Genomic DNA, 288,358 nt, shown 5'->3' with positions numbered 1-288,358 from the left:
AAACATTATGTGTATATCCTTATCCATCCTAGTGATAGTTCTCCTGGCTCCATGAGTAAGATATAAAGTGCTTCCTGCAAAAAATAAAGCCATTAGTGGGTAATTAATGCAAGCCTTGAATGCTAAAACAGTATGAGTAATATGTCTTTTGAAGTTTGGCCACATGAGGGGGGGGGAAAAACCCACATATCAATTTGACCTGACTCAAAGCTTTAACCAACAAAAGGTCTGAAATGACATAAAATAGAGGTCCTAGCCCTGAGGATACGGTCACTCGTGTTTAATCTAAAATCTGGCAGGCACAAAACTAATCAGAGGAGGATCCCTTCTCTCTTCCCAGTCCACAGGCAGACCACAGAGTCCTTGGGGTATTGTGGAAACAGGAGAATGAGAATGCAAATAAGCTGCATGCTTTTAAAGATACGTTTTCCTTGAAGCACTCTTATTCCCAACACATAGCTCTCTGCTGTCTGACAAACTGGTGGTCAGGGTTCATCCTTTTTTATGGACCTTGTAAAAACAGAACTTCAACATTTGGTCTACAAGAGGACAGCAAATTTCAGGAGCTTGTGGAAGAAGACCTGTCTCTAGACTTAGGCTTCACCTAGACAGGGTGCCCTTGAGTAAGATCAAAAAGTGTCAAAATAAAGGTAAGTTTGGACTGACGACCTGGGACATCACAGCTTCTTAAAGAGCAAGTCTCTAACATTTTGTACCAGAAGACTATTTGCCATTGGTGTACAGCAGTGAGTGGATTCAGAACTCTGCATGGTCCACAAAGCCAGAGAAAGCAAGCATGGGTTATACCACAGCTTTCAAAATAAATGGAAAAAAAAGGATAAAACTTCAACAGACATAATCCCATGGCCTGTTATTCTGCAGTAAATCCAGCAACTCTCTGGAAACTAGTGGGTTACTCCTGGTTTAACCGAAAGAGAAGTTTTGCCTGATGCTCTTAACAGTTGCAGCAGAACACAAACATCTGGGTCCTATTCTCCACTGATCCTAGCCCTTAGTTACCGCAACTGTAAAATACCTATTTCAAAAGAAAGTTAGAAAGGCAGCACAAAATGCCTTTTTGTGCTGACAAATGCCATTACAATGAAGTATCACCTAGACTCAACTCCAGCCAAGTACCTTTGTTTCCAATTTTCACACGCACCAAAGACTTATCCTCACTTAAGCAAAACAAGTCAGTAATGTGACAATAGAAGATAAATGTAAAACGCATGAACACCAGAGGAAAGGAGTTAGAATGTGATTGCAAGTACAACGATAGGTCCGTTCCAGAGTGGGAATAATTAGCCCTTTAATTAAACTTATCTTGCTGCTAGACAAGAGCAACGCTCAGCAACACCTGGCCTGGAACGTGCCCGTCTCTGCAGGCAGCAGATGGAGCGCACAGACACGATCCACCTCCCTCCTACCAGTTCCACAGTTGCCTGTGCCAGTAATTAAGGTCTGGGACAATGTCTGAATTATTGTGAACATTGCCAGATGTTTCCCTATCTTGAGCTCTCTCAGTAGGTAAAGCAGGACTTTTCTTTTTGCTGATTTTTCCCTCTTTCTTCCCTCTTCCTGCATCCTTGTCTGAGGCAACACAGAAATAAACTCAGATTTTGCAGTAGCCTGTATGTAGGTATTTCTCAGGGCCTTCAGCAAAGCCGAACCTTAGAGAAACAAATTCACCCAAGGGACAGCCAGTGCAGGCCTGGAAGTGTTAGCCTCCAAGTTAACTGCTTTTTTTTTTTTTTAATCTCTTTTTGGTACCCTAAAGGGGAATTCGTTTAGATGTCAGGCCTTTGGAAGCTTTTTCACATCCTTCCTTTCCAGAGCCCTGAGCTGAAACCATTAGAACATAAGAATGACAGAACTGGGGCAAACTAAAAGTCTAGCTGTAGTCCTCCTGTATCCTACCTCCAACAGAAGCCAGGCTGGGGAAGAACAAGTGCAGGAACAAGTTAAGCACACTTAGCAATACAAAAGATGTAAGATTATATTTAATACCTAGTGATTATATTTTTTCCATATAGCCTGCTTGAACCTAGGTAAACTTCTCACTTCCCATTATCCCGTGGCAAGGAGCTCCATGCTATAACTGCGTCATATGAAAAAGTACCTTCTTTTGTTTATTTTAAAGCTACCACCTGATAATTATTTTGATGTTCTCTATTTTTTCTTGTGAGAAACACAGTAATCAGTTGTTCCCTACTTACTTTTGGCTGGCAGCTCAGGGTTTTATACACCTCTATCACAGCAGGGTTTCCTTTTCCAAGTTGAAAAATCTGAAATTAGCATCTCTCTACAGAGTGACTAATTAGTTCATACATTTAACCATCTTTGCTGCCCTTTGCTGTACCTCCTCTATTTCCACCATGCACTTTGAAATGAGAGGTCAAAAACTTCACAGACTGTTCAAACTATGAGCACACCAAAGATTTATACTGGTAGTATTTTATTTGCTTTTGCTGACCACATCTGAGCACCAAACTGATAAGGTAGATAGTTCTGTGAAAATGACTCCCAGATCTCTTTCCCAAGTAGTAATATCTTGTTCATAGCCCACTGCCAAGCATACAGAGTTAGGACTGATTTTCTCCATGTGCTTTCCTTTGCATTTAACAACATGAAATTTTATCCACCACTTTATCACCCACTCAATATCAAGAGATTCCCTAATTCTTTGTCCAATGTAATGTAACAGTTAATCTCAGTTCTTGCCATCTTAATCTTTGCATTGAGCAAAGGCAGGACTAACCAGTGCCAAAACAGCTTTCACAAAACAAATGCTCACCTACTCAAAACCAGAAGGTCATATGTTAACTTAAAACCTCTTTCAGTGTTCTTAAATTAAGACGTGTTGGCCTTATGTTCACTGCGGATGAAGCTCAGCAAGCTGCAGCGTGGTAATATGTGAATTTGAACCTTAAGTCAGTCCCTTCAGTTCTAGGCCATGGCTTCCAGGTGCCTTGAACAAGGTATAACCCGTCCACTTTTTGTCCCTTCAGACATGCAACCAGAAAAGGCTGCCTAGTTTGTTTGCAGTGAAAATTTGCATGAATTATCCTGCCAGTGGTGTCAATTTTGATATGTAACGTTCTTTATCTAAACCATTTAGTCATGAGCACATTTGGGAGCCAAATCAAAGAGATACATCCAATACTTGTAAACCCTGGTATAACATTTTTGCCTATCATGTGTCCACAGCACCCACCCCAGTGGGACTTAGCAAGAAGCAGAGAAGCTTAAATGGCGCAAGCAAAGCAGTATCTATGATTTCTATAGTGCCATAAGCACACCGGGCACTCCAAGTCTTGAAAAGACAAAGTCCACTGTCCTGAAAACTTGGACTACAAACAGTGAAGAAAAAAAACAAGAAAATATCCTATAAGGATAGAGAAACTGGGAAATATAAGGCTTACGCTAAGGCATTAGAGTTGGTTGAGTAGTAATAAAACTAGACTCATTAATATATTCACAAATAAGCATGCCAGATTTCTGGGGTGACATTAATCATGGCTTGCAATTATTCACTTGAAAAATCAGCATGAGAGAATGAAGCATGATGTTTCATCCATTTTAGTACACATTCATTGTGTGAAAATTCATACCAGAATTTAGTGATTATTATTCTCCTGTTAGGAAAGGTTCTCTCATCCCATCGAGCTACATTGATTTGGAGCCCATTAGCACTAACCAAAAGAGAAAAATAATTTTATAAGGTGAGCTAGTCCAATTCCCAGACAAAAACAACTGACGAAAACACTCACAGAAAATGAGTGCATGTTAATAAATTACAATATTCATGACTAAACAGAAAAATAAGGCTGAGTTTGTAACTAATACTTTACAAGGAATATTTGACTTGGGCTAATTCATATTTTTCAACTGAGAGAGTATCATTGACCATAAACAAGAGTATAACGGCTGATGAAGTGATCAGGGAGTTAGGGAGTTTTGTCTGTCCATTTATTATAATAGCCGGCTGTGGTGCAGCCATGGTTTAAAAAAAGGAAAGGATAGATAACAAGGTAAAAGGAGGGAGGGGCTCTGTTGAGATTATCACATTTATTTTTCAGCTGAGGCAGAAAGTGGGACTTTATAGGACACTGAATCTAAACAAGAATTCCAGATCCAAGGAAATGGAAGGGGATAACGAGGCAAGAAGCTAGGGGAGGTTATACAGAACTAAGTTCCTGGTATCTAACAACGAGTGGAAGAGCAGTAACACAGGTGGAGTCTACAACAGCCTTGAGCAGGAGTACAACTGGCATTTAGATCCGGATTGACCTGTCTGGATGAGCGAAGGATAGTTTCTGCCTCTGTATAGAAATGCTGAAGAATCTGGATTTTATTTTTATTTTTTAATAAAAGAAGAGGTTGCATTTAGGCAAAAGAAATACACAGACCAGCACTTACTAGGGAGTAGATTTAGGTCCAATAGACTGGACACAGGAGGGACAGGGCAGATGTTCCTCCTTATCTGCTTTTTTGAAAACAAACAAACAAACAAACAAACTTCTCTATTTTGCAGATCAGCCCCTTTCCAGTTTGCACACAGAGCAAAATGATATGTAGGCAATCCAGAAGAGGGATGACACATACAAACTGAGCAGCTGGAGGGACAACAGGACAACAGGTCTTGGTTGCATATGAAAGTGGAATCCGAGTTGATCCTTGCTAAAAATCTGACTTGAGATTTACATTACATTCAATTATAATTTTAACCAGTCACCCTTAACAGCATCCTTTTAAAGGTATGTATCCAGAGGAGCATACTGAACCATACTGTGTGTGTCTCATAATGGTGTGGAGATGGCACTGGAGCATCTCCCATTCTATTGCAGAAGGCTGACAATTTTATTGAACCATTGCTCCTGGCAGTGGTGCATGACCAGTGTTCCTCAGGACATAAAGGGAGAACTAAATCTGTATTCTAGAAGTACTGTGTCCAAATACTAGCCATGGTTCTGGAAAGTCAAGAGAATAAAAGCTAAGACTAATCACTCAGCAATAAGGACCCCATGGAGTAGAGATGAGAAGACCGTTCTCTGACAACAGGACACACATCACGCAGAAAGCTTTGTCTGAACATCTTCATAACTGTTACGCTGCAGGACTCCACACATTCCCAAAGAGATGCTGTGTAAGAAACAAAGGGAACGTCTCAGGGTTCAAGCACAACTGCTCAAAAAGCAGGCAAGGGCCATCAGCAGGAAGAAAGATGCTCCAGATGTAGAGAAGCTACAATGGACCCATTCCCATTTCACACTTCAACAGCCTCCAGCCATAATCTCCTTGCAATGATTCACATCCACCACAAGAACATCTGTGCCTAAAAGCACAACAGAGAAGGAGCAAAAGTGTACGGGCCAGACATGGAGCCGGTGTGAACAAGCACAACAGCTCTTATTTCAGCAAAAAGTCACCCACTGACACCAACAAAGGGTTTCCCCCTCTCTCTGAAGGTGCAATGCAGGAAAGCACCTCCCTGTGCTACATCTCAGTACCTGCAACTCTGGACTTCAGCTGCAAGGGCTCTTTGTTTCCTGCAGTTTTCAGCAGAACCCAGCAGCCCAAAGAGACATTCTGCCCATAGCATCCACAATCTGGGCACAATTAGAAACACAAATTGACCATTACGTCCTTTATTAATCTACTCCAATTTTTATGCCGTGAAAACACCTAATTCCACTGCTTTGGCTACTGGCCCCTAACATAACAAGTTACATGGGACTTGTCTCATCAAAATATCATCATGTCTAAATAGAGGATCTGTCTGAACCACAGTGAAAATGAGTAATGATCACAATTATGGGCCGTATAACAGTCCAATAAAATCTAATTAAAATGATCCACATCCCATCTGCCAACAGCACATAAGCAACACCAGCCATGGGGGGGTGGGCAGGGGAAGAGAGTAAATAATCCTGTCTTAATTTTTTAAAATACAAAATATTTCATGGCGAAAAAGCTATTTGCATGTTATAACCAGCTCCAAACTGTGCCGGCAATGAACTTCTGTGATGACTGGAGATTCCTCGGCCTTAACTAGGGAGCTCCTTTGGGGCTGCTCCTTGGGAGAACATCCCACTACCATACCAGGGAGAAGTTTTCTCAAAGTATACTTTTCAGAAGAGCCTGTGTGGTTTAGGTGCCTAGGCCTATTTTTGAAATGATTTAAGCACTGTGAATCCCAAGTTCCAGTGACTTTTTCAATGACATAAGTACATTTATATTAAAAAACAAAACAAAACAAAAAAAACCTTGGGGCATCATTCCATTGGTTGCTCCTTTCTCAGCACAGTAGCCAATTAAAAATTTCATCCTAGACTTAGGGCATGAGTTCTCCTCTCTAAACTTGGACACTCCTTGTGCTTTCTACAGCCAGCAACAAATACAGTTCAGGTTATTTTTCATTTCCTGTTCTCAGTGACCTGTTCTCATTTTTGAGTCTGTGAAGCTAATACTTCGCTTTTTGATAATATTGAATATGATGTTATCAACAGGAAAAAGTTGCCAAGAGGCAAAATGGTGCCATCTCACTCTACATGAGACCAGAAAACATTCGGAACAGCAATGTGTTCCCCTCATCTCACTGACTGTTTAAGGGAACCAAAAATCAAAATACAAGAGAGGAAAGTTTAGAAAGGAATGAGCTAAAGTCAGGTTTGAAGGAAGAGAAAGGAGACACCTTTGATGGAAACTAGATTATTGCTTTGAGCTCATCTGAAGGTGCCATGAACTGTACTGCAAAACTGTGAATGGAAAGAAACTAAGATGAAATTAGAGAGAACAATTTGGAGACCAAGAAGAGTAGACATTTCAGTGGACATGACACTGCAATATGACTGTTGAAGAATACGTCCAAGGCAACACACAGCATCTGAATAGCTTTACCTATATTGAACAGAAGTGAAGTAAAGGTAGAGATAGCCCATCCTAAACTCAAGGCAGCAAAAGCTCATACTGAGTTTCAGCATGTTTGTACCGCTGTAGATTGAGCTTTGTTACAAGAAACCAGCTGTGATTTCAGAGGGAGAGTTCAGCTTTGAATCCAACTTCCACCTGGAGGCCATCCAACAAAAGACTTAGGGAACAGCAGTAGAAGTGCACTGCTTTAACAGAGGCATTCACTCATGCAAAGAGCTAGGCTTGTTCTTTTAATACTTGATTAAATTGCCTCTGAGTTCTATAGCTGACACGGCTAATATCCTCTTTCTGAGGTAGGTACTTCTTCATGGTTGGCTCTCCAGTGCTTTGGTCTTGCAGGAGAGTGAGTTTCTAAGTGTCTGAAACACATCCTTGGCCTGCTGCTGGCACCGACTTTTCATCCAGGCAAGGATAACAATCTGCAGTATTGCTCACTTGAAATGAAAACAGTCTGAGCAGTTCTGCACTTACTCGATCTGATGCAAAGGAACAGACATGATTCTTCCTCCCTGTTCAGAGGCTGCGGGACCATTTCCCACAGTTGAGTGGGAACTCAGCCTTCATCCCATCTCTGTTTTTTCAATTCTAAAGGAGAAGTGCTCTTAATTACTAGTAAGGTCCCTCTAAGCATACCTTGCTACCTCAGCCTGTTGTCACCTGATTCTTAAAGTACATCCCCGAAAACTCCCTTACTGTGCACTTCCCAGGCTGTATTTTTCTCTTAAGAGGCACACATGCCTTTCCCTATGTTCTGTTCTTCATTTTACATCAATGAAAACTGTAGTTTCACTGCCAAGTCCAAAATATTGATTTTTAATCAAAGTTAAAAGTGTTACCTCTTGAAAGTTTATCCAAGGATCAATTTTTATATAAACTTGTGAACATTTTGATGTCAAGGCACCAAAGCTGTCCAAAATTTTAAGGTTCCTGTACAGAAAGAGATCTACGATGAAAAAATTTTGCATTTTCTTCTAGCAGAGTACACATGAGATGGTGCCCATTTTGTCATTGTTGCAATTAGTCTCTGTTCATTTGCAAGAAGAGTTTCAGTCTCAACTGCCCTGGTACTGCAAACTTTTAATGCCTTACTGTCCATTTATGATACGGTGATGTGGGCCTTATGCAGTCCATTTTCATAATGCTGAGCAAAACAAAAGCAGGGCAATTTTGCCATTAAAGGAAGGAGAAGGCTTCACAATGTAGCTTTTGCTGTGGTTGCTCTAAATCACTCCAACCTTTGACTGAGGAAGTTGTTCACAGATGCAGAGATACAACAACAGTCTCCAGCATAAGTGTTATGATAAAATAAAAGAGGAAAAATACATATTATACACATCACCTCTGGGAAACAGTAATCACAAAAGTTATTAAACATTCTGTCAAAGGCTTTGCAGACTCCTTTTCTCTCCTGCCCAGTTTTGTTAGCGATAAAGGCAGGTTGCTAATATCTGCCACTTTCAAATTCATAATTTACTACTCAAAAGGCAGCAAAAAAAATACATTATATTTTCATAAAAGACTCTGAAGTTGTCCAATTTTCCAGAGCTGCAGGAGGACTGAAACCTTGAGCTATGGCATAGGTCCCTTCATGAATTATGGATAGGGTGATTTTACAATTCAAAGCAACAGTTCTCACCTTTCCCATTGCCTGGTGTCATTGGATGATGCTTCTGGAGGTGCGGAGTCTTTCGAGACTGACAAACACACATCCTTCATGAAGGCAAAGGGACCTATGAGAGCATGGTCGAGGCACCCCAAATACTATCACTGTATTTAGGGCAGGGATTTGGTCCTCTTGCTGAAGAGTCACCTCCAGTATTTCAAGGGTCTAAAAAACATACTTTGGAAATCACTGGGATCCAGGTTTTCATTGCTACTTCTGAGTGGATTGCCTACAAGAGGGGCAAGTAGATTTTAGAAATATAAACTGACAGTAAGGACATATAAGAGTTTGGCTACCCTGATTTCCATCGCCACAGCACCCTATCTTCAAAGCAAGTTGTTTCATGAGTTACCATATCCTACAGATCAGCACCACAGTTTGGGATTCCTCTACTATGTACAAGCTGTAATTGAGTTTTGGTATGAATATTCCTAATTGTGGATTCTCTGGAGTCTAATAAGGGGTTGTACTCTTAATAGTTTTTTCTGTAACTGGAATCCTCTATCACTATGTATCCTATTTTAATGAAACTTGTAGAAACTTAATATCCTTCAGGCTTACACATAATATATGCCTAAAACAAGCTGAAAGGGATTGCCAACTTGCCTGCCATCTGTAATTGAGCTTCAGTCTTTTCCAGTTCTCAAAATGAAATCTTGCCTCCGCACATTCTCTGAAGCCAGCCTTTGTCTGACACAGAAGAGCAGAAAACAGAATTTCATTTTTTCCAAGTTTAATATAGACATAGAGCACATTTCCTTGCTATATGGTTAACTCCTACTGGCTTCAGAAAAGTTTACTTAAATTCTTCTAGGGAAATTAGAGCCCGCAGACACTAAGTTTGCATATCCATATACATGCCAAGAGATATGCCAAGTCTCAACTCATCCAGCAAAAGAACTCCCATTTGAAAATTAAAGACAGACTCCAAAAGCTTTCTCTACTTAAAGATTCGATTTTGCTATTTCGTTAATTCTGCAAGATCTGAAATTTTACTCTCTGCTTTATTTTCATCCTTTTTCTGATACACTGAAAACGCCCATTTACAACAAATTCTTTGATGGCCCTTTTCACTTTAAATTGAATCTTATTCCCCATCTCTTTTCCCTCCCCCCCAAAATATCACAGACTATCTCCAAAACTATAGTTTATACACTGGAGAACACGGAAATAATTCCAGATCTTCAGTCTGCCCAAAATAAATATTTCATCATTACCAGGTTCACTGCAAGTAGGTCCACCTATAGAGAATAGCCACAAGCAAAGAGAATACGCAGAGAAGGGGCTGCACGACACGCATGCGTAGAGGGAGGGGAAGAGGAAGGGGGGCTGTACGTGCAAGACAAGAATCTGCATGTCCGGGCAAGGAGGATGGTCTTGCCGTATATCGCTGCCGCATTAAGAGGGCAGTACATTATGCATCCCTTCATGGCTGAAAACAGGGGAGAGCTACTATTGCCTGAAAAAGACTGGAAAGACTGAGCAGGCAAGGGAATAGAAAGGTTTATTATTAAATCAAATGAGATTCAATACGAGCATAGCTCACTGCTATAGATCCTGAATCCAATATCCTACATGAGACAGATAATGATATAGTCAGTGGGAGGTCCTTCCAAAGGAGGAAAAAAACTCTATTTTTTTATTATTATTTATTCTTTTTTTTATCCCTTTCTTTCTTGAACCTTTGGAGAGGGGAGGGGAAGTTTGTCTTGTTTCTACTTTTTCCCCGCTTAGAAAAAAGAAAACCAATTTCATTGCATACACACACAAGAGACCAAAGCCAGAAACTCACATGAAAGTGGCATTCGAGCAGGAGTATCCGAATTGGGCTAGGAAGGGTAGGAGAGGAAGCGTCTTGGGTTATCGAGGCTTCTGAGTTCATTCCCTGAAAAGGGCCAAGTTCCCAGCCTGTGTAAATCAAACCAAAATAACTAAAGTCAAGGTAACTCCACTGATTTGTCCCTAAGCCAGAGATCTGGCTTGCTCTCCACCAGCATTACTGACTACATTCACTCTGAGCACACGCCTTTAGGTAGGAATAACAAACTCTCACCTTGTAAGGATCCTGACAGCAGAAAGATGATTTGGTTTCTAATGAGCAGTGTTAAGATTAAACAGATTTTAATAGACATTAAAATAGGGTCTCTCGTAGGCAATCCCTCCGGTACAGCATCCAGACTTGCTTTTTGTGCATAAAGCAAAGGACAGTAAGACTGTAGGGCTCTGCTCATCGATGTGAGCTTAGCAACAGAAAGACTCAGTCACCTTGTAGCAAGGATCCAGTAATGCAGTAAAGATTAACATACGGTATAAATTACATAGCTATTTCCTTGATTTACCCAAGCCTGCTAAACATTATGAACTGACACAAGAACAAAGCAGGTATATTTAAGTCCTAAAGCTACTGATCCCAGACGCACAACACAAAAAAACTATTGCAGATATATAAAACTCACAGAAACCTGTAGAAATCTTCTGAACACCAAAAATCCAGTAAACATGTATTTGGAGGAGAAGAAATTTAGCCATATAGACAATATCTGACTCTGCTATAAGAGGCTCTTATATCCAGCAGATTGTCAGATACTCCAACCAAAATGCAAGATTTATATACAACGGCCAAGTTACACTGAGAGTATCTGAAGGCAGGATGGTGCTATTTAACTCGGAAGAAATGAGCCTTTCAGAGACATTTCACGGAAGTATTCCAGGTGAAGACAGTAAGGTTTCTGTAAACTATACTGAATGTTTTTCCCTACCTTGCAGTTGAGGGGTATATACTCTGAAAGTTATTTTTAGGGTTAGATTTTAGCTTTAGGCTTCAGGCAGGCACAAGATTTCTGGCCAGCATAAGCAATAGGAGCTCCTAAATCTTTTAAAGAGTAAGAGCACGTGCCAGAAGTGCCAGGTTACTTTTGCTGACTTCTACAGAGAAGTTTATGCATTTTGATCTGCCCTTCTTAAGCTTTTCCCCAGTCCCGTAGCGATGCTCACGCCACGGCTGGCTCTGGAGCCCCCGCTAACTTGCTGCTCTCCCCATGCTTTAAAACTACCGATGAACTCGCTAAACTTCTGAAACAACCAGAGGCAGAATAAACAGTCCGGCTTTGCTACGTGGGAATGTAACCAGGGTGATCATGTAAAGTGATTTTGTTGTGAGCTGACCAAACAAAATCATTTAACTTATTTAATGAGTCATTTCTCTATATGGCCATCTCTGTAAATTAACTAAAACAGTGATTTAACAAGTCATTGGCAGGACACATGCATATATATATACGTGTGTGTGTGTGTGTGTGTGTGTGTGTGTGTGTGTGCATATGTATATGTGAATGTATCTATATCAGGAGCTAACTTAGCTGTGTTCTTTTTACTATGTAAAAAGAGCAAGCTGTAATAGCTAAGTCTTACAGTACAATGAACGAATTACTCATTTTTTTAAAAATTCAATAAGATAAACTATGCCATATTAAAGAAGAATGTCTATTTTACATGACCTATAGCCAGATGCAAGCCGAAACTCCCTCCTACTGCATTACTGCAGGCTTGTTCTTAATAGAACATACTCAATGTTTCTATTCATGTTTTCTGTTTACATTTTGTATTCCCAAAAAGCTGTATTAGGATTGATATTGCTGTAGGTTATATCAGCACAAACATGTCTGTCCAATGTCACATCAATACTAATAGGACTTTTAATGCCGGCTGCTGTTTTATGGGAATTTTCAGACACTATTGTGTATAGAGTATAAATATTTATGTATGACGTGTGTTTGTGAATACATGTACGTACACAGGAACAGCCAGACCTAGTTAATCAGGCAGTTTGAAAACTTCATTGCTTTCAGATGAAAAAGAAAATTATATTAACATATCAATAGCATATACATGCTGAGAGAGTGATTACCCTTTACATCTTCAGGATATCCAAGCACCCAGGCAGGCCCAGCTACATTAACACCCTATCTTAAATATTCTGTCTTGGTATCTCTCATTTCTCTCCTACTCTTTCTTCAGACTTTCTTCTCTCTTATCTGCCTTTCCTCTTTACCCTTTTCCATCTGTCTCATTTCCTCTTCCCATTCCCCTTGTTCATCCGTCTTTCTCCCCTCTTTCTTCATTCATCACTCCCCGTGTCCTTTTTCTCCCTTCCCCCTTTTCGTTTTTCCCTCTTCCCCTCCTTTTCTCCTTCTCCCACCCCCCGTTCCGTTCAGCCTGTTTTGCTTGAAGTTTCCACCTTGTGGTTGCGTACTGCTGACTTCACATTTGCTGTGGTGTGAACTTCACATCTGTGAATGGATGACAGGAAAGATTAATAACCCCGCGTTCCCCTTCTCCTTGACTGTGGGCCTATCTAATGAATAAATATATAAATAAATAACGCAGCTTAAAATAATCTAAATAGAGACCCAGAGCCTGGGAGAAAACAACATTCTGCTGAATCTAGTCTTTAAAAAAGAACAACAACAACAAAAAACCCCCACAACCTCTAATGATCTCTAGTTTACATACTCGGCAATTTTTTTCCTAAATACTTTATAGGGAAAAAAGAAAAGTTAGAGGCAAAGGAATGAGTCCTTTCTCCCGAGCCAATTAAAGGAAGAGTGATTTAAAAGCAATAATACAGAAGATATAGGAAACATGTGGGAAAGAAATTTAGAAACCCTGCAAAAAGCAGAGCTGTCAGGCAGCGGTATCAACTTAACGCCACAGCCCTGTCAGTAACAGCCAAACACCCGGCTGTAGCTGCCTTCCCATTTCCAGTCTGAAACAAGGAAGGCATTTCTGGCTAATTCCAGCTCCCCACACAAGATCAAATCTCCACCTTGGCACCATCCACAGCAACTTATCCAGATATTGCTTCCCATCATGATTTACAGCTTTAGATTCAACTCCTCTTTGACCAGTTCCTCCCTTGTAAGTTGACCATTGGACTTAACTAAGGGACCAGAAACAGGCTGAGCAAGGAGCCGGGATTCTTGGTTCAGCGCTTCTTCGGCACCTGGGGAGGGAAGAGAGGAGCATTGCACCTAACGCCTTCTCACTTTAATCCTTCATCTCTCTTGGAAAATGCATCTTAACAGACCTGTTGTTACGGAGGGAAGAGGAGACCACTCAGTGACTAGTTATAGGAGAAGTCGGGCAATCTGATGGAGGTCACAACGGCAATGAGTCTTGGTCATTACCCCTACGACCTCATGGGCAAAATGCCTTTACAAATAGTGCAGTTTGGTCCAAAGGCATCCAACAGATAGCGATGCACGAAAACATGAACATCCAGGGGAAGGAGGAGGCGATAACTAAAATCAGGAACTCAGCTCCATCTTCTGTACTCAGGCAAAATTCTCACCAGCCCTCTGATAATTAGAAAGTTTTCTCCATCCTAATATACCTACCCCAAATTGCATTCCTCTCTTAACAGTTTTCTCTTCAAACATAGTGAAGAAAACATACAGCCAAAAATAAACCAAAAATATTATTTAACTATTATCCACCATTCAAGTTTGCTTCTCATAAATTAATAAGAAAAATAAAGTAAGTGTTATTAGCATTTTTATTGTACATTTTTTGTTTAATGCTAGATAACCTGTCTGAGAGAAAACCTCCTTGTCTTTCATCATCTGCTGCCCCTCGCCCCCAAAAGCAGGCTGGGGAAATCCCCATATGATCATCCAGGGACCATCATTTTTTCTGGAGTCATTTTCCAAGTGGTGAGGGGGAAGGAGAGGAGACATAGGAATCATCAAGTTTATGGACAGCCTCAAGAACCAAATTGCCTTGCCATAGCACAAAAATCATCACACAGCTGGATCAACCTCTGCTACTTTTTCCAATCATGGCCAAATTAACTGCTTTAGACATGAATTAACTTCATGTCACATTTCCATCGGGCTGGACAGAGCTCTGCAGAGCACACAGGTGAGGTTGCTCTCCCGTAACGCACGTGGCAGTGCACAACATGCAGCCCCCAGCTCGGCGCAGCTAAAGGAGGCGCTGTGCGAACCCGAAGACAAGGCGACTACTGCAATAGAGATACTGAAATGCGACATTTCTAATGTCCACTTGCCCTCAAACGCCTGTTTATTCTTCTGGCATCCGAGGACAGGACCAGCAGCCAGGAATTCGGCATTCACAGCAGACCTCCTCCAGGCCCATAGAGTGGTAAACCTACCCCTTGCACACGAAGGTGAAGATTAGCCTTCATTTGTATCTGCATCATCCGCCACTACCAACTTACTTGCTCTTTTCTGCGCCTCACCCAGGGCCTCTCGGATCTCCGTCAGCGGCACATTTTACAAGTCAGCTACACTTGTTCACAGGAGCGTTTCCTTAGAGCTGCTCTCGTGTTACATTGCTGCAATGCTGCTTTTGCTCGTAGGCACCGAGCAAGGAGAAAAGAAAGCAGCAGCACCAACTCGCTCCCCGGCTGCCCTTCCAGCTCTTGCGGCCCCTGTCCCTTCGCTGGCGTGGGTCACTGATGGGGGAACGTCTAACCTGCAAGAGGGCAACGAAACGTCAGGCAAATGCAGAAGCACAGTTTCTCCTGGCTCTCCCCAAAACCCCTGACGTTAAACGGGGCAGCAAGGTCCTGGTCTCAGCAAACCCATCCGGGAAGGCTCGGTGCTTCCCAGGCGGGGAAAGCCTGCGTGACCCAAACCGGTTGCTATTTGTAAGGTCTTCCGTGCATCTAGCTGGTTATTGCAATAGAGAAATACCTTTTAAGCCTTCTTTAAAAACATCATTTTAAAAAATCCACAATCTAACAAATATAAGCCACCCTAAATTGGTTTATAAGGTTAAGTAAGTCTGCAGCTGCATGTAACATCTGGGCTAAAAAAAAAAGAAAGAAAGAAAAAAAAAGGACACAAAACACATTCCTGCTAACACTTGTACATGTGAGTAATTTTACTTGTGTGCATTTACCAGATAAGGCCCATAAAATCATGTGGGAAAACCCTTAGAAAAAAGATAGATATCCTGTCATATTTTCATAAATATGTATGTGACTCACACACACACATGCACACTTTCTTTAAATGGTAGTTTTTAAATAACTGCTTTTAATGAAGAAAAATATGGGGCCCAGTTCTGGAGTTTTTATTTGCAAAACAGCTATGAACTACTGCAGGATCAGTCCCAGTGCATTCAATTTTATAATTCTTTTCTTGCATTCCAATTTTAAAATAAAGCAATTTTTCTCTCTGGAAATTTTGCAATATCCATGAATAATAAACTGCTCTAAAATTATAGTGACCTTCAGGTTTTAAATTTGAAAAGAATTCTAGATGGAAGAAATAAATGCAGTGTAAATAACCACTGGATAATTAAATTTATTTTTAAATAGCATCAAAGTTCAGAAGAAAGAGAATAACAAAGAATATCTCACATAGACATGCACAAAGACTGTGTCTGTATAATTAGTTATCTAGCAGTAACCAAAGTCTTTTTTACACGGATTGATTATTTTTAAGATTGCATCTTGCAAATCTAAACTAGAAATGCTTTTTGTGCAGTGTTCAAACATGAAGATGCCTTTAGTAACACTACAGGCTGAGGATCCCAAATAGATATTTAATTTAGATTGAACAGGACACTTATGCCATGGTAAATAAATCAGTTTATTAATGAAAGCCTTTTCATTGATGTTTAATGGCCATCCTTTCTATGGAACTGCTGTTAATCCAAAATAAATGTGTTTAATAATCAATTGATATTTGTTTATCATGCAATAATGGTCTTATTAAATCAGAATTAAATGCCTATTAGGAAATGTTAACTTAAAGCTTTAGTATGACTTCTGAATAAGGGTACAATTAATAATTCTCTTACTTCTTGAGAAGGAGTAACAAATCAATTGTCAAAATATTGTAATGTGTGTTGTGAAACCCCATAAATGAGAACTTTGACTTGTTAAGTACAAAGAAGAGATAAATGTTTCTAAGAGGAGATTAGAATTTCTACATTATAATTATTATATTTAGTAGGATTTCTTTTACTGGGTTTTAATAAATCTAAAGTCTTTTTTTTTTTTAAATCAAATTGTTTGATGACTGGGGGAAGAAAAAGGAAGGGGAGGAATATCTTATTTTCCTTATAGCTACTTGCAGAATAGCTGCTCTTTGTTCAACAGATTTTTCGTTCCAAAAGCAATGCCGTACTATTAAAAATTCCAAAGTTTTTCTTTTTGACTCTTTTTAAATGCATGTTTTCTTTTAAAAGACAGGGAAGAAAAAAAAAAGATTACAGTTAACTCATTGTCTCTAATTGCAAACATATCCCTTCCCATCAGCACGGCATTCGATCAAAATGCCAGAAATAAATATATTAAGACATCCATCAGTTTCATGTCCCCGCCGTCATTTTTAAAGAAGTTGCAAAATGTCTGTTATTACCATTCTAAGGGCTGGGCTGAGTCTTGCCTGTTTTCCTCCGCTTTTCAGGGACCGAAGGAGGATTTTTTTCAGCGAGAGGAGCGCTGGCGTCAGCCCTACGAGCCGCAGATGCAACGGAGCCACCGAAGACTCCAGCCCTGGCTGGCTCCCACCACCTGCAGCAGCCGGGGAACATCCCGCTGGGAAAAAGGGGTTCCTGAAGGCACGGCAGGGCCGCAGAAGAGAAAAGAGGGAGCCTCTGACCCTGCGAGTAAAAGCCGAACGACAGACGCTTGTAGGGCAGCTGCGTGTTGCGGCCCCCGGTGCAGGCTTGAAGTTGCTCAGCGAGGAACTTGTGCGTAATCGGCGTGGCAAGAGGCTCTGGGCAACGCGGGAATCGCTTGCGTTTCACTCCGCGTATTTAGGCACATTGAAGTTCTTTAGAAGTAGGCTGCAGGGGAAGGAGAGCAGGGTGTAAGAGCAGTTCATTTCTATTTAAAAAGTAGTAGTGTTTTATAAAGGAGCTTAAAAGGTTTGATCAAAGCAACATCTCGTTTTTCTTTTGGGCACCATGCAGAAAACCAGCCTCGAACGCTTCTAACAAGTATCTCTATTAACTACCCCAGACACACTCAGACCTTAAATTTGTTCCTTGCAACATTAAGGAAAAAAAAAAAAGGAAAGAAAAAGGAATTTGGGGTGTTTCCAAGCCCTTTCAGACAGTTAGCTGAATTATAAAAAGAAATAATGCCTATAAAGTACCCAATAAAAAGAATCAACTATTTCCTTGAATCAAAAACCCAAATGAAACCGAACAGTGCTCTTGCTGTCTGTGTTTGCTAATTTGTGACAACTCTTAGCATAGGAGTCTCCTAGCATGCATATTTATAGGAATTACCAGTTAGGGGAATTCTGAATTTAGAACACAAAAATCCAAGTTTCATCTGTCTTTTCAAGAAAGAAAGCAGCACTGGGAAACCTATCCCTCAGTGAGACTAAATGAACAGGTCTCAAATTTGCAGAATAAGGATTAGCCACAAAGTATCCAGCAAGCAATGACTAGAGAAACATATTTAAAAAAAATCAAACCGTTCAGACAGTTTGCAGATAGAAAGAGGATAAATTCTATTAATGAATTATTCAATACATGGTCAGCTCTACCTTGGGCCAAATTTATCTTCCACATGAGCAAATGCAACTCCCCATAAAGTTCATGGCGCTTTTAACAGAAGGTTTACTACAGTGCTCATCAGCACGCTCTTACACTAGAGACTAATTTCTCTGGAAGCCTCTATCAAGTAGTTCAAATTTCTAATAAAAAATGTTAACTTCCATAAATGCAGAAAGTACATTTTTGGTAACCAGTATTGCACATTCCAGCCCAGAAGTGTTTCACAAACCTTTTAGAAAATGTTTGCTTGTCCCAGTTAAAGTAATTAACAAGTAATAATCTGGGAGACCATCGGCTCCTGGAATCTCATTGTCCTCTCTGTATGGGAGCTATAGTGTATAAATATATAAAATAATGATAATTTCTTGTCATTCGAAACTGCATGTGTGCAGAGCTATTACAACCAAACTCCGGCGAGTCAAAAGAACCACCTCGTCTATGCAACACAATCGTAATTAAACACTCAAGCCCTGTCATAACAGCAGTCAAAGCTGGAAAGATCTGACGTACTTAGCACCAGTTCGCTTGGAAAAGAAATACTTTGCCGAAGCAAACTTATCCCCTCTGAAGAAAAAAGGCAGAAAAGGAAAGGAAGGCAGAAAAGGAAAGGAAGGCAGAAAAGGAAAGGAAGGCAGAAAAGGAAAGGAAGGCAGAAAAGGAAAGGAAGGCAGAAAAGGAAAGGAAGGCAGAAAAGGAAAGGAAGGCAGAAAAGGAAAGGAAGGCAGAAAAGGAAAGGAAGGCAGAAAAGGAAAGGAAGGCTATTATTTTTCACAGCAGAATGTTGAATTCTTTCCTTTTGTTACAGAGAGATAATTTAGGATCTAAAATGCCTTTGTTTTAATTGAAGAATCCACTTCTAATTCACTGCACTGGTTTAAATTTTACCAGCTAAGTGTTCATTGATTATTAGGAAAGAGGAGCACTTCAAAACATTATTTATTCTCTTACACATGCAGGAAGGCCAGCGCTTAATATTTGCATATAGACCTGGTTAGGTTTGAGAGCTTCCTCAACATAGTCGGAGTGTCATTTAGAAGAATTATATGATCTAACACCGTCTCTGGAATTCCAGCCTCCCAGAAGATTGAAAAATGCTACCCTATTACAATCGTAAATATAAAAATAAAAGTTCAGATCTTAAAAAGCAAAAGCAAATACTGTCGAACAGCAACAATAAATTATATTTTACAATTATAACGTCCAGAACATTTACCATTTTAAAATGAATGTAAAAATTAAACTGAGTGAAAAATTAATAAAAACATAATTTCAAGGTCTCCAAAACGGCTTTTTACCCATGAACCACAGAAAGCTCCAGTGGAAAGCCCCAGAGCTCCATCTTGTGGCCTTTCTGTTTTGGGGAAGGGAAGCAAATTAAAAATAAAAATCATTTGTTATTAAATCACTCAAAAATGCAACTGCTTTTGCTCACATCACACGTAGAAGCGAGGCAGGGAAGAAAAAAAGCCAACAAACTATTTATTCTCTATTTTTCCTGTGCAATGTCATCTCATTTTTGCTTAAGGAAAAATTCTCTACTTTTTCCTAACCCACAGCCCATTGCAAAACCATTGCCAACAGTAGGATCTAAATTAAATAAATGTGTGGTCTGAAAGAGAAAGCTAGTGGACTACAGAAGGGCATATCATAGAGCTAAGAGGCGACACGGTCCCCAGTTGAAACCAGTTTGTAGTTGTTAGTTGGGATTACTTCTTTCTCCACCAACAGTTCCAAGCACCTTTCTTAATTCTGAAAGAAAAGGAATATTTGGGCCAGAGCTACTGCATCCCAGGCTCTATGGTTATTTTCTACTTTTCTAATTTACTAGTTTACTATCTTTGCAGTACAGCTCCTAAAAATTTCCAAAGCAGACGTTTCTTGCCTTCTACAAAACTAAACTGCTGCACCAAGTGCAAAGATGACTCCAACTCTCCTTGCTTTTCTTCCTCCAACTTGCAACTTTTGCAGGGCTGACAGTCATGCTTCGCAGCCAGTGGAAAGCTCAAGGCTGAGTTTGTAATTGCCATGGAGAAAACAGATACAATCAAAAATAAATACAAATTAAGAAGGCACGACCAGTTTATCTAATTTAGAGAAGAACTTTTGGCTCTGTCATCATAAAATTAGACTGTTTCAAGATTGCGACATACAGTTTTGCCATATTTGGAGAGGCAAGATTCTGCTTTGACTTTACTCAGACATGGATAATGCAGGCAAGTCTACTCCTGTAGGCTTTTGTAACATGATTTTTTTTTGTTTTGTTATCCTGAATCAGATAAATCCCAACTTAATTGTTGTTTGCCCGTTCTGAAACAAGATCCTCCTTATGAGGCTATTCATCTGTTTCCCACAGCAAGTCATGCCCCAAATCCAGATCTCCATTCTGCGTTCCAGACAGTCAAGGGGCATCCCTGAAGATATTGGGGGGGGGGGGAGGGAAGGGGGGAGGCTCATAAATCTTTGTGTCTCATTAATTTAAGACCAAGCCACAAAAAAAAATGTGAGTTCTTTTAGAAACATCTTCATTACATGATAAAAAGGGGAGGCACCAGACCTATAATGTACTGTGCATCTTATCAAAATAACCCCCACGGAGAAGCAAATGGATCCATGAATTTGCAATGAAGTAAAGGGTCTTTTACCTCCAGGTGACTAGTTTGAAACTGGTCCAATTGTCACCCAGGGTCACTGTCATCAGGCGAGCTGTTCTGTGGCTCTTGCAAAACGAGTCCTGCTCAAGCTGTGGCCAATGCACATGCCAAGACACGACTGCGGCAGGTGTAGATATAGCCAAGCTAATTTTAATCTAGTTAACTGGGGAACTAACCACAGCGAAACTAAAGAAGCAAAGGTGGTACTGAACCTCAAGGACTCAACTCATTAGAGACGCCTCTAACACTATTTTACCTGGGCTGGTTATACTGAAACCAGAAAAGAGCCCCTGAAAGTTAGCTGGATCTTATATATGAGTCTACTAAATAAGATCAAGGTGCTAGGGAGAAATAAGCCATACCGCAAGGTCTGATACAGAGCATCAGGTACAGAAGAGAACACATTTCCTCTACTGGCAGGCGCAAAGGGAGCTTATTCCCTCCTCAGCTTCATCAGGCACCACCTCGCCATCACACAGCCTCCAAGAGGGACCTGGGCTCCAGTGCCTTTCCAGGCCCAAGAGAGAGCAGAGCAGAAATGGGCAGGCTTCTCTGCTAGCCTTTGCACGGTTGAAGGTTGGCCTAGAAACAGCTGGCTCACCCACAGCTAAAAATAATCAGCATCCTCCTATATATGATAGGAATCTTAGGAAACACATTGTCAAGTTCAGGAAAGGTCTAGTGGCCATTTCCCCAAATCCATTCATCTTCTAGCACATGCAATCCTTACTCAATCTGGGACAGGAATTTGCTCCTACAGTACTTCCACTGGGAATGATACCACTCTCTTGGATGATAAAAATGTATGAAAAGGAGCAAGGGAGGAGCAGAAGGATGAGGTGCATCTCCAGAGAAGATAAAGGACCTCTACAGTACTAGTCTAGGCCACATCACCTGCAACCTGAAGTCCACAACCAAGGAGAATAAAGCAAAGCTGAGGAAAGGGAGAGTTTAGGAGACATCTAAGGGGAAAAAAAAAGCAGCTCTCAGAGAGGGATTTTTTTTTAGAGGAAACGTTTCAGAGTTCCAAGGCAGAGGAGCCGAGGCAAGAGATGAGCAGGCAGCCAGATGGCAGTGGGACGACATTCGTCAAGGTTTGGGGGATTGCACGAGGGGCTTGAGCAGGAGGGGAGAGGAAGCCCAGAGAGAGGTTCAAGATCAGAGCAGGAGGAGGCATTAGTCAGCCAAACCCATCACACGCCACAGCAGGACAGCACAAGCGAGGCCCTGACTGTGGGTGGGTTTTGTAGTGCACATCTGATTTCTCAAGCCAAACTCACTCATTGCAGATAAGGGACAACTGCAGCTAGGGGTATATTACTAAATAAATCTGAACTTTTCAGCTCTCTTTGTGGGCTATGAAAAGAGAAGAAAGAATCATACGTTGGACAGATGCAAAATTTTTGGTAAAGGAGCAAACAGGATAACTGGATGACGTATGTATTTGCAACTCTCTTTTTCATGGACTCATTTATACAACAAACTGCATTTATTTATATTTCAAATTACTTTCCATCAGAAAAAAAAAAAAACAGAGAGGATACAAGATTTGACTGACATCTTATTTCTCTGTGTTTGCATTTTTTTGCCATGCAGGGCATAATCTGGTTCTTAGGGAGTTAATGCACCTGCCATTCCAGTGCTGACAAGCAGTTTTTCAGAGGAACATGGAATTTTTTTATTTATTTATTTATCTAAGGAGCCTTGAAGATTGTACTCAGGAGACTTCTTGAGTACTGCCAATAACTAGCAGGTACCAACACATGTACATTTTTGACTGCACTATGATTGATGGTGCTTATTTGTGGCTTCCTGCCTAAATCTCTCCTTTTCCTTTGCTTTGTGTCTGTCTCTCTCACTAGGGTTTTTTGTTGTTGTTGTTGTTGTTTTTTAAATAATAAAGACACTTTAGCCATTTCGGCTGGCAGAGAGGGGGGAGGTGCAGAGAAGGAATGATTTATCTGTTGCCTCTGTTTTCTTTGAGCTGCTCTATTCCACGGAGAGTTTCAAAGTAGTCAGTGATCAGAGGAAGGAAATTAAGATCTACTGGCAGAGAGGACTTCTGTCTGAAGAACGGGGTTGGAAGGAAACCCACCTTCCAGCTTTGTTCCTCCCTCGCTTGCCTTCCTGTATCCCCACTGCTTTGGAGGGGGCGTGCAGAGCCCCTGTCCCTTGTACTCCTGCCTGCTCACAAGTCACGAGATCTCACAAATTCACATGGGAAAAATCAGTCTTGGTTTCCCCACTCCTTCCTTCTCTTCCCCTCCTTGCGGTTCAGGGGCTAGGGGGTGACAAGCCCGTACAGAAGACGCAAGGCTCTAGAGATGAGCGGTTAGGGAATACGAAAATGGCAGAAGCCTGTAAATCCACCTAGTGCAAACACCTGACTGCCTGTCCACCCTTTGCAGGCATCCATCCAACGACGAAGCCGCGTTTGGTATTTCAAAGGCTTACGGTGAATACAGACAAAGCTTTAAACTGGATTCTGTTTCTCCTTCAATTCCGCAGATGACTAATTGCTTTTATCGCTTTTTCTAAGCCCCTGCACACCTGCACGGCACATTGGGGAGAAGCAGAGGAGTGTTTTCCATTCCTCTCGCACACAGGTTAACATGCTACTTTTCTTTCAAAGGAAGAAAATTGATCTGCTGAAAGCTTAAGCATGAAGTGCCTGGCAACGAGACAGAAATAGCAGTAGATCTACCAGGAAATCACTTTGACTTTGCAGAGCTGAATCCAAGCAGAAGTAACTGCTTTGCTCCGTGTCGCCATATGGGAGTTATTCGTGCCAGATCGGTCACAGAGGGCCGAGTGGCATGGCCCTTCGCTACTTCTGCTCGGCTCGCTGACAACACCCCGAATGAACACCAGGCAAATGAGACGGGGCGCAGCGCTGAGCCCCAAACGAAGGCCCCAGCCTCCAGCCTCGCAAAGTTCAAAGCTATCGACACTTCATCCAAAAGGAAAGCCCGTAAGGAAATCAAAAGCCAAATGAGTCTCAGCCAGCTACAGGGGCACCTATTTCCAGTGCTTTTTACAAAGACATCTACATGTAGATGTGCACGTGCAATACACATGTATTACACATCGTTCAGGCAACACTTGCTGCAGTGGGGTGGAAACCCAGAGCAAAACAGCTGTACTTGATGCCGCACTGCTGTTTGCAGCTGGTTTTATTTTTCCCCTGAGCAGCACGTGCCCGTATGGTGGAGCTGAGCTCCCTGGTTGGGCTGAAGATGCACAAGTGTTTGTCAACTGAGATGAAAGGTCTTCGCTGGCCAGGGATGCCCGCTGCACATTAGGAAGAGACGAGACAAATACCTGCTTGTCTGCACTACAGTTGAATTCAGCCTTGAGTAACTGCCCTCTCTATGGGGATTAAAGCAATATTGCGGACCAGGTCCAAAGGGAAAAGATGAAGGAGAGGTGATTTCCCACTTCACTGATTTTAAAGGGACACTGTCATTTCAGGACTGAAATGTATATAGATGCAGAGAAAAGGGAAGACAGCACTGAGCATCTCCTGGCAATGAGCTGAACACCTGTAACTCTATATGGCATCATTTCCAAAGTAGAGGAAAACTGCAAAGGGCACAGCAGGACCACTGATATACAAGTATTTAAAATAGGGAAAGATAAGATGCTCTTCCCACACCATTACAAGGGAGGAATGACTCCAGGGCTAGTGCAGTCCTGATAATACAGACCAGTGAACAGGCAAAGCATCAAGCTATGTATTGCACAAACCTGAGCAGAAGCACAAAATGCATACATGTGTGTATATACACACATACATATAACATAGCTGCCCATTGCCCTCTCTCTTCTCTGCGCTCTATGCTCCAGATCTTCAGAAGAAATCAGAGTCCTCAAAGGTCTGGCCTGGTCTTCTCTAGCAGTTGTAGCAGCACTACAGCTTCAGCCAACAAGGAGATGATTAAATCACACAAAAACTCTGGCAGCCCATCCTCTAAAAAACTGTTAAATATCCTCCAGGCTGAAGTTATTACCCATTGCCCCAGGCTGCCTACACCACACTTGTTACACTCTGCAGTCACTGCATTGCTGAGGGCTGCCTAATAATTAACACATGCATTTAATGACAGGTCAGTTAAGCATCCTTTCCATGTACGGATGCTGCGACCCATGCACAGTGGCAGCCAGAGGCACGTAGAGAGCCCGTGTTGGAGCTCTGAGCGCTGCTCCCAGCCTTCCCTCATGGCTCTGCTGCTGCTGTCCCTTACTCCTTTCCGAGGACGATTGACGCGCGCCCTCGCACGCCACATTGGCTGTTTTGCAGCAGGATGGAGCGCCTGCTCGCCCTCCCAATCAACCCCAGCGCCGACGCCGTGGCGTCCCACCGCTAAGGCAAGTGCTTCGCCCTCACCTCTGTCGCGGAGGTGGGTGACCACGAAGCACTGCTTGGTCGCGGGCCACCGAGCCTGGACATGTGCCCGAGCGCGCTTGGAAAACTTACCTGCTCTCTGCAGCGTTAGCGAACGCCAATGGCTGCAAGACGGTCAAACAGTACCACCTACAGGGAAGAGGAAAAGTTGCAACGAGCGCCCGGTGGCGAGAAAAACTGCGTCTTCAGCTAGGGTGGGCCTGGGGGACTCCAGATCGCACAGCTGAACTACTAGCTGGTTTTGCTTACTTGAAAGCAGGTTAATGAGAAGCGCGTTGTTTTTAATACAAGCTACAAAACAACCTGTAAACTGGCAAAAAGCGTCCTGAGCTCACGCAGCCCCGATCTGCGCAGGCGCAGCGGGAAGCAGGTCACAAGAAGGTACCTGCTGCCAGAGACGCTTGAACACTGGCATGAGGGGTGCTCCTCGGAGGGTGCTCCTCGGAGATGAGGGGTGCGCCGGTGAGGGCAAAGCTGCGCAGAGATCCCGCGAAAGTGGCTCACAGCCGGCAAGAATGACTGAACACAAACACAGGATCGATAGTCCAGTTTCCCAGCTACCTGCAAGAGAGGAAAGTTTTTAGAAACAAATCCATGGGTAACACTCAGAGGACCACTGTTCATCTGGGCTGCAAATGGGTAGCAAAGGACTCCCAGCTGTGGTTGCTACCTATTTATATATTTCTTGGTAAAAGATGTCTCCTGTATAGAATTGCTCCGTAATGTGGGAACAGCAGTAGCAAGCTAGTTCATCACTACGGATGAGATTTATTCCATTCACAAAACATTTTCAGAACCACAAATGAAAGGCATTTATAAGCTGCATATTTCAGGACATTGCACTATCTCTTCAAACTGGAGTGCAGCAGGGTGATCACAGGTCCCCCAGAAGACATATCAGTTGCTCAACCAGTTTATTTTCTCTCATGGATTAATACATAAGCAGCAGCAGCAGCAAGCCCAACTAATCCTGTCTCCAGTAATGTCAGCTCCCCTTCTTACCGAGATCCCTAATGAGACAAGATGAGACTCATCAATAGTCGCCAGTAACTTCAGGAGACCATCAGCAACCCTGAAATTGTATTGGTGACTGGGAAAAAGCAAACTGGGAAACAGCCCTGCAACACAGCTGTATGTCAAGTCTTTCAGTCTTTTCACGTCTCTGTTCCCCATCTGAGAAACGAAACAAACCCTTATTTCCTTTTGCCCTGCTTATTTAAACCATACAGTTTGTCTAGCAGGGACACTGTCCCTCACAGTCCTTAATAACATTGAGTCCTGATCTCAGGTGGGGTCTGTGGTGCAGGCTCTGGGTAGTTAGACGGCAACTGGAGACAGCAATAACTGCAAGAAGAGTTATATTTTCACCCTCCTTTGAGCTAAAAAATATTATCAGGCTAACGGGAGACTTGGATCAACACTGCTGTTCTTCCTGGTAAACCCTGCAAAAGCAGAAAAGGACACACATGCTTCATTTTAAAAGGTGAGAAAAAATAGCCACAGCTACAGCAGTGAGAGCTTGCAGCAAGTGAAGTGTTGTTTAGGGACAGGACAACTCCAGAAAAAGGGCCACATTTCTTTAGCTGTTAATTTGTGGTGCTTCCCCTAAAACCACCACCCCAGTAATCCTGAATAGCTGCAGCCACAGCATTTACTGCGCATTATGGCATCTGAGAAAGTGCTGACAGGGACAGCTGACAACCGCTCTGCAATGTAATTCACACCATAACATCATCTACCAGGCGCTTGGGTTTCTCATTGAAAAATTATGCGATGCTTTTTTGGAAATCCAATGTCAATTTATTGGTGCACAGCCTGCACCAAATAATGAGGCTTCCAGCAAATTAGCTTTAGCTTAATTCTTTTTCAGACTTTTTATTAAGTAAGGTCTGTCTCAACTCCTTCACTCTCCAAGTTAAAATTGAATGAATTCTTCAGCTTTAAGAGAGTGTTTATTTTATGATCTACCTCTGTCCCCCCTGTCTGAGTAACTCACTCACGACATAACATTCCTCTGACTCCAGTCTCCTCAATTCTGACACCCAGCAAAATGTTTTTAGTTTCTTTCACAATATAAAATTCATCTACAGGTCAGAGCCTACCAGTGATTTACCTCTTTGTTGAACAGATTGACCTGAGATATTCCTTACATCAAATATTTTACTTTATCTAGACTGTAATCTCTTTGAGGCTGGGACCGTTCAATTGCAAAATACAACCCTGATTCCTGGCTTAAGTTCCTAAGCACCACTGATTTACCAGTATCAAGCCCTATACAGTATTTGTCATGTTGAGTCAGACTTTCATCTCACTAAATTTTAAATCCACTAGCAATCACATGATGTTGTAGACAAAAAAAAATCCACAATGCACGTAGATAGCTTCAAGGAGGATTGCTAGGCTCTGCTACCAGCTAACCGAGACTAGATTAATGCCGGCTGCATCTGCCACCTAGCACCAAGGAGGCAGAGTGAAGCCCGAGAGCTATGAAGCCCCCAGACAGTGCAAAAAGCCAGTGCTACAGGAGCCAGGGCCCTCCTAGTCCAGCAGCAAATCCAATCCTGGGATCAACCCTACCTCAGTGCACCAAGCTGTAAACATTGTGATGGTCGTAAAGTTACCTAGCTTCATTTAAAAAATAAAAATTAACTGCTGCATTTGAACCCCAAGGTACATTTCTCTACGTATGTTGTTTAGATTAAGTGGCAGAGGAAAGCAGGGAGCACTTGCCTGGACCTCACATGGAGTTACAGCATGCGATAAGCATCAGAAAGAAACTTTGTGGACGGTTAGATCTTTTTAGCCCTGCTCTGGCTCCTCTCTCCAGAGCTTTCTCTTAAGTCTGTAGAATTGAAAGAAGAAGAACAACACAGAGATGGTATAGTCTAAACCTGGTGGGAAGAGCAGCCATGGGGATGTGTTTGGCTGGGATGGTTCAAAATCAATCCAGTGGGGTCAGAGGCTCAGAGTGAATAACATGTGGAAACAAAGACGGGCCAGAAAGGGAAGGGAAAAGAAGGCTAATCGGGGGATTCAGTAAAACTTGTCCAAATACAGACTCAACCTTAGTATTTTTCTTTCCATTTACAAAAATACCAGGAAATCGGACAGGGGAATCCCTATTAGACCCAGACTGGTTCACGTTTCCTTTTACTAAACCTCACAAACAGCAAAGGACATTCCTCAAGCAGTGCCTTGCCAGAGTCTATAAAGAGATCTCCCCTCTTATTTGTCACAGGAACCATCTCCCTGGGCCCTCTGGGAAATCATGCAACCAGAGGCAGGAAACAAAGAAAAAAGGATATTTAATTCATCCACAGATTAAAAGACTTCTCCACCTTCCACAGCTTTGTACAAAATCTTCAGTGTCAAACTGGTAGAGTGTTCATGTAGTTAAGCTCAGTCATTCCTAGTAAACATACATTTTTAATATCCTAGGAAGTGAGTTATCTTAACATTAGACACTATGCATTCAGCCGAAGCTTCAAATTTTATCCAAAAGAAAGTTTTGCAAGAGCAGATGGATGTATAATTTGAAGCTGGAAATCAAACCTGAATGTACCTTCTAGGAGTACCTTTAAAAAAGTAAGTGGGAATTATCATGCTCACTTGAAGTCAACCATAAACCCATGTTCCTACTGAAAAAGGCATCCCCATCCTCTTCTCGCCTCTGCACCCCCCTCACCTCCAGCCCTACAGCAGTAAGTCAGAGCAGCTTAAGGCAAAAAAGCATCTTTTTTGTCTTGGTCAGGCCAGTTTCCAGCAGCACCAAATCCCAGCACAGTTGCTAGAGCTAGTGGGAATGTGCAGTCAGCAGCAGGAGGGAGCAGGTAGCACCACCTAGGACTTTCCTTACCCAATTACGGAGCCACACTTTTAGGAGGTTTGGGGATGGAAAACTTGCCTACGCTCACTTTACAAAATGGCATGTAATATAACAACTTTGCAAAGCAGATGAAAATGCTGATGCAAAACAGATAAAGATTGTTTTAATATTCTAGACAAGAAAGCTGAGGTACAAGCATTTCTCTGCAAAAAAGCCAGGAGCAGAATCCATGCTTTGCAATCCATGCAGTGCCTAATGAAACACGCTACTGGGGAATTCGGTGTTCCTCCAAGTCCTTGCTCCTAAATTACTGAAGTCAAACTGTACATCAAAAAAGTCTTTATAAGCACCAACATCTCCCCAGCCTGCAGTCCACCAAGAGCTGCTCTAAGGAAGGAGCATGTGCTCAGCTCTGGCTTTTTGGGGTTTTCTCCAATCCTTTCCTATTATTTTGACACAGTTTTCTTTTTGCTGCTGAATATGACAGCCCTGTACCTTGACATTGCATAGTATATTTAGTGCAGTTTAACACAATTGCTGGTCCACAGCATTTAAAGCTACAGTCCCCGTTCAATCTGTATCAGTTTAACATGCCAGCACCATATGGCATTCTGTAATCAGCTGCAGCATTGTACTTCAAACCCAGTGCTGCATTTATAATATTATTGTATGCTGCACAAACACCAATATTTAGAAAGAAAAATGTCCTTTTTATTGGACTCCTGCTGATATCCCAGCTGTTAGCCAACACATGCAAAGAGTTTCTCTTTTTTTGCATTCAAAAAAAGAGCCTGAAGCATTTTTAAAAAATCTTACATCTGAAAGGTACATTTTGTCCTGGCCCAGTAGGTCTGTATGACTGAGTTAAAATGTGTTTTTTTATTAGATGAATTGCATCATTAAATTACATTATAAAAACTAAAAATGCACCATTAATTTTCAAAAACAATAGTAAATACATCTCATTTCTGACACATGATTCTGCATTTAATTTTTGCCCTGGGCCACATTTTTCTAACAGGCTCACTGTCTTCCATTATGCAGACTATACAAATGGAGCTAAATTGCTGAAGTTGGGGGGGATTGGTTTGTTGCGGGGAGGGAGGTATTGGCCAAATGTCTAATGTGAAAATAAATGAATTTCTAATCGGCTGTTGCAAAAAGAAAAATTACTTTTTGATCTTGGCTCAGCCAAGCAAGAATCTACCTAGCTCGAGTAATAAGATACAATGGCATTGTATAGGATGCAGAGAGAGACAAAAGGCGAGACAGAGAGACAGACAGACATGGCAGTAAATTAGGTTAGTGCATTCAGTTCTGTATGAGTAGCATTTCTTAATTAAATGGACAGAAGTTCCACTGAACTCAAGCCTCATTGCTTCAGGGTCTTCACCATTAACGTAGCTTCAGTTCTGCGCATCCATAGATCACTATTGTTTGGAAGGGAAAGCGAGAATTAGAGGCAGCGTGTCCTGCCTGTATGCCAGTGGCTCAACAAGGGATGGAAGCAGGAGACAAACAACAATCTCGAAACTTTTAAATGTGCCATGAACAGGGAAGCCAACCCTTGCAAAAAAGTCTCAAAAGCCTGGTAAAGGCTCAGGACTTGCCTACGTGTTTGACCGCTGCAGCCTGCTATAACGCTGTGCACGTCTGTTTGCCGAGAGGACTCCCTGCCAACTAGTGCTCACGCTTTCCAAACCGGCCCACATCACAACGCTATAAATGTCTTCTGTTCAAAAATGTCCTTCAGACCGAAGGCCAGCTCCCCAAAACACTCCAAATCAGGATATGAGCAACTCCCAAAGTCAAGACTAGGTCTAACTGAAGCCATAAATTTTAATTTTTTTTTTTTATTAGGGCAGGTCAAACTGCAGTGGTTTTTCTGCCTCTCTGTCTTGTCACCCTCTCACTATCTCCCTATCCCTCCCTTTACCTCCCTGCAGCCCCCTCAAAAAGTCCTCCATACCCCATCATTCCTGCAGCTGCCATGCTCCGGGCCATGCCGTGGTTCACTCCAGCTGCATGATGCGGTGGGCTTGCACAACACCTCCCTCGCCCCAGCTCCTGTGCTCCAGATGTCACCTTCCTGCGGCCAGAAAGACTCTGCTGCCTGACCCCGCAGAGATGAGGAACCAGCACCTTCCTGTTTGTCATCTCTAACGTTGGCTCCCTTCATGAGCCAAGGTGACCCTCACTGCATGGGGACTGGACAGCCCCATTGGGTCACTGGTCTTGGGTCCAAACTCAGCAGAATGATATCTCCCAGCCCAGAGGCTGCGTCTACATTACGAGGTAAGGCAGATCAATACAAGAGGATCTGTAGAGCCAAACAGTTGGTCTTGAGGACCTAACGACCACACCAGGCACAAGTTAGGGCTTTTTTGCTCCAGATCACTTCTAGCCTGGTCCCATGGGCTAAATACTCCTTGGTGGCTGCAGTCATTAGCCACGTTCTTAAAGTGCATTTTCCATTTCAGTTAGTTTTAAAGGAATTTAGTTCAGACACTCTGAGACGTGAAGTGAACCAAAATGCAGTAAGTGGAGACAACCAAGAGATTTGCTTCAAAAGTGCCTTCCTGATCCAAACTAAACCCCAGCTATAGATGCACCCAGAAAATCCCTGGCTGCCCACCTCTCTAAGCCAACTAAACACAGAGGAGAGATTACCAAGAGTACTAATAAATGAGAATTTAACATCCTTCAGAGGACAAGAATGAAGAATCAGACCCCAGGTTTATAAAGCCCAGTCCATCAGAAGTGTTTTACGACTCATTTTCTTCTGCTGCCACCTACCCCTATTAAAAATTACTGTTTTTTTTTTTTAATGGAAGGAATGAAACCTACCTAGTAAAATTGACAAAAGCTGTGGTATTTAGGACTATAACTATAGAATAATGTAGCAATATTATAAGGTAATTAAGGTGCAGCATCATTTTACACACAAAGAGGTTGAATCCTGCTTTATGTAGGAAAAGCACAGAATAACTGCACAGAATTACAGCATTCTGTATTTAACACTATAGTAAATATCTTATGATTTAAATTACTCATCATCTTTATTTTGGTAATGACTAGAGGCCAATGCACAGTGAGGCCCTATACAGTGTGCTGCATTTGTTGAGATGAGATTAGTAAAAATTTAAGGGAAAAAACTCAGGAAGAGAGGATGGGGAAAGGAAACAAACAGGAAAGGCAACGGAAAAGAAGAGAGGCAAATATGAAAGCAGATGGAAAATCCAAAGTGATCTGCTGTTTCTTTTGATCTGACTAGTTAGTTTTAATATAAACACACATACATGCACGCAAGTCACATGTTACTCAAGCCCTGCCTGCTGTAGCAGCCAGATGACTGATGATGCTTTACCGCTTAAGTTAACGACCATGCTCCTACCCTCCATCCCCGCTCGATGCCAAGCAGTGTGAGGCACCTTTTTTATAATCCCCTAATGGATGAAAAATATCTACCACGTTACCCTCTGATAACCTTATCATACTTAGAAGAGAGCCACTCTGCTCCACGCATTCCCTGTTCGAAAACTTCCATGCCAGAATAATTAACACGCAACAATTTTATGCGACAGGTCAATGACATGAGTAGAATCATGTAGAAAAGTCTATGCTTACCCTGTGAAAGTATTCAAGGTTAGAAGAAGAAAGTCTTTTCTGCACTGGGATGGGACATCTTTAAAAAGAAAGAAAAATCAGCACTTTGCAACTTCTAGTCTCAATAGATATGCCAGACTTCAAAGAGGGAAGGACTTGCTGCTACTCTGTATGCACCGAATCAGTTAAGGCCTCCCTTTGGTTTGAGCCCTTTTCCTTACTGTAACAAACAAACTCAAGGTTTTAAATCATGAACTACTTACCATAAAATTCAGAGAGAAGTGAAAACCAATTCCATTGCCTCAGAACAGTCAACAGCCTCAAACAGCAGGACTCTGAACGCAGCCTTCCCGGATCCCACTTCAACATCTTCCATAATTAGACCTCCTGGCCTGAGGTAAATTATAAAGTGCCTCTCTGGATCAAGGCAGAAATCTAATTCAATACAATCCTGCATCTAAGAAACCTTCCAAATGAAAGTATTACTCAAATTGATACATTCCTGGGAGAAATCCATGTTTCAAATTATCAGCATTTTCCCCAAACTAGTTTTGACTAAAATATTTCTGACTAGCTCTGGATATGAGGGACACTGATGGGCTGTCAAAGTTGGCAGTGAGCGATCAAACAGTGGCGCCAGTTGGGACAAATAAAGGAGAGAGATCCGTACGTAACTTGGAAATTAGTGGCCAAGGTCTTGTCTTTCCACCGCCCTGACGCTCCTGTGCATTGCAGCAGCAAGGCTGGGACCAAAGGTAAATTAATGCTAGTGCAAACCTAATTACTCAGCTCTCTGTAGAGTGGGTCACATTAAACACAATGTCTAAGCCAAATGCAGATGAAAAGCAAGTTCCCTGCTTTGGAGAGTGACTGTAAAAATCAGCTCAACCCCCCTGTGCGTACTAGCTGCTCCAGTAAAGCAGTCCCCAAAATACATGATTTAAAGTCAATGGCATGTATCCATAAGCCATTAGTCACTAGCCTTCTTATTTAGCAAGTGTAGAAGAACATTTTAAAGAAAAATAATTCCTAGACAGAAAAATCCTACCCTGGAATTGAGGCAAAAGTAAATAAGACAAAATTAAGCACAAACTGTTTTTAAAAGTAGAGGGATCTTTCTTTTTCATAACATACCTCAATCCCATGCCCTCCCAGCCCTGAGCTGATGATGCGTTGCATATTTCTGATGAAGCAAAAATTAACAAAGACATCAGATGAGTCCTTGTGAGGTCCTTCCTCCAGTCACTAAACAGGGCTTTCAGGCAGCAGCAGATTCTTGCAAACCTTGTGGGCACTTGTGAAATGAGAGATTTTGCCCAGAGAGAAACCTTTGTCACTGGTCTGAGCACCTCACCTGAGCAGAGGGTGCTTCTGGACAAAGGTGCATAAATCGAGAGGAAAACAGGAGCTAAGAGCTGAGCGTGAGAGCACTTGTGCGGAGTGTTACAGCCATCCAGGCTAGGAAACATCTTCCTAGTCTCATGGCCTGAGCCGTCACTGGCTTCGTGGTCATCCTGCATAGGCAGACAACTCGCATGGACACAGTGCAACAAGCACAGCTTCTCTACCAAAACGTGTTCAGCTTAGTAACCTATTCAGCCCCTTTCTTAGGAGCTCTGTCAAAGGGAAAAGTTAAAGTTGCCTTAGATAACAGGTAGACCTTTAAACGATGAGCTTTGTAACGCTCTACTGCCCAAGGCCCTATGATCAGGAAAAGCACCATAAGCAGATGTGACTGGTTGCAGCACAGTAACGAACTTGCAAGCAGTGGGGCATCTGGACTTCACTAAAATCCCTCCCATCATTCTACTAGGAATAATTCTGCTGTAATAATGAAACACGCAACACTCTCCTCCAAAATGGCTAGTCTAATATACGCTAAATTATTTACATTGTTTTACTAGCCTACAGCCAACAAGCCGGGTAGCAGCAGAATGAAATTGGGTAGTAAAAGCACTGGCAAAAATTTAGAATATTTGCACATTCAAGCTAAACAACCATGAAAGAAATGACTCAAAGTAGATTTCAGCATGCAATAGCAACATGAAAGACAGCAGAAGCGTGAGCTGAATTTTCGGGAGGGCTAGTGCTTTAGGAGCTATAGTATATAAGAACCTGTCCAGCCTTTCAAAAGATCTTTTCCTATTCAGTGATCAGTTACAGTTGCTTCCATACAGAGGAACATGGGTGTCTGCACTCTCCCACAGCTTTCTCTTGCTAAAGCTATGCCGTCTTGAAGTTCCCAATTCCTTACACAGCAGCCTGTTCACTAGGGAAAGGAAGTGACTTATTCCTCATGTTGAGCCTCTAGAAAAGTGCTTAGGTAGCCATTGGCTTTAATGAGTTCTGTGGTTTTCTTCGAACAAAAAGAAACATCTTTAGGTATAGAACTATTAATGTTGTTTGTGTAAATTACCAAGGTTTCTCAGGGCCAAAATGATTTTTTTAATCAAAAATCAAAAAAAAAAAAAAAAGAGAGAGAGAGAGAGAGAGAGAGAGAGAGAGACACTCACCATGGATGGAAAGGCAAAATATCCTGCTGAAATATTCCTTAACAATACAGCTTTACATTCAGCCAAAGAATCTGTTCTTATTTTGAAGATTTGCTTCAGAACTGCAACATTTAGAAAACAATAGGAAAGAAAGACAAGGGAGTAATTTGGATACACTGCAATGACACACAACAGCCCAGTCTCAGTCCTACCAAGAAGGGTCCACAGAGCTTCTGCTTCACTCTCCACTGGCCACAAAACTCTCGCCCACACCCTCTAACAAGCTTAAAGGCTCTCATACAAAACTCAAAAGCCACAAAATAGCATGCTGTAAAAGAAAGGAGGAGAGCGCAGCGCCATCCTAAATTGCAGGGAAATTGATAGGCAAAAATATCCAAGTGGCGCTAGCAAACATACCACGCCTCACATTATTGCAGTTTGAAATCCTGTAATCTGATCCCTTCCCAATTCGGTATCTAGCAGTCAGTTTAACTCTGAAATTGAAGCAAGATTTATCAAGTGACTACCTTGGAGACGCTTTTAATACCAGTGGACATACCAGAAAACGCTGGCCAGGCTCATATTTCTAGCTGTCACTGATTTTCTACATCTCTCTGTAAAGCAGGCTGAAGGCAGGGAAGAAGTGCCTCATTCAACTCTAAAAGCGACCAGCAGCAGATCAAAATGACCAGACATACACAGGACACCAAGGGATACGTATTCATCATACGGTGATGGCTTTCTTGGTTCCTGTTGTGATGTAAAGAAAGAGGCTATGCAGAAGTTCACATCTCTTCTCCTGTCCTACAGTCCCTTCTCAGAGCTTATCAAGGATCTTCTTAGAATTAATACAGTCCTTCCCCAAAACCCTTTCTGAAAAGACATTCCAAAGTTTTACTTTTTTCTAACTTCCCACCCAGTTACACATTTCTGATCTTGACAGTTAAAGTTTAAAAAAATCCTTATCCCTTCAAGATATGTGTTGCTTTTCCTTCCTCAAGGGGAACAATAATGAGCCATCACCCAAACAACTTTTGTTTTGCAGGGTTCACCAAAACATCTCTCTTGTCATATTGGACTTTCTGTTCTTCTAAACTTCCTAGACATTTTTCAATATATTTGTACCCATTTGTTTTGTTTTTTAAACACAGGTAAACTAATATTGCCACCTTCTTTTATCCAAGATGACAGTAGGGATAATTGTGGCTAGACTCTTACTGAAACAAAAAGCTATTTTTTCCTGCGCAGAATCACCCCAGCTTTACAGAACCCTTTCACAAGCAGCAAAAGTTTTCCTGTAAATCCCCAAGTTGCAATTGGTACAGAAATGGAGCAAAAGTAGAGAAGGGTCAACAGCAGAACGACCACAAGAACTGCCAAATTTCCTCTTAACCAGCTCTATCCATAAGAGGGCTCACCAAAAATCAAGAAAAGCAGTAGCAAAGCAGCCCTAACCCAACATGCCTGGTCCTGGTGCTCCTCCCAGTTGGGCACAGAATGACCATTCTCCACAGAGCAGAGCTCACACAATCATGTCTATACATCCTCTCCAGGGACTCAAAACTAATGTAAACTCATCTGGCCTAAAACCCCCCCGGGGTCATGGGCCTCTTACAGGGCTGATCATACACACGAGCCTTCACCTAAGCTGGGTTTGCAGAATCAGGCTCTTCCCACCTGCGCTTGAATGGAGCCCTTTCTAGATTCACCTCATCACCATCACATTTTAGGATTTTTGCTAATGCAATGCTAATATATACATGCAGATAATTCTACATCCATTTCCTGATCAGCAGCCTCTAGATCACTAAATAGATTTTTTTTTTAAGCAGGCACTCTATTTTTAGAATGCATATTAATTACCCTTAAGCAGGTGCAAAATCAACCTGTTTATTATTATTTCTTTGAATCCTTAATGGTAGTTGCAAGCAAATAAATCCAGTTAATGCAATAAAAGGATTTATTGTCACCCAAATTTACACCAACAGTTTAATCATAACACCTTTTCATCTGACAGACTTTCTCGAGAACAATTTGCCCTACAATTTGTCAGCAAGAAAATGGCCTTGTATAAATGCTGGGAGAAAATAAATGCTAATACGTGGAACAGTCTTTCATTCTTCTAATTGCCCAGGGAGTTTAAGGGAGACAGACTTATTTACTCACAGTAGGAAGTGTGCTGTAATAAATTATCACCATTATGGGCCTAAATAAGTCCCTGACAGTGACAGAACCGAAGGTGGACGGGAAGTGAGGGGAGGCGATGGTGTCCTGAAAATTTACATGCCGGTAAGTGGGTGTGCGAGGACATGTATATCCATGTTAGCAATAACGGCACCAAGGTATTAATATTCAGCGTCCATATGGGAGCCCTGTAAGACATTGCCTGCATTTTAAAGAGCCTCCCAGCACTAAGTCTTTTCTGAAGAGATAAATGGCAGAGGCTATAATACGAGTATCCCCCTCGCCGCATTGCACGCTTGCTGGAGGAGCATCCAACCTCAGGCGGTCGTGCCGTCCACCAGCCCACGCTGGCTGCTCTCGCCACCTCCCCGTTCAGCTGTGGTCATCTCAGCCCCATGCAAGACCCCAGCTCAGACCTGCTCTTCCCTTTCAGAGCCAAGGTGAGTATCACCCTCTGTCCAAGACCGCTTGCATCCGTCCCCTGTTCGTACCATCTTTTGCCAACTGGTGGCACCTGGGGTGGAGGGGAGGAAGCCATGGAGGCAGGAGCAAGCAGGCTGGGAGACAAAGTGCTAACTCGGCAGTGGTGGAGCCTGAAAGGAGCCGCTCGCACTGGAGACAGATCCTCCAGGCTCAACTCCAGCCCCCAGCTGTCACAGGCCTTTAAAGATCAGCAGCCCTGTGACGGGAATCCAGATGCACATACAGACTTCTCAAATACCCAGTTTAAGTGACTGGCTGGAAAAGTTTCTCTGCCTTCCCATACTCAGTGTAAGCATTTGTTAGCTCTTTCAGAAAATACCTAGCTACCATAAGTAACTGGAGATGCTGCTGGTGAGCCAGCAAAGGGATGCGTGAAGCAGGAGAAATGAGCAAACGCAAAGCCAGTATTCCCAGCCCCAGACACATCCTCCTCCCTCAGCACCTCCTTTTGGGGACCCTCATTTTTTGCAAGTTACAGACATGAGCTAAGGACTCCCAAGTCTGTCCTTAAAAGGAGATTTTGCCTATTGCCATAACACCTGGCTAGCGTTGCGGCAATGAAGACAAGCGTTGGGTGTTTTTGTCCCCCTATTATTATTATTTCTTTATTTTCTTTCCTTTTTTTTTTCTTCTTTTCCTTGTGTCCCTCTTCACAAAAAAAAGAGTCCCTCATTTCTCTGAAACAAATTGCCCACAGCTTGCTTTCCCATACATCACAGAGTGAGGACCAGGCCTTATCAACATTGCTCTGCTTTTCCCATCTATTACCCGGTTTGTTTGCACTTTTATCCCATCGTCCTTGCACAAGGGAGAAAACATCCATCATCTGTACATCTGCCAGCTGTCACAGGGCTGTCAGTGCTGTGACAGCCAACATGACAAAACTGTTGTAATGCTGCACCAGCTCTGGGGCTCTGAGTTGAGATTAAACAGCACAAAAAAAAAGGAGAAGTAGATTTAGCTACGGACAGTAAAAATAAAAAATTAAGAACAGCACTTTGTGCAAAGAGAAGAAGAGAGGAGGGAGGAGAAAGTGGAAAACAGCAAATAATCAAGCGGGGGGATAGGAGTATGAGCTTTATTTTCAAACGGGAGGTGTTAGAGAGCTGACACGGCCGAGAGAAACTGTGATGTGAATTTGTCATCTGTCCCAGCTGAACAGCACCGAAGCAAACAGGGTGCCACAGAGATTTACCCCCATGTCACCAGCAGCCATCAGACCTCCCGAAGGAGCGTGGCATCTCTCAGCAGCGGCACAGCCTGACCCTTAGCAATGACCAGAACCGCACAGGCTGGGTCACAGCACCTCTGGTTATGCCAGCTACAATAAAGGGTTTGGGTTTTTTTCCTGCTGCTTCCTTTTCTCTCCAAAGCACTGCCGATAGAGCCACAAGCCGCTCTTTCATGGCCCCTTTCTTCCTACAAAATCCTTCCTTACAGTTGCTATTGGTCAGTCCAATGCACACCCCTTCTCAAGAGATCAGAAAGCTGGACTGCAGAAAGGCTACACAAGAAGCCCTAAAAATCTCTTTTCAGCAAAGCATTTGATGCCACGAGCATGGCTACAACCCTAGTGACATGAAGTTCTTTAAAGGAAAGGGAGTTAATTGTAGCTGTTTAAAGTAACAAGTCATACTGATGTACAACGCTTAATCCCAATGCAGCTACATCCCAAATTGCACCACTGTTGTTCAGCCAAACCCTATTTTTAAACAGGCGTTCTTGAAGGGGCAAGACACGCTGAACACATTTACTCACTCCGTCATTCACTTCTTTGTACCTTGTTCTCCTGCCTGCACTTGTTCATAACCATTTAAACTAAGAGCTTTGGGGCTCCATCACCCATTTGGTCACTATTAGCACAGAAGCCAATTATAAATCCTCAGGATACAAGATACCGCCAAGGTGGAGTCAGGAGAAAAATCACCATCCAATACCCTGGTGGGTTTTGATGTTTAAGTTATTAAACACATCCTTCTCTGAAGCACCCAAACATTAGCAAGTGCCAGAGACGAGGTAGCAACATTGCCCTATTCTAAATAGGCAAAATGCACAGCAGCTCTTAAAACCAGGACTACAAATATCAGAAGTCAAGTAGGCAGGCAGGCATTCAAAGTCAATTTGCTTTCAAAACTATAGGCCTTTCTGTTCAGAGAAGGTCAAAACAGAGCTTGAAAACCAGCCCTACATCTATTTACTGAGCCATCTATTCAGAATTCATATACACAGTCTGGAGGTTTTAATCTGGGAGTATGAACTTAATAAATAGAGATTTTAGACTGTACTCATCAGAAAGTTGCATTTTGCAACCAAAAGAGCATTAACTCAGGAAAGCATCTTTACAGGTTTCATTTCTTTAGAACTTTTAAGAGGAAAGGGTTGAACAGCTAGTTCAAGACACAGGTCTCAACCCAGTCTTGATTTTTAGCCAACATACCACAGTTACTGTTACTGCCTCCCAAATCCACAGCACGTAAATCAAACTCTGCTTTGGGAGCAGCACCCACATCCCCTCAGGAAGTTATTTGTCCAAAAATTAGAAACAGAATGGGACCTCTCAGAGGAAGGATACTGTAGAAATCTTTAAGATCACAGACATCGCCAAGAAGGTAAATAGGCAGTAACTGTTCACAGCTTCCCACAAGGCAAAAGGTAAGGCATCAAATAAAAGCCAGCAAGGTAGTGAGTCTAGAAGAAGAAAAATAGAGGCATTTTTCCATCACACAACATGTTAAACAGTGGAAGTCATTCCCACATTAGACTGTGCAAGTCATGAGCATACATATGTTCAACTCAATAAATTCACAGAGGAAAAATCCATCAAGGGCCATTAACAAATGTGTTCCCTTTGGCTCATAAGTTCCTACATAATGGATTGCTGGAAGTATATACCAAGAGAAATATTATATGCATATACTCTTATACTGTTCCCCTTCTGGCCACAGTGGACCATAGGTCTGAAACAAAGCAGCCATTTTTATATTATTCTTAAGATTTCTTACTTCCATTTTCTTTTCTTAAAATTGCCTAAAAACAAAAGCAATTCAATTTGGTCTAAAAATAATATTTTACTCAATTCACAAAAAATATTTAACTTAAATGTGTTCAGAGAATTTAAAAATATTAAGATGCTGTTAGAGGAAAAAAAACAAAGAGTAGTAGTTTATTAAGGCTGCAAAATCCATGTCGGAATTAGGTTTAGAACGTGTCCATCTGCATGTGTCAGAGTCACGATTATGAAAGAATTCGTTTAATTTTTCTGCCTTAGCAAGATCTAATCTACTTCTGCTTTCTTATTTCCAGAGACACCCAAAGTGCATCAAGAAATCCATCTAGAACAAAGATTTTTTTTTTTTTAAGAAAAAATAAATAACCAGATTTTATCATACCATGACTCAGTTTTGATTTAAGCTTTGGAAACCATAATTCTCTGCTCCTCAGAAAAGCCAAAGCCAGGTAGGTTCTCTTATAAGGCCAGAAATGCCTAACAATGTGAGGTAGACTCTGTTAGGTGGTGGCTGGACAGATGAGTCCAGTAGGTTGCCTTGGTCTCTTCCCTACGTTCCTAGGGCTGGGGGTTCAAAACCAATCCAACTGCAAGCAGGGTAGATCTGCAGATCTCAGCCTCCCGTTTGCTGTTTGAAATTTTGTGCAACTGGCAAATCCTTCTCAGAAAAAAGTCCAGAAAAAGTAGCAATGAAAAGCATTAACAAAGGTTATAGGCAAGAGAGAAGCAGAACTTGGCTGATACCTGTCCACTGTGCCCATGTGCTGCCAGTTCCTTGGTGTCTTGAGGGCCAAACTCAGTCTGCTGTTACTTGCATTCAGATTAGAATTAGGGGTCTTTCCGCCAGGTTTCCACTGTTTTGGGACTACAACTAATTGAATTTAGCCAAAGTGGTGCCTGACATAGTGGCTCTGTAGGAAATAAGGATTGTTATGGTTAAGAAAGCACGGAAACGCTTGTGTGTTCCTTTCCCCAACTACTTTAGTGTTTCTGCTAAATAAAAATCCATTTTTATTCTTAAGGGAGCTGAGCAGAGAGATGTTGTTTTACGTCCCAGTTTTTGCCATTGATGATGTATGTCCCTTTTACAAACTTATCTCTGGGTTTTTGCTCAGTTTATAAGCTAGGAGCAATCTTTCTTTCCTAAAGCTTCCTTCTCTCACAGTCTGGAGGAACCTTGAGATTTCCTGCTGGTGATTTAAAGGGCTATAATACTCGCAGGCTAGATTTGTTTTAGTGTCCATAAAACTCAAAAATTTCATAAAACAATTGGTGAAAATAAAATTACCAAAAAATGATGTACTGCCAGCAGACTGTATAATAGTTACGGGGGAAATGGAGAATATGATTCACTGGGGTATAAAAATGACAATGTATTTATTGCAGCGCAGTGACAAGAAACTAATTTGTCCCTTTTACTTTTCAGACAGGGCTAGAATTCCGATTTTTCTCTTTTGCCTCCACTGTGACAAGGTAGCAAAATGCACGTTACAACCATTCAGCTGGAGGGGCAGCTGGGTCTGCACTGCAAGTTACTGTATCATTGCAAGAAGAGATAGCAATGATGTTTGCCACTCTGTAGAGTGTAAATGCTGTAGAAATATTAACTCCAAACAAACAACATTGGCTAAAGTAAGAAGGCATTCAAATATTACTCCAGAAATCAAAGCAGTTTATTTGGATAGCTGAAAAAGAGTTCAGTTAATTCTCCTAAGTCCATTTTCTTTTCTTCTTGGAGTCAAACCCTATACTTCCATGACCCAGATGTTTTCCTTCTTTGGCTTTTCCAGAAGCTCTCGGGAAGACAAAACAGCCTTCAAAGACACCAAATATCCAGAATACAGAGACAAGCGGTGAGTGAGGGATCTAGTTTGATGAGACACGGTTTTCACTAACCTCCAAGTATGAAATACTCAGCACAGTCCCAGCCTCCAGCCTTCGGACAAGCTGGCCCTCTGTTCTGGCTGCACTCTAGGCAGGAGGAGCTGGAAAACGAAGTTAAAACACAGACTGAAAATTAGATCTGGGAATTGGGTGTGTATTTTTGGAGGAACACATCCACTGAAAAAGGTTATGATGTGACTGAAATTATTGCAACTATAAAGCAATAAAAAGATCCATTTTGACATTTCCAAATAAAATATTTTGATTTTTTTGGAATAGATACACAATAAAATTCAAACACTATTAAAAAAAAAAAAAACAGTGGAGAGTGGTGGTCTTTGGAACAATGAAGTCGACTGTACAGGGCACACCAAGTTCAAATTTCTTCTTTGGGGGTATTTTTGGGTGCCTCTCTTGTTCAAGTTGTGCTATCAATTGTAAATAAATTCAATAGCGCAGGGACTGGAAAAAACAGACAAGTGCTTTCATACATCAGACTGCACAGAAAGGTTCTCCATGGCCCACAATGAGTATTATTTATGCCTAAATACCTGCTTCCTACTGAACATATAGGTAAATGCAATAGTTCTGTTTTGTGTCCCTTTGACACATTGGGTCCATGTCATAAAAGGCTTCCCCTGGCAGCCTCTGCTCTGGAAAGCCCCAGAACAGAACAGGATTGATTCCAGGACTTTATAAACTGGGTTTTATGAGGCAAGTGAGGTGGCTAAACAGATTGCCCAGGTCATTGTCCTAAAAAGCAACCATAAAGGTGCTCTAAATTCTCTGTGTTTTGGGGATGGAATGAAAAGCTTACTTTTTTTCCAGCTTATACAGGTCTCTGAAGTTAATAAGTTTCTGCAGATTATAAAACCTCAGAGCTGGATTTCGGCACAATTTCAATTTGTTGTTTCATTTTGTGGTATTAAATACATTTATTTTTATGTCCCACCCCCCCTTTACTCTCCTAAGTTCCCAGAAATATAGGAGATATGCTGCTATTTGGTCCTAGCCCACAATACTATAACTCCTCTGGGCCCCACCAAAATCTCCTAAGAGTTCCTGAGTAATGTAAGAGGCAGTGGACCAGCTATATGTGGGCTGACTTACAGGATGATGCTATGGAGATAACTCTGTGTGATCATAACAAAGAACCATAACTGTCCTACAACAGCACTGCATTTGGAAAAAGCCCTGCGCACCAGCCTATATACACATTATTCTTAAAGTTTAAGCAGAACTGAATGCTTTTTAATATTCTTCCGTTTCTCCATTTACAAACTTTGAGGACAGCAAAGGATGTGGAGGGAGTGCTCCTTCTGGGATCAGAGCTCACTGCTGTATCCACTCACCTTAACTTTTAAGCTATGTGATTTTGGCTCAGGGCAGTAATCTGAATGTTGCCTTTGGCAGTACAGCGTTATAACAAACTCCACTGAGGTCAGTCGAATTGCACTGCAGAGAAAGATGGATCAGTCATATCAGCCTGAGAAAATACATTCTGGGATGCAAGGGTTTTTGACTTACACCAAGAACCTGGTGGTTGACATTACAGACCAGCTTCTACCTCTCTGCTTGTTCGGGCTCAGTGGTTAAAGCCTACACACATGCTTTCCTTCTCAGCATTTCTTCTTAAGTGAGAGAGGCCAGATTTTCCTGTTAGAAAACTGCCTAGCAACATATAGAATCAGTTACTGTCCTTGAGATTTTATTCATTCATTCATCTTCTAATTTTTATTATACTTTGCACAGCAGTTGTACGGGAGAGAAACTTAATTCAGGTTTGTTTGTAGGCTGTAACCTGATCAGAGAACAATTCACATTTGACAGGTTGCTAATGCGAAAAGTAACTTATAAACTGAGGGGAGAAGGCCAACAGTACTAATGGAACTATACAAACTTTGCGCATTATCTGCCACACACATTGCTAACTTACACTTGGCCTAAAATCTGGGCAGGAAAAGACCCATATTTTTAAAACAGTTAGTTTAGCTACAATACACAGAAGTCAAGAGTCAAGGTGCAAATGTGTCCAGGTGAAGCTAACATCCTCTCAGACGCTGCACAAACACTCTACAGAAATCACTAAAAGAATCTGTTCTCCGTCTCTAATAAACCAAGCTTCTAGCACTTCTAGATTTTCAATACTATTGAGGCAATATTGTTATGCACCTGACAGAGATGTGTGAACAATTTTGGGACTACTCCTAAGAAAAGGAGGGATCTGTGCATAAATTGTTTTGCTTTTTCCCAAAAAGATGTTGAGATGGTTTTGATTTTGGATTGAGATGTTTAATTATTATTACTTTTTACAGGTGCTAAATTACAGCTGTACCACAATAAATCTCCTTGTACAGGAGCATCAAGCATTCAAGCAATAAACATTTTCCTCAGACAAAATCTGAATCTCGACCATTTCAACAGTAAATTCACTATTTTTAACCACTAAAAATAATTGGTCCCAAAACTGGTGCCCGTGCTAGCAGTGCATGTAATTCACTCTCCGGCACTGTCTAAACTAAAGTCTAAAGACATTTTCACAAGTCTCAGCAAACTCAGGCGAGCTGGCTTTAAACCTGCAGTTAAAGCAACAAGCTGCCGAGGACCACTGGGACCTTTCTCAGAGGAGGTGGTTTTGGTCACCGCTGTTTCATTAGATGAGTCCCAACACGTTATCTGCTCAGCCCACTCGTGATTCTGCCCGCTCCCCTGCCATTTCAGGCAAATGTGTTATGCAGCATTTAGAGGACAGAAAGCTTTAAAAAAGCTGCTCCAAACTCGGTTCCAAGATGAAGGCTGGTGGAGAGTCACAAATTATCAAACCAGTATACTAGGCAGACACCTGCTGTTCCTACACCTAACGGAGATGCTGGGAGTTAATAACATAACAAGGAAAAGGAGTTACACTGCCAAAAATCACAAGCAAACCCTGACACAGCGACACCAAAGCAACCCTCTGGCCACATTCTCATAATGAGGACTATGCAGGCACATCCAGGAATATCAATCTTAGGAGAGAGATCTGGTCACTGTCGGTATTACAGCCACCTAACTCCACTATGACTGACATCGCAGGCAAGGTCAGGCTTAGGACCTAGGAAGGAAGGAATGTTTTATGCCTTGAATATTCCTCAGCCTTCCAGAGCCCTTTTTGCTCTGAGGAAAAGTCAATGATCAAAGGACTTGAATGCATCATATTGTCCTTTGCTAGTTACCTTCATTCGGTTAGGCAATACCATGTGATGGACACAATGCAGTAACAGGCAAAGAATGTACACTGCTTACAAACAACCCACAGCAGCTGAAGGTTCCTTAGGGTCATAGAGGTACAGCGAAAGGAGAGTGGAAGAGTGGGGCGGGGAAATCAATGGTTTGTGAGGTCCAGAATACCTCAGGTCTACAGCTAGTTTTCGGGGCGGGAGGGGAGTTAGCATTTCTCTACGCAGATTTTTAGAGAAATATTTTTCTACTGCAATGGAATTTGGGATCTGTTCCCACAACCCAAAGCAATCAAGTAACCCCAGCTAAACATTTTTCTGATCGGGAAGTGAGCCATGCAGTCTGAACACATGCGTGCAGGTAGCTCACCTCAACTGCAAAGTAAATCACCGTAGTGAGACGTATGAAGGTGGAATAACTGAGCGCGTACATCCACATGCAGTCACTGAGGCTCATCAGACAGGGAGCAATCACCAAGCCCTGGTAATATGATAGCTTTAACTGACGTGACCAGACAAACAGGTTCAGGCTGCTCCACTCAGGTAAAGTACCTATTTCTTATCTCCTACCTAGTACACACTCTTCACAGTGCTATTTCAAAGAACTGACACAGAAAATACAAGCAGTATTTTGCAAGTAGATGGTGGATATGCTATCTGCACAGAGGGTTGCGATGATGTTCGCCACTGTGCTCTCACACTTGGCTGCCCTTTGTTCCTTCTCCCTTTCCCCTCCAAGAAGTTTCCTTTTTCAAATGTTATTGTATTTGCATCATTAATGACACTGTCTGAATTCCTCAAACTGGTTACAATAGCCCCTAGATCATGGATTTATTATCCAAATGCCAAGAGTCTCGTTATCACTAATGAACTTTGGGAAGAAGGAGAACTCATACATGATGGTGTGGCTTATTTACCCAGCAGGCATCTTTTAACTACTGAAAAATGTTACTGCATTAAATCATGTAGCCCAGAGACATGCATCTGCCTACAACCTGGTAACTCTTGCTGAAGAAAGATGTGGTGACCCTTTCTCAATGCAACTGATTACCTCCAAACATTAAATTGGATCCATTTTCTTATGCTTTGTCCAAAATTGCTTTAATGTCCAGAAATTTCAGTTATCCCAGTCTAAAGAAAGGAAATTTGCAAGCTTTTAGGTGTGAGATGAACTGCCTAAAAGACTAGAGATACCTGCTTGCGGACTTTGAGATGAGCAAGCTGTCCATCCTCCCATCAGATACTTTTCTCAAAAAAGAAACAATATGTTTTGATGAGCTAATAATTTATCACAGACAAACTACTTCATTAATTTAACCTCTTCCCAGCAAGAAGTCTCTCTACTCTACAGACTGTAACTCTATAACATATGAAGCAACTTTGTGATTAAACAGGTAAGCAACATGCTGGTTGCATCAGGTAATAAACATTGGTTTTGGTCAAAAAAAAAAAAAAGTGAACTTAATACTTCTATTCACACAGGCAAGCTATTAATTTGGGATATGGAATATTGGTACACACAACTTTAAACTTCATAAAAAAAGTTTTCATATCAGCAGGATTTTACAGTCCAAATTTTCATGGGAAGTACTTGACAAAAAGGCGTGAACACAGCTGAAACAAATTCACTTAAGATGTTATACACTTCCTTCAAATTGTACATGTGTTTAAGAGTTCTGCTGGGCTAAGAACCAATAAAATCGTCACAGAAGCACTTGTTATTCACTCTTAAATTTTGTTTTAGTACTTCTATTCCATCCATGCATAGGCTGAGGTTTCTAACAGATCTGCAACAACGGAGCTAACGTCCATTGCTAAACTCTCATGTTCCACTTACGCGGTCAAATAAGGCCAGCTGCTGTCAAACAAACATCTCAAAGGTAGTGTGAAGTACCCCATTTCAACAGTGCCTCATAGATTAAGCCTATGACTCTTTAGAAATCAAAAACAGTTTTCGATATACAGTTTTGAAGACTCATATGGGCAGACTGTTCATATTTCTGATGTAGTCTAATAGCAAAGGTGATAGTCACAGGCTAAAAAGCAGGAAAACAGACACTACAGCTTTCTCACTGAGTGAAGAGGACACCACCATCAAGGGACATTTCTGTGACCAGTTAATTATACCTATCCCTTTTACTTCACTAGCATATATACTCCAGAGGTTACTCTGCCACCCAGTAAATCTTCATACCGACAATCAGAGCTAGTTTAAGTGTAACATGTTGGCTTGACTTCTCCTCCCCCACCCCCCCAAAAAATTGATAGCATTTTCATGCTTTTTTACAGCCACAGTCAAGACTTTTCAGATAACTATAGTCATTTCCCCTCCTTTTTTTGACCAGCTGCCTTAGGAACTGGGATACTGATAAATAACCACCTTCATCTAAACCACTCGTGTCACGTCACCACTTGTCCATCCTGGATGGACATTGCAGAAGTTCCTACAGCCACTTCCAGATTTTCAAAGTAGAAACAAATTCATTATGAAAAGCTGCTTCCACAGTCCAGGGTTCTGCTGTTTTGGCTTGCACTGGATTTGCAGCAAGTGGAGCAACACAAGAAGAGGAGAGCAGAGTTTCAATACTGCTGTTGTAGCTGATAGCACCTGTTGGTCACTTCCTTACTCAGACCTGAGTATCCAAATGATAAAAAATACAAAAGAGCATCTCTAAATAGATAGATAGATTTAGATATATAGGCATGTATCATGAGTCTAAATTCTCCCTCAAAAGCACAAGTAGCTCAAAAAAAATCTTAAAGCTTTTTAAAAAAAAAAAAAAAAAACTTAAGTTTTTATTTGCCTTCCAGTTCCTGAGTCTTTACAGTGGAGCCAGATCACATTTTAAAGCCATTCTCACAAACCACAATTACTAGAAACACTTAAAACAAAAGCCAAGATTCTCGTGCAGTCATTTGCCTCCAGGAGCTGGGGCTATAAACACAAGACCAAATATCTCACGACTCAGTAAAAGCACAGAGCAGGCAACACTGTCTCCAGTCCAAAGCATTAAAAGGTATTAAAAACTCTGGTCATTAGAGGACATAAGGCAAATACTAAAGGATCTGTGACTACAGATCCTATTACACAAATTGATTTGCACAGCTCTAATTTTATAGATAAAGCTCAAAAAATAAATATGCCATGTATAAGGTCATTGACCAGTTCACTGAGGGAAAGTAATCCTCGCACTGATGGATGAAGGTGTAAGCAGTGCAAGAGCCTTGTGCCAACTCCAAACAGCTCCAGTAGCTCAGCTTGGCTTTGGAGTTGCAAGATCCAGGCAGATCCCTTGCCTGATGTTAATGGTCAGCTTCAGCAGATCTGTATATTTTTCCTGTAACCACCAAACTTCTGGAAGACAAAAAGAGAGGGAGAAGCGGGGAAGGGAAGGAAGGAGAAAGAGGGAGATTTAGGGCAACGTGGGTATTTGAGAAGGGTTTTAAAGCTTCAAGTTAAATACAGTGAGAGTTGGCACACTCAGGTTTTATTGTCAATTTTACATTCACATAAAATTTTACAGCTGCAGATGACCCCGCATGCTTCCGTGTGCCTCACTACGACTCGCACTCCAGCGTGTTCGCAGTGACCTACCAGCTGCCCTCGTTCTGCTCATTCATCTCCTTGCCTCTCCCCGTAATTGATTATTTATCTAATGCAAGACTGAAATTAAATCCTCATGTCAGTTTACCGTAAGAGGAGAAAAGGGGGTGGCGGGGACTGGAACACATCTAATAAAGGATGGATTTCCCCATTTGGCGTGTGCTATCGGCCTAATCAGTCATTTCAGGGTTCAGAGATAACGGCCCTGATGCATCGCTTAGCAATTTGAGGCAGGCCAGCGGAGGTGGCTCTGGGTGTCAGCACTGACGCCAAGCGCAGAGGGCCAGCCTGGCCCAGAGCAGCCCGCGACGGCCTCCTGTTGCATCTGATCGGCTCTTCAAAGCCTGAGAAAGAGTCACGAGAAAGCTGAGGTTTCTGAGGGGCCGGAGGCTACAGTGCCCACTCAAGTCCTGTTCTCTAGCAGCAAGTTACCTGCTTGTGAAAGGCAGCAACTCCACATTAAGGGAGAAAGCCAAGAAGAGATGTTTCATACGCAAAGTGAGGGCAGAGCACTGGAGGAGTGGGCAAACACAGAAACAATCAAAAGAAAACTAACCAAACTATTTTTTTGTTTTGTTAATAAATACAGAGTCAGGTCAAGCAAAGTGTTTTGCTAATTCATAGTGCTTTCTCTTAATCATCTCAAACAAAAATCCTTCCAATAAATTCAGGAATAAAAAGCAAAGTTTCATCTTGATGTTTTCAGAACAAAATATTTTCAGGCAAAAGGAGAAAATATTTTGAGGTTTACTTTAGATGGTTTGGGTTTAAAATGGTTCAAAAAGAAAAAAAATTGCCCTGCTGCTCAGTTTGCTGAGAATGCAGATTTCTGGCCAATCCAAAATTCTTTAACACCCAAAACTGCCAGTAAGCTTCACACAGCTTTCACCTCTTCTCTGCCACCTAGTGCAGTGCGCTGGTGAAGGGGAGAGCTCTCCTTGAAGCATGTCCTCCAGCACACTCGCAGGAAAAACCTTGAAGAATGAAGGGAAGGCGGTGCGAGAGGATGAAGAGAGCATGGAGGAGGACAGCTGAGGCATGGCCAGCACCATGACCACATCCCTCTGCCGCTGCTGAGGGCTCAGGGACATGGCAGGCTGCGGACATGGCAGACCAGCTCCTGCTCAGGAGCACTACAGGTCCTTAACATGCGTTATATGGAGAAACACATAACACAACTGCAGAGGCTTTTCTCAGCGCTTTGCTCCTTTCGTCTCATCTCTTTCTGTATTTAAATAGTATACCGCTTTAATTTGTCTAGTAAAGACACAGCAACAAAATGAGCAGGTAATAAATGCTATAGGAACATCTCTCATCACAGATAAATACAGGGTAAAGTCCTTTTATCTTAGTATATCAAAGGTTTGTCCATGAAGTTTAGCATCTTGTCTTTGGCCTCTCAAAAGACTATCAACCTTTTCTCTACATGAACCCAAATCTGCAGAGCTGTACAGAGGTCCCTTCCTGACCTTAAGCTGGAGGTTTGCACACAGAAATATGTCATTTAATAATTTGAACACCTGTTAGTTTTACAAACTTTAACACAAAAGAATGTCTTGAGGGCTACAAGTGCTTAAGCAAAGATGTTTGAGTTGACAATGGAATTAATTTAAGTTGTAACTTCAGCATCCCCGGTTCAAAAGGAGAAATAGAGGCTGCAGACAAATAATTCTTCCCAAAACATCATTAAGCTAAATTAGAGATGGGAAACACTGAGTCATATCATTAACTGACTAGCAGCAGCATCCAACAGGGAGAAGGAGAGACCTCCTATGTGTAGTGGCTGCTGTAGGCAGGCAAATTTGTCCACGTAACTGAGATGGGGCTAAAGATTCAAACCAACTAACTATGGAAGTCTGGGAAATACCTCCAGTATTCCAGTATTGCTATTCTGGTTAGCTGTGCTGAGAATTGGAGCAGAGTGAAGTCATTGTCTAGTAAAATCTTAATTGGCCTTTTTTTTTTTTTAAATGCTGATGGTATACTCAGTAGAATTAATCACATCCTGATTAATGATTGACTTCAAAGCAGTACAAATACTTCACTAGAGGACCTCCAAAAGCTCTGCCACCATTAATGGATTTTACGTGATTCTTGACTCCATTTTACAAAGGGCAAAGACAAGTTAGGGAGATGCTAGCACTGTAGCACAGCACAAGCCAAGAAGAAAATATAAGCGCCTCGACTCCCAGACCTGTGCTGCACATCAGAATTCCTACACCTCAGCTAAGGGGCAGTGGGAATAAAAAGCCAAACATCCATCTCGGGTTACCCCCCGTATATACTCAAAGCGCTAAAAATAAATCTGCAAAATAAAAGCTCCCGCCTGGCGCACCAAAACACAATGGGCATCAAATTGCATTAGAATGTTTATATTGAGGAAAATTGCATCCTGCAAACTTAAATTATCTCTCTCCTCCCTCTCCCCTCCCACCTGCCACGGCCCATTTCCTATTATATTTTTCTAACAAACCAATAGATGCTTGAAATCACGGAAAGCCATAAAGAATTGGAATCAAATTAAGTCTACATTCTAACTGCATTAGGTGCTGTCAAGCATAGTTTACTCACTTTTCACAGTTCTATCTAGAGGCTAAACAATTTTGTACCCTTTCTCTACTAATCAAAACTGATTACTCTGATAATGGACCCCTGACGCTGAACACTTTATGAAGGTAAATTATGCCATATCGAACAGGAAGGGGAATGGAAAAATCACCCAGAGATAAATAGGTCTAAAGATGCATATATTGATCTCACACTCATTCTTTCTCTCTCTTTCAATGTCTGCAATGGCTAAAGGTTCAATCGATACTTTCAGTGCTGTAATGCCATCTTTTATAATACCATCATAATTGGCCGTTACCACAGTTTGCCCTCTCATTGGCTTGTGCTGGGGGCCTTTTAGAGCTGAGGTCTTTCGTTTCTCCCCTTCTCAGGTCATAACTGATGGGGCAGGTTAAACGTGGCCCTGGCACTCTAAACATCAGTCCTTCCCTGTGTGCCTGGGCAAGGGGAGAACCAAGATGCTTGGCCATGGGCTGAAAGCGCTGAGAAATTCAGCCAACAAGCATATTCCGATTCACTTCCCAAGAAACATTTAAGTACCAGCAGATCTTCAGGTCGAGCGTATTGATTTTTGATTGCAAGAGACAGTACAGCTTTATTGTACTGAAGCTTTAAAACTCTTACTGCCCCTGAAAGAAAGGATGGCTTCAGTTTACAGGACCTTTAGCAGTCAATAGAATAGACTGCACAAGGCAATGAAATCCCGATTAGGTGTCCCCCAGGATGAATTTCAAGAATTCTGGATTATTCTGTCAAAGGACAAGAGAAAAAAAAGAAAACCTACTTTCCTCCCCCATCCTCATCAAATCCTGTCTTAGGTTCCCAGCCCGGTGCTTCCATGGCCTTCCCTAGTGTGGATTTGGGGGCCAGAGTGATCAGGGTGTTCCTGGGAATATGGTGCACACCTCCAGAAAAGAGGGGAGGCAGGAAAAGCGGACAGACCTGCGAGGACCTCTTAAAAAATATATATTGGCTCTCTGATTTAGTTGCAGCAGAGGCTTAATGTTGGGTTTTGATTGCATTATTGTATTGGTTTCCAAACATCCTCCAAAGAATCTGCATGAGTGTCATCAGTGCAAGCAGAAAGTTCATGTCATCCTTCTACGTATCCACGTCAGGCAGGATACAGTATGTAGCTATTCTCTGCCGTCAGGTCATGGAGAGATCACTCAGCTCTTGCCGCAGTATAGAAACAGAGTGAATGTTTGCATCCAAATGAGAGGACATTGACTGTGCAGCTTCATGAGAAAAATTCACTGATAACTGAATATTGATCAAAATTGCTTTGCATATGACCCTAAAGTTAGCATTTACATTAAACAATACAGCACTGGATCCTAAACGAGCACCATCTAACATCTCTCATATCCTGCGTGTGTGCGTGTGGCTACTCAGATACAGATTCTGGAGCAAACAGGCCAAGTAATTTTCTGGAGGCCAAGACACCAAGACCTGCCTCGGCTTTGTCAGGAAATCATGTGCAGTCCAGCATGGAGCTGGGAGGTACCCACATCCATGCCGGGGTCCCCACAAATCTACACGCACGCAAAGCAAAAGTAAGAGCCTCTTGAACAATCTCTCTTCCATCCCTCCTGCCCTAAATATTGTAAATCTGTTCTTTTATAGATTACAGCCAAAACACTGTTCTACAGAAATCCTCCTATTTTCGGTCCAGGCCCAGTATCTTCCCTCTCATACAATTTTCAGCTATGAAAAGGAGATACTTGCTGCTTTTTCACAGAAACTGTGAGCATCCTGAATGATAACACATCAGCTGCTATTTCTATCCACTGCCCTCTATGGAACAGAGTACGAAGTGTGTGATTGTGTTTGCAAAGGCCTCACCTTACTAAACAAGGCTCTGCTTTAACAGCAGAAAGCCTCTGCTATCAGAACAGTCCAAAGACTCATAAAGCCATAAAGAGCAATATAAACATTAAATTCTCTATAATCACAAGTTAGGGCATGAGATGAGCTTGTGCAGTTTTCAAGAAGCCTCCTCCAGAGAATCGACTGGCAAAAAAATAGCAGCCAGACCAAAAAACAAAAAAACACACACACAAAAAAAAATCCTGGCATACAGCCCTCCACATAGCTGCATAAAAGCATATGCTACACGGAATAAGCTAAAGTGACCCGTGATAAAATTCATTTGTGGCATCTATAAATATTGCATGTTTAACCTCCACCTATGAAATAACACAAGCTAGACAACACGCACTTGAGGTTTTTTTGTGAGCTTGGTTTTAGATAACTTGATATTGCTCAAAACAGGGAGGAGATTTGTTGCATCAAATATGAGCTCTACAGAAGATACAAGCTGTTCTTTGCTAAATGGTTGTGGCCAGGGAAATTTAACCAACTTATCGATATGGTGATTTAGACTACTTGTTGCAAGTGTGCAGCGTTCAGTGACACCACAAATGACTTGTGTGAAAGAGGAATATAAATGCTCAATTAACAAAAGCTTAGTAGAGTCAGCATCAGACTATAGCTTCTATTTCGACACACACAAATTTGTCACTTATGCATCACTTTACGTAGTAGGAACTAATGCTCCTTCCTCAGTCCTCATAAAACATTCAATGCTCTCCCCCCTGTTAACCTCCAAGAGGCCAAAATATTTTGCAGTCCACTAAAACAGGATATCTGGTTCCAAACTAGACCACAGGAAACAGAGAAAGGATCCCCTCTCAGAGGCTGGCAACACTATCCTGGGAACTTTTAGATGAAGAGAAAAAAAGCAAGCGAGACAATCAGGAGGCAGGTAAGCACATACAAACAAGACACACCAGTAGTCTGTTTCCCACCTATCATCACACCTGGCCCAGACAAGGAGAACCGTAAGATGTCCTAAAAAAACTGCTGTGCCCTAAGGAGTAACTGTGCTTTACTGTGATCTCCACCATGCTAAACTGAAGAAGGACTAGTTATAAAGCTACCTCTGCTGTCCCAATTAGGACAAGAATTTCTGCCCTGAATAATGTAGAACTACTTTTGGCTCTAGGAACAGAAAATGGCTGTTTAATCCAGTTTGATTCATTAAACTAACTCTTATGGAAAGTGGGAAATTTTAGTTATCAAGGATGAGTGCAACAGTTTGGATCAAGATCTGAGATGTCTTCGGAGTTTAAAACTCTTTAGGTCTCATCAGGAGATAGCTTGCTTTCAAAACAACTAGCTTGTTGGTGAATATTTAGAAATCAAAACACAAATAAAAGTGGCATTCACAGATCAAAACCAGCTTAAATAAAACAACAGTCCCCACCCAAACACTGTCAGTCACCGCAGGACTGACACCTCCACAGACATCCGCATACAAACACGCACACGCTGGTGATCCTGGACTGCCTGGCTTCTCATGGAAGCTCAACAAGATAAATGGTCTCCTCTCAAAGATGAGATACCTATCCCACAAATCACTGTTCTCTTCCCCCCGCACCTTCTCTTCCCTCTAACCCTCTTCCATTACTCATCCACTCGAAGAAAATGCAAAGAGTAATAATAATTAGACAAGTACAAATAGCCAGACGGTGATATGGATGGCGCGTTCCACTAAATAAAGGGCCGTTACCATACCAACAAGCGGGCAGAGTGCTGATCTAACAGAGCTCAGAGGCGCTCCAGCAGTGGCACATCATCCGTTATCCGACAACTTGGTCTGGACTCTCCAAGGCACAAGGCGCTGCCCAGGTCCTTGTGCCCCATCAGTTTAAGTCAGGAGGAACTACTGTTCCTTATTAAGGAGCGCTCTGAAAGCCTCCGTGTTAGCAGCAAATTAGGCAGAGGTTCAGCTTTGCTCTGGGAGGGAGGACAGGAACAGAGTAAGCAGGTTGAGCTACTCCTAAGCAATTAATGATGAAAAACACCAAAGCCTTGTTAAACGGAAGAGCAACACAGTGAGAGCTGGCCACGGCTCAGGCATGGGATCAGGCTACACAGCAGCAGTGCTGAGCCTTACCATGAAAAGGGACAGCACTTTTCATTTAACCACTTGTCCTTTCTCAGGGGCTTGAGAGGGTTTCACTGGCACAAACATGTCTGGAGCACAGTAATGGCCTAGGATCACAGCAAGCAATAAGGATTCATAAACAAAAATCTTCAGTAGAAACAAAGCCCTCAGAGAGATCAGTTAGGCTGTTACATCATGGGGAGGAAATGGACTTCCGATCCGAAGGGTTCCTGCAGCATCTACACTCCAACCTACACTTCTCAGTACCTACATACAAACTGGGAAATGGGAATCTTTAGTATAAAAAGCCAGAAGTTACATGGATATCGATGAACCAAAAGGGAAAAAGCAAGAGAGGGATCAATGGCCTCAATCCTTGCGACGGCAGGAAATCAGTGTGGTTACTCAGGCTTCCAGTGACACAGGTCCAGCAAGGTGATTCTGCTGAAAAACTAAAATGAAGTGTATGACGGGATATACATAAGAGAGAACAGTTAAAGCTGACTGGGAAACCTCTGAGGCCTTATTATAACTCTCTAAACAGTTTTCTGATGTAATAGTGCTTACAGTAACAACGTAGCTGCACAAAGATTTGTAATCTTTAAAGGAAAGGAACCCCCCTTTGATTTAAGAGTAGACATAAACTCTCTCCGTGATCCTGCTAGCAAAGTTAACAACAAATCAAGTTCAGACATTTTTGGAAAAAGCCGATTGCAGATGCTCTTTGAAGGTCAGCAGCAGGCTACTTCCCCACACGTGGGCTGCTGCAGGGCGATGATCATGGTGGCTGTTCAATCTCCTTCATAATTTTTCCTGTCTGCCCAAGCATCTCAGATCATGACTTCCTGAGAAAAGCATAAAACCCAGTGGGCTATAATAGGGCCTGCAAAAAATACTTGCATGCTCAGTAGCTGCGTGTTCAAGATCAGTGGTCTTCTAAAAACCTTGATCGTTGCTCCTAGTTTATGTAGGCGAATGTGGAAGACACAACAGGCCTAGGATCCCCATCAAAAGAGGCACAATTGTCCCTCTCTGAAGTGCGCTTATCTCTGGGAATTGATCGCAAAATACCCTATACACAGCCCCACCCTTGATTTACCAGGAAAAGAAGCAGAAACTTGTTTATCTTTACTCCACCTCTCCTCCTCTACTCCACAATATCTCCTCACAAGAAAGGCCACAATCCACCCAGGTTATTCACTCAAGCTGTGTTTACTAGCCGCTTCGCCTTGCTAGAGCACTGCACATCAGGAGACATATGGCAATTAATCTGCCCTGTAATTTGCAGTGGATTTAATGGCTTAGTTATCTGAGATGGAGAGTAATTTTTTTTTCATTTCATTACTTTAAATGTACAGTAAACTTTCAAGACACGAAACTGGAATTCATCGGTCATAGATGAAAGGAAATGGATATTCCTTTCAGTGGAAGAGTTATAAAAGCCTGGCAAAATGCCGGGCAGCACTGAGGCACATGGATAGAGAGAAGGCAAAGGCTGTGGTAAAGGATGAGGAGGGGCAGAGAGGATGTGAGAGCATGTGAGGATGGTGAGGATCAGGATGTTGGCAGAGCCCAGCAACCACAGCTCTCCATTGACCAGTGTCATGCTTTGGGCACACATTTGCCCCGACAAACCTCACAGCCCCACAATACGTGTAATGACAAGTATAATCTTTACAATATGCTGCCCTACACTTGCCCAAGACATATCTCAAGTCTCCTGGTCCCTGCAGCAGTCCTATGAGTTTGGGTGTGAGAGGCAGGAGACCGGAGGACAGACTGGCCCAGAGAGGAGGAGACAGGAGGGGTCCAGTGGGGTGGAAGGAGGGGGGGAAGAAGGTGCCTGGGGACACAGGCACAGTGGGAGATGGCAGGTCTCTATGGCCCAGCAGTGCAAAAGAACAACCTAGGCCAAGCGCAGCCTCAGCTCACCTCCGCAAATTGAACCCGTCACGACTCAGGGGCAGTCTTCAACATGATTAGTCCAACTCTGGTTTTCCCTCATGCTTCCAAGGGATCGAAGCAGCTTTCAGTTCACAGGCACTGGATAGTCCCAGAGCCATCCAGCTCTAATCCTCTGCCTCCAGGGTCCACAGGGTACCCAACTAGTCTGGAAAAGGGAATTTATAGCCTTGCTGGACAGAAGTACAAAGCAACCATCTCAGAGGTAGGGATGCCAACAGGAATTGGGGAAGAACATTTTGAGCAAAGTGAGGCTGTTGTCGCTTAAATACATTTTGATAGCAGTTGAGGCTGCAGTGGGGGTGGGGCATCCCTCCTTTTGCCACTAGTACTTTCAACTCTGGAAGAGCTAATAGCAAAAGAAAAACCTCTGAAATGCTGGACATAAATTCTTCTGTTATGTGAAGTGGACGGGGAAATGAGGAGACTCAAACTTAAATATCTTTTAAATTATTGCAAAAATATTTCATGAGCAAACAGCTGTTCATCTCACACTTTGCAAGGGTAATCAATTTTTCTCCCAAAGTTTTTATATAAGATTTTATTATGAGGATTAGTGATCACATATTGATTTAATTAAATTAATCTGTTTTTGTTCTTTGATCTGTCCTTGCTGTGTGTAAAATAGTCAATGTCCCAGGTGAAATCTGCAATACATTTCCAATGGTAACCCTATCCATCACTATAAACATTGTCTTCTGGTTTTAGGGTCTCCAAACATCAATTTAAGGTGCAGCTGTTTCTAGTATCATACAAAACTCTGATGAAGACAGCAATTACTTTAACCTCTCTTCTCTATAGCTAAGTTAATAAATTCCCTTCTCTGTCAGCTTCCTTTTGGGTGTCTCCTCTTGCCCCCACAGAATATTCTCAGGAGGACCTGAGATAGTTCTTGGAGTAAAATTATTGATGGTACACAAGATTTTCTGATACTGCTTCATCAAAACAACAGGGATCTCATGCATACCTTAAATTAGTATTTGTTTCATCTCCTTTTCCTTCTTTACTCCACAAAGGAGTTGGGCAAAAGCTCCAGGAAAGACAGGCAGCTGGAGCCAGTGGAAGCTATCTCTAACAAAGATCAGCTGAAGAGTGAGGTTTTTTTCATTCTGAGCCTGAAAAACAGCAAGTCCCATGCAACTCTGCTTTGCCCAGTATTCAGAATCTTAACTACCACAGTAAAGGCAGGTAAAATAAAGTGCATAAAGACAACTTGTGTGAACAGCTAATGGTATAAGTGCTAGGATAACAATACAACAGCTCAATAAAATAGCCTAAAGAGAACCTCTCTGCTATTTCTGGCTAGTTCTAGGAAGCTCCTGTTCCTCGATGCATTAAGAACTGGACTAAAAGGGCATTTTAGCAATGAAGAGGTCAAGCAGATCATTTAGTTCCTGCCTTACACAGTAACTTCTGAAGCACATGAAATGGCAAAGATTTTAGTAGATGACATGAATCTTAAACACAAGGAGTTATTCTATTTTGCTACTTTTTCTCCAGTACAAAAGGAAGCTATCCAGGAACTATTCACTTAAAATCCACATACATGCCTGGAACTAGCTTGACTTGTATGTCTAACCATTTCGGTCACTTGACTTGTACCCTGCATTTTTCCCCCCATGCTGTTTCTACTGCAAGTTGAAGCAAAAGATCTCCCCCTAGCAATTTCTCCTTCCCTCCTCATTCTGGAGCGAGTTTAGTACCAACTCATTTTAGATGCTACTGGAATTCAAGCTATTACTGAAATACAAGCAGTGAATGAACTTAATGCTCTAGTTGACCCTGCTTTGAGCAGGGGTGTTGGACTAGATGATCTCCAGAGGTTGCATCCAACCTCAACCCTTCTGTGATGCTGTGACTGCAGCAATATACACATGTATGGATGGTTACAAATGCAAAGCTCTCTCTCTGCTAAGGTGCAAGACAACATGGCTCTAAAGTGCAGCTTATGACAGTGGAGAATCCAGACAGCAACCAATTTGTACATTTTAAACACTCTTCAGTCCTGCAGGGAAGGCACTGTGCTTTTGAGCATCCTGGAACATCACAATTCAAGTTTCCTGGTAGCTTTTATACTAGCAATTCAAAAAACCCTGCTTTAGAAGAACCTATAAATCAAACTGGTAAGGAGGTCTGATTTCAAGTGAAGCTGTACTTAGGTCTAATCTGCCATTACCTAGCATAGCTATTCCCAAATAATTGCTCCAAATTTCTTCTTTACTTTCATGACTCAAGGAAAAAGAAAAATCCACATGTAGTCTAATATTTTTAACTGGGACAAAAGAGCAAATGCAATGAATAAAAAACACTCCTAGGACAGAGCAATTGCAGAATACCTTATTCCAAAATAGCTAAGTTGATTTCTGATTGCAGACAAGGTCCTATTTAGGCTCTCGTCCTTTTTTATTAGCACCTACACATCTTGACAGACAGCAGTTTTCAGCATTTATTCAAATTGCAAATCCCTGACATCTTTCTGATGGAGGCATGCTGTGGTGTACCAATGCTCACCTTTTACAACAAGCTTGTTACAACATTTTGCCTTTGCTTAGTTACCTTCGTGGGCCATTCAGCAGTAGCTGTGAAATGCCAGGAGTCTCCTGTCCACAGGCTGGAAATGACTTCTAGAAAGATACAATGGATTTTCCTTTTCAGTTGAGATTAGACATTTCCCAGGACAGAACAATCATCCAGAGGATTCTCCTGCTATGACAGAGGTGAAAAGCCTCTCCTGACCTTTTTAATCCAAATAAAAGAGAGTACGGTCTTTTTTTTTTTTTTTTTTTTTTTTTAAACACATATCTATCATGGAGGACCAGACATAAAGCCATTTCATTGTCTTCCTACCATACAGTCATATGCCTCTCCTTACTTTTGCCTCTTCCAGACCACTCTCCAAGACACTTTTACTTTCTTTGCAGTGATTTCCCTCTCTGTTTTCACACTGTCCCCTCTCCATAAAATGCCCTTCTGAAGTGAATGGCCACTGGAATAAGGGGACTTTGCCCCAGACAAGGCCTGCTCCCTCTCCACAGACCTCTGCTTTCGCTGGCTCCTGCTCCAAAGCATCAGGGACGGTTCCCAAGGTGCAGCAGTGCCACAAGCTCTCCATCCTGGCTCTGTGGCCAGTCTTGGCACATGAGGTGGTCAAGGATATATTAGCGTTGTGGCCACACCAGCACACCCTGCTGATCTGAATCTATTGCAAAAAACAAACAAAATGAGGGCATTAAATATCCCAGGCACAATTACAGGCATTTAAAGGAGACGGAGTAGGGGAATAAACATATACTAACTGAATTATTGGTCCAATTTGAAACGTCTGCATTCTGTGACAGACGTGCCATTACACATGTCCCTCAGCCACACGCAATTCGAGGAAACTAAGAAATACAAAAAGCCCTACTTTCCTATGTAACTGATTCAAGACCTGATACAAGGCTCCAGCTTTGCGGGGCACCGCCAGCTGAAGATGTGCAACGGTATCACTGCAGGTGTCCGACAGAAGGGCTAAGGCAGGAGCACCCGGTTCGTTCGGCAGCCGAACTTCAGGACATGACTCTGGGCTGAGATTTCTGAACAGAGCTAGGCAAGAGGTGGCAGCTCGGCAGGTGTCCTGGTAGAGATTTCAGAGGAAGCCTGCAGAATTGCTGGCTCTCCCCAGCATTACCAGCTCCTCTTTTCTCTCCAGTACAAAATCTACCAAATTTTCAAAAGCTTTTATTAACATAACAAACCTTTATGTGTTTCAGTTCCCTGGCTGTGCCTCTCCGCAAAGCTGCTTTGTTGTCTTTGCACTTAACAAGACAAAGAAGATGGTTAACAAGAACTTTTGCAGATACATTTTATTTTTATTTTTAAGACCTTCGCAAGCCAACTCATCTGCTCTCATGGGCTTCTTGCTGATACGTCTCACTTTATTAGTGACTTTGGCCTTGAGTGTCTCAGCTGTTTGATCAATACCGCAGGGGGTCAGTGATATTTTCTCACTTTTAGTGTCTCGCTGCCTTTAACTTTGTCACCTGATGAACAGCGCTACCCCTGGAACGCTTATCTCGTATCGATTTTCTCCAGGCTCCTACTGCATTTCCAGCTGTCCCACCATTTCCCCCCCTGTCACCACATGCCCATTTAATGTTAACTTATCCCCTTTCTCCTAGGCTCCTCATTCTTACAGGTTTTTTTTCCCCCCGCACAACAGCAGATTGTCAAAAAAACAATTTCCTTTTTTCACCTGACTCATTGTTATCCTTCAGCCGTTTATTGTTTGTCAGCCGGGCGCCCGCTGGTCTCTGCGCCCACAGCTCCACGCTGGGATGGGCCAAGCAAAGGTGCTAAGTTGAAGCAGAGGTTCAAAAGCTCCCTGCACCGCCCCATCCAAACCTCCACCCGAGCCTCAGCTCCCGGGGCTGGTGTCCAGGCGCCTCCTGCCTCTGAGCTCAGGCCAACGAACGTCCTTGCCGGTCCCTCCCTTGAATGCCGTTTTCAGCTCTGGAGGGTGCAAGTGCCCTCACTGTGCCTGCAAGCTCAGGCTCCCCGACCGGCACCTGAGGCCAGGATCACTGTCCTGGCCCTTTCCTGCAGAATACCATGACACCGTTACAGCCAGCGATCCCCGCAGCAGTAAGTGGGATGTTTGCTGCTGTTACCACTTTACCTGGGATGAAAATGCTCAGGTCACCTATGAATTTGGGAGTGATGAGACCAGGTAACAGTGACTCTTATCCCTCCGCTGTCATGCCTTCAGCCCAACCTGGATTTGAAACAAGTGACAGGTGCCTGTTGTAAGCTCTGGAAAGCAGCTTGTCATATATTGCACCACCGTACACTTGATAGTAGAGAAATGACTGACAGCTACCAAAAGCTCTGTCTATGATGGAGTGATGCCTTTAATAATGTTGATTATAACTCTCTCAAACCGGATACAGACACCTTTGCTAGTTCTATAGTGAAGAGAGGTACTAATCTCAGATATCTCATCCCTGGGCTTACGCCAAACTGGGGTGAAACAGCAGAGAAGCATTTGCTGCAAGTTTTACACTATTAAGAAAGCCAACTATAAAAGAAGGTTTCTTTGATGATTAGTCCAGCAACTAAAACCTTTTCAAAAGACCCCTCTGTGACAACCAAACATGCTCTGTCCCCTAATATCTGAGAATGGCATTTGTCATCTAGAATTAAACACCTTCCCACTAGTTGAGCAAAAAGGCTCACAAGCAGAAGGTCCATCTTCCTCACCAAGAGGAAAATCCTTCGTCCCATCTCAGTAGCTCAGCAAAATCTTAAGCAAAACAAAGCGCATTTCATGTGGCACAGAAAACTGTAAGAGCCTTGTCAATGGTCTCCAAATGCATGTCTGTCTGTCTGCCTCTCTAATGATGCAGATTTAAGCCAAGTCCAAAGGGTTTCTTGGGGAACCCTGCACAGACCTCAAGGCACAGGGTGTTTAATCACACTGTAAATTGCTCTGAAACAGCCGGAGTATGAAAAAGCCTTTCACGTTCCAGCTACATCACTGGCAGTAGGTAGCTGGTTTTAAAACTAGCAAAGTGCTGCCCCAAAGAGAGTCAGCCCATTCCATGATCAATATCTGAGAAACTTCCTCAGGTACAAAAACAGCTGCTACTCCAACCAATCTCATTTCCAGAGCTTTGGGATTTCTACCCTGTCCACTTTACCCAGCAGCTGGTAACTCCCACTCACATCCTTAGCTCAAATCTGAACAGTCAGACTCAACTCTGTATGACAGTTCAAATATGCATGTCCTTTTTTTAAGCTTTTTTTTTTAAGCTTTTTTTAAGCTTTTTTTAATTTAAGCAAATTTGAAAAGCCTTTGAGAACAGTCCGTCTTGGGCCACTTATTTCCATTTTTTCATTTGGGTGCCTTGCAAGTACTGTGAGACCAGTATAATCTGTACACGTACTGCATTGATCCTCCAATGAAATTCACAGTCACAGAAAGGAACGATAAGCGTACGCACTTCTTGGGCCTTATTTTGAGGGCTGAAAGCTCTCTATACCTATCCTGCATGTAATACAGCTCAGCACCCTACAACTGAGAGGCAACTCGTGCAGGCAGCGAACCTAAATCCCTTAACTCACTCATATATTTAAGGCATATGCAAAGCTTAAGATTACAACTAGCATTAAACAAAATTTCAGTCATCTACTTTATTTGTGAAAAGATTAAGCCTCAAGTTTAGCATTTGAAAGTAGTACTGCTAGAAATCCCTTCTGCAACTTCTCCACTGTTCCCTGTCCTTCCCTGGGGACGGTCCTTGAGTGGCTAAGCCATGAACCAAGAGGGGGAAAACATCAGAAAGGGGAGCAGATCCACAGGGCACAGATGCTGAGCCAGCACAGGAAAAAGAGGCAGAAACAGGTAGTTGGGGGTGCTTTAAGCCAGCGCTACTGCCAGAGACATGTTGTTATAACCAAAGTCAGAGCTTGTGAATTCATTAAGCTAATTTTTCCAGAATTGTTTTAATTTTTACTGTTAAGTCATTTCCATTTCAGCATTTTTAATATACTACAGTAATTTTTCCTTTTAGAAAAAGTTTCACTTGCAAGTGTGCTTCAATTTAAAACTAAGAGCAAAACAAAATAATTCACATGGAATAGAACATTTCATACAGTCCAAAATAGGATTTCTGATTTTGCATTTCAACAGGAAAATGCAAAGTAAAAATAAGTTTCATCTGATATTTAACTTTTTAAATTTCAGCTCATGCAGAAAAACAAAAAAACCCCAAATCCAAAAGATCAATAATTTGCACAGTTCTATTTTCAGTCCTGTTAGAGCCACACAGATGGGGGAAGTCCATTGATTTCAGTCGACCAAATCTAATAGGTTTCCATATTTCTTTCCTGTGAGTCTATTACAGACCCATGATTTTTAGCCTTTAAAAATCCTGAGCTCAGGGATGCAGAGAGCGTGAAAGGTGATCGCTTACCTTGTTGTACTTTGACTATAGGTTGTTGGCTTGAGATACCAAGTTGGAATTGCTCCATTTTTAGGCAAATAGTATGCTGAACTTCAGGGGAAAACACTGCACTATCTGTATTAATACAGGGACATTCTTCTGCAAGACTTAAGTCCAACCTTTTCTTGACTTTTGCCTTTTAAAATATTTTTTCAATTAAAAAAAGAAATCGGTTTTCAGCAGTTGAATGTCTTCATATCTAATCTAATACACTGGATTTTCAATCTTGCAACTACTTACTACAAGGTACTTTCTCTATCTAACAAGTGCTGCAGATCATTTGTAAACATTCAGAGATTGGTTCTTATGTCTAATAGATCATGCTGTAGAAAAAAAGAAATTCTTTCAGAAGACAAAAACCCCACAATCTCCTTTTACAATGCCTCAGGTCCTGCTTGTTCTAGGAAATTCCTTCTACCTTGGGGTTCAGAATGGATCGATTCTCTTCGGTTGACTTCCTCATGGCGTTTTGCCTTCTGGTGTGGTGAGCATCAATGCCTTCAGAGGAGTGCTTATTTGGGCAAATGCTGCTATATTGCTGTGTAGAGTAAAGGGAATCAAAGCTCATTCAAATGCTGCAATAGGAAGATGGTTTCTCTGACTAGTGACTGTGTCCAGATTACCCCCCACACCCAGGGGAAACCAGAAAGGAGGATTTATTTGCAGACTATCTAGCCGAACTCTCACCAAGGAGGTTGGAGAAGGGTGAAGGAGGTATTCATCATTCTGCACACAAAGCAGCAGGACTTCCCCAGAATAGCAGATATGGAGGAAGACCAGGGAACACTTTTTAGCAGCGAAAGGTTTCACAGATGCTTCAGTTTCCCACTGGGACTAGTGGAAAAGGAATCAGAGGCAAATAACACTTGCTCACTAGCAGCAAAGCCAGAGTCCCAGAAAGCTAGCTAGGATGGGGAAGACAAGTGTAATGGCAAGCGCTGCAGAGATAGCACCTCTCCCCAGTGCAAGGATGCTACACAGGTCCTGGCCTCCCAACTTGCTTCTGATGATGCCACTCAGTCCAAATGAAGTTACAAACAGGTCTCACCCACCTCTTTGCTCCTATGACAATATACATTTCTAGGGATGCTGGGGCAGCTTATTCCTCCCCTGCCTGTAATGAGCTTTGAACCCCTCTAGGTCTTTCTGTGCCCTTCTTCCAAGCATTCCTGGAGGCTGGAGCACAAGGCTGAAGTGCCGCCAGCTGCTCTCCCACCCTGCACATCTCTGATGAACGCTCAGCGTGCAGCATGAATGTTACAGCGCCTGCACTGTACAACCCTCTCTCAGTCTCATGGCATTAGGCTCTCTGATTTAATGTATATGTGCTCCTTTATTCACCTAACAAGTTTATTCCTTTGTCAGGTGCAGCCTCATATCAGAAGGCTGTGCTGAGACGGGTGTGTAGGGAATTTATTGCTATAACAGGTTTATTCTTACAACAGCTATTCATTTATGCAGACTCCCCTTTATTTGGCATCTCTGTGCATAAGTGGACCGAAGCAGGCAGTCTCCTCCACAGCAACCTACAAAGCAAGCCTGCATTGCCCTCATGTGGCCAGCTGCTGGATCTGAGACCCTGTACATTAATCATAGCAGCAGGAGTGTAAAATTCAATTTTACCTCTCCATTCATTCTGAGATGAGTTGAAGGCCGGCCTTGTACATATAAACCACACTTTACTTCATCAGAGCCCTGGTAACAAATGGAGTGTCTTCTTTGGGGAGTTTAACCATCAAAAAACACTGCGCCATTTAATTCCACGCGTGCCTAGGGTCAGAGAAGGAGCTCTTGGCATCAGCAAATGTTTCAGCCCTCAGCTGCGCAGTAAACTATGTTTTAGAGATTGTTCCTCAATACGAAATGATCAGTCCATTTATCTGCTAAAGCAGCCTGTCTCTTTGTTCAGTCTCCCAATATTTTTTCCGCTGACCTGATCTGGACAATAAACCAGAGTCATCTTAAGATATTCACCGTTCAATTTGTTACTTGAGTGCCTCCAAGCCAGGCTGTCCCTGATGTCAGCACTGCAGACTCCCCAGCTTTCACCATTAACCCGAGTGCCCGTGTCGGTCTCCCCCAGACCGAGGGCTCAGAGCCAGTGCAACGATGTCCAGTGTGCCTGGCTCACGGGGACAAGCTCCCCAGGTGCAGTAACCATACAGCCACAGCTACTGCCACATCCCAAAACTCCTGCAAGGAGTTCTTTTGTCCAATGTGCCTCTCACACCAAATATACAAATGGTACCCTGTGCAAGGACCCGGGCCTCTCTGCTCCCTGAGCTGTAGTCACACTCCTTCCCTCAGTCAATGCAACGTTGATTAGCTTTTACAAAGTAACTGAGCTGTACTCAAAGGGTGCACCATGCCCCCGTTTCATCCTCAGACACTCTTCTGGAGGTGGGGATTTTTAACACCTACAACTGAAGAGGGCTTAGGAGCCCCACTGTAGCCTATCAAGTGAATGCATGAAATGCCAAGCCATCATACAGAGCAGGAATTTACCTCTAATCTGTCTAGTCCTATAGATAGGACGATGACTTCTGTACAGTCACGCATTGTACTGAGGTCCCAAGAGCTAAAGCCAGTAAGTCTCCCAGGTCCTTGCAGCTCTCTGCACACTTACTAGCACAGGTCAAGAAACAGTGTAACCATATTCATCTCTCTCAGAAGGACTTTATAATTCAGCGGCACAGCTGTATCACTGTTGGACATCACCATCCCCCTGGTGTCTCTGTTCTGGGTTTCCAGTTTTAGAAAACATATTTTTTCCAGTTCATGTGTATCTACATCACCTTACAGAGAGGCTTTTAGAAACTTAGTTCCAGGAGAGTTCTCATAGCACCACAAAGAGCTGGCCTCCCAACTGGACTACCCTCTCAAACTCACTTCTTTCTGGCTATGTTAAGTGGGTCTCCACTCAGCAATCTGCCTGTCATGAACCTTATTCTTAGGCATCAATAGCCTCTTTACGTTGCATAGAAGATCAGACACCTAAACAAGGCTGTGGTGTCCACTCCAGGAGCCAGACATCCAGGAGTTAGACCTTGCAGATCCCTGAGTCATGCCCAGAGTTCTTTCATGCCTTTAGCTGTAAATAAATAATGCAAGTTTACACTACAGTGATGGAGGGATTTAATCTTCAAAGATGTTAAAAGACTGTCCAAACCACTGAACCATACTAGCTGTTCAGACAAGAAGCTGCCTAGAAAGCTGCTCCTTACAATCATTAATTTTGATTCGCTTACCATTTTTCATTACGCATCTGTCACCATGTTGCCCCATTCAGGAGGTTCCATATTGCATATTCAGCACCACGTAAGCACCAAGATTTCAACAGCAACCTGCTGATAGCATGAGCTTTCTCAATACATCCCGCCTCGATTGCATCACAGAAACAATTCAGCCAGAACAACTCGGACACACAGAAGCAAATGAGAAACATCCAAAAACTCAAGAAGTAGACTCTCATTTCATTCAAAAGGCCTTGTGGTTGGAGTGCTGTGCTTGTGTGTGCAGAACACAGCTTGGACTGATGAATGACTGGAGAGTCACAGACAGGGGCCACAACCTGAGATTTGACATGAAGTCCAGGTTGTTTGTGCAAAGAGACCCAGATCATGCTCACTGACCTCCATTAGGACAGACCTGATGGTGTTTAAAATCCACATTGACACACAATAGCTGATCAGTCCAGTGGATCAGACACTTGTATCTGCTCAAACTATTTGCCAGCAATGGCATGGCTGCTTTCAGATCTTAGCTGGCTGTACACTTCATAGAAAACCCTCCAATCCCTAGAATTGGTAGTAGTTTTTTGAAAAACTTCCTCTAGAAAACTTTTCATTAAAAAAAGTTTTGATATTTTTTTCCCAAGGATGATTCTAAAACTTTATCCATGTTTTGAAGTATGTCCATACTTCTATTGCTTTTTCTTCCCCCAAATAGAAAGGGTGGTGGGGTAACACCCACTTACAATTCTACATCTTTCTATTGTGGGAAAGCATGGAGAAGAGAGATACATGGCAAACTTCTTTCTTCCACTTGACTATGACAGGAGAAGGGTGCGATGGAAGACTTACTTTCTCTACTACTTTTCCTCCTGTGACTGCAAAGGAAGGATTAAATGGATGCAAGGGACAAACTCCAAAATCTAGAAGTGAAATTGAAGTGAAGAAAAAAGTGCAACTCAAATCAAGCATAATGTTTAAAGATCAGTCAGCATGGAAAATTATCAGATGTCAGCAATCTGCTTATTCCAATTTTAGAGTTTTCTCTCAGAATGTTTCAACTAGCTTTGGTTAGAAAACTCAAAACATGCTGCCTGGAATGCAAAAATATTTTTGGCAAGTGAGTTTGCATCGTTTTTGTGGGTGTGAACATATCTGACAGACATTACAGTCTCATACTGCCATAGGATAAAATTGCACCCACACTTACACTTCAGTGAAATGAACTACAAGTGGATTTACCCAGTGAGAGACGAATTAACATCAAAATTCAGATGTTCTCGTTTTTTCTGTCTCCAGCCAAAAATTCATTCCAGAATAAAATTTTGGAGGGAGGAGGCTGATACAAGATGTCCATCTGAATTAAGGCCTCTAATTTTTGTAAAAGATACACAAAATTGCCCATTCCAAAGCAGTCTGTCATACTGGACTTTTCAAAGGTATTTTTTTCCCTCAGAACTAGGTTTTGGAAGACTTGTGAGGATGAAAGACACTTACACATTGACTGCCTCCATGTGCTCCGTCGAGTGCCACCAACTGCATTCTGTTCTGGTCAAAGCTTAATTATATTCAGTTTAATGCTTCTTTCATTGCACCTGACACAGGAATCCTCATAAAGCCTAAAATAACTGTCTTTCCAGAAATGATTGCTTTTTTCAGTACAAGGTCCCCTAAAAAGCTTCCAAACCTGAATAGAAACTTCACTCAAATGACTGAGCAGTTGATTCCCCTGTATTTCAGCTTTCCTGGTTCTGGGATCTCCTCCTACAATACACCTTCCTCTATATACCGCTCCTCATACTGAGGAGAAGACCCTTAAATAGACTTAAAAGGACTTGTTGACAAAGGGAAAGAAATCAGGAGGCATCTATAAAAGGCTTTCAGATGGAAAACAGGAGGAGGATATAGAGCAGATCCAGGACCTACCATAGCAGAAACCATTCTTACCAACAGCGTATCCCCCATCCTCCTCTGACTATTGCTTCCTTCTTTGTTCAGTTAATGATGCATATTTTCCACATAGACCTTCTCCCTCATCTTCATACATCTTCCTTGTGGTACAGCACATCCTCAGGAAGCCTCCATATGTTCCTTAAATTGAAAGGTGCATATGCAAAGATGAACAACACTAACGACAGATGTTCCTGTCCACATGGTAACCTGCATGGTGTGCATAACAAATGCTCATATGCCATGAACTTGGTTAACAAAAAACACCGTTGGGAACATTTTGAACAGTGATAACTTTGGGCTTCCTGAAATGCTTAACTGCTGCAATTCACCATTTAAAGAATTAACTGAAAAGTAGCTTTTCCATAGATGTTTTTTTCACAGGATGGGAGTCTGAAGGCAATGTGAGTCTGTATAGCCTGAAAATCATCCCCTAACTCATCTGTGTTCTTGAGGCTCAGAGATGTGAATGCCTTACAGCTTAGCCACAACCACGTGGGCACCTTTAGTCAGATGTAAGGGGAAGGACAGCCTCTTCACTCTCACCTCAGTGAATGTGATTTGCACTGCTGCAAATGAGAAGCACATCCACAAGCTGTAATTATTGGTTCATTTGCTCTACAGACTTCAGTGAGCCCCATTACCTAGACCGGGTGTCCGAACCCTGGGTTGACTCCCTATCACACAGGTGCTCAGACTGACTACAAGCCTGTTATGAAGGTGTATTTTGTGACAGGGCCAAGAATGACAATCTCTGGAAATGCTTCAGTGCAGCAGGCCCTAAGCACACAGCTGCAGCCCATGAGCTGCATCACCTTCCACTTCACTCTCCATTCAAAGGAAGAGAGCCCCATGGTGTCTCCGATCTATCCTTCACCACTGTAACACATGCTTTCTCACTAGCTAATCCCCCTGAAGTGCAAAGGGTTAAATCAGCATCAGCTGCAATTTCCAAGAAACCAAAGTGATTTCGAGCAAGACAGGGCCCTCCCCTGCGCATTGCCCAGCTCCATGCACTTGTGATGCAGCTCTGAGCCCCTCTGGGTGCGCCTTCTTGCCCACCACCCTCCCTGGGGAGCCACAAAGAGCCTTTTTCGGTATTCTGACCGGTCTGACAGCTCGTAATGGCCATCAGTATTTCATACTGTCTCAGCCTGTATTTACATGTCAGCATGGCTGCTGTGATCAATGCCTCGCACAAACACTAACCCCAGTCTGTGCCCTCGTTGTAACAGCAGAGAGACTTAATGTCTCTGCTCACGGCCTACCCCCCCTGCTAATGGCAGTCTTTGAGATGTCAGTGAACATCTAGTCTTTGGGAGAGGCAGGACATTTACTTTGGAAACAAGCACACTGGAGGCAGTTTTGCTCATCTTTCATTCTTCTAGATAAAGCACATTCCTTGCTTCTCTATTCTCCTCCTAAGCTCCCTTATATGTCCCCACTCCTGAAGGCAACTGCTAAGATGTGTCCTGTTGTGCCAGATCATGAACACACATGCATGTACCCCCCCCATATTTGGCGATAGCCTTCAGCCCCCCCAAAACTTTGACTTTTTTAAATAGACAAGACAAAGAATGAGAAGGAGGAAGGATTAGCTCCACCTTACAAACACATGATGTAATTAGCAGAATGTTAGCCCAGCTCTTTCTGATCCTAACCCCAGGCCTTGCATCTGAAATGGTTCATTCGCTGCTCTCTAGACTAAGCAGGGTTCTTGGACAGCTCATAGGTCTTTCAAAAAAATTCTGATATCTTATTAGGTACTGAAGGGAGAAACAGTAGGAGTTTCTTAACACCTGACTCATAAAAGATGTTTCCTGGCATCAAAACACTCCCTGTCTGATGGGATTATCTTTCTGCCAATAAGTTTTTACAATAAACAACCTGATTCTTGGCCTGAAGGGAGCCAAGCAGCCTTTGCAACTTTTTGTTCTCCTTCTTCTTCCCTCTCCCATAGGTTTTGACAATACCTTTCATCTTTGGTGCCCAGCAAAGTAGTACAGGATGAAAAGTCCAGAGGGAATTTTTTGTACTTTGTACAAAATTCTTTGTACTGGATATGACACCGTTGCTCTGAAGTGTGGACAAACTGGAAATGAGATAAAAGTCTAGTGGGAGGGTAGACTGGATTCATTTAACATCAGCAAAGCACATACACAAGAACAAGCGCACCAAGTCATCTCAAGAAGTTTATCCTGCCTCCGAATGAAGCCAGCAGTGGATACTTATAAAAAGAAATAAGGCATTCCTACAGTGCTTATATCCCATACATGCATACCTTCAAACTCTCCACTGAGACAGAAACTTTTTGGACATAGATTGATACTTTCAAAATAAAAAAACATGGACTTCTGGCCTCATCATGCTGCTCTGAGCCTTGTTCACATGTCCAGAGCTCAGAGCAAGTCTTCTGTAAGTAGAATTAGTACAGACGCTTGGATGGCATCTTTCCTGGGATGTCGATTTTGCTAAAACAACATTCACCATAAGGAAGCACTTTGCTATTTTACCAGTATTTCATAGAGGAAAACCATTCAAGTTAATGCGAAGTCTTAACCAAGATAACTTCACTAATTTAATATTAGAAGAGCAATTCAACTCACCTAACTTAGTTACATATCAAGATATGAAAAGAACAACAGTATGAGGAAAGAAAAAAGGTCTAAGTAATCCACAAGATTTGCAGCCTTATGTTGAGACTTCAGTAAAATACCAGGGCATACCTTGCTTAATAAGGTCCATCTGCTCCAGCCTTCAGCTTTGATTCTACAGGAGGACCCTTGCAGATGCACAGAGCTTCTGTGCAGAAATTTTGAACTTGAGGGATTCTATTAATTCTCAGCTTCCTTATTATAAAAATATTTCTACTAGCCAAGAAGGTTGCAAAATTTAGTTCATTGAAAATCTGAGAGTTCCAGCTGGAAGTAGCTACAGAAGAGTGAGAGAGTCTTATTTTTAATTTCAGCTGTGGCTGGTCATTTGGATAAGCCAAGTATAAAAGCCACAGACAAGTACTGTCAGTCTCCCTGAAGTATTAATACACTTCCAGCCAGCGCACACTTCCATACTTTCAGCTATGGCTTACAGTAAAGGTGCCATTTTTAGGATTTGGGGTGTGACTGAAAGAGCTGCTATAGAAATTATTGACTTACAGGTTGGTTGGTTCTTAAACCAGCAGGGCTCACAGCACTCTGGACTTTTCACTCATCTCTACACTTGAAATACTGACTTCATCCCACATCCACCAAGTGCTTTCTTCCTTACTCCCTCCTCGTCTCCATTTATCACTTAACTGACGTTAATGTTAAAACAAAAGAACAAGAAAACAATTTAAAAACCGGCCAATTATTTGTTCCCTGAAGTACCAGTGCTTGAAACTGCTGCCTGCCATCTGCCGGCACCTTTCTGAAAGTGCAGTCAGTCTTAAGCAAAACGGCACAGTTCTCTGAGGAAGCTTGTGGAGAGAGGTAAAGCTGTTAATTGGCAGAAAAAATGGACAAGCTCTCAAGGACAAAAACTCTGCAAGTCTTAGAGAAAACTCAAAACTGGATACAAGGACGGGTTTTCCCATATGCCACTTACGTACCGCTTGCAAGTTGTTTTTTTTCTAAATCCCAGTAGAGGATACTCATCTTAAATGCTGAGTCATATTGTTTTGTTTTCTTTGCCAATTATTGCTAGTATGGTCACCTTGATAAAGATTAATATAAAATTATGAAGTTACGCTAATAAATACTGGTTCCAAGTTGCCCTCATGGAGTTGCTCAGAAGCAATGAACTAGGCCGGTAAATGCTACGTACCAGGATGATGGGATGAGAAAAGTTACAGAGGCAAATTCATGCTCCCAGATGAGTGGGTTCTGAAGGGCTAACAGAAAAAAAGATACAACTCCTCTCAGTTTTTAAAGAAAGCAGCTGAAACATAAGGAATGATTTCGATAACTACGTTTCAGCATAGAATCACCCTTCCAAATCCCAAGCTGGCATGTTGTCCAGATGCTTTTCACCTCCAGCAACACCAGGTGAATGACTGAGCCCAGCTTCACCCAGTAAGCCCAGCACTGAAGCTACCACGTCTGTGTTTGTCCGTCAGCAGCTGGCCTACCTCTCAAACAAGCAGTCCAGTCCTCAGCTCCAAGACTGCTGCTCAATGACTCTTATCGCAAGATCCAGAAACCACACAGAGAGGATGAGCGTAGTGAGACTGCTCAGCCGACTCATTCCCAAGCAGCTTCTGGAAGTCCAGTTTCCCACCGAACAGGCCAGCAGCTCAGCAGCCAGTAGACCGGCAGCAACCAGAGGAGTAAACAAGCAAGGCACTTGCGTGAGTCACTATGCGAACTGATGCTGAAGAAACTTTTGCACACGTGCACCTGCCCTCCCTTCAGATCTCTCCCTGCTTCTCTGTTCCTTTCCTCCCTCCTCCTCCTCCACAACCTGCCCGCCTGACAGAAGATGCTGGCCCAGCCCTCCCTTATAATCAGAAATGTCTTTGCAGAATAAGGCTGGAATTACCTAAAGCAATTTTAGTGTGTTATGGCCCTGTCCTCTCCCACGCAGAAATGCTGCTCCACACTCTCCCTGTGTTAGCGGCTCTGTCCTGTTTTTCCATTTGTTGGACCAGGAAACAATAAGCACCGTGGGCCAGAGCCAGAGCAGATCTGAACCACCAGAATCTAGAATGAGTCACAGAGAAACACAGATAACCGATTCTGATAAACTACTTTTTTGGTTTAAAGATGTATGCAGTCTGACTTACCGCTTTTTTCCAATGCCTGTCTGTAATGTGCTTATTGTAGCACATACATAAATAACCTAGCTAAAAAAAAAAAAAAAAATCATCACAGCATATTATCCTGAAGTTTAGGGAACTCTGCTGCACACATGGCTCAATTACATACCCTATTCATTCACAGAATATCCAGACTAATCAATCCTCATGCATCTGGGTCACATATAGGGTATTTTTAATCATAAGGCACGCAGAAAATACAGCAGTTGCATCTCCCTAAACACTTCTTTGCTTTAGTTTTTTGAATTTTAATCTTTTAATTACTGGTCTCTTTCTTCATATTAACCAGAAAGAACTGTGACTGTTTTTCCATCAGCTTATCAGAATTATTTTTAATCTACAAGATGAGAAATACATTTCAATTAATATTGTCTTGGCTGAATTTTTACTCCAATTTAGCTTCACCTTATTCTGCAACTGACAGCACTGAAGTCATGAGCAGAAGCACTGACAGCCCTCTCTGATGGGCTTCAGGACCATAGCTTCTCTTTTTTCCATGGTAATTTGACATCAATAGGTTGTAGATTTACTTTTTAAAAATACGGATCTCCTTGCCAGTAAAGGCATAACTTCTATTTCTGTTTCAAATAGTATTTTAATGCAAGAGCCTAATGTTTTACAATCTTTCTCTGAAAACGAGATTTAAACTGTTTCATAATCGCCTTTACAAACATCTTCAAATGACTCCAGCCTCCCCCGCAATGGCACACAGACTGTTTATCCAGCAAAGAGCCAACAACAAGACAGAGTTTCCCATTTCCTTATTCAAAGTTATTTAAAGCACAGTGCTACATACAAACGTAGCAGAGAGCTTTAGGCCAAAGTTTAGCAAAGTAAAGAGATTTTCAGACCTTTTAAGTTTTAGGGCTCTGACTTCAAACGCCTCCAAAGGGTCCACGTTTCTGATGGAAGCAGTGCTTTCGCTCTAAAGATAGCTTAATTTGGACACTAATGAACTCATTCTTAGCCCACATCTTCAGTCCAAAGGCTGCCTATACTAACTGTGAGTGCACCTCTGGCAATACCTCAATAGCCTGTAAAACTAACTACCCTGCCACGAAGACATGTCTTGGTTTCTGTTTTTGTTCACACAGACCTCTTACATTCATACTTACACCGGAACAACTGCTTGTGGCACATTACAAAGCTTTGACATCCTTGGGTTCTTGCTTAGCAGGAGCCACAATCATTCAAAGAGAAAATTTTGCCGATGCACAGCCAGGTAGCACCACATCTGGAGAACAGGATTCAAGTGCAGCCAAAGCTCTCAGAAATGGCAAATTAAGTGGCCATCCACTGAAAGCACATCAAATATAATATATATAATCACCCAGTGTGCGCTGGGAAATCACCCATTACTCAGATGGGCTGAAGTGATGCATTCCTCGATTCAATGGTTTTATTTTTCAAGAATATTTCCAGAAGACAGAGACACACGGACATTTTACAAGTCTTCATGTTCAGTTCTTTCTCTGATCCTTTAGGAGGAAAAAAAAAAATGCATGTTGAATCTTTTTAGTAAGCGCGAACGATGCTCTTGGCTCTGGCTGGGAAACCGTCCCTGCCCCAAAGAGCTTCCATTCTAAGAGAGGATGAGGTTCACAGGGAAGACAACAAAGGAGGTGACATCACTTGTCATGCTGCTGGTGCCATATATTGACACTGGTACATCTTTTTGTGCTGGCAGTCAGTACACAGACGACACATTGCACATGACAGAACGTGTTCTCCCTGCAGGTGTTTGAAAGGGAAAAGGTAAAAAAGATCAAGAATATTTTCAAGGCAATCATGCGAAGAGGATGACATTCATTCTACATAGAAGTTTTCACTTATTTACATACTTAAAAGAAAAAAAAAAGAAAAGAAAATTGTGGTTAACGTGCCAGAAACACATCCACCAAGTCAACTGTGTTACAAAAATAAAACTTTCAGACAATGTATTTCTAAAATAAATATCAAAATGGTAGGAAAAAATAAATACATGTATTCCAGCTACCTTGTTTATACACCAAAAGGTACAGGTCTTTATGGAAAAGTAGCCATGGAGTCCCTGTTAAACCAGCAACGGTTTGGAGCATCCTTCTCTTGCAGTAAGAAGACAAGTCCAAAGCAGCAAAGAACAGATACTTAATAAAAAATATATATAGGACTGTGTTCCTTATTAGGAAAGTACAGAACATTTTCATCTTTCTTGAATGACATAGGCTAAGAACAGTGTTCCATGATATATCTCTGCTGCGATTTTCTGGGATCTCCAAGCGGTGATAGGCTAACATCTTTTCTCTTATTAGAGGGGAAAAAAATAAAGCCCCACCTGTGAACTTAAATAACAGTGAACATAAATATATAGTCTCCAGATTGAGAAAAATTTAAAGATCTTCTCAAAAAGGCCGAGCTACTCTTCCTCCCTCCTACCCAAGCAGCACATCTCATGTATGGAAACCACATGTTTTTAAATACAATGCTACCTACAGAATGACTGTTACAGCAAAGGGAACTAGGGGCAGCTCTAATACAAACAGGAGACTTTCTCTGCATGAGAGCATGAGTTGCACCAGTCTGGGACAGTCAAACACATGAAATCAATGTTTCTATGGCAGCCCTTTGCATTTCAAGGGCTAGTTCATCACCCTGAGCTACCTCCTGTCAGGAGTCTGTCTCAGTTCGGCCAGTAGTAGTCACAGTGCTCCAGGTAACAGAAGACAGGGGACCCCACTCCCCGCTCTTGTAAGGCGACCGTACCACTCCAGGAACTCGGTTTCCCTCCTCAAGGTTTTAGTTCTTTGTGGTCCTGTGCGTTCTCTTGATTTTTTTTTTAAAATCATTTGTTTACCTATTAAAAGGTGCAACGTGCCCAGATTAACAACAGTGGTCAATTAGGCAAGGAACGGAATGGCCACAGCCCAAGTTCCACGTAACTTTACAATGTACTGGTCGTGCAAAACCCCCTATAGATCCTGACAGGCATTTAAACATTTCAGTTGATGTACGGTCAGATTGCTAATGTACTGACTGCTGAATGGACTGTAGCCAGCTTCAAACTACAGGCAGGTTCTGCATCTGATGTCACAAGATTTAAGTCACATCAAATCAGTTGTCATCTACTTTGACCCTTTTTGCTTTCAAGGAAAGATGCTGCAAGAAGAAAAGAAAAACTGCTTAGCACATGGCACCACAATTAAAAAGAGTTCTATTAGAACGCACTCAGTCTTTAACCTCAAATTAAATTAACTCTCATGCCAGTATCAAAACCACCCCTCCCAAGCCCTGCTTGTTATTGATAAAGCTAAAATAAATCTATGAAGTCAAAAAAACTGCATATATCCTAAAGTGATTTTTTGGGTTGGTATAATATATCATCTTCTAATACTTCTGAAGTAATTGCAAGTGTATGCACAATTTCCCACTGGAAACAATTTATCAATGTGTAAAAATGCACAGGAAGAGCAACGTCCTCCTAACACACAGACACTAGGAATACATACACGACGTGTAAGATTTTAACTAATGCATTAACATTGTAGCTGTAGTTTCATTGGACCTTTGAAGCCCTATGCTGTTAAAGAAAATAAATGTACAAAAAAACACAGAGCGAAAACGAGAATAAAATCCTTCCAAACCACTGCAAAAGTTGGAATGAAGCATAACTGACTGAGACTGTGATCAAATTATAGAAGAAAATCTTTTAGCACAGAGTCCTATTTGGTTTTAATTTGCTTTTAACTTGATAAAGGAATAAAAATTCTCATATTTCAAGAATCTCTTCTTAGCACAAGACACATCTTTCAGCATAAAGAGGGTATGAATGACTATAATTTAATATACACGTGTGTTTTGTACTTGCTTGCTTAATCAAAATGTGTATATAATACAAGACTTTAAACAACAGGCATATTACTTAAATATTCTATAAATACCTAAACCCTTTGCTGATGAGGACAATAACTGGCCAAACTGAAAAAGATAATTTCCCTCAAAAATAGCGCTAGTCTCAATATCTTCCATTCACTTTAGGATGAAAATGATGCTTAGGGCACGCTGCAAACTTAACAGAGTTTGTCTCTGTCAAATCAAAAAGGGTGACAATGGTTAAGAACTAGGTCCTGAGGTAATTTTATAGAATATCTACAATAGTGGCAGTACGGCCCTGAAAAAGGTATTTTCTCAGTAAGGTAGGTAATACAAATCAAGACAACTCTTCTTCACTTACAAAAAGCAATTAAAGTTTTGCCTAAGCAAGTCATTGAATCACATTTCCCAATATAACCTACCTAAAGGAAAACCTCACTCCAAGTTCCAGCCCGTGGAGAGGTCATATCATACCTTATGTTGTGTATGGGATGTTACAACATGTAAATATGCGAGTCAGAAGGATGAATTATTCCAGGGGTAGATTTGATACAGGTGGAACATTGGCTCATTTCCTTTTTACGCCGTGCTTGCAGAATGTATGTCAAGCAGCAGCTAAAGACTCAAGGGTCTGCCCTGCAGGGTCATTACTACCTTTGTCAAATGCATTATAGAATAAAAGGCAGAAAATACTCAACTGCTTAGAAAATTCATTTACAGATGGTAAGTGTCTGGATAACTGAGATGAATTAGCCAAGCTGAACATAAAAAACCTCTCAAGTCAATTACATGGACAAATGCCAACGCTGTTGTTGGCTGTAACCACATAGCTATGTCCTGAGTTGCTCTAGGCAGCACAGTGCTATTCTTTCTTCCCCAAAACCCCAAGAAGTGAAAAGAAACAAGCATATGAGTCTCAAAAATGTCAAATTAAGTAGCAGATGTATAAATTAGAAACATCCACTTTTGCAACATGGCTGCTCATATGCATAAACAAATCTCTTATGCTGCATACGTTTGCTATATCAGTGCATTTTTTCACTCAATATCCACATCATACACAAGCTTGTTACTGCAACAATCTGCTTAGGGTTAACCTTGCAGAGTTCAGAAAGTTTTGCAAGAAAAAAGGGAAGCAAGATGCAACAGTCTACAGTCTCACTTACTACGAGACTACAGGAACAGTATTTCATGTTTTGTTACTTGCTATTGGTTTGCTTTTGCATACATTACACAGTGCTATTTAGAAATCCATGAACAGTACAAGACCTTGCTGCCTTTCCAGTCACCTCTTTTCCTACATCCCATGTAAGCACTTTTTAAAAGCTGGATGCTTTGGCTGTTCCTGTTCAGGACTAGCAGCAATGTTATCTCTGCTAAAGGTAGCAGATTATATGAACATCTTCAGGGGGGCTAAGGCCACCATGTGGCCTTCAGCTCGACAACGTCAAAACCTAATCTGCTTTCAAATCAGCCATTCAGCTAAAAAGAGACCAGTTGGGAGATGGGTGGACGAAAAATAAAACCAAATACTGTATCTATCTGATAATACTTTGCTGGCTGCTCTCAGGAATACAAGCCAATGGATAGTTCTGCAACCACCATCACTTTCAAAGTTGAGTTGGAATGAAGCATAATGCTTGGCAGGAGGTTCCAAATATAAGGGGGGTTTGCTGTTGCCGTTTTAATAAAGAATTTGAACCAAGGCCTGATTTTGAATACCAGGGCCCTAACCAATGTCAAATCTAGCTTCCTCAAAAGCCTAGACAATTCAGACACATAAGGCCTAGCCACAGAGCCACTGAGGCATTCCTGAGGAGTCATTCTTAATAAAAAGGTGCTAGGCACAAAACAATCAAGAACCTGGAACAGAGGTTTGCACTAATAGCAGCTATCCTTTGCCATTTCAAGTTTTAAGTGATCAGCGTTGACTTTTTGCAGTAAACATAATTAATGCTCAAAAAAAGATCTTGGGATTTGCATAAACATTTGCAATGCATGCAAGGACTCCTTTAAAATCACTGTGCAAAGTATGACTACTGCCTAGTAATAGCGCTGCTGACAGAAGCGCTACCAAGTACCTATATTCAAGTGTAAAATAGCTCAAGGCTTCATTTACTTGAAGGATTCAGTAATTTGTTACTTTGAGATCATGCTTGTTGGCAGGGTAACAGGGCAAAAAGCTTTCACATGCCAGTTTACTACCCACTTTCTCTACATTAAAACCACTATTATGAACCAAACTCAAATTAATTTTTATACCATTAAACAGGCAAACACGCTTAAAACTTTATATACAAGAGCCGCTAATACAAATACTATGGTTTGGGCTCTATGCCGATTCCGTACCGTTCCTTGCTGGTAAAAATGAGGTGCCAGTTCCAAGAGCCACGCAGACTCGATGGCAGTCACATCTCTCATGTAGTATTTGGCGGTCTGTATGACTTCATTGTAGACAACCCTAGGAGAAAGAAAGAAAAAAAGAAAGAAAAAAGTGTTACAAAGCAATCAAGGAGACAGGTGATTAACAGCATATTTAGACAGCTTCACGTACAAAGTGCCAGCGGTACTATTCACAGCATGAGAAGAGAGTCTGTAGGTTATAATATAGCCTCTTACCTATTTTCCTTTGGTTGAGTGTCCTCAACATCACATTGTATGTACAATATTACATTGTGTACTCAACATTACATTGAGAGTACTCTGCATTAAGACAACTTTTAAACTGCTATTAAAAACATCTTTACATACTACCAGGAGGTATGGATGCAAGATATAAAAAGAAAGACCACTTCTAATAATGGGGTCAGGGCGACTCATAACACCACTTCCAAAAAGAGAATGCTAGTTACTCTGTGATAGCATGAGGAGGATGTCAAAGGCACCAAAACCTTAGACCCATAACGAGAAGAGAAGAGAAACCTGAGGAAAACAAACACGAATGAGAACGCTTTTTGTACACACCCATAGCAGGCAGAGAATTGAAGCACACACACGAGCATAGGAGGGGCTCCCAGCCGTAGTAGTACTGAAGCTGGGGTTGCCGGGTAAGTTAAATTCCTGCCTTATCGTGTGGCATGAACCAGCAGGATGTTAAGGCCGGCAATGGCAACTCCATGTGGCCTTTGGGAGGCAGCTATGTGCCCATTCCACAGCACAGGGATCCAGAAGAGAGTTAAGCCCAGCGTTAATACTCCCGAAAACTCCAGCAAAGCTGCTGCCACCTACACCACACAGGCAGCGAAGCAAACAGAGTCTTAAGGCTTTGCCAGTTAAGATTTACAACCGCCTACAGTTCTGCTTCTCTGTAGGTCTGGAAATGCCCAAGACCAGGATGGAGATTCCACTCTGCAGGCTAAACATCTAAAAGCTGAGTGCTGCAACACTTAAGTCCTCAACCAAGAGGATGCAGGAGGTGTGTGCCAAAACAAGGATTCTTTCAGTACTCTCCCACCTCCAAACTTTCCTTTCCAAGTGATTTTCTTCCCAATTCTTTCTTTCTGCAGTTCTGTCACCCCCTCATAACCCAACCTCTTTCAGGAGTCATCAATTACAAGCTGGAAAATTTCAGAAGTATATCTGCCAAGTATTCTTTTGACTATTAATAACAAATTGTGGTTTATTCTTAAAAGCAGTGACAGCAGGTTAAAAATCACTGGCAAAACAGCAGAGATCCAGGCTGATTTCAGTAGCAAAAATCAGTCTAGCTACACTCGGCTCCACTCAGCCCTAAAGAATTGGCACAGTTATGACCTAGCGAGCAGGATTCATTTCCATTTTGTGAACCAATGTAACTGGTGAATAAGTTCCCATCAGTTACACTTCCACAAACCCTGTACAGCAGGTGTAAGAGCACAATTCAAAGATAATGGAGTACATAGGCCAAGCTTATGCTTCATAATCTCAGCTACGGGCAAAAAAGGACAAAAATCCCAATACTTTAGGTTGATCATGCTGACCTGGTAGCTGGAAACACACTTCCATCTGTTAACTCACCACTTTTGGCACACAAATGGAATCGTAATACCCCAGTTAACATGAAAGTCCAACCATTTTTTTCATCAGTCTTTTAGACAACCATAACTTCCGTCAAACATATTGCCTCACGCATTTTATACGTATGCCCTCTCCTAGCAAGCCATATACAATTACTGCAACACCTACTTGACAGGACATTTACTTAACAGGCTTAATAGAAAGTAATTAACCCCAGTTCTATCTATGTATAGAGACCAGTCAGACCAATTTGCAGTGCAAGATGTGGTTCTTATTCAAAAAGGGTCACCTGACTCTGCTTTCCAACTTCTGCAATTTTTTGGTAGTGTAAGCAACACAGTTTCCCTGTTTTATTGGGATACTGCCTATTAACAGTTATAAAGGAAATACCGTTTGAATTCTCACTGTGGGAACCACTATCTCCTATATTTATTGCTCCACTGATGGAGAAAAGTCACTCATGGAAATGCCTGGAGCCTCCAGAATGACTTATCTAGATCATGAAGCAAGCAAAAGCAGCTCTAACTTACCAGCGTGGAGGTTTCTCTGCATACAACACCGAAGTGGGATGAATATGAAGCTCATGGTCATCACGTATAGTCCTTGAAAGCAAGACACTATTTCAGATTGTGCATAGATTTACTATTTAACATTTGTTTCCTTTCATTCCCCAGCCAGAATATTAATAAAAGGCCACAGCGAAAGAGCTGGAGCACAGTATAAGTGTTCAGATTTAATGAACAGGCTTTCAGGTGAAACCAGGCTTAAATCCTGGCTGAAGGAATGATTGAGAATTTAATGTCCTAAAAGATTTCTACCAACATTAAGTGAAAAAGCAGTGTTTCAGGCCTTTATTCAATGTACTGAAAGTCCTACAAAAGAAACATAGTACTTGCTTGTATTAACACAAGCTAATTACTATTAGTAACAGCTACCCACTTTTGATATCTCTAGTTGTTTTTTTTTTGAAAGTACAAACAAAGAGAGAGAGAGAGAGAGAGAAACATTGAAGCAGTATGAAAATACAAAGCTTCAAAGATTTACTGAAGCGATTGCCATGTATTTCTTATTGCAAGTATCTAGAGAAGCATTCATTTGTAGATTACACTTAGATTTATCAAGTCAAAGGAGTTTGTTAAACTGAACAACAGTTCCAATGAAACTATATATTCTTACCTGTAAGCTCCAGTAGAGTGGAATTTAGCTGCGTTGGCAAAGAATCCAGAAACTATACACCTCAAAACTGGATCTGGATCACCTGAAGAAAAGATTTTTTTTTTCTGTAAAATGAGTCAATGCAATGGCAAAAAAAGCCTTTAAATCCACTTAATCATCTCAAACAACTTTCACACTGAATCAGGCTTTGACAGCAAAGGCTTAAAAGGCAGACAGACCCTGCAATTTTTTTCAAGTTCATTTTCACAGCAAATCAAAATTACTATGTAAAAACCTACTCTTGCCACTGGTGCCCCCATGAAGATAGTTTCACAGTCCTTAGAGCAACCTTGTGTGACAGCTAAGCATTGAAGACTGATTTTCAGAGCAGCTGGAGTCAAGTGCTGAGAACTATTCATGGTAACTGTGCACTCTCAACACAGCTGAAAAATCAAATCCCAATGTCTGTATATCATATTGAACATAGTAAAAAAGACCTTTTTGAAAAGGCAAAAAAAGAGAACTGGGTGACTTATCTCTGACTCTTTCTAAATCTGACTATTAAATGTATAATAAATGGTGATAATTTCTATACAATTGTGCTGGAAATTTTAACTTTCTAAGACTGGAATAAAAGTTAATTGTCAAAATGGCCTAAGTTGCTCTTTTACAGTTATTTTTAGAAAAAAAATTTGGTTTGATTTAACATTATTTTTAGGCCAGGAAGAAATATTTCAAAAGTTACATGAAAAGCAGGAAGCAGACTGAAAGTTTGGAGATGACCTTTAGTATATACTAAGCAACAGGTTAAAAACCCACACACAAAAAAAAAAACAACACCCAACAACAAGCAAGTCCTCACCTTCACTGGACGAGTTTGGTACTTTAAAGCGGACAAGAAGCTTTTTCAGCTGTTCTCTTACAATAGACGCTCTAACAAGGCCTTTGTAGTTTAGAAAGTGTTCCTGACACCACTGAGAGCTCTTGCTGTGCTGAACAGTGAGAAGAGGAGAAAAAATACTTAAAACCAAATACCACCAACAAAACAAAAATTAAACTCTTTCAGATCACAGTTTTATTCTTCTTATTCTGTTTTTTTCCCTGTCTCCTACAACATACTTACTGTCATTTTCCCTGAAAATTACCTATTTACAGAGCAACTAGCAAGAGTGCATACTGCCAGTAACTGCAAAACATATTTCAAATAACTTGTAAATAGGAGCAGAATAAATGTCCTGGGATATCTTCTAACAGTGTACCTCATTTCTTCATACACGGTGAAGGAGAACAGCATCAGTCATTCCATTCTCACACACAAATGCTTCATATCATGTATTAGTCTCAGTTTTTTTCTCAAAGTGTAAACAGACTTTTCTGTACACTGTTTTCACTGGCCTTCTCCATGCAAAGAGCTATTTCTCCAGAAGCTAGCACTTATTCCAGGAGTCTCTGCACATGAATATTTTTAAGAGAATTATGCAGATTTAAAATTTTAAGGGTGTCTGACTGTTTTGGGTAGGGGCTTTTTTTTTCTTTTTTTTTTTTTAAACACTGGAGTGGTTATACTGGTACATCTCAGATTGTTGCAAATAAATCATTACAGAAATGTTTTAAGCCAGCAAAGTACACTTCTCCCAAATAGGTACATCACTTCAAAATTGTTAGGTAAAACCTCAGGTAACAGAGAAATATTAAGATTACTGTTAAATAAGGTGTATATATAAGGTCACTGGCAAGGAGAGTATGATAATCAATGAGGCAATTAAAGAAAAAAAGGCTACCAGCTTTGGATACATCCACAGAAAACATATGAGAACATGAATTTCATTTGGCATTTGGATACTTATTTTCCCTAGGCCCTTTCAAATTCCCGGTCTCATTGAAAATATAGATGTCTAGAGATAAGACTTCTGCGCTGCACCCAAATCACAGAACTTTTTCTACAAGAGGGTCTATGGCTAAATATGACCAGCTATCTTTTAAATAAATAATTGTTATCTCATATTTATTTATACTAATATTTATTTAATATTAAATATCTTTTAAAGCTGAAGCATCATTTTACAGCCTTGGCGAGTCCACAGCTTTGAGGATGCTATATCCAGAGCTTCCAGATTCAGAATTAGGGACTCTCCCCATTCCTGCAAATCCACATGCACACCAACTCACTTTGACAAAGGCTTCATAAACATTAAGCATAGTGAGATGATCGCCTTCTTCCACAGCAAACTTTCTGTGTTGCCTGGCCTGGAGGAGCAGAAATATATTTTTACAGGCAGATTGATTTTTGCAACAATCATTTCCAATACCTTCAGTTCCCATCATCTTCAATATTTCTTGGTGACTCTTCTAACTCTTACCATAAAGTATAGCACCTTTAGGCAATATCAATCTTTTACTAGCCAATATATATCTAGGAGGAGTTCCAAAATCAAAATTAGAAAAATGAACTGAAAATAGACCCAAAAATCCAAGAGGGGGATGCATTAAAATTAGTCTCCTGCTACCCATTAAGGTATCCTAATGCCTTCTTTTCGTTCTTCTCAAAAGAAAGTTTGGGGGGGGGGGGTAGGCCTCTTTAACAAATCCTGGTGCTAACAAATACTGGTTTATAGGCTTTCATGTTTCTGGTCCTCAGGAGGCGGCTTTGGCACTAGCAAAGGACTGCAAGGCTCCTGCTGTTACTCAGCTTCTCCTTTTATCTATAAGGGATAGTTAGAGTAAGAGACCTTGTTTCATTTTGATACAAATTTGCAAAGTCTAACAGGTACTTGGCAGAAATTTAGATATTTAGATAACCAAAAGATAAGACATGACTGAACTTACAGCTTTCAATTTTTGATTTGGAGGGATCACAAAGATGTTTTGAATCTGCATCATGGCAGCAATGGTCAAAATCTCCTGGGAGCAGCCAAAATTTCCTGAAGAGTTAAGTGGAGAAATTCAGTAATGGAAACCCTCTTTCCTTCAACTTAACAAAATACAGGATAATACAGAGGAAAAGCAGAATATTTTTAATGTATGTAAAACTAAAATACATATGCTATTGGATTTTTGAGCATAATAGGGAATATTTTTAATAGGAAGCTTCAAAGACAAATTGATTAGACTTTATTAGAGAGGTCCACGACTTGAACCAAGTCTTTTCTTTTCACTAAACATCAAACCATATAGTTTGTTCCAAGTTTAGCAAATGTCCAATACTACACTACAATTTCTAGAGGCAGTATCTTCTACTCAGCACAAGACTATGAAGAAAATTTGAATTTTTTTGTCCTACCTGATTCCAGAAGCATCTTTGCAAACATAGGATTCAAAGGAAACTCTGCTATTCTCATTCCAAGAGGTTCTGTTAAACGGCAGTGCATATCCAAACCTGCAGCACATTAATAAATGCAACTGTAATACAAGCAAAAGTAGCGCAGAAAGTCTTCTTTAAGAATTTATTGCAGACAAAAGAGCAGAATTAGGAGCTAAAATACAGCAAATGCACCTTAAAATTGCTGAGTTAGTATTAAACTAAACTTGAGGACTGTCTTTAATACCCATTTTCTCTCCTATGAGTCCCTGGTATTTCTTTTAAATAAAATATACTTAAACACACATGTTCCTCCATTTTTGACCAAGTTCTATTGCTCCTACAAATGATTTAGAAAACTTGCAGTCAAAGTCAATGCAACGGTCTAACTGCCTGACTCTTCAGTGAATTATCAGGAGGCATTTTTGGATAGTGCTTAGCCTAGAAAGTTAGGTGTTAGTGTCATGCAACTCCTTGTGAAGTATTTAGCAATATCTTCGTTCAGGGTGAGGGGAAGCAGAAGGAGTCCTGATGAGAAAAAAAAAAAAAGGTCCTAATTACAGAAGGAGGCATAACTGTAGAAACAGGAGGCAGTACCATGGGGTGACATGGTGTCATTTTTCTGAGTCACATCTGCTTGAGTCATGGAGAAAAATTATTTAACTTTAATATCATCTAAACTAGATATGTACAGCAGCTAAGGAAGACTTCTCTGCAGTTTACTCTGCTTCATGCATCAATAACTAAATTGTCAGCCACATTCCAGCTGTAGCCTTTTTACTGGAGGCGAAGAGGTACAAGACAGAGACATGACAGCTTGATTTTCAGTTCCCAGTTATTAGTGAGCAATCCTGCGTGTTTAGCATTTCAGATGAACAGCTTCCCACGACTGAACACCTGCAGTAAGTGTTACCCATGCAAGCCACTGGGTGATATTCTAACCCAGAGCACTATGTTGACATTTCGAGGAAGAATTAAAACGGCAAAGCATTGCCCGTGTACGAGGACACGGGAAACAGAACAAGAACAGAATACAGATGACAGACACAGGGAATAATGAGAAGAGCAACTAGGAGGCAGAGCACAAGAGAAAAGCTACATAAGGAGGGACTAAGAGCACAATAACAGGATTTTGGAGCACTTTGGACTGCATAAATAACCACAGCAGAGTAGACTGAGGAAACAACTGTGGCCCACATGTTATATAAACATGTTATACATCAAACTGTGGGGTGGAAAAAAAACACAGTTGTACTTTAGCCATGTTTCACATAGAAACCCAAAACCACAAATCAAGTCAAAGAATGAGATCTCCTATAACTCATGTCAGCATATCTAAGGCCACAACTACCTCTATCAAGTGCTTACTTTCCTTTAGTATTTGAGATACTGTAATGTTTTATGACAATGTAGCGAACCATTCACCACACCCTTACACTGTAAAACAAGACCTAATAGGCATTTCGCATATTGCCAAAATACTTTTCTCAGAAACAGGTACAAAAGGGAGTTTATGTGAAATGATGAAGTGATACATGTAAACGCAAAGTCACAGAAACTGCAAAAATTAAGGTTGGATTAGCTCTCATTAGACCAGTGCAATACAAGACGCTTAAGTGCTACCACCATTAGTACCTTGGACTACTTAGTCTTTCATTTACAGAAATATAATTGGCTTCCTCAGTAGGAAAAAAAGAGAAATTACAATCTTTTAAACTTCCTATGGGTACATCAAGCCATAATCGTTTGGCTTCCGCTGAAGCTACAAGTCTCAACACAATTTTGCATGGACATATGGCTTGTGCACGGACGTCTTTGCAGCAGTACACCTGAATACACAGCAAAGGCCTGCAGTGGATATGAGTTTGGCACAGGTAAAGGTTTCAATGAAATAATCTTGGAAGCAACCACTATATCCAGTTATATAGGCAATCAGACCTCTTCAGCTCTTTCCTAAGCTCTGCTTAAGGAAAGGTCTTGAGAAGATTTTTACTGAACATGCTCAGGAGAGATTATTCAAGTACTTTGCCATTAAAAAGTTTCAAGAAAATCACAAGTATGTGATGGGCTGACAGAGAACGAAGCGTTTAACTTAACTGGAGTGGTTGTTTCTTACAGGCCACAACTTACAAGATAACATTGAAGATTTGTTTGTATCTGGAATAAAGCTAAAAATAAAATCAATTTTTATCTGCTTATCTCTGTTCTCCTAAATTATGCTTAAAATAATGAACTCTGACAACTGAGACTTTCAAAGGGGCATCAAAGGAGAAAGTTGAGAAGATGCTCCTGGTGTAATCAGCCATGAAAATAATCAGTCTGAAAACAGCGGTGTGTTTATTCAACACAACTATCTCAACCTTAAGAGTACCCGCTCTGCACAAGTTCCCCAGTTGACACCGCGTTGGCACAATAGGGTCCTGAGCCCAAACTGCACATTTGCACAATGCAAATGATGAAATACACGTGCCTACTTGCATAAGAGGAATTTAATCCTTATTACAGCCTCAAACTCTTGGGTAGCTTCACCTCTGCAACTTATAGAAAAGCTCCTTAACAAACCACTTAAAACTGGAAACTTCAGCAAAAAATTGAGAGTAAATCTATATCTCACATAGGTGCACACACACTCCTTTCTGAGTTAAACACCACCACTCACACTTCTCTGCTTGCTGCAAAAGCTGGGCAGCCAACAGAGGACAGCTCTGTACTCACATGTGAATCTACCATGAGCATAATATTTTTGCCAAAACATCAAAGAGCAAAGCAAGGAGTTTATTGACCTTTCCTCTTCATTTCCCTAAGATGGTTTTGGCTGTGAATTCATCCTTGCAACACACTTCTGAGCCGGTGTGAAAACTGTTGTTCCAAGCTTGAAATGGCTGCCAAGAACCAAGTGCCTTAAGTGAAACCCTCCTTTGCTGGATGGAACTGAATCAGCATGGAAAATAATCATGGCCAAGAAGAGAGATACAGCTCCACAACAAGAATAACTGTGCACATTGCCACAGGTTACAACACAGCATTTATAAGTGATGTAAAAACAGCCACAAAACTCTTGAAGCTTCCAAAACTTAAACAATCCCTTTTATACTACCCTTTTCCTCATGCTTATATTACAGAGCAAATATTGTTAGTTTTGAATTAATTACGAACACTGAGTTAAAGCGGAGCAGAGCTTCATTTCGATCACGTGTTCTTGTGTCAGGTTTTTGTTTTGCTTTAAGTTTGTTGCACTGAAAAAGATTAAATAGCTATCATATTATATATAATGTGTGTGTGTGTATATATATATATATATATAATTGTTCTGAAATTAGATATCATACATTACAGTCACCACAACAAAAAGGAATTGCATACTGCGTACAAAAATATTACTCCAGTGTGATTTAAAAGCTACAGGTATTCAACAGCAGCATAATGAATACAAACCAAATGAACACATTTAATCTCTACTGAATTTGAGACCAAGCTGTGATTAGTAGCTCAGAGATTATAAAAAAGATATTCTGTTAAGTATATAAATAGTAAAAAAGTTACTTTGATATGTTCTCAGGGTCTGTTAGACTAGCTTTTTCTTTCTTCGACATTCATGCTTATCTATCTGTTTGTCCATAAACAAAAACTTCAACCCTAGAACTAGAGCAAACTTACTTTGGGAGCTGCATACACACGTGCATCTAAGAGCATGAAAAGTCAGTGTGCTGTGCAATGAAACACAGACACTGAGTGTCAGAAATGTAGTTCCAATCCACCCAGGTGTAAATTGGCTACTTCTGGGAACGATTAATGCTTTTTAGTGGTTGCATCATGCATTCATAGCTTACAAAATTAGAACAATTTAACTGATTAGCCTGTAGCAAGTCAAAGGTTGCCTGCTGAAGGCCAAAGACATGTTCGTAAGTACGCTGAGTTAACATTCAAAATTCATGTCAGAACTCTGACCCAGTTGCAGGGTCAGTATCAACACTGACAGCACTACTCTGCTTAAGATGTAGCCTTTTAGCCATGCTACTTTCAGAGTAGAGACACAGGCTAAAACTCATTTTTTCAAGTATACCTAGACGGGCTGTTGATAACTTTTGGCAGTGGTACCTCCTATATCACATCAACGAGAATGTCTGAAGAACTAACATGTGACACTTGCTTTGCTAACAAACTGGAAAGCAAACTATTAGACTCTGAATCTAGTCTCCAGTGAACTGCATCTCTCAAATTCAAGTATCAGATTTTACTTACAATGTTTCTGCAGAGTTCTTGCACTTTTCTTTTTAATATATGCATAGACATATGCAAACACATCAAGATCAGATAATGAATGTTGCATGCTAACAGAAACAATTCAAATGGAAACAATGCACTTTTTAAAACCCGACTAGGGAATAAACAAAGTGGCAATTATTTTAAGCAGTCTAATTTCCATGTTATTACAATCAATCTCATAATGAAGGAGTTGACAAACCTACACTTTCAAAATTTTTTGTTTATACTTGAAAAGACTACAAGTTTCCATTACTGGCACATTAACACAAAATGAAAGTTCACCACCACACTTAAGAACTTGAATATCTAACAACTTATCTAATGGGATACAAATAAATTTACTACTGTTCAGCTTAGTGTCCTAACTCCATTCATATCTCCATATTATTCTATAAGAATTGGAGAAAAATGAGCAAAGGAACTGCCTGTGAACATCAAACCAATACCCTAACCGACTCAGAGCCCTGGTCTTAGCAATAACAAATAGTTGGCACCTCTCATGAAAGTGCAAGAAAATACACAGTAGATAGCTACAAATAAGCTTTGTCCAGCCCAAACAGTTAGATGCTAGTTTATTCTCCATGCAATAGATTTCCAGTTCCTCCCAGAAAATGATTGCTGCCTTCCGCTTGCCTACCCTTCTGAAATAACCTAAGAGGAATAAAAAGTGAGCTCAGAGAAAACTGAGGTACACTTTACAAAACACCAACAAAAAGCTTCCACTGGTCAAAGCTGTATTTTCTCATTCTCCAAGAGCTGTTCTCATGTCTATCCCAACACCAAATTCAAATTAACAATTTTTTTCTTCCACATCTCCTGTAACATAAGCAAAGCAAAGCATAATATTCTCACCTCCTAAAGCATACAGCAATTCTAAAGCTTGCACCATTGACTGTGCAGGAGGGGGCTGTGAAGAAAAAAAAAAAAGTGCATTATTTAAAGTTATCATCATCAGAACACATGAGTTTTCACAGAAATTCTTAAATCTTTTCCTTCCTCAGAATCCTAAACTCTGATTATCTATCTTTCTATCCATCCAGAATGGAGAAAGAGCTCTCAGACTCTTCCTATCACCCCTCCACTGACATTAGCGCTACAGGTCAAAACCCCCTCCAACAGGCTCAGCATCATCACTACAATACTCTCAAGATCCTGTCAGGACGCAGAATTAGGCCAAGCTAGAAAATACAAACCTTCTTTGTCCAACAGTGACACCACAGGTGATCAGAACAATTACTTCTGAACTTTCTCTTCTAATGCTATTATATTAGTCTTTCCACATCAATGCAGGAGTAGCTAAAAGCTTTATGGAAAGCAAGTCTAAAAACTGGCATTGCTATTCTTACAAGGAAGACAAGCACCAGCTTGGTTCTGCAGATACGCTTTTCTCCACAAATTCAGTGGAAGGGGCTACAACTACAGTTCTGCAGAATCTCAAATATTTTTTCTTTCTAGGCTGTTCTTGACAAAATTCATTCTTGACATTTCTAGCAGAAACTCTAGAATACAAACCACCACTATTTCTAAGTTGCCACACATGGTATTTGTGCTAGCTGATTCACAGAAAGCCACTTCACTACCCGACAGTGGGCCACGAGGCACACTTTCCAAAGTAATAGGGCAATGGTTTTTGGCTAATCGCTCTGAGGGTTACAAACAAGATCTAGTGATCCTCCTTCTCGCTGAAGAAGGAGGATAGTCTTTATTGTCTAAGACTCACCGAAAGAAAGGGGAACCTGAGCACATTGTCAATTCCCAAAGCCTTCAGCTGCAAGATGACAGGAGCGAGGTTACTGCGCTGCATCTCAGGAACAGTGGACTGCGGCAACTTCTCAAAGTCTTCCTCTGCCGTGGGAAAAAAAAACAAAGCCACTTGGGATTGGGTTTCAGCTTCCTTTACATGCAATCAACATGACAGTACTGCACTCATTTCAATTTAGAATTATTAAGTACGAATACTTAAAAGGTGTTAAAAATACTCTAACTCAAAGATGATGTTTCTCCAATTACTATATTTTAAGTTACTTGAACCTTAATACATGATTTCAATAGTAAGTGTTCTTCTACATTGTTGACTCTGCAGTTGATCCACATTTCAATCTGAAATCTTGTACATTCTTCACAAAATCTGAAAATGATTTATTTTTCTAAGAGTTTGATATTTTTATCATAAAATGAAATGCATTGTGCACATGCTATAAAAGAGATTTTATGTTTTTTTAAGAGGAGACAAAACTTGAAACTGAGCATGTTTTCACTATAAGAATACTATTTTTTAATAATTATGCATAGAAAATGAGGTTTTAAAAAGCCTATCTCAGCTAACAACTAAGGATTGAAACAAAGTACGTGACAATGCTCTTTTAAAGTGTGTTCACTATAAAGTTTAGGTCTTTAAAAATACTTTGTGCAAGGTCAAAAAAACTTGTACCTTCTTTTAATCAACTATTCTTCAAATCAGCAGAACACCCTAAACATTAAAGAACAAGGCAGACACAAACGCAGCCCTAGATTGATTGAAAAATCCATATCAAGACAAGATGTTATTTTTCCCTGAATTAGTTTGTTTCATTTCCAACAACTCTCTCCTACCTCTGAGCATTGACTTTCAGTAATAGATATTGTACCTTTTCTTTATTACAGTTTATTCAGCACCCCCCCCTTTTTTTTTTTGTAGATATTGCTTAAAGTACTCATCATTAAACCAGTTCTTGGACACAGAAATAACTTCTGTGCAATCACTGTTTCTCAGCAAATTATTTAAAAGCTATATAAACTTGCTATATTGTGCAACATACAATGAAATTGGTATTAACATTCTAAAAGGACAGATACCTACTGTTATAAATGCAGAGATCATAAAACATTGAAGTTATGCGTGGTATTGACACATATACGAAGAAACTTGCTTTAGAAGTTTTTCATGTGATACTGGCACAAGGCATTTAGACACCAAAATGACTGTTAACCCAGGTGGATACACAGCAAGACAGAAATAGGCATCAACGAACAGAAAGCAACAACAGTTTGATATGGATATGAATATCACTTAGCTATCTTGTATTCCTAATCCTCAAAAAATATATACATATATGTACATGTGTGTGTGTGTATGTATATATAAAGGTTTGACCAATTACCACTAATTAATCACCTTTGCTCAAAATGAGACAAGAATAAATGCAGAAGAGTCATTTTCACATCTTACACTCCCCACAAACATTTCTAGGAAGAGATTATATTGATCGGATGCACTAAAAATGCAGAGGCTGACTAATCCCCAGACGTAATATCATCATGACCATCTCCAAAGGGGAGGTACTCGGCGCCACTTCACATGCCAAAAAACAATCACTGGCCAAATCTGAACTCACAGATGTGATTCTAGAACACCATATTGAAAAGTTCTCCAAATCAGAATGGGAAGAAGTGTCTTGTTTCAAAGGTACAAGGATCACACATGCAAAAGACAACAAGAGGACTAGTAACTTTTTTTCATGATAGACAGGCAATTAAAACTGCTCTGCAATATAGCCAGAGACCAATCCTGTGAAATGTTAAGTGCATCTCTCACAGAGATATATTTTAAATATATCACCTAGACCTGATTATAAATTACTAATCTCAACTACCTACCAGGTATTTGCTTTAGTCTGCGGGTTCTCACAGTCCACAAGTATTTGTGCTAAATTTAAAGCAAGAACTACTACAATCACTCTCGATTCTTCAGTGGACACACAAATTTAGAGAATAAATCTTATCTTCATTTAAAATGGCAATGGCTGGCAAGCACACAGACATTTTAAAAAGATATGCTTGATCTCTTTAAGTCTCAAAGCTCCAGTACAACTAGAGGGAACCTGAGGCATATAAGCAATTGCACTGCTCTACTGTAAAGCTTTTTCTAATTAAAGGAAACAGCTGAGAACAGAGACAGTTGGATTGCAACTTTCTGAACATTACCAGATGGCTGACAGATTCACTCATAGCAGTTATTTTGGTACAGTGCCAGCCCTATCAGACCAAGGGAAGTATTTGGGGTTGGCACCTATTGCTAAGAAAGAGGGACCACACAAGGAGGAAGTTTTCCTCAATAATTTGAAGAATTTCCAGAGTTCTTTGTTAGACACACAATCTAAAGGAGACTTTAATCATGCTACAGTGTATCATAGGTGGGTACTGCAAATTGAAGTAAATGCTCAGAAACCAAATGCATTATAAAGACAAATGTACTCAGTAGACTTGCCACTAAGAGCTGCATCACCATTACAGGCTTGCAACTGTTGCCAGTCTCATAGCACCTCTCTCGTTCAGTTTGTATTTATGTTTCATAAAAAGTTTCTAATGCTTAGAACAGGTGAGCAATGCATTTCCAAATAAGCCAGAGGAATATTGAAGGGAAATTTATATCTCCTGTTCAAAGAAAAAAAATGCAAATATGTTCTCCTTAATCCAGTGCTAAAAATACCGTAAAACAAAATGCAAGTCACACAACAGCAAGTTCACCTACCCCGTACATCATCAAATTACTGACCTGTATAAAGTCTGTAACATTTTCCAGAACGGTTCCGGCCTGCACGTCCTGCTCTCTGATTAGCCGAAGCTTTAGATGCTGGTACCACCACAAGGCACTCAATGGCCGTTTTTGGATTATAGGCCCGAAGCTTCACAAAACCACAGTCAATTACGAACGCAATTCCGTGAACTGTGATAGAAGTCTCCGCAATGTTGGTGGCTACGATCACCTGCAGGTACGGACACAATGAGGACACTGTGAACTCTCCAATCTTCGTAACACTATCAAGCCTTAGCATCAGTGCACCAGGAATCAAATACAAACCACTTGAAAGATCTTAGATATGACAGTTTCAGTAAACACTCTAGAGTACAAAAAGATACAGAACACGCAGCAGCTGTCAACTCAAAATAAGCCCAGTTTTTACAGTTTCACCATCACATTTTTATTCAAATTTATTCTCTTCATAAAAGTGGAAGAAGTTGGCTGTCTTTGCAGAGAAACCATAATCTGACTGTGTATCAAGTGTTCTCATGCAGCAAACTAAAACTAAGAACAGTTTCTGCTTCTCAGTTACATTTAAGTGTTACTTGTAACACTAGAGTGAGACAGCAGGAGGGAAACAGTCAGTTAATTGTAAAATGATCAGTACTCCTGAAGAGTTATATTTGTATATATGCCTTAAAATATTTTTTTTTAATTGTTGCAAGAAAACAGGGGGAAATTTAATCTCTATTTCACTTGAAAAAGTAAATCTTTGAAGTTAATTGATTAATGCCATATCCTGGAGAGAAAAGTAGTATTTTCTTTATCACTCAACATCCTCCAACACCAGATGAACAATTTTACTACTCAGAGCCCAGCAGGTGCAAGAACTCTAATAAATCACTCCTGAAAAATTCTGTCAGTGTGTCTCAGCCCCAAGACAGGCTCTGTTTAAGCAGAAAGCACTAATCATGCCCAATTATATGATAGTTCTGTCATGTTCAACATCCAAACAAGACTTGCAGAAGCCAAAACAAACCTTTTTTCAAAGGCAAGCAAGTTTTAACTTGTTGCTTAGGTAAAAATTCAGCATTTACTCACTCTGTCACTATTTTTCCATTACTAGTGGAAAACTCCATCAGACACTTGGACCACAAAAAGAAACAAAAATAGGTGAAAGCAGAGAACTTTAGAGTGTAAGAAGCTGCAACTGGACACAGACAAATTGATGGACATGCATAGACATTTAAAAATGAAAAGCTGATGATGTGGACAGAAGAGTTATAACTGACATGTAGACCCGAACAAAAATGAAAAGCGAAGCCAGAAAAACATGTTGCTGGAGAACTAGTTTCACATTCTAAAAACTGACAGGCAGTATTAAGAGACCCAGAAAATCCACCTATATCCAAAATGGAGTTTGCAATATTTTCGTGATGTGAATATCATATATACAATCTGTGAAAAGCAGACACCCTTCTGGTTGGTAGAAACGAAGACAGACGATAGACGGCAGCCTTACCTTTCTGACACTGCGAGAAACTCTCTCAAACACTTTCATTTGCTCAGCAGAAGGCAGCCCAGCATACATAGGGAGAACACGGAGGTGTTTTTTCATTCCAGTGCGAGAAAGGGCCCGAGCCTGTTCTATTAGCATAGAAACAACAGTTTCTACTTCCTCCTAGAACCATATCAAAAGAGAAGACAGAATATGAGAGAGATTATCTATATCACACAGCTAGCACCTATATACAAAAAAATACACAAAATAATGTCGATACAATTTTAGTGGTTTGAAACTCCAGGATCTTTTGACCAGCTCCCTCAATTCTGTAATATTCTTATATAAATCATTACTTAAATGAATACATACTTACATAACTATTTATATTCATTGCTATTTGAAACAGCATCACACTTCACTAATGCATGAGAAAAATCACCAAGAAAGGACTGAACAAAGTTCAGTAAGAAGGAAGCAGGAGTGTTTTCCTGTGCATCTCTAAGTTGTGACAGCAAAATGAGAGGCCAATCTATTTTGATTGTGCAGAATGTTGTGTGTCTAGATCAAGAATGACACAGTAACAGCATTAACATCCGCTATTCAAATTCATATTTAATCTCAGAGATCACCTGAGATATTTCACCCTTAAACACAGACAACAAAACTTTTAGACATCATCTCATCAGTTACTCAAGTCACTCTTTTGAAGTCAAATCAATAATGAGGGATGGAGAGTTTCTCTTGGAAACATACAGGATTTAACACAAGATACTAGTGAAGCAATGCAAGAAAGCTTGCTTCTTGCTGGAAGAATGATAAGCTATTCTTGTGCACTGCAAAATGAGCTGACAGGCACAAATAGTGCAGAAGAACTAGTAAATTTTTATCCTTCTGATTTATTTTTCTGGCAAAGATTTAAGATTTTAAGCCTAATAAACATAAATTCCATTTGCTCTGATTATTAATGATGACTCACTGTCGATTTAGCAACTTTGTAGGTCTGACTAGTACCAAAAACAGGCACTGTTCTGCTGGTTCGCGAGGTTGAAAGCATACAGCACAGAATGAAAAAAAACATTACTAACCCCTGAACATTAGCTCTGAGAAATCCAGGCCATTTCATAGTTAGTTTTTCTAGAAATCATTGGGACTGGCCCACTTCCACTCCCATTGATCATTGTCTTTAATGAGAGTAAGGTAAGCACAGCTAAGAAAAGCAGGAGGCCAAGAAGGCTTCGAATTGGCCACAATACAATACTGTAAAGCAAAAACTATGTATCAATTTTGTCTACCTGGCCAGTTAAAAATGCCAATATATCACCATCATTTTCTGTCTGGTGAATTTTCATTGCAGTTTCCACAGTTGATTTTACATAATCTGGAACAGGACTGCAGGGAGAAAAAAAAAGCAGAGACATTAGTGGAAAAAATAACTACAGACAGTAAGGAAAGAACAGACAATTTTTGGATGTTATAAATCAACCATACCACATTTAATTGATGGTGCATCCTTGGGAGTCAGCTTTCAGCAAGTCATTTGTTTCCTTCACACCATTGTAAGCTTAAAAAATGTTTTATTTACATATGTTCTGCTGCTACAAGCAATATCCTACATTGTTTTTATATATATATATATATATATATATATATATATAAAATGCTATCTTTTAAAGCAAATAGTCAAAGCGTTTACTACAAATGCATAACCCAGCTACAACTATCAGCTTGATTTAAGAAAAAAGTGTAACTATAAGGATTTATACATCTTATAGTTTTATTCTTTCATATGATCAATTTACTGGTTTCTGGACATGCTCCCAAATATGTACATGAAGCATGGCATCTCTCCACATAAAGTGAACTGACATAACCAGAGGTGTTTATACAAATGTGAATTCATGGGCACATAAATTAGAAGGCTCTTTTGAGCATCCTGCTCTAACGATTTCCACCTGTGAAACTGCAGTAATAGTAAAGAATGAAGAAAGATGCCTTTAAAAATCCTCCCTCTGCTCTCTCAGAAAACTACAAATCACCTGCAGAATGCAGACAAATAAAAAACCCCAAAGGTTGGGGGGATTCTGAGAGGCTAGATGCATTTCTTTCAAAATGAAACTGAAGGAAGACCAAAAGACCCTCCAATCTGTTCCATAACTTGCCCTGTTTGTTTGCCCAAGGCAGCCACCCTACTGCAGCCATTCCTGACCGAGCCTGATGTTGAACATGACGACGCAGCCATCGTCATGCTCAACATCAGGCTCGGTCAGGAATTGAAGGAAACTGTTAGAGGAAATCCAAATGTAGCACAAATGGTGATGCTGACTTAGCAGATGGAGAGCTCAAGTCCCAATATCATGTATCTCTGTACTATAACTGAAGTTTGAACAACTGTTTCCTTAAAATGTAGCTTGTCTTGTAGTTCCTTATTAGTTCTTAACTACAGTTATGTCCTTGTACCCTCCAAGGGAAACAGCAGTAAACTAATGGGTACATAATCTAATAATCCATGATCATTTACCTATCTCACCACCCATGTTTCTCTACTCAGCAAGAGTAAAAACTGAGCACTAAGGTAAAGAAAAAAAGAGGCTTCTAAGGCCACTGAATTTCTTCCTTCCCTTCTGTGGGCAAGAGGGAATATGATGCTGCTGTCAGGTTTGCTCACATCCCTTCTGTAAAAGAAAGGAATAAAAATATGCTTGGTTTTGCTCCCTCCAAGGAAAGAGCATAGAAAGGACATCAAATCCTCACAGCGCTTCTCTGGAAGTCTGATACAGCTGGACAGTGCAAAAAGAGGAGGAAGGGTCCCAAAGCCATTCTTCTGTAAGTAAGTCTGCTCCTGCCCCTCACAAAACCAGAAGATTGATTCAATCAGAAAAAAGTCACACTTGTATCCTTAATTTGTTGGTACCAAAACTATGAAAGTATTTTGAAAGAACGGCTATGTTTCCCAAATTAGGCATTACACCTCCTCACCCTTGTTCTGGGAACTTCTGAGCTTTTTATCTAGTTAAAAATGATACCACTGACACACATTCTCCTAATTACCACTTACAAGATCAAACAGGAACAGACCTCTGTATGTAAAAGATGTCCACTGGAAACGTTCTCCCCTCCACAGTAAGGATCACACTGGTATCTTTGCTGGGGTCATTGGTCTCATTCTGATTAAAGAAATCTCTGAATTTCTAAATTAAAACCAAACACTTTCAGATTGATACTTCTAAGAATTGAGAGAGAAATATAAAAACACAACAAAGTCAAATCGGTATTACTTGAATAACTTCTTTGTAAATCTAACAGTATTTTGATAAAGTTCTGATTTTAAAGTTTTGAAGCTGGATTCTGTTGCCTTTTATTCTGGTTGGGATTCCAGGCATTTAACACAATTAGGCTGTCTTGCATATTTATTATCTTGAGAAGCAAAGATTGAAAAGAAGTAATTAATTAGATCAGCTGATGTAGTTGGAAAAAGCAGATATATAATCTTTTCATTGGATCTTCTACAGCAGTAGCAAACAAAGCTAAGCAGAGCTTAGAAATGATTGTTCTTAAAGGTTTTGGGGAAGGGCTTGCATATTCTTTTACATTTTTAGATTAATAGGTAGATTTTACAGCTCTTACTAAACAGAGATCTCTCTTCGTAGAAGTCAGTTAAGCTGACTGTAAATTTGATTTGTGTTTTGACACCTTCATACATTAAAATTTATTGCCATGAAGTATTTTAAACACTCTATAGCAATAGAATGAACAGTAAGAACCCAAGCAGCGGATCTCTATTTTTCTGCACACTAAAGAGGTATAGTAAACTTACTGTATTTAAACAAACTTGTATAGAGAGCTGTAAGTTAATATGAGTAAAATTATTAGTATTTCTTCATGTTAACTGTAAGATTTTCAAAATATAAGACTTCTGACAGATAAAAACCCTGCAATGGCAGAGTATTGTAATGCTAGCTTACACTACTGTGTATTCTGTATGTTGTATAAGTACCAAGTATAGCATGTCATCAACATTTATGGCACATTGATATTTGCTGCTAAAGAAAACTTTAGTACACCTATATTGCCAGCGCTACGTGCACCACATCTCATGGAGGACATAGCAGAGGTAGGAGAAGTACAGATAAAGCATGCACAAAATCAAGGGGACAGAGCAGCTACCTTATGAGGAGACCAAAAAGGCTGGGACTCTGCTTGAAGAGCAGGAGATGGAGAAGGTACACAAATGGAGGTTTACACAGTCAAAGATGACAGGAAAAGTAAATGCAAATCTGCTTTGCTTTGGGGTTTTTTTTGTAAAACCAAATCCCACAATACTAGAAATAGGAGGCACTTGATGAAACTATAGGTTTAAGATAGTTAAAAGAAAATACATCATACATCAACTAGTAAGATCTCACTGCAACAAAAATCAGCTCATTAATCACCTTTTACTTGTCAATGGTTGTCTCAGGTTACTACTATTATCAAAACAGCTAAACCTTTTTTAGACTTTTTGGCTTTTTTTAGACTAGTTTAAGACAAGAGAACACCTTTTTATACAATACTAGTAAGAGGGGGAAAAAAGCCATAAATACATGAAAAGCAGATTCATATTTAAATGCACCTTCACAAACTATACCAACACAAAATAAAAAGCAAACAGAACAATTGAACAACAGCAGATTCTTTTCCTGCATTCCTCCCCCTCTTCATCACCACTCAAACAGTAGTAATGCTTCACAAGAAGCAGACAGCACGTAAAGGACAAGCTGTACATAAACAGAAGTGGAGCTGCCACTTGAGGTCACTGCATTTCAAAACCAAACCTTGGAGCTATACCTCTGCATCCAAGGTGGCTGAAGCCACAATCAGTCGAAGATCCCCACGCTTCTTTTGAACCTAAGATAGAGAGCAAGAACACACAGAGCAAAAATTGTTTTTGAGATACAAGTCCAGAAACAAAGTTTTAAAGCATCCAGACTACCAATGACTCCTCTTTAGAAATACTTCAGTTGCCACAAAACAGCCAATGAACCCATATCACCCCAGACCTATCAACCTGAAGGCTGTGTGTGGAGCTTTATAAATATATATTTATTTTAAGACCAAGAAAGAATGAGTGCTATTTAGCCTGTAATCATTACAGCTTACTACTAATTTCTGGTGGGAGTCAGATTGTTAGTAGGTTCAAAGCTGACAACGGATGCCTATCAGGCTATCAGATCACTTCACAGGATCAGCAGAATGAAGACTGCCTTTTTGCTAATATCATCTAACTAGAGGAGAAATTACTATGGCAGGAGAGGGAAAGTGGTTAGAGGAACCCGAGTGTCAGATGTGGAAAATAAATGGTAGAGTACATCCAATAGGCTGTAGGATAAATGCAGAACTAGAAAACCGTCTCTCAAATGGGTTTGCTATTCATCCACCTGGACTAGAGGCTTAGTGGAAAGAAAGGAAATATAAAAGATGACAGAAGACATTAAAAAAATAACCTTTTTTAATAAGCCAATGGCAATATCTGTATAAAGAGACCTTTCATGGGCTTCATCCAGCATGAGGACACTGTGAATAAAGCAGAAAGATAAGAATTTAGAAACTGACACTGAAATCACTGTCTTCCTGTCTGCTCTGAAATACCACAATTTAAAATCTGCTGAGCTATTAACGCTTATATTAATTTAGAAAACTGTGGAGGTTAAAAAAAAAAAAAAAGCCAGAGAGGCAAACTCTTCCATTTCCAAAGTGGGGAGAAAAAAGGTAAAAAATAGTACCTGTGGTACATACTTATTATTCCTTATTTCAAGCTAGCTTTTGGAAAGGGGTGGAAGAAGGAAGATCTGTACAACACTGCAAAGGTTTTCTGGATGCCAGAAATAAAATTGGTTTTTGTTGTTGCTTTTTTGTTTTTAATTTGATTAGCATGACAAAGAAAAAGAGCAAACTAGTAGGTGAAAAGATTCAGACTCCATGAGGCCCGTTTATCTCTTGTTCTAAAACCATGGCACCAAATCCTGCTGGGTTTGGTGTTGCAACGACCAAATGATTTACTAACAGTCTTTAAAACATACAAAAGTCAAGCCTCTAAATAATTTTCAAAGATTTGTGTTTCGACTTATACCAACTGTACCTCAGTCAAAAAAAAAAAGTTCAGTCATTTACCAACAATATACTTCAGCAAGCATTTATTTCATGTTTCCTTACCTGTATCTTGTTAATAATGGATCAGCCATCATCTCCCTCACCAGCATACCATCAGTTAGAAACTAAAAGTGAACGCAAATAAAAATGCAAAATAACTCAAAAAATAATAAAAAAAACCCTAACAGGTAGTTTTGATTACCCATGTTATTTTTTAGGCCTTTGCCTAAATTTCTTCTTGTCTTTCATTTTCTAATAATCTATTGAATTGATCTACTTTCAGTATGGAAGCCAAATAGATACTTCCAAGTGCTAGTCCTGAAGATAAGCAGAGCAACTTTTTTTTAAACCAGTTTTGCATTTTTGAGAATGAGTTATTTTCCTACTGAAAAAAACACAGACTGGTACCACTGGAACAGGGCAATTAAAGTTTCTTTCTTCACTCTTGTCTGTAACATGAGTAAACCTGCTCTGCAGATACCATTCTCTGCACTAATCCATCCTGACCCTCTCAAGGAAGGGTACTTAAGTATCATATGACTCCAATACACACAAAAAGTTAACATTTTAACAAAATGCAACATTTTAATTTGATACTTTCTGCTTACCAGCCAGCAGAAAGACACCAGCTTTATGTAGCCATCAAACAATAGTTACTATTGACCTGGGACTCAGGCTGTGGCCTTGAATAGGGCAAGAACTGGTAATTAAGATTAAAATCTCCAAATTTCCAAGCCCAAATGATGAATCATCACACTCCAAAAAAAAAAAAAAAAAGCAAAAAGATTTCAGCTGCACTTAATAAACATCTCCATTTCCTTCACTTTAAAAAGTGCTACTAGCCTCAGAAAAAAAAATCAAAAGTAAATTATGTAAATCTCAGTCATCATCACTGCTATTCCAAAGTAACTAAAGCTAGCGCTCATCTGTACACAACACAAACAACATGAATACTGCTCACTGTGCTAAAGAACAGCTGCAAAGCTTGCTATTTAATGCACATCAGATCACTTTCAGCCAGTCTATCTGCATTTTTAATCAAAATCTATTTTTAGGGTGGTGAGGATGCTTCAGCTTTGATTCACTGCAGCCTTTCACTATTACTTTGAGTGGCATACCAGGTCACATTAGCGCTGTACCAGTATATGACCATAACAACCTTGAACATCTCCTTTAGGTTTAAAATGGTGGCTGCCAGACTGGCAGGATAGAACACATCCATTTTATTAAGGTCTGAACAGCCACAACCATCTTAAGCACACTCTTGGTGTACCCACCTGGAGAACAGAAATGCTATCTATCCTCTTTACTGGGCATCACCAAATTCTCATTAATTTTGCAGAAGTGCTTTAAGAGTTTCAGCTAACCATTTCAGACTACCCACATATTGTTCAAGTTTCACCTTAATTCTTGTAGCCTGTGGATCCGTGCAGTCATCAAACCGAATACAATATCCAACTTCATGACCCAACACTGCACCCCTTTCATCAGCAACTCGGCCTGCAACCTAAGAAAAGAGGTTCTTATAACAGATGAGACAGCTCACAGCAAACTTCATTATATCATTATTTTGGTCTGTGAAGAAACAGCACGGAAACAAGAACACAACTACTGCTTCCAAAGAACTATTTGTTCTTGATCCACAATAACATTCCGCTTCACACAAGAGTGCGTACCGAATGTACAACTGGTAATTATTTTTAGAACATTTTAGTATATTTTAATAAATCTGTTTCACACTGCTTCTACTTGAGAAACCTATAGAGGTATCTTTCTGCAGTAAGTACTCTGACAGCCCTGTAAAGGAAGACACTCAAGCACTCACAGAGCTGGGGAAGGACAGATTGCCATTCACCTCCCCCTACCCAAGACAGGCTTCACAGTAGAGAGGATACATAAAAGACGTTCTTTTAGAACATCTTCATTTGAGTAACTTTGCATTTTTAACGCTTAAAGCAGGAAAACTTCTTGGTTTAATTCTGAGACCTATGCACTGGTTTGTAATTGTACCTACCAACTAAGCTTTTCTTCCTGCAACAGCCCTAAAACTTTGAGTGTCGTTACCAAAGCTCAAAATAAGACCACTGAACAATAGAGAAAAGAAAAAACCCTACCACATAAACAACGCTAACTTCTAAAGTCATCTGTAAACTGTATTTTAACCAGACTATACAGGAACTCATGTTCATTTGGCCACAAAACATTAATAAAATTATCTTTCACAAAGTTCACATGAATGAGGAGCATCCTATTGAGGTTTTCTATAAACAGAAGGTCACAGCCAACATAATGAAGCCTTCCTAGGGTTAAATTGAGTTTCTTGGTGAAAGAGCCTGCAAGTTATTGTTTGTGGCAATAATTGCGTCTGTTCAAACAGCCTATTCTCAGAATAATCATGAAGGATAAAGGGAAGAGGTTTATCAGTGGTGGGCTTTTAGGCAGAATTTTTTTTTTTTTTTCAGCAAATACAAAACCATCTTCACACACTTACTGAGTGAGGGAGAGGGATTCATGTACACAGGTTGTGAAAAGCAGTAAGTGAAAGGCTACTGCTTTATTTAATTTTTGATCTTAGGTTCAGGTATTAATCTTCAACTAAAATAGACTAAAGATTAACTTAAACCACCATTGGCATTGCAATGGTATTTTTCAACAGAGATGTGTTATCAACATTTAAAGCTCTACTCTGTGACTATTCTACATACCAAACCAAGTTCCCCCATTTCTATAGGAAGCTGATGTCAGAAGCTATGCACAAAATTAAAAGAAACAGTTATATTTAATAAAATGCTCAACCTTTATTGGCTTTTGCAATTTAAAGTGAATTTTATGCTTATAAAAATGCAAAAGAGACTACTCTGGAGACTGAGAGAAAAAATACTTCTAAAAAAGCCTGTATCCATTTAGCACGCACATTAACAAAACGGCATGATGAAATCAAATATTTGAATATCCAAGTTGCTAAGGGAGATACAGTTAAATCAAAAACATGTTATAAAGTATTTTAAGCTATACTGCTAAATCTGCTATACAAAAAACAGTTGGGGGAGGGTTGCGTTTTTCATTGACATTAATACACTTTCCAGTTACAGCCAGAATTCACCCTGAGATTCCTTGTGCTGTAGAATTTGTTTCAAACTCTGGAAGAGTTTTTATTTATAACAATCCTCACCAAAATTTTAATCCAACTGTGAACATTTCTCCTATTACAGAAGTCTTTCAAAAATACATTTCAATTTCAGCAAAGAGGTCCTTCGGCTAAGACCTGTACAAAGCTAGTAAGAAAATGGCTTCTCCTTACACAGAGTTACCTGTCTCACAGTTCATAACACACAAGCCAACTGCTGTGTCCCCAAAGCTCCTTATTGCCATTAATGAGGTGCTATATCAGTATATAGTAGTCAGCTCACATACCAGCAACTAAGAGACTGCAGTCTAAGAACACAGCTGGTATGCAAAAAAAGGAAACAGTACATGTATATGGCATGTTGAAAAAAAAAAAAAAAAGCTATCAGTTAAGCTGATCTGTCCCTGAACTCAGTCAGACAGACTAGTATTTTTTAAAGACGCTACTGTCCTTTAAGGGATGCAGAATTTCTTACTTGACAAACAGATGAAGACCAGCAGAATGATTAAAAGAAACAGCAATTGGGGAACAGTACCACCCTGGGTCAGTTGTAATCCAGTAGCTCATTAAGCAAAAGCTAAAATATTGAGTTATTCAGGCATTTAAAACAGTTTAAAACACACACACACACACACATTAGTCCTATTAAAATTACCTTCAGTCATTTGAATGATGTTCTACATTATATTGAAAGGCTATGAATCATTACTTTCCTTGGAATCTTTTCATACCATTGCTTTCAGCCCAACTAGTCAAGATAATTGTCAGCCTGGGTAATTCAAACAGAAGTTCAGGAATCTCAAAACTACCATTTATGCCTCTGCAACTCCTTCTGTTCACTTCTGACAACCTCCATACTCTAGCTGGGAAAGCCAATGAGCACACTGATTTAAGAAAAAAAAAAAATCAGTTTCAATTCAAGTTAAAGTAATAAATCATCAACTCTCTCTCTCTCATTTCCCTGCAACAGCCAAAGAGTCCAGGCAGTCTGCAACATTCTCAAAGAATCATCCCACAGTGGCTATATACTAAGCCTTAGCTGAGCAATCATTGTCTTTTAGACTTAAAAACAGTATTTTAAAGGCAAAGAGAAATAAGTTTATCACAAGAAGTCACTGCAGTACATACAATATCTCCAGCAGAACAGCGCACTGTCAGCTGGATGTGCTGCGAAGGAGAGAAGGGAGGATACTGCAGGCAGACTGCCCAAAGCGCAAGATGCAAATCACTGCTAGAGAGCGCTTCCTATCACGTCTGATCGGGTCAAAGAATGCTGGATGAGATAAATCAGAAAAGTATACCATTGCTCAAACTACTTCATTTTTATCAAAGGTGTAAGTCGATTTGGTGCAGGTACAGTTTAATATCATCATAAAGAACTGGCTACATACAAAACGGGGTTATATATATACACACACATACATATCATGGAAATTAGATATGAAGTGCTAGAAAAATGCACACTTCTTCCACTCATTATGTCACTGTGCTTATATTTACATCACTATTTTACTTTATGGAGGAAATTAAGGATCACAAGCAGAATTCTAGTCCAGATTCAATCTTAGCTCAATCTCACAGAGCCCTAACTTCCTATACAGAGTTCTGCTGATGCAACTTAATTTTATTTCAAAGCTTCTACATCTGCTATTCTAGATTTAGCATCTTTGACAAGACCTACTAATCAGGCTGAATTCAGTGTTTAGTACCATTAATCTGCAAAGAAGATAAGCAGAAAAGTCTATTCATTCAGGAGCTCATATAGTTGTTATTCTTGTCATTCAAAAAGAATTGCTAATAAACTAATTCTTGCAACAACCAAATAAGTCAGCTAATATAATAAACCTCAATCTGATATTGCACAATTTTCATAAAAATTGTGCAAAAAAATGTTCCAATTTCTAGAGAGAATCAACAGAAAAATAATTTGAACTGGAAGTTTTAATAACTTTTTTTTTTTTTTAAACAAAGTGGAGAAATTTGGATGTGAAGAAACTCACTGAAACAGCAGCAACTCGACGAGGCTGTGTCACCCCAACAACTCTTCCTTCAGCTGTCCAGCCAGCTTCTGCTAGATACTGCAAACAAATAAGCAGGGGTGGAAAATGAATCAGTCATCCCGTGATTACAGCAAAGTGTTGTTTCTCTAGACTCCAGGCTTTTTCCTGGTTCTGATACTAATTGACAGATGACTTTAGGCAAATCAGTTACTTAGAGAGTTTATGGATTACTTGTTCTTCATAAAATAATTCATAAAATTCTTCGTAAAATAAATGTGTAATTCTACAATACCTACCTGATAAGAACATTAGAGTACAGAAAGCCTGCTAAAAGCAGTTCTTTGGGTCTCAAGCATGTATTCAAACTACTTCCCTTTTTCTCTTCTTTCCCTATTTTGTAATCTCTTTAAGAAAAAATTAAGCAGCACAAGTCCAGCGATCACACTGAAGCAGATGACACTCATCATTAGTTTGCAAGTATTTAAGTTGGTATCAAAAACTAACTTTTAAATATTCTTGGACTTTTTTTCATTTCTGTCACAAAAGAGAAAATTTTACAAAAATACAAAAACAGGTAATACTCTAAAAATTTTCAAGTGCAAAGCACTTAAGAAATTTGCACCTGGAAAGTTCTTTCCTTCTTAAAAGCATATTATCAACAAAAATTTAAACATAATCCTGATAGAGTAATAAAAATAATAACACTAGTCTAGCAGAGTAACTACAATGCATACTAACACAAACTTACAGATTGTGTATGGTCCTTTACTGTAGTGGAAGAAGGCTTTACATTAAAGATATACCAGCTCCTGCTATCTAACAGGAAGCCTTATATTTCTCTTCTCTTGGTCATGCACTTAAGCACAGATAAATTCCATTCATTCAGTGCAGTTCTGGGAGGCTGGTTTAACATTTCATGTGAAATACCTTCAGAAAATATCTGATTTTACCAACTTATAAACACACTTACTTGTGGAATCTGGGTTGATTTCCCACATCCCGTTTCCCCAACAATCACCAGAGTTTGATAGTTTTCTACTAGGTAAAGTATGTGATTTCTCAGCTGAAAGAGAGAACAACAGTTATGTATCAAAAACAGATTTGCACAAAAAAAAAAGAAAATAAATTAAAAGTACAATAGTTATATAAGCAACAGACACAGTAAATTCATTTCACATAGTTTGCTGTCAAAAGTTAAACAGTTCCTTAAAATCTATAAATACTATGTGCACAACACATAGTAATTAACATAAATCTACAAAGTTTATTAAAAAAAAATCTCCTGGTAACAGTTGTCAAACTGGACAATTGATTCAAACAAATAGAGAGAACAAGGTCACAAAATTATTATTCTATGTTGTACAGTGATTCTATACTGCTTTTTCACAAACACCTATGAAAGCCGGACATCATGCAAGAAATTCAACATATCAAGAACTTCTCTACCTTAAAAACAGGCAGCTTTTGTCTTTGTTGCTCAATAGAAAGGGAAGCATAAGGATTATAAACAACGGTTACACCACTGCTCTCAGCAGGACTCTGCCTCTCCTCTGAGATACTGACACCAGGACCTTCTGTGCCTAGATGACATAAGGTAATTTTAACAAGAAGAATAGGCTTTTGTCTAGTGTACAACAGTACAACACAGATAAATACGTTCTTTACAAAGACGAATAGCAGCATATAAGACTTACATTTCTAACAAAAAACCCCCCCAGACATTTAATAACAATAAAGAAATTCTTTCAAATGAAATGCGTCTCCTGATTTAAAAAAAAAAATCTAATGCGAATATCTAAATTTTTAAAGGAAAATTGAGGAGAAAAAAAGCATGTAGAAGAAATATGCAGCAAGGCATTTGGATCTTTCTCGTTTTTCTCCATGGCAGTTCAGATATATTTTTAACATTCTTCTCAGAAGCATGCCCATGGGCTTTAAGCTAGCCAGTAAAACACACAGCAGAACTTTCTTTGACTGACAAGAATTGTGTAAATATTCAACCTTGCCTGCTTATGAGATATGCCACTCACTTCAGATCTGAATTTTCTTCAGTAACTGAAATGTGATTTACTCCTGCTGTAGGCTACCATAAAACCACTGAACAACTGAAATTGCTGAATCATGTAAGTGAACTTGAAGGAAAAAATAGCCTTAATATAGGCTAGAAGTACAGAAGTCATTTGCAGCTGCCTCTTATATTATTCAACTGGGAAAGAGCAAAGAGACAGATTCCCTTGTTTTGTAGGGTCTGCCTGTTCATGCTGTTTACACTTGATCAGCTCGATACTGTTTAAAAAGTTAGGCCCTATTCAGAACAGCCAAGCAAATTTTATGGCAGGCTGGACCAACTTTAAGAATGATTAGTGATGGTTCCAATAACTATCTGCTCCGCAGCACAAAGGGGAATTTGAGAAGCAGGGACTTGAATATTTGGATCTTGACAAATCAAGAGATGCTGCTTCCCATCACCCACTCCTTTTCTGGCAGTTTCTATGCTTTCTTTACGCAAATTAATGTCAACAACATTTTACTATACAAATATGCCTATTACACATATATACTATATATGTACTATATACTGTATACATACATACTATAGCATGTTGCTATACCACACACACGATTAAGAAGCTGTTTGCTCAGCTACTCTTGACCCTGGAATAGCTTCACAAACCAGGGCGCAGCACAACACAGTGGCCAATTTAGGGGAGGGGGAAAAAAAAAAAAAAGAAACCACCAAGCTCAGAGGCAGCGAGCTGCCCCACGGGGGTCGCCGCGCACTGCCCGCTCCCGAGGGGCTGATCGCGAAAGCGCGGCGCGGCTGGGGCGGGAAGGGAGCCCTGAAGAGCGCCTCACCTCACCCCGCCCCGGGCAGGCCGGCCACAGCAGGCGGCTCGCGGCCGGGCGGGCTGGAGACCCCACAACCCGTCCGGCAGCCCGTGTTTGACCGCTCCCACAGTAGGGAAACTTATTTTCTTGTGCTTAAGCGGAAATTCCCGTGTTTCAGTTCGTGCCCATCGCGCCCACTCGCCGCGAGCCCTCACCCGGCCTCCAAAACTTCACCGGCCCCGCGGGCGCCGCCATCTTGGGGTGAGGGGGCGGGGGAAGCGACGCGGCCCGCCCCAGGGGCCGGGCGGCGGCCACGTGACGGTCACGTGACGCGAGGCGCCGGCCGTTGCCATGGCGCCGGGCGGTGTGGCGCCATGTCGCGCTGCAGCGGCTGGCGCCCGTGAGGAAAAGCTGCGCTCCTCGCTCCCGCCGCCTCTCCTCCCTCTCACGGCAGCTAAATTACCGTTTAATCACCATCTTAATCGATTACGAGTTAATCACGAGCTTTTCAGCTACGTTCCCTTCGAGTACTGTGTCCTGGAGCAGAAGCCAGAATTTAATAGAATTGAAGGGTCTCAGTCTCCAAAAATCCTCGTTTTGTTCATTTAATAAACCTGATCTCCTCCCCCGTAAAAGATACCACGACAATGTGTGCGCTGCACTAGTTGCACTTTACACCAAACTGAAGGACTGGAAAGAAACACCAGTAACGGTAATAGTTAAAAGATCAAATTTAGTCCTGCCACAGTGATTGCAGCCAATGAAAATTATTATTGAATCAAATTTATTCTGGACTTTGGGTTAATTAAGTACAAGCAGGAGTATTAAAAATAAAAAGCAATAAGCAGCGTCTAACAAATTTAGTAATGCTGGCAAAAATTCTCACTCCAGAAAAAAATCTAATCACACTTCCTGTGCTTCTTATTCTTTCTCATCTTTCTTAATACTTCACAACGTTGCACCTCCACAGTTATTTGTCATGCTGAGTCTCTAGAATTGTTAAAATTGTTAAAATTCTAGATATTTCAATGTATTTTTCAGGTGAAATATATCAAAAACAGATGACCACAACTCTCACCACAGTATTTTGCATCATCACTGTATCAGCAACTTTGACTAGAGCTGGCACATGGAAAGAGTTGCTTATTAAAGAATGAGATGAATAACAAAGTTTAAAGTTATATCTGAGGAAACAAGGATATGCAGATAATCATTGTGAAAATAAGACACCACAAACATTTTATCATAGAGTACAAAATTACCAGCGAGATTATTTTTATTCTTATTTTTAACTGTTTTCCATAAACACAAAAATTCCTATTTCAAAATTTTTTACACGAGGATAAAAGTTAGACTGTTGAACTGTACACTATTAAACACTTAGAGATTAGGAAATCAGAACTATTACATTTCCATGACTGTAAATGCAGAAGAAAAAGGATTGCTGAGTTGTAGTCTAATCAGTACTTTATTGATGTATTGTACATAAAGACCATTTCTTGTTTCCAAATGTGTAATATAGGATAGGCAAGCTACACAACAACATACCCAATTTAATATTGTCCTGCTGATGATTAGCATTATGAAATTCCCTGGCTAAGTTTGAACATCCACATTTGAGGCCCACAAGGCACTTAGACAAGCATGTACCTAAGATTTCAGCAGCAGCAGAGCCTCAAGAACAGCTTGGGAAGACGGCACACGCGAAGGTGCCGTGCTTGGGCTAACAGGGGTTTCCTGCCATGGCAGACCATTGGAACTGTAGTGCATCTCTGTACAACTATTTGGGGAGGATTTTTTATTCATTGCTTTTTTTGCTCCAGAAAAGGAAGGACTTAACCAAAAACAAAAAACAAACAAACCAAAAAAATTTGAACTTGTGTGAAACCTTAAAAATGAATTATTCTGGTTCTGACTTTTATGTTATTGCCTATCCAGCAAAAGTAAGGCATTTGAGAAGTAGCAGCTTCTTCACTGATTTCAAATCTACTCAACTTTTCCCATAAATCAGAGTTAGACACCAGAAGCAGCCATAAGAAAACAACAGAGTAATGTCAAGAGAATGGCCTCATTTGCCTCAGCTAGAAACCTTAGTAAATTCTGAATAATGCTATCCCTTGCATTCAAGCATTTATAATGCATTTATTGCGATATTCAACAATCCAAGCATTCTTATAATTAAAAAGAAAAAGTAAGCTGGAATTCAGTCATGGCAAAAGCTTCATTAGCCAGCCATATTAGCTTGTTGCACTTAGCTGCATGGCTTTGTGTGAAGAACATGTAATTTGAGACCTACCAGCCTGGTACCAATCTACCAGTTTGCACATTTCAGTTACTCCATTTCAGTTTTGTTTCACAAAACAGTTCACAGGGAGCTTGTGGAACACAAGACTAAGCTTAGACTGATTTTAGAGCAGTAAGACTGTCCTGCTATTCATCTTTCGAAGACCTTTAAACAATATTTTCTATATCTAGATTCTTAAAAAAAAAAAAAGTTTGAGCTACTGAGCAAAGACATTGCTAACCCAGTAAAACGCTTAAGAAAATAAGTTGAAAAATAAAATCCAACAGAATACTAAAAGTCAGTAATGGCTTTCCAGGTGGTAGATTAAAACAACCAAACAAAAACCACTTATAAGCCTAAGGCAATACCATGATTGCATCTGTTGATCTGCATTAGAGGGGTCTCCAAATGAAACCACGATGCCAGTATCACTTTCTCTCAATTTGAAGTTTGTTTCCCAACTGCTCTCACAAACACATTGGTTTGTAAGACAATACTGGACATGGACCATTGGACATGGTTTCTGAGGTTCTGCTTCTCACATGGAGTGAATGTGCAGTTCATCTCTCTACAATCCAGTATGGCCTCATAACTGTAGAGCCATTCATTAGCGGAGGAGACACATGCATTGCGTTATTTGGCACATGGACTGCCTCCCTTGAGGCATGCAGCCAGCTTTGCTTCCTTTTTAGATTTCCTACAAATGCTCTAAGATACAAAAACTCCATTCTGAGAAAATTTTCCCTGGTAAAGTCTCTGGAAGCCATTGTTATCCTGACCAGCTGGTCCAACACTTTGTTCTTCTTGCAGCTGGATAACTCTTTGAAGTTGACAGGCTTTGACCGGGCATAAAGAATCCGAAATTCCAGGTCGAAGTGTGCAACTTCAGGGCCTGACAGAATCAAAATATTACTGCTGTTCAGTTTCCCATCTGTCCATGTAAAACTAGCAAAGGAAGAATGAGAAAATTCTGAGTCAATTCAAATAAAAATACACATTAAAGTATTAACTGAAAATTCAACACATTCAGTTAGATTGTTCTTATAACCTTAATAATTAGCAGTGTGCTTTTTTAGGACAAATGTTACACATAAACTGCTGATAAAAAAAAAAGCAGCTTTGCAATCTAACTACTCTTTTATTTTGCATGTACAGAAATCATGTAAAAGAACAGGAAGAAATTGGGCACTTGCCTGTACGAGCCTGTAGTCACGCTAATGCCATCAATTAACATGAACTTTTCATGGACTTTTCCGATAATTTTGGCACCTGACCTTGTGTAGTACTTGTTCCCAGTGATAGTTCGAATTCTCATCAACTGTTGAAAAGAATGATGTGGAAAACATTACTTGGATTTCAAATTTAGCTAATTATTTAAAGGAATAATACACACCCATAATAATCACTGATACTAGAAAAGGTTGCTTCCCCGTGGCACAAGATTCACTCTCTAGGGACCAAATGATAATTTTTGATGGGCAGAGGGAACCATACACTAAGGGGCAGACACAGAAATTGATTGCGCAGAATGTGATCCTAAAAATTTCTGCTGCCTAATCTTAGAGGGACCTAAACTCCATAGTCACCTGAGAACTTGATTCCCCATCAGCCTTCAACGTTTCAGCAAGCCTGAGCAACCCCAACTATGCTTTTAGGAACTGGACATTGCTCCTTCATCTTCTTGAATTCAATTATTCAATAAATTGAATAATTTAGTATTAATGCTTGAAAAAGCATCTGTGACACCTGCTTGTAAAGATTCCAGCTATTATATTACTGTCTTATGCAAGATTGGTTAAATCTTTCAAGGAAAAGCTAGAGCTACATAAAACGTACTTTTAATTGTGGCAGCACACAAAATAGTTTATTCTGACAGCTCAAGACTTATGGTCATAATAGGATCAACTCTGTATTCCTATAAATATTAAAAGGCTTACCTTTTCCTGTTCAAGATCAACTCCCAGATCTTTGCACATTTTCAGAAAGTGGGAAAATGAAGACTGATCTAGAAGAATATATGCTTTAACCTGCCGCTGGCTACAAGCTTCCAAGAGATCTTTGAAGATATCAGTATCTGTGAAGGAATCCATAACCAAGGCAATCATCTGCAACAAGTTTCATAAGAAATCATTAGGCTATTTGCATAGCATCCCAAGGGAGATGGCACATGTGGAATTTGACTTGCAAATTAAACATTTCCTCTTTTTTTCTTTCCTCCTTCTTTTTCTGGTGGTTATGGAACATCTGTGATATGAGATAGTTTCCTGTTGTTCACAGAACTGCTGAAACATTTAAGGGACATAAAAGAAAAAGAAAGGAAAAATAGCTCTTATTAAAATAAGCTTCTGTGAAGAGAATGGTATTTTGGTAAAGAGGATTACAGAGTACAGTTACGCTGAGGTACGGAATACACAATGTAAGTCAGTCCTTCCCTATTATGATTTATTCATGTCCCTACATAGTTAAATAAATAAATAAATAAGTAATCAAACTTATCATGGACAGAACCTGGTGTTAAACATTATTTGCCCTGGTTTTGATGTCACTTGAATGACTCGTACCTGATGATACTTTTTAAGATTTTTTATGATCACATTTATGGAATGTCCTTTTATATATAGTTTCAGTAGCAAACACTGAAGCTTCTTTTGTCAGGATCTGTATCTTTTTGGTTCATTAGGTACAAGCAACCTAGCCTGAAAACCTATTGTGGAGAGGAAAGGAAGAATTACCAGCTAGGGCCATTCTGCCAACGCATGTTAACAGGAAAGACGGCTTGTGTCTATTCAAAAATCAGGGTTCATCACCCCTTCCTAGCAATGATACCTTCTTGCATCTGTTCAGCAGCATGTCACTCATGATCTTAAATTAAAACTTGTACTAAAGCCCTCCCTTCTTTCGTATTACATAATGTCACCCTCAAGATTAAGTTACTCAAACCTGAGGATTCCCTCCTTTTCCACCACCTCTAGTGTGGTCCCAATACCTACCAAAGCAGAGGGAGACTTGACAGCTCCCCCAAAAACAAAGTGAGCTGATAGAGAAAGTATTTAGAGTCAGAAAAAAGTACTGAGAGTCAGAAAAAGACAGGCATTTTGCCATCAGTCTTCTTTAACTACATCAGTAACTTTTGGCATAACAGGAGGACTAAGCTGATTGTGCAGAAGTTTCGGTGGTGAGAATACCTCGTCCAAATCAGAACCCTTACAAACTAGTTGTGTTGCTTCCTCACACTGAGATATGCCAAAATAGGGATCTACCTCTGTAGAGGCAGCAAACCTCTACAGTAGCAAACCAATTAGGTGTCCATTTCCTAAGCAAGAGGTTTTTTTTCCTGGAAACAGGAAACCCTTTCCTCAAAAGCACTGCCCGAAGAGAAAGATGCATAAATTTCCAAAACTTAAATCGTCCAGAGTCCTCCAAGCTTTTCAAATATGAAAAGAAAAATGAAAAATCTCATTGGCTTCTGGCTCCTCTTTGAATCTCACCTGTCTACTCAAGATAAAACCGAGGTTTCTCTATAACTTATCCAGATTCTCGAGCTATTCCAAGCGAGGATCTGCAGAAGAGCCCAGGCTCCCTGGGCGAAGCCTTCCGCGAGCGGCAGCTCCTGCCGGCCCAGCCCAGCCCAGCTCGGCTCCTGCCCGCGCGCCGCGGTGCGAGGACCGCGCACGGGGCTGCGGCGGTGCGCGGCGGGAGGCGCTGCTGGCGCGGCGCGGCACAAGCGAGCCCCCAAACAGACGTGCCGCATCGCTCGCAAAAAGCGCGCCCATTGGAAGAATAAGTAATTCGGGAACTCGGGCTGAAAGTAGGAGCCGACTGCGGGCGAGGCGCGGCGGGCGCGGGCGCGCACTCACCTCGCGGGCGGAGCGGACCTGCCGCCGCACCGCCTCCTTGCAGCCGTAGGGGCGCTCGCCGCAGCCCGGCTGGAAGTGCGCCTCCACCCGCGTGAGCCCGCGGAAGGCGCCGCTGGCGAAGCCCGGCCAGCCCAGCTCCAGCGCCGGCGGCTCCACGTCCGAGCGCTCGGGGAAGTAGGTGAGCGACGAGGCGTCCAGCGAGGCGCCGAGCGACGGCTCGCCCGCGCCCTCCTCGGCGGCGGCGGCGGGCGGCACGGCGCCCCGCGCGATGGCCCGCACCTCGGGCTCCGACAGGAACGGCGGCACCTGCTCCCGCCGCAGGAAGGCGCGCAGCGCCGCGGGGCCGCCCGCCACCAGCGCCTCCAGCGCCAGCCGCTGCGCCTCGCTGTACGGCTCGGGCGAGCGCGGCGGCCACGGCCCGGCGCCCTCCTCCAGGCACTGCGACGCGTTCGCCATGGCGCCGCTCGGTTCCACTCGGCTCGGGGCGCCGCGCCGCCGCAGCGCCTTTATAGGCGCCTCGAAGCCGGGCAGGAGCCGCGGGAGGCTCTGCCTCCGCCTCCCGCCCGCCCTCGGCCCCCGCCCGAGAAGCAACCCCGGAATGAAGCGGGGAGAGTAAATACAGCCTGCGCCTGGCTCTCCGGCCCCTGATGAAAAGGCTGCTGCGGAGGTTAGGAAGAGCAGTTGGTCCTCTAGGACATGCGGCTTCATTCCAAGCTACTGCAGCTCAGCCAGAGTAGCAGGAAAGCATCGCCAAAGTAGGAAGCATTGCATTAGTCCCTGGGAGTCAAAATGCTAAATAGAAGACAAAGCTCGGAAATGACCAGGTAAAAACCCACGCAGCAAAGTGACTGTTTATTTGTAAACTATTTCTTGTTCCTATCGGAGTACCAAAACAGCTGTACAATATAATAAAGTTTAAAAAAGCACATAGAAAAACAAGTGTTTCATGTTGGTTTTGGACACATTTAGGCATTGCTGAACATGACCTCTCCAAAGCTAATCCTGAGAATTTTACTTTTAAGCTGTACCTTGGCTCCCTTGCTACAGCTCCCTTTGCCCCAGGTGTTCCAGCTCCAGGAGCCTTCTTGCAAGAAAGTACGTTATATGTTTAAACAAGTGCAGACAGAGCTTTTCTCTCACCTGCACCTCTCTGTACATCTGCCTTACGGCTTTAGGAAAGGAGTGCCCACTTTGAAATCCAGGCTACAAAAGCAGCTAAGCCTCTGTCACAATAGCTTTCAGATAGAAATGCTGAAGTTTGTAGAATAAAGTGTTGCTCTCCACACTTACGTTGCAGCCATCCTGAGTTTTCGATGTTCTTCTGTTCGTTGGCACGTTCATTGCTGTTTACAGGACTATCCAAAAAAGACAGCTGAAATGTGCCACCTACTGGACACAAACACTGAGAGTAGAGCGTACATTTGCCAGGCTCTGATCCGATCTGGCAAATTCAAGAGCAGGTTGGCCACCAAGATACTGGACTGCAGGTCCAGGGAATATCAGCACAGGTCAGATCTCAGAGGACCCACATACAGCTCAAGAAAGCAATCCATCAAGCACGCACACACATGTGCAGATACTACTGCTAACAAATGTCTAGGTGATCCATCTCCATCAGGTAGGAAGGAACACAGACTGAAATCCATTTAATGTTGAAGGCAGAGTATTTTCAAAGACACATAGGTCCCTCAAACCATTTTGTGTCCACTTTTTTTGAAGTTTCTCTCAAGTTGTTAGTGGAAAAAGGACATAGAGCAGGAAATACCAAAATACTTCAGATGCCACAGTCTGAAGAAAACATTTTTTTCTTTAGAATTACTTGTATGAAAATATTATCAAACAGAACCCACAGTGTTTTAGTGGTGCATTTGTCAGTTTGCTTTTTAGCAGGAGCTGTCATCTGTCCTTAGTGATTGTCTCGCTCCTAAGCTCACTCCAAAGAAGTTTGCAGGTCTGTTACTGGAAGCAAAATGGTTCAGACACTCCCAGACCTTAACAGAATTGGAAGCCAATTTAAGGAGCCGAGACTGCAAGTTTTAGTTCTGTGTAACAAGATGCACAAGAGAAACTTCTTTGAAGTAATCCCAAAAGAAAAGTACAAATGATATACTGCAGCAAGACACACTACCCTTCAAACACTGAACTTCAAGTGTCACCTGCTCCTCTCCCACTCACAAGAAGAAATGTCGCAGCAATATCTTCTCCATTAATATTCTTAAAGATGCAATGTATACAGCTTTCGGGGCTGAACACCAGAAACATCATGACTGTTCTCCCAAAATAGGTATGGCTATCTTGGAGTGCTAAGGTGCTATTTCTTGGTATTGGTTTCTAAAGGTGCTCCTCTGTAGCTGTGTGAATACACACACATGCACACAGGCATAAGAGGATGATTAAACTAAAGAGTTGGTTAGCTCAGTCCTATTTAGTCCATTTCAGAAGGCTTAAACAGTGGAAAAAGGATATAGCTGAGCACGAGAGCCTTCAATTGTTCTAACAGAGCCTTCACTTGATGGGAGAGCAATGCATTTAATTTATCTCTGAAATCAGACTTAGAATAAAATTGGCTTTGCGAATCTTTAATAAGGTTCTTTCCCCTCATGCCAAAGATAAAGTAGAAATAAAACCCAGTAATAAAAAGAAAAAATGAGTATACATAGATATAAACCAAATCTCCAAAGCCACTCTGAGCAAGATCTATCTGTCTCAAAATTTTCCAGGTTTAGATAACTTAAAGCCAGAGCATTAGCAATCCTACAAACCATTAATAAGTTTACTTTTCGGGTTAAACATCCGGAATTAAAATTAATGTCTACCACTAATGCATACAAGAGGAACACATAAGCACTTATGGTATAGATAAAACCATCTTTTTTAGTGTTTAAATTGCATAGTATAAAACAAAAGTGCTGAAAAGTGATACTCGTACACATAGATCAATGAAAGTTAAAAGTACTGGCAGAATTAAGAAGCAGCAGGTATAAAGTGACTGCACTAAAAAGACCAGAGTTTTTGTGCTCCACATTCAGCTGAGCAATTGTCATTTATTCAGAGAGAAGAGTGAAACGTCTCGGAGGCTACGCAGGCTGGCACTGATGTCACGCCTCTGTTTTAGAGTGCATCTTCCAGTGTATTGGCTCATGTAGTTTTCAGGCACTCGTCCCCTCCGGGACAGGATATCCACCATGTGGCTAAGCTTCGATCTGATAGTAGAGTAGTGAAATTGCCTCTCTTTATGCAGTTTTTGGAAATATTCTGCCCTGTGACTGGTAGGATACTCAATGGACCGAAGAGAAGACAGTGAGCTGGTAGAGCTTGCTAGAGAGCACTGGGATGATGATGAAGACAGTGATCGCAGACTAGAATTTGATACGGACTTCCCAGATGCAGAAGATCCTTCTCTTGATTGCTGCCTGTGAAGCAGGGGTGTTTCCGCACACTCATCTTCCTTTGTCTGTGTTACTGCAGTCTTCAACAGAACCGAAGTTTGTGTGCCCGTTATTTTAGCAGCAACAGAAGTTTGAGTGCCGGTTTCTACCGTTGCAACATTGGTCTGTGCAACAGCATCACACACAGTCACAGGCTTCTCTTCCCATGGACCAGTTTGAGTTGATGTGCTCTTCTGTTCCACTGTGGCTTCTCGATCGCTGAACCACTCCTCTTCAGCAATGCAAGAATGTCCCAGGTTATAAGGTTTGCCTCCAGGAGTACCTTCAGCCAGATCTATTTCTCTCAACAGTTTCTTTGGAGTACTAGACAATCTGGCAAATTCTGCTCTCAGATTGCTTTCCACAGTATACTCTTTTGACGACTCTGTTCTGTTCACCAGGTGATCAAATATTCCACTGTTCCTGCAGCTTGATGACCATTTAGGGCTGATAGGCTTCGACTGGGCATAAAGAATCCTGAACTGAAGATCAAAATGTTCAACCACTTGACCTGACAGTACCAGCAAGTTACTGCTGTTCAGTTTCCCATCGGTCCACGTGAAACTATTGAAAACAAGCCAAGATTCACAGTTAATCTCTAATGCATTTCAACACGTACAATTACAGATGAAACAGCACGATTCAGCTTAGAAGTGTTTTGCATGAGTTTTGCAAATAATCAGTAGAATATTCTCTCTTTTTCAGGGAAACCCCTATTTAGTCATTGTCAAATTCTTTGCTAGTAACACAGTAGCACATCTGTAGCAAAGGTAACTAACTCCTCTGACAACCCGCTCACAGCTGAGCTGACAGCTTTGTGCGAAGTGAGTTTATGTAGTTCCAAGAGAAGCAAGAAGTTCAGCCTTCAGCCACAAGCTCTCCTATTACCAGTTCAATCTCACAACCAAAAGACACACAGGAATCTGCTGAGTTTCTCTCCTTTCAGGTATTTGCATACAGATATTTGCCTGAAGATATGCAAGCTTGTCCCTGCTAGACTAGGTCAGAAGTGTCCAAGCGTAATAGCAGTCACAGAAAATTCTCAGTCAGACCAGAAGCAAATGAAACATAAGGGTTCACTATCTACCACAGACAGGAATAGGAGCAGACTGTTTTTCATTCCTTGATTTAGTTTTCAATTGAAATATAACCCTTCTAAGAAACCAACCCCTTTGCTTTCCCAAGCCCAGGTAACCAAACTATTAGGAGATGGAAAGGGATTACTACAGAGATACAAGGCAGCTTATGCAAGACACCTGGCTACGCTGTTAGCTGAAGCTTTTTTGTTGATTAATTTGAATGTCAGATACTCACATACCACTAACTGTGTGCAAACATATGAGTTGTGTACAGATTTCCAAAGCTATTTCCACCTTTGTGTTAATCCCACTTAGACTCAGTTAGTCCACTTGACATTGGTATTTATTAATACCAGAAAGGCAGCAAAGCTAATCTACCCATCTTTCAGAAATTCCCCCTTTCCAAAGCTTCATCTGGCACTAACGGACACCAATACTTGCCTGTAGGAGCCCGTTGTCACTCTAATGCCATCAATTAACATGAACTTTTCATGGACTTTCCCAATAATTTTGGCACCTGACCTCGTGTAGTACGTGTTCCCAGTGAGAGTTCGAACTCTCAGCATCTGTTTCAGAAAAGAGGGGAAAATAAACATCACATTTAAGCTGGCTTCCAAAAATTCTGATTAGCAATTCCACACAGAAACAACTAGGCACACCATGGAAGAGAGGCATGACATGAGCTTCCTTATATTGGTCTGCAAGCAAGTGTTATTAGTTACACAGTGCTATATTTCTGTTAGATTAGGAGTCTGCAGAGAATCAGCCTGGAGGGAACAGCCAATTCCAATCAATTGCTGCCTGTGAGTCTGGGCACGAAGCTAGGAGTGCTTCCCAGTCTCGAGAAACTCTCCCGGGGGCCAACACAAGTTTGCCCAAGCCAAGACAGAACACAGTCATGTCAGTTTATAATCAGAGGAGCTAAGTGTGCCACATCATTCACACCCAATGTTTGCCATCCCATTTAAAATAAAACAGCTATGTGTTAGGGAAGAAAAGAGATGTTTCCAAAGCCAAACTACCCTTGAACTTAACATCTCTTCTGTTTTTCTTAGAAGGTCTTTTCCTTTTATAAGTTGTTCCTTGAGCCAAAGAAATAAAGCTACTTAGGTTTTGCAAAACTAAATGTTTGAAAAATGCCACTTCTTCAGGACAGGTGCACACTGATCACAGGTCCGCACTCCACCCAGCACACTGGAGAGCTGCACAGCAGGGCTGTAGCTCCTACATGCAGGTAGTGTAAGGGAAGGGAAGCCTAAGGGTGCCTTTTCTGCACGGTTTTTGCTGAGTTTCTGAGCAGTTTCAAGTGTTGCATTAGAGATTATACTGAAACCATGCAATATTCAGCCTTGATCTTCAGAAGCACAGAGAAACCTTTCAAACAACTTTTATTTCAGTTCTCATCAGCAGACAGGATGCTTCAGCCTTTCAAAGAAGTCTCTTATTTATAAAAGCGTATCTATCTTTGATGACCATAAGTGTAACCTGTACCAAAAAAGCAAAACCAAAATACCTCACACACACAGCACACTGTATTTAACACTTACGCTTTCCTGCTCAGGACAGACTCCTAAATTCTTGCACATTTCCAAGAAATGGGGTAGAAAGTCCTGGTCAAGAAGGATATAGACTGGGACTTTACGGTTGTTATAGGCATCCTGGAGGTCACCAAAGATATCAATATCTGTGAAGGAATCCATCACAAGGGCAATTACCTGCAAAAAAAGACAACACTTGTTCAAGAGCTTTATATCACTCTACACAAGACTAGACCACTGCCTCCCTCCAGCCATTTTCTCCTGCTGATATCGAGCCTGAAGAGCTTTGTCTCACATCTGCTGTTGCTTTTGTGCACTTTCACAGCCTGCTTTCCTACATGATCTCCCATGGCCAGGCCTTTTTGTAGCATCTGGGGAGCTAGCCTAGCAGAATCACCAACCCAGACAGGTCATCTCCACTCCTATGGGATTATGGTTTATGCAAAATGGCTGTACCCACAGATCAGCTCACAGCAGGTTTTACAGACAAAGAGGGAGTTTCTAACCTAAAACGTACTGAGGACACAAGGCCAGAGGTCAGCAATCTTTCAGATGCAGTGTACCAGATGTAGTGTCTTATTCCCCAATTAAGTGTGTTCACAAGATCTTAGCAGAGGCAGCAGCTTCCTGAAGAGGGGAGCTGCTGTCACTGGGCTGTTCTGTCTGGAGCACTGGCCTCCAGCTCCCACCACATCAGGATACAAGAGACCCTGCCTCTCACCAAGGCCTGTATCGTTGTGGTCAAGTACCCTGGTACTTATTCAAGTAATGAAAAATTGTCTCATCCAACAGTCTACACACTGTTCTCCTCTCAAGACATTCTTCTGTGGCATACATGCTACAGCTAGCCTCCCTCCGTCACAGATAAATATCTCACTAACATGGACTATTTTCTCTTCAAACCCTATGGTAGAAGTGCACCACTATCCCTGTATAAATTATCAGAGCTGGGAAACCACGACTGTGCGGAGGCACAGACACGCACAGGATTTGGGTTCATGGCTTCTTTTACCACTGCTCCATCAGAACAGCTTCAAGGACAGTGATTATACAACTGCGGCAGGTCCCTGGGATCTGCCCTTATCAGACGGTAAGGCATACACGCTCTGCTGCGACCCGCCCCAGGGTGTATACATACGTATTGCAAAACAGCAAGGTGTGTGGCATTGCCTACGCTCAGAGGAAACATTTCCCACAAGAACAGGCTAAGCTTTGCATTCACACCTGTGTCCTGCTCCTTAGGGAATTGGCTCTAGAGTGGATGATTTCTTAGTTAGAAAACAGAGACATGCCGGCATTTCTAAATAAAGTTAGTTGATGCTTTTGTTTCTCCTGCTTTTCTCCACCCTGTCACCTGGCTGAGTGTCAAAGGAAGGTGAAAGTAAGGTACACTTGACAAGACCAGCCACTGAAAACAGGATAATAGGTGCACAATTCACATTAAATCCCCTTGGAAAAACTGTTGCTTTCAATGACTATTCAATTATCAGGATATTTGAGTTCAGATCCCAGAGTCAGCAGCTGAAAAGGAAATAAAGGTTTGCTTAAAACGAAAAAAGCACACAGTTCTGCTTAGAGGAAGTAGAGAAAACCCTTCTTCATAGGCTTGGCCCTCCAGGAGCGTGGAAGCAAGACAGGGATGTGGTCCACTCCAGTCACTCAGGCTGAGCATATTTTAGCAAGCTGTGAAGCGACTAAACAGCATCTGGAGTTTTAATTTTCCTCACATTAACTCCGAGGACTCAGAACTGATTGAGTGACATTGCAGGACATCTTATACTCAATAATAGGCATAGGGGTCAATTCTTCTCTTGACTTTGTGTCCACAGAAGAGCTTCCTGGATGAGGGATGTATACTGCAGTGACAAGAACAGCTTGCCTGGTTGGTGGCTTGCTGCAAGAGAAGGATTTTTGGCAGGATGCTACAAGCAAGAACAGCTTTTTGGAAAAAACAGATGTTTTGCACGGCATTTGCTTGAATCACCAGAGTGGTGTCATCTACCTAATGGTCAACCTGCGAGAACAGACTTTCATCCGTGACAGTCTCTGGCGAGAAGCCCATCGCTCGTGCCATGCTCACAAATGCCCAAAGCCTCTTGGTGCAGAAGCTGGCAGGGACCACGCTGAACAGCGAAGTCGGGGCATGCCCTGCGCGAGCACGGGCTGCGCCCAGAGCCAGCGGGTTACCTCACCTCCAGAAGCAGCTATGCTTTGAAGTTCGAGCTAAGCCAATCTAAGGGCTGCCGAAGAGGGTGGTTCCCTCCCGGGGAATCCAGGTAGAGGCTGCAAACTCAGGTAGCGTAACGGGCTACAGAGAACAGCTAGAAGCTACTACTCAACCTGATTTTTAGGCCACTCGCTGCAACAAATCACACCCAGCCCTGCAGGAGGGAAGTCCTACTACAAGGAGGCCTGCAGATCCCTTCGGGGCAGCAGGGGATGTGAAAGAGGTGAAGAAAGGTGAAGAAATCTTTATAATCATAGGGTTTTGTCTGTAGGTAGGATTCTTTCGTACGAAAGGACGTCACGCCACAGGCACGGCCTCCGAGAGACGGCAGGAAGCCCCTGACAGGGAGCGCAGCGCGGCCGGGCGCGGGCGCGCACTCACCTCGCGGGCGGAGCGGACCTGCCGCCGCACCGCCTCCTTGCAGCCGTAGGGGCGCTCGCCGCAGCCCGGCTGGAAGTGCGCCTCCACCCGCGTGAGCCCGCGGAAGGCGCCGCTGGCGAAGCCCGGCCAGCCCAGCTCCAGCGCCGGCGGCTCCACGTCCGAGCGCTCGGGGAAGTAGGTGAGCGACGAGGCGTCCAGCGAGGCGCCGAGCGACGGCTCGCCCGCGCCCTCCTCGGCGGCGGCGGCGGGCGGCACGGCGCCCCGCGCGATGGCCCGCACCTCGGGCTCCGACAGGAACGGCGGCACCTGCTCCCGCCGCAGGAAGGCGCGCAGCGCCGCGGGGCCGCCCGCCACCAGCGCCTCCAGCGCCAGCCGCTGCGCCTCGCTGTACGGCTCGGGCGAGCGCGGCGGCCACGGCCCGGCGCCCTCCTCCAGGCACTGCGACGCGTTCGCCATGGCGCCGCTCGGTTCCACTCGGCTCACGCCGCCGCGGCGCCTTTATAGGCGCTTTGAATCCAAACAGCGGCCGCGCCGCCGCCGCCAGTGGGGGAGCCGCGCTCCGCCCCCCGCCCTCGTTGGCTGCGTTTGAACGCGGCCCGCCCCGGCCCGGCCCGCGGCTCCCCGCGGCTCTTTAAACGGGGCTTCGCTTGCTGCCGCCCAGGCGCCGCCGCGCCCCAGCTCCCTCCACCTGTTGGCCTCCGCGGCCCCCGGCGCTCCCCGCCGCCGCTCGCCTCGGGGCGGAGCCCTCCCCGCCGCACCGCGGCCTCGGCCCGCACCGCCGCCGGGACCCCTCGCTCCTGCCCAAACGGGCCCGCGGCCCCGGCGCGCGGGGGCCCTGTCACGGCGGCGGCCATTTGCAGCGGCCGCGTCTCCGCCGCGGCGCCGTGGCGTGGCGGGGCGGTAAGGCCGGTGGCGCCTGTGCCCGCCTGTCCGCCGCCAGCCCCGCCGGGCTCTGAGCCCCGGGGGCCTCGTCCCCCTCCCCGCTGCCGCCCCGGGGCGCCAGCACCCCGGGGGCACGTTGCCTCCGTGAAAGCCCTGGGAGAAGGAGCCGCTCTCCCCCCTGGGCGCCAGAACCATCCTTAACCGACACCGCTAAATCCAGAACGAGCAGCTACGGCTCTGGCCTTCCTGCTTGTCCACGTGAAGAAATACCACTATAAGCAATAAATACATACATAAGATTATGCCTACCAACAGCCTAGATTTACTCTTCTAGGCTTTTCCTGGCAATACTTATGGTCATGTGAGAGGCAAAGGCATTCAGGCAGAGTACACAGAGTGGAAAGATATATTGAAAAGATGCCACATATTCCAAAATGTAAATAAATAAGAACCAATGGCATTTTTGGTATTATTAAAAGAAATTTAATATATTTTTTAAATTAAAAAATTGAATCTCTCTCTTAAAGACACTGAAGTCAGGTGCTAATACTGTCAGACATACCCTTTTGGCATGAGATTTACATACAGTTTAAGATTTTATGCATTGCTTCAACATGTTAAGAAACCATCTTTTCATACTTACAGTAGCAATAAAGTCAATTCCATACAATATCAAATATCCTTTTTTTAAAAAAAGTTTTAAATATATTAGACTCTGATTGCCAAAATGCCATTTTATACACAAAGCTGCTAATACAATATACAGTTCTTACATTATTTTTTTTCACATAAAATACATTTCATCAAGTTTTATTTGTACATCATTTACTACCGCTCGATGGAATTATGAATTATTGCAGAGGGCTTGCCACCATTTTTAAATATCCTGGATATGCAGCAGTCATAGCTGTACAAGGGTTATGGACACTATAGTTCATTCTCCCCCCTCTCACAGGGAAACAAACACTGCAGTCTATAGGCCGAGGAGTTAGAAGTGGCTATACTAAGGCTGCATTTGCCCCCCAAACCTATGTTTTTCCCCCCAACTGCAGGTAGAGATAATTGTATTGGTGTAGGCTTGGGAACTGGTGTCTTGAGCACTGCCTCCCCCACCACAGCTTCCACGTGCGGAACGCAGCAAAATATTCCAAGTTCTAATTTTGCCATGGCAGATGTTGCCAAAAGATCCCAGTCCTACTCTAATCATGTAGGAGGCCCGACAGGTCCATCTGCAGTTTGGCCAACATGTAAAGCTGAAGAACAGCCAGGAACTACCATTGTACGGCCACAGAGAAAAAAAAAAATATATATATATATATACACATATACATACATACATATATATATATATATATATATATATAAACTGTGTTCTGCAGTAACAAGCTAGCTCTTGCTACTACTAGCGTGTTCTGGACCCTGCCAGCAGAGAACTGCCATAACAAGGTTGGCTGATGCGATTCGTTAAATTAGGATGAAGTCTTTGTGCATTTGCTGTCTCTGTATCATAGGAAGAGAAAAATGGCAATCATGAGAGAAATGAAAGAGCAAATAAAATTTGCAAAATACAGCATGCTGTGAACAGTTTTCCCTTTGCAAAATAGTATTAAAATTCAAAACAGCATTGTACAGTCACCACACACATCTCAGAGACTAGACACTGAGCTACTTTTAGCAAATATAAGGCACAGCTATATCCAGACAGAGGGAGAACACCTTCCAGCAAACAGACAACAGTTAATCCACTGTGGCTCTCTAGAAACCAGTCCCATTGCTTTCTCAGGTAAGATACTCCTATTTCATGGTATTGCTGATTTTGTTTCAGCACAGAAGAAACAGGGGAAACAGGTCCAACATTTGATCAAAAAGGACACTGCACAGAAGTCAATCTCCCAAATGGAAATTTGGGAGATAAGCGCTCTCATCTGCAACCCCATGAAATAACCCCCTGCTCAGTATACTAAAGAATTCACTGCAACTGCTGGGTATCGCACTGATTCGTTATTGCTATTTCCCTGCTGTGCTCTTCTCCTCCTTCCCTAGCAGGAGTTTCTCGACCATGTGACATCACGCCTACAAGACGGTACACAATCACATCAGCTAGAGGCAGTTCTTTCCAAACTGGAGAGGGTTTTCAGGTCCTGAAGCACCACAGAAGTGAGACAAACTGGGCAAAAACTGCATCACTTGGTATGTGAAATACAGATGTAGGTCCAAAGCCAAACATCCCAGCAACCATACTTAAGCCCATGTCTAACGATTCACTGCTGGGACTTCCCTGGTGGAGCTCAGGAAAGCAGAGACACTAGTTTGAGAGACACTTCTGCATTTGAATAAAGCCTTTCAACGTGGAAAGCAAAGCTGCTCTCATGAACCAGTTAGTTTGCTATAAACACTATGACTTCAGCATATAAGAAGATTTTTCAAGCAGAAGGGTTGTTCCTGTGTGCAGATCTGCCTACAGTGCCTAACAGGGGAACCGTCACCACGTCCAAATTCTCAAATCTTTGAGTGGGTCTGGATGAACAACTACAATCTTGGGCTTACAGCTAATAAAAGCAGAACTCTGATCTGACCTTGAATCTGTACTGAGATCTTTACAGAGAGGCTGAATACAGTATAAAACACCCAAATCTTTCTCTAATAATCCAAGTGGTATATATGCCAATCACAACACCTTTTCTCATTTCCACAGCTTTTTAGCAATTTTAAGAGCTCCAGTGAAACAGCTGACTGCCTTCTGCTATGTACCTCAGAACTTTCCACTGGAATGGCCTTGTTTAAAATGCACGGATATGAAAAGCACTATAGTTATAACAGTGCTAAATTTTGTAATCAGGAGCCCTATTCCTACAGGCAGGCTCCTGCAATGCACATATAAGAGTACCTGTGCATTTATCATGCCCCCCAAAAGCTTGTTTGTCTCTATAAAGGATTTAACCTCTGGTTAACTATATTTTACAGAATTGCTCATCCCTGATCTACTGCCAACAACTCTGCACACACCATAAATTGTCAGCTCCTTCCCTGACCATTATCTGCCAATGTCCCACAGGCAGTGACCATTATATTCAGACTGTCACCCACACATAAGCAGGGAAGGCATCAGTCCATTTTGGGTCTTCAGCAATCTTTGGAAACCCCACTTGAATGCAACTTCCAACCCAAAGCCAGTGGTAGATAATTAGTTGTCTTTGCTGTGAAACATATCCTGGAATATTTACCAGTTACTGACTCTCCTTTCTGAGTAAGAATCGTTTGCATTTGATCAGACACCACTAGAGCATGTTAGCTTATAGCAAATAAAGCTAGAAGAGCTGTATTACTGCCAATTTTAAATCACAATATAACGGTCCAATTACAGGGATGTTTTATATCTAGAACCTGTAAGTATCTTTCTCCTGATCGTGAATCAATTGTTACTTTGCTCAAGATCACAGCTAGAATCATGGATTCCCGGAGTTTTACATATAAATAGAGTGAAATACTGATGAACTGAAAGCTATTTGTCTAAAACAGACTGGCTTCATGCAACTTTAACATATTAACTACTCACAGGGAAAGCAAGCCTCAAACTGCCTCACATGATTGCATTCAACTGCCTGCTTTTCATTTGCTTGGAGATATGTAAGATTCAATATACGTAACAGCACAAAATTGCTCTGAGAAGGAAAAGGGCCTGACTCCTCCTGTCCCTGGGAGGGAAAGCATCAGCTGGGCCCAAATTTTGCACTGCTTACAAGCTAGTGGACGGCAGCACCAAAAATTGTTACACTGACTCCCGAATTCTCATTAGGATAGGATCCGGAGAGACTACCCCCAGCACCATGGGAGAAGAAAGGCATCCAAAAGATCATCTTCCCTTATTCAGCAACCCCTAGGCTACACCTGATATTATCCCAGAAACATTTTCTTTAAGGTCACAAGACTCACTCTTAACAACACACAGACCACCTGAGACACTGTAAAGTCTCCAGCTACCAAACCAACTTATTTCAACTAGAGAGTGACTTTTTAATTCCCTTGAGGTTCAGTAAAGCACAAGAAGTATCTTCAAGTTTTATTTTTAATATATGTATTCGAATAATGGAAGGACAGAGTGGCAACTTGTATAGATCAGCAGAAACCAGGAGATTAGTCAAATGGGACAGAGGTGTTAAGCAAGCTACCCAGGCATGTGTCAGAGAGGGCTCACTTTCTCTGAATGTTTCAGAACATGCAAAGAAACCCCTGCCTTTAACTGAACTGAGAATTTAAAAATCAGACCAGCTGCTCCCATTTTCTAATTTGTTCCTAAAACTGATACGGGAAGAGGATTGAATTCTCTGAGTTTGAAACAATAAATTGTCGGCCTGGTAATAACCTCAAAGATCCAAAAGTATTTGGGTTTTGTGGTGACGTATACTCATCTCTGCTGCCTGGAGGAGCCTCTTTAAAAAAGGAGGGGCCCAGATCCCTGCATCATGATACCCAGCTTAGAGCCAGGCTCGATTTCCCAGCCAAGCTCAGCTGTGATGTAAACTAAGGAGGGGGCATTCCCCTGTAGAGACCTGCCTGAAACACTTTTCAGAGAGAATGGTCTCCTTGCTCCTTCACTGCCTTTTCCCGATAGGATTGCAGACTGGTTCCCACCTCTCTCATTACTTACACCGTTGACTAGACCTTTAGGGGTGGAACAGCGTTTCCAGTAGATGTGGAGTGGAGGGTGGCAATTAACAGTCCCTTTTAGCCTAACTAAATTTTTTATGGCCTAGAAAAGAAAGGAAAGGATGCGAGGATTCCCGGATGGGGAATATGTGTGTGAATTCTCTGCAAAGGAACACATAATCTTGATGTCTAGCTGCCAGCTAAATTGCTGTGAGCAGGATTTGGCTTACATAGACACAAAACAGGCTTATGTTTTCAGAGCTTGGGATTTAAAACTGCCCAAGAAGACACACATTCACACAGGCAAATAGTTATGTGCGCAATAGCTCCTCTGTGCAGAAAAGGGTTTGCAGAGTTACAAATACTTCTGTAGATATAACTGGTTGTCTCAGCTGTGGCCAATTCCTCGGAGCTGTCTCCCAAGGGGCACTCTCCTTTTACCTCCCACTTGTACGCAAAGACTTAACTTCCAGAAGAGCCAGTGCCAAGACCCCGTGCTGCACCACGCTAGCGTTTCTCAGGCAGTCTGTCAGGGTTAACACAAGCCGTCTTAAAACACTGGTGGTGGCATGCCAACCTCTCCTGCAGGAGCCTTGTGCCTGCTGCATGGTGCTTGGCTTTCACTCAGAAAGGGAGTTTGACTCTCTTACATACGCAATATAGAGGCCTTTAAGCCTTGTTCTGACAGCTACTAGCCACTGCTGATGAATTCAGCATGGAAGCTGGAAAAACAAACAAACAAAATCCAGTCTTTGCCCTGCTGCAATGTTCAACCACCAAAGCAACAACTTAAGTTACCTGTTTATCAGCCAAAGAATGCAGGTTAACACGCAAGTGTCATAAAATCTAGGGAGATTAGAAACGCTTTCATGACATTTCTAGATTAGTGTAGGCAAGCCCTTTCTCCTCATCCCTCCCAAGCCAGAAAATCAGAACACAAAGCATACTGCTCCAAGTGTCTGTGCTGAGCGTACAGAGTAAACAAACAGAATCAATAGGAAAGTGAGATCAGCAAAAGTCTGTCCAGTTTTAACAAATTAAGAGTTTAAATAGTACAAATAAGTTTTTTAAATTACTTATCCCAATATAGACCTTTGTCAGTATTTTATTGCAGTAAAATTCTATTGCCGGGGCCCCTTATTGCAACATCAGTTTTAAAGCCTGTTCAGTGACGCCTGTTCCTTGAAGGGTTCTGCTTAAAACCTGATGACAGTCTGCAGTGACTGGTTTATATTAGCAGAACAGGACCCAGCCAGTGCAGTTTTTGAAGGTGAGCTGTCACTGCGAGGAGACAACACCTTGCAAACTTCCTAAAGCAAGTGCAGTATCTACACTTGCTCGTTGCTCAGCCCCTGGTAAGTTTTGGATCCAGCTGCACAGACGACGGCTCAGTTCATTCTTGCAAACCCTGCATGGGGGCTGACCTCCCTTCCAGGGATATCCGCACTGCACCCGAAAGTGAAAATTCAGGTCTGAACTGTCACCTTCCAGAAGCTTGTTGGCTTACAGCAAGAGGCTCGGATGCAAAGATTTTAATTCAGGCCATTTCTTCTTTCCAAGCCATCTCATGACTTTCCAAGGATGGGGAGGCAGTGCACCGTACCTTCTTCCCCAGGGAACAAGACTAGGGTGGCTCTTCTTACATTATACTGATGTGCATCCATTCCTCTCCTACGAGCCTTGCTCCACCTGCATTACTCATTCAGCTGCAACAGAAGTAATTGGCAGGGTAAAGTACAATTCAAAATGAACAAGGCTGCTGCAGGCAGGATGTCCGTAACCAAATTCTCCCCTTGGAATGCAAACCACCAAACAACCTGGCCTCTGCGATAGATCCAACCAGCCCATCCATGCCGGGTTTCCACGTTGGGGTGAGTAACAGGTGAGACTAGGAAATTCTGCAGCACCCATGCACCTTCTCTTCCATTTCCTCCATGGGAGCTTTGAATTTCAAGAGGGGCGGATCACCACTGGACACTGTGTAATACACTGAGGTCCCATTGGTGCTGTAGGGAGAAGTCCTGGATCCGATCAGGTGCGACTTGGCCTCGCTCCCATTCTCAGGTACACCTCCCATGCCGCTGCCAAAGTGGGTGCTGAGGAAAGGGTGATTGAGGAGTTTGGCTGCAGCCCGCTGCCGCTTAAGTTCAGAGAGCGTCTGATGGCTGTGCTCCTTGTAGGCACCCCAGAGCTGCTGCGTGTCAGGGAGCCCCGGGTTGCCGTAGGGCAGCATGTGGCCTGGATTACTGTCGGGGTCAGCGTGCATATTCCAAATGTCCCCGTTGGAAAAGGTGTACTGGTAAGTGCTGGCAGACGCCCTGAGTCCGTTCTGGAGGGGGATTTCCGAGTCGCACTGGGTGCTTTTGTTCGCTAACTCAGGAAGGAGGGAAGAGTTCTCCAGCACTGAATTCTGTAACAAGAAAACATTAAAGAAAAGCATCTTCCCGTGCCCCCCAGCACCGTTCATCCCTGCAGCAAACTCCTAAACCAACTCGCACACAGTCTTCCAACTGGACAGGAACTGCAGGAAAAACACGGAAATCACCCATCACCAGGACCCTATAATGCTGTGACCCCCAACCAGGAATCTGGAAACTTTAACTCAGAAGAAGTCACTTGGGGAAAAAAAAAAGTCGTGTGTGTGTGTGTGTGTGTGTGTGTGTGTGTGTGTATTAATATAAAAAGTTTGTTAATACAACATGACAATAACCAAATTAAAAACAAATAACTGCAAAGCAAGATGACAATTCTTTTGTGATTGATTGCCAGTTTGTTAACTGTAAAGAGAAATACACTCTTAACAGACAACCGTTTTCTCCTGGCTTATTAGGGCCATATCTCAAACCTGTTTATGCAGCTATAAATCCAAAACTGTCTTTCCGCTTCAGTGGGATATTCCAGTTTATACTAAATGAGAATTTGGTCTTTTGCTTAAATCTGACGGATGAGGTTTAAGAACATTTTCGCCCCCCTCTCGTCCCAGAGCACCCACGGCTATGCAGCCTGCTTTCCAGCCTGCCCTGCCAGCCCCGTTCCGTGACTCCCACAGGATACAGGAGGTTCCTTACAGGGTCTGTATTCTCTTGGTCAGACCGAGTCTCCCCGATTTCTCCAATGAGGCCCGAGTTTCTTTGTTCTTCTGCCGCCCCCATCTGCTGCCAGACGATGGCCTCTTTCTCGCACTCCTTCCTGTACAGGTTTGTTCGGTCCGAAAGGCTGGCCCTCCTCACCACCTTCCTGTCGGAGAGCGGGAAGGAGCATCAAAGCTGTAAGCACCACACGGGCTTTCCTCTTACCCCGAAGCTCTTCCCACATCCTCCTTGCACTCCATAGCGTCTCCCCTTGGGATGGGACAGGAACGTAGCTTCCTGCACCCACGCCAAGCAGACAAAGGCACTAGCGTGCGTATTAAAGGAGGGAGGAATTTTAAAAAGACGTACTGCAAGCCTGGATTAGATCGCATGCAGCTCACCTGATGGATCTACTCTGTAACCAGTGGAGTAAATGTAAAGGCAAACGGCCCACGGGTTGTTTAGGGAGCTCTGCAAACCGCAGCTTGAGACCTGCTGCTTTGACGTCTAGCAAATGTCTTATAAAGACTTGTACGGACTGTCCTAACACAGTATCATGGCTGTGAGCCTTATTATCTATTAGTATTCATTCACCTTTCCCTCTACCTTCTTCATTAAAGCTACCAAGAAGCTCAGGTGTGAAGCATTGATTCCCAGACACAAGTATCCCTGGCTTAACAGGTAAACAAGTAAACTCTCACCACTGGTACTCTGTCCACAGTAGTTCTTAAATCACTGTGGTACAGAGCCATTCCCCCCGGCCAAAAAACAGCACCTCTTGCTAGTGCAAGGACCACCACCTCCGAGGGAGCTCTGCTTCCAACAGCTAAAAGCCAGCGCCTGCCTTTCAGGGAGTTCATTCCCAAAGGACGGATGGGCTCGTTCGCAGCATGCTGACCTCAGGCTGCTCCGCGGTCACGTCTGGAGAGCCAGCCTGCAGGAAAACTGCACTTACCCCCGGCTGCCAGTGCTGGAGGTCCTTCGGCTCAGGGAGGATTTATGCCTCATCTGAGATTTCATGATCACATCGTGTTTATGTTTCAGCTCCAGAAGTAATACTTTGAACTCCTCCTCTTCACACAGATCTAAGGCACACGCAAACCAAGCCGTTAGTCAGGCTGTTCTGACGCGGTGCCATTACCACCACGTAACTAACTGTGCCTCCCTGGTATACATACACCTCCAAACACTAGGATAAACAGAAAGAGAATTTAAGCAGAGTGGGCTTAGACACGTTTCTCTCCAAAGGGATTAGGGGAGGCAGATTGGTTTGGACATCTAAACAGCATCAAAAAACAAGAGCTGTTGATTGTGACAGGGATTCAAGTGTGCAATGCCCCAGCTATTCAGCCAGGTTTTGTCCCGTCTCTAGCAGTAAGCTGTGCCTTTACCCATGAAAGGGTAAGAGATATAATGACCGCTATCTTAATGCTTCAAGATGGGAGGAAAAAAATTTCAGCAACAGACAGACTGCAGCTCCCCTGAATAAAGCACCTTTCCTTAAGCCTCCAAAACAACAAAGAGGAGATAAAAGCAGAGCAGATGAGGGAGGAAGACAAGAACGTTCATTCTTCAAAATGAGGATGCACAGAGTTTTCATTAAGGCTCAGAAAACCTTTTGCCAATAGGAAATGCGGCACAAGATTATAATGCACATGGTCAGATGCTAATGCTTTGGCATTTTCACTTCCAATCTGTTCCAAGACTTCTGCATGTTTTCTCTTTCCCTCTCCAATCCCAAATTGCTTATCACATTTCCTTGTGCCTGCAGCCCTAAAACTTGAGTGTCTCTAACTCCGCTTTGATACAGACGGATGACGTGAATGAGTCAAACACACAGGACAAAAACCTTATACCTTCTTTTTTATGGGCAAAAATAAGCACTTTCAGAAGTACCCAGAACAAATCAGGCACTTTAAAACTTTAATCCAGTTAAAATCACTGCAACTTTGATTCTAAAGACACCTGAAAAATGAAGGGTTAACACTTTTGAAAGCACCCTCTGAAGACTCTAGCAGGCTTAGGGGGAAAAAATCTCTAAAAGCTTTGTTTCTTAGTGGCTTTGATCTCTTTTATGAGCTTAGCAAACTCACCTATTGGCATCTCATCCAAAGATGTCCTGGCACTCAAACTGGCCCCATGGGATACAAGCAACTCGGCCATTTGCATCTAAAGAAAAGGAAAGAAAGCAAAGTTGATGGTGGTACTTTTGGCAACTGTTTTCTGCCTTAAAGCCGAAAAGTTAGAATAAGCTAAGAAGCAATTATGTGCATGATCAACTGGCCTAAAATTATTCTGGTACACGTGTGATATTAAACACAGCTACAACCATTCAGCTGCACAGAGCTGTGCACCACTCAGCTGCACAAACACGCTCTCCCTGAGCTTTCTCAGCAACAGGTTCTTTTTTGGTACTGCAGAGATCTCATCTAACACCACCAAGCAAGTCCAGCTAGCATAGATTTCTTCCGTTTGTAGAGAACTCCACAATTTACCCAGGCAGAAAGCCCTTGACGGCACCCTCACACATGACACTTGCAACGAAATGATTACCTGGCCCCAAAAAGCAGCAGCATGGAGAGGTTCCCAGCCATCCCAGTCCTTAACATCCAGGCTTGCCCCCTGGTCAAGAAGGACTTCAGCTGCATGCAGATAACCATTGGCTGCAGCTATATGGAGCTAGGAGACAAGGAACAGAGCATGAACCACCTGCAAGGACCATGACTGCTTTTTTCCACACTAAGTTGCAGTGGAATTTCTTGGATAATGCCTGAGTTTAGATTTGGACTCATAGCACATTTTACATTTGGCAGATGCATTTCCATCAAGTCAAAGAGAGGTTGTTCCTGTATGCTGAATCTCAGTATCACCTGCATGTAATTCTACTTGGAGAGGAAACTGCTGAACAGTTCCTAAGATCACCTACGTATGTGTGCTAGAAAAAGAACGGTTTCAATTTTTAAATCAAGGCCTTCTAAGTGCTTTCCAATCTGTAAGCAAACAGCACCATCAAAATGAAAGCCTGGAATGGAGAACACCACCCCCTGCAAACTCTGCATTCTTCATGACAGAAGAATGTCTCCTCTTCCCCCTCTAAGGACTGTGGATATGATTTTTTGATCAAATTTTCAGCCTGCATCGTGCAAGTGCACTTCCATTCATGCTATGCTTGCTTTCACCATTTAAAAAAATCAGAGACATCTAAACCCTTGGCTACTTGCAGTTAAGGGGATCTGGTTTCTCAGATATGGGCCTCCAACGGCATCCATCACTTCTGAAACATCAATAATAGTCTCCTGTACTCCACCAAGACACTTCTCTGGAGATTTTCTTAATACTTGTCTGCTGCTACATCTCTGAGCAAAACATTGATCTATGAGCTATTCTGGAGTTATGAACACCACTCAGTGCTCATCCCATTTCAGCTGTGCTAAAGAGGAGAACAAAAGATTCCTTATTTACATTTTCCACATGGATCCTTCCCCCCCACCCCCCTAATTCAACAAATGCTGGAAACAAATGCTGATGCTTTCTGGCAGTCAAATAACTTCTACATAGATTTTATGGTAGTGGGTCATACCTTCTGGAGGTCTTATGAATTAATAAGGAATCACTTAACTTTCAGTAATAATCTGAAAAGCAAATGCAAGCTTGAGTCTGATGCTGAGAGTTGGTAAAATCAATAACAGATCTCCAGGGCTGGAAGGCAGTGCCACAGCCAGAATCTCTGCAAGCAAGGCGGGGGTCATACAAAAGGGGAAATCAAGAGGTCTGCTTAAAATTATATATATAATCCCTGCTAAAGGGAGAAACACATGAAAAAATAAGCTGCAATAAAGACTTCAGTCATCCAAGTCTATCTGGGAGGGAGCTTGCCCTCCCTTCCCCTTGACTCTACCGCTACACTTCTGGTATGTGCCGTAGGTGACAATTTAAACCAAGAAACTTGAATGCACTGCTGTGGTTTGGTCAAAAAAATGCCATCAAATGCCCTGGATATCAGTTATCTCTAAACCCAAGCATCGAAGCTAGGTAGCATGCAGGTCCCAACATGTATGACAGCGTTTCTGAACTTTCCATAACTCTGGAGCACTGTAAGTGAAGGTTTAAGAAACCTATTGCAAGTAAAAAAGAAGGGAAGAGGGCTAGGGTTGTCCGGTCAAACCCGATGCCCAGTTGCCTTGTGCTGTACATTGGGTCTGGATGCTCTCCTCTGCCCAAGGAGCAAGTGCTGTGTGAATAAACAGGACACTTGCTTCACTCTGCACTAGCCAGACACCAGGCAAAGCAGAAAGACAACAGGAGATCAAGTCTCCAGAGGGCCCAGCGCCCGATCCTGCTCCCATTAAAATCAGAGGAATCTCCCATGCTCCCATGTGGGACTCAAGTCAGACATCGGCATTAGCCAGAAGCGAAACGTTCCTGGGAGGCCTTTCAACCCTGTCTCCCCAGAGCTCAGCATAAGCACCATGTTCTGCACCTCCTCGTCGCAGGATTTCTTGTGCCTTTCTTATGAAGCAGTTGCTGCCGACCACTGTCGGACACGACACAGGAGCCCAGCAGCCTTATTACCGTGTCTGAGCTCTTGGACGGCAGAGCTCATATGAGCAAGGGACTCTCTTCAAGAAGAGCAGGGTTAGACCCTAGCTTAAGCCAGCTGTACTCGTGGACAGCGCTTGTTCCTATGCGGCAATAATCAGGGAAAAAGACCAACCAGTTGCCTCTCTCCTCTCACCAAACTTGCACCTTGTGATTTTGTATAACCTCCTGCCGCAGGGCAGGTTTCGTAACGCGGAGGCTGAAGGAGGACAAAGGTGGAACTGCGGCAGTTTCACTCACCAGTGTAGCACCTTGGGCATCTGTCCTGTTCAGGTCCTGTCCAGTCGCCAGTATATCATGGATGTCGCAGATCATGACCTGCTCTGGAGCAGCCCGCATCTCGTTGATTTTTTCCTGTGTAATTCCTGTTAAAATCCCAGTTAGAAAGAAGAGCAGGAAATGGTTTCTGCCTCCATTGGCTGAGTAAAGTTATATTTAATTCCTGGTTGATGTGATTCCCCCCCTTCTCAGAGAGGGCTGTATGGCTAAGGGGACTGACAACTGTCCTTCACCCCTAATCACAATTCAGGAATCAGAGAAACTAGACAGAGTTAGGTTGCAAGAAATTGTGCCAGGCAGCAGCTTTCGGCTTTTCTCCAGAGGCAAATCAAGGCAATTTTTAGTACCACATTGGCCCACTTATGTAGTTTTCATGTACTCAGTCTCCTTACCTTGATATGCCATGCAAGTCTCAATGACATCCAGGGTTGGCTCATCTTCACAGAGGTCATACGGCATGTTGCCATCTGCATTTACTGCCAATAAGTCTGCTCCACTGCAAGAAGAAAATTGCATTGATATACAAATAAAGGACCCCAGACATCACAGAGCAGGCAAGGCCAATCGTTGGGACAGGTTTTATAGCTGCCCAAATGTCACCAAGATTTGTGTGAGATGAGACAAATTTGAAGAGAAGCCATGCAGCTATGAAGAGGGAAGATAAATTCCAGAAGTAGAGGCAAGTTGCCTCCTTCACAGGATGCAAGGAACCCGCAGTAACTGAACATGAGACACTAAGCCTTCCCTGCTCTCCCCTAATCCTACCTCTTTTCCCAGCGCTGGACAGACCAGCAGCTTCTCAGTGCTAGAAGTAATTTATTCACTGAATTTCCGGAAAACAATGCCAAGCAACTCCCAGGTGCTTGCTATCTGGGGATCTGGCAGTCCTTCAATGAAAAGTTTGCAAGGACCAGAAGAGTTTGGAAGCCTTCAATCTAGCCAAGGGCACATTGACAAAAAATAATGATTTAAAAAAAAAAAAATCCTGGCAACTAGTATTTTTTTCTTTCTGATTGTTCAAAAGTATTTCTTTTAGTTTATATCTGTATCAACTCCAAGAGGTCACCTTCTGGAAGCAGAATAGCCACCTAAATTGATCACTGTCCCCGTATTCCCACAACACGGTAGAAAATTTGCAACATCTCCTGAGCTATGCCATTTTAGCTATGTACTAAGCAGCCCCACTGAGCTGAGCTCTGATCTGCCTCAAAAGTCAGCAACCTTTGAAGGACAGCAGACAGGATCCAGTTGCATTTAGATTCTCTTTCCTTTTTTTCCCCCTCCCTCTGCCTGACCAGAACAAACTACACTGAAATTCACATTTGCAAAGTACCAGGGTCAGCTTAACCAGCAAACAAAAAAGCAAGAAACTGGGCATCTCTTCTAGGCTGCTTCCTCTGGTGGTCTCCAAGGGATCCAGGTCCCACCACCAGTAAGACTGCCTTCCGTGTCAGGGCTTAACAAGGCATTTGGTACATAATACCTGTTATAAAGCACAACTTTGATCGCAGCAGCCCCACACTATTCTGTATACTACAGAAAGCGAATAACCCCAATCCTCAGAAGTCTGGGGAAGACTGTTTCTGAGCACGGGATCATGACGTTAGGTTACTAGAGTCTGAATTTGCTAGCAACTAGTCAATACAGGGCAACCTATGGTATCTAGGGGCCCGAACACAAGCTCTAGTTCCTCAGCCTGCCACCCGTGCCCATGATGCTCCCTTATCCTCAGCTGTCAGTCAGGAATACACTATATTGTTCCACATTTTAATTGCTTGCTCCATTTTTCTCCCCTCATCCGAAAATTTCCTATCCCAAGTGGATTGTCTTCCAAGGGATTATCATTTGCATTCCTCTGCCTCACTTCCTTCATTAAAAGGCCAAGAAAAAAGGACCAAAATTTCAGTGCTAGTCTCCCAAATGACAGCATTCCAGGGACAAGGGACATCCCTGGGGTACAAACAACAGGCACTGCTTGTGCAAGGCAGCATGTTAATACCCCCAAAGCACGCTCTGCCCACTAAACAGGCACTCAGCAAACGAAGGAGGAGGCTCCGTACAGAGCCAAGACTATCTGCTCCAGACAGGGTTCACAGAAGGTGCTCATTAAATGTTGCTCATAGTATACCTCAAAACACATCTACCTTCATCCTCCTCCTCACCAGCAAGTCTAGGAAAGAGTTAAGCTTTAAGGCCTTTGTAAAGGCAAGCGGAAGGTCCAGTATGAGCATCCTGTGTCACAGCTGGGGAACAAACACATTACAATAAGCTAAGTGGTTACTAATTAAGACCCACTAAGAGAAGCCAGTTCATCCTAGTATTTGAGCTATAAGAACATCCTGTCCTCCTGCATCAGTGACTCTCTATGGCTGGGAGACTTGAAGTGGTGTTTAAAAGCTTGAGAATGGATCCTACTGGCTGTTCCTGTTTCTACCCCTTACTGTGAGCACGATTCAACAAGCACAAACACAAGCGCCTACACACCAGAACACAAGCCGCAGGTGGAAATTTATGCCCAGTTCCCAGAAGCTTCACAAAACTTAGTCAAGTCACCTGGGGTTTTACTGCTTCTCCTCAGCCTTCCTCCTCTTCCTCCTCCACCCTCTTTCCCCCCACAGCAAGGAGTCCCCTGTACAGCCCAAAAGCAGGGAATGGCCACAACTGCTCCAATCTTGCAGGGTACCAAGCAGTCTCAGGTTCCACCAGCATCAGCAGAAGCTATGGGTAGAATCAGACTTGCAGGAAAGAATAGACACAAAAAGCCACCTACTGCTGGATGAGGATCTTCACCAGGTTGATATGACCACAAGTAGCTGCTGCATGCAATGGAGTCCACAGCTCGTTGTCCTTGGCGTTGACATTGGCCCCGTGGTTGAGGAGAAGTTTGACTATCTCTTCATAGTTGTCTATGCAGCACTGGTAAGCAAGAGATGCAGACAGGTGATTTTTTTTTTTTTTTAATTTAGGGAAGATCAGGGCTCATACCCTCTTGGTATTGCCAGGGTAACTGGACAAGGGGACCTACTTTTTCCTGCAGTGCCTCCTGCAGTCCACCAGCATCTCCAATGGGATCATACATCAAATTCAGCACAACCACGGCAGAAAGCCATCATGCAGAACACCTACACTGGATGTACTGAAGGTCACTGGCGTTTTATGGAGTCTTGTGTTTTGGGGACAGAATCAGCGGGGAAGCAATAGTAAGAGAGGCACAAAGCTTCTGTGTCACTGGATCTTTCATATTCAAGAGCAGACATAGCAGGAATTCAACACAACCAGTGTAACACCATATTAAGGGATGGGGCTGAAATTCCCTTTTCCTAGGGAGAATCCTCACACTGGCATGTGATGAGTAAAAGTCTCAGCAACTCAAGCTACTACCAGAGTTATCTGAAGAGATTTATGTTGGATTCCCAAAATTATGAGGGCATTTTTCATTTCGTGAAAAAATCGGCCCCCTTCAAAGTGCATTAAATTGGGCATTTTGACAGCATTTAGAGTCTGATAATTTTATTCTGGTGTTTATTCCTTCTCTTCATAGCCTAAAATACATTTACATCTCTTTTGTAAGGGAAGCACACAAATTGTCCCAATGAGCCTTCATCGCAGGTCTAAAGAACAGAATGAAAAAGGGGCTTTTCTGTTTGCTTGACTGCCTCCTTGTGGTGACCTTCTTCCTAAGCACAGGATCCTGGACGCACATACAGCACTGTCCCCCAAGCAGCCTGCAAGAAGGGCCTGGACTGCTCCCCTTTGGGGAAGACTGAATTTGCTCTTTAATCCACCTCATCCTCACTTCCCAGCATGAGTGTGTGTGTGATAAAGACACTAAAATAAGATTCAGTCTTGTGCAGGAAGCCTGTTCAACGGTCTACGCGTTACTGAAGACCCAAATTGGAGACTTAAATAGCTCAGCATTGCAATACAGGCTTTTAACAGAGCTGAATTACACCCAGAACAAGCATTTTGGCAGCTGAGTGACAAAGACCCTTTGTGCATTGCTATTTCTGTTTACTGTTTATACATGGAAGTGAGGTTAAAATCCTGCCTGTCACAGAGCCAAGTTATCACCAAACTATAAGCTGCATCCTTCATGGGAAGCCACCATTACGGGCAACACCGTTCATTTGGCAAATCCTCTCTGTTCAGGGATTCAAGTTAATTCCAGTTAAGGCAAAATCCTCGCCTCACCCCCCCAAAAATGCGCCTTTACAATAACTGGTCCTTTAGTGGGCTAGCTGGGATTCTCCACGGCTTCAGAAGCTGGCAGTGAAAGCACTGAGGCTGCCAGTGTCGTGGGCTGCCTGTGTTTCCCTTTGTGTGCAGGATAATGTCCTGGTAGCAGGGAGCCTTTATTCTTCTAGGAGCCAGTTTGCATTTTTAAGCAAACATCCATCCAGCTCTGAAGGGAGAGAGTGACTTGCAGAAGCCTCCGAAATCCCAAGTCAATGGGAGCATTTACAGCGGGAACTAATGGAGAGAAAACTTCAGAGTCCCCGTGCCGCCTGCAGAGCAAGTCCAACAACCGCTCTACTGTTCCCCTTGGCAGCGGAGGCGGCAGCTGCCGGTCACTGCGCAGCCCACAGACTTTGGGCACTCTGACTCGCCTGCTGCTTTTGCACTGAAAATCAGGACTCAGGAGGAGGGGTGGGGATGGAGACCTGAGGAAGACAACCAGAAACCCTCATGGCATCGTCAGTGTGAATGCTCTCAGGAGGGACGCAGACATACAGACCAGTACGATGGCGAGCTGGTCTCTCGAACTGACCTTTGGAAGTCACCGAGCCTCTCAAAAGCAGACAGAGAGCACAGCAAATGGTGCGCAGGCTCTCTGAACGTCTTGTGCGCCATTTAACTAAACCACTTTCAAAACTGGTGGGTTGCAGTAGTCTCTTGAAGGAATTTGAGTTTACCTACTTCAAGAGTCTGCAGCCCAGCCCTATAAAGATTAAGGAGTGGGAGAAATGTTGTTGTTCATGTCTGAAACCAAATCCCAGCTCCTGAGCTCTTCCCATCACTGACCAAAGTTGGGGATACAGCAAGAGAAGGGTTTGATCCCAGTTTGCTCTCCAGGAAGCAGCAGTCCCCAGCACAACATGGTAAAAAACTGCTTTAGATGATGAACAAAATGAAATACTGCAGCGTTCTCCATTCTCCAAGGCGGTCAGCCCCGGGCAGGTCTGCTCCGAGGGTCCCGCTCCTCAGGCAGCCGGGAAGATGCGACACTGAGAAGCTGCAGGGAGCAGGGACCTCTCCCCAAAGCCTCACCTGATGCAGTGCAGTTAATCCATCTTCATTGCACAGGTCCGGGCTGATATTGCTCTTCAGTAGGTAACACACTGGAAGGGAGGAAGACGGGAAGAAAGGAGAATTAGGTCAATAATCCTAGCACACCTCTGGTTCCCAGAAAGCCCTGACCACCAGCAAGCAAGAGGTTCCTGCACAGTCAGGGTGTCCTGGCGCGGGCAGGCAGCAGGAGCTGCCCTACAGCTCGTGGCCAAGAGCCCCAACACAGCACCCGCAATGCTGGGGTGCACAGGCCTTCCCAATTTTATCCAGTAGAGAGCAGCAGCATACAATTTTCCCACTAACTTCATTCCAAATGGAGACCTCATTCCTACGCCTATCATTTTCATACTGCTGTGCCGGAACAATTGAAATTTTTATCTTCTCTTTTGCAACATCTTTGAGTGCAACCTCTCCACACTACAGCACAGTGGAGCTCAAAAGCAGTCAGTGATTTTCAGGTCCCAAGCTACCACTGTAAGAGAGACCCCACAGTGGGGGGATGAAGTCTTACTTCAAGAAGTGATCAGTCTGAGACACAGATTCCAAACAGTCCCAAACAGATAGTACGGTCAGAAGCCTGACACATCTAAAATATGCTGGGGTTGCTTTGGACACTTCACATCAGTTGTTGGGAATTTGAAGAAAGCCACCTGTCCCTAGGTAAAACAAAGTTTGCTGTGGGGTACAGATTTTGCACAGGGTAATAGCAAGAAGGCTGGCAGAGAAAGTAATCTAATAGCAATACCACGAATGCTTGAAATTCAACATCACAGGCAGATTTTGATGATTTACACCTGTCTTCCATTGTTTACATTCGCATCCCCTGTTTTTTCTCCAGAGATTTCACTATCTAAAGCTCTTCCCAGCTCAAACGTCACTCAGTGCAGGCATAAGCCAGAGGTTCCTAAGCGTTTCCGTAGGGCCAGCATAGCAACAGATATTCAAGTCCCATCTTATTTGTTGGCAAGGATGTAACCATTAAGAGAAACCAGAGCTGCAAAATAAGGAACACTAATGAGGCTAAAAGGGCAATAAACATTTTTAGAGTTCGCAGTCAAAGACTGCAACGTTGGTCATCTGCAAAGCACCCTGCAGCCTCTGCTTGGGCTGATTTTTACAGATCACTTTCCCCACTATTCAAGGGAGCTCTTTTGACAAGTCCCCAGGGAAAATAGTCTGCAGAGCTGTCCTGAGGACAACAGCACTTATTTTGGCACCCAGAGCAGAACATGAGAAATTTCCTCAGTAGAAAACGTGTCTGCGATGACATCGACGTTGATCTACGAAGCTTTTGTCTAAAAGATCTGGAAAACATACTTGCCAGAAAGTAAAATTGAAACCAAAGTGAAATTTGGTTTAGAAGCCACTGTTTTGAAGTGACTGAAAAGGAAGACAAAAATGGACCGAAGTGGTATCAGACCCTTGATATCACAAGATTTGTTTTGGGTCAGGTGAAACAATGTTGGAATTTCCTTTTGCTTTACCTACTAGGTAAAACCGATATAAAAAAAAGCAGAATAAGACAAGAACAAAACCCCCTCACCACATGTCAGTCTGCAGAAGCTAAGTTTTTTCCAGCTAAGGCGGCCAGTGCAGGAAGCTCACGCCTACACTCAGCTCACACACACCTCTTGACACTTGCACGCTCGCTGTAAGAAGTGCTGAACCCCAGCCAGTATATCCAATTTAATGACTGTGCTTCTACGACTGTTGCTGGCTAGCCCCAAGTTCCTGCTCTCCTAATAGGAGCTGACTGATGGGCACGTCATTCACCAGTGGAGCTGTGTTTCCTGTTATTTACTTTGGATGCTTTGCCATTAGGGGTTTAATTCAATCTCAGTCATTTAAGAGCCATTGTGTACTAACGACATGCAGCTCCATAATCATGTTTTGCCCGATTACGCAGGTTTGGACAAGTAGATGCTGGCAGATTAACCTTACAAGTGCTGTCCCTCCATGGCGAAGAAGCAGTAGCATAAATCCCAGCTTGTTATGGACTATCCTTATCCCCCCCCAATCTCATGTTACATCAGTCAGGCTCCCGTCTTCCAAGATGCTGAGCCTCTGAGACTATAACTGCTCAGTACCCTTTACCCTTAGGCTTCAGAATAAAGGATGGTATTTCCATACCACAGAAGACAACCTATGTTCCTGCCTGCTTTGATGTGTTGAGGTGGTAGTGGAGATCACACAAGGTCGTAGACCAAGGCAATGAAGCTATTTATGGCTGGGGTACCTAGGAACCTGGGCAAACATCACTTAAAGAAGAGCTGAAACTCCTTTCCCATTAGTCTGAAGCTTAAGTTTGCATCTAGAGGTTCTGCAATAGGAGCAAAGAGCTGGGCAGCAATGAGTCCCAGCCTTTATCTCCAAAATCAGAAGGACATTGTCTTCAGTATTCACTCATTCCCTATGCTCCAGACAGCAAATCCTGACAGTCAGGCAGAAGTTTCCAAGAACAGCAATTTTCTGCTACATATACCCCATTTTACAGGTGAGGCGATTTACCCAGCACCCCAGCAAGCCCATAGCAGGCCAGGGCCCAGGTCCGGCCCAGCTTCCCCCAGCACCCCAGGAAGCTGGGCATGGTCGACGCAGGGAGAGCTGCACGCGGTGGCTGCTCTTCAGAACTCACCCTGCGGTGTGGTCCACGGGGCCATCTCACTTGCCTGTTTAGCGACCACCTTATCCACCACCATTGCTTTGGAGGGGACCTGCTGTGATGCAGCCACCTGTCAGTGAGGAAGCCCACGCCGCTGTCCCACGGCCAACGTGAAATGAGATAATCAGGACTTACAGCTGCCTCCTCGCTGGCTGCCTGCTCGCTCCCTGCTCGTCCTGCCTGCCCATCCCGCGTTATCCCCTTCCTTTCCTCTCTGCATAAGCCCTCTTGTTTCCGCCGGGTGCTGAGCCCGCAGCTTGCCTTACTCCATTAAACTGGCAGCAAAGCAAGCAGGCGAGGGCACGCTCCACATACCCACAGGTGCCCCGGGTGCTGCTGAAGGGACCCGTGGCAAGCTGGAGCATGGAGATGGGGAGCCGAGTACCAGCGGTGGGAAGAGGATGGGGACCCTTCATCACCCACGGCTTCCTGCAAGCTTCCAGAGGGACGTGGAGGCTCCCCTGTGCCCACCACCTGGCTTAAAGCCTACTGTCTTTCCTCAGGGGCCAGGCAGAACAAGCCCTCCTTTCTGATGGAATTTAGGAGAAATACACATTTGTGGATTTGCCAGTGCCTGAGAATAGGAAAGGGGGACGCAGGCGCAACGTTTTGCAGTGCTGAAAGATGGTATGGCAATTAAAATGCTGCAGCATTGCCAATAGATCTGCTCAGCTGCTTAAAAACATAACGCAAGAAACCTGGACCTGACCGAGCACACTGCTTCTGCCCGAGAACGCCCAGGGCCACGTGCAGGGAGGTGCAAGAGCACCTTCTCCTCCCTCTTCCGTGGACTAAAGATGCCACACCAGCACAACACATGCACTTCAGCTACCAAGGAAGCAGATTAATCAACTGATATCAGCTGGCCAAGTTCTGTTCCAAATACAGATGTCGTCTAAAGCCTCTACACATCACTCACGAGAGAAAGATCACCCCAAAATACACACAGAGTGTAGCAATGGAAATAGGTGTTTTGAAAGCTCATATCTTTGTTCAGATGGTCAGTAGACAAGATTCACTCATAACCAAGGTTTCCACCAGCTTTGTAAGAAGGAAAGAGGAGAACCCAAGGAGTGCTCAGATAGTACATCAATACAGGCCTTAGTGGTGACCGACCAAATCACTGCTAGCTTAAACAGAGCCGAGGTCGCACTGAGCCCTACAGAATGGGCTTTTATGGGTCACATTTGAGTGTTCAGCAGCAGCAGCCTCCACTTTAACACTTCTGATTAACTTCTTAAAGAGAGCTCAGTGCCTAAAATGCTGAGCTCTTTGAAATCTGTCCTTCTTCGCACGTAGGCGGGGGAGGCAGCAGAAGGGGCTCGATGCATGGATATACTTTATTACATGTCAAGCGCGAGTTGTGGGAAGCTGTTTCAAATGCATTGCAAATGAAGGAATGAAAATGATTACAATAAGAGCTGGGTGAACAAATTGTTGTGAATAATTCATTGCAAATTATATTAACCGAACAATCATTCAAATGTATTTTCCATTATTCTTCTTGTTCTGCCTATAATTGAACTGCTCACACACCAAGATGGTGCACATTAATCTTCAATTTATATTTTATCACTTACATCTGGGCTGTGTTAAAATGGAAAAAGCTCCCATGACAGCTGCGAAAATACATCCTAAAATGACCAGGTTTTAAGTCATCCTCAATCACACGTCCTTGGGCAGCCCAAACAGATTCTCCTCCCCGTACACCAACAAACCCACTCCGCAGGAGATCCCTTCCCTCCCAGTCTTGTCCAGGCCTCACTCTCCCTAAAACCTATACGTTTGGGTGAAGACAAAGAAGCCACCGCAAAGGTCCCAAGGAAGATTCAGGGTGGGGTAATCAGGTCTCTCACCTAAAGAGAGGTTACCATTTTTCACCTACGTTACCTCACACCAGGTTTATACTGGAAACAGTTGTTCCAGAAAACCTCCTAAACCAGATGAAAACTTTTTTGTGGAGAAAAACGCCTTTGCCAATGTAGTTCCCCCTATATAAAAAAGCTACACCATAAAATTCTGGATACTATTACATTCCCATCTATACCCAACTTTTGCATACCTTAAGTATTACTAACTTGTAAGAAAGAAAGAGGAAAAAATAAATAAAAGCCAACTGACCCTAATACTGGCGGGGGGGGGGGGGGGGGGGGGAGAAAAACCTTTCTGATAGGAAGACCTGATTCCTCTGACATATATGCAGTGCAAGCTGTCCAGACTGAGCAAGCAGGTTTACCAATGTGCCCAGTGTTACACACACACACACACAGAGGCCATTAGGTTTTTTTTTAATCTAGGTTTATTTTGATCCTTTGCACTCAACAATTTAGTTTGGAAAATGATATTTAAACTCTTCTATTTCGCTTCCTGGTTCTTGAGCCACCTTTAAAAGCTGCCATTGCATTGAGGTTTCCAAAGCAGTGGAAGAATTCTTGTACATTTAGACCTGATTTCATTCAATAAAAACCAACAGAAATTTCATTTGCATTAAGATACACACTTTCATACATCAAGTACAAGTCATTTCCACCCAGACATAGCTTTAATCAAAAACCCAGTTTACTACAAGAAACTCTTCCCAGCATTACTTCTAGTGATATACTGGTGGTGCCTGTGCCACCTACATGCGCTAGCAAAGGTCTCGAAAGACATGATCCTCAACCTGCCAGTCACTGTCCTCTGGATGGGTTCAGCTGCTTGCAAAGCTGCATTGCTTCTGCAGGAATGTTTATCGCACGGCAGAAACTTTGCCAATAAAAGCGGCACTGAAGCTACGAGCCCTTTGCCAGCATAGCATGCAGGTCCCCAATACGGCATATTCATATTTGAGAGCATGTCTACACTCTGAGCAATAGCAGGGTGAATATACTCAGCCTTGTCCTCCGTTCCCTGCAACACGCAACCGAGAGCCCATCTCGGTCCATTGATAAACTCTGCTGCTCCCTGAAGCTTTCTGAAAGACGAAAACCCCCACAAATAACAAACCCACACTCAGACAGCTTCAAACATTTGGACTGTCTAAAAATAAATATGGGCCAGTTTGCCTGCTCAGCTAGCAGCAGAGACGTCCCATCATGATTGATCACAGAGCTTTCTCGGGAAGTTTCAAAGCCTGTTAAGACACTTCCCACCTAGTTTATAGCTGGGCACGCACATTCCTGCTAATATACTCGTGCACACAAAATATGGGAAGTTTGGACAGAGGCCAGCAGAGTCCCATCTGCTTCACGCCATACTCACACGGGCAAGAACATTTCATGCGGTTATATCAGCCCAGGTGCTGCTTCTCTCAAGGAAAAAACTATTTCTGATTTTAATGCTCGTGGCTCAACAGCACGCACCCTTCTCAGCCCCCAGAAACATGCTTCTGAGGGGAGGCTCTTTCTGCAGAGCTTGGAAGCAGGCATGGGGGCCTGGTTTGTATACAGGTTTTATTTCTACAGCAAAGTGCGGGTTGGCAACATCCGCTTTATTTTTTGCATAGAGTCCAACACTTCCGCCCCCTTAATGTCTATTACAATCATTTTTTGCTTCCGTGCTGTGACTCCTAACCACCGCCGCCGTGCTGGAGCACAAAGCAGAATACTCTAAGGGAGCTCCTGTCTATGGCAAGACGCTCGCTTTGATCAACGGGCCGCAGCCAGGCGCCCAAACCCTGGGCATCCCACGTTTTTCTTGCTCTGCCTCTACAGACTTTAGCACTAGTGATGCTGAAGCATCTTTCTTTTACAGATGCCATCCACCCGGGATAATTCAGATAAGTTACAGCATGCAAGTCACCCATCTGCAACCAGCAATGCTCAAAGGACACAGCAGAAACAAAAACAAATTCATTTCAATAGAGAAAATAAAAATTACAGGATGCCAGCATCTGACAAGCCCTTTTAAGGACGTAGCTTCATGTTAAAAAAAGCATCCGCATACTCTCTTCCTGCACAAAGACTAACAGTGAAATTGGTCCACAGAGACCTACCGAACACATAAAGGAAAACTGAAGTCAGAGATTATTTTCTCGGTTTCCCGGTCCTCATCTGTTATTGGAAAATTGCATAAATCATTTTGGTATGGTTTTTAAACCGATGATGGGCTTGAAGGGATGAGTGTTTTATATAACCTTCGGGCTCAGCTGCCTTCAGCAGGATTTCTGTGGGCAGGGAGCCAGGAGAGCAGATCTCCCAAAATCACTGTGACAGTGACACCTGGGCTGCGAAAGAGCCCTCTCCGCTCTTTAAGAGTCACTTTGGAGTAGACGTTTTCTATGGATTGTGCTTGTTTAAAGAGCGCTAAAAGAAATTAAGTCAAACTTACGGAACGATGGATCGAGGAGACCATGGCCAAGTTTCACAAGGACAATACAGGAGCTGTAGCAATGAGCAGAGCAATGCTGGTTTTTTAGGCACCTTGCCGCTCTGCAGAATTCACCGCCTTAGAAGTTAGACGCCAGCCCTCCCCTGCGCCCCATGCAGCGGGAATTAACCTGCTAGCTGTCGGAGCCGGCTGAGCAGGGAGCACCAACAGAAAGTGGGGAATGAAGGAGAGAGCACCTTAAATATTGGGTTTGAAGCAAAGAAAAACAAAACAAAACAAACACAGCCAACCAATACATCTCACTTTCCGTCATGTTCCAGGCAGAGGTTGATGAAGGACCTCCTGTACCAGGACCTCCTGTTCTCCTATTGCTGCAGCTAGTTCCAGATCTCTTCCCGCAAAAAACTCCACTCAGCAGTCATGAGAACACATGCAAATCCATTCAGACAACACAACATCAAAGCCTTTTATCTGAGTAGCACAGAAGATCCCACTTAACTACCTGTTCAAAGACTACTTTTGATGTATCTAGCTACTAAGACATGCAGCAGTCATCATCTGCAAAGTCTGTACTAAGCCTATTAGAAAATAAATCTTTCAGGGCACCAAAAAGGAAAAGCAGTAAAAAAATTAATTGGCTTTATAGAAATTACAGCTTAAGAAATGTTTAGATAAAAGGGAGTAGTGGTGTCAGGAGGTAAAATTTGTCAGCTGTCTTCTGAGTACATGAAGATCTTCCCCATTTACATTAACCCAATAACTTAACAGGCGATCACTGCCTGAGAAGCAGAACTGCAATACCACCCCAAGCTCCATATATGCCAATATTCACGGTGGGATACTCTAACATGTTCGGTATAGCAGGAAATAGTTCACGTCGCCATTTTAAAGCATTATTAGGTTCCAGAGTCAACAGCCTACATCCAACAGTATTTCAGGCATTCTATGCGCTCAGCTATGCAGCTGAGCATTGACCCGAATTGCATGAATGTTTTTAGGATTCTCAACTATAAAACAGGAAAGTTTCTATTAGAGTAAAGGAAAAGAAGCTTTGGTAGAGGGGATGGGGAAGTATATAGCTGCTTTTCAAGCTGCCATGAGTTCGTATCTCAGTTCCCACCAGTGACAGTCCGCTGACTGCAGCCAGGGAGAGCACCAGCAGGCCTGGCTGGCTACAGCCAGCGAGTCACTTCCAGACCCTTCTCTGCTTCTGAGTCTGTCTCCAGTTTATAGAGACTCTTTCCTTGCTGTGCTTCTCTAACCTTGCCCTTGTCTTTGGGGAATCTCCAGCTGCTCTGGCTTCTTCAGTGCCTTTTGCACCCTCGGGAGCATCCACTCTGACCTTGATCAGCATGTTTAGTTGGTTCCTTCAAATTTGTCTCCGTTTAGTTCTGGATGAGCACATTTGGAGTGAGGATCTTTAAGAGACACAAGATCAAATCACACATCTAAGCCTGATCCCATGGATCACGGCATTCATGGAGCAGAGGATGCCGTGCACCCGTCTTAACCAGGCTTTCAGACCTTGAAGTGCAGCATGGGAAGACACGCTTTGTAACAGAGCCCTCTAAAAACTCGCTTTGTGGGAAGAGCCACAGCAGGAGCTGGTGTCACCCGCCAGGCCTCCTCCAGCCCGCATGTGCCGCGCACGCACCGCTGCACCGCACGGAGGGCTGCGGGGGCACTTCAGTAGTTCAAGTATCATCTGCTGAAGCAACATCACCCCCCGCTCAATAGCACAACTTCCTCTAGATGCTGGAAGGGAAACGGCTATGAAGTAGAAAGTTCCCCCTCCCCTCCCCCAGCCTTTTTTTTTTTTTTTTTTTAAGAGGTTGTGGTTTCCTTTTAAAAAGCAAACACTACAGGGGAAAAAAAGCAAAAAAAGAAAAACCCACCCACTTTCATGCAAGCTTAGAAGCAACCTGAACTTTACCAGCGAAGCACCTGCTGATCTGCAGCAGCCCTTCTGCTTTCGTGACACGTAATCATTCAGCAGCACTTCTTAAGCGATTCAGCGATCTGAATTTCAGCAGCGTGTGTCACCCAGAGCTCTCCGCCTGCCCTGCGCCGTAGCGGAGCGCGCTCCAGACCGTCCCCGGGGGCTTCGCTAGCAGCACTCGCCTCAGTTCAGACGTGACATCGCAGACCAAGTTAGACCGAGACTCCGGAGGCTCCGGTTTCTTTGCCAAGGTCACGGAGCCGGTCCCCGGCACAGCCGCGACAGCGCCCCACGGTCCCAGCCCCAGCCCAAGAAAGCTCTCCTTCCCTTCTCCGCTCTCGCTTGCTCAGCTCCTCAGCTGAATTACTTCGGCTGAAGCCTTAACGCTAACGGCTTCTAAGGCAAACAGACCGGACCGCGCGGTGAACCTCTTATGTGACAGAATTAGGTAACTGTGTACACGGATATTTACAAAAGAAAAACCGACCCTGTCGCTCAACAGCGGCTCTTGGCCGGCGTTGTTCCCTTGGGAAGGTCTCCACCTTTCAGCACAAACCAGGGGACTATTTGCACACTGCGCTGGGGAATTGGGCTGGGAAAAGAGGACTAACAGAAAGCCAATGAGGGAGGGAAGCAAGGTCGTTTGAAGGGCTCAAGGCAGGAAGGCAGACTTCGTTTAACTAAGAATCAGGAATAATGCCACGACCAAGGTGGAGAACGAAGCACGCCTGGTAGCCGAGCCTACATTTTGTAACCAACCTTTCCTGATCTTCAGCAGCCAGCTGGCAACGACAACCTTTCTCTTTTTCTTCCCCCCTCTCCCCTCTTGCAAGCCCACATGCCAGAAGTTCACAAGCTTTCAGGGCAGACCAAATCCCACTTCTCCTCCGGAGCTGCAAGCCAGCTCCCTTTCAATCTTCATTTGAATGCTTCTCACACAAAGAGAAACCGCACAAGTCAGGAACTTATTTTGCATCAACAACAAAAGTGCATTTAATTTGCTTTTCAGGCCAAACCCCTGGAATCCAGAAGAAACCCCGTGATCTCCAGCGTTCACCCCGCAGCTGCTGCCCCGCAGCAGCCTCCGAGGCAGCCCGACGCCAGCCCCGGCGCAGAGCTGCGCGGGGCCGCAGGCAGCTGTCGCCGGCAGCAAACAACTGCGCCACGGCACGCGGCCGAAGGCAAACTGTCCGTGCATGGGATAAGCCCCTGGCAAGGGATATCTCTGTGCAGAGTACTGCACGCCAAGCAGCAGGATTTCCACGAAATACCTGTGCACGGGGGCTCTCCGTGCCGCAAGTCCGTTTTCAGCGTAACCAAACCCATTACTAACTCAGCAGCAGTTTTGCCTGCAACATCAACACATCGCTGCTGGAGACGAGGGGGAAAAAAAGCAAATAGGATATTAGAGAGCCACAGGGACCTCTCCCGCGGCCTTTGGCAACCAACACGCTATTGTCAGAGAAGTCACCACAGCTTATCCATGGGCAACATATCAACGCTCAGCGCTGCATGGAAACAGCTTTGTATGTTTGAGAGCGGAGTCAGGAGCGAGCACCTGAATCGAGCAGAAACACAGTCTCTTATAATAAATGAGACAGGATCGAGAGAATCTATATGAAGAAATTTGTGTGACAGCTGCTACACAGGATATTAGTGCCCCTCAGCCGAGATGTTGAGGCACGAGACCTTCAGCTCGCAGGCCTCCTGCCCGCTGGAGATCCCAGCTTAAACTCGCCACAGGCTGCTGGTCTTGCAGGCCAAATTTGAGCCCGGTTATCCTGAGTATCCAAGTGAAAAAAAGGTCCTATTATCAAGAAGAGAGGACATATTTATTTCCTTCACACTTCCTAATTTCACTGCAGAAGGTTTGAAATCCCCTTCCGTGACTCCCCCGAGACCGCACAAGGACAGGAGACTTTCAGATTAGGTTGAACGAGTGGACACGCAACCATACAACTTCAACGGGTCTGCAACCTAGGAGAGCGCGTTGCGTACAGACCCCCTTATTTCAATATTTGCTTCACCTGCCTCATTGTATGAAGTTGACAACTCTCCGACGTATCTTCTGTCACAAGTTTGATGCAAATTCGGCTTCCCACAAACTCAGCAGGTGGCAAATGAGTGTGCCACGCCGGGGTGACATACTACAGCTTCACGGCTGCTGTGAGGTTAGGCCACCAGGAACCAGCCCGATAGCCTGACATGTCATTTAGGTTTTTCCACACACACGCAAGAAAAGGTTCAGCCTCTTGCCTTCACCCATCCCTGCTGTGTCCTCACAGCCCAAAGCCCAGCCCCGCGCGGGAGCACAAACCGAGGCAGGTTTTGCTGCCAGCGCTCCTCTGCCGAGCTTCCTGCGCTTTGATGAGGCAAAGAAAGAACCCGCGCGTAGGGTTGGGAGCCCTTTCCTTTTTACTGAACAGCTCATTCGCTTTCAAACGCCGTTTCAGTCAACTTAAACCTTTCATCTGCAAAACATGACAATTCAGCAAAAACATTCAGATCTGGGCCAAGAGGAGAAAGAAAACCGAGCTCCCTCGCACCAACCGCAGAGACGCGGAGCAGCAAGGATGCGCCCTTAACGGAGGGGGAACGTCTGGGGTCAAAACCCGTCGGCACAGTTCAGACCGTGGATTTAAACTCAGGTCTTCTGACACTTACAGCAGCGCTCTAACAGGCTTCAGAGTTGATCTGGGTGTCTCTGGGCTCATTAGCGAGTATCTGATGTAAAGTGAAAGAGAGACGGCTGAAATCCTCCTCCAGATATCCTTTGGCTCAGGGCTTCACACCAGATCACTTAAGTCTGAAACTCAGGGTGGCAGGTTTCCTCCGTTCCGTGAGATGAGCCCTTTAGTCTCAGCAGCACAGTGATCTTTTTTGGCTTTACTTTTACGCAGTGAGATTACAGGACCAAAACCACAAACATAGTTTAAACCACCCCATAAAAAATACATAACTCCTACAGCTCTTGTACAGGTGGTCATTCCATGTTTAGAGTGTCCCGTGCATCAAAGCAGCATCACTGACCGCGCGGAGGACACAACGTCTCTGCGCCGCTGGGACGTGCTGGGACCAGGGAGGGGCAGGTGAGGGCAGGCAGTGCAGACAGGGCGCTGCAGCTTGCTGCTCTGCCTTCGAGAGGTTCCCTGACCCGGGATGAAAGACACCATCCAACCCCCTGCATTCCTACCGCAAGCCAAATGCCTCCCGTGCAGCAGCAAGCTCAGAGGAATTAAGTTTTCCTTTCTGCAACAGTGGAGGAAAGCTCCAGTTCACTGAAGTATATTGCATTTCCCGAGAAGCGACAGTTTCCAAAATAATTAAGAGTCATTAAAATTCCCCATTAAGTTTTGCCGTTAGCAGTGGCAGAACCATTCTCCTCACCACGGTGGTGAAAGAATTCCTCTGACTTCTGTATTAAAACCAGTATTGCTAACGAACCAGTTTATTCTGTCCTGTTTGCTTCTAAGAAAGTTCATCCATCACCAGCAGATTCCTCATGACAGGGACCTTTCTCATACACATATAGGTATATTTACGCTACCAGAACCCAAGAGCCACGGGCCACAGCTGGGTGTCTTTAGCTGTCACAGTTCGGGAAAGGTGACACATCTCCCGAGTCCGAGCGGCAGATCGCCTGCGTTCACCGCACCCCTTACGTCTAAAAGCATCAGCAAACAGGGATGGCGCCCGCTCAGCTACGCTCCCCCGCGACACCGACTGTCGCAGCTGGCTCCGTGCAGCGGAAGAGAAAAAACGGGATGATCCGATTACCTAAGGATGAACATTAAGAGAAAAGAGAAGCCAGGCCTCTGCTTTGTGTCACCTCCCAGTGATTCCACAGTAATATTTCAACTTAAAAATTTATAGCAACAACAAAACGCTTTAGCAGCTAAACCCACCTTAGTAAGTTCATTAAGGCAATTCATGCTTAAGCAGCTGCTTATACTGCTCTGCTGACAGCAGTGATTGCAGGCTGCAGAGGGGGATCCCACTGGCACTGCAGAGGGGGACCAGGAGTCCGGCCCAGTTAGGAGGCGAGGGCTCAGTACGGGGAAGATTCGCAGCCCTATCCAATAGCTCGTGCGGGTTCTGACAGTCCCCTACCTTTTTTCTGCTACTGAAACCAAATAAAATTCAGTATTTCCAGCATTGGGTATAACCAAGCAAGTCCGGCAGAAGCTTCCGGTCAAAGAACATGCATTTCCCTATTGACCAGCAAACAGCAGCAGAGGCCTGTAGCATCCTATTCAACGGCCTTGCCGACAGCAAGCCCTGCAGGAACGGGAGCGGGCTTTGCCAACCGGGAGCGAAAGGGCCCTTTCGTACCATGGCCAAAGCACTTTGAGAACAGCAGTCACGGTGTGCTCATTCCTGGGGACACCACGGACCATTTCAGCACTCGTGAAATGGAAGCGGAAGGGTTGAACCCCCACTCCAATTTATTAAGCCAGGCGCATAACTTTCCTCTCCCAAGCAGTGCTGTCCTTCAAACGAGTACGGATGCGGCACGCTCAGTGTGCCTGGTCCCAGGAACGCACGTCCCCGTTTGGAGAGCTGCTGGAGATCCGCTCCCCATTGCCACGTCTGTCCCCAGTTACAAAGGCCCTCCTCAAATGGTTTTGGCCCTACCTTTGTCTGGAAAAACACAGCGGAACTGCTCAGAACAAGTGATTTCTTTCCAAGCAGCTGTTTGTAACAAACGATTCAGGAACTTCCCACACTTCACAAAGAGCGAAGCAAATCCCATTCCAAGCCTCAACCACCACCTCAGGTAGTCAAAGAAATCTTGTTTCTTTCCGTACATCTCATCGTAAAGAATAATTCCTGTGGAAAGAAGCCAACCCAACCAGAAACATCCAGCGAGGTCTGGATCTCACATGAGGAGCTGAAGCCAGTATAGTTGTCTAACCCAGACCCGACCTACAAACCTCGAACCAAATTCCAGCTCTCAGCCCTCAAGACGCGAGTGCAGGAACGCCGACCCGGCCCGCAGGGCTCGCCAGCCCTGACTGCGGGCCACCAACTCCAGCCGGAGGCTCTGGCTCGACTCCAAGCGCTGAGCGGGGGCATTGCCGTCCCTCCATCCTGCACACCCATGGCAGCTCCAAAAAGAAATGGATGGCCAGCAAAACAGGCCCTGAAAGTGCAAGTGAAACCTGTGCAACCCCCCAAGCAGTCACCATCATCACTAGGGGACCAAGTACATAATGCTGGCCAGGTCTCCATATATCACTGCTCGGTTTTGGAGAAAGGACCTAAGAAGGAAAAGCAGCCTCTGGCACTACCTCTTCTACCAAGTCAGGGCATTAGGGAGCACTGAAGCAAGTGGCATTTTCCAAAGAAATATGTATCCAGGCCTCCTCGATCAAACAGCCACATACGGTGCTCCGGGGACAGAACAACTGCGGGGGCTAAAAGGAGCAAGATGACAATCAGGCTTGGTATGAAGCACGGATAGTTTTCTGGAGAGATAAAATTAACTTCTTCGCTGCTGAAGCCTGCTCTCCAGTGAGGCTGTTCCTCAAGAGGGTTGTTTCTCTAGACAGACCCAATAAAAAAAATTGGCTTGAGGTGTTTTGCGCCTCTAATGTGCAACAGCATCAAAGGGATTAAAAAGGAGAACATACACTCCAGGGATTTCCAGTAAATAAAACACCTATAAAAGAGGAGATGAATGTTGAGCATATTCGGCTGAGGCTGGTGCAAGGCTATCACCGTTGCAGGCAGAGAGGAACAAATCACTGCAGCTGGTACCTGCCGGAGCGTTGCCGCAGGACAAGGAACAGGAGAAGACCCAAGGCGAGTCTACCTCCACCAGCCTTCACACACCGGCCAGCCACAAGCGCCCTGGTCCCACGGGAATTCAAACAGACCTGATCTTCCCTCTCTCCCTGGCCCATCTCCTACCTGCTCACCCACACCGGCCCTTTCTGCACCCAATTATCCACACACAACTGACTGTCCCAATTTGGGCTCTGCCCAGCTGAGTGCCACCAAGGAGCTGGAGAGAAATTCCCCGATGCCTACGGGAGGGGACGTGCTGTTCCATCACCACGTGCCCACAGAAGCCCCCTTGGAGTCTGAGCTCCTGAGGCCATCGCCTTCCTTGGGGATGTCCCCTCTCACTCCCAATGCAGGGAGTCCTGCGTGAGCTAAATAGCCCAGCTTAATGCAGAAGTAAAGACTGCAGTGGTGGATCTTGATGGAAGCTCAGAACTGTGAGTACACCCACATATGTAGTTGTATTTAGCTTTTTCACTTGGATTCCTATCCCAAAACTAAAAATCCCAGAGCACTAGAAAAGTTCTCCAAGGAACTGTGCAGAGGCCAGGGGCTTTTATAAGGAAGCCCTCACTTTGCCAGCTGTTTGGGGATGTTTTACAACCTTTTGTCCCTTTTCTCTCCACCCCAGGATATTTTAAGCAAGGAGCTTCTTCAGATAGCCAACTAAACTCCTGAATTACAAAGATCCCCCTGCTTTTTGGCTGGCAACCCCTTCCTAATACTGCCTTTGCTCTTTTGCCATATGCTTTCTGATATTCTTGCTGGAAATAAGGAGAAATTTGCTGTTGATGACACACATCAACAGCCTAACAAGAGCTAGGCTGCTCTGATCCACTGATTGGTCCTATTGGGCCACGTCTCTGCATCAGCCACTGTGTGTTAATGTCACACGGGGTAATGCATCTTTCCTCACCAATAACACTTCCCTTCCACAAGAAAAATAGTTTGATAAAAATTGCTGACCCGCATTCGACTTATCACAAGAGAAAAATGAAACCAATTTGGAGTGAGGAAACGGCTACGAGAACCTCTTTGTGCAAGGCCCTCCCTGCTTCATCCGTCTCTCCGTCAGCCCCTCAAAGCCCACTCGAGTCACACATCAGAGGAAACAGGAGCATCGCGAAATACGTGTTAGTCATCGCCCACCGCCGCAGCGAGAAACAGCTCATTAAAAGTCTCATTTACTTAATGAGCGTCCCTGCAACTTTTCCAAAGCGAAGTGATTTCACAGGAAGCCGGCGCCTCGCCACGGCTCTCTGAGTCACAGGAAGCGCGATTCAACAGGCAGAGACCTTCAGATTTCCCAGAACTATTCTTAGCTGGTCTCCCAATAACTTGAGGCTCATTTTGCAAACCGTACCTATGCAGGTCAAACAGACAAGCCACCACGTTCCCAACCCCTGCTGCTCCCGGAGAACCAACGCAAGTCACTGGCACAGACAGGATTTGCAAGCAGGAGCGACAGTCGTCCCAATACCGCACACGTGCAACAACTTTATGGCAGCACAGCTAACGGTTTTGTGGTCTGAAAAAACAGGTGATTTGAATTCCAGGGGATGCCAGGTTTGGATCCTGAGCTATTTCCCTCTCTCTTTTCCATGCCCTAACATATATCACCAACACAGAGACAGCAGAGCTCGCAAAAATCAGATTTCCCTAAGATAGTTACAATGCAGGAAAACGACGTTTGCTGCAGCAAACCAGTTCAACAGAGGCTCCACAAAACATGATTGATAATTAGTGTTTTCCTTTGGCCAGCTAGCAGCAATTGTCGTCTTAAAATCCAGCACATCTGCCAACTTGAAACTTGATTCAAAAATGAAACAAAACATCTGGCAAAAATTCCCAGGGAATATTAGCTGAGATTTACAAAGTTATACACCGAAGCGTCACCTACTCCAGCATTAGACAACTCAATAGTAATTAAAGTAGAGCTGAGATGGGCTTGTAGCAAGAGCCATCAGACAGACAGGAAGCGCATGAGAATAAGGCTAAATCATTTGGCATTTCTCCTTACAGGGAGGAAGATCAAAAGAGAACTAAGCCGATTAGGAAGGAGAGAGAGATTGATCCAGATTCATCTGGCAACACAAGCCCCGCTATAAAATGACATTTGTGGTTGCTTTCCTCACCAGGGTCGCACAAAGCCAGTACCAACGGATCTGGCCCAGATTTATAAGTTAAGAGCAGACCCTTTTTAACAAGGACAGCTTCCCTCCCCCCAGCTTACTTTCCCATTAAATAGCTGTCCAGAAAATAGGCCATAAAAGAAGGCCTGAAATTTTTAATTAAATAAAGTAGACTAAGTGATGTTCAGCACCTATCAGTGTTGTCCTTCTCCCTTCATCGGCAGCCCATGTCCTGAATACAGACGGGCGTAAGGTACGTTGCCGGACTACGGCTTCCGGCAGAGCCCGCTCCCGAGCGCGGGAAGGGCTACGCAGCCAGGATCGGCCCCCGCTCCCGCGCCGAGGCCACGAGCTGGCGTTATCACGCCGTCCCCGCCGCTCGCCCAAGCCGGCGGCTGCTTCTGGGGCAGAGGAGCGTCAGCGCAACCAAAGCCCCCTCCCGGGGTGCTTCCCAGGGCAAAGCTCATCGCGGGTGCAGACGCCCCGGAGGGCGAGGCAGGATCCCTGCTCCCGGCGCGTGCGTCCAGCCTGGCCCACCTGGGAGCCATCTCCTCCTCCAGCAAGGCCTCGCGGCCGGCGGGATGAGCTCACTGCAGCCGCCAACGCCGCTTACGAAGGGCTCGTTTTAGCCGGAGGCGGCTGCTCGGTAGATGTGCTGGGCGCCCGGGCTCCCGCTCCACCGGTCAGTCGTTAACTGCTACCCGAAAACCCTCTGCCACCCGCAGCGCGGCGCCGGGGCCCGCGATCAACGCCGCGGCCAGCTGGTGCCGGCCGCCCTCCGGCGGGGGCTGACGGGTCGGAGGCTGGCAGGGCAGAGAGCCCCCGCACGCCTGTTCTCCCCAAAAGCTGCCCTACTGACCCACTCCCGAGGGCTGCCGAGAGCGCGAGGAGCTCTCCCCGACGGCAGCCCGCCGCTCTTCCCGGTCGCGGAGGTGGCGGCTCCGGCTGCTTCCCCGCACGCCGCTGCCACGTCCACTGGTTTCCAGGGTGACACGCGTCCTGGGGATGCACAAGCATAGGTAGAAACGGCTCAAACCAGCTCGGAGGAGGAACCGCGTCGCTCCTGCGGAAATACGAGCAGGCTTCCCCCTCTCCCAGTAAATCAACGCCTGGCACCATCCGGTTACCCAGCATCAGTACGCGAACGCACCGGAGGGAACGCGAGGCAGTCCTGGTAGTCTCTGCCTAAATTGCCGTTTCCTCCGACAAGCGCGTAGCATTCCTGCCTCTCTACGGACAAGGGTGCTCCCGCGCAGGAGCGAGAGCGCCCTTCGGCCCGGGCAGCACGGCAGGGCGAAGCGCTCCCGGGCCCTGCGCGCAGGAGACGTCCCGGCTCTCCTGCTTCAAGCCACCCTCCGTCCAGCACCGCCACAGGCGCCCTGCACCCTGGGCGAGCTCCCTTTTAAGCAGAAGCCTGCAACGTGGCAAATTTAACAAAACCGCAGAAAATTCGGGCTTCCTAACGAAAACAAAGGGACAGTCGCAACAAAGTAGCCCAATCTGAACAAGGGTCCTCTCGCATTTTAGCGGGAGAGAACGAGCATAGCCAAAGCTTTGCAGGCTGCCTTAAGTCCCACCAAACTGCCATGCTCAGGCAACGGCCCGGACAACATCCCACAGCTCCCGAGGAGTCGACACCGAACAGGACGTTATTAGACTATAAGACAGAGAGAACCCGGCTCATGATTAGGCCCTTTTCATTTCATTTAATATTAAAAACGCGCATGCCAGCTTGCGGGAGATCTCTGGCCCTCACTGCTCCAAGGTTGGGCAAGGACAAACTGCCAGACCAGCTTCGCCTGCTGCAGTGTGAAGAAACGTCTCTCCCTCGCCCCACTGGCCCCAGGACCTCGTGGCCCTCGGCGGCAGCTAGCTGTTACTCATCTCCCCGCCACGCAGCGAGGGCGGCGCGGGCTCCCCAGCCCGGCCTCAGCATGCCGGGCCGGGAAGCACCCTCGCGGGCCCCCGCCGCGGCATTTCGGGACTTCCACTCATGAAGCTCTTCCCGGAGGGCACGACCGAGACAGCTGGCTGACGAGGGGCAGCAGCCACGAGCAGCATGGAGCAAAGCGGAGTTTTAAATACACGAGAGCAGCTTAGCGGGTGAGTAAACAGGATCCGCCGCTTCTTCCTGCTGAGGGGCTGGAAAAGCCATCGCCACTTCCTGGGGAAGGAGCAGGGTGGGGAGCCTGCAGCGCCGAACTCGCTCTCCCGAGCGGGGGAACCGCTCGCCCCGCAGCAAACGGGCGAGACGTTTCCACAGCTGCTGGGAGTCCCGGGTGCTCCTCAGGGCAGCCCCTGACCGTGACAAAACACCACTCCAACGTTCTGCAATCCCACGTGCCAGGAGTGCTTGACTGGGTGGTCCTTACACCAACACCCAGTAGAGAAGAGCTGAACTTTCTCAGACGGACTCCGGAGATCACTAGGTGGCCAACTCCAAAGGACTTCAGTGGAAGTTAGATATCCAAATGGATCCTTTATGGATGTGGGCCAAAATGCTCGAGGAAGCACACCAGAAGCCCCCAGTTAACTGCAGCTGACCGTGCTCCTACTGGAACTTGGTCCAGTAAGACCAGACCAGCAGCATGTTTCAGGAAGCTTTCAAAACCAAGAGACTAATAATACAGGGATCAAGCAAAGCCAGATGGCCATGCCTCCTCCTCTTTCGCATTGCGCTGCTCCGTGCACATATTCTTCCACCTCTAGTGGCAATTCAAGCTGTCAATCTCACTTCACAGTAGGAAACTAGTCAACAAATATCGTCCTTCAGCTAGAAAACATGTCTTTAAATATAAGTGAAACAAGAAATATTTCCTGTTCTCTTGCTCCCCTTACAATAACTGAAGAGATCAACACTGTAAATATTTCCAGTATTAAACACAGAGGAAATCTTCTTAGACCACTGAGTGACATGATGTAGTGACGATCCAAATATTGATTTCACTCTGCAGACTCAACACTGACCAGTACTCAAATGACACTTTCCTGGCTCTGAAGAGTGATGGAAAATCATCACAGATGAGAACAATTTGGGTCACTGGGCACAGCAGCAGCTTCTTCATAGCTATTTCACAACTGCACGATTAAAGTTGTTGAAGAATAAATTTACTACCCAAATGGGCAGGGAATCCCTTTTAGTTGCCCTTTAACATGAGACTGTAAAATCATTCTAACAAAAATAAGACGGACTGCAAGTATCTCTCCGTAACTCACTATCACCTGCCAAACTAGGCACATTGCATTTTTGGCACAGCATCCACCAGAGAGGCTGGAACTTGATTGGTTTCAGCCTACACTAGAGCTTCATATCACATTCAGGACTTGCACTGGTATTTCAACAGCATCAAATTCAGGAGGAAAAAAAAGCTATGATCAATTGCTTGACAGTTAGGAGAATGTCCCCATCTATAGGTCTGCTGGGACTGACCTCCTTCAGTGGAGCTCTGGCCCTTCCTAAGGAGGGTTATTTCAGGCTACCCAACCAAAATTTTTAATTACAAGAAGAGTCCTATTTAGTTCCCGAAGAGTCCTGCTCTGGCCTGACAGCTTGCTAATTAAAGACAAACTGACAGAACTGGAAATTAAAAAAATAAATAAATAAACCAGGTCTGAAAAGTTCTAAAGTCACAGAAAGAGTCCGAGCTTCTAAGTAGGTTAAAACATACTCTCCAAGGGAGCTGCGCATGCCGTCTAACTTAGGGTTGCTAAGTTAGGAACCTGGTCTCTCTAGAGTCAACAGCCTCTCCAGGGCGCTAATGCAGGCACCTCAGTTTGGATCGTACCCAATGACAATACACGAGACTCAAATCTAACTTTGGTATCCAAGACAGACACAGAAAGTACTCTATCCACGTCCTTACGTGAGTGAAACGGCCGTCCTTTACTACAGGCTCATTTCTCCTCTCCCCCCTCCAAGGGCATGAGGGCTGCCATGGTTTTCCAGGGGATTTCTTTATCCCAAGCCACTGTGTAGACTGCAGATTTCCTGCAGCAATGAAACCTCTGCACAGGAGAGTTGCTATATTCCTTCACACGTCCAGGACCTCATATTTTCACTCAGGAACATTTTCTTCATAAAATTTTGCTTTTATTAGACTAGACCTTTTTTTTTTTTTTTTTTTTTTTTTTTTTACCTAGAAGGTGTTTCAGATGAGGATAATTTGAAAGACTTTGTTTGCCTATGTCAAGCCATCTTGTTTCACTCTATGTTCAAGCCTTACATTTCAGCTGGAACCGAGCTCATATCAGCACTTGGTCTCCAACTTTGGCTACTCTGAATCAGACCAGAATGGAAAGAATCTGAAGGTACCAGAATCCCTCCACCCACTCAAAATGTGTATTTTTCCTGGCAGAGGTAGGTGTAACACAACTAAGGCAAAACACGAGCACTGTGCAGCTAACCACTGCTCTATTGCAGAAACCGTAGGCTGCCAACCCAGTTAAAACGAGACGCGCAGGACTGGTGAAAGCAATGAGAACTGTGCGCAAGAGCGGCTTTCAGTTTAATTCCTGCTTTACTCTTCCCTTTGCAGATGTGAGACCATGAGTCCTTATGAGGGGAAAAAAAAAGAAGGGGTTTTTTTACTAGTAGGATCTCTCTCGTCAGCCCCATGTAAAGGCACACAAAGAGACTTTTGGAAGTTTCCCATAGCAATTCAAAGTTTGGTACTCTTACACTCAAGACAGGGGAAAATCACTCTTCCTTGGACAAACTCACAGATGCTGCAGTAACGTTGTAAAATGTATGTTGAGCATGAGAAACACGAGAGCCAGTTTCCAATATGAATAACGTTTAAAGCCAGTCCACTTCATGCCATCTAGGGAATCTGGAGGCCAAATTCAGCAATAAGCAGTTGCAAATGGCACAGACCTCAGTGGAAAACGCATCTGCTTGCTAGCAACTGCACATGGGCTCTTGTTCTCCAAATTAAAGGGAGCGCCGGGTGCTTGATTGCATTTTGGCTCTTGATTACAAAGGCATCAGCAGACAGAATTAAACAGAATTTGCTTCCTGGCCTATTTAGCATCCTTTTGGTGACAGGTTAGATGGTAAGCAAGGCTTAGGACATTTTTAACAGTTGTGCCAAAATCTGGGGGGGGGGGGGGGGGTGTTGTTTGTTTGTTTTTTTAAACCAAGACATTTGCAACCGGTGATAAGGTTTCCCAAGACCTGGCCAGGCTCCAGAGGAAAAAACAAGCAGTGAAAGTGTATGTAAAAGCAGCTCTGCACTAGGTTATAAGGCACCGCCTGAACCGGCTGCCATAGCAACTGCTCTTAAAGAAAGAATTAGAGCGTTCTTCACGGAAGCAGGAAAACTCACAACCAACAGGCATAAGGATGGGATGCAAAGCAAAATAAGGGAGCATAAATATAAGCAAGTGGAAAAAATGCAAAGAAAGGAACCAGAACCAAGGCCACTTAAGCAGGTGTATGTGCTCTTATGTTGTGGAGATGCCTATAAATACACTAAGATACCTAACTCCAACTTAATTACCAAGCATTTTAGATACAGTTGATCCTGCCTTGAGGCAGGAGGTGGATTACATGACCTCTTGAGGCCCTTTCAACCTCTATTTTCCATGATTCTAGGAGGAAGAAATCTATACCAGCTGAGCAGAGCTGGCCTGAATCCAGAAGGACAGGAATTTAAATCTGGAGAAAAGAAAAAATAATAAAATAAAATAAAAAGATTTAATCCACTTTTAAAGTTCTCCTTGACCAGAACAGGCAGAAAGTAGAGCCAGCTGCCACGATAAGCCACAGCCAAGTTCTTCCAGCCCAGGATCTGCATTCAAGCACAGTGCTTTCCAGAGCATCGAGGTAAAGCAGGCGTGCAAAGTTCAGCCCTGCCAAGAGGGCTCCACCTCCAAAAAGAAATACCACCAATATTAGTTTGCGAAGAGGAGCTGCGCGTTTGCCTGCAGGACTGTGCTGATCCTGCACACCGCGCAAACGCAACGATGCTGCGTGACGCGGGGGAACGTAGCACGGTGAGCTCTTACGGGTGATCAGGCTACCGTATTACGTATTCGGGTAGAACTGGATTAGATATCACAACATGGCACTGCAGCGAGGCAAAGCCTGGATATCGGAGATCACAGCCAGCGCAGGAGGATATAGCTCAGACTTCATCCTAGGTTGCTGCTGCTTATTATGCAGGAGATACCGGAGGTCCCTGGCTGAGCTGTTATTTATGTTCTCTTGTTTCTCTTTATTGGAGTGGGACAAAACATAGTTATCTGAGCGCAGGGAACGGCACACACCTGGAAGGCAGCCAGGCAGGCAAGAAACATCGACTGCAAGAAATCCCCTGTCACAGCCCCCAGCGCGAAGAGGTGGCCGTGCTGCAGTATCAGCTTTCCACGGCACCATCCCGCCAAACAGGCAGCCAAACGCATGCTGCTGTCCCTGTTTGATGTGACCAACATCAGCGGCCGTCACTTCGCTTCAGGGCCTCGGTGTCCCTCACCTCTGCAGCAGGACAATAATCTCCCCCCGGGAAATCACAAGGAAAAACAAGCTAGGAAGCTACTGGCTAGAAAAGCCACCAACATATCAGCAAATATTACCAGGTTCAGATTCGGAGGTTCTGCCTTGGCCATTTGGCAGCCTGTAGATAGCAAAAAATAAGCAACAATCCCAGGCTGCCTTGGCGTCATTAGAAGCAGAGTAGCCAGGACAGAGGACTGAAAGGTTAAACGCGAGGGATTTAGCGCCCTGTTGTACGCGCGAACATCCCCCAAGCACCTCGCTGAACCGAGGTACCATCGCTAACCTGCCTTCAGCTGCCAAAAGCCGCGCCGCTGCCGGCTAAGGCGGCCGCTGTGCCCCGGGCTCTCCCCGCCGTGACTTGGCGGGGCAGGGTTTGCAGAGCAGATGGTGACCTCGCATATCCTACCTGCTGCACCTTGCAGCACGGCGAGAGGAGTTTCAGCCTTCACTCCACAGTGCCTGGATTTCCTTCGGAAAGGGAATATTCCCTACTTACAGCTGCATTAATAAGCGACCACCAACGATACCAATAGTCCAGAGAAACTCCTAGTTTGCACCGAGGGGCGGACACAAACTCCCACGCACGTCTCTCGGGTGAGCAGGGACCTGCAGGACAGCACCCACGCTCCCGCAGGTGCTGCCTATAGCGATGGCAACCTCACATCGGCGTCCCGTTTGACCCGCGCGTTACTTAGACAGCTGTACAGTTAGTGACTACGCAGGGGCTGTACGTGGCCAAGCGCTCCAGGGAATATTGCATACTGGTCGTGCCAATTTTAAACACGTCTCTATGCGGTCCCGCTTGCAGCAACATCCATGAGATGCAGTAACTGCAGCTAAGGGAGACCAAAAGCAATGCACTGCCAGAAAAGTCAACTTTTTAGGATGTTTTCTAAGCTACAGACCTATGTGTAGGGAGCCAAATTTTTATGCACAACCGAGGAGACAAAATTTTTGACTTTCACCTCCAAAACACATTGTAGCCAATATTTTAGAAGTAAATTAAGTGATTTAAACTACTTTCAGTGAGGAACAAAATCGAGGATTACCAACAGACATTGGTCAATCCCCCTTTAATTTAAAACACCTCAAATCTATATAGATCTTCCTTACCAAGAGGCACAAGTAGCTTGAATCCAATGTTTAGGGGTTTATTTTAGAAGACTCTTACGACACGCGTGCGAAATACTTCAGCGGTATCAGAAAGGGTAGAAGTTGGTACACATTTAAACGCCAGAAACTGAAACCCCGTGAAACCAACCTATTTCCATTGCGCAGGCTGCGACCATGCACACTCTGCCCAAACAACCAAGTTCAAAGGGAAAGACACAGCCATGGACCACGCGCGGGCAGCGGGGCCTGCAAGAAATTAAGGGGTTTTAAATCGGGATTAAAAAACTCTAGCTGGGATCCCTATACCACTGTTTCTTTGCAAGGACAGAATACATTTGAGCGTACGTTCTCAGTTCTTGTTTTAGTCAAGAAAAACAATTGTCCAGTGCACCGGGAGGAGGACGAAGACTGCTCGTGTTAAGAGCCTTACTGTGAATTTAGAAACTCAAAAGATGCCAATTTTTGCTCTGTAATTATAGAAAGCATCCATTTCTCAATTCACGTATCTTGAAAGCGCAGCACTCATGCTCAGTGCACAGAACAGCCGGCATCTATAGAACAGACGACCAGGATTCTTCCAGAAAAAACATTTTCACTAAAAAGAGGCTTGACACACTGAAACCAGAGCTTCTAGAAGAGTTAGTGTAACAATTTAAAAGCACATTTGGATGTTAAGGAATTAGGGCATTTTGATATTTTAAAACCAAAACATATATTTCTGATCATATCTTTTAAAGCTTTTTCTTTTTTTAATAGGATTTGAAGCAAAGTTTAAATTGCCTCTAAAATTTCAGGAGGGAAGGTTTTCCCCTAGGAAAAACTGACATTGACTTTTAGCATTAGTTTCCAAAAAGAAAAGTTTACCTTTCAAGCTCTTCTGGAAACAGAAATAATTTTCTTACTTGTTTAAAATTCTAGGAAGTCAAAAAAAAAATTATTTACTTGTTATGACAACAGAGCAAGTTGTATATTCAATATTGCTTGTGTTCCCAGATGCCATCTAGTTATTTGCCATATGTGAGCTACCCACGTTGGTATCAGATGCAGACTGTGTGAAAAAAGCCAAGCTAAATGTGGCCAAATATGTGAATCTGGTTTCGGAATACTATCAACCACCATTAACAAAATTAACAAAATTCATCATTGCCAAGAGCTCCCACTCGCAGCTTCTTGAAGAGAACGGATTTCATTTCCACACCTATGGAGCGTAAAACTCAACACTCATGTTTGTTATTGAACAGAAACCTTTCATTTATGACTTGAGTCATTCCCCAAATACACAGATACACACTCAGACTCCTGGGGACCAAATAGATTTTTTTCAGGGCCCTTCAAAGGCCACAAAACCCAGGAGAAAAAGCTTCTCAGACAGAAAAACACACTTGCTCGCAGAGTTGGACAGCGCACAGGAACTCCATGTAAAAAGCTTCAGAAGACTAATAATGTGGGTGGAAAATTAAGGCACCTCATAAAAGGTTTTTAGTAACAAGGGAACAGATCACATCAACTTGGAAAGGTTAACGAAAGCAATTTATAGACACTAATTAGGGCCTCTTTTAAAGTGCCTTTGCAAAGGACAAGGTTGGTTTTATTCTCAAACGGTGCAAAGAGCACACGCGAGGAGCTGCCTGGGGAAGGCTGCGCACCTTGCTCACGAGGGCTCGCCATGCCTGCTCTTACCGAACGCTTACGGGGAGATTCAAGGGTCACTATGAAGGGGAACACGGGGGGTGTATTTATATGAATAAGTGGTGCAATACTTGCACCTTCCCCAGGCAAACCTCCACAAGGTGAAATCCTGCCTCAGCTCCCCCTGGATGGGATCAGTGAGTGGTGGAAAAGCACTGGCAGGGTTGAAGGAACCAGCACAACCAAAACGTGAGTTTGCCGTTCTGCGAATGGGAGCTGCTTTGCTGGATGCCAAGTCCAACGTGATCAGTGCAAGTGCTCACTATCAAGAAGTTTCAGACGAGCACACTTGAGTTTTTGTTTGCCTCCTGGCTCACACAAGCCATTAGCACTTGCATGCTTAGAAGTCTCCAGGAACGCTCTCTTTCTTAACTTTCTGGCTCTGACAAAGTTTTACTTACAGAATAAAGCACCAGAAGGTGGAAACTGAAGAAGTTAAGAGCCGAGTGCGGCAACGCTTGCTAGGAGTCCCACCTGGGGAAGGCAGAGGAGGCCTCTGGGAACGCTGTTCTCATTTGAGAACTGGAGAAACCGGGGCACTTTCAGCACTGTTGGAAGGTGAATTTGTCCTTAGGGGGCTTTATTTCTCAGTTGGTTTACTGAAAGGAACTCAGCTCGCCCCACAACTAACTTGAACATCTCCAATTTTTGTCATTCAAGTGGAAAAACTCTGTGCAAAGAGGCCGGGGGAGCAAAGTGGAGTTCCAGGCAGCAAATGCCACGCATCTTTACAGGGAGCCATTTTACCCACCTGGGGGACTTCTTTTTCCAATTTGCAGAATGTCAGCTTCTCTCTCGGCTCCTCGGGATTGCTTTTATGGGAGTTCAGCGATGTAGAAAGAGCTGGATCCGACAGCCCTGCCGCTCGCCGGCTCACCTTTCCCAGACGAGGTGCGGCGCTGGGAGCGGCGAGCCAAGCTCCCTCCAGCTGCCCGTCTCCTCCACCTGGGACCTTGAAGGACTGCCTCCAAGGGTCAGAGCCTTCAACGGCCCTTTCGATTTCTTTGCAATTAGCAGAGTAGCTTATAAAGCATTGCAATTCCCCTTTGTGGCCATTAAAACAGCCCAGCGACTGCACGCGACACCGCCGCTCGCTAGAAACTCTTCAGAAGCTGCTGTCGGGACACAGCATCCTCCCCTTCGTAGCCCTGCTCTCATCTTTTCCTTGCTAAACCCCACGACTGCACAGGTATTAACACAGTTTTCCATCTTGCACCACTGTCAAACTTGCCCAAATTAACCAGCTAAGAGGGAAAGGGTTCAGCAAAGCTGCAGCAGAGTCGGCTGCTCAGCACAGCTGGGTCACACCGACCCAGGTGGCCACCTGAACACCACTTGGGAACAAGGTTGGTTTTTGCAGAGGTTTCGGGGTCGGCTCAGCTGCAGAGGAATAGCTCAGGCTCCAAGGAGCATCCTGCCCCTCTCACCTGCTGAATTGTTCCATACAGGCTGCTTTTCCCAAGCATCCACCCGGCTCTTATCACGCAGCCGATACATTTCATGACAAGGACAGAGCTGCCAATCTTCATTTTCCTCCTCTCGTCTCCTGCAGCTGCTTCCCCCAACTTACGCCCCAGCCACCGCGCACGCCCGAGGAGTTGCAACCCCAGACCTCCCAGCGGTCTTCCTCATCCATCCGACTCCTCTACGCCATCGTCCCCCCGCAATCAGGTCGGATCATAACTAGGGGATGAACGCATTCCCGTGGCAAGCGGCGAGCGCAGCCGATGCGTCTGCGGAGCCCGGCCTTCCCGGCTCTTCCCTGAGGGCGAGCGGAGGCGGTCCGGCGTGCGAACTGGCAGCGCTCCGCTCCCACCTCCGAGCCCTTGTCGGCAAACTGTCCTTTGATATTTAGCTAAGCGGCTTTCCGAAGCGAAGGCCTCGGCGAGCGTGCTGCAGCCAAGGGGGATCGCTGCCCTCGGTCCGAGCTTGCCGCCCACCATCCGTTTCTCACAAGCGCTACTGTCGGCTCACATCTGCCAAAAACGTGTTTACAGCACGCTTCCCCAGCCCAGTTCTGTCAGAAAGGATCCGAGCGAGCTTTTAATAGCAGCTTGTTTCTCAAACCTGGGCTATTTTGACAGCTCTGGGGCAGAAGAGGCGAGTGACGAGCAGGCAGGGGCCGGAAGCGACTCGGCAGCACCCTGCCCACGGCAGGGCCGGAGCGCCCCACGCGGGGCTCATCCCCTCGATCGCATCTTGCTCGGGAACTCTGCAAAGTGTCCGGGCACCTGGGAATTTGTCAGAAGTAGATCTGGATTTCAAACTTGGGAAAGAAGTCCGTTTCTCCGAGGCGTTCGTGCCTCGCCTGGCCGCAGCTCGAGGTCTGCCCGCGAGCTCCGCTCCGCGTGCTCCGGTCGGCCTCCGCGGGCCGGGGACGACGCGCGGCCCGTTCAAGCGTGTTCGTGGATCCCACACCTCTGCCACTCGCTGTGGTGACTATGGGCACGGTGCTCACCTCCGCGGCGCAGCCAGCACCCTTCCCCATGCCCGTCTCTGTAACCCTCTCAAACTAAAAAAACCCCCAAACCCTACTATGAAAAGCCCACCACGGCCCTTCTCGCTGCCCCAAACGGCATCATCACGGCGTGAAACACGAGAGAGAAAGCTATGGGAGCTCAGCTCGGCGCCGTCTGCCCCGTCGGCGGCAGGAAGGAAACGCGCAACGTGCACGAGGGCAACAGCGGCTGCAAACCACCAGCACAAGGGCTTCAGCAGCCTCGGGAAAGCACTGCAGTCGGTGGCCGCGACACGGTCCTCGGTTCTCCTTTGAGCCCTCTCCTCTTGACGACACGGAGTCGCTCCTGCAAGGCTCTTCATTGACTAGTTCTTCTCCAAAAACCAAGCCGCTGTGCTAAGAGCGACCGGCCACCTCACCCCGACCCTGCCGGCTGCACCCTCGCAGGCGGGTTCGGAGCACGGTTGCTCGCTGTGGTTTGTGCCTCGCACAGCGGGCGCCGGGCCTGAAGACATCGCCACAGCGGTGCTGGCTGCCTGAAACCGGCAGCTCCACAGCTATTTTTCAGCATCTCCAATTTCCAAGTAAATGCCTTTCGGGCTGATATTTGATTTTGAGAGCTGAGCAAAACAAGTGCTGCTATTTCAATTATACCTGTGAAAGATGCTGGGGCGGGCACAGGCTGCTAAATCAACAAGCCCATGCCCTCAGGCACCCCGGATTATTCTCTAAAGGACAGAGCAGGATTTTGCATTCAGTCGCTCCATCCTACAGGGCTCTACCCACCCCTTCCATCAGAAGGTCATGCCACAGCACAATACATCTTCCTGCCAAAAAGCTAACTCAATATACAACTTTGCTTTCTCTTCCTTAATTTCATTCCGCAGTGCCTACTGCCATCCCCTTTGTTCCACTTCAGGAATGACAATGTCAAAAAAAATACAAAAAAAAGAAGCAAAGAATAGAAATTAAACACCCGCTCAGAGGTAACTTGGAGATAACTAGTGCTAACTGCACCCCCAGGTCTTCAACTTTCCTCACACTAACTTCTCGACTTTTTAATTATTTTTATTTCTCCTCCCTCTTCACTTCCCACATGGAAACAAAAGATGACTCATAAGCTAAAATAAGCACCTGGGACCTCCAAAAGGCCATGCATTTGCTTATTTTGGCCTAGGGCATTTGGCAAGGAATTTTACGGATCTGACATCTTGGTTTGACTCTGACCCTCCTTCCCCTTCTACTGGTCTGATAGCACAGAGGGACCAGAGCAGCACCAGAACCTGGCCACACACTATTTTTAGGACTTAAATTAATTGAGCACAAACCTATCAAGTGTAAATATTTGCAGCATCTGAACAATTCGGCTATGCAGGGGAAGCAACTGTTGCACCGGGGATATGATCCCCTCTTCGGCCCTCCCCCTGCTCTCGCTAGCTAGTTGAGAGACCGCACAGACCACGTCCGTTTTCCCACCGAGCAGTGTAGCACCTTTATCACATCTGGTTTAGCCAACATTGCATCAGGAAGAGGAACTGATAATTCAAACCTAAAACCTGCTACACGGGCTCAGCCAAAGGCAACACGGTTACAGCACCGAAAGAGATCTGCAGCCACAGATTTCCCACGCAAGAGAAGAGACGAGGCTCGAGCTGCAGGCTCACCTCCTGCCCCCCGAACAGCACAGTACCCACACGGGCACGCGGTGCAAGGCTTGCCCGCAGGACCGCTGAAGCTACCACACTAACACCCCCAACCCAACGCACTCCAACTGCATCCACGCACAGTCATCAGGGTGCACAACTGCCACCGCAGGTGCAGTGTTTGCAAACACCTTTGCCACTTGTGCGTCACTCCCAAAATGCTTTTGAAAAGACAGACAGCGAATGAGTTTCCTTCCTTCCAAACTGACCACCCTGCACAGATCCAAGGCCAGCAAGTGCAAAAAGCAAAACCGGGAAGCTGGGCCTCTAACAGAAGAGTTGGCCCCATCGCGTCCCCGTGCCTGAGCACCGAGCAGAGGCACCCACGCTGCATGCAGAGGTGTGCAATGAAATATTCATTATCCGCCCTGGTGTTCTGACATGTCACCTACAGGTGGGCACGGTTTAAACCTAACCCAAAAGCTGCCTTACCCTGAGCCAGGTATCTGTCAGCACAGACACAGGTGACGCGAGTCAATCTGTCATCTCAGCCAGTTCCAACAGATACAATTTCACAGCATGGCTCTAGCTGGCTTCTCTGTTAGGGCTTTCCAAGAAGACTAGAACAGTTAAGGGTGAGAAACACAAGTTCAATAGAGTAAAGAGCTGGAAGCCAACTGTTAAAACTTTAAAGCAAAGAAAATACAAATAAAAGCTCAGTCTCCAGAGCATTATCACAGTTCTGCTCTCCCAGAGTGAGGCCATAAGTGCATGTAAAAACACAGACACAAAGCACAGCTTGGCAAAACGTAGCACAGATGCTTGTAATGCACCACCTCGACGGGAACAGTCCACCACAGGAGCACTCCATTTCCATACGGATGGAAAACGTGCTCTGATGGGAGGTGAGGGCACGTTATGGTGTGTAAGAGGCTTTTGTAGAGACGGACACACAACTCGGGGGAGATTCCCTACAAGCCAAAATGAGATCTTTTCCTTCCACCCAGCTCTCTCTAACCAGAGGCCAAGGAACCTGGCTAAACCCCAGTCCACGCACACCAAGTGCAAGTCGTGTTCGACACCCATCGCTGAAGGGGCACTAATGCGGGAGGACGCAGTGCAACAAGATGGCAACCTGGCCTCTCTGCCCCCATACCAGGCTAGTATATACTGCATCTTGCAAAAGAGATGCTAGAAAGAACAACAGGAACCTTCACTAGCAGAGATGCAACTAAATTGGCCAAGTTTCCTAAGCACCTTCAGTTCTTTGTGCAACACCAAGGGATCGGGTGGACCACACTGATTTTGCTACCTGCCAGAACAACAACCCCAAAGGCTACTCCAGGTCTCCCCTAAGAAATTAGGGATGTTGTTACCTCTCTGGGAGCATTTGTCCTAGTTTCCTGGCAGGGTTAAGACTGCTATCTTGACAGGGACTTTAAGAGTAGTGGTGCATGGGGATTGGGTTAGTGGAAACCAGGCAAGTATGCTGCTAAATCCTAAAACATTTAGGAAGAGGTAAGGCATGTGGATTTCCATCACTTGTAGATATCCTCAGCAATGGGAAAACATGTGGTCACCCAGTGCTTAGAGCAGCAGACTAGGAAAACAGGCAACTCAAGTTCTCTTCCCAGCTCTACTACTGATTTGCTTTACAATCTTGGGAAAGGCAGCTCAGTGCTGCATGCCCCGTTCCAGGAGACCCACAGACCTGAACTGCTCAGCAATGTTCAGAAAAGACTTCTCACAAAAAAAAAAAAGTTAATATGTTGCAACTGTGGTGTTCCTCCTGTACTTCATTCATAAAAATCACAGGGAGAATTCCAGTGGCTGTTGTAGGAACAAAACCCCAATTATCTCATTTGGAAGACTAACAAAGGCCGATTTCAAGGGTCCTTTCCACAGGGCCAAGAAGCCCTCCAGGCCTGCCAGAAGTGCTGCTGGGAGCCCTGGCACCAGAGCTCAACTCGGCTCTTTCCAAGTCATTATCTGAGTCCCAGCTCCCCAGAGCCTGTTGGTTTTCCCCAGCATTTTGCTGAGACTAAAGGGGATTGACTTTTAGACATTTTTTATCCTTCAGTTTCCTAAGCAAAAGCAAAGCATTTTGATCCACTTGGAAATGGTGCAATTAAACCAATTTCCGAACAATCTGAGGTTTTCTCTTCTATGGAAAGCATTAAGCGAAGCAATGATTTTCAGCATTTTCCATGGGAAAAAAACTCATATATCCAAGTAGCTCCAACTCCATCCTCCAAGCAGGGAAACTGCAAGAATTTAGCCTGACATGTAAATCCCTGTGACAGACTTCTAGAATACCATTAAAATAGGCACACCCAGAAGAGGAAGAAATGTTTCACACCTTGTGTAATTGGGAAGCGTGAAAAGGAAAGAGAGAACAAAAGTCTCTCCTTTCCCAGACCTTGGTCATAATTCCTGCCCTGTTATCCCACCATTTGTGTGTCCACTTTTGATGTTAGTCTAGACAGTGCTGGTGTGAGGGCTTTCAGCACCCCAGCCCCATGGCTGTGTTGGAGATGGCAACACTTTAGAGACCAACACCATGTTATGGCTAGTCCAGCCTGTATGGTTGTCAGCACAGATGCCTCTGCACTACCAAACAGCTACACGGACCTCATGAATAGCCAAACAGTAAGGAACTGCCAGATACAAGTACCCTACCTTCCTCTAAGTCATTCCTCAGAGAAGCCTCCAGCAGAGCAACACTGGCTTCAAAAGATACTTTCTTTCTGTTAACAGCACTTCTCTTCTTCTCATGCTTCCGCTTCTTGTGCTGCATCTCTTTCTCATACTGCGCCCACTTCTTCAGCTGCTGAGCCCTCCGTTTCTGGGCTGCCCGCAGCCTCTCCAAGGTGGGCACCTTATCCAGCAGCTGAAGCTCTGTCAGGAGATCCACGTGGGCATCCATCTCTTCAGCTGAGAGAGGGGAGATGAAGGACACTCCAGCTAGAAATGATGCCCTATGGCAGGCCCTCTGGATTGCAGCTGCCTGGCGCTATACCAGCATCTTGGGGCCGAGCTGTGAACGGTCCATTGCAGCGTCTGGTGAGAATATGGTGGAACCCTGCAATGAGAAGCAAAGTGTGAGGGACCAAGTCTTATCCTCCCATGCAGAGGAGCAGCTAAGATCAGCCCACTGGAAAACTCAACAGGCAACACCTACCATCTCAAAAGAAGGCTCATTTGATTGCATTTTAATTGCTTTGTTCTTCTCACTGGCCTTTGTAATTCCACCTCTCACCTGTTCCAAACACCCACTCCTTCAAGTGAAACCCTCTTGATTAAGTCATAGTTTTATCACACAGTTTATTCACAGCTACAGTTCAAGGTAGCTCTCATTTATGGACAGAGAAAGCCCTTGTGAGCTATCAAATAGAGATCTACGTAGTATCTGAGATCATTCCACAGACCACTTAGGAGAGATTCATGTACTGAGACACACATCCTTCCCTTCAGCTGGCCCCTTCCAGCGTAACTATCACCCCCTCCTCTTACAGGGGTCCCCAACACCTAACCAGAGCTGCACCGCACTGATGTACGCTGGGAGTCCCCTCCCTGAAGCATTTCAGTTCAAGCAGCAAAGCCCAGGGCAGAGGAGAAGATCAAGGTACGAGGCACAGCAGTGGCCGAGCCAGGAGATGAACCACAGGCAGTGAACCAGCCCAGCGCCATAGACACCAGGCAAGGCTGCCCCAGCTAAATAAATCATAAGCTGGAGGGCTGTGAGGTTACCCGGCCCATGCCTGAGGCCCACGCAGGGTTGTTACTGCTCACCGGCGAAGCTTCCCAGATGAGCTCTACCTAACGAGAGCATCGTCTGCTCTTGGCTGCTTAGCGCATCAGCCCCTTCTTACCACAACTCGTGCCGAGTGCTTTTGCCACAGAGGCAGAGTGATAGGATGTGGCTCTTACAGAGGCATCAACAACACTTTAACTGCCTCAGCTACTTAAGGATATTGGGGTTTGTGTTCATTTCTCTTTTTCCCCCCAGATTTTCTCTTCACCACAGATTAGCTCATTCTGGTCTGGCTGCACATCGCTGCAAGGACTCCATCAGCGCAGCAACGAGCACAGCTAAATCACTGGACCGGACTCCCGGTGGGACCGCCACATTAAAGCCCATCGAACAGCACTACCCACAGTCAACTGGGAGACTTGCACACAGCCACTTAGTCCTCCATATTTAGGGAACAGACCAACAGAAGAGATGAATCTGAAATAATGTCAATGTTGCCAGTAAATTGAATGAATCTGTTCCAAACACACCACTGTATAGCACATCAAATGGCGAGGTCACTGTGCCTATCAGATTAAGGTAAGTTACAAATAAACACATAAAATAAGAGAGCTCTTATGGTTCAGCCAGTTTGAAAAATAATAAAGTTGATGGGGACAGGAAGCCATGGGGAGCTTAACTATTTGCAGACACCTGAAAAACCCCAGCGTGATAGCTAAAGCAGATGACTGAAGTCACTCCTTCCTCAACTCTCCCACCCCAAAAGAGAAAGTAACGATCTCGTAAGTGAAATGATGCAAAGTGTCTATAGAGAAATAGCAGAAAAACAGAGGTAGCTAGAGATGGGTGAAAGATCTGGTCAGAGATGCCAACCCTTAACCCCACCTAGACAAGCCAGAAAAAGCCTCTTCAGAAAGCAAAGCAGTGAGCAGGGTGGGTGCTTCTGAGGAAGCACCCACGCAAGCAGCAGAGCCCACCACATCCCAGCGAGTTTCGCAAGATTGACACATCCATTCTGTTCCAGCATTGCTGCAGACCTTCCATGGGGCTTTGACCTTACCTATAAATATCTTGGCAGACTGACAGCGAGACATGCTGTTTCCTCTGCAAGATAATTAGTTTGAAAACTGCAAACAAACAAACCAACTCAGCCAAAGCACACAGGTAGGTCCTAGGCAATGCATGCAGTTGCTTTATTCAGTAAAGGGGTTAACAGAAGGCCAAGGGCAGCTTTAGTGGCAACTGCAAACCTTATTTAGAGAGTTTCAGAATAGGCATGAACAAAAAATAAAAAAAACAACAAAATACTGCTTCTGTCCCATGAGAACTTAAGATTTCCAACAAAACATTTCAGTTTCATACAGGGACAAACCCAAATCCTTGCAAAGTTTTTCATAAGACAGACAAGACTTGCCCCAAAATCACCAGCTGCCTAGTAATTCAAATACTTGCCTGAGATGGAAAATATCAATTCAAGATCTTAGTCTGCAACAGGAAAAATAAGACACTAGTGTGCTATGGTTCCTCCATGGCATGAAAGACAGTCCTATACAGCTCTCCTGGGTAGCCGCCCGTCACCCCCTCCCATCTTTGATGAACCAGAATTCATCTTGGACCTGAGAAACCCTGCCAATAGGAGTTGCATAAATACAGCCCTCTTCCAAAAAGCTTTTGTTCTGATACAGACACGTTTTCCAAGCACAGGCATTTTTGCTGGAAAACTCCTTACCAGCTCTAGTGAACTCTGCTCTGTACAATGTGAGTTCTGCCCCTTGCAAACATTCTTTAGAAGGTATCTTTTTTGGCGATCTTTGTTCTAGTAACACACACTGCAGCCCCATTTACAATACCTCAAATGGCTGGAGATAAGGGCAGGAAATGCCTCTCGGCATTCCACGCACAACGCTCCCACCCAGCTCCCTTTCCAGGCACTTTTACCATTGTTTGCTGAAAGATGAACAAATATTTTCCAAAATACACCTGAAGTAGAAACGAGGGCCAAATTCTGCATGCTTACTAAAGCAAATAAACCTTAGTTCAGTGCTTCCCTGTTTACCCAAGAAAAGCAACAAGCTTTCTTCATGGAATTAGGCCTGCACCTTGGAAAGCAACGCGGGACACCATAAATCACAAGGGAAGGGGAAGAAGTGTGATTCGCTCTGCTTGTCCATGTTTTATCCTTCCCGCATACGTCTTGTTCTTCAGCAGCAAAGCCAGGGAGAGACATTGTTCTCCAGCAGCAAAGTCAGGGAGAGATGAGTGGCCTGCAGAGGGGAATGAAATGGAGGAGGGGAGCTCCATGAACACAGACATCTTCTGCTCCCAGATACATCAGGCCATTCTCGACCACCTGAGAACCAGAGTATCCGCAAAACAACCAATAAACAAAGGTCCAAAAGATCAGAGAGGTCTCCCAGAAGGATACAGGTCAACTTCTCCCTCACTTGGGTATAACTCTCCTAGCACACTCCCCAGATCCCAGAGCCTCATGAAGACTTTGGCTCCATCACCCCAGCTGTTTGTTTTCAGATGACCTAGTTTCTTCACTGTACCAAAAAATGGCACATCAACTTGTCATTGTGCAAACTGGTCACCCTAATTATAGCACAGTTACAGGCCCAAGCATTTGTTTACCTGTAGAGCAACACAGAAGTTGGCCGTGTGGGTGTCTGTGGTTTGCAAGGCATCGCATTTTGGTTTCTGTTTTATTTAAAGAAAAGAAAAAAAAAAAGGTGCTGTTCCTCATGTTTGATTCAGTTCAGTTTCCATGAGCTCAGCAGTTCTGTTTTGAGAGGTGCAGAGCACATCCTGTGAGCTGCACGAAAACACAACGGGGACAATAATGGCTCTATTTCAGGGGCCAAAAGGAAGGAGAGACGCTCACTATTGTTTTGCACTCGCGTGATCACCATTTTCACAGTGTTCCAGCAGAAGACGGTCCACTCCAACGGTGTCAAAGATCACTCCCTATAAAGGGCATGCAAATATTGGCAAACACAATCACGGAAAGAAAGAAGTTTGCATTTCCTGTACACTTTACCACACCGTAATACAAGATTTGCCTCACCAAGTTGGAAAGGACCATTTTGGGGCACTGGTTACTCACTTGCATTACAAGAAGAGATCCTGATTCTGTGAAGTGACAATTTACTGAATCACTGGAGGGAACAAGTTGACTAAACTATGCGCCATACCACCAGCTCTGTCTGCTGGTGCCAGGGACTAGCAGAGTCCTCGGTCTCACATAACAAACACTTTTTCCCATTACACAACTTAGAAGCTGGTTCTTACTCTCCTCAAAGAGGAAAAGCAAGTGCATTCATTTTCCTGTTCCAACAAGCACTCAGAGCCTCCCTAGTCCTTCATACAAGGCATTCAGCTTGCAGACACTTTGCTATAACATTGCTGAGGATGGAGCTGGATCCATTATAACAGTCACATTGCCAAGCGATGATGGAAAGCCTCCTCATCTCCCTGTCAGGCAGTGAAGCAACAACCAAGACCCGCAAATCCTCCATCACACCTCCTCAAGGCACTACTTAAAGCACAGCACGAAACCAAAGCAGAACAGACACACTTGCAAGAGTCCTTCATTTAAGTGTCATCAACTGACTTATTTTTTTATTCCACTTAAAAAAAATAAACAAAAACTCTGACAGAGCAACCCTTGAACAGGACACCTTGAAACGAAATTGTAAGACAACTAAAGAATTCTTCCAAGACGTGCATCTTTCAAGCAAAGGTAAAACTGAATGCCTACATATGTGAGTAGCCTCTTCTGAATTCAAGGAGATCATTCTCATTTACTGCATTGCTTGTGGGAAGAGATATTTGCAGGATCGGACCCAGCTGATTAGGTGAAATGTCTGCATTTACAGCATAAAGTCAAGTCACTGGTATAAAGAGTGACAGAAATAGCCCTCTGCTCCCTACCCCAAGTTAGTCTTCTCTCAGCTGGACTTAGAAACCAAACAAGAAAGCCTATAGCAGGGACCTGAGCTCATAAGCAGCTGGCGGAGGAGGTGGCTGCCAGACTTATTTCATTACCATCAATTCATAGACCATGGCAAGGTGAGGAATTTCCAGATTTACCCCTTTTCCTTCGTATCAGGGCCCAGGCCATTCTGTGCTATTTCTACCCCCACAAAATGCTGGTTGATTAGCTGATTACAGCTCTTGTGCCAAACTGATCCTCCAAAAATGAAAACACAGGCTCTTCTTTCAGACCTCACCCTTAGGATCTTCACTGGTCATTGATATGAACTGGCCAAAGATCCAATTCTGCATCAAGGTTAGGCCACTGGCCAGTATCTCACCAAGGTCTGGAGCAAGCTAGCAGAACAGTTTTCATTGCTCACTTCTCGACAAGGGGAAGAGCTCATTGGCAGCGCAACAGCAGTAACACGATGCAGAGACAGCCCAAGAGTAGTGCCAGAAAGCCACCGAGAGTGGGAGGTGACAGATTGAGGGAGAGGCAGTAGCAGCAGAGAAAGAAACATGTAGAAGTTAAATCACCCCTGGGGGAGAACCAGGCAGGGGACTCGCAGAGGGCTGCCTGCGGGAGAAGGGACCATGGTGGCACCACTACAGTAACTAGGCACAAACTATGGTCCGTTCCCGCCCTCCCCGCAGCCCAGGTTTGGCACATGAAAGGTTGTACAATGTCATACCAAGGTGAAGGAGAGGACAAGCAGCAGATCCTAAGCCACCTAACGCTCTCCCCAGAGAAGCAAGCTCTCAGTCATTCCCTAAACCGTGTCACTGCCGAGCACGTAAGTGCTGTCAGGTTTGCCAAGACAGTCACTGCCTTGCCAAGGTCTAGCAGGCTGTTCTCTGCACCAGTCTGCAATGTCTTCAGGAAAATAGGAAATCAAAGGTCTCTGCTGCCCTAATGATGGGAACAGTAAACAGCAATCCCTGCTCTGAAGCAAGAGTTTCCTTATCGGCGCAGGGTGCATCAAGACAAGAGGTCTCTTTAGAAAGACCAGAGCTTGGAGCCAGCACTTCTTTCCTTATTACCGCATTGCTTCCCTAGCCTCCTGCCTCTTGGACAAGCGTTTCATTAGAGCATCTTTAACACAGACAGTGTGTCAGGTTTTACCGCCTAACAGCCTAAACTGTTGCAATCTTACACACCTGTAACAGAGGACCCAGCCATCAGCTCTTCCAAATGACAAAAGAAAGAGGATCAGCTACCAACGAAGACCATGCAGCAGAGTGGACTGCAGACTGGGGAGAGGAACCCAGAGCTTCCCCAGAGGGGAAGGCTGCAATGGTAGGCACTTCAAAATGCAGCGTTTCCTAGACCCATGAAGGGTTTGCTTTGGTTTATTGAAACTGAAATTTATTTCTCTAATATCATGGCTGGACGGGTTGTACTACCACCCTTACCCAGATCTCTGTGCAATGACTGTAGTGTAGCTGGGCACCAACTACTCTCTGCTCTGGGATTTCAGGGCCAACAGCAACGCTGCAGTCAGAAAACTGCATCTGGGGACAGGTACATCTTGCATACAGCTCAAGGCAGCACATTAAACAACAGCTCAACAAACACCTAGCCAGTATTTCAAGATAACAATACAGCCAACCCCTGTTGGGGGGTCAGGAGGATCCATAAACAGGCAAATGGAAGCAGAACAAGGTCACTTGCCTGAGTTCAGGCAGCAAAGGCATTGCAAGAGCTACACCAACCATCGCGGGCTGATTACCTCCCCTCCTGTGCGCCAGCATGAGATAGTGGTGAACGCCTGCTCATCCCGCAGCGCCGCTCTGACAGCTCCAGCTATTGCTTCTGGAAACAAATTCTTCTTGCACCACGCTGCAAAGCCCCAGAGCATCCCCAGTTAACCACACTGAGGAAAGAAAATTAGGAAAATTGTTGCTGCATGATTTAATTTAACTGGCATTTTAGAAGCAAACAGCTCCTTTCCTAACGCAGGGCTTCTACAGCCTTTTAGGTAGCACTTATTCAGCACCACTGAAAGAAAGGTTCCTCATGAAGGTGAAAATGCCAGGACACATTATTTGGAAAGAAAAAAAAAAAAAAAAAAATCACCCAAGACCCCTTAGGGAGCACAACTCCTACACACTGTGCCTTGTTGCAAACAAGTGAGGGTATAGAAGTCTTCTGGGTAAGAGATCTGATCAGAACTTGGGAGTTTCGGGAGAGATTCTTGGCTTTCCCATAGGTTTCTTGTACGCAAAGTAAGTAACTTAATCTGTGCCCCAATTATCTTCTTAAAGCGAAGGTACTGTTTTACCAGCCTGCAACAAAGGAAGTTACATTGCTGCTTGATGCAAAGGTAAATTTGGTGGTGAAGGTGCATCAGTGCAAATCATTTCCCTAGCTTAATGGAAGCCTCAAAGTGTAAAGCTAAATTCTTCCCCAGAGGATCCAAAACATTCTGGTTTGGCCGTTTTATCTCTAGTTCCAGATAATCTCTCCCTGTTTGCTGAGCTCTTTCCCAGCAGTGGAAATGAAATACAAGCAAGAAAAAAAAAAAATTTGAAAACAGCAAGTCAAAAAAATCTCTTTGGAGCTGATGCTGGTAATAGCATCAAAAATTTTAAGTGCCTCATTCTTTTCTCCTCCCAACTGTTTCACTCTTAACAATATTGGCAGCTGCTTGAAGAAAGCCCCTTAGTATTTTCGCTATATATTTCCTGTAAACACTTAACACAGCACAATATACATTCTTTTTCCCATCGATATTTCAACCGGGGCTTACTTTCTTTGCTTCTTTAGAAAAGGCTTTCCGTGCCAAGCAGTCCTCCCCCACGCTAGTGCAGTTGTAAACACACTGCTCTTTCCAGTGGCACCTCGGTGACAACCAAAACAAATCTGGGGGCGCTTTCCAGGCAAATATATGCAGGCCATTAAGCAGGGTCCTGGCACGAGCTGCGGAGCTGCGCCCGTGGGTCCAGCCTGTCCTGAACGCAGCCACCGCCGCGCTCACGGAGGGCTTCGCGCTGTAGCGGGATGCACATCCCAGCGTAGCTCGCGTGCACGATTAGGAGCAAGACAGAGCATTACAACTAGTCCAATTCCCGTCAAATGCTAGCGTTTTTAACGCACAACACTCGCCTCCCTCCATGCGGTTCTCCTCCAAAGCTGCTCTTTAAGCCCAAGTGCCACTGCAAGGCAGCAGGAGTAAGGGGCATTTTAGAAAACCTCAATCTAGAAACTCAGTAGGACGAAAGCTCTTTTTTGCCGGTGTTCAATATATCTCTCTCAAGGCTGCTACTTTTCCACATTAAACTATCCTTGCCTGGACAGTTCTTTTTTTTCTTTTTTTTTTTTTTTAATTCAGGACTTCTATGTATACATTTTTAATGTTCATTAGAAGTTGGAGGGGGGGGGAGGTTTCCCCCTCTCCAGTGAGCTGCAACAGCTCATTTTTATTCACTAGCATCTTATATAGACAGTCAGGTTTCTAAGGAAAGAGAGTTGAGATCCATTCCCACATTCAGAGTAGGCTGTTTCAGCCATGACATTTTATACGAGGATTAGCTCCAAATCAGTATCCAGGTACACCTCAACGAGTGCGTTGGCAGCTGTAGGAACCACTCCTCCAAAAACACAGGGCCAGACACTCGGTATCCTTTCGCTTTTGGGGTATGCAATCTCATTTTGTCTTTTGCTTTCAAGTCAGCAACCAGTGCGAAGCAAACGAGCCGTGCTCTTGGTCACCAGCTTGCCATCCAGAGAAAGGAGAGGGACACTTTGACAAATGTCGAGCTTGAAAGCCTAATCGTGATTCTGAATCAAATTCGAATCAGAAACCAAGTTTGGGGCTAGATTTTAAACTATGCACCAAAACAAGGCATCCCCTTTCAAGGCAAAAGAGAAAACCCTATTTAACAGCCTGTAGAACTGCAGAGACCATGCACTAATTGCACCGCTTCCTTTTTTTCTTATATTAGGACTTCACTTTCAAACTATGAGCAAAATTCTCCCCTCTGACCCCTCTGGCTGTACCCAGTGACAGGCACTTACCCACGACACCTAAACACATGAGCTCAGGGCAGCACTATGAGACTCTAGAGAAGACAATGCTGAAGACAAGGAAATTTTATTCCTTCAAGGGTTCATTACATACCACTCCCTTCTCCCCTTTGCTCTCCCAAAGAAAAGGTGTCTGCTATCAAAATTTATCTCTAGCATCAGACGAGCAGCAGGGTCCCTGCCCTTAAGCAAAATGGAAAGATCAGAACTGGATTTCTGTGCAAACACGAACTGAATATCTGACTTCCCCCCACCCGCTCATGTGCGGGCCCATCTTCTGAGCCAGGCAGTTAAATATTGAATGAAAAGCATGTAGCAGCTCCGATTATGTGGAACAAAAATTAATTGAGGGCATAAGTCTCCAATTCAGCTCTCCATCTATTTTTCCACAGCGCATTATATCTGCGTGCGGGTTGCGGGTTGCAATGCAGACACCTGCAGGGAAAGCAGCCCGCCCCATCTGTGACAGCAATATTACCTCCTTTTATTTGTCTTTCTGGTTAAAGCTTCCGTTTTGGGGGGTTTGGGGGGGGGGGTTGTTTGTTTTTGTTTTTTTTTAAATCAGCACTGCCAACAGGCAGATGCATGCAATGTTCCAAACCTGGATCCCCCTTCCTGACATCTTAAACTACAAATTTGGAGATCTGCAATTTGAAAAACAACAACAAATTTCCCCAAAACAGACTTTAAATAAGACATGAAAAAAACAAAACTAATTTCCAGCAGAATCTCAGAACAGCATTGCAAAAGCCCACACCCTTCCCTTAAGATATAAGCTAACACCCCATTTGTCTGCACACCAGTCTTTCGGACAGAAATCCTTCCATTGTTTAAAGCCATTTGCACACAGTTTGTCCATGGAAAAAATACTGGGAACAGCCCTTCTCTGGCACAGAAACAAGTCAGATAAGTGAATGGTTTTTCCACTTACAGTTTCTAGGGTACCTCAAGCCATGCCAACACTGGGAAATTTCAGCGGCTGAGTTTGTGCAGGCTTCCAGCTATTGGCATGAACGTGTTAGAGCACATCGCTTTCCCGGGGGGAATATCTGTGTCGCAAAGAGGTGGCACTAAATTGAGAGCAGAGGTCCCATTTGCCCCCACATGTCTATGCAAACACCATAGGGTTATGCAGCTCCAAGACATGCTTGGGGCTACCAGCATTGCGTCAGGGAATTACAGTACAGTGGAACTAAGCTCCCCTTTTTTTTTTTTTAAGATTTCCCAGCTCCTTACACCACCAGAAAGGAGTCCTGCCTCGCTCTTCTCCTTTAAGGGCAAAGGTATCGTTCTTCCAACTTGATGGCAACTTCAGCCACAACGGCAGCAGCCAATAAAGTCCCCACAAAGACCTTAAGGTGGAGGAAGGGGCAGTGCCCGTTGCACACCCGCTGCGAGATGATACAGGCACGCATCAACCCGCCGGCGCCCTGCGCAGCACCTCTGGGCTCACCTTCAGGAGCGCATGTTCACGTTGGAGTTTGCTACACCAGCACTGATGCCAGGAGATAATAACTGCTTCAAAGTTAGACCATGGCACAAAATGATTCAACTACCACCTACAAAGGTCCATGGAGAAGAGGCACCTTGGTGAGGCAAGACAGCAGGAGCCAACATCGCAGAGGCCATTAGCACCAGGCACTTTGCCCCAAGCAACAAGACCAGTGTCACCAGGGGACAGAACCACCTCTTGGTTCTGAGCATCCAGATACACAAGCGGTTATACGTGCCAATCAGCGTGCCGCGAGAAGAGAGGGTTAGAGCGACTGGTGAGAAGATGTGCTGTCAATGTGATGTGGAGCTTTTAGTTACTTCTGTGGTTGGCCTGGATACGACTGAAACGATTTGGAAGTGTCTGTTACATCCCTGACAGGAGGAATATTGATTCTGTGGGAGATTTAAGAGAGGCTGCTCTACCCAATCATCTGATTCACTATTTTTAAAGAGCAATTGTATTTAATTACTGAAATGCCTTCAACTTGAATGCTTAAAAACACTGCTGAACATGTCTATAAGCATTTCAATAAACCTCAAAGTTCTTAAACAAAGAACATGAAAAGGGGCCTACTGACCAACCTGAACTTGTCACAGAGCCCATATGTCTGCTCAGAACAGTTTTATCCACCTGCCACTGACGTGCAGAGGTAGGACAGTCAGCAGGGTGTCCTGAGGCTTTGCTGGGAGATTAAAGAGGTGAGACTTTGAGAAAAATGAATTATCCATGCTACAGTACCGGGAGTTTTGCTTCATCAGGCTTCAACGTCTAGATTTGTTGTCTAAGGAGTTGCCCTTATGTCCTGGTGAACTCTTCAATGACTTATTCATTCCAGTGTGAAACCACTCACATGCTGCCCCTCCATTCCCTACCATCCCCTCTACCAACCAGCTTCAGGAGATGAAGAAAGAAGCTCTGAAAAATTCATCTGCTTGTCCACCTACCTTTTCCAGGTCAAGGTCAGCCACCAGCAGATAAGAAGGGGACCCTTCTTATCCTGAGGATGCTGATCAGACAGTAACAGACCTAGAGCACAGATGGTCAGACTTCCCTCCAGTGCGCTGACAAGCAGCATCATATGTTACTAGAGGGTCTGGGCACGGGGTCAGTGCAGTGACGTGGCTGAGCTGACAACATGCTGCAGTGGGTTCGACTGAACTCCTGCTCCTGAGGACGGCAAAGGTTTCAAGAGGCAACCAGTGGAAGAGGCTTTGAGCCACATAGCACCAGGCTGTTTGCAACAGTGGCAGCGAAGATCAGCATCCCTACACGTTGTTACTGCTGGGAAAAGATCTGGACTGTCCTCCCTTGAAACCTGCAGGAATGGTCTCAAGTGCACGTTCTAGAAAGTTTAATCATAATACTTTGAGAGGACAAAGTGCAGATCAGCAGCTGCCTGCTGGACTTTGCTGAGAAAAAGCATCTCCACTGACCTAACAGTTCCACCACAGCCTATCTGCTACCTCTGTCCAAGCACAGCTTCAGAGTAACTTGTCTTCGACGAACACCATCAGACTTGAACAAAACATGGCCTTTTACAGCAAACATCACCAGTTTCAGTCTTAAATCAAACACTCAGAACAGTCTGTCACTGCCTTGCTTGCAAGGCAGATTTTATGTTTCTAAAGTACCTTATTTTTAGGCGCAGCTATCAACCCATACGTCACCATACATGCCCTACTTTCTGTGTTTTCTGCATCTACTCTGGGTCACATTCAGAGATGGGATGTTGGTTTGACTCACTGGTCTGACAATATAGTCGCCCTTATATTCAATTTCATCAAATATCTACAATTTATTAGTTTGAAAATATGGTTTAGGATACTTCATCTTAACTTGATTACCCACACAATACTAGAATTGCTGATACTGCTTTTCCTCCTTTTCTTTCTAGTTCTTGCATTGCCTTTGCCACTTCCATGATCACAAATACTAGGGCTTCCTTGCCACCAGCCAAGGAGAGACAACGTCTCTCTCCTAGTCCACCCATGAGTATGAGGCTTATGTAGCCTTGTGCTCTGCCTTCTCTGCATGCAGCCATGCCAGGATGTGCAAAGAGGTAGACTTGCCCAGGGAAGAGGCTCTTCCCAAAGGTATTGAAATTTAAGGGCCCAAACACCAGCTGAGAGGAACAGTTGTTCTTAAGGGCGAGGGGCATTGGGAGACTCTTTTGGGAGGACTTTCTGGGCACAAGTATCTACCCTGCCATTCTGTAAGCTCCTCAACAGAATACTTTTGCTCTAAGAAGCAGTTTCACTTGGAGGGCAGAAAAATCAGTGCTTTGATAGTGAAAGTCAAATTCTGGTAGCAGGGGCAGCTGAAAGCCAGAAATCTGACTGGGCAGACGGTGGAGATGATCCTTCTGTACCGCTCTCACCAGCAGCTTTGGTGGGCTAAACAAGCCAGCACGCAAAGCCTGTCCAGTACAAAGCCACTCTTAATTTCACACACAACATGAACTCTTACCCAAGACATCAGTAATGAAAAACCAAGCCCCATGCAAATCCCCAAATCTCAGCTTAGCACCATGAAGCACAGAAAATGCTGATGGATATTACTAGACACTTCACAGCTAGTGAAGTGTTATCTTAGGTCATCCTTGGTCTTTCACCTTTACTAGGTATTTGACCTGTGACATGCTAAGCAAGTAACTAAGCAGAATTTGTGCCTGTGTAACACTGCCAACATCCAATATTGCTGTGTGGAGCCGCCACAGAGCAATGCCTGATGCTTGGGGTTTTCCCATACAGGTCACTGGAGGCTGCCATGACTATTCCATAACATCACACATAGCAGATGGGACCAAATTAAGGCAACAGACACAGAAGAGCAAAGCTGTGCATCTCCAACCCTCCCTCCTAGGCTGGTCCCCTCTCTTCTCTTCCAGAAATACTGAACCTGTTACTTCTGCCCCTTCCAGCTCAAGGGCAAAGTGTCAAGATGTAGGGTGCCTAGCAGACCCCCCCCCCCCCCCCCCCACAGAGTGGAGACAAGAGCTAATGAGCAAATTCACATGGGAGGTCTCTTGGCAACACAGGGTGAGAGAAAAGGAGGGGGAAATTGCTGCTTGCTTGTTTGTGTGTATTTAGGGTGGCATTTCCAGCCCTGTAATTGTTGCATAATGAATTTAGCAAGGAGTTCAAGAGCTATGATTCATTCAGGCCAAAAACCATGAGTCAGCCCCCAAAGAATCATGAGATGTTAAAATTATATACATTTAATTTGAGCTTGACAACTATGAAGGAGCAATATAACAGCATAGTGTTTCTGCACAGCTCAAAACATCATGCAAATATCCCCACTCCTCCTCCGAGCAGACGCAAGACGAGCGCAGCGTGAGAGCAACGAGTCAGTCTGCCGTTGCAAATAATTTACACCCGCCACCTATGCACAGCTCAGGTTATCAGCCCAGCTTCGAAGGAGGCACCTGATGCTCGCTCTCACCTAGTGCTCAAACTGACTCGCCAGGGAAAGGTGACAAGGTCCCACCCAGCCCAACAAAAGATCCTGGCACAGTCTTTTTGCGGACCTCCGGGGAGGCGAGCGCTCAGGACTCTCGTTTCTTTGTGTGCCACCAACACAAAGGCTGGACCGATGACAGGGGAGGGGAACACAGACTGTTACGGGAAGCTGGCATTCAGGGTTTCAGAAACAAACCACCGAGCCGGGGGTGGAAAGGGAGTGCAGATCTCTGCAGGGGATAGAGCAAGAAACAGGGCCGAGTTATTACAGAAAAGGATGCCCAAGCTACAGAGTTGTGCTGATCGGCAGGAAGCAGCGCAGAGAAGAGCTCAGGAAAAATAAGATATTTTCCGACCCCTGTTGGGTGATCAGGCTTACACCATGCCCTGTGTTCTGTGCTTATAGGGCTTGCATATATGGAAAGAAAAGTTATTTTGAAATGAGATAGGGTGTGAATTCAAAGCAGAACAACTATTCTGGGTTAACTCCCCAGGTGGCTTCTTAGTCTAGAGTGACAGTACCTTTTTCTAGTTTAATTCACTTCAAAAAATAGATTAGGCCAATGGTTCTGATCTGCATGGCTATGGTAGCTGGCCTACCACTTTTAGCATATTTTTAATTAGAACCTGGATATGGGGACATGGTGGTCTCCAGGATATAGATTTGGCAGTCCAAATCTGGAAACAGTATATTAACCTAAACTAGGGGGAAAAAAAAACAAAAAAAAAAACACAAGAACAAAAACAATTGACTCCAGGAGGGTCTGCACAGAGACCTATTCTGCAGGAGCTGCTGCACAACAGCTGTTCCTACTGCCAACACACATAGACAAGCTTCTCCTCCCTCTTTGTAAAACAGAGGAATAGTCCATGCAATGCACTCTGAGAGCTATAAAACAAACAGCAATACATTAAACCTCCAATCTGTACTTTGAACGGAAGCAAAAGCCTTCTTGTGAAAGCCATTTTTGTTTGAGGTTTATTTGAATCTACTATTTATTAAACTTCTGTTTGGCCTCATTAATCACAGCCCATGAAGTGGTTTCAAATACAAACAGAAGAACGCACCCGACAACTGCACTTCTTGTTTTGTCCTGCTGCTACCGGAATTATGGAAGCTATAAAGCAGTAATGCCAAGCCACCTTTCCACCTTTCCGGTGCTTTTCAACCAGCTCCCATGAGACGAAGTCAGCTATCTATCCTGGAGAGGAAGGGAAAAAAAAAAAAAAAAAATCACTTTCCCTGCCAACCAGCAATACTCAAGGAAAGCACATAACATGGAGCCATGCAAGAGGAAGAGCATCCAGTGAAAGCAGAGGAGAAGGCACATATTCCTCACAGAGCTTGCAGCATCACTGGTACCCGCATCATTACTTGGATGCTGCCCCTAGAAGCAGGGTCGGCCAAGCCACCTTTGCCAAAGGCTTTGCGTGCCAGACTCCTGCCTGTGCCTCTAGAGCTGGGAATCGCGCAGCTCACCCGATCCACGTCAAACCATGTCATGTTTGTTTGCTTCGTAGGGGTGTTACAGCTTAGTGTTCCTAGAGCTAGTCTTTTTTTCCTCGGTGCTTCTGTGGCTCTGTTGACCACAGTATCTATGTGCTTTTGTGAGACTTGTAAGCAGAAGGTCCATCAGGAAGAAATGCATTACTTTGAAAGCAATATTTGCCCCAGCTAGCAGCGGTGCTGAGGGGCACTGTTGAGTTCAGACTCCTGCGTCTGGCTGCCACTTCCACCTCCCGCAATGACAGAGCTGCCATGAACGTCACGGCGTGTGCCAGCAGTCACACAGCAACAGGATGGGAAGGAATGGGCCACCACCATTTGCCAGCAGTGCCAGCTCTCTGCTGAAAACGGACAAGCACAACCTCAGGTCACCTTTGCCATCAAGTTCTCACTGATGACACTTTCCAGTTCTGCCATGAAACCTGGGGTCTAGTGTTCATTTCTCTCCTCTCCTTTCTCTCCCAAAGTTTGGTAGCTCTTTCTACAGCCCTTCTTCTGTGCTGTCTGCTCAAGTGACCCGCAGTGCTACCCCATGAAGCAGAAAGTATCCTGAATTCATAGAGGAAAATGGACAAAGTTGGCGATTCACACGCACGAGCTATTACCTGCCCCTTCCTGCTGCTCCCAGAGGTGAGGCAAGCCGTGCTCGTGCTCTGAGCAAAGATGTGACCCACAGCTGCACACGCACCCGAGCAGGGCCTGCAGCAGGAGTGGGCTCTTTCTTACTCAGAGCTGGAGTCGGATTTCCACCCAGATACCATGGCTCCCCCCCAGCTCTACCCCAGCCACAAAAGTGCACAGGCTCTGCTCTCATTTCAAGAGTGTCACTTGATAAAAATATCTATCTATATACTTATACATATACATATTGAAAGGAAAAAAATGTATCGGACAGCAAAAAGCGACAGTCTACAAACGAACGTGCCATGACCAGAAGGCGCATTTCAGCGCGTGGCACAGCTGGTGCCGAGCGGCGACGGTGCATGCCGAATGGCGCTGTCTAGATGAACGAGCAAGGGAGCGCACGGAACGGAGATGAAGACAGACAAGTAGATTAATAGAAGACGACAGACTTCTAGTAAGATTGCGATAAGCCTCTTTAAACATCCCTAAAGGATGAGCCAGCTGGCAAGGCCATGCTAGGAGGTGGTATAGCTTGACTAACAGCCTTGCAAAAAGCAAGCAGCTGACCCCTTTCACACATCCCCCTTCACTCCTGCAGCTCTTTGAGCAGCAAGAGATGCATGTGCGGTGCCTGGGTGCTTCCACACCTGCGTTTGCTTGCAGCCCACAGTTACAGTCTTCCTAGCACAGAAGAAACCAGCCCTGAACTATTTTCAATAAGCAAACAAGAACTGAGGTCGGGCTGACCATTAGCACCGGCAGAACAAGCTGCCCTCCTGTTCCTCCTCCGGAGCAGCCACCAGCCTGGCCCAGCTGTTTGGCACGTCCCACCTCGCACGCGGCTGATCCAGGCGTCCCCAGCCCCAGGCCACCACCCTGCCCTGCGCGCGCCGGCAAACGCACCCGGGCTGCGCCGGCACCTCGGCGGAGGCTGCCGGGGAAGCCTCAGGCAGGCTCTGCCGGGCTTCCCTGGACCGTTCCCGGCACCTCCTGCCCCAGCGGGCTCCGGGCAGGGTCCCCATCCTCCCAAACCACCACGCCAGAGCAGAAGATGAGGAAGATGATGGATGAGGAAGAGGAAGGGAGGGCTGTTCGCAGGGCGAAGCAAGCCTGAAATGTGAAGATGTTCAAGCTTTGTTAAGAGGCAACACCTGCCGCGCAGGGAAGCTCCTGCAGAGGAGCAGGACAGGATTAGGAGGTATGATTAATGGAGAGCATTTACTACGTCCAGTTTCCAGTGCTACGATAAAAATCTGGAAGTATCTGACACAAAGCAAATATTACCTGGGGCAGTAAAGGGTTTTCAAGTGACGAATAACAGCAGCAAGTTTGTTTGATATCAGGCAACGTTTTCTTTCTGAGCTCTTAGGCCAATTAGCTGGTGATATAATTTGCCAACTGAGGTCACTGAATCATCATTTAGCTGTTTCAAATGAGACAAGATGAACTATAGGCCAATCTTCATCCTCCAGCTGAATGAGTGATTCAAAATAGTGGTTCTTAAGTATCTGGCAGAGAATTTGGCCTGTTGGATTTGAGAGGATAATTTTTTTTCCCCCAAAAGACATTGACCTCTTTCAAGCCTAAGAAACTAATTCTGTGAAGATATAGGACCTGATTTTATTATTTTAACCTTGGTTTACAACCGTTAAAAACCAGACAGCTGCCAAACTCAGGTCAGACATAGACAGAAAAAAGCAAAAAGGAGAATCAGACCCAAAATCAGTTTAAGGAAGGTCACAGTCCAAACCCTACTTTGTCACAGGAGGACAAGCTACACTTGTAAGGATGGAGATAGGAGAGGAATAACATCCCCAGAAGACCTTTAGCACAAACCCTATATTTTCATGGGTTTATATAAGATAAAAATGAGACATCCCCTCATTCACAAAAGCTTCATTATTTGTTAACTTCAGACTGTGTAACCAGTATTCCAGTAAACACCGGTTGATGTTTTTCTTCTTACTGGATGAAATGTGCCTAGAGGCAATAGGCATTTTATAAATTATTAAGCCAAGTAAAAATAACGTTCCAACAAAGTGGCCGCAGAAATGATACAATGCGACACAGACACCAAGGAGCTGGTACAACTGGTACCAGCACAGTCACACAGAGTCATTTTTCCAACACCCAAGGACTGGACAACAAGACATTGTTAGAAATGAGCAATCTGGACATGCAGTCTCGATAGGAAAAAAAAAAAAAGCAGTATCTCAGTATTTCATCATATCCATCATACATCTCCGAAGTTCAACACTTTAAACCTTATTTTTGTTAGGAAATACTCATTTATGTCTTTCAGTCAGAAGAAAAACAAGTATTTTTTTCAAAAGAGATCTCAGGACCTGATACAAAACCCATAAAAATGAACTAGTAAGAGTATTTGCAACACCATCCACAGTTTTTGATCAAACCTTTACTGTAGAGATTAAACAAGGAAAGGAAAAGCACAAATAAAAGGTGTTCTTTGTATTCAGGATTTAACAAGCTAAGTCTTTGACAATGAACACGATCTCCCTCCAGATTAAACTCAGCTCCAGATTGAAAAAGCCATTCAGTTTTCTGCAATAGTAACACTTGGCCCTTCCATCTGTGCAAAAGCACTTAGCATTAATAGCAAGGCTCAAGACACCCGTGTCCAGGAGGGCTGGGTCAAGGTGACAGCTAGGGCACTCGAGCCATTCACTTCGCTGGAGGTTCCCTAAGCATTTGTAAGGGAACGCAGGAGGCCTCCAACTGAGAGAGACTCATTTTCCAGGTTTGTAAACTTTGTGCTTTCCTTGGCAGTTTGCGAAAAAACAGTTTCACTGCTACTCCATTACAGTTTGAAACATCCTCCTCCTTGTGCAAAGTTATCACAGTGGAGAAGAGACCTTTTTGCATAGGTAAGGGATGATAAAAGCATGAACTTGTTTTCTCACCAACAGTCAACCAAAAGCATCTCTCGAACGCCACCGCCACCCCACACCCTGGAGCTGGAAGGGCCGAAGTTACGGCCGAAGGTAGCCTTCTCCGGCTATATCTGAAGGAGACTCTCTCCGTGAAAGACCTTCACCATCTCACAAAGAAAGCCCGCAGTTGCAATCCTGGTGTCATTCCAGGAATTATGGTTTCATATGCTTATGCTAGCTCAAGTATTTTCTTTCCCCACATCTGAACTGTGCCCAAAGGGAGAGAATTTCTAAATGCAATAAGCAAAACCCATCTGTGAACAAATGCAAGAAATTCAGGTCTTCGGTGTCTTGGGGTTTGTACGACTATCCACTGCAGAAATTAGATGATGGGCACTGAGACACTGAAGCCAATCTTTCAATGGAGTAAACTGCCCTAAAGGAGTAATTACGTCCCCGTTATTAGATGCGCCCAAGATAAGGCTAGACAAATTTATTGAGGGATTAGCCTGGTGCCTTACCGTACCTGAGGAAGGAACCCGACTACATTATTTAAGTGATCCTTACCAGGCCGGTCTAGGATTGCACAGAGCTGGAGTTACCGAAACTCTGCGTCGTGATTGCAGTCGCCGCCGGCGGACGCGCAAAACGCCCCTCCGGCCCCTCCGCCGCCGGCCCGGCCGCGCCGAGCTGCAGCGCACCGAGCCGGGGGCAGCGCCGAGGGCAGCGCCGAGCCGGGGGCAGCGCCGAGCCGAGCCGGGGGCAGCGCCGAGCCGCGCCGGGGGCAGCGCCGAGCCGCGCCGAGCCGAGCCGGGGCCGCGGCGCTCCCACCCGGGGGCAGCCGCGCCGCGGAGCCCGCCCGTCCCCGGGCAGGGGGCTGCGCACGGGGCGCCCCCGGGAAAACCCGCGCGGGCTCGGGGGCCGCAGCCCCGCTGCCCGCAGCCGCCCCCTTCCGCGGCCCCGCTCCGCTCCGCCGCCGCCGCCGCGGCCCCGCACTCACCCCGGCAGCTCCCGCGGCGCCGCGGGCCCGGCAGCGGCAGCACCCCGGCCCCCGCCCGGCTCCCGCTCCGGCCCCGGCCCCGGCTGCGGCGGCGGCTCCGCCCCGCGGTGGGCGCGGCCGCGGAGGGGGCGCGGAGCCGCCGCGCTGCAGCCCGCCCCTGCGCCGCCCGGCAGGTGCCGCCGCCCCGGCCCGGCCCGGCCCCGCCCCGCGCCCGCCGCTGCCCCGCGAGCAACGCGTTCCCGTGGAAAACGAGCTCTCCTTGCCCGCATCTGTCGTCTTCAAGTTCGGGGAGCTTGCGGCCACGCCTCGTCTTCCGGAGGCTGCCGAGCGCGGCTCTAGATAAGATTTGCCCTTAATTCTGACTGGGCGCAGGATGCTGCTGCCTTTGCTGAAGTTTGAAGGTCTGAAGAGGATATCCGGGTTAGAAACCATTTGCTCTTTTTTTTCGGCGTAGATAGATGAGCCCGGTAGCAGGTTCCTGTTTGCCGCGAAGTGAGCTGATGCTGGGGCCAGCAGAAGGGTCCCAGCACGTCTTTTAGGGGGAATTAAAATCAGCCCCCAACACAATGTAATATTAATTTCAAGCTTTTAAAACACAGTGGCTGGTAAATACCATTCCTGAAGTATGCCTCGTGCCCATTTTATAGCTGGACAAAGAGGGGCAGAGATAAGGGTCTTTGCCTGGTGTAGGACCCAGGCACCAGAACTGGGGCAGAAGCCAAGAGCCCGTCTGAGCCAGGCAGCGGTAGCCGTTAGCCCGTGTTCCACCAACTGAAAGAGTCTAGCATGGTCTGGGATCAGAACAGAGAGGATTCTCCATGCTGCCTTCAGATACTGCCTCAGTGGCTCAGATCAGCTGCCTTTTGCAGTGTGAAATAGGTTTCAGAAGCTCTGGAGGACTAATCAGTATTGGTCCTATTTTCCTTTAGGGAAGGGCCTCCTCCCAGCCTCCAGGCTTAAGACAACAGGTCCGCAGCCCTAAAATTAGGAGCAGTACTAATTCTAGCCCTCCACCTCAGCTTTATCCCACTTTGCAATTGGGAATGATCCTTCAAGCCCCTTTTCCAAATACGCTTCCAGTCCCACCTGCTCTTGCCAGTTCTTCCTGCAGGTAGACATCTTTAGCTTTTTTGCTGATTGGTCCCTTCCTGCTCGCTCCGACGGCTCAGTTCCTACCACATTCAGCCTTACACAGATCAGTCAGAAAGGAAATATGTCAAAGAGCATGCCAGCGTGGCAGGCAGGAGACGGGAAACCCATCTTCAGATTGTCCCTTCACCGTAATTCAGAGAAAGGACCTCTGCTCAGCTCTTCCTCTGCACCAGGGAGATTGTGCTAACCATCAAGCTGTGGGATTTTGTTGAAATGTTCTAGCTCAACAAATACCTTTCAATTTGAAAGGTGACTCACTGCTTTGCACAGGATGCATCTTAATGTGCGGGTGTTTATGGGTGATGAATCTGGATCTTTGCAATATTACATAAGTGTGAAGGAGTATCCAGAGCGTGAAAGTCTATTTAAGGCAGGAGTTTCCTCTGGTGGGTGTCCCAGGAGCTCTGTCCAGATTTCACAAATTGCTGCTGCAACATGGCAGAACTACATTTAAAGAACCACCAAAAATATTGGTTAGAAATAGCTCCATCAGGAATAAACAAAAAAATAGACGATTCCGGAGTCTTGTTCAAAAGGCAACAGGATTGTGGTGGTGCAGAGCAGGGTCCCCTGTGGATGCTGTGCTATGCTCTCCATGCTCTCCCCTAGTCTGCTAAGTGACATGTGGTTCTCGTTAGCTGTACAAGCTTGTCTTATCTGATACATTTGTAAATACAAAAATCTGGAAAGCAAAGCTGATGAGAAGGAGATACATTAATGTCTCTCTTCTCACTGGATCTGCAGATGCTATATGGAAGCAATCTACTCGGGAAACTTTTTAGCCAAGTTAAATGTTAGTTACAAATCTGGGTCTAGAACTTAGATCCTGCCCATTCAGCGACTTTGGCAACCTTGGGCTTAGCAGGGCGGTGAAATCTTTATAAAGTGCGAGTCTGGCAGCTGGAGTCGGAGCCTGGGGCTCTGAAGAGCCAAGTGACTTTGGACGAGACACTGAAGTCCATAATTCAGTTGTCTATTAAAGTGTGTTGTAAGCATAGCTGCTTTCTGAGGCATGTATGGTAATTATGGGGGGAGTGAGTCAACGTGAAGAGCCGAAATGCATCTTAACAGTTAGAGGATCAGAAAAAAAAAAAAAAAAGACTCATTTTTCTGCTCAAAGTGGGGAATGAACATTGCAATTGGAAAGATAAAGCTGGCTAACACGGCAGGAGACTCCTGGGGTGCCAAAAACCCCACAAGTGTAGAAGGTGAAGAATTCTGTAGTTAAGGGAGGCGTGAGCACTTCACAGAGGATCCAGGAGCATCTGTGTCACGTTCCATTTTACTGGGAAATCAAAGCTCTTGATTGGGTTGCCAATATAAAGATTTGGAGATAGAAGAGAAATACAGTTTCCATTTGTTTTTTAATGCAGTCAAAATTTGCTGTGTCAAGTTTTCATGGCTTTTTTGATACAAACTAAAAAGATTTGGGTTTTTTTGTGTTTTTTTTGTCTAAGCAAAAACACTATTTCAAAAAGTAAAGTTTCTTAAAAAGCACCACTAAAATATCCACTCTTTTCCAAGACCCAGTTCCTAGCGTCTCCTTGCTCATCCACTGTTCAATCCAATTTCACAGCTAGTTTTTGGTCTCTCAAATCCCATTCTTTAGCAAGTTCACTGTTCTCTGGAAAGACTTCACCCAGGTCTAAGAACAGGATTTTTCTCTCCTGTTTTCATAATATACAAGTCATGCAGCGGGCAGACTAGATGCTGGCAACCAACTGAGTCTTTTGGAGAAAAAAAAAAAAAGTAGAAAGCTGCAACAACTTAAGCAGTGAGTAAAAAACACTAAACAGACCCTGTAACTTGAACGCGCAGCAGAAGCTGCCAGTCTTTTGCTGTGGTTAGAATTTAAAAGCATAAAGCCAAGAGGACAGCAAAACCCAAGTGCTTGCACCGCGTGCGGACAGAACACGCGTGCTCGCGATCACCGCGTGTCACGCACTCGCACGGTGACAGCTTGTCAAGACGGGGCCCGGGGGACGTCGGCGGGCTTCGCTGGGAGCCGCGTGCTGCGGGAAGGGACTGCACCGTCCACCTCCTGCACGAGTCCAAGGCGCTGCCTGGTTTTTCCTTCTCCTCTTTAATTTATGCTTCCATCTACACAGCTTTAATTTGGTTTTTCATGATCTTCCAAGGTCTCTTGATTATTTTTTTTTTCCAGCTAAGGGTCACTGTAACTACAAAGCAAGAGTGATGGCAAGAAATTTAAAAAAGGCCTCGACCAGCTTCAGCTAGACTACGCCTGTACCGAACAAACTACCACGGATGAGCGTGAACCTTTACGAAGCCCAAGAGCCCCCTCAACAGCTTGCGCAAAGCAACGCTGGGCAGAGCTCCTGGGTGACGTTTGGCAGCCCAGTAAGGGCTGGGGAGCCCAAACCGGCCGCGGGACAAGCGGCGAGGACAGAAGCTGTTCGCAGGCAGCGACACCGGCTCTTTTGCACATGGGGACTAGCAGAGCGGTGGAGGCAATGCGAGCTGGGGCAGGGGGCTACGGGAAGGATGGAGATGCGGACATAAAATTAAGATAGGAAACCAAGAGGAAACAGGCAGAGACCATGTCTCCATCTTAATGGTGAGGACAAGACTCTTTGAAGGAAGACAGCGAGAGGAGATCAGTGAAGCGGCTCGAGGGGAATTGTGCTGCGGCAAAAGGGGAAGAGCCCTTCAGCTGCAGGGTTTGGGGCTGTCTACAAGGAAGCAACGAGGGACGAGAAAAGGGAACAGTGACAGCTGCCAGCAGCTAAACACGATCTTAGAGGAGAATACATGAGCAAAGACACTGACAGTTATTTACTGTAAAATACAGATTCAAGGCCTTGCAAAGTGCTGAGGTTGATGGGAAGGATATTGCAAGTCTTACAGATGGACACATGGAGTTACCAGAAGTTGACTGAGAAAGGAAAATTAGAGGAAGGAAATCGGTATGAGAAAGGACACAGGAGGACAAAAAAAAAAAAATCTGAAAGCAGCAGCAGAAATGCAGGATTAATAAAGAGATACAGGAGTAGATCTGGGATATTCATGGAGATTTCAGTAAAGACCATGGGAGGAAATCAAAGGCTAGACGAGAGGTCGTACAGATCCACCCCCAAGGAGGTGCTGAAAGGTCAGCAGCAGCAGAAAGAGAACACGTGTGGTAACAAGAGAAGTCAGCAAAGACAACCGATCTCATACTTGAAGCATCAAACCAGTAGAAATTAGCTTTAGGGTGGCTTGCAGGAGTGGCCCTGACCTTGGGGGTGACTGTTTCGTCAGCACTAGGAGAACGTAAGCCAAACTGCAGCATGAGGCAGTAAACTGGCACAGTGAGTTCCCCACAGTCCAGCAATTATTCAAGTGTATCCTCAGCAGCGCAGGAAAATTAAAACTTGGAATGGAGTCAATGGCAGTTTGAACCTTGTAAAAAAATGCCAAAAGAAGAAGAGATTAATTGATCAACCCCCAATATTTGTAAGATTCAACCTTATCAAAGGCTGGCATTCATTTCTCCTTTTTACTTTTCCATGGACACAAAGGCCAACTCTCTCCCTCTGCAAGAGAAATGTTTTATAGCAGCTCTGGCAATGACACTGACACACACGAAAAAATGCAGTAATAAGATCCAGGACTTTTACAGAGGAAGGACCATTCACAGGCATAGAGGCCAGGAATCGGTTTGGAGAGTAAATCTCTCCAGATACGCGGAGAGTCAGACCCAGGTAGACCTATGGACACACTGCAAGATTTCATGCCTTGACAGGAAAGAAAGACTGATGGGCAAAGATCCACAGCTTGCAAGGTTGCTTGTTAAAATCCCTGTGGTTAGGAGCTGGCCATCAGCCCAGCGCTGAGTGTGAAATTGTATTCACATTATTATCGGTACGTTCTTCTTCATCCTCGACCTGCTGCTGCGTTCGGTTCAGCTGCCTACCGCATCTCGCCTCTGGGACTGGTGGCACGCTGGGGAGGGGGGGATTTTTCTGCGGTCAGATGAACTGTGGTCGGTGAACGACTGCAGTTTGCCAGTGCCCTGCATATTGGATTATTCAAAAAGCCAGAGGAAGAAATAAGAATGTCTCCTGGGGCCTTGTCCCTGACACCTGCGCCACGTGCTTCGTTTGGAAGCTACTTCCAGTCTCCTTGCACCAGGGGAGCACATCCACAGGGAGCTACGTACCGTAAACAGGATCACTTGGATGCTCGGCTCGGTTTGGGGGGGTTAGAGGGAAGAGGTCCAGTTTGGTACCAGTTTTCTCCTCCCAACACTGCACATAGGCTGCAGTGACAGGCATGAATTATGCTCCTCCTGCACTGGAGCGCTGCCCACCAGGAGCAGCAGACCTTCAGTAACAGTGTCGTTAATCTCAAGATTAATCCCCACATCTTTTCCTAGAGCTTAAAGTGCCCCTGCCGTGGCTTCTCTCATGCTACAGAGAAGCAGAAGTGCGTGGGAGTCACCGTTTAAGTGACTCTTGGCCACTTTCTTGGGGAAGGAGGAAGACCTGGATAATGCAGCATTTCTATCCGCCTACAGTTCGTTTTGGGGGCCGGAAACCTTTTACATATTACAGCTCTGCATCTTGTTTCTTTCCTTCAATCCGTGGACTGCAGTCAATGCCTATTACTTACTCTCTTCACAGCAGGTTGGGAAGATTAATTATAAAGATTGTCTCGAGGTAGGAACTTTGTATCTGGCTGGAAAATTTGAAGGTCAGAAAAGAGCTTGTTTAACCTAGTATCTTTGTATCTGTGAGAAGCTTTGAGGGAAAGACACTTTAAATGCTAGGTACAATTTACAGAGTCATGACATAGCACAAACTGACTGCATTAACATATTAGAATAGATGCTGTCCTCAGGGAGTATAAACGGCAGCAACTCCTTCGGAGGGGAACCCTCAGAGATACCCTCATGTTTCAAAAGGACTTTGAATCCGAAGGAAGGCCCTCTAGCTATCTGAAAACAGGCATTTCTGGACTGCCTTAGGATCAGCATTGAAGAATTTTAGAAAGAAAAGATTCTCTTAGTCAAAGCAAGACAATCCCAAAACATCTCGGTGCTGGACTTCACTAAATGACTGTTTGGCGCTTAGGTAAAACGATGCTATTTTATTTGCAGCCCTGACTACTCCCTTCCTTTGACTGAAATAAGAAATCATCCCAGATAATGACCTTGAATTTCTCAGTTTTTAACCTTGAAAAAAACATCCATGCCATAATTCACTTGTGGAACAGGGGTGGTCCTTACCCGGCGTCATCTCTGCCACATCTGCAGCGGAGCTGTGCCCCAGGCTGCCCGCACGGAAACAGGAGCCGCAGAGCCATGGAGTCCCGTCACTGCCAGAGGGACGGCAGGGCTCCCAAAGCCCATCCTTTTCCTCAGAGGTTTATGGCATCTGTCTGTGGCTCATGGCATGTCCAAGTTATTCCCACAGTCCATAGAGACTGGCAGGCTGGCCAGCCCAATTTTGCTGTTGTCTTACTTGCAGAATGCTTTTTTGGCCACTAGTAAATTTAGCACAATAGCAAAACAGGGTCTCCACCACCCTAGGAAACAGCTGCAGCAGTAGGACATACTTTTCCAATCTCTGGCTTCTTTAATTCATCGAAAAAGTAAATGGCATGGAAATAGTCCAAAGCCAAAGCTATACCCTTAGATCACAGGAACTGAAGACACTTGCTATATCTCATGGTAAATACTGAAAGCAACACTGATTTGGAAAGCAAATGGCAATTTTACAGAGGACAGAAGATTGTACTGCTTATAAGGGAGGTCTGAGCACGACCACAGCAGAAACATGGGGTTTCCTTCCCAGCGATCACATACCGTTCCCACTGAAGAGCCTTCCACCTTGCATTGGGTACCTGCTTGTTGCTAGTTTCTTAAAATATCTCTGTGCACTGGGCTTGAAATTCATCAGTGGTTTATTGTCACCTGTAAGCTTTCTCCCCAGTTCAAGCAAATTTTGTACAACAATCTGATTTACACTATGTGCATAGAATGCTTAGCCATAAAATCCTCTGTGACATTCAAGTATTTGACAGGTTGAAGTGTTTAAGGGTGTGTCTGACATTTCTGATTAGAAATACAATTGCTGAATGTATTTTGGATTTCAGTCTCAGAGAAAAACTTGGCCTCGGAGCCTTTTAGCACAGAACAACTGCAAACAAGTTGCCCAAGTCATAACTAAGCCCTTAGTTTTTGCAGGTGTTTGCATCCTGTAAGCCCTTAGGTGAACCTGCCTTGCTGTGTCTTGAAGCCAGCTCAACCCCCCCAGCTCTGGGCTGCGGTTCAGAGGAGTTTCACTTTCCTGTTTCCAGGTGAGGTCTATTTGTGGAGCATTTCCATCCCTTCGTTCCCACGCCTCTTGTCCTTTCACTCCAAACGGACAGTCCCTCTCCTCTCTCGCTGGTACCAGCCTCTCCCGAGCATGATCAGGCACCTTTGTTTTTCTGGACGGGCACCCAAAGACCAGCCACTTAAGTTATATTTCAGCTGATATTTGGGCTGTATTTGGTATTGCAGCCAGAAAAGAGACTTCTTCCTAGACTTTAAGGAAGTCTTTATAACAGTGTATTACATGGCTGTACCTAACCTGAAGGCTAAACTGTTCTAACACACAATACCTCGCCCTTCTACTGCAGGAACTTGAAGTGGCTTAGAAAGCTGGATTAATTTTCCAGAAAGAGAACAGCATTAACCCTGTTGTGCTGATGTGGAAACTGAGGCCACAAGGAGCTACGTAACTGCACAGATGTCAGAGAGAAAATGGAAACACCCCCCAAGTCTTTTATGGCTTCTTTTCTTAGGACTCCAAGCCATCATCGCCTGCGATGCTCCATGGGGACATCAGAGCAGCTCTTCCCCACTACGGCAAGAAGGGCCTGAGCTTTTGTTTGAGCCTGAGGGCATCTGTGTGTCTGTGTCCATCCATCCGTCCATCCAGGAGCATACTGCGAGAGCTGAGTTGAGACAGCTCTTGCCCCCTTGCCTGACTTTAAGGGCCATTCTTAGTTCATCTGTTGACCACATGAGAAGAAAAAGAAGACCCCAAGGACTCCCCTAATCCTGGAGTTGTACTGGAGCTGCCATGTCGAGCCCCAAGCAGCACACGCTGCTGCCCCGTTAGGAAATGGAGATCCTCGCAGTTCATGCATCTTTAATGACATTGCTCAGCAGAGTACACATTCGATAGCTGATGGCATAAAAGCCTCACGAGGATCAGGAGTCTTAGAAGCCTTTGTCCATCCTTTAGGGCCAGATCTAGTTTCTAGAGTCAACAAAAGAGCCCCCATTAGTTTTAGTGGGATTTGATTCGGGTCCTTGGCAGCCACACACCAGGAAAGCAACACATGGGGACATAAAGCTGTGAGAAACGGGGACCACATAATAGAAATTTCAATATAGATATTCCATGTTTATGACTCTTTCCCCTCCGTAAGCAGGGTGGCTTCACCAGCCAGGTGTAGCGCTAGCGATGTTCCTGTACAGACATAACAGGATATTGCAGCAGGACTCAGATAACCAGGGCTGCGTTCTCAGCGGTGTCACCGAGCCCAGCTTGCCACACGTGATCAGTGTTTCCAGGGGAAGGTACAGTGGCTTTGTTTTCAAAATCCGTATCTGAGCATTCACATAATCAACAATTAAAACCAGCGCGAGCGGAGGCCAACCCATGGGCTCGCCGGGAGGCACCAGAAGCGCAGCAGCCCTTTCCCAAAGCTACTTAACCTTGAGTCTCTGCTTCTAATGTTGAGATAGCTAGCTTGAGTTGCATTTGCTGTATCACACAACTCACACATGACACTAGAAGTAACAGCAGTGATTCCTTATTTCCTAGGCTATTGAAACCAGTTTTAATGACGCATTGAGACACTCTGACCCGGACAGGACAACATAAGCAGAACACACAATGCGCAAACGGTTATTGGGCTGTCGAAGTCGCTCCCCCCACCAGTCTCAGCTTTCCTTTTGCAGCATCCCAGCCTTTTCCCACTTGCACTGCATTTTGTTAAAAGCAGGTGAAAGTTATCTCCTTTCTTAACACATTCAGCAATCAGTCTGGGCATGGCTCTGCATCTGTGTATGCCTAGATTTTTTCCTAATTGCTTTCACATGTATTCCAGTTAATTAGGTTTGTTAATGCTAGAAGTGAAAGGCATTTGGACCATCTTTTGATTGAGATCCTAATAAACAAAATCAAGAAAATAGCCTTAACAAGAAGAGCGCTAATGACAACATACTCTGTGCTGCAGCAGTTGCAATGAGAAAAATTGTTTCTAATCAATATTAATTTGAAGTTTCCTGCTTTGAGAGCTTGAGTGCTTATTAAGGGTGTCTGCTCCCCAGTTGTATCAGCTAGTCTGATAACAGATGTTGCTCTCCTGCAGAGTTTGTCTTTCTAATATGTTTTGACACAAGGAAGAACGTACAAGAAAAATAAATACTAAGAAAAGAGGAAAATGAAGAGCAAGATCTTGGCTGTTTCACAGCTGAGTATGGTGTTGTTCACTTACACTTCAATTTACTAAGAAATAAAACTATTACCTCAATTTACTAGGAAATAAAACCATTACCTTCTAGCCCTAAAGAGCAGATTTGCTGTATGATCTAGAAGACAGCCTAAGGGCTTCAAGTTTTTACTGACATACACTGTCCCATCTCCCCTGCAGGGAACACCTGCTGGCTGCTTAGAAATAGAGTTTAATCATACAGTTATTTACCTACTATGAAGGCGATGATATAGATGAAAACTCACACCACTAGGGATGAATTTATCAGAAATGAGCCTTTGCCACCTATACTATGTAACCGTCTGCAATATATACACATCTATTTGAGTCTGAAATCATGAGCAGTATGGACTCATTAGCACGGAGAGAAACAAAGCGTTTCCATGCTGCTCGAGTTCCCAGGAAAATACATGGGGAGGAGCAAAACTGGCATTATACAGATGAAAAAAGGACTTCAGGTAAAGTTCTGGCAAAGCTTGTGAATTTTGATGACTGTTTGACATTTAATTCCCCCACCTCCTTTTTTTTTTTTTTCTTTTTAAATTCCACCCACAGGCAAAGGAATAAAAGCCCTAATTTTTGAAACAAGTCAGCCTCCTAAACTCCGAGTGCCGAATCCCAGCAGAGTTAATAATGCAATGACTCAAGTGCTGATTAGCAGCAGAACTTGAATTCAAGACTTGCAGCACTAAGCCCAGGCCCAAAGGGAACTGGGTCGGTCAGCAGCGGTGGCGGCGGCTGGTTGCTCCCCGAGCTCTGCGGCACCCTTGGGGCAACGCAGAAGCACGCTGCGCGAGCCCGCCTAAACCACTCTCGTCTGAAACCATGCATTTTCTAAGGGGTTTTCAGGGGGATCTTTTTGGAGGGGAAGGAAAGAAGGGGGAATTTGTGATGCTTAAACTGAGATTTTTTTTTTATTTTACTTTTTTTTAAGGGACTACCATACATTCGTTTTACCAGATGCGTAAGAGAAACATAATGCAAGTCCACAGCTTCTCTCTTTAGAGGGACTCTAAGAAAGAAGAGTTTAGCACTCACCTCCACAGCTAACTTACAGCAGAGGTGTTTCTCTCTCTTCAATAGGATACTCAGAAATCCGCACCAAGTTATTCCCAGGAGGTGCTTGCCGCGGTTAAAGCGGAAGAGGTTTGTTGTGTGTACAGACCTCTACATCCTGCTTCGCCAGCTCGGGACAAAGGCTCGCAAAAAGAAACAGCCACCAAAGCTTTCCAAATGCGGTGGATTAAACGATCTAGCTCTTCCTTAGAAGTCCCTGCTCAGCATTTCAGCACAACAATAAACAATATAAAATGCTCAAAATAGTCCTGCTAAGCTTCTTTGGTGAGGCCTTAAGTTTTCTTGGTGGTGGTGTTTCGGAGGCCTAGGGGAAGGGTATAAAGCATCAGTGATGTCCCCAGAAACACCGATTTATATCCAGTAAGTCTCACAGCTGCAAGCAAGTATTCTCAGCAAACATGGATTTTCTTTGCTGTGGCCTAAATCACATGCTCTAAGAAATAATGATGATTCAAGGACTACAACTGGATGTTAAAATACTTGTAACACGGTTATTAGGAGACATTCCTACCCCGACCGTGAACGGGTAACAAAATCTAAACCTGATCCAAAGCAGGAAGAAGTGAAGCTTCCCCAAAGCAATGAATATTTGGTGCAAGGCTGCTCCCACCGCTATCACCTGAAGCCAGATGAGGCTGCTGAGCACTTACAGGTCCCCTAGTAAGGCCCAGTCCTGAAATTCCAGCTCTGCCAGAAGAGCGGCAAAGCCTTGCCGTTTGCTGTGTTAAAATCAAGCGCTGCCCTCGCGGGAGGGGACCCTGGGAGCCCACCCTGCCGCCGGGCTCTCCCCGCACCACGCAGATGCTGGAAGGTGGTTCTGGCAGTTAAAAGGTGTAGCAAGGGATAGAGAAAAATCCTCCTCCGTTCCCTTTTACCAATTTACGCAGGCAGCTTTTGTTTCCATTCTCGGACACGCGTTGGAGTTAACGGTTTGCTGCAGGCTCCGTGTTACCGGGATGCTGAAGCCTTCGGCGACACAGAGGCGAGAGGCGTTAGCGCAGTCTCCGCTGGCTCTCGCGCGGCTATGCCAAGCGGCACTAAAGCCTCAGGCAGGGCTCAACGGGGAGACCCGATTTAGGGATAAACAAACAAACCAGAGTCCTTGGAATAATACTGCAACAACAGAGAGGGATGAGACCTGTCCCTGCCTAGAGGGGCTGCAGGAACAGGGCAGAGAAGAGGCTGAATGTTCAGATGAGGACGTGCTAGAGGTGTACAGCTGGTTGGGCCCCTGCTTGCCCTGGGTCGCAGCCGTATTTGTACTCTGGTCATTTGAACAGGGTGCTACAGGAAACCTCCCTTTGCTTTCAACTTAAAAATAACCAAAATGACTCCTATCCAAGGCTTTAAGTGCTCGAGCGTTGCACAGTAACAACATAATTAAATCTCGGCAGCGTTAACCCCTCAAGAACTCAGCCAACACCTCCCTGCCTCTTTCCTGCTACGAGAATTACTCACTTCTTCTTTCAAAGTCTGACCAACTGATGCCTTTTATGGTGTGCCCGGAAGGTCACCAAATTCAGATTTGCGATTTATTTAAAACGTTAGCACATTTTGAGCCTTTTCATCTTGGGTCAAAACATACGCCATGTCCTAGGTCCGGAAGGAGTAAGACATCTCAAATCTCAGACCTGTGAGAAGATATCTTTCTGCCGTCGAGAATACCACAATCAGACTAGTCAGTGCGGATCGAGCCAGCATCCCCAACGCAGGACGCAGGCCAGCTCCCAGGAAAAAAAAACAGAATAACTTGAATAGCTCATCTGTTTGCTCTGCAGCGTCCCCCCTTCCCACGCGTTCGCGCCAGAAAAGGGCCCTTTCATGCAGCAGCGGCAGCGGCACCTGCACCGCAGCGCTCCTAGGTGCCGGTTAGCTGGGCAGCCGGCAGGGTCAGAAAGGAAAGCGCTCGGGGGGACACGGTGCCCGTGGCCCGGGTTGCTGGCCTGGCTGCCCCGCTAACTCAACTCGCTCGACCTGAATGCTCTTTTTCAGCCCTGGCCTTAATATATCCACAACGCTTGGGAGAAAGGTCTCTGCCCCCCCAGCACTGTTTGGCACATATCCCTTGGGGGGGGACCGCGCTGGCTTCATTGATGCGACAACTTGGGCAGCACTGATAAATGTAGCAGAGGTATTAATTTTATACATGTCCACCAGGCCTCAGAGCTGCCGTCCACGCTGTGATGGACACATCAAAGCACAGGAGGTGAAAGCAACGCTGCAGCAGCTTTCCGGCTTCTCTTTCCTCCATATACTACCCTTAACCACTCGCAGTGTTCAACCTGCCCGCAAACACTACGGCAACAGCGAGGGCAGGCTCCCGGGGTAAAAATTAAAAACTTGCAAAAAGGGAGGAAAGAGTTATAGGAGAAACTCCATGTTACGTGTTATTTTCGGCTAGCTGAGACCTAAGGACAGGGAGTCAGTAGCTCCGGCGCTGGTGATCCTTGGTGAGTCCTTCCACCCCTTGCCTCAGCTCTCTTCTTGGGGTCTCATCTGTGAAGATCTACAGTAGGAAACGCTGCCTGAGAGTTACCATTAGACTTCTCTTAATTTAAAAGTTACCAGAACATTGTCTTAGCCCCAGATATGTCTGCAGCTTCTTTTCTTAGCTGTTTTCTGTCTGGAGACATCTATTTTCCATCTGAAATGAGCCTCTTTCAAGCAGGGAGCCTCGGGACGGCCAGCAGCCACCTTGGGAAGCTCCGCTGCTCCGCAGGCAGAGGCTTCCCAAAACGGAAGTCAGGAATGCCTGCCTGTTGGAAGTGGCTTCGGGGACCCATCCTGTGCCAGCCACGGCTCCCACAAAGTTTAAGCCAACCAGAAGCTTGAGCCAAGGGTTGAACAGGAGTTTCGAACAGGAGGTTGAACAGGAATATTGCTAGTTAACAGCCTAGAGCCAGCAGCGGGTTATGCTGGGGGGGCAGTTAGGCCAGAGAGTAGAGTTACCCCAATAGGGAACAAAAACCAACACACGACAAATAGGACCAAAACCTATTTCAGGTGAGGTAGCCCATTTCCTATGTCCACCTTTCAAACACAGCAATCCTCAGCTGATACAAATGCAAAGTCAGTAAGTCTAGAGTTTCTAGAACTACTTTGTTGAGGATAAAACACCTATGAAGTAAAGTTGTACTGCTTAGCTGCACAGACACACACTTATTCCCCCCGCACCCCGCTGAAACTCATCTGAGTTTGCTTCCTACTTGCCTAAAATGAAGCCAGTCACTAGTGACTGAGCACCACAACTCAGTCACCAAAACCCCTCAGACTCGCAGAAAGCACAAACACAACCACAGCTCTGCAGAATCACTTTTATCCGGTGAGGATTAGAAATGCTCCAACCCAACGTGCCATGTGATTAACTGTACATTATAAAGCAAAGTGGAGGTGCTGAGAGTTCATGCTGCACTTTCTCAAAAGCAGCTGAAGAGTTAAGTTTCAGGTATTCCTCCCCCCAACCCGCCTTGCAAAATGTGGTTTGCCTCAAGGCAGCATCCAGGCCTGATACCAACCTAATCCCGCAGCAGCTCAGACCTGACCTGCTGCAAATTTCCACGTCTATCAGGAGCACAAAACCACGTTCTGTTCCTGAGCAACACAACGGCACATGGATCCACTTACCTTCAGGGCCTTCTTAAAACCTCTGCTGCAAAACACGTTACATAATCATGAATCAGGAGTCAAATCCATGTGAACCAGCAGGTGAAAATGCTGTAATGCACTTTGCTTGTTTGGCAAGCCCTAAAAAGCTTTGTTAAATATTTTCCATGGTTCTTTCTTTCAAAGGCTTACATTTTTTCCTTCTCCTCCCTTCCCTGCTAGGGTCTTAAATCTTTTCTACTCAGCAATTTTCTTTTGTCCCACTGGTGCTAAAATTGACGTCTCCGTTAGTTCCTCTCCTTCGCTTCCTGGTACACCTAATTGATCATTATTGCTAATAATGTCAGCAGAGTTCTGGAAGGGATATTTAATGCTGAAGTGCTACTACAGAACCAGCTAAAGGAGCAACTAAAAGCACAAATAAGTGCTTATTTCTCCTTCCAGCCCCACAGAAGCTGATAGCTTGAAGCACACTCTCCTTCTCCCACATTTAGAAGTTTAAGCAAATAATTTGAAGGTCAAATTCTAGGTCACAAGTTATTATTTCAACACCCTCTTGATGACTCCCTGTCAGACTGTGTTCTTTCACAGGTGAAATGTTAGCATAATAGTGCCTTTTTCACCTGGAGAGGCTGACAAGTGGGTAGCACCATGCAGCTAGCTATGCAGAGGCTAGAAGAAAAGAGAGCAAACATATCTACGTTGCACCAAAAAAATGAGGATTTTGGCTAAGAGCTCTGAAGTAAACCAGCATACTGTGGACAAGGCTACAGCATATCAGGGGTACGGTCGAAACACGCTGCAGTTGCCTAACTCCGTTCCTACTGAAGTCATCAGAACTGCATTTCCATCAGGAGAAGATAAAAGCTCCCAGGCTCAAGGACTTGACAGCAGAGGTTCTGCTATATGGAATATAGAAAGATAAAGGGATGGGTTGCTAATGCTGGGATTTTGAACCTCTTGGGGGCTGTCAGGGCATTGCAGGAACCGGCCCTGAGGGGCCCCGGCTGGTGCATGTGTCTGCTTCGCCCTCAGACAGGGCAGCTAGCAGGGAGCATCTCCCTAGGCTGCACAAGCGCAAGTGGTAAAGATGCCCCAGCATACCTCTCCGGGGGAACCCCGACTTAGAGGTGCACACTGGTACGCTTGACACTGATGTGCACGTACTTGGAGGCTTGTGAAAACGTCTCCGTGCACTAAGGCTCCCATGTTTCACAAGCATGCACTGAAATGGTGCGAGTGCATCAGCTATGAGCTACTCTAAGAACAAGCCTCTGCTGGCACTACGTTGATTTGAAGCTTTGCAGAGCAAGGTTAAATTAAAACAGGGGCGCTGCAGTCATGCTAGGAAACATGGTCTGGACAGCATGAGCCCACAAACTTCTTGACCCTCCTCCAGTCCCAGCTGTCAGACCCCATCCCTAGAGGCTAGCTATGACAGCAGGATGGTTTCTACTTCCCTACAAATTTTCTGCTTTCGGAAATGGTTAGCAAACATGAGTTATGCAAAAAATGAGAGAAAGGAAAAACTATGCATCCCTTTTAGAGAGCTTTGACTTCATTCTGTAACTTCCATGAAATGGTGCTAGGAGGAGGAAAAGGGGCGACTCTGGGGAAAATCATGCTGCTCTCCTTATACGTCATCTGCAGTTGGGAAAGGCAAATACTGAAAACACAAAAGAAGGTTCATTGGGATTCTCTCTCCACATCTGAAATGAGGCATTTTACATTTTAAAGCCTGTTTCAATCCTATCTAACAGCTTAAACTTCTTTTTCCACAAGCTAAATTGTTGAAAAATCTTTCAATTTAGTCTTTTGAGAAAACATTCTCTTCTCTGGAGAAAATATACAATCTTTAAGTTTGGTAAGGAAGAGACTTAAGCATGATCATATTAATTATCATTCCTTGTTTAATATAAAACTAACATAAAACTAATCAAATGACGTATATGTCTAAACAGTTGTGGCAGTGGTATTAAGAAATTATGACATTAAAGGCTTGCACTTAAGTTCAAAATGTTTAAATTGTACATCTCAGAAGAAGCTGATGCCACATTTAGAGAATAACAAGCTTTTTACTTTCAAGTGGAAACATGCATTTGAAGGAGCAAAACACTTTCAAAACATACATGCTTATGATTTAATTTCAAAGAAGTCCTTAGAATGCCTAAGAGAGAAAACTAATTTTTTTTGCCTAGATGTAAACCATGGTGTCTTCTTTAAAAAGGGAGAGCCTGGTTGATCACCTTCTGACAAAGTCTGCAAAGCAAAAATATGCCAAGGACGTGAAGTCCTTGGGAGCAACTGAAATAGTTACTTTTGGCAGAACCTTGCTTGCCTGCTAGTAGGCTAGCTTGATGGGGGACTTGTGGTGTCCACAGCTCCAGAGAAGTCCGCCTCTGATCTGGGGAGCAATTTGCTACAGTATTCTTTCTAACTGCCTCCATTTTAGAAAAAGACTTCCTTCAATTCAGGAGCTGAAGCAGCTCAAACACACTTCTAGAAAGAGGAAAAAGAAAACTGACAGTATATCTGTTTCAGAACAAGCTAGGGGGAGAAAATCCTTTCAGTGGGAAAAACAGAATTGCTGTTTTTGGTTCTAAACCAGAACAGGGAACTTCAGGGGGTTATTTATTTGTTTGTTTTCTTAATACCCATTTCTTGCAGAATAGGAACCAGTTCTACTTATTAGGTAGCTCTGAAGAGCTCAGTATGCCTGCTCCAGCGCCACGCAGAAGGGTACTGGAGAATATTTGAAAGTTAAAGGTTTCCTTGTAATTGTGACAACATACCCAGACATTCCCATAAAGTCCATGGCTTGGGATAAAACCGCTCTCTAGGACACTTCTTAGATCATAAGGGTGTACTTCGATACCTGAAAAAAGCAGTTGTTCCTGACTGCTAGCTCTCACGATCAAAATGATGACTGGTTGTAAAAACTGCCATTTACAGCTCACTAAACTTGCAATTAAAGACTCATTTCAAATATCCGTATAAGGCATACATCACAACCAGTGCTTATACATATTTCAAATCCCAGCGTGTGAAATAGCATAGTAAATTGAAGGGCTATAAAATATTATAAAGTGCATTTTGAGTTGTGTAAACACACTTAAAGGTTTTATGGCTCCTGGGAATAGTCTTGTTTGAAGCCTAGGGAATCTGTTGTGTTGTCAAAAACCAGTATTCATTAGGATTCTTAAAATGCAATCAAGAGATAGGCTGAGTGGTAATAACTTCATCATAAATATGAAGTGTCTCCTCCATTTTTGAATCATTATGAAAACCGTTTTCACTCTATATCCAGACATGCAGATTTAGAGTGTGAGGGGCAGAAATAAAACCTATTGTGAACAGGAACTATTGCAAAATGTATGTAGATGCAAGTTTTATATTATGTTGTAAAGTCAAGCTGTCAGAAGTTGGGGAATTATTCATTTCCCACTGCAGTCTCAACTCAGCTTCTAAGTTAAGGATATGATGCAACAGGGGTGCTGGAGTGGCTGGCATACCATCAGGCAATCAAGGATTGCAGGATACATTGGCCAGGAGGCCTGAAAAGCTTGCACAGATCAGGTGTGTTTGGCATTTCTCAACTCTTCCAGGCTTAAATTTGTGGTCTGAACACAGTATAAAGTCTGTATAACTTCCTGGTTCTTTTCTTCCTGGAAAAACACCACAAATTCACATAGATGCCACTTAGCTCCATCTCACTTCTTCACCAGCTGGCAGTGTAGGGCCAGGGGCTGGCTGCTCCCACCTGAACATCAACTATCAACTGTGTCTGCTGCTAATGTGGGACACTGATACTGCAGGGGCACGGCGCTGGATGATGCAAGTCATCAACTTGGGGACAGTCAAAAAAACCAACCAAACAAACAAACAAAAAAAACAACCCATGAGACTCAATCAGTTGTCTTCCCCAGGAGACAGAGAGCTCCATCCCTGTGCAGTGCCACCACAGAAGGGCATCAGCTGCTCTTCCAGGGCTGCAGCAGGGCTGTAGGCAGTCAGCCTCAACTCTCTTCCTGTTCCCAGACCAGAGAACACTCCCGTTGCTGAATATCAAAGACCTACTGCAAACAATGTCAGCCAAAGTGCATAAACAAAACCCAAAGAGAGGTCACAGCAGTTCCCACAACAAGAAGCCACCAGCGTTTAACAAAGGATAAAAGCAAAAAAGAGCCCCCGGCCCCCAAGTTCCTTCCATCTGCGCCACCCTTCAACATGAAGGTGTCCATCACGAGCAAAATCAAAGCTTTCGTCTCCATTGTTTCTTCAGCAGTGAAAACAACCCATGGCCCTCTGCCATGGTGGAGCTGCATTAAAGCAACCCCGGGCCCTCACACAACAGGACCCCGAGCTCTCTGTGCCTTTGTGTCTGCACTGCAGCTTTCTGCTGTGTGAAGTATCTGCAAGGTCCCTCTCCTAAAGGAGGGAGTACAGCAGGGCTCACTGGCCGGTGTCCTGTCTCAGCGCCTTCACCACATGAGTACAGTTCTGGGCTATTTCCAGCAGTTTCTCTGAAGGCTCAGAAAACCTTCACAACTCGGATTCCAAGCTCTGGGCATAGCACTTCTGAAATGGATGTTCATAGTCCAACTGGTGATATTATTCCAAAATTCATGTCCCTGCAGAGCTCTGTAGTTTGTATTCCATAATCTGTATTTTCTGACATGTGTAAGAGGGCAGAGTACTGCGACGGTAATGGATCCAGTGTAAGGACAGATTCTGAGAATGCTGCATTTACATTTCTTGATGGTTACATAATATTAACTAGCTGTAATTATTTGCAGTCCCTTCTTCCTGTTTTACGCACACATCGCTACTGTTTCATGTCTTCTACTGGAAAATGTGGATGAGTACCTCAGCGCAGAGACCAACTGGCCTGAAACCGCTATGCAGCTTACCTTAGCCAAGCTGCTCTGGCCAATTGACACGACGTGCGTCACACTGTAAATAGTCATTTTTGTGTGTATAAGTCTGTACTCTGTCTCAGCAACGAGGATTCACCAGAGACTATAGCCTTTTCAGCTGACTGTGGTATGGTAAACCAATGTCCTTTCTTAGCAAAGCCATCAGGCAGAAACATCTAGAGAGCAGGTGAGTGTTGCGGACAAACTACACTGCATGCTTAGCCTATTATACTCGTTGCTAGACATCTCTTATAGGTCACCATCAGGAGCAGACTAGAGAAACCTCTGATCCAATACACCTGTATGCTTATTAAGGTAAAGTCTGGAACACAACTATTTTGCCTTGGCAACCTTTATGTTGCTTTGTCCACATGGAGAGTTTGTTCCGACTGCAGCTGCTGGTAGAAGCGTCAACAGCCTAGGAGCTGCACTGGCATCACTAACACTACTTTTGCAAAGATGCAAGTCCCCTCTACTTCAACTAGTCACGACACCAGAAGCTTACTCCAACACAGTCTCCATCAATGGTAGTAATTAGAACAAGGCCTAAGTAGAAAGTAGCGACTGAATAAAGAACTAAAACTCTGTTCGCCACTACCAGCAAAAGCAAGGTTTACTGTGCAAGGACTGTCTTTCAAGGAGCTTTTGTACCCTAAATGGAGCTTTTCAGAAGAAATCCACTTATTATTCCTCTAAAATTCCAGGAGAGTGAAATACCCCACTCCATCTCATTAAAAATGAAGGAATGCCAGGTATGTGGCAGGAATCTGGGGTGAGAGGAGGAGTGGGGTATATTTTAACCAAGCTGTAGTATGAAAAAGAATCTAGTGATCTAAGGACCAGGTTTTTAAATACATTTCCCAGTGCTGAGAAACAGTACCAGTGAGGAACATCATGATGATGCATGTGCTTCACTGAAGGGATAAAAAACAAAGTATAAAAGATGACAAAGAACCCTAACCCTCTCACATTCAGAAATTGGAGCCACTTTGCCTGAAACTAGACAAGCTACCACTGATGTTATGCAAGAAATTACTAATATCTACAACTCACGTGCTAGCAGATGGCATCTACCTTGTAACAACCTTCCTAATGCTCTGTAATAATCTGTAGCAGAATCCCGAAGGCATGTTTATTGTGAATACATCTAAGAAAACAATTCAGGCCCTTTTTAAGGCATTCTGCCTATGGAATACTGACAAGATGTTAGCTGAAGTCTTCTAGAATAGGTGGATATATCTAAATGTAATAGATAAAACACTAGAAGGCATTTGATGCCCAAGGTGAAAGGAACAGCGGAAGCAGAAACAGGTAATGATCTGAACAGCCTGAAGATTGCCTGGAGGAGACTATCCCTGAGGAATCCAGGCTGGTGCTTCAGGTAACAGTTTTGGGGTCATGCACAGTGTTATTTCCCTGGTATTTGCAGTGGGAGCTAATAACTGGTCTATACAAATTTTTGTACCAGACTATCATGTATATAAGACAATTTAAAGAGACACACTAGCAACATTTACTTAGGCACCATTGCAAAGTATAGCAACAACTGAAATTATTTCTAAAGCTGTCTAGAGGAGCACTGTGAAAGTCTCTACTAGACCTCAAAGAGCAGAAAGACCAGACCAACTGGACTGTTTCTTATTTGGACATGGTTGGGCTGCCATTCAAATCGCAGAAACAAGTGTCAATGAGTCAGGCTAGTTTTTGTTAATTATTACCATTCTCCTTTGAAGACAGCAAGAACACCCTGAAGAACAGAATTTACACATCAAAATCTTTAGTGGAAAGATGAGACTTTCCAAAGACTTTGTTTTTACAGACTCGAACTTGCCTCCCAGCGAGCCTCAGAAAATGCAACAAATCCTCAGCTTCCCATGCTCTTACAAGACAATTTTCCCACTGGGTGTTTTGAGTGGTTTAATAGTGTGGAGGATTCAGCAGGAAAAGGTGCAGAAACAGCATGATAGTTTAGAGAGAAGGAAAATCAGCAGGCTTCAGCTCAAATAAAGAACCTCCCATCCCTCCAGAGCAGCTCAGGCACTTGGGAAACAGCCTGCTACATCTGTACCAGGTACACCAGGTACTAGTTTTTGGGGGCCACAGGTTACCATCACCCTCTTGAACTTCTCCCACACAGAGGTCCATCATGCACCCTTGGTCCTCATCTAACGGAAGGCACCCAATGCAACGTGGTCTTCAAGATGGAAACTGGAGCACCAGTACTTCACTGTCCATCATGTTCCTCAGTAGACTAAGGCATTTTTAATCTAAAACCCGAGTGACAGGACTGCAGTTTAAAAGCCACATATTCTGTTCTGACAGTGGAGGTATATTCTACCTCAGTTCAGGTATCCTACCTCATTTCCTCCAAACGCTAGTAGCTTAGATGCCTTCTAAAGGTATCTCTCCTCTAGAATTCATTTGACCAAGGTCTGAATAAAGACACGCTTTTTTTTCTTGCATGCTGTAAACCGCATTTGTCCAGCCAGACCTGCTGAGAGCAGTGCACTGAGCTTCCACCAGAGATTAGGTTCCTCGTGATTTAACAACCTGACTATGGCCTACCAGAAATGCAGGAACCTGCATGCCTTCGCACAAAAGATGCTTTCCCCATCAGCAAAGCGCATTTTTTTTCCTAACAAAGGAAGAAGTTGCTTGATACTTCACCTAAGTCCTGAAACAAGAAATCCTGTCCTGCTTGAAAACAGGAATATTAAAAGCCAAAAAAAAAAAAAAAAAAAGTCCAAGTCAGACCATAAATCTGGCTTGCCCATATTCTGACAGTGATCAGTAGCAATCAATTAAAGGGAAAGAAGGAATACATGTATAAAGTGGTTCTTACCATATTATGTTGTTCTTTCAGCTTCAGGAAATGCATGATTTAAAGATCTTGCAGTTGCTTATGGCCACTTGTGCATTAAGCGTGGATACACCTACCACCTGTAATTTTGTCTGACACCCTCCCCCACATCCCTTTTTAGCCTTCCCACCACTCTGCAGTAAAGTCTTCTGTAGCAACTGCACGCTCTTCCACTATTAGCATGAAGACTCCTCACTTCATTCTTAGGTTAACTTTGCTGTTACAGATGCTTGGGCACAGAACCAAGGTCTAAGCAAACAGCCATGGCTTGTCATGAGTAGATAGAGATGAAAACAAGTTCCGGTCTCCCGATTCTTAGTGCAGTACTCCTTATGGTCTCTGTTGCATTACGAAATGGAAACAAACTCAACTTCCCAAAAAGAGAGAGAAAAGAGATCCCTACGGACATAAAAAATAATAAAATAATAATTAAAAAAAAAAAACTTGAAATATGGCACTTTGCTGCCCTAAGAGCTAGGCCTGGGCTTATGTGAAGAACAAGGAGGACAAAAGCTGCGCATCAACTGAACATAGAACACTGAGCATCTGAGAAGAGGGAGCAAGAAATAGCCTAAAGAACATCCAGCAAAACCTGCTGGATAAGCGGGGGGTTGAGCCATTTAGGACTGAGAAGTTTCATTGAAATTGATGTTTAGGAACTGGCTCAGTATCTGCAAAATAGCAGTGAAGATGAATAATGGGAATCAGAACAGCTGCTCTGTGCCTGATACATTGAACTGCGGTGGAAATCCCACCACATGACTTTGGGGATAATGTTAAATCCATTACAACATTCTCCCCTTCCCTGCTCGTCCCACACAAGCTTCAAAACTTCTGGTTTATGACTGGCTGCTACAGGATCATGGCAGGCTGTCTCTGAAGGGATAATCCTAAATTTTAAGTGACAGTTCATGGGCATCTTCTCTTTCTTCTGAAATGCTGTCTTACACAGCATATTAAGTATTTCAGAGATTAATAACTGGAGCAAAGAGTTCTAATCTTGGTGTCCTAGTGGAGATTTAGCAAAGAACTGTTAGTGTTTGAAGTCACTATGGCACAGGAAATGCAAGAAGCCTTGAAGACCAGAAGCAAACCTAGTATGCAGCTCAAACGGAAATCTGGGACATTAAACACATGATCTGTGTTTAGTCTCCAGGGCTTCTCACTGACGTGATGTTTCCACTCAGAACAGATCTTAGGGACCCTGTGAAAGGTGGAACCCAGTTTGAGCTCTCTTTTAGCTTAAATAGACTGAGCTCACTAAGTCTGTTAAATTACAACCTGTACTTTTGTATTCTTTGACCTGAATTAGGTGACAAGTGAATTGTATAATAAGGTTACAGGTTGCTTTGAACTTAATATATTGAGGACCAAATGTGAGCTGCTTGTCCATCTCTGAGCTGACAGTTGTATTCTGTCAGCTTGCAGGATACAGCGCGTGAGGATAAACCCACCCAAGATTAGGCTGCTTACATAGCAACGCAATCAACAGCAGCCCTACAATCATTTGGCAAAGGCCCTCAGAGCATCAGTTAAGTTTTCCTGTCCGGATTCCTCCTCCCCCCAGGAAAGTTCTTTCATTGTTACAATTCCTCCTGCTGCTCCTCACATAATCAAGAGCCCCAGTAAAAAAGAGCCAGATAGGAGCCTTATCGGCCTCTTCTTATCTCAGGTGACATAAGCCAACTCTCAGAAGGAAATATTCCAAACCCCCTAGGACTTTTGTGTTATTATAAGGAACAGAAAATAGGCATCCAAATTCTTCACGGGGCGATGAGAAAAACCTTACCACAAAAACGTCACAACATTGGAGTTTTATGAGACTTTCAACCAGCCCTGCTGCCAAAAGTAACACCACTGCCTCCTCCTGCCCTCCTACCCAGCACTCATTCCATTTTTTGTGCCAGCACTAATACTCATGCAGCTCCACAGCAAACATACCAGGGAACTGAACTTAACTGGATAAAATTAATCCCATTCTGCAACGCTCATGCTTTTCATGCTGCTAGGCCAAGTGATTAAGTGATGACCAACGTATTCAGAACAGCCTGTGACTGTGATCATTTTGTCCACGTTCATTAATTATTCTAGTTATTGCGGGGATAAAGTGACAAATCAACAGCTAATATTTGGGAGATTATAAGACTATGCTTCCTTGAAGCTGTTTAAGCATCTGATCTGGCATTTCTGTACTGCATTGGCCAACTCTGCTTGGAATTAATACAAGTAAAACAGTTGGAATGGTTTGGCCAAACATTTAAAAGCAGCATAACTACCCATCACAGATACCCCTTAAAGTTTTCTTTCTGGAATGGTTGCCATGCACACCACACTCTTACCTACTTCGCTACCATAAGCATTAAAACAATTTCTATATCTTGAATATCATCTGTCACAATAGCCAAAGGTGTGTCAAAAAGGGCTTGAATAGCAATGGGATATCAAATACTCTACTCCGGTTCACTGACACAAATTCAGATCAGGAAGGCTGCTTAGTTGGGGTGTAACATTATTGCATTTCAGTATGGTATGGTTTTTTCCATGTTAATACCCGTAAAATTGTATTACCAATCTTGAAAACTGGTATGCCTTGAGGCATCCAGAGATAGGATTAACAGTACAAATTTGAGGTTATCTGAAGACAGCTAGCTGCCTTTTCTACCTCCCCTATTACCCAAATAGCCAGCCAGGACCAGGCCAAAGCTCCATTTAGGCCTGCATCCTATCTCAGAGTCACCAGTGCCAGATGCTTTAGGAACCATATAAGAAGAGAGCAGATATGTAACAATACTTCCCTCATACACTCTTTGAAGAATATGTGATCACAGGACTTTCCATGCACATCCTAATGAGTAATAGCCCTTAGCATATTCTTTTAATAGTAGGTTTAGGTAACATTTTGAATCCAAAAATATGTATATCACATCCTGTGGTGACAAACCCCTGACTTCATTACCAGCAAGTCTCTCATATTCTTTGTTTTGAACATGCAGCATAATATATCTTGATGCCCTGTAGCTTTTAGGAGACAGTAAGCCACCACTTGTTCACCATCTCTATACCAATTAGGATTTGGATATTTTCCCGTAGTCTTGTCTTTTCCAGCCTAATGGTTTACAGCTCTTACAAAACTGATGGAGTCGGCTTAGGTTTCAATTCAGCATTTAGTATTGATTATTCCTTTGTGAAAGCAAAAGTGTGTTGTTCACTGTGAGAACTGAATTCCAAATCAAATTTAAGCTGTAGTACATCGTGCAGCAGGAGAGGGGCCCAGCTGCAAACCTGCATTTTGCAGCAACCTAAAATTATTCAACCAAATACATGCTTATTGCTGTACTCTTTAAAGGAGTCAAATGACTGAAACATAAGTCAGTCATAAAGCACAAAGAGAGAATTTGTTTTACTGTTAAAACAACTTATGATGACGATAGTCTATTCTGCTTTTAGTCAGATTGCAAACTGAATTTAAACATTATCTATTAAGTCAAAAGGTAAATTTGCTGCCCTCTTTAACTCTGGACCTTCTGTTAACCCTGACTGCATTGGTGTTGGCACTCATCATAGTACTGTGATAGCACATCGGAGTCATCAGGGGTCTTCTGGTAAGGGAGCATCCGTCTCCTCTCATTTCCCAGCCTTGCTAAAGTAAAGCTGACACTGATGGTTTCAAGGGAACGAGCAAAAGGTGCCTGCAATGGAGGAAGCCAATGGATTGTGCACTACAAGGTACTAATTACAGATTAGCCCTAAAAAGCCCACTAACATGGAGATATCCCCAGCCAACTCTTTCAAACAGCAATACAGAAGAGTCCCACCAGTCAAGAGCTCCTCCGTTCAGCCACCACTCTCGCAAAACCTAAGGACTGTACAGGAACTGGAAATCCTTCCAGACTGTGCTTTATGAAGGGTTCTTTCCTTACAGTTGGACAATGCTCCATGTGAGCAGGTCTCCAGTTTCAAACAGGACATCATTTCACTGTCAGAAAGTATCTTAAATCCCACCACTGATTCTGCAGTGGTTCAGTAGAAAGTGCATAGCAGGAAGGAAATCAAACAAGATACGAGTCAGAGAAGCCTCAGAAGGAAACCCACAGATCAGCCCGTCTCCGTCTCTGGCAGCATGACGTGTTCTGACGAACGCTCAGAGTAACGAGCAAGGGAGACGCCTGCTGGACTGACTGGCTTGATACAAGCCCCTTGGTACGAGATATTGGATCATGCAATAAAAACAGTATAAAACCAGTAAGTTTTAATTAAGAAAAAAATTGTAAAACATACCCTCAAAAAAACCTGAGTGAAAGTTTATGAGAAAAATTGCATTCATTGGAATGTACTTCTGCTGTGTTCCTTCTTGCCGATACGTACCCTTGTGTTACGCACAGGCAACAAGTACTATGACTATGTCAACTGATGCCCCAGAGCCTTTGGGCACTTTTTCCTCCTCATTCAAGTGAGCAGATGAGATACCTTATGCTCACTGACTAGCCAGCAAGGCTAGGCTGAGGCCTATACTCTATGCACAGCTCGTTCTGCAGAGTAGCAATTCTTCCCTTTGCACTGTTATCTCCCCAGGAGAGCACATGGCAAAGGCTCTGTGCTACGCCTGCTCACAGGGATTGCCTGTGCTGGACGCCAGTGCTCTGCTAGGTGCTAAAGCCTCAGTTGTCCGCGGGGCCTGCTTTGGAAGGCGAATAGGAACATAGACATTTGAAGCAGAGTGTTCCTTGAGGTATTCTCCCCCCTTTTCTTCATAGTCTTTCCTGGTTATCCAGCCTTCCTCACGGGTCATGTATTCCACTGCCCAATCCCTAGCCCCATACCAGGCATCTAAAATGGGACTGGAAGCAAGATGAACCTGGATGGAAGAAAGATACAAAGGGATCTCTGTCAGTGTAGGAGAATACCAATTTGTTTCAGAACTAAACACAAGAGAGAAAAGTCCTTTTTTATCCTGATTAGAATATTATATGGTGCAAATCACTAATTTCAGAAGTTTGAGCTCATCATTCAGTGCCTTTGAAATAACCTGAGAAGAAAGGTTACAAGAGGGTTTGAAGTGTGTGCACCTAGAGACCAATTTTCCCCAAGCCTGCTCAGTTTCTGTGGATTGACAAAATATGTGGGTGTATCATATTCACAACCAACAGTGCTCACAGCCGGAAGTCAAGGCTGGAAAAGTTGGTGGTGTTGCAAAACAAGTTCCAAGCACACCAGAAAAATTGCCTGGAACTGGAGTAGCAGGGAGGAATACCGCAGGCTAAGAAATAGCAGTATGTGGGAAAAGACCATGCATGCTCTTTCCACTGGCAGAGATTCACATTTCCATTTCAAATATTCCATGCTGCAGCATGAAGCGTTTTCCTGGTCCAGCTCTGGGATTACTATGCTAGGCACCACACAAGTGCCATATGTGACATCTGTGAAGTGACAGACTGCTGATGGGAGCACACTATGGACCATATTTAATGAAAAGAAGGAAGCTCTTATTCAGTTACAAGCAGCAACATTAGAAGCGGAAGAAAATGAGAGGCCCACAAACATATGCTCAAAACCAGGAAGTGACATCCTTCTTAAAACTACCAGCTATATGGTTTTAACTTCCTATGAGTTTCTATCGGTCACATGGGGCCCAAAGGCTACACGCACTCACTTTGGAAAGAAACAGTTTTGGAATCACAAGATTATATTCACACTCATCTTTTTCACGGTCTATAAACTATTTTGCTATTCAGGAAGGCAGCAGAGATGGAGAGAAAACCTGTAAGCTGGTTTCAGAACAGCAAGGAAGGTTCTTACAAGTCTCATTACAAATGCATCGCAAGCTCTTCCTTCATTGCTGCTTTTTTACTAGCAAGCATAATACAGAGAAACACGTTTGGAAGATACCCGCTGAATCTCTTTTGCTGCCATCCCAGGTAATCATTACATGTAATAAATCCTATATGTAATTCCTTTTTTAAGTGAGTTCAGTTTCTCCCAGCAACAACTCCTACCAAAGACTGCTTGTTCCAAATAATAACTATCCTAATCATAAGGAATCAATTTGCAAGTTTCCGGCCAAACATACTTGCTTGTGCTTCCATGGTCCTTTAGCTGAAGCGGCTCTTCCTCTTCCAAGAAGTTCACCCTACTTTCTCTAATGTATTTAGAGAGCAACTGTATCCTTGCTTACCCTTCATTTTGTCAGGTCAAAAAAGCTGTTTACAGTCTCCTGTCATTTCCATGCTCTAAGTACACCCACTCTGTACCTCACCCAATCTGAAATACTTTTGAATATGGATGAACAGATTGTTCATATGGAAGTCTCATCAATGCATGTACCTGAAAAGATGACTGGAATGGCCTCATTTCCAGGAGTTCTTTCTGGACTCTGGCTTTCAGTCCAGGGTACATTGCATTTCCACCAGTGAGAAAAACATTCTGGACAAGAACAGCCTGTTGCTCCTTTGGATACCTGCAAAGAACAAAAAAACCTATCACTTTCATCTTTTAAGTGCCTCATTCCTATGAATTGAGCAGCTACGGAGAATACTGATATCTGTCTTCAAGAATTACTTTGAGAAATCTCTTTCACTTCCCTAATATCAAACCCTGCGTTAATTTGTTTTCTTGAAATTCAGTGGGGTAGCAGAAAAAAAAAAATCCTTAAAGCACTTTGAATTGTGCCCCATAAATCAATAATTCTGTAGAGCTCACATTTTCTGAAAAAGCAGCATTCCATCTCATATGTTCACACAATTTGGTGGGTGACTTTATTCTAATGTTAAATTGGCTGGAAGCAGTTGTCCAGTGAGTGTGCCTATATCATAAGTCACAAATGTCACCGCTAATTTTGGTCTCAAAAACAGACGCTGCCAACTTATTGCTTCAAGGGATTCAAGGGTTTGCTGTTCTTATCTGTAAGAACTTAGACAAGCCCCTTGTTCTGGTTTCCAGAACACGAAGACATCTAACCTGCAATGCTCGAGCCCACCAAAAATGAATATTCAAATATATTTTCTCAAGTTGCTGCCAAGCAAGCAGTATTGCAAAAGCTCAAATCAAAATAAAACTAGCTTGTTTGAAGTAAACAAGTGCCAAGTAGCTTTGGAAACTCACCTCTCAAGGACATATTGCATCGTTTCTGCTATTCCTGCCTGGTCTTCTCCTATCAGGGAAGGCTGGAAGACAATCTCTGGAGCCCTGATTCTCTCAGTGCCAAGAAAAAGCTGGTGATACTCTGCCAGGTTAAACACGGGCTTTAAAAGTATGAGATTGAAAAGCAATAGAAAATTAAGTTAAAGAACAGTAGTATTCTAGAAAACACTCTCCTCACTCACCTCCCAAGCATTTCCATTTGCTCAATAAACTTTATTCTAGCAGGCAGCTGATAGCATTGTGTACAAGGGTATCATCTATGCAAGGCATGCAGAAACTTTAAATCAGCCTTAAGCTAAGTTTCCAAACAGTTCTGTACAAAAGAGATCGTAATGCACTCTCAGACAAAGGGCCGTGTTGTAAAAGCTTTTTAAGACAAGGTTTCACAAGACTAAGGAAGCCAGGCTTATGCTATGCTTCATTGTGTCTGCTGCCACTCAGTTCTGAGGCTCTATTTCACAAGTTCAAAGCTTTGTTCACTGGGGCCTCTTGGTGGGATATTGGGCTACGGATCGCACACAAAAACATTCGAGCAGAACTTTTGCTCCAAAACATCAGCTAAGCTTCTCTCCTCATAATGCACTGTTCAGAGATCTCGTCCAAGAGCACATCTGGAAACATGTTAGCAGACTAGCTGGACAACCAGAAAGTATCTCTGACACAAGGTGTAGATACAGAAATCAAACCTGCACTGCAGCAACAGGCTTCTCAACTTCAGGCTGCTCCTCAGCAAACAAAGGCTCAAACTCATTAATGCTTTCCACATCCTCCAGTGACTGTTCACTGCCTAACGGATCCAAATCGGGGGTCTGGAAACAGAAACAGGGAAGACGTTATTTGAAGTAGGTTAGCTCTGATGGGCTAGGCATACATGTGACTGCAATTCTGGTGATACATGTGGAAATTCAGTCCTGATCCCTTAACCTCCAGCTCTTTTGCATGCTTGAACCAGAACACATGCTTTTTTCCAGTACTGGAGAGAGAATCAAAGCAGTGAACAACCTAGAAAACAGAAATTAATACATATACTCAAGGCAAAAAAAAAAAAAAAAAAAAAAAAAAAAAAAAAAAGGAAAAAACCCAAACCCCCAAACTCACTTCCAATAATTTATTGTGATGCCTACTCAGAAATTAAAGCCCTAGTCAAAAAGCTGCCAGGATCCTAAGCCAGCCATGTCCTAAATATAACAACATATTAAAACTTATTAAAATAGCTTTTTAAGTCGGTTAAAACTTGGTGCATTTCCAGCACTTCTAACTGCTCTATAATTACCATTTAATTCGCTGCCTTGCTTGCATGGGTCTGGAAAACAAATATTTGCTAGCTACAAAGCCTCCACACAGCGCTTGACGGTTGCCTAGTTTCAACTGCTTGGCATTACTATATGGGACGTACCAAAAAAAACCTTTAATTTTACACAGACATAAAGGTGCCCCAGAGCTCCTTCCTGAAGAAAGATCCCAGAGTACTATTGTGAAATAAGAACAATTCTTAAGTTACCTCATTTATTTCAGCATTATAATGAAACAGCTTTAGTAACAAAATCCCAAAGATTTGTTTTTGTAATTTAAAACATTTGTACTAACATTTAGCAAGCAATACGGGAAGGAGACAAAACTACATTTCAAAAAATTCTTAAGTATCTAGCATATGTCCACTTAAAACAAGCAACTACTCAAAACCAAATTCTAAGGAGCGTTCATTGTTAGAGCAAACTAACAGTAGTTATCTGAAGTTATCTCCCACACTTATGTTTTTTTATTCCCCTTCTTTTTATGTCTCAAAAAAACCCTAGCAACAGAAAGAAATGTAGAACTCTGTTGAAGAATTGGCACAAAACCTAGGACAACATTTTGAGCTTTTTTTCTTTTACACAGCCACAACGAGACAATCTTCATGAGTGAATTCTGCGATAACTGTAGGCCTTCTCACAAAGCCTAGACCAAACAGAAAGGCTTGCTGATTCGTTCCAAGGTCTGAGACAATACCTAGCAAACAAAAGGAGTACGGGATCCAAAACTGAGACATGTCTCAGCTTAGGCACAACCACCAGGCAAAATTATAAGAAACTGTCTCTCAATTACTTCTTTCTGGAATACTTTTTTTTTTTTTTTTTTTTGACAAAAGGCAGGAAGATGCCTTACCACAATGGTAACTCCAGGGTCTACCCCAACCTTGCCAAAACCCCATTGTCCTCATTCTTACACAAGTGTCCTGATAAGGGTAGGCAAAACAACTCAGAAGATATCAGCCCACCTGCTAGTTTTGGCTACACCTCAAGTCCCACAAAAGCCATGAGAATTTCTACATCTGGCACCACTTTCCTCTCTACTTCATTTTCCTGTTTCCCTCTCTACCTCTCCCTGAACAGAGGTTGACTTAACTAGCAAAAGCTTTAGCTTACATGCCTTGTAATAAAGTCTAGCAATTAGCCTTTCATTGTTTTAAAAAGGGGGAAGAAAAAAGTGCTGCTTAATTGCACCTAAAAAATAGCCAAAATGAGGCAAAGATCCCCACAAAAATCTCTCCATATGAAAGGGAAGAACAGAACAGAAGACACTGTTGAGGAAGGAGGGGAACTTAATAGGTTCTCCAATACCTTTCATAAGATAAGAGGCTACAGATTTTTAAAGGATTGTTGTTTGCCCTAGGATCATAACAACTTGAGGTTTAAGTATTTAAAACTCAATATCATTTAACTGTCGGACAATTGAAAAAAAAATTTTTTTTGACATACCAGGCCCACTTATTTCATCAAAACTAATGCAGAAGCAGAGTTAGAGGTTGGTTTGAATTATGAAGGAATAGGTGTCACATTTAATTTAATTATGAAGGTTAGGTGTCACATTTAAAACCCTCTAAGCAAGTCAACCTTAAGCAAGGACTCTGGCTAGCATACACTATCAGGGATAAGTACAAAGGGAAGCAGTGTATCTTCTGACTGGTCTTGCCCATTAGGCTAATTTTCTTTTTCCCAGCCTCTTAAAGATGAGCAAGAAATTTGTTAGGAAACTTAATTTCATGTAACTGCCCATTTTAACAAGTGTCAGGAAGCCTAGAGACTAGGCTCAGATTTATACAAAACACAAAATGGAATCAAACTAGAAGAAATGTCCCAGAGCACTGGACGAACAGCACAGAAGGGGTTACTGATTTCAGGCGTATGCTACAAAATCAACACCATAACTTTCTGTAACTGCACAGAAAGCTGGCAATGGGAGGAATAAGAGCCAAATTAACAAGGAGTTGCAGTGTGTTAAAGGAAAACCTTGGTTCATTAATAGAGTCGTCTGAAGGGGCACATTTTCAGGCACAGAAACTTAACTCCCCCAGAGATAATAACAACCAGATTAACTTGGTGACAATGTTATACCTCTGGTTTGCTGTCCACAACATCCACTTCAATATTGACTTCTGCCTGTAGGATTTTCTGCTTTGTTTGTTCAATTGCCAGACTCAGTTTGTTGATGTAAGACTGAAGCTCTTCTGCAGAGTCCATGTTCAGCTCCACCAAAGCTTTGTGAAACTGATCCATTTGACCATCTTCTAGAAGTTCCTACAGACAGGTCACAACTAGTTGTGATGAACAGTACAGGATAATCAGCTCTGTGTGAAACATTAAAGACACTCTGCCTTCACTACTAAATATTACAGATGTGCACACTTCAGCAGCACTCAAAATACTTCACAACAAAAGTACTGTTCAGATCCTAGAAGCATTCTCTGCATGAATAACCTTTCCCTTTCATGTTGCAAGTAACCTTAAAAAGCCCATTTGACCTCAGAAAACAGCTGGGACAGTCATAGCTTATTTACAGCGGCCACAGCAGCAGAGAGCTGTGACATCAGAAGACAGCTGGGACACTCATAGTTTCTTTACAGTAATATACGGCCTCTCAGATAAGGCTCTAAGGGCAGCCTGACCTCCTCCCAAAAGATAACAGAAAGCGTCATTGCCACGATTACCTGTACGTAGAGCAGCCTGTCAAGCCTCTCTTGGTCAAGCTGCAGCTTCTCTTCTCGACGACGCGCGTTTAGTTCCTGAAGACGACGCAGCTGCTGCTGCCGTCTCTCCTGCTTTTCCTCCGATGTCAGAGTGCTGCCCAGGAGTTTGTTCGAGAAAGGCAGCTGCATCTTGTGCATGTTGTTCTCATAGTACTCAGGGGACCGCCACTTTTGTAGCTCTGAACGTTTTGAAAATAAAATAACTGTTTTGCCAGGCTGAAAAGGACGATTTTTATCCTGTAAGCATTCCATACCGAAAGTTCAGACTTTAAAGCAAGAAGGGAACAGCCTAGTCTAGGATTCTGCCCACCTCTTGGCAACTGTCCCCGTATTTAGCTTCCCCCTCAGAGCTTTTCCTTCTAACTACACACACGGCGCAGACGATTCTTAGTGCTCCGATCTCCAGAATGAAGGAAACACAAAGGACCAAGAAGTGCGAAGCGCACACTAATGTCTCTTCTGCCCGCAGTAAGGGAGACTCCTCATACATTTTTAAGGACTTCCGCACACTCTCAGAGCAAAGTATTTTCTTTAAATACTATTTCATATGTGACAGGTTTCAGGAAAAAAAAAAAAAAAAGTTCTTCGGCAACTACTTAGAATGACATTTACAACAGTAATTTTAAAACTTGTTTAATTCACACCCCCAAACAAAAAAAGATTAGATGTGTTCTCTGCAGTTTTGAAAAATCTTAAAATCAATATGCTAGGGGTACAGAAAAGCAGTGAAAAAAACATGGTCAGATGCAGAAATCATCCTGCCCAATGTTTTGCTGGAAGTAGAGAATAAAACAGTTAATTAAATAAATTTGACTTTAAAATATTTTCCTTCAAAATAATCCCAATTATCATTCACAGAGGTACTGGAATTAATACAGAAAGGATTTTTTTTTTAAATTTCATTTCTAGCTTAATGATACATTCTTCATTTTATGACATCTGAAATTGCTGTCAAGCTCTTCCTGTGAAATGGATTACTGGAAAGAAAGCTGTAAAGTAAGCAGTAGGTTAGCAGTCAGAACTACATATACCTATATAAATATACATTATATATATATACACACACACGTATGCATATTAGCAGTCAGTATATTTCCGTCAGAATCTCAGCCAATCTGAGAACAAGGGATGTAGAGGACAGAACTGAGTCTGGATTAATGTTACCTAGTGACAAGTTACAGCTGTTTTTACCTTCTATATAGTCCTCTGCAATGTAGCTATGCTCATGCAGTATTTCCTCCATGCGGCTGAGAGTGATGGCAGCAAAATGTCCTGGATATTTCAGCTGAAGGAGGCGTTGGAGATACACAGCAGCTTGACACCCTCCAAGATTAATACGTTTGCAGTTTTTAGCATCCAACCTGAAAACCCAAGAGAGAACTGAGGCTGGAAAGAGTCACAAGCTCAGGGTAAAACAGACTTTCTACTTTATTCAGTATTATTTAACTTCTCATATGATCAAGTGGAGAGAGGATTATTCCCACATAAGTATTTCAAAAGCATTTACAAGAAGTTCTAACATCCCTGCTTCTCTCAGACTTTTTGCAGGTATTTCTTGAAAGGCTCTGTTCTAAGGGGGGGGGGGGGGGAGAACAAGGTGGAAGGGGAGGATGGGAGGAGGAACAATGAAGGATTTGACTTCCTCTGCAAACCAGTAAAGATTTAGCCAGGATTTCTATTTCCCATTACCTCTGGAAATGCTATCAGATGACAAGACTTTTAATTTAGACTTAAAATAGACAGAGCCTACCAGTTCACAGTTTTATTAAAGCTTGATAAAGTTGAGAGAAACTTGAGTCTAAATCTCAAAGAACTTGTCAGTGGCATATGGAACACAACTAACACCATAAAAAGACGTTGCATGTCACTGAATTATTTTATGCAAAATTTATGACCAGCTTGGGACGTCATGGCTGTAAAGATGAAGTAATTCTGGCTACAGCAAGGAAAATGCTTTGTTCTATTTCAAGAAGTGAAGTGATGGTTAGTAGAGCCAAAAATCAGTTTCTCTCACCTACGTGACATTTCACAGTTGGCCAGGTACAACACTAGAAAAGTTGAAGCAACTGCCAGATAACGCAAAGCCATTTCCTGCAGTAAGGATTTCAGACAGGGTAGACCAACACAGCAGCCTAGTCAGAATGACAAAAGCCTTATAAGGACTGCACGGATCTCACTTTCTTTTGTCCCAAAAGCTGCATTAAAGCATAATATGTGTTTTTCATGACTGATCTTGTTTGGGGCACACAGCGTCTTTTATTTTTGGAAATTTGGATCTATGAGTAGTAACTAAAAAAGCAGTATGCACAAGGACAGCACTACTTCAATTCAAAATTCAGTAGGAGTTAGCAAGACTTGCATGCCTAGTTCTTCTCTTCAGCATAAATCAAGAGCCGATAAGAGCTCACATTGCAGAAGCCAGAACACCAAATGCTAGAGGAATAGGTATTTTCATCACTAAAAAGTCAAGGACAGAGTAGGAAAAGCTGCACTTGAGACACTAAGAACTCACCTGCCTTCTAAGACTGGCAAAATATGCGTACACTGGTAACCTGAAGATATTACCAAACCACTGCAGGGCCAGTTCTGCCTTCTGTTGTGGTAAAAACTGTACAAACTGTCTACGCCATAGGATACTTTGGGAACTTGATAACATTCGAAGAGGAGCTCTGACATCATTTGCCTTGAATACAGAGGATTGCACACTGCTTCTGTCAAAACAATCGGATGATCAACACAACCCTGTAAGAAACACAAGGGGGGGGGAGAAAAGAGAACATATGAAGAGAAAAATCCAGGGATACTCATCCTTGTCTCTACTTTTAAATGTCAGCAACAACTTCCCCAAAACAGCAGTGAGAAAGTGCTTTACGTGCAGGTTACTAAGCAAGTAAGTTAAATGACATCTGGCATTTAAGCGGAAAAAAGATGCCTCGCCTATAGCAGGATTTCCAACATTAATTTGGCCAGGAAAGAAACTCCTTTTGGGAGAGGAGAATGGATTTTTAGAAGCGTTTGCAGATTGCACAAAAAGATAAGTAACTGACCTATGCAATGAGGAGCCTAAATGCAGTTGAAAACTGCTGGAAGTTTAGCTCAGCCTTAGGTAAAGCCTTCAAGCCGATATTGCCATGTAGATAAAAGGCTTCCAAGCCTGAAGCGCAACTCAGTGCGGCTGGACATACAGAACAGCCGGCCCACGAGAGCTGACCGCACCATCAGTGGGAACGCTACACAAAGCGGCAGTTTTTAGTCTCTCCCTCAGGAGCCGGGTCTCGATGGCGGCTCCCGGCCGAAGCCGCACCACGGGCTCCTCTCCGGACCCCTCGCGGCGCAACGCGCCCTCCCGCCGGCCGCAGCCCGGGGCGGCCTGGCCCGGCCCGGCCCGGCCCGGCCGGGGACGGAGCGCCGCGGCGCCCCCGGGCAACCCGCGAGCTCGAAGCGGTGCGGAACTCCCCCAAAACACGCAGCCGGCCCTGAAGCCGTGCTCATGCGGGCACCGGGCGGCCCGGGCCCCCCCCCCCGCCGGGCTCGGGCGGCACCTGGGAGGCGACGCCGAGGCGCTGGAAGACGTGGTCGAGGAGCAGCTCCTGCAGCTCCAGCTGCACGGGCACGTTGCGGTCGAAGGGCGAGCGCAGCAGCCAGCGCAGCGGCTCGGGGCTGCCCAGGTCGTTGCCCACCTGCGTCTCGGCGCCGGCGCCGCCGCGGGCCCCGCGGCTGCGCGCCGCCAGCGAGCGGAACCGCAGCAGCGGCTCGGCGGGCACCGCGGGGTCGGGGCAGGCCCAGCCCGCCCGCGTCTGGAAGGAGCCGTTGTCGATCACCAGCGGCACCGGCTGCGGCGTCCGCACGGCCGGGCCGGGCTCCAGCACCGGGTCCGGGGCCCAGCGGGCGTCGCGGAAGGCGAACACCCGCCCGGCCGCCGGCGCCGCCATCTTGGGCGCTGCGCGGCCCCTCCGGGCGGCAACGCGGGCCCGGAACGGAAGTTCCGCGGGGCGGCGGGAGGCCGCGGGGCGTCTGCGAGCGAGCAGGAGACGGGGCCGCCCCGCCAGCGCCCCCGATCGCGTTTATTCCCCCCCCCCCCGGTTTATTTGGGGCCCGGCGCGGGTTTAATCCGTCCTGCCCGGGCCGGGCCCTGCCTGGCGGCGGGAGCCGTGCCAGCCCCGCAGGCCGCTCCGCCGCGGAGAGGGCAGGGGCGTCGCCGTGAGGTCCTGCAGCCGCCAGGGTTAAAAACGAGAAAACCCGGAGACTGTCCATCTGAGCAAGTGGTTTTCAGTGTTTAAGTAAAATGCCGTCCGAGATCGCCATAGTCACTCTACTGTGAAAGTTTGAAACTGTCAAAGCTCCTAAAAACTCCTTGAAAAAGTTAGCAATCAAAACAGACGCGACAGCGGCAGCCTAAACCCAAAAGGGAGCGCGGGGAGGGGACACAACCTGTCCGGGGTTCCAGACTGTGTCACCGGCGCCTGGGGAGAAAATGCAGGACTCCTGCTGCCCCTGCGCATCACCCGAACCGCTTGCAGCAGTTCCCTGGGGAAAGCCTGCCTGCAGGCCTTTCACTGCCGACGCCCGGCTGTTCGGAGGAAATTTTAGGTTTCTGATCCTGAGAAGCAGTAGCAATAGATTAAGCATAAGTGAAACCCCTAATTAACTGTTATGCAGTTAAGTGTCGTACTAATAAAACAACAAATAACAGCAGTTCTTAATAACAGTATTTAACAGAAGCAAGAAGACAGGGAAGTCAATAATGGAAAGCCTGTAAAGAACCCTAACAGCACTAATTACTTCCAAGGTACTGGTGTGTCCACGCGTAGTTTATGGTAATTCTAACCTGTGAAGGCCCCTGTGCCATTTCAGGACTGCACAGGGGAGGACCTGCGCCCTCAAAGTCATCTTTTATTCAGGGAAACGTGCTTCCCCAGCATACCCCCAACCTTAAAACCTCCACTAGCACCCAACAAACAACTTGCCGGCACTGTCATATCACCCAGGGACCGTAACAGGCTTAGAAATTCAACTGTCGTGTAATAGTAATATCCCTCCCAGATTGGTGTTACTTCCCTTATTTGTGTGCTCGGTACTAGAGGGTCAGATCAAGCTTTTCACATAGCTACATGAAGAGCAGGTAGAGTACCACAGCCAGTCTGATCTAGGTGACAGTAAACCCACTGTCCTGTATCAGACTGCCTCTGGAAAATCACAGCAACGGTTAGCAACATGTATTTCCTCTAAGCTTTGTTCTCATTCAGCTTTCATATCTCTCTGCCGGAAAAGCATGCCACCTTCAGAGGGCTGCAAGCTGTTGTTGAAATGCCCTCTGCTTTTCTGTTGACCTCCGCTGGATCTGTGTCCCTGCACCGGCGTGGAAGAGACGAGCATGCAGAACGGAAAACGTTCCACTTTGGTGGCAACCTAACAACACTGCCGCAGAAAGGCTAGGGAAGGATAAGCCCGTTCTCCCAAAACACAGCAGAAACTGGTCAACATAGTGAAGAACTGGAATACACCCTGAAAGGTGCTAGCACCTCATTTAGGTGATAGAGCACCACGCTGGGTATGACAAGATGGGCAGGAGAAATCTGTAGCTCTGTTTAATCTCAGTACTGTATCACATGTCTGTGGCTGAGTCAAACTCTCTGACCATGTCTTCCTCTTCAGCCTTTTTAATTTAAAATTGTGCATCAAAACCTTTTCAAGCTCTAAGCTTGAATTGTTGTTTTTTTCTTTTACGGCAGAGTGTTCTTTATGTTTGGAGTTTTGATGTCCTTATGACTAAGAGAAGGATTTTACTGTTAAAACTGTAGAGTGAGGTCAAAACTCCTGGACGTTGTTCCCTTCTGTCATTCTTGTTGTTATATTAGTAGACAAACCACTAATAATCTGACTTTCAGAAATGCCAAGTACCTACAACTTCCACTGTGGGAAATGGGGACTGCAAATATTTAGCACCCTTGAAACTCAGGTCATTAATGGCTTTTCTCATTTGTTTACCCAATGCACAAAGTAGGCATAATAGCTTTCTTTTATCACACAATGGTGTTGTTAGTGTAAATTAATAAGAATTTGCAAAGTTCATTTAGGTCTTGGGATTAAACGGCTCATTTCAAGGGGCTGTTACTACATAAAAACAAACATAAGCACCAAACAAGAACATTCAATGCATGCAATCATTCATAATGTGCGCTCATACAGACCCTCTCATCTAAGGTTTCCTAAGAGCTATACAAACAATTAATTTAGCCAAACAACTCTCCCTGCGAGGTAAATGGTACATAATGGTTTTATTTTACTGAAGGAGAAACATGCACAGAGGTTAACTGGTTTGTCCACTCTTGCAAAAATGATCAATACCAAATTACCCAAGTCACATATCTGTTCCTACTTTGGTTACTACCAAACTCCCTTATTATTAAGAAATAGATTTACAAACACGTATGTTATGAAACGTGCTTACATGCCTTTCTTGGAGGGGAGGGAAATAGGGAATTAACATGTGAAAGCTTATTTTCCTAATGGATTCATTAAAAGATTCAAGTTTCCAAAGAAGGTTAAAAACAGAGTACGTGTTAATATGAGGCATACCTATGACCCATGTCAAAGGAGAGAGCCTTACAGAAGTAGTTTTTAACTAGCTAGAAGTCATCCTTTTTAAACATCTCTGCAGGGCTGACTCTGTTTTATTGATTTCTCAAAAGTTACCTTGGCTACTTAGTTTCAAGGCAGGGGTAAAAGCGCTTGGTTATCTATCCTATATCTAAAGATATAAAAGTACCTTTTACTACTGTTTCAACATAAGCCTTGAGGGCTTCCTAATTTCTGTTTATCCTTTAATTACCAGCTGAAGGAGGGACAATCAGATGTTTTCTCAGTTCTCCTTCTTATGCTATACTTAATCCTTTTTACTGCCTCCCTGCGTAGCACGGGGCTGTGCCTTTTGCTAACTATGCCGAGAATGTCAGCGGTCTTCTTGTGACAAACGCACTGATGCAATAAGAGTTATTAAAAGGTAGGTAGCAGAGCAGAGCAAGCAAGCTGTTTTAAACTTAGCGTAACCTGAAACGGGCAATGAAGTATCCTCTGGTCCCTTTGGTGAATGATTTGACCTTTCCTCTTCTTTTCTTCTGGCTTTGCTTGCCATTTGCACTACTGTTGATCTTAATGATTATCTGGCTACAGCTTTTACTTAACGAAGGTAGGTTCTGCAGTTGACTGGATAAGTGCTTTTGCATAAAGGCTTTATGTATTAGCATTCTACTAGCTATTTTTAGCCTGATGCCACTTGTTGTAGATGGAAACTAAAGGGGTTTTTTTTAGTGCTGTTGGTAGCATATGGAAAAATCAAACTCAAATTATTATGTCTTTCTTTTAAAAATATTTATAAGAAGATAGATTGTTGCTAGCTGTTCTTCCTTACCCTCTGCCTTTTTCTCAGAGGAAATTTAATGTAAGAAAGGCAAAAGACAAATCATTTTTGCAACTTCTCTTCCCCCCCAGATCCCCCAGAAAACAAACATAATCTCTGACGTTGTAAATTTTCAGACTCTGGCATTATAGTTCACCTGTATTTCTCCTTTGTGGGGGTCACCTGTGAAACTGTTAAGGGATTCTTGTATCAATGCTGTGGCTGATAGAAAACTTCTGAGGGGAGCGGGACATGTGTTTTCATTTATTTGTATTTTCCATCTCTTTCTGATCCACCACTGATAGTTGTTTCTAACATGTCAGTGACTAGTACAGGCTTTGGTTTAGGCTAATAATAGGCTTGTTGATGTACTCACAGGGATAAAGCATTGCTAGTTTGCTGTAATCCTGGAGCATAAGCAACCACAGCTGAGGAATCAATCTCAAATTCAAAAGCAGTGATTCTGCCTTTGCAGAACAGCTGCAGGAAATAAGAACAAAATTCAACAACAAAAAGTTTTTAGTTCTGTTTGGTACAGTCTGGTTTTACTTAATATTGTGGTATCCAGTCCTATAATAGATCCCATAGAAGTAGCAACAGCAGATGATTCCTTTGGACAGCCAGCCAGCAGTGGAACATAAGGTACTTGCCACGACAGAGGCTTGCGCGCCTCCCTCCTTTCTGCCCTGCATGCGTGTGCACATTGCATTTTGACTTTCAGCTCCCATTTTCCAGCCTTAACATACAGCTGATGCTCAAAACGGCCTCTGCTCACTGCAGCAGTGAAATATTCTGTGCCCCACACGCTCAAGTGCGGTCTCGTGGATAACAGCATAGGAATTAAGAAGTGCAGGTTGTAAGAGTGACGGTGGTACAAACTACGCTGAGCAGCATAGGAATGGCTTGCTTCTGGTGTGTGGAGAGCAGAATAAAAGGATATATGTGTTTTGTACAAGTACGGGATAGCTCTGCTACGTATTTACACTTAGACTGGGTGCCAGCTTTTGCCTAGACGGAGTAACTCTAGCGTATCTTGATGCCTTGAGTGAGACTTGCAGGTTATTTGAACTGCATTTACCCTCACAGTTTCTGGCCCTAGGATGACTGTTATTATCACTAGGCCTCCAAGGATTTATACAAATGCTCTAATTTCTGTTTTAATCAATAGGGCTAGGTACATTCACAAATTTTGATATGTTAGTACATTTGTAGGATTAAGGCATTAGAGTGTTTCTCAGTCAGTCTCCAGAGCAAAATAAAAGTGTTTGTTTTTTTAGACTTCTTCCTAATTCACCCATACCTGCTTATTTTATGCCACCTTACAGCAGGTGCAGGTGAAAAAGCTGGTATTTATTTCAACTCCTCCTTTAACAAAATTACTGATTAAACTGTAATTGGTTACAATCAAACATACAGACCTTTTATTCTGAATGTCTAGCTGGGCTTGAGAAATCCTTTATTCCAGGTGAGAAGGATTTAGAAGAACCTTGTTCAGCTCCTAGATCCCAGGTTGAACATTCAAGGCTTGCAGCTAGATTGAGAAAGTAGCGTCTAACTTGTGATGTGAACAAGTTTGAAATAGAAATCTCTGCTACAATGTTCATGGCATAGATATGCTTGCCTCTCTGGCTCGTCTTTCCTAGCAGAGCAATACTTTAAATGCAGCTTCTTTATGCTAATATTCCTGTGGCTTTTCATTTTCACTTCAGTCACATACAGATATTTTACACATTCTTTTTAAAATTATTTCCAGCACAGCTGGCCTGTGCAAAAGAAACAAAGAAACAATCTTCTGATGAGTCTGATTCAGATACTAAATGTGAGGATGAACCAACAGAGGAAGAAAACCAGAATGAGACATCCAGTACAGAAATTCAAGAGGAGATGCAACCAAGTGGATCTGTGGGAAAACTGAGGCCCAAACCTGCTTATTTGAGTTCCAAAGCAAAAAGTCAAAAGCAAAGTCTTTTTGCTGCAATCTCTGACAACTGGTCTTGGAGCCAGCAGATAAGATCCTCCCACCTGGAGAAAAGTGTCCTCTGTAACACCATGATGGTGAGTAGCACGACCAGACCATCTCTTTGCATATCTGCTGCTTTTGGGCTTCAGCTCGTACTTTTTCTCACCTCTGCTTGACTCCCCTGCTCCAGATGAGGTCTTGGGGTAAGGGAAATCTGCAAGATTGGTTTCTGCTTGGTTAATGATTAATAGAGTTTATTTCTGTCTTCCTTATTGGAATGACTTCCGTTGTAGGCAAGTTAAAGGTATTACATAAATATACAGAATAACTGTCTCATATATACATATGTATATGTACTTGTATATATGTTGGTGATATATATGCATACCTGTTTAAAAATCCTTGAGAACTGCATTTGAAACAATGAAAATTACTACCTACTTCTCTAAGGTAAGGAGCTTAACTCAACTGTGTACAGAAACCCTCCTTTGACGCATATGGTTTGATTATAATGATAGTTTATATTTTAAAAAGCTGTTTCAGATTCCTTACAATAGAGTAGGTAAGGAAAAATTAGACCTATTTCTTCACTTGCTTGATACGACCTTAAGCTAGAAGTCTCTGCAAACTTTCCAGTCTCAATCCTCTTAGGCTTCATACAAATCCCAGAAGATATATTTGAAGTAGTGGAAGGGATTAGTGTCTCATGTGTCTTCTCCTCCCCTATGCCTTAACTGTATATTCCTTTGCAATAAGGGGTCAGAAGGGAAAGCTGGGTCTGTGCCTCCACTGTCATGGTTCACAGTCCTGCCTGCTCATTTACATTGCTCACATTTCTGAACTGCAGCAACTGAACTACTCACCCACATTTACTTCCACCAGCTTTGCTCGAGTGGTAACCTTTATTAGGCTAGAATAGCTAAGGATTGGTATCATAAATCACTGCAGCTGTTTGATTAGCACACCCTGAAGCTGGGCTGTAGCACAGAATCAGTAATATCTCCAGTTTATGTATTTTTGACGTCGCTAACAACACCAAGGCAATACCAAGTCAGCACAGTAAGAGTTTCTTTTTTTTGTTCACATACTAGAGAAATAATACTGAGAATGAACTTGGCCTTGGCTAGGGTACCAGCTGGTTCCTATGGAGCTCTTCAAAAAATACAAGTGTTGACTTGAACAAAGCAACCTGAAGAACTGGAGTTTAAACTTGTCCCTGGTATGATATACCACTTCATACTGAAAGGATTGTTAGTGGTGCTGGGTGGCTGAGGGAAGGGAACAAGAAACTTGTGGTCTCTCTTCATTTATATCCTACTGAAAATCTAACTGCTTTTGAAAACATCATTGCCATGACAATTCTCTTCCCCATTTTCTTCACCAGCTATTGTGGACCATGCTTTTTTCCCTCATCTGGAATTTTATCTGCCACTTGCTCCAGATCTCTAATGTCCTGAGGATTCAACTGCTGCCAACCTCCCTGATTATCTACGTGGCTCAGCTTTTCATTTTTCTGGCTGAAAAAGTTGTGAAAATCCTGGGCTCCTTGAAGCTAGAAACTAGAGAGCTGTCAGCTTCCACCTAGGGAGGAGATGTAAGAAAACTGGAACGGAGTGATGAAGCTCAAACAGAAAACTACATCAGGGCGGAAATAAAGCAGGTAATTCCATGACCATTAGCAATAATCCCATTCAGGGACAGTTATTACAGCATGATAGAGGAAGGCTAAGGATTCTCTGAAGAGGAAATATAGTCAAGACTGAGCTGACACACACTCAGGTCACAACAGCTACTTTCCACGTGAACAATATTGCCTGGCTAAGTATTAAATGGACCGCAGTAACTAGCCTCTTGTCTGGTTTTTGGTTGTGTACTCTGCTACTCTCCCAAGGAAGGGATGAGTCGCTTTTAAAAGGACCAAACATTACACCAGTGCTTGTGATGCTTTCTTTCTGTTCACCACTACCGGTCTCTGATTTCAAACAAATGACATCAAAGCAATACTATCTGCAATGTTTTTTTTCTGGAGCTTAAAAAAAAAAAACAAAATTAAAAAAACCAGTCCATTGATAATTTTATTCATACTGCAGTTAGCACTTTTCTGGTCTCTAACATGAGATCTCAAAGTAGGGAAGAGGTTTTTTTGTTTTTTTTTTAAATGCTCGGGTTTAACAAACGAAACAATTCTACCTCAAATCAACAAGAATAATTAAACCCTTAGCAGATATTGAGAACGCAATTTCTTCATTTCTGTTCAGAATACACCTTGCCAGCACACCTGACAAGCTGATAGAAGGCCGGATTACAGCCCAGAAGGGCAGTCAGCAACAACTTGGTTTAACCAGTCGATGGGACCACAAGAAAGCTGGGGGGACTGGGATAAGCCAAGGTTTTGGGCTGTGTTTTATCCAGCAGTCAGGCTATAAACAGAACGGCCATGTGCTCCTTGCATTGATGCATTCAACAGATTTTTAAAAGAGGAGCTAACAATAGCAAGTCAGATGCCAAAAAGCCCGTTGCTGCTTGAGAAAATCTTTGTCTGCTTCTGACGTGCACTAAGTCTGTCTGCATAGTCTTACATGGGAAGACTAAGTTATACGAGCCTGGGCTAATTATGAAGGGTGTCTTCTCTGTGTTTACTTGTGTTTGCCTCCCCATCCCCTGAAGTCTGCGTGCCCAAATATTTGTCCAAAATAGTATGCTTTTAAATAAAACTTGTTTGTCCCTTTATTTCTGCACGTCCTTTATTTAGAAAAAAAATACATATTTGCCATTTCTCAGCTATTTGCCGAGGCAATCACCATCCTGCCCTGTCCCCAAAGGGCGACCTCCGGGCTGGGCTATTTCTCGCCTTTTCCAGCCCTTCACCCAGGTGAATCAGCGCGGCGCCGGCAGCGGCGAGGGCGCCCGGCAGGTGCGGGGAGCCGCGGGGAGCCGGCCACGGTCAATATTTAAGGTGGCTCCCGCTGGCCCCAGGCGCAGCTATTTTTAACGCGGGAGGCGGCTTGCGGCGCACGGAGCCGCGCCCGGGGGGCAGCAGCGGCAGCAGCGGGGCGGCGAGGCGAGCTCAGCTCAGCTCAGCTCCGCCCGGCCCCGTGGGGGCGGGCAGGGCGCGGGCGGCCCCTGCCCCGGTGCGGCCCCGTCCCGCCTCCCCGGCGAGCGGCGCCGCCGAGGAGCCGCCGCGGGCTCCCGCGCAGGTAGGCGGCGGCGGCGGCGGGCGCCCTTCGGCGGGGCGGCCCCGGGGGGGCGGCGGCGGCGGCGGCGGGTGGTCTCCCTCCCTCCCTCCTTCCTTCCTTCCTTCCTCTCCTCCCTCTCCTCCCGCCCCGGAGCGGCCTCCGCGTGTCTGCGCGCCGCGGGGACCGCAGGTACCGGGGGGCTCGGCCGCCTCCTGCGGGCGCGGCGCGGGCTGCCTGCGCCCCCCAGCTCCGCGGGCGGCGGGAGCGCGCGGGGCGGGGCGGGGCGGGGCGGGGCGCGGCCGCGGGGGGGGCGAGGGGCGAGGGGCGGCCGCCCCCGCAGCGCGTCCCCTGCCCTTCGCTGCCCTCGTGGCGGGCTGGGCGCTGCTGGCCGCGCGCCTCGCCTGCTCGGGTGGGCTCGTGCTCGGCGGCGTTGGGGGGCTGCAGGCGCCACCCCGAAGCGCGGCGCTGCTGGCGCGGGCCGTGCTGGAGCGCCCGGGGCTGCGCTCCCGCTTCCGCTGCGCACCTCGGCCGCCCGCGCCCCGCTGGGCAGCAGGGCGGGTGCTGCAGCTGGAGCCGCCGCTGGCATCCCGAGCTGCCCTCCCGGGGCCGGCAGAAGAGCGCTCGTTGCTGCTCTCGGGGCTTTCTCTTTTCCATGTAGTTCACCTGCTCTTAAAAACACCTCAGCAAGGACTTAACCTGGCAGAGGAATCGCGGGGGACGGCTCCTGACTCCGCAGGGTCTCGCTTGTTTGGGGCTGCCGGCTCGTGTTGGGCTCGCTGTTAATCTTAGGTCACTAAGAAACCCTAATGGCTTTTGGCAGTTGCCAAGCCGCCATAATTCACGTAAAATATGCTTTGCTGTAATCTTCTTTATGAAGAAGTAAACAAACTGCGGAGGATCGGTAAACTATCTAAAGGTCTACAGGGTTATAACTGCTTCATGTATTGAATGGTGATGTTTTAAACCCTGGTGATACCTAGGTATATGTTTAGGGCAATTTTTAGCTTGTGTAAATACACTGGGAATAGCTTTAACGTGCCTGGGCTGGCTACTGCTTGCAGTGTCCCTGTAATAGCGGGGAGGCCAGTGCCAGCTTGCAAAACCTGCTTGAGAAACCTGGTTTGAGGTTTGAGTAGCTCATGCCGAGTTCCCCAGGACCACAGCTATGCTGAGAGCATCACCTTGCTTTCCTGTCCCTGGGCTATGGGAAATACTTCATGACTAAATATTTGACTGTTAAGGATAAAGCTTTTCTGTGCAGGTTCTGCCAAAGGAAGTATGACGGGGCCACTCTGGCTCTGCTCTGGATCCCCGCTTCTTGCAGAAGGTTGGTGTGTGTGAACCTGACCTGGAGGATGGGCCCACACCTACAGACACGGGGGCTCGGTTTGATCCCTGGAGAACTTGAAAGAGCATGATGTTGTGGTTCACCTCCATTTCTTTTATTAAAACAAAAAATTGGTGCTTTTTAATCCTCCCTCTGTGTGCCATATATTAAGCTAAAAACTCTCTTTCCTTGAGTTTATCTCTAAAGCCAGCTGTGATGCCTTGCTTTGCTGCGTACTTGGAATCCGCAGCACGAATGTAGCATGACCTTGCAGCTTCCTTGTAGTCTGCAAACGCCTGAATAGCATCAGTGAACTTGCACTTTAATTTCCCTTTGCTTTTGTATTCCTTTTGCTAATGCAAAAGCTGTTTTCCGAGCATCAACAGAGTATTAGGGCTTCCAGACTTGTACATTGTCATAAAGCTTCTTCCAATGCAATGGTTTGTTTGAAGTGATTGCAGATAGAAGCTTCTTCTAAAATGAAGGCTTTTCTGTAGTGTTGGATTTAATTCACCCGCAAGGTGTGCTGTTCACCTGGGGCAAGGCAGTCATGTCTCATACTCACCTAGCAGCCCCCACCCCGGGGCCTGTCTATACTGCAGCAAGTATGTTGTTTCCTTAGCTGAAAAAGTTTGATACCAAAACCTGGGCTGAGGAGTCTGGAGCACAGTATTAGTGGTATTTTTTTTCTGATTGAAGGTTTCTTCTTTCAGCTGTAGCTTAATATTTTCTTTTGCCTGAGATCAAGCCTCCTGGGAAATGGAAGCCTGTATTCCTATATACCTAACTGTGCCACAGATGTTTTATGACCTTTTGCACATCACTTGATCTCCCCCCCCGCTTTGCCCATAAAGCATTTATTTTGCAGGCATGTTACAGGGGTGGGGATGGCTTATATCCTTAAGACTCTGCTGGGAAGAACTGTAGGTTGGAAAACTCTTCCCCCCCCCCCCCCCCCCTTCCTCTGAGCTCAAAATTCTGGAAGAAACTGATAAAAAAAAGTCTAAGCTCTACTTCAATATAAACTCAAGTGACCTAATGTGTTTTGATGGAATGAAGTGATAAACATGTCCAAAAGGCAATGTGTCAGAGAAACTGGGGATAAGGTATTGCAGCATGTTGCGATATTGAACTTGTCAGCAGGGCCTCTTCTGGTAACAGCTGGCTGCTGCGTGGTGTGCCGTGGTTTTTACATCCTCCTCCCGGAGGAGTCGTGGGATGATTTAACTGGTCCAACATCTGTTTTTAGTAAAGAGGAGTTGGGGTTCATGGGTTCAGCTGCACGCAGAAAAATAACGTGCAAGACTTGGCTCGTCGTTTCTCGTGCCCCAAGGGGGTGCAGCGCCAACAACGCTCAGGCTGAGCAAGACATTTTTTTATTTATCTTTTTTTTTTTTTTGATGCTGTAAGAGGGAAAAATGCCATGTTATTTTCCAGCTCATAGTATCTTTCCTTCAAAACCTGGAGGCTAGAAAGCATGACCAAGTATACAGTGTATTTTAGCTCTGTATGTCTTTGGGGCGCTCAATTTGGCAAAACCTCTTGCTTTATTGGGGATGTTATAGCCCGTGTGCTTCTACTCTCGGCAGTTTAAGTGCTTTCAGTTGGAGCCATAAAAATGTCTTCGTTGTGATACGGTGCTTGAGCCTTCCTGCTGCAAATGTAAAATCCCTGTGGCACAGTTTCTTGATTGAGACCTGCTGGAGTTATTTTTTGTCCTGAACATGTTATATGAGATAGTCTTTATGCAGCTGACGTGAAAGGATGCCCTTGATTAGATATTTCTAATCAATCGGTCGTATTCACTTCTGTAATGTTGATGATGATCCTTTCTAAGAAACACAGTTTTGAGTTTATAAGGCACTTGACTTCTTAAGTAGTAAATTAGCCTCAAGTTACACTCCTGCCTGGCAGTGCTTAAGTTCTGTTTGGCAATAAGATATTTAATATAAGCAAGAAAATGATTACTTAAGAAAGCCATCTAAATATCAAGTATAGCCTGTATCGTTTATTCATTATTTTATACCACAGACTTTAGATGAAGTCATTCATAGCCACGCTGTTAGTTATGTGGACAAGTCCCTCCAGGTGTGTTCCTTAGTGAAAAGCCTGTCTGAAATTAGAGCCTGTTGCTTGAGAAGTTAGATCTGTAAATAGATTTTTAGATTCAGTTGTTTATAATACTTTCTGGTATTTGTTGCTGCTTGGTAAGATGATCCTTTTCCCGTTAGGTCAGCTTGTAGGGGAGTATGTTCTGTGATTGCAAAGAAATTTGGAGAAAGAAACACAAAAGCTGATGTAGCTGCAAGCATATTCCCCAAAGCAGATTACTCCAAGAGCCTGGAATGTGTCGGTGGTGGGAGGCTTCAGTTGGAGTGAAATGTTGCTCCATGTGTGCAGGACTTCTTCCCCTCCTAACTAATTATTTCCATCTGCATAGCGTACTCCAACCCCCAAGCCGCTTGTGCTGGGACCGTTGAGCAGTGTGCGAAATTTGGCGCTCTCTTGTAAAAATGGGGGTCTTTTTCATTAAATCCTGGGCTGGCTATGTAGGAGGGGAACTTTGTTATCATGCGGAAAAATAAGGGGGCAGCCACTCTGTACAAACTTCCAGGCCTTTTAAGACAGGCAGCACTCTGATGTCTCTCTTTCGCATCCTTTCAAAGGTTTAGAGGGAGAAGTTCTGGGGATCCTTGAGTCTTCTTGTAGAATGCCTGGTAAGCGTTAATATTAACTTAATTGTTTGAGAGTTATCCACTTAGTTTTTTATAATATGAAGTGCTACCTGTCTGTGATAACTTGCCATGTCCCTGGCTCCTAGAACTGGATCTTGTGGCTTACGTCCTGTGAGATGTCCATGTGAACATGCACGCTCCCAGCATGTGGTGGAGCCTGAACCTAGGAAGTGATGCTGAATGCATCACACAGTTGAGACCTCAGCATTTCAGTAAACAACTTGGCTGAGCCGTGAGCACGTTTTTAGTGTATGAATTCCGTTTTGTTGATTTTGTTTATCATTTAGTCCTGTTTTGCCGTTTCTTGTAATGGCACAAACCTGGTGTACTCTTCATCCCCTTGCGTGAGAGGCTTTACCAGCTCTGCAGCTCCTTGCCTTGAGAAAGACCTTGGTTTCTGAATTATTTGAGGCCTGTGTCACTTAAATGCCTGTTTCCTGGAGGAGGTGGTAGGACAGTTACACAAATGTCTTTTTCCTTAACCTTCAGTCCTTGATGATCCTCCACAGGGCGTACCCTGTGTTGGATGTGGAGAGCCTTCAAAAGAAGAAGGGGAGTCTGCACAGTGGGGTGCCGGAGCATTTGGAGGGCTGTTCTGTAGCACTGCTGATCTGGGGAAGAAAGACAACTTCACGAGACAGCTCTGAAGTCTGTGCATAAGGCTGGCTTGCTGGTGGCGGCTGCCGTTCAGCTGCTGTCAACTGAGCAAGCTTTTTCCCTGCTGCTGCCAAGTTAACTGCTGTTGTGCTGGAAAGTCTTCGGACCCCAGATCTCACAGTGTCTCTGTATGCGTGCTATGGAGTATTCTGTCTGGCCCTGAACTCTCGCTTCTCCCTCTTGATCTCCTTCCTGACTACCCTAACCAAGCGACTGTCACTGGAAGTGAAGGCAGTGTTTCTTGTCTTGAAGGTGCCATTTGAATCCTAGAGAAAAACAGGACTGCATATACACATGGCATGCGCCCTAAATGTGAGGTGTCCGATTTGTGGACCTCTTAATCATGCCGTAGGGTACATTCATGCCTGCTCGTGATGTTGGTGTCTGCAGTGTGCATGCTTTGCTTGGATGAGTTGTGTGCAAGGCTGTGAGGTTGCTGCAGAGCAATGCTGACTTGGTGCCTCCGTTAAGCCCCGAGAAGGGGGTCAGGGAAAATAAGAGTTGGGTTTCTTCAGTGTCTGTTAGTTTGTTGTCCCTTGACCTAAGGCAAAGGAAAATCCCCACGTCTGGGCATTCCCAAGCAGCGGGTAGTTAGCTCCCTTACGTGACTACACAGTATAGGGTAACCTTTTAGCACGTATACAAACTAGTAAGCCATCTTTCAGTGGTGGGGAAGGAGGCTAGCTATGATATGTAATTAAAACATGCTGCTGGCTAAGCTCATGCAACTTAAACCCAAAATCTTACTTTGTCACTGGGTTCTATTAATTAAGAATAAATTTTATGAGCAGGAGGGAAGGTTATACACAGAGCTGTGAAGAAGCTACCTGCTCTTTGTCAAGCCCCTCTGTAGTGCAGGGCAAGGTAATGGAAGAAGCTCTTGAGCCAACAGTAGTCCGTAAGTCTTGCTAGGTCCATAGCAGGTGGTGGATATATAATGGAACTGGAAGGATATCCTCTTTAGGCAACAAATAAATACAACTCTGCTGATGAAAGTTGTTTTTCTCGGTCAAGGTGAAGCTCAAACAATGTTAATATTTGCACACGGCAGGGCTCACACAGTGGAAGGAAATCCTTGCATGCCTCGTAGCGGAAGGTAGACATGAGGCTGCAGCATATACATCCCTGCAGCTGATTTGAGATACAGCTGTTTTGGTCAAATACTCCAGAATCCTGGACTCACTCCAGCCTGTGCTTAAGAAGGGTAAAAGTAGATAAAGGTAACAGCTGTATTTAGATGCAGTTATTTCCTCTGCCTAGCAGGAGAGGAAGGATAGCCCTCATCCAAGAGTTTGAGAGTTTGTTCACTTAGGGCTTCCTATGTGCTCTTGGCCAGCGTAAAGCAGGCGAGAAGCTGCCGGATGTTTCCAGGCCGGGAAGAGATCTGAGCAAGCACAGAGCTGCAAGGTCAGTTGGGAGAATTCAAGGCTTTATTAAATACCAGCACACATTGTGGAAAAAGCTTTTTTGGAGAATGGCTTTGCGCAAAGCTCTTTCTGGCTGCAACAGTATGTTAGCAGGAAAAACCTTAACGAGGGGGCAAATCAAGTAGGACCAAGGAATTGCTGCTTTCAGGCTTTTCTGTGAACTCTGCTAGTGAGGTCGGTTCAGTTTCGTAATGGATTAGGATGACTTTGTTGTCAATGCGAACAAAGCGGATGGCAAGGAAAAGCTAGTCTTTGTAAGGTCAAGAAGCTGCCACTTGATTGCTAACTGGAGTATCTATGAATATCACTTAACCCTATATGAGTATGATTTCTGACAAAAACAGCAGGTAAAGTGATGCGTGTGTCAGAAAATATCCATTGCACACAAGTGTTTTGTTGCTTAGACCGGCCTGGTTATAATTTCTTGAATTTCAACCTGATTATAAGAGTTCATCAGACTTACTAGAGCTGTGAGGTTAAACCGTAACTGCTGTAGTTCATCTGCTTGCGTATATGCTTTTAGATTTAAAATATAAAATAGCTGTAGTTTTCAGCTCATCTGTGAGTCTGAATTGGGTTTCTGCATCTTGTTGGATTTGATGCGGCTCTTACTCAATGGGTGACCTTTACGGTTTGTTTTTTTCCCTTGGAAATAGTACTGCGTTATTCTGAACTTGCGCACTGGGTGTAAACTGGAAAAATAAAAAGCTGTCTTGCAACACCAGTTGATAAAGATATCTGAGACTTCATATGTCCTTTCCTCTCTTCTGCCCCATAGTTGGAACAGTGGATTTTTATACAAGAGTAAAAAGCAAGGGGGATTTGCAGGTACCAATCCAGCCCCTTGCTGACCTCTAAGATGATCTTACATGACTCACCTCCCCTGCCCTGGCTTTTCTGCCTTTAAATCCTGCACTATAAAGTCCCTTGAAAATGTCTGTAGTAAACTTTTTTTCATTTCCCCTCACTGGCCCCTAAATCCTAGATGATGTCTACAGTTTTCTAATTCGGGTTTTCACGAAGACCCATGGAATTAAATTGTGAGTATTTTGGAAAAACAAAGCCACTCCTAATGAGGTAACCAAGTCTTAACTACTAATAGCTCTGTAAGAGGTGCTAGTTGTGTTGTGAAATGGGTTTCAGCCTTCTCAACAAGTTTTGTTCCAGCTGTTGCATCGTTGGTAGATGAAACCAGTGCAAACAAGCTGTGTGCGGTGGCTGTAGAGCAAGGAGCCAGCACAGCAGAAAGGGCGACAGCTGACTTTTTTAAACTTCTGAGCCCTCGAAAGGATCCAACCAATTCTGTTTTTGTCCCAACTCTCTCTTTCCTAAAGGACAAATGAGGAGAATGGCCATGAATATAAATCATGGGATGCTCGTAATCTTCCCCCCGCGCAGACAAGTGTGAATTCCTCCTGATGGACCTGTTGCTGCTGAAGAGATGACAAAGCAGAACCGGAAGCCTGTTAGGAGGAACGATGGCGCTTTTGAGTACAAACGCAATTGTTGCTTATGAGCAGAATAATTGGCATTTACTAGCTTTGACCCACTAATTAAAAACATCTGTTTCTAGGCTGTATTAAATTTTCTTTTTATTTTGGAAATAATCAAACAAGCATCTGGGATCTGTAAAAATGCTGCTCGCTTGGGGAGGGGAGTATCCTTCTGTCCCTTCAATCTATTGGCAGGGTGAGAGTCTCCATCGCTCTGCAATATCTGTAGTGTCTCTGCTGTAGAAGGATCCTCGGTGATGGGACCATGCAGGGCTTTGCAGACCCAAGGGGAGAGGTGGACAGCCAGGCTGGCTGCGAGTTGTGGTCTAACCGCGTTTCAGTACGTAGGACTGCCCTGACAGCATTAGCATGAGTTTTTCTTTGCTCATCTGGGAGCAGTGTGATTCGTCAGATTCTCAGATGACTGAGTGACATCCATCTGATTGATATCCTACTCACAAATGAGCCCAGTGGCATTTGATTTCAGAGTAAATGTCCTATTCCAAAATACTGCAAGCTGCAGATAACCTCCCTCGTGACAATGTGCAGGGACCTGTTTGGTAGCTGTTTTTCTCTGGGTACTGAAAGAATCTGTAGTGTCCAGGTAAGTGGATTCAATTTTTATTATAATCATTCAACAGGACAAGCTTCTGTAATGGTGGTCCCAGCCTAATCTCTGAAGTACTTTCATCTGAACTGAACCAATATAAAAACTTCCATTTTTTTAAAGTTTGGATGGATTTTAGTATCTTATAAAACAAACAAAAATTACTTTGGAAACTGCGTTTGTATTTTGTCCAGACTCTGACCTTTAGGTACTTCACCTTAGCCTTATTAAAACACTTAGTTCTGTAGCTATGGTCAGGTCACTCCTACTTTTTTCCTCCCCTTCTTTTCCTATCCTTGCTATAACTCTAACTTATTTGAGTTGAGTCAGCTATCGGTAGCTCTTGTTTAGCTGTCTCATAACCTTGGTAGTTCTCCGCTGCTTGCTTCTGCGCTGATCGCGGAGCCGTGCCACGTGCGTGACTTCTGTTCTTTCGGGAGTGGATGTTTGGCATTCTTTGGGCAGCAGCTCCTGTGGGTTGTCCAAAAACACCCTGACTCATGGTGAGTTCAGCCCGTGGCAGCCATCCCGTCACTGGGAATTGCTGCTTGTGATCCTGGTGCAGGAAATAACCAGGATGACAGCCTGATCTCTCACGTCTCTGGCCTGAGAACTGGGGCGGCAGAATGAGACAGTCCCTTTCTGACACTCTTCCCACTTGTAACTGTTGCTCCATCCACTTCCCAGCTTGCAAAAATCCAAATGAGGTTTGTGAAATGTGTTGGCTTGCCAGCTTTGAAACCTGAGCTCTTGATTATTCTTTTTTCTATGAAAATTGAGGAGGTGCAAGTCCTTGCGGCGCAGCCTCTGCCAGATGTGAGGGTGGTGCTGGGCTGAGGTCCGCAATGCAGGATCCAGCCCCTTGTGAGCCGGACTGACACATCTGGACAGATGTGAGACTCTTGTTACTCATTACAGCCAAACGGGTAACTGACTGCTAATTCTTTGTCCCGTCTGCCTCTCCTATTACACCTTAAAAGTGATGGGTGGGACTTTGTCACCTGGTAGCGGCGATAATAAGCCCTTGTGTTTAAAGGACGTGAACAACCAGCTTGGTGGTTATTATACTGGTGGCTCTGGTCTCCGTCCTTTCTGCCTTTAGGGTGCAGCGAGAGTGATGCAGTTTCGGCAAGGCGCAGCCTCCAGTAGAAGCCAGGCATGTGTTTGAACAGGAAGGTAAACAAGGGCATCCTCCGAAACCTGCTAAGGTATCTAATTTTATCCAGTCTGAAAATGCCCAGGAGGCAGAAACATACTCAGTTCAGATTAGAAAATAACTTTTGGTTATTCATCAGAATAAGTGTTTTTGTGTGTTCAGAATAGCTGCTGTGTCTTAGGACTTCCTCCTATTGTTACCGCTCTTCCTTGAGCAGTGGAAGTGTTTCGGGTGGTTTAAGTTACGTTATTTACAGTAGTAATTAGTTCTAGGCGACTTTGCAGTTCAGTTCTCTAAGCGTACCTCTGTGTCTGAACGGTGTTGTGTTTTTCCTCCTCCGTCCCTCCCCAAGCCCTGACGTTATCCATCAGTCTCCAGAACGCTGGTTTCCATTAGCCTTGTGTCGTTGTCCGGTGGCCACTAGCCTCAAGGCAAGGTACTAAAATGCATGTAAATCATCTTTGGGGAATTGGTGTTTGTCCTAAACCGGTCTTAACACTGAACTTTCATTAATGGCTTTCCTGTTTCTGTTCCTCCCAACTAATCCCCGGTGCACCAGTTTGGATCTATGGTAGGGGCAAAAGGAGAACTGGGTTGCAAATGATCGTCTTGGCTCCTCTTGCTGACTTCTTCTCTCTTTCCTTCTCGGGCAAACTTTCTATTCCTTTTCTGCCTTTCGTTCTCCTGGCGCTGCGTGCTCTGTTCCTTGCTGCGTGATCAGCTCCAGCGTGCGAGCCCCACGTCTCACTGCTGATTGAAATCTGGCTTCATCCCGCCCCTCTTCCAGAAGTCAGCAGTGCTGCAGCTGGTGGCCCAGCGTGTGAAAACAGCTCCGATTAAGGATGGCTTGGGCTGCTGTGTGCAGCTCTGAGCGACAGCAGCTGGGGAGGGCACGGCACGGTCCCCTCGTGCCTGGGATGGGTGGTAGTCCTGGCAAGGCGGCGGGGCGGACAGCTGGAGGCGGCCGCGCGTTCGGCCGTGCCTGGTGGAGATCGCGGGTCAGGGCTGCTGTGTCCAATCGTGACGTGATGAAGTGGCTCTGGCTCTGACCGCCGGCCGGCTGTTCCCCCTCTGCTGCAGCGTCGCCTCCCACCAGATGCCAGTGGTTCCTTTGCCCACTGCTTTTTCTTTTTTTCTTCCCCCCCTCTTGAATGCAAGATAATAGCCACCCGCATGCAAACAGTCTCTGCTTGGGAGTCATCTGCTCTTGCAGTTTGTTCACTGCCTGAAGCCCCAATCCTCTGTTTGCTGCAACTCGGAGGTGCAGTAAAGCAGATCATGTGCTCTGGCGCATGGCTGGTGGCTACGGGCAGGCTGGGCTTAGGGTAAGCAGGGTCTGCCCGGGTGGTGGTTGGGTCTGAGCCACTCGTGGTGTGGATGGAGCAGGGAAGGTTGCTGGGGCTTAGGGATGGTGGAGCATCACCTCCTCGCTTGCGCTGACCTGACACAGGCATTCCCGTGAGAGCTGGGGGTCTTTCCTAGTGGGAAGACACATTAGATCTTGTCCGGTGGAGTAGCCGTGTCCGCTGCATGGACGGGGATGGTGCTGAGCACCCTGCGCCAGGACACGGCTCGAACTCTGCCGCTGTGGTGAGCTGCGAACAAGCTGGGACTTGGGCAACCTCAGCGCCTGAGTGACTCCAGAAACTAGAGTAATCGCTTAATCTTAATGAATCTGACTGATGGATGGATAACACTGCTTGAGGGTTTTCTTGATATGTGAAGGAGTGGAGGGGGGATAATTATTTTCTTGTTTTCCTGGTGTTATTTACTGTAAAAAAGGAACATAGTGAAAAAACATAGTGTAAAGGATTTGGGCTATGTTACGTTTTTCACCCTGCTTCAGGTAGCAGGGTCTTTCACTTGCATTTGATTTTTATGGTTAAAAAAAGACTTTGGGGATGACTGGAAAATGAAATGCTGGCTTGATACCTTGTGGTGCAGCACACGAGCTTTGCGTGAAAGCGGACTTGAAGGCACTGGTGTGGAGCTCTTCCCAGTGGCAGTGTCTGGATGCAGCTCTCCCAGGCGAACGGAGATCCTGAGGTCCCTTGGGAGATTCCTGCAAGCTTGAGATCTCCAGAATTTACATGCTCTGCCCAGCTGAAATTCCTGACTGTCTGAAAGGTTTTTTTGGAGCCAAAAAGATGGGGGGAAAAAAAGCATTCAAAATCAGGTTTAGCGAACAAGCCAAGTCGCATGGGTTTGGCAGGGCATGTAGATACCTTCAGAAATAACTCGTGCGCTAAAGCTATGACGTTAACAGCATTGGGCCTGTACCAGTGATTCATTCGAATTAATTGAATGCTGAGAGCCTTGGTATGTCTCTTCGTCTCCACATTTGATTAAGATTCAGCTCTTGGGATCCAGATGATCACGTCCTCGCGAGCTTGGCACATCTCGAATGACGCCAGGAAGGCTGTCCTGGTGAAACACGCAGGAAAACTCAAAACTGGAGTTGGAATACTTATCCCGATTCAGTCCGTCCTCTATCCAGACTCGGTTTGCCTCTGTGTACTATTTCTCCACCTCCTTTCTCACAAATTTGGCAATAAACTTGCTAATTCTCCTTCTCGAGCAATAACCAAAGTTCAGAAAGGAGGGAGTGTGTGAAAGGCTGTAAATGGTCGTACGGCTGCACCTCATTATCCAAGCAGACCTTAAATTTTCGATAATTCTTCTGTGCTGCTTTGTAGCAGTAAATAAGGTTGAATGTACAGTTAAAGAACTTCTTTTTCATTCTGCATGCTTTAAATACTTCCCAGTTTTGCAACAAGCCTGGCTGATTTGTTACTGATTTCTGTTGCTTTAGAAACCTAGGACAATGACGCTAGCTCGTATTAGTAACTTATTTAGCTTGTCTGTCTGAAAAGCTGTCAAAAAATAAAAGCAGCTGGCTGAGGTTGTTAAAAGAAATTTAATGAGAAGGAACATGGCTGAGGGAGAAAAGAAATGTAGTTATGGGTTGTCGTGCCCATCTCCTTCCAGTATTGGCAGCTTTTATGCACTTTTGCGTCCATGAGAAGGAATGACCTAAAACATAAAACCCTTGTTTTAGGGCAAGGTGAGTTTGGGATGAAGCCTTTTGGAAAGGCTGGATCCTGCATAGAAAATAGTAGAAATAATGCTTTCTTGAGCTTGGTAAAAACATCAAAGCTTAGAGCAGTCAGGTCGCCTCTCAGAAGTGGGTTTGTTGTTCTCCTCTCCTTGCTGTCGTCTCCTGTGTCCCAGGACCTGGGAAGCTCGTGCAGTCGCGTGCTGCGGCTTGCACCTCTATCCAACGTGCGTTTGGAGCAGCTGTTGTCTTGTGTAGCTGAGCAAGGGCAGCGACGGTGTTTTGATCGCCTTTTGCATGTTGCTGAGGTCTTTAGTGTTGGATTTATTTTTGTAATATGCTTCTTATGTCTAAATTAATGCTGCTGTGACAGCTGTGGCTCATGGATGGGCTTTCATTTTAACTGGATTTCACCAGCTCGCGGTCTCCCAAGACTCCGCCAGGCTGATACGTTCTGGGGTTCGTCCGAGTTCAGCGCCGACGTGGGAGAAGCTATGTGGATGACTTGAACGACAAAAAAGGGAGAGGAGTGTTTTTGAGTTTTGAGTTTCATTCCTTACAATGCTCATTAGGACCGCTTGTGGTGAGCAAGCTAAATAAGGAATATAGCATAAAATGGGTGTGCAGGGATTATGGGTGCACTGGAACGGGACTGAGCTAGCGAAAGCTTGCTGCGGCTGTCCCGAGCTTTTCCATGTGCTTGTTCTGTTACCTTGGGACAGGTCCATGTTCACCATTGTCGTTCCTGGAAGGCTGCGCTCCTGCAGTGCTTTGGGTGTTTAAACTGGGAGGCGGGGGGGGGGGGGGGGGTGTTCCATTCCCCCCCCCCCAAAAAAAAAGTAAGAATTGGAAATTGGGAATGAGGAGAAGGAAGAAGGAGGGGTAAAAAAATCCAAGATGCTTCTTGTGTACTTCGGTGCAAGAAGCTGTAAGAGTCCCTCGCAAAAGACCCTCCTTGTATCTGTGCTGGGGTAGCCAAGGGCCTCGGTGCCCGGTGCCGCTCGGTGGGGTGCCGAGGACGTGGACCGGGGAGTTTCCTGGGATGCAGCTGGACTGCTGCGTGCAGGTACGCTGGGGACGCTTGCCAGGGCAGAGTCGGCGTGTAATCCTCTTCGTAAACAAGCCTCTCTGAGGGTGTGAGAGTGGATTGCGTCCTGAATTCGGGCGGTAGGGTAGTGCAACTTTTGCAACAAATCAGGTGCATGTTTGCAAGGTGGGGTGAAAACGTCTAGACTGGAGCAAGGGCTGGGAAAAGGGCTGTATTAATGGGTAAGAGACAAAGCTTTAATATGAGATGGCCTTTCTGCATGCTTTTATGACGGATGGTTTCCCTGAGAAAGCCACTGCTGCCCTCTTAAGCCCTCGCTGGCAAAGCGGGCTGACCCATGGGTCCCGTCTCGCCAGGAGGGTCGGGAGCAGCGAGAGCGGCTGTTAGCGGCGCTGAAGACGCCTTGCACGTCGTCCTCCTCGAAGCTTTCAACAACTGACTCATTTGTCCCTTTAACTTAGGGACTGGGAATAATAAAAGTCAGAGGAAAGGGAAGTTGCAGAAATACTGTGCCTGGAGGTTTGGTGGAAAAAGAAGAATGAAAGGGGGGGGGGATAAACATGAAAACCTATTGCAGATGGGGAGACCAGGAATCTGATAGTTTTATCCCTGCACTCTTGCATGTATTGCTAGTTGCTGAAATTTTTGGAGAAGAATCTGGGTCTTGCAAAATGGACTTTGTGGGCGTTATGGGTTTATGCTGCTCTTTCAACACCACTGTCTTTCATAAAGCTGCAGCTTACTCACTGCAGAACTATGACTTGAAATGCTGAATTCGCTTTTTTAATAAACGCTCTGCCTCCCTCCTCTCCCCTCCCTTCCCCACATAATCCCGGGCAGATGCTTTGTGCTTTCCTTGACGTCCTTTTGCTTGACAGAAATGCAACGTCGAGGCGCAAACGTGCTGTTTAACTCCTTCTTTCCAGCGCCGCTTGCGCGAGCTGCTTTTTCCCACGGCTGAGACTTGAGTTAACGTTTTGGCGCGGGCTCGGGGAGGCTCCTGTTTCTTATTTTTTCTCATTCCTCCGGGTGCTGGACGCGGCGTGGCTGCTGCGTCTCGCAGGCGCGGGCGCGCGGCCCTTTGGCAGGTGCCTTTGCGCGCCTGGGTGGGAGGAGGGGACGCCGGCGGCGCCCAATCGGCCCAACCGCCGCGGCGTGACGAGGGGCCGCGGGCGGCTCCGCGGCGGCCGAGCACGAACAGACTGCCGCCCGCCGCCCTTCGCGCCCGAGCATGGAGCGGCCCGGGAAAGCCGGCTTTGCCCGGCCACGGATCCCCAGGCCCCGGCTTGTGCTGCAGCCCGTGCAGCCGCCCGGCTGCTTTCCCGTCGGCAGCGCTCGCAGGTACGGGGCGGGTTGGACTGGAGGGTGCTGTTTACTAGGTGATCGCTTTATTCCTTTTCTCATTTTTTTCTTCTTTTCTTTTTTCTTTTTTCTTTCTTCTTTCTGTCCGGAAGGCAGGGTGTAGGGGTAAGGAAATATCCCTTTGTGGCAAGGTGGGGGGAAACGGAGTAAACTCCCAGGGGCAAACAAGATTTAACATGCTTTCTAAGAATGCGCTTTGACTGCCTTGACGATAAAAATATAACAAAGATGCTTTTTTTTTCTTTTTTTTCCCTTTCTTTCTTTTGCTGTTTTAACTCAGTAGTTTTTTCACTGGGATCAGTGCAGCAACCCGTTCGTAGGTGGGATATGCAGGTGCGCGTGTTTGGGAGGGAAGCGCTGCCGGGGGGATGCGACGGCTACATGTTTCCTTACAAGGCAGTGAAACTGGCACTCGTGTGTTTAGAGGCTTTTCAACGCTTTATCAAACTGCGCTCAAGTCGGAGCTGCTCATTTGTGAATATGCTGCAAAACACATGTGCTGAAGGATACAGCTAAAAACTGGACTGCTTTGCTTGGCAAAAATCGTACCACTTGTGCGCTCGCCGAGCGCTGTTAACCGACCCGAGACGTGATCTCGGGTATGTTTGCATCAAGTTAGAAATTGCACGTATTTTCAAGATGTCTCCTTGTTGCAGTTGATCTGAACTTGTTCCTCTTGCGTGAACGTACTGCAGCAGCTTTGCATCGGTAGCTCCCCCCCCCCCCCAATATTGCTGTGCGACTGCCCAGTTTTCCTAGTCTGTTTGGCCTTGTGTGTAGCAGCAAGAATCTTTAAAAGATCCCAGGCAAAATTTGAGATTTTATTTAAAACAAAACCAAACCAACCAAACAAACAAAAGCTTAGGGAGAATCACACAGGAGTAATAAGGTAAATAACTTACTCGTTTTTGAATGGACTAGATTAAGTAGCCAGTCACCCTTAGAGAAGATTACTGCAGGGTTTCTTTGATAAAAATCAAAATATTCAGCAACAACTGATGGCTTTGTCAAACGAGTTAGCTTAGTTCCAGGCTCTGGGCTGGCGCCGGGACGCCTCTGCAGGCAAATCCGAAGAGGCGCTGCGGTGGGAGCGCTCCACTTTCTCCCTGGACTCGACCAAAACGTTTAGCTTCTCCCGAGTGGCAGTTTGCGCCTGTGCGTTCAGGTGTGACCAGCGGGCGCAGCCTCCCCTTGCGCCGCGGGACTGCCGGGACAGCCCGGCGCGTGCCTGCGCGGTGGGGTGCTTGCGAAAGGAGGCGCGAAGCACCCCGGTCCCCTAATGAGCGGCTGTTTATTTTTGCGGTGGTGACGATGGACTGGTTATCGGATTCTCGCTAAGGCACTTGCCACTTGGCTCGGTGATCTTGTTATCCTGCCTCCAAAGCGCTCCCTGGAAGCCGTACTCGCGGCTCCGGCTTGCCGTGCCGGCGGCTGGGGCCGGCGCGTTGCCCGTCCCGCCGGTTCTGCTCGGCGTTGCTCAAGGTGGCCGTTCTTGGAAGCTCTCATTAGGAGGTATCGAGTTAAGAGCTGTTTACAGACCTTAACTGAGCGGAGCTTTACGTGGCCATGTAATAGCCAAGCAGCGTCTCCCGTGGGATAACTCTTATCTGAGAAATCCCGCCAAGGAGCTTACGACCATCCTTCCTGCGTCCCTAAACCTCACGCGCGAAGCGCAGCGTGGCTTCTCTCTGCAGCGCGTCTGCCGGCCGCCCCGTCGGCGCCGCGTGGCGGGATGCTCGCGGCACCGCTCTGCGGGCTCGTGCCGGTTCCCCGCACACTTTAGCGCAGCTACAGCCAGTGGAAAGGGCTACAGGAAATAAGAATTAGTTATATCATCCTGATTTATGGCTTCTGTGATGTTGAGCTTAAGACAAATATTTACTATGTGTAAATCTGTACTCTTGTAAAAACCCTTTGTTTTAGTGAATGATCACACAGAAAATAAGTTTACAGCTTTTATGCTTTTGCAAAGGATTCAAAAGTGCATTGACGTAGTCTTTTTTTCTAGAAGCACAAACGTGGGCTGTTCTTCCCGAAAGCCAGGCAGTCGCTGCTGTCCCCAGGGTGGCAGCCGAGGCGCCCGGAGGCGAAGCGCCCTGCCTGAAGTCGCAGAGCGGTGATGGAAATAAAATCACCGCACGGACATAGCGGTAGCATGGGCCGTCTGAGCACGGGTTCAGTAACGAGGAGGTACTGACTCGCTCTGGCCTCGGTAAGGTGCCTGGGACGGCGCGCCACGGGGCTGTGACGAACAGGCACCGAGGGCGTGAGCGTCCGGCAGCCCACTGGCGCGGGAGTCCCGCGCGCCCGCTCCGCCTGCGGCGTCCCCGCGGCGTTGGGATGGGGTGACGTAGCAAGGACGTGCAAGCACATGCGCGTAGCAAGCGCTCTGCGGTAACTGCTAACCCCTCTTAACTGGCCTGTGGGTTTTGGCATCCCGATGTCTTGCTGATAGCTGAAGAGCGACTGAGACACCGGCTTCTTGCGGCCGCTGGAAGGACAAAACTGCTTGTGCTGGTTAGATGGACATGGAGTATGCGAGAACAGAAGTAGGGATGGAGGCGCTTCCTCTTTTAATTCATGATTCTCATGTAATCCATCAGGCTTATCAATTCAAAGTTGAATTAAATATTGCAGTGCTCCTGGAACCTTGTTTTGGCCAAGTCCTCCTTTCAGGAGGAAATCCTCGGGATTTCCGAGTCGACGAGAGGCCCTGTCTGCCTCAGCTGCTAATGCAGAAGAGTGACCAGAGGGCTCGTCTGTGCTGACCTTGCAGTGAAAAGGAAAGCGTACGTATGGAGCATGGCTTAAATCTTCTGAGGAGGAAGGGAACTCTTGCATGATGGGACGGATGCCCAACTAAGCATGGCTTTGAGAATTTTGAACTGGCTGTATCTACGCATACTTATCAATCCTGTGCTTAGGTGATGCTCTAAATCTCTGTGTGTGAGAGACTGACCTCTAGGTAGATCAGCAATTACAGAGAAATTTCGCTGTTCCTTGGCTTGCTTATTTAGATCCTTACCAGACAGTGGAGATGAGTCTATTCTAAGTGTAGGTCTGAAAGGCAAGTGTTGAGACAGTTTCTTTGGCCATAAGTGCTTTGATATAAATACTTATTGTCAGGTAAGCTATTACCTCCTCCACAGCACTGGAAGTTTTAAATAAAGCACAAGTTATCTGAAGCGTCCAAGACTGGAGCAGAAAGTGGTGAAGGCGCTATGGGAAAGCAGCGCATTACACAAAAGCATCAGGATTCAGGAGCTCTTCGCCCCAAGTAGTCCTGCGCAAATAGTCACTGTCAGTTCCTCTTCCCAGTGAAAGCAGGATGGCAGGACGGGAGATGGGGACTTGGGGAATGCCTGTGCTGTTGATGGGGCAGGAGGAAAGCCGGCTCCGGTAGGAATTACTCAATGTATGCAGAACTGTCCGGTGTGTCCTTCTCATCACTTGCAGAACAGGCTTCTTCAAAACAACCTTAAATATGACGCTGCTCCCAGAGCTGCTTGCATAATGGAAGATCTTGATGAACTGATTGTTGTGTTACCAAAAACAAGCTGTAATCTTGTTAGCAAACTGTAGTAGTGAGATCTTGGCTGTTCCTGCTAGTGCTACAGACGCAGAGCTTCAAGTATGCAGCCACAAGTATGGGAAGGCCTTGATTAAAACCCCTTAATAGAAACATGAGTTGTGGTTGGCAGCGGTGTTTTGTAAAACGGGGTGGGCTGGAGGCCCTGTCCCCCTTCGTAGGGGATGCCCATGAGACAGTCTGTGTCAGTGAAGCTACTAGGTAAATGAGCAGATCCCCTATGGCTAGAGATATGCAAAGATGCAAGCCAACAGTGGCAGACTGCTTTAATTATGGCTCTTAAACTGCTTTGCTTTAATTAGGCCAGGGAAAATAAAGCATGTTAAGAGTATATATCGGGTAGGTTACTGTTCATCTCGCTGCAGTAGTTTGATAATTAGTCTGTCCTTACTCTTATGGTCTGGTCCAAGATGCTTGAACCAGCTATACGTTTTTCACTTTGTCTCCTAAGAGTAAACTTAAGTATTGCCCTTTTGTTCCCTGAGGGGTGGGATACGTTTGAGACCGCTTTCAGCGTACTGAAGTTAGGGGATTGCAAGGAGAACGAAGCCGGGCTTTAAAGGTTTGTGGCAGAGCTTTCTCTGGATTGAGGCCTTTGGTTGACTTCCTATGAACTGATCCTGTCCTGTTTGTAGGAAGTTTGTGGAGCTCATGTCCCCAAGGCATCGCTTGATGGCCGTTTGCTGTCTGTGTATTGTGAACAGTGTTTTGTGTAATTCTGTATGCCTAAATGAAACACCTGATTATGTGTATTTTATCTAAAAATTTGGTAATAGGTAGACTAACTTCTATTATACAGGGAGCTTTTCTGGTATTAATATTTTTGAAAGGGTGATTAAGATTTAAACTTCTAATTCTTTCAGTAACTATATTCAAAAATTTTTTTCCTTATCTGATTTAATACTGCAAGACTTTCTCTAGCTTTTCAAATACTCCTATCTGTTTTTTGATGCCTTTATCCTACTACGTGATTTTCAACAAGAGAAGCCAACCTGTTGCAAGCTATGATTGGCTGGTCTTTAGATATTTCTTGCTCTTCAGAATTAACCGTACAGTTCTGCAATTGGATTTAAACTGCTTGCTCAAGATAGGAACTTGAAAGCAAATTAAAGAGGAGCATTTCCTGTATAAACCTTTTTCCTTTCATCTTGTGCCAATCAACTGGTTTTTGAGCCTGAAATAAATTGAAAGCTGGTAAGACATGTTGTGTGACCTTAATTTTTTTTTTTCTTCCTCTGAATTAGTGTCTTTACCTGTGGAAAATACTGCAGCCAGTTGGTAAAGTGTTTTCTCAAAAATTTTTTAAGAGCACTTGTATTTCATGCCAGTGGTGGTCTTGATTGCTGTGATTCTGTGACTTGGTGCTCTGCTCTTGAGGTTAATTCAGACTCCCACCATCTGTTTCTTTTCTGTGTGCCCTTGTGTTTGCCCCAGATCTTTGGAAATGTCCCTACAACTAGGTGCTCGTGTGTGGAAGGCCTGTCTTGTATAACTTAATTCATCTGTTTTTGTTGCCTTTTTCTCATCTTAGTTTTTCTGGAAACAGTATTAAAGGGGTTGCAGTTTCTTGGCTCACGCTAGTCACCACCTGTTCTGCTTGAAATGCTCAGGAAGGAACCTCCTTGAGGAGGTTCGCTGAGGAAAGGATGTTGAGCAAGCCCTCAAGTAGCCCGGGCAGCCACAAATCCTGCGAGAAGCTGACTAGAGTGATTCAACCCTGGAATGAGCAAATGCATAGCAACAGTGTTTAGTTTGTTTTAATACATTCAAGAGGGCAAAGAGTTGCATGAGTGTTTACAGTGCCTTTGCTGTGTGGTGACAGTATCTAGGAACAGACCAGAAACGACTCTGAGACTTCACACCCTAGTCCAGGACTGGTGAGCCACCAACGCTCCCTGCCTGTGCTTTGCAGGCTTGCAAATCGTATTAGGGCTACCAGGTGCTCCACGCAGAGATGACTTGCAGGAGAAATAATAAGATATTGAGCCTTACAAGGTTCATGCCAATCCTCTTTAATTTCTCATAACTGTGCTGTTAATAATGTTAACCCAGGGTCAGACTGAGGTTATTAGGGGGGGTCAGGTGGATGGATCTCAAGCCCTCTAAAACTAGCTCTCCTCTTAAACAAGAAGATTGCATTAGTATGGCCAGACTTACCACAAAATCATTCCTTTATAGTTGCCCTTAACTAGATCTTTCTGGCCAGTTTGCTTACTGTTGGGTTAGTTTTAAAAAGCTTAACATTTTACAGTTTTAATGGTTACAGTGCATCTGAGTGAACTTGATTATTCCACTTACTCTTTGCCCAGTTACAACTGAGCTGATTAACATTTTAAGCCTACAATCTACACCTTAAATCTAAACTGTTACTACCTGTATACGTCATGGATTGTTCTTCCTCATTGCATTCATAAGTCAACGGAGGACAATCTCTTAGGGGCACAGAATCCAAAATTAACTTTCCACCTGGCCAGCTGGATTTGTAAAGCAGTGTGCTCAAGGGAGGCAGAAAAAAGTTAATGTCTTACTCTCTGGTCTTAATTTTAAGACCTGACTTTTGCCTTGGTGTTTTCCTGTGAGACAGGGAGCCAGCTTAGGAGCTGCAGAGCTGGGTTTTGGCTCCTGCTAATGGTGTTTGAGTGTGCATCTTTGCACCTTGGTGAAACGAGCTAGTGCAGCAGCCTGTGGGGCTGTTGAGAAGACAGATGAAGATGGCTTTGGGGCTGTTTGACCCGCGAGCAGATCAGTATGGCTCTCCTGTCACAGGCATACAGTGTGACTAGCAGTGGAGCTTCTTGGTGCGTCTGAACCTCCAGCTGTGGGAGGAAGCGAGATGGCTAGGGATAGTAGGGGAAGCAAGGGTCAGAGTGGGACAGGAGTACTTACATGGTTCAGTGTAGCGTCCAACAGTACTCCATCCTTGTACCAGTGTTGTGCCATCATGATATGGACTGGAGGAGCTGGTAGATCAGAAATCGCTGTTGGCAAAGTTATAGCCTGAGGATCTGGGCTGTAGGGATGTTGTGACCCTTCTCAGATAGATACCAGGAACCAGCTCTAACGTTATAGACAAGAGTAACTCCACTTGGTCATATCATCTCCTGGACTAAAGCTTGCATCCAGAATCTGGTCTCTGGGTAAGTCATGCAGAACATACAAGGTAATAGTCACACTTTCGAAAGAGCTGAAGTCTCTGTTTGTATTGTCCTAAAGCTTGTTTGTTTTTCGGGCAGGCCTAGGTCAGGTGTGGGGAAGGATTGCCATAGCTACGGTGAAGCAGGCTCGCCGTGGGACGCGTGCGGTGTGTGCGAGCTGCCCTTGGCTTCGCGGGTTAGGTTCTGCTGGATCTGCAAACCTGGATGTAACTTCTATCCCAGTGTGAACCCAAGGAGACTTCTCGGGTGCTAGATGAGCCTGAATGAAGCAGAACACGAAGGAATTTTATGGCTTAGAGCTACTCTATCTGTATAACCTGGATCCCGCAGCAGTACAGTGCAGTAACTTGTGGCAAGAAGAGTAGTCGTGTCTACTGAGTGCCTTTCTAGAGCAAGTAGGAAAGCTTGGGAGACGGTTTCTTAGCCTGCGTAGTGTTATGCACCGAGAGGCTGCTCTCTAGTACGATTTTTGGCTGCCACAGTGTTTCTGGAGCCGATGCTGACCAAACCAAAGTCCCTTGAGATGACCTAAAACCTCCTGCTATTCTCATGTCCCAAGTGGTGGCTTCTACTGATTGTCATGTAATAACATTCCAGTGGGATATCATGGCAGGATAGGGAATAGTCTTTTTGATAGTAGCACGGTGACTATGTTTCATCCTCTCAAAAGAAGGCTGTCAGCAAATGCAAGGAAATGGGGGGGGGGGGAGTATTGGCATGAGGGAAGTGATCTAAATTCTTAACCCCAATGCATAAAGACATAAGTAAAAAGGAGAAAGGGACTATAATGGTTTGATATGGTAGCTATAGTAAAATTGAGAGAAATTGGTATGAACTATGAAGGGGGGGGGGGAATCTTAAACTGAACATTTAAATGTTCTACTAGGCTATGAAGTGGCCTCTTAGAAGCCTGTTGTTTGGAAGCCCGAGAGTAGGAACAGGAAAAAAAAAAAACAGGTAACAAACAGGACGCCTCTTACCTTGTCCGAGGTGGGCTGGATGGCATAATAGCTCTCTTCAATCTTTAACTTCTGTGTTCCTGTTTATATTGAAATAAAAAAAAAAGAGCGAGAACTTGTTGTTCTTGTTCTCAGTGCTATTGCTGGCTCCAGATGTTCTCAGAATGATGGTTATCACCTTAGTTTTGACCTTTAGAAGAGAAGGGCTGCCTGCATGCATATTAGAAGAGGGAATGTGCGGAATGTGTATGTAAGTGTGTAAATATAAGTGCAGAATATCCCATAACACATGCCTCTAATTGCTAGATCTTCAAATTTAGTCCTTTGAGACTTGAAACGCTTCTTGTAACAGAAGTAAGATATGCCAAAGCTGCTAGTCATGGCTTACTAGAATGAGAGGAAGTTATTGATGGCAAAATGGCTGGCAAATACTAGTTTCTAGGCCCTTCCAGAGCTGGATGGCTAAACTAAATTGGTGGCTGTGTTTGGTTCAAGTTTGTCAAGGTGTAAGGCTTGATCTACTTCTGTCTTGTGCCTAGAAAATAATTCTGATCTGTGTTTTGTAGTGATGGCTGTTTCTATGTGTCCTTGATAACCCTTTTCAAGATATCCAAAATTAGCATAGTGTTCGAGTTTTGTATTTGTAACTTGAACTATTGAGGCTTTTTTAATAAGTAGGTTAAATTTATCCCTGTTTATTTTAAGCCTTTGAAAAAGGTATACAGCAGGGTTTGAAAGGCTTACAACCCTTTGAAGAGAATTAAATTTCATTTTAGGAGCGGTGTTATTTTATGAAGTGGCTAGGATCTCACACCTTTCTTTGGAGAGGTTGAAAGCTCAGCTGAGCTGGACCAGTCTGGGACTTTGGCTGCTCATGAATTAACCAGCAGGGTGGTAAAAATTTCTGTGTGTTTGTGTTTCCCGGGACACTTTTGCTGTTTCACAAATCCGAAAAATCTGGTCTGGGCAGGAAAAGAGGGCCTCAAACACAGGGTCTGTTTGCGCCAACTGAAATGCAGGCTATGCAACAGCCGTGCCGACTTTGCATGCGGAGGACAAGCCTGCCCTGGTTGGGAGTCATCAGACTCGCTGTGCGTGCCGGATCGCCTGGGCACGCGTGCACAGAGCTCGAAACATCCTGGCTGTCTGTGAACGTGGAGAGTGTCTGTGCCTGCTCGCAGGGGGAATCTTGGAAGCAGAGCTGGGAATAGGAGGCCTCTAAGAGGTCGCTGGAAGGACAGTGAAGCAAAACGTGTTGATACTGCCTCCTCTCACATCACTTGGACAGTAGTTTTTTCTCCTGCTCTACTGGCCTTGAGCCCAACCTTGCCTGTTATTGCTAAACGCTAGTGAAAGGAAGTTTAGCACTTACCTCTGTTTGGCTTTCGTTGCAGTCATTAATCACTGAAGACTGTCCTGGGAATGTCATAACTGAATATGTGTAGCTTAATCTGTCTCTCCTTATCTCTTCCTCCCTCAGTACCAGAAATTGCCCCTGCAAAATGAGCCAGATTCCTCCGAAGAGTCCTTTGGCATCCCCGTTGTCAGAGCGCGTCAACTCCAGGGTAGATTCTTTGGACCACTTGTCAATGGACAGTTTTTGGCTGGAAGTAGAGAACATTAAACAGAGCAGTGAAGCCGAACAAGAAGAATGCAGCCTTGCAGATGTCAAAACGCAAGAGGGTAGGTTGCCAAAACTGTTGGGAGCGAGGGGAGGAGGACAGATGAACGTCTTGGAGACAAAATTTTCTTATGCACCTGAATGATTTGGAAGCATATTGCATTATGATTAGAATATTACCAATATTTGGTAATACAGTTTTGGGTGGGTTTGTGTGGTGTGTGGTGTTTTGTTTTGTTTTTTTTTGTTCCCCCCGCCCTGCTTTGGGTGGTGGATAATTCCCTACACAGGAACGCTAGTCTGGGCTAGTTTCAGCTTCTGAAACAAAGCTGACTTTAAAGGTCAGTCAATAGTATGTTCAAGGCTTCAGATTTTTTAAACAGTCAATTTGGGGGACTTGAACCAATTGCATTTTGACTTGAGGGTAGAAAATCTTGGGATGTTAGGGAATGATAAATGCTGATAAGGACCATGCAGTCCCACAGATGAGGAGCACGTGTTTGCTCTGTCCGTTTTGAGCCACGTTCCCTTGACTGGTCGGGACTGCAGCCTGCACAGTTTCCGGCTGTTGTTCTGGCCTCGTATTGAGAAGGATCCATGTGTGTAATGGAGAAACGTTTGAGGGAAAGCCCTAGTGTGACGCTGAGGCAGGGAAGGGTGAATAGGTGTCCTGGATGCTTAAAGGTGGGTTTTGGAGAGCAGAGAGGGAGGATTAGCATCCGCCCTAATAGGCGCGACATGGTAAATACCGAGGGCTGCTGTTAGTGTCCCTACGTAAGGGACAGAAGTTGGGTTTTTAGAACTGGAAGGGATACCAAAGGGACTCAGAAAATGAGAGTGCGGGGGAGGAGACTCTGGAAAAGAGGCCGTGCTGGGAGATGAAAGGCTGTCTGGATACCCAAAGGACTGATACGCTAGAGGCGGTTTGATTGCTGTGGGAGCTTTTAACGCTGTGGCTTGATCTGCTAGGCGAGAGCCGACTGCTTAATTGGCAGCAGAAACTGGCCAAACTCGAAACGATGCTGCAAGGGGCGAAGCCTTCATACCAGGCTCGGGAAGGCAAAGCTCTGTCGGCGCCTTCTGGAAAGTGGTTTAGTCAAATGTATGCCGTGCCCGAAGCGCAAGCAGCAAGGGAAGGCTTCAGGCCGGGTGTGCGTGGGAGCTGGAGCCGGCTAGATCCTTTTGGCTGTCCATCAGCACGGCGCGGTGGCAGCGGGGCGCAGGCACGGCGCTCCAGCCCCGGAGGCTCCGTCGCCGCCTGCGCAGAGCCCGGGAAGCTGCGCTGGGGCAGCAGCTCACAGCTCCGGCTGGAGACGGGATGGCTCGGCTCGGCAAAGAGCTGGTGGTTGCAGAGCGGAGGCTGTGCGTAGAGGAGGCACTGCCAAAACTGCTGCCCCGGCTGGGAGAAGCTGGTGGTCTGCACGGGCCCTGCGTGGGGGTGGCATGATGGGGAGCCGTTCGTGGGACCAGCTGCTAGTGGGCGGCCAGTGTGCAGCCCTGCGGGAGACCTGGGTCAGCACGGAGCTGCTGGTGCTTAATGGCACTCGCAGCCTCACCAACAGCTGAAGCGGGGGGAAACTAGCGTTTTCCTGAAAAGCAAGAAACAGTCCTTTTCTAGTAGTCCGCTGCCTCTCCATCTCAGAGTCCGACAGTACAGCACAGTCGCAGTGCAGGCGCTAGCGTGGTAGTGCCGTTAGCAATGTTCCTGCTAGCATCCCTGCCACTAGCCGCTCGGGGACGTAGCCATGTCTGAGAAGGGTCCCCAAAGGATGGGGGGGGGGGATTATTTATTTATTTATTAACATATGGGAAGTTTTACTGAATGCTTTGTCTGAAATTGTTTGCAGGATACTTAGCTGTCCTTTAACTTTTTGGAAACTCAGTGCAACTAGTTATGAGTACGGTTTTTGGCTAGCTCACATTTCAAGTAGGTTCTTGCAACTGGTTTTCTCTAGCTTTGCCTGTTTGTTCCCAGTTGTGATGCTTTCCCCCCTGCCCCAGGAATGTTGCTTGTCCAGAATTTAAAGGCAAATGTTAACAGCTCCCCAAATTTAAACCAGCAGCTAAACCCCTGTGAACCTTTCTATTCTGACTGTGATTTCTCCCCCTTTCCCCCTGTAAATACTGTATTTTACTGCTTTCCTTTTGTGTTACTAAGTAAACACAATTGGGCCAAAAATATTAAATAGAAAAATCAGAATCATCTGAGGTGCTTTGGCATCAGATGGGGCCGTAGGCCTAACAAAGACAATAAATCAGACATCCTTCTGCAGTGTTGTGTGTTAGATTAGTTTCCTGTTATGACTGGAACTGGATATTTTCAAAATTTGCAAGCAATTAACTTCCTTTAGTTCCCAAAGACACAATAAATAGGAGAAGGCTTTTGCACTCTGTGCTTATGTGAAATTGCAGATGTGTAACAAAATATGTGTCCAGTGAGAATACTTAAATTGGACTAAGAATTCACAGAATCACAGAATCACTGAGGTTGGAAGGGACCTCTGGAGATCATCTAGTCCAACCCCCCTGCTCCACCAGGGTCACCTAGAGCACATTGCACAGGATTGCATCCAGGCGGCTTTTGAATATCTCCAGAGAAGGAGACTCCACCTCTAATTCAGAGTCTGCAAAAGCATGAGTAATTGTAAACAAGTGAGCATATCGGTGGAGATACTCTTACGTGCTAGCTTTTGTACAACTGGTCGTGAGAAATGACCAAAATCTAAAACCCTGTAGGAATACTAGCTGGTTTAACAGAAGATTTCTGAAAGGGAAACAACAACGTTAAGTCCAGTTCTGCTCCTTATGGTGTGATGCTGAAAAAAGTTCTGTTTTCATGCAAATAACAAAAAGATATTGCGACTTCATTAAGTCTTTTCAGCCTTCACAGTGTATTCTTTATGTGTTCTTAAGTGCTGTAATGAAATAGTGGTTTCCCCAGGAAAAAAAAAAAATTATTTCATCTCGTAAGAGGTGCATGACTTTTTTTTTTTTACTATTGATGCTATAATAATAAAAACTTGCCTGAGCAGCTGTGATAATCGAGGAAATATCAGTTTGCCTTGGAAAGGAAGAATAGGAACAAACTATTCTGTTTGAGTCAGATCAGTCGTTTTTTTCAATATGTCCTTAGACAAAGCTGTGCTGGAGCTGCCTGCCGTAAATGAATGCGGTACACAAAATTGAAAAGGTAACAGCTGTGTGGCATTCACTGTATTAAAGCTGAAGCCTCCTGTTAAATTATTACTTTTATCCTTAGTTTTCAGGTAGCTGCCTTGCTCAGGGCACCTCACAGCTTGCATGAAGAACATCTAAGGAAAAACTGTTATGTGTTTGAAATGCAACTTCATGTATATTGAAGAATGGCGTGAGATCGAGCTTGTTTGAGTCATGCCGCTGTTACTGTCTCCAGGCTTCTCACGCTTTATTTTGCAGCTGGAATGCCCTTTAATTCTGAATAGGTTTAGATATTCTTAACCTGTGCATTGCTTTATAACATTTTGTGACACTTTTGCTTTTGCAGAATGACTGTATGGGTATCAGTCCAAAAATAAAAAAAAAAAGTGACAATGCAAATAATTCTGCATGCAAGTATATTGAATAAAATATATTTGAATCCGCCAGATGAGTGTCTGGATATTTAAAAACAAACAAACAATTCCCAGAAGACTCTTGGTTGATGCATGGGCTTGCGTATAGGTAGATAGTTAAACAAACAGCCAAATAATTGAGGTGAGCACGAAAGCCGCGTGTGCAGCGTTGTGCGCTGCGGCTTCTCAGAGCTTTTGTCCGCTCGGCGCGAGCTGTCGCAAGCCTGCGCGTGCTGCAGAGAGGCAGCGCCGTTCCTTCTGAGCTCACTGCCTGCTGCCGCCGCCGCCGCCGGGGCTGCCCTCGCCCGGGAGTCCGTGCGGAGGCAGACTTGCGCAGGGGCGACCGCCCTTCCTCCCACGCCCCCGGGGAAGCCCCGGTGGCTGCAGTCCCTGGGCGGAATCCCGCGCGGAGCCACGCGTGGAGCGGACAATACGCACACCTCCCTATTCTTTTTCTTTTCCCCTCCCTCTCCTTCCTCACGTAGGATGAGGAGAGAGGAGCACGTGGACCGTTACAGCTACCTAAAATGTGCTCTCTCCCCTGCGCTTCCAGCCCGATGCCTGGGAGCGGGGCTGAGCCATCAGGAACGTCCTTGGCGTCCTACCAAAGAGGCGGCTCCCTTGCAGTGCTGTCCTGTTGCCACCCCAGGGATGGGAACAGCTCAGGCTTCTGGTTTTCTAGCCCCGCTGCGCTCAGAGTACTCAAGTTGACGTTATCTTCGGTCTTCTCACTGCTGTCCCCTCTTCCTCCCCCCACCCGCAGAGGGAGACGCTGAGGCCGAGTGGCTCCAGGACGCCGGCCTCTCCGACCTCCTTGGGGACCGGGCCTCGGAAAACGACAACATCGTGCTGCTCTCCACCCTGACGAAGACCCAGGCGGCGGCTGTGCAGCGGAGGCTGGACACCTACTCCCGGTCTCGGAGGAGGAAGAACAAGCATCCCGTGCGGGATGTCCGAGACATTTTTGGAGTGGTCGGCTCTGGGGTATGTTTCTGGTTCTAGGGTTGGTTTTGTTTCCAAATAGATGACTTGGTCTTTTGAGCCGAAATGAAGCTGAGATTGTAGAAATTCTGCATTGAGGTTGCAGCATTGAGAAGAAATTGCTGCAAAACCTGCAAATCCATAAGCTTCCTAGAGACTGATGGAAGAATAGCACCTATAGCACTACAGCCTAGCAGACCCCTGATACCTTTGAAGCCCTTTCATGTTTTCTTTGTTCCAGTGACTTCTGATATCATTATTTAAAAAAAAAAAAAAAAAAAAAGAGAGAGAGAGAAAGAAAACTTGATAAGGTCAGTTCTGGAAAACTGTATTTGTACAGCCAGTAATCCTGGACAAAGGATAGCCAATGCCTTTTTTGCTACTGAAAACGTAACTATTAGCTTTGCAGCTACTTTCTTGTCGCGCTGCTCCTCTTTGGTCGTGGCCAGCAGTTGGAGTATTCATAAGCTTCCTAGGGGCTGCTGGAAAGTATCCCAGTTAGTGATCCTTGCCGCTTTTGCTTTTGGTTAAGTGTCTGGTCGGAAGGTGTTGAACTTGAGTAAGATCTTGCGTTTGCAGTAGCATGGGACTTCCACTCTTAACCAGAAGTGGAGACTCCTTTTACTCAGTCTGAGCCTCTTGGAAATATCTTTTGCTTTAATGAGATGAATTATAACTAGTCAAATAATCCCTTGGATGTGTTAAGGGAATGATACTAACAGTCCGTAATGTTACTGGAAACTGGTGTGGTTGTATTTTCTGTAACTCCCCAATGTTGAGATGTAGACTACTTCCTTATTGTGAATTGCACCAAGACTGAGTCACAGTTGATTTGCTTTTGCAGAGCATTATTCACATCCCTGCCTGAATGGGTGACAAAAAGATGATGTTTCTAAAAGCAGTAACGCTGCAAGGTTGTCTTAAGCGCCTCAGTTGAAATTCAGTGTTTTTATACTTGCAGATTAAGTCTAAGCCTGTTGTATCTCTTGAAATGACTCAACTTTCTTTTGTGTAGAAATGGAGTTTTTTGAGCTCTTAATCTTATGTGCCCACTCACTAGGTTGCTAATATTTGCATTTGATAATCCAAGCAACTGAAATCCAATCTGATGTTTTAAAATGACATTTTGGTATGATGAACGCATGTATAAAGATACTAAAACTGCCTGTTTAAATAGCCTTAACTTGATTAGAAATGGAACATTTTATCTCACTTCTGGCTTCAGGCAAGATCATTGGACTCCCTTTCAATAACCCTAGATCTGTTTGGACTGACTCATATTTTCTTTGGCTCAATATTGTTTGACTTAAAAGCTTTGCAGTTGCCTCTGAGATCTTCAGCTGTTAGCAGAAGGCACTGAACCAAAAAGGCAGTTTTCTCCCGCTCGTACTCACTCACTTTTTAAAGATGGCAAGAAAATATGTTTTAAAGGGATCTCTTTGATTACCAGTTGCTTCTTTGCCAAGTGGCTATCAGCTTAACCTCCATATTCCTTGCTCATCTTTCCCAGCTTATGGAAGATGGTGTTTGCCCCCTTTATTTCTGGGAAAGTGTCAGATGCTCAGTTTAGGCAAATGACGAGTGTTTTCTATTTAAAACGGCTATGCCCTGGCACGTTAGGGTGGGACAACAGGCACTGAGTCAAGGTCCTCTATGCTTGAGTAATTCCCAAGCCCAGAGGGAAGCAGGCTTTTTGGATAACTTTCCTGAGTGGTTTGCTTTCCCCCCCGGTTCTAGATGCCTTCGATAACCATTTGACAAAACAGGCCTGGTGTTTCTATGGCACCTGGCACCTTTTGCTCCGTGCCTTGAAATCCCTTGTTGCCCAAAAGGATGTTCATGATGGAGAAAACAGGTACAGAAACATAAAGTGTATTTTCTCCAGTCTCGGAAATTCCTGACCTGGAACCCAGATCCGATAGCTGTGCCTTAACTGCTAAATGGGGTTTTGGGTGATTCCTGCGGCCGACTTCCGATCTCTGCACCCGGAGATCAGAACACTGAATGTTCCTATAGGTCTCATGCTTATTCCCTTCTATTTGTAACACTGCTTTTACCACGAATGGAGTCCACCTATGGAGAAAACTATAATCAGCAAATCGAGCTTAAAGCTAATTCAGTTCAGCGGTGACTTGAATGGAAGCAGTTGAGGGTGTCTGCGGTCAGGCATGGAGCTGTTGGCGTTTCTCTTGGAAGCTTTCTGCGTCGGGGCTGGGTCTGAAGCTGCTCTGATGGTATTTGGTATGTGCTGTGTGCAATGGAGCTGCAGATGCTGAATGAATTTTCTGCTTTCTTGGCAAGCTCGACAGTTGTGCACCCGCTTCAAAAGTATAGCGCAGCTTCTGTACAGATTAGCTGTGTTGTCCGATTGCGATGACTTTGTATAGGTCCGTTCTAACTTCTAGTTCACAGTCCCCGATTCAATGTCGTGAGCAGGTTGTCAGAAAGTTGCCAACTTTCCATAATGGAATGTGCTTTCCTATGTTCTAATTAGTTCTAGCAAAAAAACCCCCAAAACAACAACAACAACAAAAAGGTTTTTATTGGCATGCCTGGCTGCCGAATGCCTCCTTGTACTACTTCACTTCTCTTGCTAGACCTGAAGAGGTTAGGTTGCTATAAAGCTGGTGAGGGGAAGCTTTTAGGTGCTGAAGTCTATTTACTGTGCACTTTCTTGTACGTCCAAATGGCAGATAAATTACTCGTGAGCCCAGGCAGTGGGTAGAGCCCACGCAGCGTGACTGGTGCACTGTGGCTGTTAGCCCCTCAGTGCCTGAAATAAGGGGGCAATTGGCTGCTGATTGTGTGAAGATGAGAACTAGCAATGGGTTTAAGGATGTGGAGATTTATCACAAGTACTGTCTATAAAACAGTCACGTGTTTTTCCCTCTGCCCGCCAAATTCTCCAGTTAGGATTGTTCCAGTGATTCGTAATTCCGGAGCAGTCACGTAGCCCTGAACTTGAGCAGCGTTTTCTTGCAGTAACAGCCAATGTTCTCAGGTGTGTTCTGCCCAAATCAGGTTGGCTTCCAGTAACTTTTGTTCTGCTTTGTGTAGATTAAATGTGTCCTGGTTTATTTTTCAGGAGACAGTGGCAGAGAAGGAGGACTCCAGACCAGATCAGTTGTGGCACAACCTACAGACTGCAAATGTGCAGAAACGTAAGCAGGAAGTTTTAAAGTATAGTGGGTTTCTCTTAGATTAAGAAAAGAAGCATGCTTTAAGAGAGAGCATCTTATCACATTTTCATGGTCTACACACAAGCCCAGTCTTTCTTTTGCCACAACAACATTAATACCTGTATTTGTATCATTTTCCTTGTGACAGTTCTATAGGGGATAAGAAGCTAGAAGCAAGCTGGCAGGGCGATGCATGTTTAAGAGGAATGCTTAGGGTCATTCATGATACGACCGATCTTTAACTTGGATGGAAGAGGGCAGCAGTGTGTGCTTATACTTTAGTTGCCAACTCTAAGATGCATCTGAAAGCCTGTTTTATTGCACTATATGAAACAATAAACACAAATAAAGGCCTTGCAGTGTTTTCTCGACCTGGCGGTTCTGAAGTAGGGCTGGAATGCAAAGGGGAGCTCTGCTAATCCGGGCTCCGAGCTCCCGCAGCTCCAGCGCTGTGAAAGGCTCCGCAAAGGCTGCGTTACAGTGATGTAACGTGTGGTACGGTACTGCTGTCGGGAAGGCTGAAGCATTGGCCTTGTTTGTGGGTTTTAAATACATGCTTATCCTTGGCTGTGGGTTCAGTAGACTCTTCCTGTGTCTAGTAGTGTTAGAAGCTGCCACTCAGACTGATAGCTCTTCAAGAAAGTAATTAGAAGATGCACATAAATCACTGACAAAGCACAGTGAAATCGTGCGAACACCTTGGGCACCTGTGCAGAGAGAAGTTAGCCATAGGTATGCCCTTAAATGAAAGGCTGTGCACATCTTACTACGGATCTTGGTGATTATAGTTGTAACGTTGCGGCTTTGAGTTAGTCTTACCCTATTGATCAGTCGCAGGACTGTGCTCTGAGAACAACCCTCTCAAGCGCTGATATGGTCTTTTTTAAAATGGTGGTCCCCAGATTGGTGTCACAACTGTTCTTTCAGCTCACTCGTTTTCTACGCTTCATTCCTTTGGCTTTCTGAACTTAGAGGCTTTTTTTTTTTCCCCTCTGTAGCAGAAACCCAGGATTATTCCTGCACGGTTCGAAACCCCGGGAAAGAGGAAGTGTTCAACATGGACGTTGCCTACTCGGAGCAGGCAGCTGTTCTGCTCAAAGGATCGTTCCTGTCTGAATTTAGGAGGATAAAGGATGGAAATGCCCTAACCGTAAGCTCAGAAGGAGTTTTTCCTGTTCAAGCTTACTAGCTCCTCTCTTGTCTGGAGGAGAAGTGGAAGTTTGATTCGGTTACGTAATCAGATCTTGGAAACCTGAGATCCTCTCTGGATAGTGTCGCAACAGGTGTATACGAGGCAGATATTTTTGGACAGGCAAAGCAGTGGTGAGCAAGGATACCTGAGGGTTGAAGAGAGGAAGTATTTCTGTAGGAAACTGTGGTGATTCTAATTCTGTAATGTCTGGGCCATTTCCACTGAAAAGGGAAGAATAACTGGACTTTCTTACTTGTGATGTTGACAGTTTTCTTCTCCACAAATGTACTGGACTTCTTCCAAAGTTCAAATAGATTAAGGTGGATATCTGACTGTCTTTAACTTAGACAAACTGGGATCTTGATATGACTACAAAAGTAATGCTGGAAGCAGGGTACCTTTCTTCAGCTGTGGATTGGGTAGAAGTAGTAGTTTGGGGCATTTGTCTAGTGCTGAAACAGGAGGATGAATAGATGCCTGGGCAGTGGCAAGGAGTGGTAAGGATGCGAATTAGCTTGCAAACTAAGAGGATCAGTAGTGCTACTTGCACAAAAACCTTTTGTGTGCTTCCCTTTAGAAATTTAAGATCCCCAAGGGCAGACTAGGAGTGACCAAGATTGGAGATCTATCTGCTCAGGACATGAAGAAGATTCCCACATTGGCCCTTATTGAACTAACGGCTCTCTGTGATGTTCTAGGCTTTGAGCTGAAGAGAAACAAGGCAGTAAAATTGAAGACAACAGGTTAGTTGTGCATCATTGTAATTTTCATGCTTTTTTTTTTTTAAATTGCAGCCTTCTCATAGGTCTGAATTTAAAATGTAAGAACAGAGAAGGTCTGTAAGAAACCTTGTGACAGGTGTTTTTCCTTACCCAGAACTTACTCTAGAAGTTACTGCATCATGACATGAAGACCTAGTGTCACTTTTATGTCCGACTGTCAAGTGTGCTTGTCCTACTAACTGTTGTGGTAGCATCTCTTCCTCTCTTTCTCTAGTTTCTACACTTACAAAAAGTGCAGTCTTAGGCTGTAGCAGTGGAAATATCCCTGACACCTGCATGAATGGTGATATAGACTTAGAGCATATGTTATTTCTGTTGCAGAGAAAAGACTCTTTGGAGTTCCACTCAACACTCTGTTGGAAAATGACCAAAAACTGCTCCCCAACACCAAGGTCCCTCTGTTACTCCAGGCAGTAAGTTCCCCAAAGATTTTATTTGCGCTTCTGATCCTCAAAGTCAGGAAGGCTTTGAAGGCTGTGATAGGGAAGGGCTGGCTTCTCATTCTGGGTAACCTAAAAGCTTTCTTTTTCCCCTCTTAATAGTTGCTGTCATGTCTGGAAAAGAGAGGACTTGAAACTGAGGGCATTTTGAGAGTTTCTGGGTCCCAGACCAGAATCAAGGTATGAGCTCTCTGGTCGTGTTATAAAGTATCAGAGATATCAGTGAGCATGTTGCTGAACCAATACCCTGATAGGGTTTAAGCTGAATTATCTCGTCTCCCTTCCCAGTACAATTAGAAATGTCCATTGCTGGGAAATCGGAGTGTCTGTGAGAGACACTGCAGTCTTTTCACTTGATGGTTTGCCCTCTAGTGTTCAGCTATAGAATTTCCATTGTATTTGCTCATTAAAACACATAATAAATTCTTTTTTTTTTTTTTTTTTGTACAGAATCTGGAGCAGAAACTAGAAAGTGACTTCTATACTGGCCTTTTCCGTTGGGATGAAGTCCATCAGAATGACATATCTGGGCTACTGAAAAGATTCATAAGAGAGCTGCCTGCCCCGCTGCTGACAGCAGAGTATCTTCCTGCTTTTGCTGCTGTACAAAGTGAGTCCCTGTTTTGGCTGCTTAGTATCGGTTGCCTGGTTTATGCTTTTCTTACAAAGCTCTGCTGGTTTTGGGTTCTCCTGTCAGGTGTGTTGTGATCTGATGGGAATACAGAGCAAGATACGAAGTTCAGCAGGTCAGACTCACTGTCCTGAGTGTAATAAATGCTGTAGTGCGCCAGTCTGAGTCTTAGTCTCCAGTAGTAGGTTATATACAAAAACTTTGTGCAGGAACACTGTCCTGGAGTCTGGAATTATGTTTTGTCATTTGAGGTTGCAAGGTTGCCACCATGAATGAGGACAATTTGATAAATAACCACATGCATGCTGAGCTGTGGCATGTTGCCAGGGTGTGTGGTCTCAGCCTGTCCCAGGTAATACAGTGTTCTGCAGGCATCTTATTTTGAGGTTTGTGTCTCAGCAGATGGCTTGAATGTGTTAAGCTAATTACTTGAGCCCACAACTCTCTTTGCCCAAGAAATGTGGGATGGGAATCTCTCAGATGCCCTTCAGGGGCACCAAACTTGCTGGTAGACTGTGTGCACTAAAACAAATCATCCAGTCTTCTGAAACATGTGTAACTGGCATCATAAGACCTCTATGAGCTTGTTTACTTCTGTAAACCAAGGTCTCAAATCTTAGATGACAAACCCTATGATAAACTATTGCCTTTCCCCCTGCTCCCGATATACATGACTTGGGAATGTGATTCCCATTCTCAAAGAGCAGCGTCAGAAGTCTGAACCCTCTGTCGTGTTATCTCTTTCTCTCTAGATATTCCAGACCTGAAGCAAAAATTGCAAGCCCTAAACCTCCTTATCCTGATTCTGCCAGAGCCCAACAGAAACACTTTAAAGGTAATTGTACCTCTTCCTGATTTAACTGGAAAAACACAATATCCTTCCATGTTTTTATTCAAGGAACTCTAGCGGCTTTTATAAAGGGAGGTATAATTAATGTAAATCATGTTATTTGGGTTTTTTCACTGACTTGAGAATGGAAACCCATTATAGGGGGAGTAGGCAAATCTCAAGTCCGTGCAGTGAGTGTAAGCTGTAAGCACTGTCTGTCCTTGTGGCGTTAGAACTTGGCCACGGCGCTTCCTGACTGGAGCACAGGATTTGCTCCCAGATATCTAGAAATGATGCTGATCAGGTGGTCTCTCCAGGAAATGCCATGATACTTTTTCTGGATATTTTTGGTAATGAATATCTTAAAGTCCAATCTCTTCCCCCGCTTTAGGCTCTACTTGAATTTCTCAGCAAAGTGGTTGCCAGGGAGAAGAACAACAAGATGAACCTCTGGAACGTTTCCACAGTCATGGCCCCGAACCTCTTCATGCACAAGGGACTGCCGAACAAGATCCCCGAAGGGAAGGAGAAACAGCTGGCAGAGGGGGCAGCTGATGTTGTGCGGATGATGATCCATTACCAGGATCTGCTCTGGACAGTGAGTTGCACAGGTGTTTTGTAGAGTGGTAGTGGCGTCTTGGTTCGGCTAGAACTGGAAAGGTGGAAGGGATAGTTTTGGAATGTCAGAGGAATCAAGTGTCTATAGACAAAACCTCTGGCTGCTTTAGCTGTTTTCAGGGTACGTAGATATTTTGTCTATTTGCAGAGCTTCGCAAAATGACATTTGGATTCTTAAACGGAATCCTCATCTCTGCCCAACTTTTTTTAATTCCTATCTTCTCCCTTCCCCCTGTCCAGGTCTCCTCCTTTTTGGTAGCTCAAGTCAGAAAACTGAATGAGAGCAATAGCAAAAGGTACCAGTTCTGTGACAAGCGAATAAAAAATCTGTTGCGGAAGATCCATGCTGATAAAGACAAGGTGGAAAAGAACCAGGCAGAGGTGAGTTTAGACTTGAAAAATTGGGGCCTCTCATAACAGGGTCAAACGCTTTCTCATAGTAAGTCCCTTCATGAGAACTTGAAAGTCCAAGCTGTGTTACTCTTTACAAAGCAAGAGGCAGAAAATCTACAGAACCATGAGAATAAGCTTCCCAAACTCCTCTTGCTTGTTTGTGGCAAAAAAGATCCCAACACCCAATACACTAAATAAATTTCATACTACAGAATATGGAGTTAAGGTGCTGCATGCTTGCAGGAGAAGGGGGAAGTGACCAGAAGCAGAAATGCTGGTCATCACCTTGTGCTAAGAGTGGATTTCACACGACTGTAGATGTCCTGTGTGTTCAGACAGTTGTGTCTGCCGTGCTAAAGGCAGGCTTGCTTTCATGAACTCCGAGGAGAAATTTTAGACTATTACAGTAGTGTAAAATGGTATTTTGCATCTCATTTTTCTTTTTGCTCCATAATGCTGCTGATCTGTGTGGGAGGGTTTGAGAACAAGGTTCTCCTCATTCAATATGAGTGAAGTAACTGCCCTGATAAATGAAACAGTGCTATTCCGCCTTTTTCATGTTGGTGCTGAGATGTTTAACAGATGCTCGTATCAGACCTGTTTGAGAGTCAAAGCTGGGAAAAGATCCTTGGGGTCATTCTGTCCAAGGACACGAGCAAGAGGAAATCTGCAGGTAGAAATAACACACTGAGAACTAAATCTGCAGACCTGAAGGAGCGTGTGAGTTCTCACAAGCCAGTATGTTCCCCACCTTCCTGTACCAGTTGGGCTACTGAGATGATGTCTGCCTAAACCTTGCCTTGTTAAGGCTGCATGTTACACTTGAGAAGGTGCTGTCATTTTGGAGAGGGCAGTTGCTGCTTACTCAGTGAAATAGATGCCTCAGTCCTTGTGCAGCAGTTAGCCCCGTTCTAACAGTCTCGGTCCTGCTGAGTGCTGTTTTTTGTAGAGGATTTGGGTTTGCAAAATTAACTTGTTTCAGATTGGAGTGAATTAGTTCAATTTCTCCACAAAAACTCTGAAAGTAGGGTTGATGAAAATAGTTTTGACAAAATAGCACTTGGACTCTGTTCTGTAATATTCCAGTACTTCTGTTTTGAAACGAGCTCTGGTTCTAAGATCTTCAGTAGCTTGTCTAATACAACTCAACAGTGTAAATTCCTTTTTCTCTTCTTTAAATGAATTCCAGAAAAGTCTGTCAGACTTGTGCAAAACAGTTTGAAATTTATTCCGAGAGATCCTAGTTTCGTCAAAGCTTGTGTTACTCCTAATGCCAGTGCCGCATTTGAACAGCAGGGAGCACCAACACACGCTCTGATAAAGATCAGTGCTTTTCTCCCCAACCACAACGCCGAGGCACGGTTGACTTGTTTATAACGTTCACCTTGATGCTTTTATAACCTTTCCATCCTGTACCATGTGTGGAGTAAGAAACAAACATAAAGTCTCTGAGCAGCAGTTTGATTCTTTATGTTCCCCAATCTAATTTGAAACTTGATGTTTTAGTTGATCCCACAGTCTGTCTAAATTTAAGCACTTTGTCCTTTTTGCCTCTTTGCCTTTCTGGCTCAGCCTTCCAAGATCGTGAAGGTCCATGCTTCTCTCCTCCTGAAAGACTCGCTGGAGGTGCATTTGAACAACGCGACCAGAGTTGCTGACGTCTTGAGGCAGTTCCAGAAGAACCTGTGCCAGAATGGCTGGAACATTGTTAACACTGTCAGCTTCCTCAAATGGTAAGAGGTTCTCTCTGCTATTAAAAAAAAGAAAATACCAGCAAGCAGCGTAGTTACTGTGTGTTTCTGTCTCGTGGCGGAGCTGAGGTGGTGGCACAGGGAGCAGGGAGGAGGCAGTTCTCTGCCTCTCTGTTCTAAACTTTGGAAATAGTGTGTTGGGTGGACCAAGGAGGTGTTAGCTCAGCTGAGCGACTCCGTCGTGCCCAGGCTGTCAGGAATTTGCTAGTCTGTGGTTTGCTGGAAGACAAGTGAACTCCAGCAGTATGTGCAAAGCCTTGCTGGAGGGAAGGGAAAGTGAAATAACATTGTTGGCTCTGCAAAACAAAGTCCTCCTTTCCCCTGCCCCACCAAGGGAAAACATCACTACCTGTGCAAACTACATGCCTGGAGCAGTGTTTCCAACATGCATATTCAGAGGTAGGGGATTCCCAAATAAGCTCTGTGCTTCCTTCCTCTGCCCAGTGTTTGCTGGAAAAAACTCAAACTGAAACAAAAGTCTCTCTCTCCCTCCCCCCATGCTCCCAGGTACATATTCAGTAGATGGGGTGTTAGTGCATCTCCTGAATGCAGGAGGTGTCAGACATGGAGGGAGGATTTGAAGTTGGCTGAATGTGGGTCAGCTGGGAGCTAGCATCCCACTAACAGGCTGCTACAGCTGCTGAGCTCTTCCTGCAGGTGAGCTTCACCTGAGCAGGTGTCAGTCCTAGAGGAAAGCTGTTGATGAACTTTGGTGTTTGTGCCGTTTGTCTTCCTGCTGAGAAGTTAGTGTCTGCATATAGTGTGTGCCTTGCTACTAGTGAGGAGTAACTGCCTTGCTTCCCCCCCCCCCCCCCAATTTTGGTGACGTTTTCAACAGTTTCCCTGTGCAGGAGGATCAGCAAGGTTGCTGTACTGTAGTCTGTAGCTTCCTTGACCACTGCTGGCCTCCAAACCATGAGCAGCTTCTTTGGAAGCAAGTCACAAAACTGCTGGACCTCCCTCTCTGAGCTCTGTCAAATTTAATGTGTTTTCTTTCTGCAGTAACAACTCTATGGAGTCTGCAAACCTGCTCCTGTATGAAGTGGGAGGCAATATCGGTAAGACTGGTGGGTGATAACAGATATAAAGACTTTGATATCCAGTACTTATCCCTAATTTATGTTAGGGAATTATAAGGAGGTTCAGATTTGGAGGCAATTCCAAAAGTTAGAAGAAAAATCAAAAAGCTTGGGTTAACCTCACCCACAGTGAAGAGCATCTGCCAAAGCTCCTGTGTGCTGTTTATGTAGTTCACGTGTTTTTGTCATCACTGCAAAGCTTTTATAGGGCAAATATGTGGGAAGTTGAAGCCTGGACTTCTGAATACGATCCACTAGTGTTATGTATTTTTGGAAGAAGCCTGTCAGAAGGGTGGAAACTTCAGAGTCCAAGTTTCTTGAGAACGGAGACATGCAGTGCTTTTTTCCATCTGAGAAACAAACCTCCCATTCCCTTAGATGTACCATGAGATACTCCCTCTCCCCTCGGTGTTAAAGGCCCCTGTTTGGAATTTAATGTGAAACTTAAAACCATGAACTACCGTCATCTAGATAAAGGGCAATATCATCCTATTCCACGAGGTGTTTAAGCATGGTGCTTCCTATCTGGGCTTTAAATAAGTGTGGTCAGCTAGAGCACTGAATCTGTGCAAACAGCTGCCGACTCCAGATGTGAATTCTGCCTTCCTTTATCTAGAAACAAAAGAACCAGTAATACATTGGGTGGAAGTTTCTTAAACCAGCTTGTCAAACTAGTTGATGATCTTAATTAGTCACTGATTTCCTCTGGTGAAATAAGGTAATGCCATCAAATGGGGAGGAGGCTTAAGTTATATGATTGTGGCAGTGGAATAGGGGGGGTCTGAAAATGGAAACAAATTCTTATGCCCTGCTATGGCTGTAAACTGTCAGTGACTGGAGTGATTTGGCTGCCTCTTGGTATTCCTCATAGTATCAATAGAAGAAAATGTCTATCTGACTGGAAACGGTTCACTCTCTTCTACTGGATTTGAACACTAGCATATGTCATAACTGTCTTCAAGTGCTAAAGTTCCTGGGTTAAAGTTATTACATATTAAAGTGCCTTTTTAATTTTACAAAGGTCAAAGTTTGGGCTTAGTATAATTTTAAGAAAAACACATTTCTTTTAACATATAATTTTTTCAGACTTGCAGAAAAACTTTCGAATGATTGTAATATTGAAATGGCTGCGAACAAATACCAGTTTTAGGAAAAACTTAACTGTAGGACTGAGGATATAAGAAATACTTTTTTCCTGAATTTCTTGTTTTGATAGGTGAACACTGCCTGGACCCAGACACTTATCTCTTAGACTTGTACCATATCAATCCCCATGCTGAATGGATAATTAAGCAGAACCCATCTTATCCTCGGATGTTCTAAGAAAAGCGTGAGCAAAACAAAGCGCTTGGATTTGGAAGGCAAGTTTTTGAAAGGCAAAAGAACTCTATAGAGTTGTTCCTGATGTAGTCACAGACTAGACAGTGTTTGTGTCTTTTAAGGAAAAAGAGCTTTATTTGCTATTTCTGTAACCTCTGACTGTGAGAGTACACTAGCCTACGTGTTAACAGGAGAGTTGGTAACGAGCAGAAATTATCATTAAGGAGCAGAATTTGCAAGGCGTGCGATTATTTTAAAAAAAGAAAAAAGGCAAAACAAAACATCCCCCCCAAAAAATGGTGTGAACAAAGCTACAGGAACTGGGCAATAAGGATGGAAGGTGAGAGGAGAAACTTCTTCTTGAAGATGGTAGAACACATCTGTTTCTTCTGGGTTTGCTCTTTCTTTTGATCACCTCTGTGTTTTGGAGGAGAGACAGCTGAACGCTACAGCGGTACTAATGGCATCCTTTTGGAGAGATCCACTGCTGACTGTTGCACATTGCCAGAAGTTGTGAGCTTGAGTTTCACTCTTAAGATACTGCAGTTTTCTCTGAAGAATGAAAAAGGATGTGTGTAAAAGCCCAGATGTGATGTGAAGCTGACCTTCTATATTTAATGAGTGCAGTCAAATACACACATGCAACGCATCCAGGAAAATCGTTTTTGCTGGAAACGATATGGGATGGATAGAAACCTTCTTTCAAATGGATGGTTTGATAAGAGATGCCTGTCCCGTACAGGTCCTGCTGGTAATGCACAGACGTGCAGGTTACCATTGATGAGGGTAAGGCAAGCATTTTTTTTGCTGGGCGATTATTTTTACAAAACCTACATAAGAAGGGATAACTGAGGAAATATTCTAAAATTAATTTGAGGTTGGTAGTCTGACCTGGCCACACGAATGAAATTTCTTTCTGGAAGACTCTGTGTGCACATGTCAGTTTAAAAAACAACAACAAAAAACCCCCCTGAGATGTGCAGTGGCTGAATAAGGAGGTCTGTGCCTAATATATATATCTCCGCTCACTCCAGCGGGTACTGAATTGAGCCTCTTCCCGCTCTGCCGGCCCGTCTCGGTCCCGCGCGGCGCAGCGTGGACGCTGGGGTCTGCGGAGCGCCGGGGCAGAGCAGACCACTTGCACCTCGCACGGCTGCGTGAGCTTCATGAGCGCAGCCCGAATTAGACTGCGGTCGTGGAAGAGCAGCGCAGAAACCTCGCTGTCCTTTGCAGCGATGCCGAAATACCTCGCGCGAGGGAGCCCGCTGTGCAGTTACGGGGGATGGAGCAGGCAGCGTTTCTGAAAATCCTGACATCGTTTTTTATACTGTTTTTAAACACTGTCGGATGCTTATTCGCGTGGCAGAAGCAGGACTGCCCTGCAAGTGTATACTCGGAGTATTTCATTTGCCAAGTCCTAGCTGAACTAGTGACAATCGCCAGTATTATTTCTTTTGCTTAACTGAATTTGTTTCCATTGCAGTCTGAACTTTGTCTCCTCCGTGGTTTTTTTTCCCATGCTGATATGTAGCTATCCCTCTCCGTTATCCTGAAGTCATAACGTTCTTGTGTAAGAGCACTTCGTTCTGTGGTTTGTCTGTCTGTGTGGTTAAATTCTCTTGGTGGTTAAGGTCCTTGAGAAGCAGGTGAGCCATAGTCGTCTGTATTCTTTCTAACCTGTTGTGAATACTGTACGTGTGATGCTGATGTCTTAATGTTGTGTATATTACAGTCGGTCTACACTTTTAACTATGATGACGCAGATTCACTGACGCAAGGGGTCATCTTCATAGCTCTCTTATTCAGACCCATAATAGCAACTTGAAGAAAAGAAAAGAAAAAAAAAAAAAACCACACCCAAACCACTAACCCAAAACCCCAATGTCAAGTCTTTTTGGGATACCTCTGTTTTATAGGGCTTAAGTTGCCCCTAAAAGGGCCTGACTGTTTTTGTTGAGGATGGGTGTGCTGTGTCTCTCTAAAAATCAAGCTGCTCTAAAATTGGGCATTAAAAATTGAAGGTACCTGTTCACTAATCACTTCTGGAAATCTTTGTTGCAGTGATGGAACTTAGCAAAGAACAAATGCCAGGAATGTGATACTCTTAAAAAAAAATACCTAATATGCAAGAGTATCGTTGAAAAAAATCAGCGGGAGAGAAAGAAGAACCTGTTCCTGCTCAAAGATGCTTTTGTGTTTTGTAGGGATGAAATTTAACTTGCATAGTATTGAAATTGTCTCCACCCCTCATATTCTGGATGTTTTTTTAACACACTGGCCTCAGTACATAAGAGGGGGAAATGCTACATCGCTGCTTCTGTAAACAACAAATCTGAGGGGGTTTTTAGAACACCAAACAATGTGAATCAGTGCTGTGAAAAACAATGCTGGTGGGAGAATCTTCTGAGACAAGTGTCAGTTCTCCATTTTGAAAGGAAATGTTAAAAAAAAAGCCATCTCTGTCCAGAAGGTGGATATGCTTTTTTTTTATTTTTGTCTTTCCTAATTTTGTACCAAAAAGCAAGGGTGAATTTGGAACAGTGTCACTGATGTGCAACTTGCTTTTGAATGCTGGCTTTTAATAAGTATTTTTTACAAATTTTTAATTCTGTATTTAAAATCCATTTAATCAATGAAACAATAAAAAATACAATAAAAGCTCCTGGCTCCCGTTTCCTTGGTGGCTCAGGACGGGTGAGCACACTGCATGGTGCAACCTCCACGACTGCCTGCAGGATTTGTCTCGGCGGGTCTGAGGGGGGACGTTCCTGGAGTCTAAGTGAACCTGACAACTGCATTTCGTGTTATGGCTTCGGTGAAAGCTCCCCGTTGGACGAGCCTGCGAGGTGGCAGGAAAGAGCAGTGCGGGAGGAGGAAGAGCAGGAGGTCAGTGGCTGGTCGAGGAAGCCCAAAGCCAGGTTGGGAGCTGGTTGTAGGACTTGTTTTTCCCACAGGTGTCTGTCGATGGGGTAAGGGTCTGATCATGAGCACCGAGGGGCAGTGGCTTCCAAAGCATGAAGAGCTACTGTCAAAGATTTAAGCGTAAGGAAAGGAGGACATCTAAGCCCTGTGAGAAGTCCACCTTTGCGCCCCCCAGTCCGCTCTGAGCTGTGCTCGGGGTTATGTACAGCTAGAAGGACTAGCTGTTGGCCGAGAATGATAGGAATCCAGTCTGAAACAGTGTGGCTAAATGACTAATATTTATTCAGTCCTGATCCCCTGCTATTTATTTAAGAACGGTGACAATAGCAGCCTATCCGGGATCACGGATACTGGACTTGCCATCCTGTCCTGAAACAAAAGGGAAAGGGGAGGAGGATCCACGTGGCCTTAGAAAGCTTTTCAGAGCAATTATCTGAGGAAAACACCAGCTTATCAAACTCATTCCACCCATTCATCTTCAGCAGTATCAGAGTGCTAATCTCTTCCATCCCCAAGGGCGTTCTTTGACTGATCATTACACCGCTATCTCCTCTGCTCAGCGC

General features: G+C 44.3%; 6 protein-coding genes across 12 annotated transcripts; 1 reads left to right on the top strand and 5 right to left on the bottom strand.

Moving 5' to 3' along the window:
- Positions 1-76,308: 76,308 nt before the first annotated feature.
- On the bottom strand, positions 76,309-111,851 carry DHX35 (DEAH-box helicase 35). Of its 5 annotated transcripts, none has more exons than XR_010886003.1 (23): positions 111,806-111,851; positions 110,208-110,341; positions 109,732-109,824; positions 108,762-108,839; positions 105,037-105,141; positions 103,698-103,759; positions 102,989-103,058; positions 102,333-102,392; positions 100,584-100,696; positions 98,801-98,897; positions 97,527-97,685; positions 96,038-96,248; positions 93,224-93,348; positions 92,356-92,410; positions 87,220-87,315; positions 86,766-86,860; positions 86,109-86,186; positions 84,802-84,931; positions 83,961-84,042; positions 83,315-83,386; positions 81,138-81,249; positions 76,936-78,074; positions 76,309-76,670 (listed from the first exon to the last, which is right to left on the bottom strand). XR_010886003.1 is itself a non-coding variant. In XM_067307645.1 (22 exons), exons 1-22 carry the CDS (start codon positions 111,843-111,845, stop codon positions 78,030-78,032), a joined length of 2,112 nt encoding a protein of 703 aa, XP_067163746.1. In that variant the 5' UTR covers positions 111,846-111,851; the 3' UTR covers positions 76,309-78,029. The 5 variants fall into 5 exon arrangements, 3 of the variants coding, with proteins under 3 accessions (XP_067163746.1, XP_067163747.1, XP_067163748.1); XR_010886002.1 differs by having other exon boundaries at positions 77,953-78,074; XM_067307645.1 differs by having other exon boundaries at positions 76,309-78,074.
- Positions 111,852-112,894: 1,043 nt separating this feature from the next.
- LOC136993613 (protein FAM83D-B-like) lies at positions 112,895-118,202 on the bottom strand. The gene is made up of 4 exons (XM_067307685.1): positions 117,732-118,202; positions 115,812-115,979; positions 115,068-115,192; positions 112,895-114,819 (listed from the first exon to the last, which is right to left on the bottom strand). Exons 1-4 carry the CDS (start codon positions 118,185-118,187, stop codon positions 114,435-114,437), a joined length of 1,134 nt encoding a protein of 377 aa, XP_067163786.1. The 5' UTR covers positions 118,188-118,202; the 3' UTR covers positions 112,895-114,434.
- A 368-nt stretch (positions 118,203-118,570) lies between these two features.
- On the bottom strand, positions 118,571-126,855 carry LOC106488324 (protein FAM83D). The gene is made up of 4 exons (XM_013947176.2): positions 126,385-126,855; positions 123,786-123,953; positions 122,680-122,804; positions 118,571-121,723 (listed from the first exon to the last, which is right to left on the bottom strand). The coding sequence occupies exons 1-4, from the start codon at positions 126,838-126,840 to the stop codon at positions 120,772-120,774; spliced, it is 1,701 nt and encodes a 566-aa protein (XP_013802630.2). The 5' UTR covers positions 126,841-126,855; the 3' UTR covers positions 118,571-120,771.
- Positions 126,856-133,003: 6,148 nt separating this feature from the next.
- PPP1R16B (protein phosphatase 1 regulatory subunit 16B) lies at positions 133,004-178,325 on the bottom strand. The gene is made up of 10 exons (XM_013947097.2): positions 178,058-178,325; positions 145,131-145,201; positions 142,633-142,778; positions 140,255-140,358; positions 139,824-139,948; positions 137,538-137,663; positions 137,078-137,153; positions 135,940-136,069; positions 134,982-135,150; positions 133,004-134,323 (listed from the first exon to the last, which is right to left on the bottom strand). The coding sequence occupies exons 1-10, from the start codon at positions 178,302-178,304 to the stop codon at positions 133,802-133,804; spliced, it is 1,716 nt and encodes a 571-aa protein (XP_013802551.1). The 5' UTR covers positions 178,305-178,325; the 3' UTR covers positions 133,004-133,801.
- Positions 178,326-223,083: 44,758 nt separating this feature from the next.
- Positions 223,084-235,304, bottom strand: ACTR5 (actin related protein 5). Of its 2 annotated transcripts, XR_010886009.1 has the most exons (10): positions 234,905-235,304; positions 233,875-234,104; positions 232,554-232,723; positions 231,324-231,541; positions 230,731-230,913; positions 228,043-228,165; positions 227,318-227,457; positions 226,541-226,673; positions 224,498-225,074; positions 223,084-223,908 (listed from the first exon to the last, which is right to left on the bottom strand). XR_010886009.1 is itself a non-coding variant. In XM_067307716.1 (9 exons), exons 1-9 carry the CDS (start codon positions 235,292-235,294, stop codon positions 224,817-224,819), a joined length of 1,845 nt encoding a protein of 614 aa, XP_067163817.1. In that variant the 5' UTR covers positions 235,295-235,304; the 3' UTR covers positions 224,454-224,816. The 2 variants fall into 2 exon arrangements, 1 of the variants encoding a protein (XP_067163817.1); XM_067307716.1 differs by lacking the exon at positions 223,084-223,908 and having other exon boundaries at positions 224,454-225,074.
- A 12,606-nt stretch (positions 235,305-247,910) lies between these two features.
- On the top strand, positions 247,911-287,531 carry ARHGAP40 (Rho GTPase activating protein 40). 2 transcript variants are annotated; one of them, XM_067307822.1, is made up of 15 exons: positions 247,911-247,941; positions 267,948-268,150; positions 272,442-272,662; positions 275,745-275,820; positions 276,837-276,988; positions 277,608-277,773; positions 278,134-278,225; positions 278,355-278,432; positions 278,703-278,862; positions 279,636-279,718; positions 280,104-280,310; positions 280,571-280,711; positions 282,296-282,456; positions 283,477-283,532; positions 284,770-287,531. In XM_067307822.1, the coding sequence occupies exons 2-15, from the start codon at positions 267,970-267,972 to the stop codon at positions 284,874-284,876; spliced, it is 1,881 nt and encodes a 626-aa protein (XP_067163923.1). In that variant the 5' UTR covers positions 247,911-247,941; positions 267,948-267,969; the 3' UTR covers positions 284,877-287,531. The 2 variants fall into 2 exon arrangements, with proteins under 2 accessions (XP_067163923.1, XP_067163922.1); XM_067307821.1 differs by lacking the exon at positions 247,911-247,941 and adding an exon at positions 258,634-258,743.
- Positions 287,532-288,358: the final 827 nt, after the last annotated feature.

Source organism: Apteryx mantelli, chromosome 18 (genome assembly GCF_036417845.1).
Source record: "Apteryx mantelli isolate bAptMan1 chromosome 18, bAptMan1.hap1, whole genome shotgun sequence".
Taxonomy (NCBI): Eukaryota; Metazoa; Chordata; class Aves; order Apterygiformes; family Apterygidae; genus Apteryx; species Apteryx mantelli.
This window is presented reverse-complemented; position numbering and strand designations above follow the sequence as displayed.

Coding starts and splice junctions, on each gene's coding strand:
- LOC136993613 (XM_067307685.1), bottom strand. CDS start 118,187: ATGGCGAACGCGTCGCAGTGCCTGGAGGAGGGCGCCGGGCCGTGGCCG. Junction 115,980..117,731: donor AGGTCCGCTCCGCCCGCGAG/GTGAGTGCGCGC, acceptor AACTTGTTGCAG/ATGATTGCCTTGGTTATGGA. Junction 114,820..115,067: donor GTGACTACAGGCTCGTACAG/GCAAGTGCCCAA, acceptor TTCCTTTGCTAG/TTTTACATGGACAGATGGGA.
- ARHGAP40 (XM_067307821.1), top strand. CDS start 258,634: ATGGAGCGGCCCGGGAAAGCCGGCTTTGCCCGGCCACGGATCCCCAGG. Junction 278,226..278,354: donor TCCCTCTGTTACTCCAGGCA/GTAAGTTCCCCA, acceptor CCCTCTTAATAG/TTGCTGTCATGTCTGGAAAA. Junction 283,533..284,769: donor TGAAGTGGGAGGCAATATCG/GTAAGACTGGTG, acceptor TTGTTTTGATAG/GTGAACACTGCCTGGACCCA.
- LOC106488324 (XM_013947176.2), bottom strand. CDS start 126,840: ATGGCGAACGCGTCGCAGTGCCTGGAGGAGGGCGCCGGGCCGTGGCCG. Junction 123,954..126,384: donor AGGTCCGCTCCGCCCGCGAG/GTGAGTGCGCGC, acceptor CTTTTTTTGCAG/GTAATTGCCCTTGTGATGGA. Junction 122,805..123,785: donor TCTGTCCTGAGCAGGAAAGC/GTAAGTGTTAAA, acceptor TTTCTGAAACAG/ATGCTGAGAGTTCGAACTCT.
- ACTR5 (XM_067307716.1), bottom strand. CDS start 235,294: ATGGCGGCGCCGGCGGCCGGGCGGGTGTTCGCCTTCCGCGACGCCCGC. Junction 228,166..230,730: donor TTGTGGACAGCAAACCAGAG/GTATAACATTGT, acceptor TTCTGTTTCCAG/ACCCCCGATTTGGATCCGTT. Junction 225,075..226,540: donor CATTCCAGTCATCTTTTCAG/GTACATGCATTG, acceptor TCTTCCATCCAG/GTTCATCTTGCTTCCAGTCC.
- DHX35 (XM_067307645.1), bottom strand. CDS start 111,845: ATGGCGGCGCCCGCGGGGCCGGTGAAGTTTTGGAGGCCGG. Junction 110,342..111,805: donor GGTGAAGTTTTGGAGGCCGG/GTGAGGGCTCGC, acceptor TATGTCATCTAG/GCACAGAAGGTCCTGGTGTC. Junction 103,760..105,036: donor CACAGGCTACAAGAATTAAG/GTGAAACTTGAA, acceptor GTTCACTTTTAG/TTTCTAACTGATGGTATGCT.
- PPP1R16B (XM_013947097.2), bottom strand. CDS start 178,304: ATGGATGCCCACGTGGATCTCCTGACAGAGCTTCAGCTGCTGGATAAG. Junction 140,359..142,632: donor GTGAAGATCCTCATCCAGCA/GTAGGTGGCTTT, acceptor TTCTTCTTGCAG/TGGAGCAGACTTATTGGCAG. Junction 134,324..134,981: donor ACCAAGAGAATACAGACCCT/GTAAGGAACCTC, acceptor TTCTTGTTACAG/AATTCAGTGCTGGAGAACTC.